This window comes from Chenopodium quinoa, unplaced genomic scaffold, assembly GCF_001683475.1.
Source record: "Chenopodium quinoa cultivar QQ74 unplaced genomic scaffold, ASM168347v1, whole genome shotgun sequence".
Taxonomy (NCBI): domain Eukaryota; kingdom Viridiplantae; phylum Streptophyta; class Magnoliopsida; order Caryophyllales; family Amaranthaceae; genus Chenopodium; species Chenopodium quinoa.
In genome coordinates this window covers 7,301,586-7,546,926 of record NW_018743292.1, presented here as the reverse complement: position 1 = coordinate 7,546,926, position 245,341 = coordinate 7,301,586, and the positions used below count along the sequence as shown (strand labels likewise).

At 35.9% G+C, this 245,341-nt stretch overlaps 23 protein-coding genes and 2 pseudogenes across 28 annotated transcripts; 12 read left to right on the top strand and 13 right to left on the bottom strand.

Annotated features, from left to right (window-relative positions):
- Positions 1-7,117: 7,117 nt before the first annotated feature.
- Positions 7,118-14,766, top strand: LOC110736781. 3 transcript variants are annotated; one of them, XM_021917083.1, is made up of 11 exons: positions 7,118-7,529; positions 9,469-9,632; positions 10,141-10,819; positions 10,909-10,993; positions 11,810-11,897; positions 12,656-12,840; positions 13,308-13,440; positions 13,611-13,747; positions 13,850-13,924; positions 13,999-14,201; positions 14,491-14,766. In XM_021917083.1, exons 2-11 carry the CDS (start codon positions 9,488-9,490, stop codon positions 14,624-14,626), a joined length of 1,866 nt encoding a protein of 621 aa, XP_021772775.1. In that variant the 5' UTR covers positions 7,118-7,529; positions 9,469-9,487; the 3' UTR covers positions 14,627-14,766. The 3 variants fall into 3 exon arrangements, with proteins under 3 accessions (XP_021772775.1, XP_021772777.1, XP_021772776.1); XM_021917085.1 differs by having other exon boundaries at positions 7,122-7,529; positions 13,999-14,118; XM_021917084.1 differs by lacking the exon at positions 7,118-7,529 and adding an exon at positions 8,401-8,642.
- An 8,484-nt stretch (positions 14,767-23,250) lies between these two features.
- On the top strand, positions 23,251-35,308 carry LOC110735891 (pentatricopeptide repeat-containing protein At3g22470, mitochondrial-like). Its single transcript, XM_021916069.1, has 4 exons — positions 23,251-25,608; positions 26,294-26,390; positions 33,657-33,681; positions 34,004-35,308. The coding sequence occupies exons 1-4, from the start codon at positions 24,009-24,011 to the stop codon at positions 35,306-35,308; spliced, it is 3,027 nt and encodes a 1,008-aa protein (XP_021771761.1). The 5' UTR covers positions 23,251-24,008.
- Positions 35,309-47,944: 12,636 nt separating this feature from the next.
- LOC110736779 lies at positions 47,945-51,194 on the top strand (annotated as a pseudogene).
- LOC110735890 (pentatricopeptide repeat-containing protein At1g64100-like) lies at positions 50,556-50,975 on the top strand. Its single transcript, XM_021916068.1, has one exon. The coding sequence runs from the start codon at positions 50,556-50,558 to the stop codon at positions 50,973-50,975; it is 420 nt and encodes a 139-aa protein (XP_021771760.1).
- Positions 51,195-52,296: 1,102 nt separating the features above from the next.
- LOC110736780 (ATP-dependent DNA helicase Q-like 1) lies at positions 52,297-57,358 on the top strand. Its single transcript, XM_021917082.1, has 10 exons — positions 52,297-52,562; positions 53,270-53,643; positions 54,021-54,311; positions 54,576-54,739; positions 54,962-55,058; positions 55,171-55,214; positions 55,861-55,975; positions 56,052-56,405; positions 56,612-56,836; positions 56,953-57,358. Exons 1-10 carry the CDS (start codon positions 52,448-52,450, stop codon positions 57,061-57,063), a joined length of 1,890 nt encoding a protein of 629 aa, XP_021772774.1. The 5' UTR covers positions 52,297-52,447; the 3' UTR covers positions 57,064-57,358.
- A 2,001-nt stretch (positions 57,359-59,359) lies between these two features.
- Positions 59,360-68,156, top strand: LOC110736778. 2 transcript variants are annotated; one of them, XM_021917079.1, is made up of 6 exons: positions 59,360-59,691; positions 60,335-60,491; positions 60,578-60,642; positions 60,927-62,660; positions 66,944-67,097; positions 67,408-68,156. In XM_021917079.1, exons 2-6 carry the CDS (start codon positions 60,389-60,391, stop codon positions 67,989-67,991), a joined length of 2,640 nt encoding a protein of 879 aa, XP_021772771.1. In that variant the 5' UTR covers positions 59,360-59,691; positions 60,335-60,388; the 3' UTR covers positions 67,992-68,156. The 2 variants fall into 2 exon arrangements, with proteins under 2 accessions (XP_021772771.1, XP_021772772.1); XM_021917080.1 differs by having other exon boundaries at positions 59,360-59,704.
- Positions 68,157-72,182: 4,026 nt separating this feature from the next.
- Positions 72,183-74,328, top strand: LOC110736776. The gene has a single exon (XM_021917078.1). The coding sequence runs from the start codon at positions 72,262-72,264 to the stop codon at positions 73,468-73,470; it is 1,209 nt and encodes a 402-aa protein (XP_021772770.1). The 5' UTR covers positions 72,183-72,261; the 3' UTR covers positions 73,471-74,328.
- Positions 74,329-84,829: 10,501 nt separating this feature from the next.
- On the top strand, positions 84,830-89,276 carry LOC110735889. The gene is made up of 4 exons (XM_021916067.1): positions 84,830-85,296; positions 85,544-87,738; positions 87,833-89,131; positions 89,222-89,276. The coding sequence occupies exons 1-4, from the start codon at positions 85,272-85,274 to the stop codon at positions 89,270-89,272; spliced, it is 3,570 nt and encodes a 1,189-aa protein (XP_021771759.1). The 5' UTR covers positions 84,830-85,271; the 3' UTR covers positions 89,273-89,276.
- A 488-nt stretch (positions 89,277-89,764) lies between these two features.
- On the bottom strand, positions 89,765-90,408 carry LOC110736775. The gene is made up of 2 exons (XM_021917077.1): positions 90,226-90,408; positions 89,765-90,085 (listed from the first exon to the last, which is right to left on the bottom strand). Exons 1-2 carry the CDS (start codon positions 90,388-90,390, stop codon positions 89,783-89,785), a joined length of 468 nt encoding a protein of 155 aa, XP_021772769.1. The 5' UTR covers positions 90,391-90,408; the 3' UTR covers positions 89,765-89,782.
- A 4,579-nt stretch (positions 90,409-94,987) lies between these two features.
- Positions 94,988-101,398, bottom strand: LOC110736774 (protein disulfide-isomerase like 2-1-like). The gene is made up of 11 exons (XM_021917076.1): positions 101,152-101,398; positions 99,792-99,876; positions 99,114-99,211; positions 98,936-98,991; positions 97,854-97,971; positions 97,646-97,673; positions 97,466-97,554; positions 97,182-97,338; positions 96,962-97,086; positions 96,707-96,806; positions 94,988-95,360 (listed from the first exon to the last, which is right to left on the bottom strand). Exons 1-11 carry the CDS (start codon positions 101,304-101,306, stop codon positions 95,292-95,294), a joined length of 1,080 nt encoding a protein of 359 aa, XP_021772768.1. The 5' UTR covers positions 101,307-101,398; the 3' UTR covers positions 94,988-95,291.
- A 2,008-nt stretch (positions 101,399-103,406) lies between these two features.
- LOC110736773 (zinc finger matrin-type protein 2-like) lies at positions 103,407-111,508 on the top strand. The gene is made up of 10 exons (XM_021917075.1): positions 103,407-103,677; positions 103,923-104,003; positions 104,111-104,138; positions 104,234-104,316; positions 107,115-107,147; positions 109,382-109,460; positions 109,683-109,735; positions 110,834-110,894; positions 111,027-111,109; positions 111,214-111,508. The coding sequence occupies exons 1-10, from the start codon at positions 103,657-103,659 to the stop codon at positions 111,301-111,303; spliced, it is 612 nt and encodes a 203-aa protein (XP_021772767.1). The 5' UTR covers positions 103,407-103,656; the 3' UTR covers positions 111,304-111,508.
- An 8,324-nt stretch (positions 111,509-119,832) lies between these two features.
- On the top strand, positions 119,833-122,713 carry LOC110736771 (pentatricopeptide repeat-containing protein At1g09190-like). Its single transcript, XM_021917073.1, has one exon. It carries the CDS (start codon positions 120,146-120,148, stop codon positions 121,592-121,594), a length of 1,449 nt encoding a protein of 482 aa, XP_021772765.1. The 5' UTR covers positions 119,833-120,145; the 3' UTR covers positions 121,595-122,713.
- A 96-nt stretch (positions 122,714-122,809) lies between these two features.
- LOC110736772 lies at positions 122,810-124,645 on the bottom strand. Its single transcript, XM_021917074.1, has 4 exons — positions 124,212-124,645; positions 124,039-124,100; positions 123,398-123,623; positions 122,810-123,197 (listed from the first exon to the last, which is right to left on the bottom strand). The coding sequence occupies exons 1-4, from the start codon at positions 124,273-124,275 to the stop codon at positions 123,055-123,057; spliced, it is 495 nt and encodes a 164-aa protein (XP_021772766.1). The 5' UTR covers positions 124,276-124,645; the 3' UTR covers positions 122,810-123,054.
- Positions 124,646-125,789: 1,144 nt separating this feature from the next.
- LOC110735888 (putative pentatricopeptide repeat-containing protein At1g12700, mitochondrial) lies at positions 125,790-127,996 on the bottom strand (the record flags this gene model as incomplete). The annotated part of the gene is made up of 1 exon (XM_021916066.1): positions 125,790-127,996. A coding segment is annotated over one exon (1,977 nt), but the record flags the coding sequence as incomplete, so codon positions are not given.
- An 8,455-nt stretch (positions 127,997-136,451) lies between these two features.
- LOC110735887 lies at positions 136,452-137,369 on the bottom strand. The gene has a single exon (XM_021916065.1). The coding sequence runs from the start codon at positions 137,367-137,369 to the stop codon at positions 136,452-136,454; it is 918 nt and encodes a 305-aa protein (XP_021771757.1).
- Positions 137,370-151,814: 14,445 nt separating this feature from the next.
- Positions 151,815-153,717, bottom strand: LOC110736043 (annotated as a pseudogene).
- Positions 153,718-162,333: 8,616 nt separating this feature from the next.
- Positions 162,334-164,890, bottom strand: LOC110736770 (putative pentatricopeptide repeat-containing protein At1g12700, mitochondrial). The gene has a single exon (XM_021917072.1). It carries the CDS (start codon positions 164,378-164,380, stop codon positions 162,560-162,562), a length of 1,821 nt encoding a protein of 606 aa, XP_021772764.1. The 5' UTR covers positions 164,381-164,890; the 3' UTR covers positions 162,334-162,559.
- Positions 164,891-176,273: 11,383 nt separating this feature from the next.
- Positions 176,274-179,699, bottom strand: LOC110736766 (GTP-binding protein SAR1A). Its single transcript, XM_021917069.1, has 3 exons — positions 179,289-179,699; positions 178,972-179,103; positions 176,274-176,889 (listed from the first exon to the last, which is right to left on the bottom strand). The coding sequence occupies exons 1-3, from the start codon at positions 179,415-179,417 to the stop codon at positions 176,572-176,574; spliced, it is 579 nt and encodes a 192-aa protein (XP_021772761.1). The 5' UTR covers positions 179,418-179,699; the 3' UTR covers positions 176,274-176,571.
- Positions 179,700-180,606: 907 nt separating this feature from the next.
- LOC110736767 (2Fe-2S ferredoxin-like) lies at positions 180,607-186,074 on the bottom strand. The gene is made up of 8 exons (XM_021917070.1): positions 185,596-186,074; positions 184,212-184,303; positions 182,788-182,870; positions 182,252-182,316; positions 181,895-182,001; positions 181,629-181,678; positions 181,464-181,546; positions 180,607-181,390 (listed from the first exon to the last, which is right to left on the bottom strand). The coding sequence occupies exons 2-8, from the start codon at positions 184,267-184,269 to the stop codon at positions 181,315-181,317; spliced, it is 522 nt and encodes a 173-aa protein (XP_021772762.1). The 5' UTR covers positions 184,270-184,303; positions 185,596-186,074; the 3' UTR covers positions 180,607-181,314.
- Positions 186,075-189,000: 2,926 nt separating this feature from the next.
- LOC110736768 (universal stress protein A-like protein) lies at positions 189,001-190,908 on the top strand. Its single transcript, XM_021917071.1, has 4 exons — positions 189,001-189,302; positions 189,720-189,823; positions 190,031-190,149; positions 190,332-190,908. Exons 1-4 carry the CDS (start codon positions 189,086-189,088, stop codon positions 190,408-190,410), a joined length of 519 nt encoding a protein of 172 aa, XP_021772763.1. The 5' UTR covers positions 189,001-189,085; the 3' UTR covers positions 190,411-190,908.
- A 306-nt stretch (positions 190,909-191,214) lies between these two features.
- LOC110736764 (calreticulin) lies at positions 191,215-195,957 on the bottom strand. Its single transcript, XM_021917067.1, has 14 exons — positions 195,779-195,957; positions 194,090-194,197; positions 193,804-193,996; positions 193,434-193,692; positions 193,276-193,332; positions 193,109-193,156; positions 192,940-193,026; positions 192,796-192,853; positions 192,608-192,675; positions 192,421-192,516; positions 192,278-192,325; positions 191,785-191,814; positions 191,604-191,684; positions 191,215-191,504 (listed from the first exon to the last, which is right to left on the bottom strand). Exons 1-14 carry the CDS (start codon positions 195,951-195,953, stop codon positions 191,493-191,495), a joined length of 1,320 nt encoding a protein of 439 aa, XP_021772759.1. The 5' UTR covers positions 195,954-195,957; the 3' UTR covers positions 191,215-191,492.
- A 2,179-nt stretch (positions 195,958-198,136) lies between these two features.
- Positions 198,137-202,637, bottom strand: LOC110736765 (RNA pseudouridine synthase 1-like). 2 transcript variants are annotated; one of them, XR_002514273.1, is made up of 4 exons: positions 201,656-202,637; positions 199,788-201,028; positions 199,642-199,684; positions 198,137-199,340 (listed from the first exon to the last, which is right to left on the bottom strand). XR_002514273.1 is itself a non-coding variant. In XM_021917068.1 (2 exons), exons 1-2 carry the CDS (start codon positions 202,041-202,043, stop codon positions 200,352-200,354), a joined length of 1,065 nt encoding a protein of 354 aa, XP_021772760.1. In that variant the 5' UTR covers positions 202,044-202,637; the 3' UTR covers positions 199,744-200,351. The 2 variants fall into 2 exon arrangements, 1 of the variants encoding a protein (XP_021772760.1); XM_021917068.1 differs by lacking the exons at positions 198,137-199,340; positions 199,642-199,684 and having other exon boundaries at positions 199,744-201,028.
- Positions 202,638-202,879: 242 nt separating this feature from the next.
- LOC110736763 (peptide chain release factor PrfB2, chloroplastic-like) lies at positions 202,880-210,969 on the top strand. Of its 2 annotated transcripts, XM_021917065.1 has the most exons (7): positions 202,883-203,397; positions 203,831-204,043; positions 206,281-206,382; positions 208,152-208,289; positions 208,863-209,167; positions 210,212-210,365; positions 210,506-210,969. In XM_021917065.1, the coding sequence occupies exons 1-7, from the start codon at positions 202,948-202,950 to the stop codon at positions 210,638-210,640; spliced, it is 1,497 nt and encodes a 498-aa protein (XP_021772757.1). In that variant the 5' UTR covers positions 202,883-202,947; the 3' UTR covers positions 210,641-210,969. The 2 variants fall into 2 exon arrangements, with proteins under 2 accessions (XP_021772758.1, XP_021772757.1); XM_021917066.1 differs by lacking the exons at positions 210,212-210,365; positions 210,506-210,969 and adding an exon at positions 209,282-210,150 and having other exon boundaries at positions 202,880-203,397.
- A 4,646-nt stretch (positions 210,970-215,615) lies between these two features.
- Positions 215,616-230,881, bottom strand: LOC110735886. Its single transcript, XM_021916063.1, has 8 exons — positions 230,805-230,881; positions 230,601-230,698; positions 220,099-220,199; positions 219,099-219,254; positions 218,490-218,666; positions 217,075-217,181; positions 216,776-216,984; positions 215,616-216,656 (listed from the first exon to the last, which is right to left on the bottom strand). The coding sequence occupies exons 1-8, from the start codon at positions 230,879-230,881 to the stop codon at positions 216,253-216,255; spliced, it is 1,329 nt and encodes a 442-aa protein (XP_021771755.1). The 3' UTR covers positions 215,616-216,252.
- A 6,762-nt stretch (positions 230,882-237,643) lies between these two features.
- Positions 237,644-239,824, bottom strand: LOC110735885 (pentatricopeptide repeat-containing protein At1g63130, mitochondrial-like). The gene is made up of 3 exons (XM_021916062.1): positions 238,632-239,824; positions 238,137-238,367; positions 237,644-237,951 (listed from the first exon to the last, which is right to left on the bottom strand). The coding sequence occupies exons 1-3, from the start codon at positions 239,140-239,142 to the stop codon at positions 237,644-237,646; spliced, it is 1,050 nt and encodes a 349-aa protein (XP_021771754.1). The 5' UTR covers positions 239,143-239,824.
- Between the last annotated feature and the right edge of the window lie 5,517 nt (positions 239,825-245,341).

The following is a 245,341-nucleotide window of genomic DNA, read 5'->3' as shown; positions in this document are numbered from 1 at the left end:
AAATTAGTATGATCACGTGAGTCTTCAATACTTGATACTCGTCTAAGGCGTGAAAACACTTTCCTAAAGTGATTATTTCCCCCCACAATAGTGCTTGGGTTGAACCGGAAAATCACTTTGAGATACAATAGACAAACACTACGATTTTTGCACAAAGAATTGTAGTAAGATATTCAAATTCTCAAAAGAAAACTTAATTGATAAAGGTTTAGATGAAGAGATTGCAAGTTTCTTCAAATAAAATGTGGAGAAGAGAGAATATTGGAGAGGAGAAAAACTGAATATCTTTTTCTTTCGTTTCTAATTTTACAATAAAAGAACGAAAGAGAAATACAAACATCGCGAGCCGCGGGCGTAAACAGGGTGATTCAAGTTTCACCCTCAAATTCTGGAGATGCCTGGCCGCGCCATTGGAGAGGGCTCTCCCCTGACCCTGCGGGCGTAGCACCCCTCGGAGAGGGCTCTCCAGACATACACTCTAAATTACTAACAATTGCAGCCTGCTAAAGCATGCTCCACCGTTTCTTCATTCAGTACATACCAAGGGCAGCTAGTGTCTGGCGGTGTTTCAGCAAGGTCCTCACAGGAAGCGTACCTGTACAAAGTCTCCAGAAAAAGTGACGCACTAACATTGTGTTCACGTCACCATTAATATTGCAACAATTAATTTAATTTATGTTCTCTGTATACGCATAAATTATTTTATCTTTAAATAAGTTCAAAGAAAGGATAAACAATAATTATGTAGCTTGAAAAAAGAATAAAGAATAATAGCCTCAATAATTTAAAGACAATACAAAGTTATTCTCTTTAAATCCTTTTTTTTTTAACTAACATTATGTAGTAAAGAAGCAACTTGGTGCAATGTCTAGGGAACACACTAGTTTAATACTCCGTAATAAAAAAAAGGTAAAATCAATACTTATTGTTTCGGCAAAAAATGAGCTAACCGGACCTTGGAGGGGTGTCTGAGAACCTCGAATTTGGGCCTTGAATGGACCTGCAAAATGAACCCCGAGCCCCGGGGGTTGAACCCGGGGCGGAGCCTCCGACGCCCAAGTTAGTTGCCAAACAATGCATATTTTGAGAGGAGTTTAGGGGAGAGAGTGGAGGAGTATGGTCATCTTAGATGATAAGAGTGACCTCTTTATACCTTATGCCCTTTGAGGGGTATTTATATGAGTACATAAGTGGGTTTATGAGCCCTAAAATTACATATGTGGGCCGTTGAAGGCCATATTGATGTATTTGACTTATTTGAGGCCTTTTATACCTTTTTTATGCCCTTTGGGCTTATATGGGCAAAAAATGAGCTAACCGGGCCTTGGAGGGGTGTCTGAGAACCTCGAATTTGGGCCTTGAATGGACCTGCAAAATGAACCCCGAGCCCCGGGGGTTGAACCCGGGGCGGAGCCTCCGACGCCCAAGTTAGTTGCCAAACAATGCATATTTTGAGAGGAGTTTAGGGGAGAGAGTGGAGGAGTATGACCATCTTAGATGATAAGAGTGACCTCCTTTTACCTTATGCCCTTTGAGGGGTATTTATATGAGTACATAAGTGGGTTTATGAGCCCTAAAATTACATATGTGGGCCGTTGAAGGCCATATTGATGTATTTGACTTATTTGGGGCCTTTTATACCTTTTTTATGCCCTTTGGGCTTATATGGGTAGAGTTACCCAAGACTAAAATGGGTATGACCATTTTAGTACCCAAACAATTAGTCCCCGAGACCCAATTCTATTTGAAAAAATGAGTTGGGTTTTGTTTCAATTTCCCAAATAATTCGTTCATAGAAATTGAGTCGAAGGACTTTATTTGTTCAGGTTTATGCAAGGCAACACTCTTGATCCGAGGATTGTAAGAGTTATTACTCTTGATCCGAGGACTGAAAGAGTTCATCCGAGGCAACACACTCTTGATCCAAGGATTGAAAGAGTTAATTACTCTTGATCCGAGGACTGGAAGAGTTCATCTGAGGCAACACTCTTGATCCAAGGATTGAAAGAGTTAATTACTCTTGATCCGAGGACTGAAAGAGTTCATCCGAGGCAACACTCTTGATCCAAGGTTTGATCCGAGGACTGAAAGAGTTCATCCGAGGCAACACACTCTTGATCCAAGGATTGAAAGAGTTAATTACTCTTGATCCGAGGACTGAAAGAGTTCATCTGAGGCAACACTCTTGATCCAAGGATTGAAAGAGTTAATTACTCTTGATCCGAGGACTGAAAGAGTTCATCCGAGGCAACACTCTTGATCCAAGGTTTGATCCGAGGACTGAAAGAGTGTACTCTTGATCCGGGGATAGAAAGAGGTTACTCTTGATCCGAGGATAGAAAGAGTTTATTACTCTTGATCCGAGGATAGAAAGAGTTTACCCTTAATCCGAGGATAGAAAGAGTTTATTACTCTTGATCCGGGGAAAGAAAGAGTTTACTCTTGATCCTAGGATAAAAAGAGTTTATTACTCTTGATCCGAGGATAGAAAGAGTTTACCCTTGATCCGAGGATAGAAAGAGTTTATTACTCTTGATCCGGGGATAGAAAGAGTTTACTCTTGATCCGAAGATAGAAAGAATTTATTACTCTTGATCCGAGAAAAGAAAGAGTTTATTCTTGATCCGAAGATAGAAAGAGTTTTACTCTTAATCCGAGGATAAAAAGAGTTTATTACTCTTGATCCGGGGATAGAAAGAGTTTTACTCTTGATCCGAGGATAGAAAGAGTTTACCCTTGATCCGAGGATAGAAAGAGTTTATTACTCTTGATCCGGGGATTGAAAGAGTTTACTCTTGATCCGAAGATAGAAAGAGTTTTACTCTTAATCCGAGGATAAAAAGAGTTTATTACTCTTGATCCGGGGATAGAAAGAGTTTTACTCTTGATCCGAGGATAGAAAGAGTTTATTACTCTTGATCCGGGTATAGAAAGAGTTTTATCGTCGGAGGCTCCGCCCCGGGTTCAACCCCCGGGGCTCGGGGTTCATTTTGCAGGTCCATTCAAGGCCCAAATTCGAGGTTCTGAGACACCCCTCCAAGGCCCGATTAGCTCATTTTTTGCCGAAACAATTTGGCGCCGTCTGTGGGGAGACGAGTACTACTACCCATGAAAATCCACTAATTAATGGCTACTGTGTTCTATCACGAAAAAGGGTCAAAATTTCTAGCAAATTTAACCCAAAATTATTACTCCTGTCAAAAGGGGTAATCATTCTTGCAAATGGTGGAGATGATAGATAAACATTTTGATTTGTCGCCAATCTAACCACTACTAACAAGGTACTTCGTGCCTTTACAAAAAAATTGGGAAATATTCCATGAATATGTCAAACCTTAATTATTCTTGAAGAAGAATAAAAGCTAGATCTACGTGGCTCTAATGGAAAGCTCACAAAAGCAAGCCTTTCATTCACACCACCAAGTTGAAGAGGCAGCAGGTGGCATGAAACATACATAAAAAATCAATCAAGTTTATGTAAATTCAATGCTTGCCGAAGGAAGTTGCCATTGTCTTCATCACAAGCTTCAAGGCTCACAACTCCACCACTAGAACGACTCACCATTTCATCCTAGGCAACACATGCCGAGGTCAATGGGGGTCAAGGCTAGTATTGTGAAGTGAGCCAAATCTCTTCACATCACATCTAAAGTAGCAGCCGAAGAAGATCCGAGGTTGTCTACCATTGTTGAAGCTTAAAAAAGCTCAAACTATCACCAATCTAAAAATCCGAAGCAAATAGCTTGGATTAGCAAAAGGAATCCGAAGCTCATCGAGCCGAGGCTATCCGAAGGTGTTTCAGCCCAAGCCGAAGGTGTTCTGGGCAAGCCAGCCGAGCCGAGACCGGTGTTTCAGCCAAGCCTAAGGCTTTTCAGCCAAGACCGAAGGAGTTTCAGCCCAAGCCGAAGGCGTTCTGGGCGAGTCGAAGGTGATTCAACAGAAACCAAGGGTGGTACAGTTTACCGCTCCCAAGTTAAGGTCGGTAACCATTGCCGAGCCGAAGCTCACCTCTTATCTCCTAGCCGAGGCTAGCCATAGCCGGAGCCGAGCCCAGCCGAGGTTTACCTTCGCCGAGATTCGAGCTCCCAGCCGAAGCTCACAACCATATGAGCCGAGGGTGCTGCCGAAGATGGTTTGTCTGAACCGAAGAAGGTTCATCCAAGCCGAAGCTCATACGAGCTAATGCTAGAGCAACCAAAGCAATTAGCTTCGGCAGTCAAGTGCAATTGGCTCAAATTGTACCTGACCTTCCTACATCAAATCTGATGATAACAAGTCAGAAGAAAAATTTACCTTTTGACCATTTTCAAAGAGTTATAAGCCATAAAAAAAAACTACCTTTGTCAGGGTAGATGGCCAGAAGCTTTCTTACCTGCGGCTACTACTTTTATCAAGTAAATGGCTTCGGGCCCACTTTCATCAAAGCCCATCTATCAAATTGCTTCAGCAAAGAAAAATGGCTCTTAATTTTTCGAGTCAATATTTTCCTCAAAAAAAAAAAAAATATCATCAACTATCCTCACAATGACGATGATAAAATTCTTTCTATCCCCGGATCAAGAGTAATAAACTCTTTCTATCCTCGGATCAAGGGTAAACTCTTTCTATCCTCGAATCAAGAGTAAAACTCTTTCTATCCCCGAATCAAGAGTAATAAACTCTTTTTATCCTCGGATTAAGAGTAAAACTCTTTTTATCTTCGGATCAAGAGTAAACTCTTTCTGTTCTCGGATCAAGAGTAATAAATTCTTTTTATCCTCGAATCAAGAGTAAACTCTTTCTATCCCCGGATCAAGAGTAATAAACTCTTTCTATCCTCGGATTAAGGGTAAACTCTTTCTATCCTCGGATCAAGAGTAATAAAATCTTTTTATCCTAGGATCAAGAGTAAACTCTTTCTATCCCCGGATCAAGAGTAATAAACTCTTTCTATCCTCGGATTAAGGGTAAACTCTTTCTATCCTCGGATCAAGAGTAATAAACTCTTTTTATCCTATGATCAAGAGTAAACTCTTTCTATCCCCGGATCAAGAGTAATAAACTATTTCTATCCTCGGATCAAACCTTGGATCAAGAGTAATAAACTCTTTCTATCCTCGGATTAAGGGTAAACTCTTCCTATCCCCGGATCAAGAGTAATAAACTCTTTCTATCCTCGGATCAAGGGTAAACTCTTTCTATCCTAAAATTGTTTCGGCAAAAAATGAGCTAACCGGGCCTTGGAGGGGTGTCTGAGAACCTCGAATTTGGGCCTTGAATGGACCTGCAAAATGAACCCCGAGCCCCGGGGGTTGAACCCGGGGCGGAGCCTCCGACGCCCAAGTTAGTTGCCAAACAATGCATATTTTGAGAGGAGTTTAGGGGAGAGAGTGGAGGAGTATGGTCATCTTAGATGATAAGAGTGACCTCCTTTACCTTATACCCTTTGAGGGGTATTTATATGAGTACATAAGTGGGTTTATGAGCCCTAAAATTACATATGTGGGCCGTTGAAGGCCATATTGATGTATTTGACTTATTTGGGGCCTTTTATACCTTTTTTATGCCCTTTGGGCTTATATGGGTAGAGTTACCCAAGACTAAAATGGGTATGACCATTTTAGTACCCAAACACTTATGAATCTAAAGAGTCAATTAAGAGAAAATACATTCTTATTAATGAAAACTAAAATTCCCGAATATATATATTTAAATACAAGTAACAATTTATAATTATAATTAAAACTAGTCAAATATAACGTCACCTAATTGTTTATTAACCGAATTGTGTTCTTAAAAAATAATTGAAATTAATTTTTTTATTTTACTAATAATAAAAAAAAACTCAAATTACGTGAAACAACTTAGCCACCAAAATCAAGGCCAATAATTATTTCATCTTTTACGATGGCCAAGTACTCCCTCCGTCCCTAAAAGAACGACCCTTTTGAGGAGTTTTCACGGGTATTAAGAAATTTAAATGGAAAGTACAAGTGTATAGAAAAGCTAATAAAAGTACATCAAAAAGGTAAATTTACATGGAATTTGCTAAAAAAGTAGGGAGAGAAAGTAATAAAAGTAAATGGAAAAAACAAAATTTACATGGGGAAATTAATTTTGCACAAATATTATTGTAAATTGGAGAGTATTTTAATGTAAATGGGATGAATATTTGGGACTAAAATTTGGCCAAAAGGATCGTTCTTTTAGGGACGGAGGGAGTACCATAGATTAAGTAATGATGTATGTAGCCATTATGCTATACATAAGCATTAGATATACTTTTTAAAATAGAATTAAGTTGAGAATTTATGACAAAATCATGCGCAAATTGGTGTAATTAACGTTATTTCATCCTTAATATTTCCTTTTTTAGCTTTTTATACATAACGCTATGTTTATCATTTTTCTTATTATTTTAAATTATCAAATTATGTGTGTATTATTACACAAATTCTTAAATGTGGTTGCCCATACGGCGTGGCCAACCATCATACGGGTTAATTCGTTAGTGTAATAGGGGTTATTTGGTCAGTGTTAAAGGTGTTACTCTATCAATGTTAAAAGGGTTACTCTGTCAGTGTTGTACATGTTACTCAGTCAGTATTACAGGAATTACTTGTCAATATTGTAGAGGTTACTTTGTTACTTTATAATTGGCTACACGATGTGGCCACACAAGACGGGCTGGTATTATTATATAGACTAGGTTAGAACCCGTGCGATGCGTAATTTATATAAAACCTATTTTTATAATTTGGACATTTTAAAAATGGCTATTAGACATGAACATAAATAAGAATTATGCTCCTTATACAAAAATATTTGTAATTTAAAATTTTAGATTTTCATCAAAACTATAACATAGTATTTGTTTAACGTCGCCTAATTTACATATTTCAATGTAGGAGGTTATTTATTAGTGTGTTACTATTTAAAATTGTTTCGATTTCTTAGGATAAATTGATATGTTGTAGCTGTAATATAGAAACTTCTAATATTCAAATTTCAAAAATGTTAAATATGATAGCTTAAAAAGAGAGAAAAAAAAAAAAAAAAAAAAGAAAGAAGATGATAATTCTTGCATTTAAAAGGGAAAAAATTTAGTAAGAGATTGACATATAGACAATAATGATGTCAGCATACTTTATTTTAGTAATAGTTAATTAATAAATTAGATCATTATTTCTTGTGGCTGTATGTACAAGGAAAAAAAAAAAAAAAAATCAAAATTGCCTAAGATGGAAGATCCCGTTCCCCGGTGGGTCTACAACACCGCCGCATTCGGACAAATTTCAATGTTGTATTCCTATTTTTTTTAATGATTTTTAGGGTTTTTCTTATCCAAAAACCACCCAAAGTCCCCATCAAATCCCATCAAAAAGGAGGTACAGAAAATTAAGGTTAGTTGGCAAAAGGGCCTTCTACTATATTATCAAACCAAAAATCCCATGTTTTTGTACTCCGTACTTCTTTCTCTATTTCTAAATTACGGAGTACTAAAGAAAAGAAAAGACACTATCTTTTCTCTGTTTCAGCAAATTTTTCAGGTTTGGTAATTCAATCTTGTGCTATTTTCATACTGTTCTTCTTTTTTTGATGATTGCTTTCATAGTAATTCATACCCACTTTGTGTTTCTTGCTTTTTTCTGCAATTATTTGGTTTTTGTACTCTTTGATTCTTTTTTTATATCATACCCACATTGGTATAATTTGCAAATTGTCCTATTTGCTATTGTATTTTGATATTTCTATGAATTTGGTTGTTATTTAATATTTAATTTGTGGGTCTCAGAAATTATAATAGCAGTTTGAGGTTATTGAATTAATAAAAATTGAATGTAGCATTAGATGAAAAAATGATTGATTTAACTTATATAGTATAGAGCGCTACCAATTTGGTGTGATTTTCATGCAATCTCATTTTTTTTCCTTTTTTTTTTTTTTTTTTTTTTTTTTTTTTGAGGGGTTGACTTATTGCGGCCTTTTTGTTCATTATTAGAAGTGGATCGTTTCATGCAAGCTCTTTTAATGATAGTTTTGGACTTTAGGGCATCAAAGTTGTAATTTATTTTTTAATTCAGAGCCAATTTTTTAGTTTATAAGAGAGTTTTGGAGGCTAGATTTCTGTTTAAAACTAGAAGTTTCTATCTTGTATAAGTGATTAAATGTGATGTTTTGCTTTGTCTTCTGTTAAATGGTTGCACCGGCGTTCATTGACTATTTATAGCCGAAGGCTTGATTAAGCATCTTTCCCGTGCCAAGAATCTTCTGGAATATAAAAAAGGCGTGATTACACATGTTTGTTTCTTTGTCTGCTCACTAGATGTTCTGGTTTAAGCATCAGATGAAGTAGTCATTATATAAGGATCACTCAATTTCAGGATGTCTGAGCTAGTTATGTTGACTAGTTAAATTTGGAATTGATTTCATCTTGACTTGTAATATCTTTTATAGGGTCTTTGAATACCTATCACTCTAGCAAATCCCTGACTTCACATCGCCAAAGTACGGATTTCTGATTTTCTATTGCCTAAGTATTTTCTCCACAAGGATAACATGGTGACAGATTTTTGCACTCACATGGATATGCCTTTTTAGTAGTACTTTCTCTCTCTCCTATACAAACAGCATCATTTTCCAAACTCTCACACAAGCTTCAAGTATGCCTCATCTTTTTAGAGTTCTTATCTTGGTCTTCAATCATTCTTTTGTATTTGATGTTGTGGTCATCAAACTTTGATAGTGCTTTCAGCTTTTGCTTTCTATTTGAATTTATCTGATGTCAAAATGATTTCCTTTTCTCCTCGGTGCACCATGCAAGACTGTCTAATGTAGATTGTGGTATGTCTGATTAAAATGACCAAGACCTATGTACTGTTGTCATACTTGGTAAATGACATTGTTGTTGTAGGATCAAAGTCAGATATGCTGTTTAATGACTTTAATCCTGTGAAAAGTGGATACTGAGCAAATCAGATTGTTCAGTACAGAACTTTGGGGGATAGCTGAATAGTAGATGCAACTATTTTGTCATATTATGAAAAATAGAAAATGAGTTATTTATAGGATCCACGAGAAAGCATCATCAATTTATGAGACTTTTTGTTCTATTATGTGAAGAAAATTAGAGATATTTGCTAAAATTTGCTTTCCTTTGCTGGTATCTTTCTTGCCATTTCTATTCTTTTGAATCTTGAACCTTTGGTAGATATACTATATTTCTCTCTCTCTCTCTCTCTTTTTTTTTTTTTTTTTTTTTTTTTTTTTTTTTTTTTTTTTGTGATCCTCTTGCTTTGATGTTAAGTAACTCAAAAATTTTGAAATTTATATCTTGGTCTGATATTTTCTCCTGGTGTGCTATGTGATGTCTGGTCAAGTTTCACGAAAATTTTGTGCTAGATCTCGTAGTTTAAACTATGTCTTGTGTAAACTTAATCCTAATTTTAATCATGTTCATTCGAATTGGAAACTCTTTGTGCTGTGTAGGGTCTTCAGCAATTGTATCATGGGCTTTCAAGAAAGAGTTGTGGAGCATGATGATGTGAAGCAAGATGAGCATTCAGGGGCTCTGAGCCTGCATGCATTTTCTGATTTGTCATGTGTTTCACCCGTTGTATTTCTTTTTTTATTAAAAGAATCTTATATCTATGGTAATACTTCTTTGCTGCACAATAATATTAGGTGGTTGTTAATCATGATTATTTCTCATGTTCTTTAAATGTTTTTTGTGAATTAACCACTGTCTTGTGGACTCTTGCCTTTTCCTGTCTTACTGAGTATTTTTGAGTTCTTAATCTGTATCACACAGGTAGGTGACAAGATCATTTGTTCCTTTCTCTAATGTTATGGGCTTCTGAAATTCTAAATTAAATTAATCCCCCCCCCCCCCCCCCCCCCCCCCCCGCGGAGCTTACAGTATAGTGTATAGTCATTAGTCATGCAGTTCTCTTGCTTGTTTACAAAGTCTATTAGTCGACAGTTGTTTGTATCAAGAAAGCTGATTCAGGCTTGGCTGATAATAATTGGTGTTAATGAGGTTCAGCAACTAGGCATTGCAAGTAGAGCAGTCATGTCCAACTTATTTATTTATAGCCTCCTTTGCCAAAGAAGATGAACAGGGAAGAGGTGACTAACAAACTTTTATATTTTGGCGTATAGGGAAGTCTAAAGCAACCAAAAAATTCCGTGCTCTGCAACAACAAGTCAATTTAGCTCTCTTAAACGCCCCTCATCCCGGACCAGCTGTTTTTATTGTCCGTTGCCTCTATGTTCTTCCAGTATTCGAATCATATGCTGATGGCTTCAGTCACTTGATTGTATCTGCTCTTCGTAAATTCCTGAAAACCAATACCAATCCCACTGACTTGCTAGAAGCACAAGATCTTGCTGCACAGTTATTTCTCGATGTTGTCCAAGGCGTTGTCATCCATGATGAGAGGATACTTCTAAAGCTAATTGAAGCTGTTGATGTGAAGTTGGTGAATGTTGAAAAGGCTATACACAATTCAGCTGCAAAGAACTGTACTTATGACAAAGCTGAAGCTTTCATGGAGAATTATATTCATCAACACATAGAATCTCAGTCATATATGACTGCTGTCTCTTTGTTGGAACAATTTGATATTCACCACTCGGGAGAAATTCTCCTATTTAAAATATTGGAGAGCAAAGACTTTAGAGCAGCAGAGAAATGGGCATCATATGTGGGTAAGTCAATGTTATGTATTCTTGTTCAGGAATACGTTAAGATGAATATGCTAAAACCTGCATATGGGATTATAAAGAGGAACAATTTACAAGAGGAATTTCCAGATGTTTACCATAAATGTAAAGAAAGGTGAATTTTCCTGCATAAATGTTTCCTCATAAGCTAACACCTCTTTTAAAATTTGAATCATGAATGAATTTATTTTTTTTGATTTTTAGCTCATTGAAGACTCTAGCTGAAAAAGGATGCTGGGATGTTGCAGAAGAGAGGACAGAGAATGATAGACAGCTTCTAGAATATCTGGTGAGCGGGTGTTTTGGAAATTTATATGAGCCCAAACCTAATAGATACATTCCTGTGATTCCAACACATGTAGATCCTAACTACAGCTTCTTTCAGAGCACTCAATTTCAATTTTTCAAAACCACTTTAGCTGGTATATTTCTGAATTAAGCACTTAGCTTGCTTAATTCTACCTCTATTATTTCACAATAGATTTACTGTTTTGAGTTATGACTTTTAGCGCTGTAAAATATTTTGGAGTGGTCTCAAATTTATATTTTCATATTACAATTTAATTTTTTAATTGATTAATTTATACATGAATTAATGGTCAAAGTGGTGTGGTGTGTTGGAAAGTAAAAAGGTCAAAACAATGCATCTATTGTGAAATGGAGGTAGCTTATCAAGGGGTTCGGCAGCTTTGGCTTCAATCTTATGTTTTCATTACCCAACCAATTAGTCCAAAATTGTTAATATCTCATTTAATCCGTTCATCCACTAGTGTGATGTAAGCTTGCTTCCTTTGCATGAGGCTTTAAACTGGACGAATGATTCATCTTTTATCCATCCAGTAATTTGAGGATTCGTTGATTTTTATAAACTTGATTCTATATTGCTGTCACTTGCTTGCTACGTTCTTTTTCTTTATTCCAGTATAATTTTTTGCTGCAATCTCTAAGATAATTTGACAATGTTAAAAAACAAATCTCTCTATGACTACTGAATAGATACTGTTGCCACCTATTATGCTTACTAAGGAAAGCTGATGTTTCACTAAGTGCTTGAATGCATATTTTTCTACTAACTAGGATCTAACACCTTTCTTAAATAAAAAAGGTTTATTTGGCAATGGAAGCTGGCTACTCTGAGAAGGTTGATGAATTATGTGAACGTTACTCACTGGAAGGATTCGTGAAAGCTAAAGGTAAAAGTTTGGTCCTTTTGTTTGACCTTCATTTATCCTTGCTAGACACAGGTCACACAATTATAGCTGATTATCAAATTTCTTGAAGATCAGCAATCAGGAAGAGAATAATAAATTTGTGTTAAAAAAAAAATAAAAATATTTTGAATTATCAGGGGGGCAGAGCTATCCACATTTAGTAACAGAACATTTATATTTGAAATAAGATAGAAAGAATTCTTTTACCCAGCATATTTGGGTCTAGGTTCAAAATCTGGAAATTTATATTGACCTTTGGGCCGTTTAGGCTTTAGACCTTTGACTGTATTGTATCTGGTGATCTTTAACTATATTGTATTTAAAGATTAGTGTTTTATCAGTTGAATGCCTGGTTTCATCCTTTAGTGTTGGTCTTGGTGTAATCTGCAATTTAGTGCTTATTTCAAGTTCCAACCATTTGAGTGTTGCGCTTTCAATCTTCAGCCCCCCCCCCCCCTCTCTCTCGCTCACTCTCACCTCCCACAGCTGGATATCAACTAATTGTTAGTCTTTATATCTGAAGCATCAAGGTTGCATATTTAATGTATTTATGAACCTTTGTCTTTAAAATGTCACATGTTTGCTTGTAAGCTGAAAATATATTTGATGATCTGTTGTGCAAGATAAGATGGTGACACTTGCTGTTGATAATGCAATCCCAAAAATTAAGATAGGTCCATATATAGGGTTGTGGGCCCAGAAAGACATGAATGTTATCCTGATTTTTTTGGTGGTTGCAGAACCTGAGGTCCATCCTCTTGAGAGTCGTTATCTGCATCTGCATGAATTGTTCATAGATGACATTATTTGGGTTGATGAGGCCGATAGTCTGCAAAAAGCGACTTCTTATATTGAAGGGTGTAAAGTTGTTGGTGTGGATTGTGAATGGAAGCCTAACTATGTGAAAGGTAGCAAAGGAAATAAGGTACTGTCATTTCCAAACCTCTTTTATGGTTTCATTATGTTCATAGTTCTTCATATTCTCCAAGTGCACTTTGCTGTCAAATTGTTAAAAAACAGAAGGTTTTGTGTAATGTTAAGGCCAAAGGTTGCAACTTCTAGTAAAAATAAAGGTGCTAATAGCTTATCTGATGATGAAACTATTCACATAATAGCTGTACGCTCGTACTGTATTGATGAAACTAATGCATCATAAAATGATCTTGAGTTTAATTAATGGCTGATTTGAGACTCATTTCTTGGTGTCCATTGGAGGCTTGGAGCTTATTGATTTAGTGGTTTTGAGCTCATATATATTTATGGGCTTGGAGATTGTATTTTAGCCCCTTTCATGAGTTTGCTGAATATTCCTGTTTTACTGGACTTGAAGCTTTGTTTTATGAAGCTGGACCCTTTCTAATGTTGCCTGTTCATTGTTCCCTTGGTTGACAGGTTTCTATCATGCAAATTGCTTCCGAAAAGGTTGCTTTCATTTTTGATTTAATTAAGCTATATGATGATGCTCCTGAAGTTCTGAACAATTGCTTGATTCGTATTCTGCAATCTCCAAGAATTCTGAAGCTTGGTATGTATATCATCGTAATTGGTTTCCTATTTTTTTCTTCATTTTCTACCTTTTGTTGAAGTGTTTATGTAGCACCAGAACGGCATACCTTTTCTGTCTATATCAATTTTATGTTGTGATTACCAGATGATGCCATTTAATGACATTGCTCCCATTTGTGCTATATCTAGGCTATAATTTTCAATGTGATATGCATCAGTTGGCTCATTCTTACCAGAAGTTGGACTGCTTCAAACGCTATGAAATGCTTCTGGACATCCAGAAAGTGTTTAATGAGCCTTGTGGTGGGTTGTCTGGCCTTGTGAAGGTAATCCATGAATATGATTTTCTGGTGCCTTTTTCTTTTTTCCTGTCGAGTTGTTTATGGCTTACACTGATAAAAAAAAAATACCACTAATATTCGCTGTAGAAAATACTGGGAACTGGTCTAAACAAAACAAGAAGGAACAGCAACTGGGAACTAAGGCCTTTGAGTCAGCAACAAGTTAGTACCATTTTTGTTCGATCATTTTTCTTATGTCACACCTTGTCACTACGTCTTATGTTGACATTCTGCAGCTGGAGTATGCTGCTCTTGATGCGGTTGTTCTCGTCCATCTATTCCATCATATCCGCAGCCACTCTCAACCTATTGACGTCCAAGACAAAAATGTCAAAATAGAGTGGAAATCCCATATTGTAAGTGCATCGACTAAATCGAATGAATCTCTTTTTAAAGCTCTGACTGGAATGCCAATTATGGATCAAAGTCAGGCTACAAGGTGAAGATAATATTTTCTGCGACTCCCCATATCCTGAAACTCTTTGATTCTCATATAATTTTCTTCTGTTCACTTTGGCCCTCAGTCACCTATATAGTTTGTCTTTCTCAATTACTCTTATCTATTGGCTGCTTTACGTTTTCTTTTTATGTATATGCACACAATTGCATTCACACTTATACACACGCACCTGAGAGAGAGCAATAGTTTATAACTCGTGATTTTGCAATTCGTGGATAACATATGGTTTTTGTTGTGCTATTTTGTTGTCTTCTATCTGTGGTTGCAGGCTTCACACCTTGGTGACACAAAGATGTCGAGGAAGAAAGATCCTAGTTTTGAGAAGAATTCTGAAATTGAAGCCGGGCATCCCAAATTGTCCTAGACTTATAACACCACAGTTTTACATGTCTCCTATTCCGTGAGTAATGAATTGTATATACATCTAGTGTTCAAGAATTTGGTCAGATTCTGGTGCCGACTAGCACTTTGTATGTATACTATGCTACACTGCAACATGGAAAAATTACCAAACTAAGCTTATTTATCAAACTATACACCATAATAGACGCGTTGCAAAACTATTTACCAAACTAAGCTTGAGGGTAAAACGCCATCCAGGGTAGCGTTTTACCCTTGGCAATTTTTTTTTTAACATTTCAGTTAGGGGTAAAACGTTAACCATGTTAGCGTTTTACTTATTGGTTTTTTTTTTTTAAAAATATATATAAAAAAATTAAAAAAATTTGTAATGGTAGAAGGCCTTAGATGCTTGATGACAAATTAATAACTTATGTTTTATTCAAGAGTTTACTCTTTCAAAGGGCCTTAGATGCTTGATGACAAATGTCCATAATAACTTGGTTACTAAAACTTGCATGCATGCACTGCACACACCGAATTTCCACCATCTCCTTCTACCATTACAAAATTTTTATAAAAAATAAAAGTTTCTTCATGAACACGTTAGCGTTTCATGAAGATTTTTTTTTTTTAAATTCTTTATATATATATATATATATTTTTTTTTTTTTTTTTTTTTTTTTGTTTAAAAAAAAACCGATAAGTAAAACGCTAACACGGTTAGCATTTTACCACTTGAAATGTTAAAAAAAAAAATTGTCAAGAGTAAAACGCTACCCTGGATGGCGGCGTTTTACCCTCAAGCTTAGTTTGGTACATAATTTTGCCACGCGTTTATTATGGAGTATAGTTTGATAGATAAGCTTAGTTTAGTAATTTTTCCGCAACATATTGTATATAACTCTTGAGTTTTATTGGTCTCTGATTCAAGCAAAATGTTCTTTTAATTTTTGTATGAATGGAGTGATGCTACCCCCAGGCATACAATAGTCTAGAGAAATAGAAGGCACTCGGGAGTCGATTTGGACTTATAGTCATGGTACAAGCAACCGTATGTGTACCTTGCATATAGTATTATGGTATAAACGCATTCATATTTATCCTACGTGTTGTAATTGGTTTACAATAGAAATTGTCTCCATTGTCATATGGGCGTAACAGCTTCCGAATCAATAAATTACTAATCATTTACAGGAGGTAATAAAGCTAATTCCTGTAAATTATCAGATGAAATAAACTCAAATCGAAATTAAAATTAAATTAACTGGTAATATTAAACATAATATCCTATGAAAAGGCATTTTCTTGTGTTTAATGACCGAATGATGTAATGATATAGGCTAATAGGCCCAAAGCAATCTGTCCCTAATATTAAGGTAACTTCTAAATATAAGTAAATCCATATCATATTCATCTTTCATAACAAATGAACAAAACATAACTTCATTAATCCTCTTAATATTAATCCTAGCTAAATCATTTTTCTTCTCCCCTCTATTCTCCCCTCCTCACATCAAACGAAAGAAATTAAAAGGAAAAAAAAAAAAAAAAGAAAGAAAAAGATAGAAAGAGAGAACAAAAGGAGGAGAAAAACGGGGAACAAGGGATGAGAGGTGGCAATAATGCACGACTTCCGGTCGCCTTATAGCCATTCCTATGGATACGAAGGCGACCGGAGAGTCGAGCTTAATGGCATTGATCAATATACAGCTGTGGATCAAATGTACGTAGCCAGATCTCGAGGGTCAGCCCCTCGAAGAGGCCTTGCTCGTAGATCAAAACGTAAATCATCCTTAAATACAAAGTCATCAAGCTCTTTGATGTATTCAGTTAAGGCATGGTATAATAATCCAGAACAAAAGAGGAAAAGAAGAATGGCTAAATATAAGATATATGATATGGAAGGTAAGGTAAAGAGTTCCTTTAAGAAAGGATATCGTTGGTTGAAGAAAAAATGCTTACATATTGTACATGGATACTATTGAAAACTTGAAAAAAAAAACAATAAAGTTGTATTCAACGAAAAGCAATAAGAGATCATTTTTATTTTTGTTCTTTCACCTTGAAGTATGTTTTATTTATTTTCTTTCAAGCTATTTGGTAAATACAATACATGGTTTTAGATTATACAAACAAACGTATGACAACTACTACTATACGTGTACATTATGTTCATGCACATTTTTTACTTTTTTAGGTGATGAAAAAAACAAGGTAAATAATTATTTGTCTCCTCGATCGCATTTGAGCAATTTGTCACGACCCACACATTCCACCCCTCACTAGGGCCATTGGACGGGAGGCAACAATCGTGGCCAGGGGGAATGCCCTTGGTGCGCACTGGCTAGGCCAGAGACACCCTCCCCCTATAGAGCTTTATATTGCTCCAGTGCTGTCACCCTAGTAAACACCCAAGTGACAGTAACACAATAATGGGCTATTTGGGGACCCAAATGAAGTCCGATTGAGCCCAAATTTGGGGGACCACCATATTTAGGCCCAATGAACGCCATGGTGGTGTTAGATTTTGAAGGAGAAGTCCGGAAGGTTCCAGAATACTCAAGGAGACTCGAGATGCATCCGGAAGCTTCTAGAACCTCCTAGGACATCCTTGAATCATCTGTAAATTCTAGAGTTGTGTAGATAATTCTAGAGTCTTGTACATAGAGGGAATGTACTAAAGAAATATATAGAATACTCTAGAAAGGATTAGATCTAGAACCCTCCATTTGAGGAGGTTAGTGAAGGTTCTAGGCCATGCTTAGAACACTATAAATAGGGGACTTGGCCTTCATTTGGAGGCACCTCAGAAAAATACTTGTAAACACTCTCTCTCAAGCTATCAAAGCATTCAAAATATTTATATCCTCTTGTGTTCTCAACATTCCTTAACTTTCGTTGCACACTCTTGCTTGAAACATTTCGGGGTTAAGCCTTGACTAGCATCCGAGGGAGGGAAGTTAGTAGGCTAGCGTGCAGAAGACTAGGGGGATTAGTCAGCACGTGACAACGTGGTATCAGAGCAGCTACGGTCGCGGGGGACTATAGTGCTGTTGAGCTTTGTTAGCAAGTTGTGAGCGAAGGAGGAAGAATGGCAAAGAGCAAGGACGGCAAAGACGCTAGTGCTTCACAAACAACCGAGGGCTATGCGCCTGAGGTTCTCATTCAAGCTGTCCAAAAGCTTGAGAAGCGAGTGAATAAAGTTGATGAGAGATCGGCCAAAGCCGAAGTTGCTGCTTGCGACATGACGGATTCTGTCGGCAAGGTCGAGAATAAAGTTATTACGCTCAAAGGGCAATTAGGGGAACTAGACAATCGTCTAGAGGAGGTATCCCTTGATGCTCAATCACTCGCTGATCAGGCTTTTGAGGAGATGATGGGCGAGATGGCAAAAATGCATGAGGAGTTCACGGGGGAACTCCTTGCTTTGAAGAAGGAGAACGAGCTCCTCAAGGAGGAACTCACGTCGCTAAAAAGGACCACGATGGCTGGGGGCGCCACCATTCAAGTCGGTCCTAAGGTGGAAATTCCCAAGCCTCCAAAGTATCATGGAAAAAGGGATGCTCGGGAAATTGACAACTTCCTATGGAGCATGGAGCGATACTTTGAGGCTGTGCACTTGGAGGAGGATGCCTCCAAGATTAATGCTGTCACTATGTATCTCGGAGATGATGCCATTCTGTGGTGGAGAAGGCGTGAACAAGACATCAAGAGTGGTTCATGTTCCATCCGAACATGGGACCAATTCAAGGAAGATTTCAAGAAGCAATTCCGCCCGCATGACGCAGCCAAGGTCTCCATGATGAAGCTGCGTGAACTCAAGCATAGCAGCACCATCAAGGAGTACATCAAGCAATTTACAACCCTCGTGCTCGAAGTTGATAATTTGCCGGAGGCTGCACAACTTATATATTTCATTGGAGGGTTGCAACGATGGGCTCAACAAGAGGTAGAAAGGAGGAACGTTCAAACACTTGCTGAGGCCATCGCAGCTGCAGAGTCCTTGGTTGATTACAGGGACACAAGGAAGGAAGGGCGTAACAACGGCAGCAAAGGGAAAGGTGGGGGAACCAAGCCCACCGATCGAAGCAGCACCAGTAGCAACAAGACGGTGAAAAAGGACAAGGCAAAGGGATCATCGTCGTCTTCTTCATCATCTGACAAGCCCAACAACAGGGGCTGTTACTTGTGCGGAGGGCCGCACTGGGCAAGGGATTGCCCTGGGAGACAGAAGCTTAGCGCCATCATAGCTTCGGGCGGTGAATCGTCGGGGGACGATGCACAAATGGGGTCGTTGCGCCTCTTTAGTAGCGTACGGGCCACACCAAAAGCTGAGGAGAGCACCAAAGTGGTCCAGGTAAGCACGTTACCTCGCCCGAAGGGCTCACTTATGTTTGTTGATACATTAGTGAATGGGAGAGCTTCTAAGGCACTCGTGGACTGTGGTGCCTCACACAACTTCATTACGGAGAAGGAAGCAATGAAGTTGGGAATCAAGTACACCAAGGAACCGGGGAGGATCAAGACGGTCAACACCTCGCCCGTTCCTATCCTTGGTGTGGCGCATAAGGTGCCTATTTGTCTGGGACAATGGAGTGGCACCATAAATCTCACAGTCGTACATATGGACGACTTCTCTTTGGTATTGGGACTTGAGTTCATCGACACTGTAAGGCCCTTTTCTTTTGAAGCGGACGGGTCAATTATGATCAAAAGGGATCAAGGGTCATGGTCCGTTCCTGTCACACGAGAAGAAGTTGAAGCCAAGACAATCTCAGCAATCCAGGTGTCCAGGGGGATCAAAAAGGGACAAGAGACTTTCTTGGCCGCATTAGTGGAGGAAGAGGAGCCCCACGGGAATGAGGTTCCATCAGAAATCTCCGGAGTCCTTGAAGAGTATAAGGATGTGATGCCTCCGGAGCTACCAAAGAGATTACCTCCTAGAAGGGAGGTGGATCACGAGATTGAGCTGGAGCCAGGGACCAAGCCTCCAGCCATGGCACCATACCGTATGGCCCCACCAGAGCTCGAGGAATTGAGGAGGCAATTGAAGGAGCTGCTGGAAGCAGGGTTCATTAGGCCCTCAAAGGCACCATTTGGAGCGCCAGTCCTATTTCAACGCAAGCATGATGGCAGCTTGCGAATGTGCATTGACTATCGGGCTCTCAACAAGATCACTGTCAAGAACAAGTATCCAATCCCGTTAGTCGCCGATTTGTTCGATCGACTCGGCAAAGCACGGTACTTCTCCAAGTTGGACCTGCGATCGGGGTATTGGCAGGTGCGCATCGCCGAAGGGGACGAGGCGAAGACGGCATGCGTGACCAGGTATGGTTCTTATGAGTTCTTGGTGATGCCTTTTGGACTCACCAACGCCCCTGCTACTTTTTGCACCTTAATGAATAAGATTTTTCGGCCTTTCCTTGATAAATTTGTAGTCGTCTATCTCGACGATATCGTCGTGTATAGCGACAACTTACAAGATCATGTGGAGCACTTGAGACAGGTGTTCCAGGTCTTACGAGAGAACGAGCTTTATGTGAAGCAAGAGAAGTACTCGTTCGGACAGGAGGAGGTGTCATTCCTGGGACACCATATTAGAGCCGGAAAGATAATGATGGAGCATGATAAGGTGCAAGCCATCAGGGAATGGGAGGAGCCCAAGAACGTGTCGGAACTACGTTCTTTCCTTGGGCTCGCCAACTATTACAGGCGGTTCATCATGAGCTACTCAGCACGGGCGGCGCCATTGACTGACTTGTTAAAGAAGAAGGCACAATGGTGTTGGAGCGACAAATGTCAAGAGGCCTTTGATGACTTGAAAGATGCCGTCACCAAAGAGCCCGTATTAACACTGCCCGACTACTCAAAGCCATTCGAGCTACACACCGATGCCTCATATTTTGCTATCGGAGGAGTTCTCATGCAAGAAGGGCATCCAGTGACCTATGAGTCACGTAAGCTCAATGACACTGAGAGGAGATATCCAGTGCATGATAAGGAGATGACAGCTATCATTCATTGCTTGCGTGTCTGGAGACATTATTTGCTTGGGAGTCGGTTCACCATCTATACCGACAATGTTGCAACAAGTTACTTCCAAAATCAAAAGAAGCTAAGCCCCAAGCAAGCTCGATGGCAAGACTTCCTAGCTGATTTTGACTACGCTATGGAGTACAAGCCAGGGAAGGTGAATGTAGTTGCTGATGCTCTAAGCCGCAAAGCAATCTTTGCTAGCGTGAGCAGCATAGCTAGCACCCTCCTTGATCGAGTCAAGGACGGTTTAAAGGAGGATTCTATGGCCAAGAATTTGATGGACTTGGCTAACGAGGGGAAGACCCGACGCTTCTGGATAGAGGATGGGATACTCTACACCGTCGGACGTCGCATCTATGTGCCTAAGTGGGACAACCTTAGGCGTGACATCATGAAGGAGTGTCATGATTCATTATGGGCTGGTCACCCTGGGATACAGCGGACAATGGCACTCTTGGAGGAGGTATACTACTGGCCTCACATGCGGGACGATATAGAGGCCTATGTGAAGACTTGTCTTGTGTGCCAACAAGACAAGGTAGAGCAACGTGTGCCAGCAGGACTCTTGGAGCCCTTGCCTATACCAGAGAAGCCATGGGAAAGCGTCTCAATGGATTTCATATCTGCCTTGCCCAAGTCAGAGGGGTTTGGCTCTATCATGGTAGTAGTTGATCGCTTTTCCAAGTATGGGACTTTTATACCGGCACATAAGGATTGCACAGGGGAGCAAGCCGCCAAGTTATTCTTCAAGAATGTGGTCAAGTACTGGGGCTTGCCAAAGAGCATCGTCAGCGACCGTGATCCAAGGTTCACCGCCAAATTTTGGACGGAGCTTTTTAAGTTGCTAGGGTCCGGTCTACATTTCTCCACAAGCTTCCACCCGCAGACGGATGGGCAGACAGAGCGAGTGAACGCTTTGTTGGAGCTCTATTTGAGGCATTTTGTGAGTGCCAATCAACGAGATTGGGCAAAGCTCATAGACATTGCCCAATTCTCCTTTAATCTGCAGCGGTCCGAGGCAACCCAGCAAAGCCCCTTTGAGATAGTCATGGGTCAACAACCCTTGACTCCACAAGCAGTTGTATCGGGCTACACGGGTAGCAGTCCCGCTGCCTACAGATTAGCTAAGGGATGGCACGAGCAGCTCGACATCACCAAGGCTTACTTGAATAAGGCCGCTAAGAAGATGAAGAAGTGGGCCGACAAAAACAGGCGCCCATTGGAGTTTCAAGAAGGCGACCTAGTCATGGTGAAGCTCTTGCCGCACCAATTCAAAGTCTTCCGCAAGGTGCATAAGGGGCTAGTGCGGAAGTATGAAGGGCCATTCCCGATCATAAGGAGGGTCGGGAAAGTTTCCTATAAGCTTGAGCTACCTCCCAAGCTGAAAATACATCCGGTGTTCCATGTTAGCATGTTGAAGCCTTACCATGCCGATCTAGAGGATCAGACCAGGGGAAAATCACAACGGGCACCTACGGCCGTGGTAGCATCGTTTGAAAGGGACATCGAGAGCATCGAGGCAAAGAGAGTCATAAGGCGTCGAGGTGTGCCAAGCTACAATGAATACTTTGTTCGTTGGAAGGGTCTCCCGGACAGCGAGGGCTCGTGGGAAAAAGAAGAAGATTTGTGGCAATTTGCGGACAAGATCGAGGCGTTCGAGTCGGGATCTTGACGAGGGCGTCAAGACTTAGGTGGGGGAGCATGTCACGACCCACACATTCCACCCCTCACTAGGGCCATTGGACGGGAGGCAACAATCGTGGCCAGGGGGAATGCCCTTGGTGCGCACTGGCTAGGCCAGAGACACCCTCCCCCTATAGAGCTTTATATTGCTCCAGTGCTGTCACCCTAGTAAACACCCAAGTGACAGTAACACAATAATGGGCTATTTGGGGACCCAAATGAAGTCCGATTGAGCCCAAATTTGGGGGACCACCATATTTAGGCCCAATGAACGCCATGGTGGTGTTAGATTTTGAAGGAGAAGTCCGGAAGGTTCCAGAATACTCAAGGAGACTCGAGATGCATCCGGAAGCTTCTAGAACCTCCTAGGACATCCTTGAATCATCTGTAAATTCTAGAGTTGTGTAGATAATTCTAGAGTCTTGTACATAGAGGGAATGTACTAAAGAAATATATAGAATACTCTAGAAAGGATTAGATCTAGAACCCTCCATTTGAGGAGGTTAGTGAAGGTTCTAGGCCATGCTTAGAACACTATAAATAGGGGACTTGGCCTTCATTTGGAGGCACCTCAGAAAAATACTTGTAAACACTCTCTCTCAAGCTATCAAAGCATTCAAAATATTTATATCCTCTTGTGTTCTCAACATTCCTTAACTTTCGTTGCACACTCTTGCTTGAAACATTTCGGGGTTAAGCCTTGACTAGCATCCGAGGGAGGGAAGTTAGTAGGCTAGCGTGCAGAAGACTAGGGGGATTAGTCAGCACGTGACAAATTGCTAGATTATGAGCCCTAGTCGTTGCTATTCTAGTTACTTGTCAATAGAAGAAGTACTTTGTTTAGTTTGTTCATACACTTTTGAATGCGTTTACTAGTATATGCATTACTGTTTTTGGTATTTTTAATAACAATTAGTTATGTGCAGCTTCTTATACTGTGTAATGGTAGAATTGTGAGTATATTTGTATGATGCCTAGGAAAGTACAAAATATATAACATTTACACCACCACCAAAACCTTAATCCCAAAAAGTTTTTTTTTTTTTATATATAAAGTTTGTAAACGCACACATTTATAACATATAAATATTTGATTTATTAACATGAGTCAAATAAGATCTCAAGTGATTATGTTTTTATTAATGGAGATATTCCTATTACTTTTATTACTGTATAAATTTAAAAATATTTATAATTTTTAAAAAGAAGTGATGAGTCATGTCATTTGACTCATTTCATATTTTCACACAATACCATTATACCAATGTCCCAAAATAAAAGTTTATCAAAAAAAAAACAAAAGTCCCAAGATAAAGATGGCAACCTTGCCAGCACCAGAATTATATGCTCTTCATAGTTCAAGCACAGTATGCAGTAGCAGCGATCTTCCTCCTTGGCTGTTGATTTGGCATCATGAGGAGCAAATCTGGTATTTTGCTCAGAAGTTATCTTCATCTTTCTCCTCTTTTCCATTCTAATGGTGGATCTTCTTCACGTAAGCTTCTTCATCTCTCTCCTCTTTTCATTTTCAATTTCAATTTCAGTTCCTCTCTTTTGAATTCACCCCCTTTTTACTTTCTATCTATTCTATTTTCTTCCCGATATGACGCTTCTCATTCTGTTCAACTTGATTTGGATGACCCCAAATTGTTTCTGAAATTTGTTAGACAACAATCCAAATTAGGGTTTTCTGATGTTTAAATCCCCCTTTCTCTTTTCGATCATATGAAATTGATTCGCCCACTTCCTGGTATTATCGATTTCAATATGCTTTTTTCATCCATGTGTAAGATTAAACCCCACCCCCCTTTCTCTACTGTCATTTCTCTTTATAGGCAGCTCCTTTTCTTAGGTCTTCGTCCAAATGATTACTCCCTTACCATCCTTGCTAATTGCTACTGTCGTTTGAACTTTGTTGATTTCGGGTTTTCTGTTCTCGCCAACATTATTAAACTTGGTTTTCAACCTAATATTGTCACCTTTACTACTCTCATCAATGGCTTCATTCGCTCTAATCAGTTGGACAAAGCTGTTCATTTGTTGGATAAAATTCTCAAGCTTGGCCTCCAACCCACATTAGTCACTTATGGTTCTATGTTCAAAGGTCTCTGTAGGTCCGGTGATAATGCCGGTGCTCTCAAACTCCTTATAAATATGGAGTCTTATGGCCATTTTATGCCTAATGTTGTCATTTATAGCACCATCATTGATAGTCTCTGTAAAGACCAGTTATTACCTCAGGCTCTCCTCCTTTTCAAGGAGATGAAAATCAAGGGAATTTCCCCTGATGTTGTCACCTATACTACCTTAATTCGAGGTATGTGCACTTTGGGACAACAGAAAGAGGCTCAACAAATGCTGACTGAGATGTTAAGGAACAACATAACTCCTGACATTCAGACCTACAACATGTTGATTGATATGTATTGTAAAGATGGCAAGGTTGGTGAAGCACGGGACATTTTTATTCACATGACTGAGAGAGAATTTGTTCCCAATATCATCACTTACAGTGCTCTGTTAGATGGATATTGTTTACGTGGTGAGATGGATGAGGCAGAAAAGCTTATGGATTTGATGGTTGAAAATGGTTGCAAACCTGATGTAATTACTTGCAACAGCTTAATCAATGGCTATTGCAAGTCTAAAAGAATTAACAGAGCTCTTGGTCTGCTCCAAGAGATGCATTGTAATGGATTAGCCCCTAATGTTATCACGTACAGCACTCTTATAGATGCCTTGTGCAAAGTCAATCAGCTCAAGTTTGCACACCAGTTTATCAAGGAAATGGAAGCTCATGGACTAAGGCCAAATATAATCACTTGGAATTCATTGCTTGATGGCATGTGTAAGAATGGACAAATTGACGAGGCAATTACAACAATGAAGAAAATGGAGAGTACTGGAATGGTCCCTAATATTATTACATACAGTATCCTAATGGATGGTTTTTGTGATGCTAATCGCCTTAGAGAAGCGGTGGATATTTTCACTTCTCTGCCCGCGAAGTGCTTACAGCCCAATGTATTCAGTTATAATATTATTGTAAAAGGATATTGCAAAGAGGGTTTGCTTGATGAAGCTACTAAACTTGTAAATGAAATGGAGGACAACAGGTGTTCACCTGATGAGTGTACCTACAACACTATTATTAAAGGATATCTTTATGGCAAGGATGTCAGCAAGGCATTGGAACAAGTCAGTACCATGAGAATTAAAGGGTTTGCTGCGGATGCTCATACGGCCTCTCTATTTCTTAGCTTCATAACTGACCATGCTGTTAGCGATTCAGACAAGGCTTTGCTTCGAAAGTATTTTGACATATGAATTGTAAGGTATTTGGCTTTTGATAATTTTAATATGTTTAGATCCTGCTTCTCTGGTTATCTATAGTTTTATATGATATGACGATGTTACAATATTACTTGCATTGTGTAGTGCTGAGGTTGAAATTTGACTTATGATTATGGTTATCTGTAATATTAGTGGAGTATTGCATTTGGAGGCTTACCAATATCATGTATCATTTTTTTTTTCAAGTAATCTTTGCATCAAGCTTTTAATACTTTTTGAAGTCCCATTTGGCATGTCTCTTCTAGTCACATTTCCCTCCCCCCCCCCTCCCGCCAACCCTCGGTTTCCGTGGTTATGCTTTCTTCCATACTAAGGGTGAAACTAGAAGTGTTGAGGCTATAATTCCTGATATTAGTAATTCGCACAAGAGATGCAGTTTCCCGAGCTCCTGATCATGGTGAGTAATCAATTGATTGAATAGAGTTGTATGAGATGGTGTGCTTAAATTACCTTTTATTCAGTCTTGTAATAATCAGCCTGTGATTGATTTTTAGCTAATGTGAAGTCTTATGATACAAATCTACTTTTTTGACCTGGTTGATATGCCTAGCTAACTCTGTCCTAAGAGATTTGTAGATCATTCAAAGACTGAACTTGCTAAATTATAGAGCAGTTCTTTGCATTATCAAGTGAATATCAAGATACTCTATTTCTAGGCTTTTGCACATTAGCTGAATGGTTTTCAGTTTATCATAAGCTGTTGATTATGGATGATGTTAATTGGTCTCAGAAGTTGGAACTAAATGTAGCAAGGTAGTCATATACTCATATTATGACTTTTCATTCTTTTGGTTGCTTGGATCATTCTAGCATTTCTCTAGACTTGCATTGTTATATACGATATCTCCTTGCTATTTGTAGCACAAATTGAGGAGCCATAGCTGGATTTGTAGCATGATAATCTAGCAACTGCAATTAACGATTCTTTATTGTCATTGCAGATTACAACACCAAGTCCATCTTTAGTTTTACATTATATCCCTTTTTGTTTTTTTTTTTAAGTTTATGGATTAAGTTTTACATTGTCATTGCAATTAACGATTCTTTTTGTTTTTTTTAAATTAAATTTCTTTGTATGTGGTTGCTGGAATCTAGTTGCTTTGGGGGGGGGGGGGGTGATCTAAAGCTTGAGATGGTACCAGGAGCTGCAGAATATATGCATGGCTCAGGGCCATAATCTCTCCTTTGTTCGAAGGATCACTTACTAAAGAGTACTAGCTTACTAAGGCAGTACTGAAAACCTTTGTCAAAAATTAAATTTCTGCCTATTTTTAGAAGTGCTCTAGATCTAATTTACCGAAAAGGGTTCACTATAAGTATGACTCTAGATAAGAGGTTAAGCAGAAGTGCCAGGCACATTATCACTCATTAGTTAGGCCACCCTCTACTGAATTGTGAATCAGACTTCAGAGGGCCTTGAGTTCAGCTGAAAGATGTATGACCCAAAGTGTTAAGAGCTTTTGGAAACGGACGAAATCGAAAAAGAGCTAGTATGTTATATAAACATATAATAGGCCTCAACCCGAGTGTTAGAACATGCAAGTAATGCAATCATGATGGCGAGTAAAGTACAAAAATAAACAGATTTTTTTTTTCCAATTAGTAGAGTAATAGTAGAGTAAGTTACAAAGTGTAACACAATTTTCCAGAGCTAATTAATTGCATTAAAACAAGGGAGCGAGAATTATCTGTCACAGGTTTTAGATGCGTTAAAAACGTAAAGACTTTTCAAAATTTAGTCGCAGATTATAATATAAAAAAAAAAAATACAAGTACTTTAAACCAAATAAAATCAAAGCCATATATCTTGTTACAAATAAGAACCTTTTAGGTCCTTATTAAATATTCATAATCATTCAACTACAAATCAAATTTGTATCTAAATCCAATAATTAGAAAATACACTCAATAAATAAATCGACGTGTCTTGTGCGCGGCTGGTCACATCATGTAGCCGCTTGTAAAAAAACAAAGTAACCTCTATAATACTGACTAAGTAACCCGTGTAATACTGACCGAGTAATTCTATAATATTGTCTGAGTAACCCTTATAATAATGACATAATGACGAAATAACCCATGTAATACTGACCAAGTAACCCCTATAACATTAATGAAGTAACTCCGATAATGACTGGCCACACGATGTGGTCAACCACATATAAAAATTGTGTAAATAATGACCATGCCGGTCACCAAAAAATAGAATACACTCATTCACACTTCATCCCTTAGTAGGTTATATATAATCTTAGAATCACATCACCAAACTTATGCAAAACTATTCCCCAACAAAACAATACTTAACCGTACATCACAGGGTCATTAAGGAATAGAATGATAAAATGCCTGCAAATTTGAGTTTGGTTACCCGTTAAGAATTTATTTTGGGTAAATGGTTATTTTTAATTTTCATTGCACTTTTTCTTAACCCGAAATCGTATCTATCATTTTTATTTTTTTGGTACCCACTAAGGCCCTGTTTCCTTCACCTTAAAAAAATAATATTCAGCAAAAATAATTTCAATTCAGTAAAAGTAATTTCAGTTCAGTAAAAATAAGTTCAGTTTAATAAAAATATTTTCAGTTCAATAAAAATAATTTAAGTTCAGGAAAAATCAGTAACTTTAAAGAAGAAATATAATAGAAAATCAGTAAAAATAATTTCACTTCAGCAAAAATAATTTCAGTTCAGTAAAATTAATTTCAGTTCAGTAGAAATAATTTAAGTTCAGCAAAAATAATTTCAATTTAGTAAAAATAGTTTCTGTACAACAATAAGGTGAAGTGAACAGGGCCTAATTCGAGTATAAAGTATTTCGGTTGGGTGGTATAATGGTTTGATTTAATTCACTAATTTGTTAAATTTAACCAACAAATCTATCTATATCTATACTAATATATTATACGTCCACCATTTTTTTTATCGCACCTTATATGTTGGGCACAATTTTTTTGATTGTGGAAAAAAGGAAGAGAGAGAGAGAGAGGGATAGAAGTACAAAATTAACCATATGATGTAAAAATAAACTAAAGAATCATGTGTTAAAAGTAAGGATATATTAGGTATTTACAGTGTGAACAGAGATATTTTGTTTCCTTAAATGGATATGGTGCAATATTTGTGAAACTTCCATAAAAGACAAGTGGTGCAATAATTAAAAAAAAAAAAAAACAGAGGAAATAGTAATTCTCAAAAATATCCTTAAAATACACGTGTTATCACCTCAAAAAGTATCCATCACCACAAACAAATAGCTTGAACTGAGAAATTGAGGAAGAAGTTTAGGATGGGGGATTTTATACAAAAAAATAAAAAATAAAAAAAAAAAATAAATAAAAAATCAGGCCTAACTTTTGGGATTTGACGCACACAAGGAAAAAAAAATTATTGATTTGGCGACTCTTTAATTTGAATTATTAAAAAGCGTCTATACTATATATTAAAGTAATTGCTGAGTAGGATACTTAGCATAATTTTATAAAAAAATTTCCCTCTAAAATGCTACATATGGTATTTTTTAAAAAATTCAAAATATGAAATTATTTTAATAAAAAAAAAATGTATTATATATCTAACACGAGAGTTTTAAGGGTAAACATTAAAATTCAAAATATGAAATTATTTTAATAAAACAAATTATATACCTAACACAAGAGTTTTAAGGGTAAACATTAAAATTCAAAATATGAAATTATTGTAATAAAAACAAATTATATACCTAACACAAAAGTTTTAAGGGTAGACATTAAATAAATTAAAATTTCAAAAAATAAAAGATGTTATATAAGTCATTTCATTTAAAGTAACTTCATTTTAATTGACAATCATTATTTAAAAATCAAAATTATTATGAATTCGTGCATTACACGTGGGCAAAAACTAGTTATATGCTAAAATAATCATCATAATTATATGCTACAATACATGTGTCGAGTTCGCAACAAAAAAAATTCTTCAAAAACATTTTCTCCTTGTTTTTATGCTTTAAAAAAAACAAGATAAAGGATTATTTTTTTGAAAATTTGTCACAAAGAACCTTATATGTCCACTATTTTGAAGGACGACCTTATAAAAAAAAAGGTGGCAATGAGGGACCAAAAATGAGTTTTTTTGTTTTTTTTTTGTGAGGAGGGACCTTTACCCGGAAAGTGGGATTTGACCCACCAACCTGGTGATAGGACGTCGTCAACCTATCAAGAAATAAGACCTAACTCGATCCTACTCAACTAGTAGCAAGGGCAAGAAAGGGTCGAACCCATGAGAGGCGTTGAATCAACCACCAAATGTAACTGTTTAAACAAGCTAGATTAAGTCGGGGGTTTTAAGTTGGTATTACGTCACACTATTCTAATTCAAATCAACTAATTCTAAGAGGTGATTAACAATATTAAGAAGGCCTAGGGCATGGGTTACACCACTCAACTTCATCACGGACCACAAGTAGCATGCATAGAAATGGTGATTTAGGGGATAAATTAGGGGAAGTTATCCAATGCACCCAACTACTCTCTCAAGCTAGAGGGATTACTTGACATCAAAACCATAACCTACTCTCGTGATTATGGGCAAGAAACAAGTGTTAAAACATCCTCACGATAACATGGTAATTCCCTTGACTAGAAATTCCTATTCTCATGGCAAATCAAGTCAATCAAGCATAAGGGAGCTTCCTCAAGTTCATCTCTCGATCCTTCGTTGAGGAAGCTAGATAAATAATTCAAGCAATGGCCAATTACAAGAATTAACAATGAAACCTCTTAAACTCAACTAATTAACACCCCACAATTAACAAATTAGTACATGCAACAAGTGTTGGTGATTACATTGAGGGTTCACCCAAACCCTAGAAATTAGACTACTCACAATCCATGGAAGTTAAAGCAATTAAAGATTTCAAGGAATTCATGAACAAATTAAAACTAAGAATTAAGTAGAATCTAACAATTAAACATGCAAAGAACAACCAAACAATTAATAAAAAGCAAGAATTAAAGATAGAAGAGAGAAAGAAAGAGTAAGAAAAATTACTAGAAGCTTCAATAATTGACTAACAATGGTGGAACTTGTCTTCTACAATGATTGGATTGAAAACCTTCAAAACAAGAACTAAAATCTATGCTAATTTGAGGATTTTTGTGTTTCAAACTAAGAGGAGTATGAAAATCTGAAAAAATTGGGAACCCCCCTAAAATGGTCCAAAGGGGCTATTTATATTACCCCCTAAAATAAGAGGACGGTGAAAACAAGAAACGGGTAAACTGTAGGTCTGCACGGACGTGCTGAAGTTGGCACGTCCGTGCAGACCAAGGCAGAAACTCAGTTTAAGACGACCTGCTGCAGCACGGGCGTGCACCTTTGGCACGTCCGTGCTGCATCATCTGCACGGACGTGCAATATTTGGCACGTCCGTGCTGCCTCATAATCACGGAAGCACGTCCGTGCTGCATCATCTGCACGGACGTGCAATATTTGGCACGTCCGTGCAGGCCTTGGCAGAAAGATGGCTTCAGGTCTGCACTCCTGCACGGCCGTGCAGGGTCTTCTGGGCCCTTTTCTTCGTGTTTTCTTCTACGATGCTCTTGTACTTGGATTCTTTCCATCATTTCCTTGCTTCTAACCTCGGTTTGGTAACCATGGGCTTCATTTGGTCGTCTTTGGACCTAAAATCTCAACAAAAACACTAACAACCCGTGAAGCATAGGATACACAAAAATTGCATAATAATAGGGTAAAAGTGAACCAAAACACAAATTTGTTCAGGTAAACTAGGTTCAAACACGCCCTAAAACCGCATAAAATAGCAAGTTATCACCTGGCAGCCATCCCTTCCTCTTCCCGAAAACTCCAGCGCTGACCACCCTAGCCCAACTCCTTTCTTGGCAGCCATCCCTTCCTCTTCCCCGAAACCCCCTCCCCTTTTCAAGGTAGCCTTCCCTACAGCACCACCACCCCCTTTCCCCTCCGCTGTCGGCGCCGACTTCGGCTCCCAAGCTTCCCCAAGCTGGCGACTCTCCCCACTTTCCCCACCTTCTTTCCCTCTCTTTCCTCCTCTCATTTCTCTACTTTTGCGCAAAGATCGATCTTCGTTTTTGCAAATTTTGCACACATCCAATTTGCTTCTGAAATTTCTGAATTTACTCGATCGAACCCAATTTCTTCACAAATTTATCCAGTTCCATACCCTAAACTCATTAAGTCATTCAGAAATTTGATTTCATCTCCTCTCTTTGCTCGATTCTCTCATCCCTAAAATCTAAGGTTAGGGTGGAGGAAATCGCTTGAAGATTTTTACATTAATCAGGGTGGAGGAAAGGGAGTGGGGGTGGGGAAAGGGGAGGAGTGGGCTGGCGTGAAAGGGGTGGGGGCTGGGGTGTCGGGGTCAGTGCCGGCAATGGAAGGGGAGAAGGGTGGCTGGGGCTGGTAAGGTTGTCGTGAAAGGAGAGGGGGAAGAGGGAGGCAATGGGGTTGGAGGAAAGAGGTGGCTGCTGTGAAAGGGGTGGGGCTAATTAAGGTGGTTTCCGAGCACAGGTCCCTTCTCACAAAAAAAAAAAAAAAAAAAAAAATCCATTTTTGATCCCTCCTTTTTTTTAAATGGTCCTTTCTAAAAGGTCCTTTGTAACAAATTTTTCTTATTATTATTTTTTTTAATTTTAAATAAATAAGATAAATGATTTTAAAAAAAATATAGAGCTTTATGTCGTAATAACCCACCAACAAATAGCGGGGTAAATAGCGCAAATTTCAAAAGGCTTAAATATTGCGGGGGAGTTTGATGTACTCCCTTCGTTCCTGAAAGTTCGACTCACTTTGCATTTGCGCGGTCTCCAATGAACATCTTTGACCATAGATATTTACGGCTATGTATAAGTGAAAATTATAAGAAGTTGATAGTTCAAAATTTTATAATAAGGGGAATCTAATAAGACCCCTCATACTAATTTATTTCTATTTTACTTCCTCCGTTCTAGTAATATTGCAACAACTGAACTTTTGCACTATTTATTACGCTTGTTTGACCACATATACGTAAAGTAAATATAGTCTTGTGGGGTGTTGTTAGATTCGTCTTGTAAAATACTTTCATAATATCACTTTTTATAATTTTACTCTTACATAATTATGGATATTTAACATATAAAATGTGCTTTGGGATGCGTAATTTCATCTTTGTTGCAATATTTGTGGAACAGAGATAGTATAAATCATAATATGTGGTCAAAGTTTTTTTATTTTGACCAGATGAATAGTAAGTGAGTCGAACTTTTAGGAAGGAGATAGTATGAGAAGTGAGGCTTGGAGTTGGGAATTGAAGGGATGAGATGTTTAATTTGTGGAAAGGGGAAATTATAGATGGGATTGAGAATAAAATGATCTATTTCCATGGTTGTATTACCTAATTGGTATTAATAGAGATGAAAATTAAAATAAATAGAAAAGGCTAATTTGTCATTAATATTAAGGATACAATATTAGTAAGGGTGCTATATTTTGATATCTCTTTTCCATCAAGCAGATCTAATAAGTTCCATCATGTTCAATCATTTCTAACAAGTTACAATCAGATTTAATAAATTCAGATAAGTATTAATAAGTTTAATAAGTTCAGGTCTAATCAGGTGAAGAGAACATACCGTAAGAGTGCTATTTTTTCTTTGACATCTATTCTTAGTTAATTTCCATCACAAACCAAGTAAGGGATTATCAATTTTTAATTGAATTTTCAATCATAAATCTTGACCCAATTTCAACCATCTTGTCCTCAAACTCCTATTCACATTTATCAAACGCTATATGCGAGTAATATACATAGTACAGAGTATATAGAATATAATCTTCAGATATGCTGTAAAATAAATGCAATTTTTTTTTGTTTTTTTGATGGGAAAATAGATGCAATCTTAAGACTCCATTATGGTTATTAGACAAGATAGCCTAATAGGTATATGGTTTCGTTCAAGGTTAAAAGATACTCCGTATTTATTGGACATGACTCTTAATGGACATGGATTTTGCAGGACAAATTCAATACATAAGTATAATGTTTGCCCAATGTTGTTCAAAAAATAATGTTTGCCCAATTATTATTATTATTATTATTATTTTTTATTTATTTTTTTTAACATAAAATTAATACTTAACAAAAAATAAATATTGTAAAACCCTAAAATTTTCTCTGTTCTCTATCTTCAAACCTAGCCACCATAGTAAAATTTAGGGACTACCATCAATTTTTATCAATGGTAAGCCCCAAATTCTTCTTTAATTTCATGTTTTTAGCCAATAAAGATCACCAACAGTATGGTGATTATAGTTGGTCCCTCCATGTAAGGTTTAGTCAGTTTCCTAATGGTGGGATGTTTAGTATTGTTTTTTGTTTGTTTTTCATGTGTGCAGGGATACAACTTTGGAAGATTTGTCTTGCAAATTCGTGAAATTGCGGATTATAGTTAGTCCCTCCATGTTCAAAGGTCTCTGTAGGTCCGGGGATAATGCCGGTGCTCTCAAACTCCTTAGAAATATGGAGTCTTATGGCCATTTTATGCCTAATGTTGTCATTTATAGCACCATCATTGATAGTCTCTGTAAAGACCAGTTATTACCTCAGGCTCTCCGCCTTTTCAAGGAGTTGAAAGTCAAGGGAATCTCCCCTAATGTTGTCACCTATACTACCTTAATTCGAGGTATGTGCACTTTGGGACAACTGAAGGAGGCTCGAGAAATGCTCACTGAGATGTTTAGGAACAACATAACTCTTAGCATTGAGACCTACAACATGTTGATTGATATGTATTGTAAAGATGGCAAGGTTGGTGAAGCACGGGACATTTTTGTTCACATGACTGAGAGAGGATTTGTTCCGAATATCATCACTTACAGTGCTCTATTAGATGGATATTGTTTACGTGGTGAGATGGATGAGGCAGAAAAGCTTATGGATTTGATGGTTGAAAATGGTTGCAAACCTGATGTAGTTACTTACAACAGCTTAATCAATGGCTATTGCAAGGCTAAAAAGATTGACAAAGCTCTTGGTCTGCTCCAAGAGATGCATTTTATTACGTACAACACTCTTATAGATGCTTTGTGCAAAGACAATCAGCTCAAGCTTGCACACCAGTTTTTCAAGGAAATGGAAGCTCATGGACTAAAGCCAAATGTAATAACTTGGAATTCATTCCTTGACGGCATGTGTAGGAATGCACAAATAGATAAGGCAGTTGCAACAGTGAAGGAAATGGAGAGCACTGGAATGGTCCCTAATATTATTACATACAGTATCCTAATGGATGGTTTCTGTGAAGCTAATCGCCTTAGAGAAGCGATGGACATCTTCTCCTTTCTCACAGCTAAAGGGCTGCATGATGTGCGTGCTTACACCATAATGATAAAAGGGTTTTGTAAAGAAGGGTTGCTAGCAAAAGCCGATGAATTATTGAAGAATATGGAGGACAATAAATGCTTTCCAAATGAATGCATCTTCAATACAATTATTAGAGGATTTATAGATGGAAAGGATGCTAAGAGAGGTTTAGAGCTTGTCAGCTTAATGAGAAACAAAGAGTTTGCTGCTGATAATCACACTATATCATCATTGGTGAGCTTACTCACTGATCCTAATATTGGTGATGCAGACAAGGATTTGCTGAAAAAGTTTTTTGAGAACTGAGTGAGCGATGGTTAAAGCGGAGGTGGAAGGAGCGTTGAGTTAAGCATAGATGATCAGCTGTGAAAGAGATGTAAAAATAGACATCGTGAGTGAAAATTGCAAATTGGTAAGTCATATATTTAATGTTCAACTTGATTGATGATTGTTGGAAAAAACCTTATTATCTGTGATTTGTAACATTTGTATTTACTTCGTTTTGGGCTTGCTTTTACTTGAATGTTGCTCATAGAAGCAAATGTGGATTGATCTATTGTATATATCCTGCGTGTGTTTACTTGCTATCTGTCAGTGAGTTGCATTTGTTTTCTTATTAGCCTTTGGATATTAATTATTGGAGCCAGGGCTCAAGTTTAGCTATATCTTACTTACTAAGCCATGATACAACCATGGCAGGTACTAGGTTCAAGAACAGGGCATTTAAGGTCAATAACACCAGTCGTGTCAACTTTGCTAAGGGTATAATTTTACTATTTTACAAGTAGGTTAATTCCGTAATATACAATGAAATTATTGCGCACAAGGATCTACTCGTAGTTAGTTTTAATCCATTCACTTGCGATGTGTTGATTGAATTTCCTTGGGTGTGTTTCAGCTTTCTGCAGAATAACTACCCATTGTGATTTCAGTGTCATTGAAGATTTTGCTTCTTTGGGGGGGGGGGGGGGGGCACTAGGAACTTGCTGAACTAAACTGGTTTTACCATATTATAACTATAAGGAGTATTTGATCGTGGACTAATGGATTTTTTGGTATTAAATTTCAATCAGTTTTCAACTGGATTAGTACCCGTAACTCTTTTTATGTGTTATTGAGTTAATCAAGATGAAGAAAACGTGGTCGATTCAACACTTAATCAGTCAATCCTTATTCAACTACTTGTTAGGCTCAAGTGATGTTCGGAGTTATTACATGTATAACAATAATTGCATATAAAGTTCATGATTCAATTCTACTCCTATTGATTTATTACATGTCATTTATTATTTTAATAAAAGACAAGAACTATGGTATTAGTTCAATGGTTGACCTTCTAATCTCAAGCCTTAAGACTAAGGCTTCAATTCTTATACAAGTACTGTTTCTTTTTTTATAATGTCCGATATTATGGAATGATAACCAACAAAATAGGTTGAGATAGTGGTGCATGTGAACTTGTTTCGAAACACTTTTTAATATATATTTATATAGATATATATTGGCAGAAGAAATTTTAGATGTATCCTATTTGGAGTCAGTTATTATTCATCTTTCATAACAAATAATGAACAAAACACAGCTAAAACATTTTTTTTTTCTCCCCTCTATTTTCCCCTTATTACACAGCTAACAAAAGAATTAGAAGGGAAAAAATGAAGATAGGGAAAAATGAGAAACGAGGAACAAGGGAGGAGTGGAGGTAACAATAATGAACGACTTCTGATTGCCTTATAGCCATTCTTAAGGAAACGAAGGCATCCGGAGAGTCGAGCTAAATGACATTGATCAATATACAATTGTGGTGTGGTCGTGTAGATCAAATGTAGGTAGCCCGGTTCATTGGCGAACCTGGCCTTGTGCATGGTGAGTCAAATCAAAAACCCAACAACATTAACAAACGGTTCAACCTGGCCTTTGGTTGATTTTGTTGTTGTTTGTTTGGAAAACTTTGAACCGTTTGTTAATGTTGTTGGGTTTTTGATGAAATTTGAACCTTTTTGACCATGTGAATTGTAGTCAGTGTTTATTTAGGGTGTTTATTCATGTCAATTATGTCTGTCAAATTGTCAATACACCATTGGCTTTGGTAGATTTATATGGGGTTTTGCATATGTGCTGATTTGATTGGCGATTCGGACGATTGCTTATAATATGGTCGACCCACCCTAATGATATAGTCAATTATGTTTGTTAAATTGTCAATACACCCTAATGCTTGTACAGATTTTAATCTTGTCAATTATTAGAGAGCTAAGCTTGTCATGTTGTCAAAATTTTTTTTATATATTTGGTTATCGATTGTGACTCACCAGTCGGAAATTCCTGAGTCCGCCACTGGCCCGGTTTCATCGGTCGGCCCCTTCCCCTTGATATTGCTACTTTTAGTCATCTCATACCCGCGATTGAATCGAGCTCTTTGATATTTTTAGTTAATGCAGAAATGGAAGGTAAGGCAAAAAGCTCCTTTATAAAAGTCTACGGCTAGTTGAAGCAAAATTGTTTACATATTTTGTAAATGGATACTATTGAAAACTCGAAAAAAACAAAAAATACAAAAACAAGAATAAAGTTGTTTGCAATAAAAGATTATTTTTTTTATTACGAAGTATTTGTTATTTCAACTTGCTGAAGCATAATTTTTATATGTTCTTTTAATTATACGCTAAATAGCATGCATGGTTTTAGATTGTACAAACGTTTGACAAATACGGAGTATTTATGTTCATATACCTTTTCGTTGAGCAATTAATGGGAAAGATTTCGTATTTCAATCTTGGGTTAGGGACTTAGGGGTTCAATCTCCACCAGTGACATTTTGAGGATAGGGATCCCCTCACCCTCCCCTCCCCTCGAGTCCAACAACTCTTAAAGTGTCTAACCCGCATATATCGGAACAAAAAAATCGTGATGGTTGGAGGTAACTGTTAATAGGGATTCATGATATACGGGTTTGAGCCGCACCCACTGTGAGTTTCCACTTTATAAGTCTACGGAGGTTCCACTAAAAATCATATAGCAATAGAATAAGTAACCCTTAGCCTTATAAAGGGTTTTATTCTCTCTCTCTCTCTTTTTTTTTTTCTGAATGTGAAATACTTACCTGTTGTTTATGCTAAATTTCGTCAAGTGGGATTGAATAGCAAAATCTAGGTTACGAATCAACTAAATAAAAACCTTAAATGAAAATGATAACGAAATAAAGAAATGACACAAGGAATTGGTGATGCGAAAAACCCAAAGGAGGTAAAAACCGCGGGTAGAATAAGGATCTACCAAACTTTCACTATGTAAAATATCGAACGAAAAGGATTACAATGTATGATCAATGCGATTTTAGTGGCTTAATTGCAATGTGTCCAATGTCGATGGAACCTCCCCCTTATATAGATGATGCCTAGGGTTTATTGTAACCCTTTGCAAATTGATAACAGCAGCTCCTTATTTTGCGGTAACTAACCCTTTGACTCATGGCACTTGGCTTGGCCTAGTAACGGTTTTATTCTGCTGGTTAGTAACGGTAACTTCAGGCTTATCACTTCCTAAAAAATAGGTTAGTTGTTATCTTCGCTTCGTCCGTCAAGACTGGGCTTAGTCGTCGATCTTCACTCTTCGTCGTTGACCCTTGCTGACTTGCGCTGACTTGCGCTGACTTTGACTTGTTAAAATTTACCCACAACAATTTGCCCCTAATTGCTTAATATGGGCAGTTATGTACATGTTTAGCAATTAAAACAACAAAAAATAAAGTAGCTTCAAAAAGAAAAACAAAAATTAAAAAAGAAAATTTAAAAACCAATTACTAGGGGGCATAATCGTCTTTCTGCCTGGCGCACTAGTTCAAGAAGTTACCTCAACTTCCCATTACCCAATTAACCATCATTTCATGTCTTTATTATTGCTATACACTTGCCGTTTCCCACAATTACTGCTTTCTTCCCTCTCCTCTTTCTCTCTCTTCTTCCTTCTCTACCGCAGGAAATTTCCGGGGGAATTCAAAGCGACAGAGGGCGGCGATTCTTCAATTCAAGCTCTCAATTACTTCAATCAACAGGTAATTACTCAAATCCTTTGTTTACTTGGTTAATTTCAGCGAATGTCAAGTAGAATTCCCAAAGCTAGGTGTAGGTTTTCACTTCGCGTTGTTGAGAAGAGAGGAACGATTGTTTCAGAAAAGAAAACGATGACTAAGGCGGAGTCGCTGATGACGGCAGACATGATGGAGGGCTTTGTAAAAATGGTGGGGGTTTCCTGAGACCGCTTTCGCCCATGTTTCAGGCTAGGGCCAGAAGGTGGAGGATTGTCCTAAGGGCTTCGTCGTATTCTTTAGGTACCCATTCTTGGAGACAGGGGCGGTATTTCCTTTCAAGCGTCTAACCAAATCTTTCTTTGAGGTGCTGGGGTTAAGCCCTGGGCAATTAATGTCGTCTAGTTGGAGGATTTTGTCAGTTTTGGAGGAAATTACCAAAGATTGGGAAGATCCCTTTACTTTGGAGGATTTGATTAAAGCTTATGACATGAAGATAAAGAAGGATCGTTTTGTGAGTTTACATAAGAAGGGGGATGGTTTTGAACACCGATTGTAATGATAGGGGTTGGGCTCAGTACTTTGTTTTCGTCAAGAAGACGTCGGTAGGTACTGACAAAGTGTGGTTGACTGAAGGGTGGCCAGAAAAGGGTAAGCATTTCATCTTTGTGTTTTATATTTAGAACTAAAGTTTTCTGAATATTTGATCTTGGTTCTGATTGCGCAGATCTTAATCTCGACTTTCTCGAGCCAACGGAGAGATCGTCGTCGAAGATAAAGCAGATCCTCGAAGCAGGGCACGCGAAAAGGACTTTTGAGAGGACGAGGCACACTCTTGGTGAATCGTCGGGTAAAAAACACAAAGAATTACCAAGCACCCCTCAGAGAGTCGAGGATTCCGAGGAAACGATGTCGACACGTAAGTCATTTGTTATTTCGTCGTTTTCGATTGTCGATGTCGTCATACATTGTTCACGTGTTTATTCGATGTATGTAGGTCCGTCAGAGTCTGCAACGCAGGGTGGTCGTCGAGAATGAAACACATCCCAGGCTGAGAAGGACGCGAAGATGAGGAGGAAGCGTAGGTTGGCACCTCAAGAGGTGTCACTGCCGTCGGCGGTGGATGGGACAGAGCAACTTCGTACTTTGTCGCCACAGAAGGTTGGCGACACAGCTGCTTTGGTTCATGCGTCGTTGTCTCCTCCTCATAAACAGCAGAAGACGGACGACACTCCAGTGTTTCAAGACGTGGAGATGCACTTTCCTGCCGATTTCCTGAGTCTTACCAAGGAAACTCGTCAGCCTTTGTTCCCAAAGTTGAATAAATTGTTGTTTCTTGGTTCCCGAGAAGGATTGGTCGGGACTTCCACTTTGGATATTGCGTCGGAGGCTGCTTCCGTTCATCTCTATGTGAGTTTCTTTCTCTTAGTTGCTTTTTGTTGGCGATATATATTTAGGTTGTGATTTGGGACTTGTTGGTTTGGACAGTGTTTGCAAAACTCTTTGGTTTTGAGGGAAAGGGTGATCGGGTTGGCTAAAGAGATGAAGAGGCTAGATGATGTTGCGAAGAATAATGAAGCCAAGACGAAGACTGGGACAAGACCGTTTATAACTGTGAAGAAGCAGTTTGACGATGCAGCTAAGAATGTGGACGAATTGGAAAGTCGGCTAGAGGAGCAAGCAAAAAAGATGGAGGAGCAAGCAAAGAAGGTGGATGAGCAAGCCCAACAGCTGAAGGACCAGGCCAAGAAACTAAAGGAACAAGCCGAACAATTGGAGGACAAGGCTGTGGTTATACAAGATCGAGATGAAGCTTTGTCGAAGGCGAATGAAGAGCTATCGACAATCAAAAAGGACTTGGGCGACGCTTTAGATGAGAGTGTTGAATTGGAGATCAAGCTTAGGGCTCAATTGATGAAGGAATATCTGGATGAGAAGGCTACAGAGTGGCGTCCCCAGGAAGATATTGATCGTTTCCTGGCCAACGGGGGGACTCTTGCCGAGTTGGGAGAGGACGCTGCAATTATTTCGACTACGGAGTCGGGACCTCATCCGTCGAACGTTGTTCCTCCTACCACCGACGAGGCTGCAGCATAACCAACAGTTGGTAAGGGCGTTGGAGACAATGCTCATATCGACGAAATCGTAAAGGATGTCGTCGAAGGATTGAACACTGGTGGTAATGTTGATGGTGATGTTGACGGTGGTGCTGATGCTTGAAGGCCATCGCTTGTGATTTTATTGCTCTTCGAGGTTGGTACTCAATGTCGAATGTGCTTAGTGAGATACTCCATTTTCCCATAGGTTAGTTTTCTCAAAACAAACTTAATAGGATAATTATTCATCACCACTACGTGGTGGGTTTCGAAATAATGCCTCAAATTTTTAACAGCAGTAACTAAAGCCAGAACGAGTTTTTCAAGAGATGAATACCTTACCTCGATTGGGGGTAAAGTTTTACTTACATAGTAAACTGGTAATTGCCAGCGTTGTCGTCTTCCCTTGTCAGGACAGCACTGACGGCGATGACACTAACGACAATATACAGCTGCAAAGATTCGTTAAGTTTTGGTTTCAATAGGAGTGGTGGCGTCATTAAATATGCTTTTAATTCTTGCAATGCTTTCTCGTGATCGTCGGTCCACTCAAAACCTTTATTTTTTCATAAAACATTATAAAAAAGATGGCATTTATCCGACGATCGAGAGATAAAGCGATTTAACGCAGCCACTCGTCCTGTCAATTTCTAGGTTTCTGTAACTTTTCGGGGGGGGATTGAATATTTATTAAGGCCCTGACTTGGTCGAGACTGGTTTCAATTCCCCTTTGCGTTACGACATAACCAAGAATTTACCAGCAGATACTCCGAAAGAACATTTAGTAGGGTTAAGTTTCCTACCATACTTTCGTAGAACCTCAAATGTCTGACGAAGGTGGTCGACGTGATCTTCTGATTTTTTGGATTTTACCATCATGTCGTCGATGTACACCTCCATTGTGTCGCCTAACTGGTCCTTGAACATTTTATTGACGAGTCTCTAATACGTCGAACCTGCATTTTTTAGACCAAAAGGCATAACTTTATAACAATATATACCTCTATCCGTCATGAAGGCTGTTTTTTCTTGATTGTCGGGATGCATGAGAATTTGATTGTATCCAGAGTAGGCGTCCATGAACGTCACGAGCTCGTGACCTGCTGTTGCGTCTACCATGGTGTCAATGTGCGACAATGGGAATGGATCTTTGGGGCATGCTTTATTGAGATCAGTGAAGTCGATGCATACTCTCCACTTGCCATTCTTCTTGCTAACGACGACAACATTTGCAAGCCAATCTGGATATTTCACTTCTCTTATTTTTCCTGTATTGATCAGCTGCTGCACTTTGTCGTTGATGATTTTGTTTCTTTTTGGGGCGAAATTTCGACGTTTTTGCTTCATAGGCTTGTGATTTGGATCAACATTTAATTTGTGCGAGATGACGCTTGGATTTATACCCGTTATATCTTCATGCGACCAGGCGAAACAGTCTTTATTCTCTTGGAGAAAGGCTAGGATGGTATTTTTGAGTTCAAGTGTTAGGTTGGCTCCGACACGGACGGTTTGATCTGGTTTTTCAGGGTCCAAAGGTATTTCGTTGATATCTAGGTCGTTGGGATTGTCTGGTGTCGGGCCTTGCTGTAATTGCTTGGTGGATTTCATGCATGGTTTCAAGGTTATTTAGTTAGCAGTTTTTGGCTTCACGGGGCTCTCCTTTAATCTCTTGGATTCCCCAGGGGGTTGGAAATTTGAGGGTTTGATGATAGGTGGAAGGGGTGGCTTTTAGTTTGTGAATCCAGGATCTGCCCATGATGGCATTATAGGCTGAGGGGAAATCTACAACGTTGAATTTGGTTTGAGGGTTTAGGTCGCCAGCATAGGTGGGTAGGGTTATGTCTCCGAGAGTCACTATCTTTCAACCCCATCTCCTCCATGGTCTTCCGGAACCGAACATTTGCTTTCTTCCGTGGTTATGCTTTCTTCCATACTAAGGGTGAAACTATAAGTGTTGAGGCTATAATTCCTGATATTAGTAATACGTATAAGAGATGCAGTTTCCCTAGCTCCTGATCATGGTGAGTAATAAATAGATTGAATAGAGTTGTATGAGATGGTGTGCTTAAATTACCTTTTATTTAGTCTTGTAATAATCAGCCTGTGATTGATTTTTAGCTAATGTGAAGTCTTAAGATACAAATCTACTTTTTTTACCTGGTTGATATGCCTAGCTAGCTTAGTCTTGAGAGATTTGTAGATCATTCAAAGACTGAACTTGCGAAATTATAGAGCAGTTCTTTGCGTTATCAAGTGAATATCAAGATATTCTATTTCTAGGCTTTTGCACATTAGCTGAATGGCTTCAGTTTATCATATAATTTGTTATTGTATTTTTTTTGGATTTTGTTCTGTTCAATCTTTCAAATGTATCACATGGGTTTTAATCTTCTCAGTATGCTTGAGTGTAGTTCAACGAAATATGTGGAGTTTTAGGAAAGAATGCTCTGCTAGCTTATATTTTATGTTTTGCTGTTTCGTTTTCTCGGGCATTAAGGCTTTGATCATAAGCTAGGAGGCTGTTGATTATGGATGATGTTAATTGGTCTCAGAAGTTGGAACTAAATGTAGCAAGGTAGTCATATACTCATATTATGACTTTTCATTCTTTTGGTTGCTTGGATGAGTTGGATCATTCTAGCATTTCTCTAGACTTGCATTGTTATATACGATCATATTCATCTCCTTGCTATTTGTAGCACAAATTGAGGAGCCATAGCTGGATTTGTAGCATGATAATCTAGCAGCTGCAATTAACATTTTTTATTGTCATTGCAGATTACAACACCAAGTCCATCTTTAGTTATACATTATATCCCCTTTTTTTTATTTTTTTATTTATGGATTAAGTTTCTCTCTCTTATAAGAAAATCATTCCTAAATTTTTACTCTGTTTTTTTTTTTTTAAGAAAATCAACACTTAGACTAATGCCGAGTTTTTGGTGGCTTAATATTTATTTTTTTGAGGAATTTTGTGAGAGGTTTGTATGAAATTATAGATTATTAAAACAAATATTGGATAATAGTTTAATTAAATAAACTGTGTTGTCAGACTAATCAAGCAACTCCACTTCAAGCTCAACGTCTTGATCTTCTATTTTGGTCATGGTAAAGAGTGTAGCAGGTAAATTACCCTTAAACTGCAATTTCAAGTCCCTTGATGCAGATGGCTTAGCCTGTTGAGGCAACGTTAACTGTTAAAAGTCGTAGGTGGACATAAAGAATTTAGGATTCGTTCGTGACTGTAAATTCTTGCACCAAGCCTTACTCCAAAAGTCAGGTCTATAGGTGTGATATTTACCACAGACATCGTGAGTGAATGTTGTAAAGTGGTAAGTCATATATTTAATGTTTTTTTTTATTGATTGTAGGCAAAGACCTTAACGCTTGTGATTTGGAACATATGAAGCAAATGTGGATCAACCTGTAAGTTTTTTTAGGAGAAAGAGAGTATTTTTTACAAGTATACCAATAAGTTGGTATCTAAACTTAGCAACTCCAAAAGAAAGTTGCTAAGTTTAGATACCCAACTTTTAGTCTCATTTGACAAAAAGTGTGGGCCCTTATCAATATTATAATATATTTTGTAATTTATTTAAGTTTTGATTTTTTTTTTTTTTGAAAAACTTACAATTAGTATACTTTTGAGAATCTCACCATTATAAAATTAGATTTCACATGAGTTGCTAAATTGAGAAGTGAGTTAGGTATCACCATTATTTCAATACTCAAAGTTCAGTCTCACCAATAAAAATGGTCTTATAACATTCAGTATTCCTATATATATATATATATATAAGTAAACACCAAAAAACCTACCAAACACCAATATATTTCAACATGCATGGTAACATATCTTGTTTAGAAGCTGAAATACAATATAGTTTAGTTTTCCAACAAGACATAGACAAATCCAATTCAACCAAAGTTACGTAATGACTTGAACCGAAAACATAGAACCTAATGAAGTAATCTTAAACAGCCTCAGTTAAGAATTTAAGATAGATAAAAGTGTATCCTACTCGGCTACTCCGTATTTCATAACCAAATACGTCCAAGGTTTAGTATCAATATTAGCTTTACTTGCTTTATAATTATAACCCATACAAGTTAGAAATTTAAAACTAACGATTAAATTTTTTTTTATTTTTATTTTTTTTAACTACTATACTCCGTAATTTCTTCAACACGAATATTATCAATATTACAGAGTATTACTCCTTTTATGTTTTTTTAAAATATTTCGCTTTGTCTGACACATAGTTTTAGGAAATTTAATTTACGTAAATAAAATAAAAGGTAAGTATTGTAGTTGTATTATTAAAAAATTTTAAAAGAAAGAATGTGAGGCTAATAGTTTATTAAAAAGTAATGAATGTGAGAGAAAATAAATAATACGGAGTAATAATAATAAAAAGTAATACGGAGTAGTGGTTTTGGGTGGGGAATGGGGATCATGAAATGAAAGAGACATAATATTAATGTACTCCTTATCTTTTTGCCAAAAAAAAAATTAAAAAAAAAAAGAAGAAGAAGAAGTAACACTTAAAAGTATATGGAGGGAGTATTTTCCATCATCTTTAGTTACAAAAACATTTGAATATTACCTTCGTTTTTTTAGCTGACACGTTTTGACTTTAGCACTATTCACACACTTTCTTTTAACCACATTTTGTGCTTTATACGTAATGAAATATTTAGGCATGTGGGATCTTGTTAGATTCATCACGATATATATTTTCAAAATATTAACTATTCAAGATTTTTTAATATAGGTAATTAAATATATTAATTTTTGAATTTGTGCATTGGCAAATGTGTCTAAAGAAACGTGTCAATTACAAAAAAACGAGGAAGTAGGATGTTAATTAAAATAATATGTGGGGCCTACATGCAAAATTACAAAAAGCATGTTGCTATCTATTGGAGAGGTTGTAGCCTAGGATACATGGATACTTCTTCATCCAACTGTCGGACACTCATTGGACACACAACGATAAGTCTCGGATCATGTCCTAATATGATACAGTTCATTGTGCTTTTTGATATGCCACCTTATCTTTTCATTTTTTTTTATGAGAAAATTAAAGTAAAGTAAGATAGATAAGATAACAGTTAAATTCCAAAAAAAAAAAAAAGGTAATTGTTAAATAATAGGTGTGGCTTCATAAATAGCTTATTGTTATATGTGAACTGAAAGAGTATTATAATATTGTTAATATGATATAATGTGATCTAATGAGAGGGCTGAATGACAATATAAAAGTAGAGAGTGAAAAGATTTCTATAAGACAAGTCCTTTATGTTGATAATCTTGTAATATATTTGAATTTATGATGAGCTAATCCTAATTACTCATTCTGAGTAACAATATCTGTTACTCAACTGACAAAATTGTAAATAATTTTTCTTCCTCCTTCTTCCTTCCCATCATCACAGCCACCACAACCATCACCATCATCACTTAAGTCGATCTTCTTCCTCCCCGTCAACTTCCAATCTTATTTCCCCCTTCGACCTCCGATCTTCTTTTCCCCGTCGACCTCCTCTTCTTCGTCCTTTCTCAAGCCCACAACGTCGCAGCGGAACAAAACTCAAGCTTTCCCACCTCCACCTTCCCTGATCTCCACCCACCTCCCCCGATATCCACCCACATTTGAAAAAAACGAAAACCCTAGGAATGAAGGGTGAAATTAAGGGCATGGTCAACCCCAAAGGGAAGGGGTGACCATGTCCTCCATTGAAGCTCCCTCAATTGGGCTTAATTTTCGAATATCGGCGAAGAAGTGATGGTGGTGGTGGCTGCTGTGATGTGTTCGGTCGGAGAGATGGTGGCTGTGGTGGTGAAGAAGTGGTCGACGTGAGTTGATGCCATGGTTGAGTACTTGAGGTAGAAGAGGAGTGAGAATGTTGAACGGTAGTATTGAAAAGACAATAGTACCCCTTTGTTTAAAGATAAACCCAATAACATTTGTTATTCATGCACTCATAAAAAAAGGGAAAATATCTTCCAAAAAAAAGGGGGGGTGGAAATTAGAGCTTTCACTTGAACTAATGTAAACTAGAGGTAATCAAAGTTAGCCCGGCCCGATTTGGGGCGGGTTTTGGGCAGAATTTTTGGTCCAAAATCGGGCTGGGCCCGACCCGACCCGATTTTTTTTTTTGGACAGTTTTGATAATGCGTTTTTATGCATATTTAGTTGATTTTTTAGGCCCGAACCGAAAAGCCCGCACGGCCCGACTATTTTGGACGGGTTTGGGCACAAAAAATCCGGTCCGAAGCTTGACCCGCCCCGAGAAGTGGGCATAATTTTTTAGTTTCATCTCAGCCCGGCCCGCCCAATGATCACCTCTAATGTAAACTAAATTTATTAGACATGATTAAGCCTGATTAGCCTATTTTAACCTAAAGTTTAGTTGTTTGCCAAAATACTTTTGAGGTGTTTGGTAACGTATGTACGTGAGATTAGAATGAGGCATGAGATTGGGAATAATTCCAACACTCCACTCTACACTTGACTTTCATAAAGACTAAGGAAGCTTTTCTTCTTCATAATTGTTTCCAAAATTACAGAGTATACATGTACATGATCAGGTCTATATCTGTTAATGTTGGAGAAGCTATTCTTCGTCCTTGTTTTCATGGCGCTACTTTAATCAAGTTTCGTCCTCTTCATTTTCATGGCAGATCCTCAAGTAAGCTTCTCCATTTCTCTACTAGTCTTTATTATTATTATTATTATTATTATTATTATTATTATTATTATTATTTTAAGCGGACAATTCCCAACCATGCAATTTTGTTTTTTTTTTAAAAAAAAAACTAAGCATTAAACCACTATCTTGAGTAGCGGTCACTTAAATTTCTCCTTTTACTGCTTTTGTAAAAAAAGGTACTCCAACAAAAAGAAATTGAAAGAAAAGTCCCAACCTGCTAGGCGATGCAGTAGTTGACCTCATCACTGTCGTGCTTCTCCTGTCAAAATTCCAGTCACCCTACAATTGATGGTCGGGCCACTGTACAATCTATGACCTGCAAATTCATCTGAATTAAGGTATTAAACCCCAATTTTAATTTTCCAAAATTCAATGTATTGCTGAATATAATTAACTTGTTGGTTGAAAACTTGAATTGAGTAAATTAATCTAATTATTCAATTGAAAAGATGAATAAGACTTGATAAATCATTGCAATTGTGCTGCGAGTGAGGCGATGATGAGGAGCAAAGCTCTACTTTTGCTCGGTTCTGCATCTTCTTCTTCTTCGCCATTTTTAGGTAATCTTCTTCATCTTCCTCCTTTTCTCCCTCTTTCTTCCTGCACTTCGTCTTTCAATTTTTCACCTTTTTCTTTTCTTATTTCTCCTCTTTCATTGCTATTTCCTTCCCGATTTTACTCTTATCGTCCCAAACATTTTGATTTTCATGTTAATGCTCATGTTGATGATGACCCCAAATTGTTCCTTAAATTTGTTAGACAACAATCCAAATTAGGGTTTACTAATGCTGAAATCCCCCTTTCCCATTTCCACCATATGAAATCGATGCGACCTCTTCCATCTATCATTGATTTCTGCATGTCCAAGATTAAACCCCACCCCCCTTTCTCCACTGTCATTTCTCTTTACAGGCACCTCCATTTCTAAGGTCTTCGTCCAAATGATTACTCCCTTACCATCCTTGCTAATTGCTACTATCATTTGAACTTTGTTGATTTGGGGTTCTCTGTTCTCGCCATCATTATTAAGCTTGGTTTTCAGCCTGATATTGTTACTTTTAATACTCTCATAAACGGCTTCGTTCGTACTCATCAGTTGGACAAAGCTGTTCATTTGTTGGATAAAATTCTCAAGCTTGGCCTCCAACCCACATTAGTCACTTATGGTTCTATGTTCAAAGGTCTCTGTAGGTCCGGTGATAATGCCGGTGCTCTCAAACTCCTTAGAAATATGGAGTCTTATGGCCATTTTATGCCTAATCATGTCATTTATAACACCATCATTGATAGTCTCTGTAAAGACCAGTTATTACCTCAGGCTCTCCTCCTTTTCAAGGAGATGAAAATCAAGGGAATTTCCCCTGATGTTGTCACCTATACTACCTTAATTCGAGGTATGTGCACTTTGGGACAACAGAAAGAGGCTCAACAAATGCTGACTGAGATGTTAAGGAACAACATAACTCCTGACATTCAGACCTACAGCATGTTGATTGATATGTATTGTAAAGATGGCAAGGTTGGTGAAGCACGGGACATTTTTTTTCACATGACTGAGAGAGAATTTGTTCCCAATATCATCACTTACAGTGCTCTGTTAGATGGATAATGTTTACGTGGTGAGATGGATGAGGCAGAAAAGCTTATGGATTTGATGGTTGAAAATGGTTGCAAACCTAATGTAGTTACTTACAGCGGCTTAATCAATGGCTATTGCAAGTCTAAAAGGATTGACAGAGCTCTTGGTCTCCTCGAGGAGTTGAATTTTAAGGGATTAACACCTGATTTTATCATGTACAGCACTCTTATAGATGCCTTGTGCAAAGTCAATCAGCTAAAGCTTGCACACCAGTTTTTCAAGGAAATGGAAGCTCATGGACTAAAGCCAGATGTAATCACTTGGAACTCATTACTTGATTGGATGTGTAAGAATGAACAAATAGATGAGGCAATTGCAACGATGAAAGAAATGGAGGCAAATGGAGTGGTCCCTAATATCATTACATACAGTATCCTAATGGATGGTTTCTGTGAAGCTAATCGCCTTAGAGAAGCGATGGACATCTTCTCCTTACTCACAGCTAAAGGGCTGCACGATGTGCATGCTTACACCATAATGATAAAAGGGTTTTGTAAAGAAGGGTTGCTAGTAAAAGCCGATGAATTATTGAAGAATATGGAGGACAATAAATGCTTTCCAAATGAATGCACCTTCAATACAATTATTAGAGGATTTATAGACGGAAAGGATGTTGGGAGAGCTTTAGAGCTTGTCAGGTTAATGAGAAGCAAAGGGTTTGTTGCTGATAATCACACTATATCATCATTTGTGAGCTTACTCAGTGATCCAAATATTAGTGATGCAGACAAGGTATTGCTGAAGAAGTTTTTTGAAAACTGAGTGAATGTAAATTAGGAAAAGTGGAAGGAGCAATGACTAAAGCATATATGATCAGCTGTGACAGAGATGTGGAAACAGACATCGTGATTGAACATTGTGAATTGGTAAGTCATATAATGTGTTTGATTGGCTGTAGGCAAAAACCCTAATGCCTGTGTTTTGGAATTGCCAATTTAAACATGCTTGTCTGAAGCAAATGTGGATTAACCTGTGAATTTTGTAATTGCTGTGTTTGCTTTCTATCTTTAAAGGAGTTGCATTTATTATCTTATTTACTGCAATTTTATGAAGCAAATGTGGATTAATCTGTGAATGGTTCCTAATATTATCACTTACAATATCCTAATTGAAGGCTTGTGTGAAGCAGGGAAACTTCGAGAAGCTTTGGATACTTTCTCATCTCTTACAGAGAAGCGCTTACTGCCAACTATCTATACTTATAATATAGTTGTCAAAGGACTTTGTGAAACTGGTTTTCTGAACGACGCCATTGAATTGGTAGGGAGGATGGAGGAGAATGGATGTCCTCCAGATGAATGTACATACAATATAATTATCAGGGGGTTTTTGAAAGGCAAGGATATCAGCAAGGCTTTGGAACTTGTCACCGCTATGAGAAGCAAAAAGTTTGTTGCTGATGCTTACACCGCTTCCTTATTTTTTAGCTTACTCACTGATCATACTGTATGTGATTCAGACAGGGCTCTACTTCAAAACTATTTCAAGAGCTGAACAATTACGTGTTTTTGCCTCTGTTTATAGTCATTATATGTTACGGAGTTGCCTAAGTCGCTCTAATAGAAATATTAGTATCTTATATCTTAAGTCGCCTACACCTAAAGCTAGGTGTATTCAGGTATATGGTTGAAGTTATATGCAGCTGCTGCATAGTGAAGTATATACATGCAGTTATTAACAACTGATAATTATTATGCCCACTCATTTTAGACAGTTTATTATGTTTTTCATATGGATTTATGAAACAGAGACAAAGCGAGCTTGCATATTTATATTTGTAAATGTTCTGTACCAAGATTACTAAGTACGAGGTACTACATTCCTTTGTTCAACGACTTGCAATTGTTTGTCATAGAGAGGCTTGATCGCCAAACCATCCATTAACCGATTACTCATCTAAACTTGTAAATAATGCTTATTAGAAATTTAGAATCACTGCTTCCTTCATTCGTTGTACTAGTTTATTTTATTCAACAAGATGATATTTAACTAACCAGTAATAGAAGGAGTAATAAGTAATTCTTCTTCGTAGATTCTTAAAACAAGACAAAGATTTACTCTGTTGTGTATTTAAGGTCATAGGACTCAAACCCTTGTAATATTGCGAATTTCCTACCACATCTATTAAACATTAGGAAGGAGTGTGTTTCTTTTCAACTAATTTAAACTATACTCAGAATTTATTTCAAAAAGAATAAAAAAATTTGAACTTGTAAGTACGATTAAAAGTATCTAACATATTTGTATTTTAAGAATAAGTCCAATTAAAAAACATTTGTGTATTCTAAGAATAAGAAACATTGATTTTTATTATGATAAGATTGATAACGAATCCAAGGAACAAAAGTTGTAAGATTGTTATTGTTGGGATTGGAATATCGGAGTAACGATCTTAAGCTCCATATATTTTGATGGAACATATTACATGGAAAATTATTTTTAAAAGCAATTTTCAATGAAAAACATGATTGTGTGAAAAATGTTTTCCTTTGTTTGTTTGATTATAGAAAAACATATGGGAAAAAAGGCTAAATAAGAAAATGTAGCATACCTTTGTTACAAAAAGAAAATGAGTTTCCTCGTTTAAAAAGAAAATTTCCACCCTTTAACAAAACAAATAAATGCATATGCCAATGCAATGCTTTCACCAATATTATATCAAATAATTATCAATAATTAAAATTATTGAGCATAAAAAAAGAAAAATTGGCATTCGAAGTGAAATTGTTAATACTACCTCTATTAAATATTAGTTGTAACTTTGAGGTATTATTTGTGAGATATAAAATATTCTAAAGTTGCAACTAATATTTAATGGAGGTAGTAATAATTTATTTTTATTTTTATTTTTTAAAAAAAATACTCAATTTGGCGGGAGAAATTTAAGATGTAGGCAATTGGGAGTAAGTAAGATTATATACAGTGAGTCGTGAGAGAGAGCAGCAAAGTTTGAAGATTGCATAAAAATGGAGGGCACCGATCCAGAGACCAAGAAAGTTCGATTGGTGAGTTTAGCCATGGATTTTGGCTTCGACGAGCAGTCTGCTCACAAATGCTTGGACCGTCTCATTCAACTTTATGGTATTCTCTCTCTTCTTTTTGAAACCCTAATTACTTTCAGTTTCATTTTTTTACTTTGATTTTATTCTTTGATTCATTGTTGTAGATTTCTGTTGAATAAATTGTCTGTGTGATTGGAGAATTGATTGAAAATTTTTGTTGCTGGAGTATTTATTCTTATACAGTGACACAGTATTTTCTCGTGAATTTTATTCTCTTTCCACGCCTGAAATGTCAATTTAATTATAATTTGTGCGAGTTTGGACTGTTTATGAACCCAAGCGAGGTTAAATCCTAAAATCAATTGGCAATGGGAGGAGTAACTCCTCAATTTGTAATATGGTTGTGTGGAACAATTCGTGTGGGAATGTTGGTATATTGATATTAAAGATTTTAATTTCTTAATTATAGTTGATACATTGGAACCATGATTGTCTATTTCTTTTTGCTTTGGGGATAATCCCTTATTTTGTTTGTTCGAAATCTTAGTATTGTTTAAGTTTCCCACTTAAGGGATTAAGGCTTTGGTTGATTGATTGATTCTAGTTGTGGTGTTATTATGTATTCCTGTGCTGTACTAATTGGAGTTGAGTCGAGTTAGCTGGCCCCCACCCCAGTTTGAAGAGAAGGAAATTGTCTCTTACAACGAGTCTCTTTGAGAAGAGGATCATGGCCTTTGGAGTAATGAGTATTGCTTATCTGATAGACATTCTCATGAATTATTGAAGGTGAAGATGGACAAGATTTTATTACTGTGGAACATTGCGGTGATGATTTTCTTGCAATGCTGGCCGAGTCTATGCAAGACAGTGAAGAATGGGATGATGTACAAGCTATGGAAACTGAAACCTGTGGTGCTCTAAGCAGCATGTTGGGAAAGGCAACTCCTATTCTTGAAGTTGATTGTGAAGATGATGAGGATCCCGGAAGTAGTGTTCATGTGAGAGAACAAACTCAGACACCTCAGGATATCCTGGTGGTAGATTCTTCCAGTGAAAATGAGGATTTGACGTTTAAAACTTCTGCAAATAGAAGTTCTAAGTCCTCAGCACATCCTAATCCTCATCATAACAGCAGCAATTGGACCTCTCCAAGATCTGGGGTAAGATCTTTTATGATTTGGAATGACTATAACTATTTGGGCATTCTCTCATGCAGTTTACAACATCCCTTTCAATAGGGCATGCCCCCTCTTTTTTTTTTTTTAATATTTCTTTTCTGTGAAATGGTAAATGCTAGTTTGCAAGCTGCCATATTCCACATGAGAGCTTTCTGTTGTTCACTTGTCTGGGAGTCAATTTTTAGCTCATATAGCTGGTTTCACAGCCATTTTTTCCACAAGTTCTCCTTGCTAGTGAAGCTAAAAGCTAGTTTCTTTTTGCTTTCTATGCACTTATGATGTCTACCTTCACTTTCTCAAAGTTTCTTAATTTACGTTTGATGTTGTACCTTATTCTAATGAATTTTGATTCTTTAAAGGAGTGCCGCAGCAGTGTCACTCATGGTAAAGGCTCATCTCTATCTCAAAAAAGGCCTAGAAGTTCATCTGGCATTTCTACAATCGAAAGCTGTCAAGTATTGGGTACAAATGAAGAAACTCTTAGTTACGAAGAATTGCAGGCTTTGGATGATTTTGAATTAGCTAATGTCGTCATATTTGGCAATAAGTTGTTTCGCCCTTTGCAACATCAGGCATGTAAAGCATTTGTCCAAAAGCAAGACTGCTTTGTTCTCATGCCAACAGGTGGTGGAAAAAGTCTGTGCTACCAGGTGATTTTCTATGTATTACTATAAATTACTACTATCGTATCTGTGGCTTGAATATTGTGATGATATACTGAATAGAAAGTATTGTCACTTTCACTTAGGCTGTACTGTACAAAGCTGGAATTGTGAATACTGAATAGTGTCTGGCACAAAACTTTCTGCTTATCTCTTCCGCAACTGAAGAGTCGTGAACATGTCCTACGATTGATTAGTGCATGACGTATTATCACCAATCCTAAGTATCTAACAAATTGCTTGGTCTTACAGCTTCCTGCAACTCTACACCCAGGCGTGACCATTGTTATATCCCCACTGCTTTCTCTTATTCAGGATCAAATCGTCACACTGAATCTCAAGTATGGGGTCCCTGCAACTTTTCTAAACTCCCAGCAAAGCCCAGCACAAGCTGCAGCTGTCATTCAAGAGCTTAGGTAACAATTTTGTTATTAAATTAGGAAATTTACTTACATAGTTTGCTTGCTCAACATTTGTCCTTTGCTGTGTAAGGTCAAAGTATTATGAAGCCTGGTATATTTCTGCTTAAGCTTTAAGCCAGAATGTACTACAGTGTTGTTGGGCCTTTTGAGGCATGTTCAGGATAAATTTAACTAATTTTGTCATGTCTGCTGATGTTTTTCCTATATCCTTGATAGGAGTGACAAACCCTCATGTAAGCTCTTGTATGTAACTCCGGAAAGAATCTCTGCAAATGCATCATTTCTTGATGCAATAAAGAGTATGCATCAAAAGGTGAGTTTGTGCTGGTTCTGTTATAAAAACTCGATTTTCTGTCCAAATAGATATCTGTACTTGTAACATGAATTTCCTGGATAAGATGAGATTGTTTTTTCTTCAATTGTAGGGGCTTCTGGCAGGGTTTATTGTTGATGAAGCCCATTGTGTAAGGTATGCCTTTTACCTGAAAAATACATTTGTTAAACATTAGGTTTGCTAAGCTTAAGTTCTTGCTCACTCTAGGAAACTTGGATCAGTATCTGAGATTTTTCAACATGATTATGATCTACATATTAGGCTTTTTTCCGCATGACGATACCCCTTTAGATTTTAACTTACAACCTGTTGGTGACAGAATTCAGATCTTTAGAGTGATGAATGACATAACCTGATTCACCTTACTAAGGCAGATGATACATTGATACTCTGCCAACTAATGAAGATTTTTGAAAGAAACCTCACTCCTCCTTACCGTCTTTTGAGCTCAAGTGCTCAACTCAATTTTCCTGAATCAAGTATGAACATTAAATTTTATTTATTTATGTATTTTATGGAAGAACAGGAAAAAAGAAAAGAAAAAAAAAAAAAAAGCAGCAGAAATTGATTATTTCACTAGAAAGTCAAACTATTCAGCAGTATAAAATAGCTAGCTTAGGGTGAATCAATGGACTAATTTCATGGAGAAAAAGGTGATTTTTGTTTTCCATTTTGTTTTTATTCCAATTTTGGAACTAGTTGACAGAGAAGAATTTTGCTGTTTGTCTTACTATTACTGCAATCGTTATTTCTTGCTAAATTAGTTCTTACTTGTGCTTAGCCAATGGGGCCATGATTTCCGTCCAGATTATCGGAGATTAGGATGTCTTAAGCAGAATTTTTCAACTGTCCCTGTGATGGCTTTAACAGCTACAGCAACTCATTTTGTACGCAAGGTATGAGTGATTCTGTCAACTTTAAAAAATTTGTGAGAATGGCCATATAGTCCATAATTTAAGAGATCTTTTACAGGACATATTAAATGCATTAAGAATACCTCGTGCTTTGGTGTTGGATACGAGCTTTGATAGACCGAATTTGAAGTATAAAGTGATTACTAAGACTAAGGAACCTCTCAAGCAGCTTGGGAAACTACTGAAAGATGAATTTGAAAATTCTTGTGGAATAGTTTACTGCCTTTCAAAGAATGAAAGTGTGGAAGTGGCAAAGTATTTAAATGAGAAATGTAAGATCAAAACAGTGCATTACCATGCTGGTTTAGCAGCTCGTCAAAGAGTTTCTGTCCAAAAGAGATGGCATACTGGAGAAGTACAAGTTGTATGTGCTACTATTGCGTTTGGAATGGGAATAGATAAACCTGATGTGGTAAGCCTGAGATGAGTTATTTTTTTAAGTGACTTGTTTCTGTTGAAACCTTAAATCATAATTGCATAATGCATTTTTTTTAGGGGGGTGGGGGATTCTTGGTCTTCCTCGTGGTTTTTTCTGTCTTAGTGCATACTCAAGTTAATTCATTGCATTCATCTTCTTCGGGAAACCTCACTCTAATGGTTTCTTCTGCTAATGTTCAGCGTTTTGTTGTCCATAACACAATGTCCAAATCGATTGAAAGTTATTACCAGGAGTCAGGAAGGGCAGGTAGAGACAATCTTCCTGCAGAATGTATTGCCTTGTATCAGAAAAAGGATTTCAGTCGAATTGTTTGTATGTTGCGAAATGGACAAAGTTATAACAAAGACAGCTTCAAGAAGGCAATGGCTCAAGCTCAGAAAATGCGGGAGTATTGTGAACTGAAGGTTAGTGAATCATCTTATTTTCATGCTCCCTTTGCCAAACTGGAGATGTTCATCACATTAGTTAGAAAAACTGTTGATAGGTAATGTCTTTTTATGCCTGTGAACCTTTTTTTCAGGACGAATGCAGGAGAAAAACATTGCTTGAACATTTTGGAGAATCATTTGAACCAAATGCGTGCAAATACGGTCCTAATCCTTGCGATAATTGTGTGAATAGACCTGCATGAGAGTAATGACAAGCCTACCATAATTGACCTGGACGAAATATGATTCAGAGAATACCTATTCCACAAATTTTGTGTGGTGTAGCCATGTGTAGCATTTTGTCGCTCATGCTGTGGCTGTTAGAGACGCTTATAGCCCAAGTACCCACAATGTCACCAAACTCACCCGGGCTTGGCTACAAGTTTGTCTTTGAGATGGATGTACATATATGTATGTATGTGTTAGACTTTGCAATAGACAGTTTTCTATTGTTATACGATTCGCTCATAATCAAATTGTCTTAAGTGTTCTTTTAAACTCTTGCTAATGTAAATCACAGCAACGCCCTCTTGCAAGGCCGTACACACATCCTGCCTATAATCCCAACCCCCTTGAAGGTAATTGAACCGCTGCCACGTGGGTAGGACCTTAGGAGATGGAAGTACCAACCAGTGGTATAGCCCTTGATTTTCGAATTGTCCAAGTGTTAGTACACTGGTAGAATGTACTCCCTATAACGGAGTAGCCTGAATTTTTTTGACGCAAAATGGAAAATGAATGCTGTACCTTAACCTTGGAATCTTAAATGAGGTGATGTTGTACCTGAAGTTTTGCTAATCATATCACCGCGAAATTTCTTGTAATGTTGTATATCACTATATCCCTCATTCATCAGTCGCTCGACAATGAAAATGAGGGGCCTATGTAGTTGTGGTGTGTTCAATGATGACAATGATTAATCGTTGAATCCAGAATTTAAGAGGGGCAGATTTACTATAACAGCTACAGTAAATAATGTGTTTCTGACATAACACCATGTCATCACATGCCTTTGTACCATTGAAGTGCATTATGGAGTTTGTACGTACAAAATACTCTCTTTTTCCGTCTCTAAGAGACTGTTTAAGAAGCAAGTGCAAATTTGTGTACATAGGTGGTCACTATAATTGACGTCTTGATGCGGGAAAAGAGAGAAGGAGAGAGAGAGTGGAATTGAAACTTTGAAAAGGTATAAAAAAATTTGTTAGGGACATTTATCTTTAGTTTATGGGACAATGTTTTAAGAACGGATTAGTAGAATGTGTATAAATTAATTGCTTCTCACATTTTTAATTTGCTCATCTTAGTCATGTATTCATATCATGAATTGAATGAAACTTTGAATGAAGAATATCCTTAATAGAGCAATTATTCCGTAGTACTCCGTATTTCGTATGAAAGATAAGGAATTAATGAGTTGAATTAGGATTAATACTTAGTAAAACTCCATATTTTGTATGAATGACATGATAGGAATCATTTAATCTTCATATATTGAAACAAAAGCACTACAATGAGTCAATGAATTGGTGATCATTTCATTGGGTGGGTTTGGGTTGTATTAATGATGGGTTGGCTGATAATTAATACGAAGTATTATGTACTACGGAGTAATAATATCCCAAATTTGTTACTCATTTCATCGTCATCTATTTTTCATTCGTTATATTTATATATGAATTCTCATGTTTGCAAGGCAATTATCTTTTATCTTGAATTTCAATTATTTATTACTCCGTACTATGTATTATTTTATATTATTAGACATTAGTCATTATCTGAATTTTTTAGTTCTTATCTTATCTAATCTTATCGACCCCTATCTCATAAGTTTATATTAAGGGTCATCCACATTAAAATTATCTAAAATAAGTTTTAATTAGTGGAAATGAATTAAGCTTATACCTTCTTCAATACCATAAATTAATTTTAAAAAATCTCATTTTTTTAAAAAAGCAACTAGATTAATCTAAAATCTTATAGATGACCAATATATAATGTAAAATCATTTGCTTTTGATTAATAAATTGATTTGTTTCAAAAAAAATAATGTAAAATCATTTCCATCAAATATCCTTTGTGAGTTTGTGACCTTAAACAAAACATACTTCATATTGTAAAATCAAAAGCATCTACACACTTATGTCTCCTTTAAATAATGAAACAATATTAAGCTCAACATGTCTCATTTCTTCCAAATATTCTCTCCCAAAATTGAAAGGATTGTTCTTTTCTCATTGGTATCTAGCTAAGCTTATCTTTTGGTTCAATACTTACACAATAAATTGTCAAGAAACCAACAAAAAATGTGGTTCATACTTTGTTTGTTTTATTTTTATATTAATTGACCAAAAATTATTATTTTCCAATTCATTTTGATTATTGCCACCTAACAATAACACATTGATGGTGGGACTCAAGGGTCTTAATCCTTTGATGTCCTCCTTAGCCAGCCAATCAAATATCCAAAGAAACTAAAATAGGAAGAAATTATTCAAATTATACATTTACATATTCAAATTTAAATTTCCTCTAAAATACTTTATTAGCATTCTTGTTTACGAGGGAAAATATAAAAATTAAAATTTTGTTCTAAAAAATCAAACATTAATCTCCTTCAATCGAAAAACCCACCTGCCATTTTTGCTACTTTTGACTGTTCTTTACTACTTCCCTCAACTTATTGCTCATCCAAAGCTCCGTCTTCGTTTACCATAAACGGAAATTCCTATTTCTCTCTCCTTCTTTCCCCTTTTCCAAAACCCTAATTTTGCATCTTCAGGGCATTCTTGATCTGGGTCAAATGAGTGGTTTCTGCTTCAGCAATTTGTGTAAGATTTCTGGGTAACTCTTTTTGAATCTTTTCGAGTTATGGGTTTTGTTTATAAATCAGGAAAGTTTCTGGGTTTGAATTTTTTTAATTAATTTTTTGGGTGTTTGAACTTGTTTTTTGAATTTAAGTTGGGTTTTTTAAAATTAGTTTGTTAATTGAAAAATTAATACAATGTAGCAGCTGTTGATTTGGGTATGTTTGAATATAAAGTTGGGTTTTTTAGAAGCTTATAAATTGAAAACTTAGTGCAATGTAGCTGTTGATTTGGGTTTGTTTGTATTTATAGTTTTGTTTTTCAGTAGCTTAACTTGAAGAAGTAGAGCAATGTTGCTGCTGATTAGGGTTTATTCTGCTATATTGCTCTTATGCGCTGTTAGATTTAGGGTTTCAATTTAATTAGTTTTAGAGGTGGGTTGGATATGTGAAGTCTTAGAAAATATGTAAAGTACATAATGCTATATTGCTATGCAAGTTATTGGTTTACAATGTTAATTATTATGGAATAAATCGAGTATATGGAGTGAATTTTTCCAGGTGCAGAATCTGGAGCTAACAACATTGTGAATGAGATTCAATATTACATTTTTATCACCTTTGAATGAATGTTATACAAACATCATGAAGTTGTGGATTTATTGCAGAGAGAGTGGTCAGTTGGGACCATAAGTTAATGTAAAGGGGGCTGTGGGAGGGAGATGGCAGCTGAGGGAAAACGTTCGAAGGGGCGCTTCCTCTATTTGTTCGATTGGAATGCTAAATCCCGGAAAAAGTTATTCTCTAACAAGTCTGATTTATCTGGTAATTAGATCATCCTTGTTCTAATTGCCAGTCATTTTATGTTCCTTTGGGGCTATGCTTTTACTTACAGTTTGCTGCCTGTTTAGATGTAGAAGGATCTAGCCAAGGGAAGGATAGTGTTGACAATTTGGCCATTTCTCAGTATTTATTGGTGAGTCATGTTTCTCTCTCCTCTTTCGTTCAATCACATGTAAAGAATTTGCTAGGAATCACAAATTCGCAACAGAGTCAAAGTGAGAGCTCCCATATTAGCTCACATGCACATATGTCATAGAGACATGGGGCATACATTTACATCTTTTCACATATTGTCATGCCTGTGTTTGCACCTAGACCAACATTGTCATGCCTGTGTTTGCACCTAGACCAACATTTCCGATTTTTATTGTATTTGTCACTTAAGAATGATATTAAATCTGATAAAATTTCTTATAGAGGGAGCTGTCAGAGAATGGCGATTGTTCTTCTTTCAGAGGAAGTGGTAATTATAGTTCCACATCATCTGTAAATGGGGATGATGGATATGGAACAAAAGCCCCCGGGGTGGTTGCCCGACTTATGGGACTGGACTCTATGCCTACCACAGCTTCATGCGAGGCTAGTTCTTTTGCATCTTATGAACCTCGTGCTATTGGGAGCTCTTATTATCCTGAAGATGATACTCCATATGAATTTGAGCAACATATTATGGGCTATAGCTACGTTCCTAACAAAGTGGAGGGTAACCCTTGGAAATTAGTGGATTCAAGAATGAGGAAGGTTCATGGCCGGCCAATTGAGAGATTTCAGACTGAGGTATTGCCTCCAAAGTCAGCCAAACCAATTTCAATCACTCATCATAAGCTCTTGTCACCAATCAAGAGTCCAGGGTTTGTACCTACAAAGGATGCAGCTTATATTATGGAGACAGCTGCTAGAATTATTGATTCTTCTCCTCAGCCTACTGGGAGGTCCAAAGTCTCATCTCTGGGGTCTCCTTCATCGTCCTTTAGGTATCAAGATCTAAAAGAAAAAATTGAAGCTGCACAGAGATCTTCTAGACTACCTGAATCCCCCAAGACACCTAAGCTGGCTGCTCCTGTACAGCAAGTAAGAGGAACTACTTCTGAAAGGTCTACTCGAAAATCTTTGTTTAAAAATATTATGAGTTCACAAGCAAGTGGTTCACAAAAAGCAAAAAATAAAGGTAAGTCTGTTCCTTTGCCTGTCCAAGATAAAGCCAATGTGCAGAAAACAATTGGTTCAGCTTATAGTGACAGCAGGAGTCAGCAGCAGGAGCGTAAGAAGCTGAAACAGAAAGAGCCAAATACCCAAAAGGTCAGTTCGACTAGGACGCCAAGGAAGAAGAGTTCTATCGTGCTTAGACAGAACAACGAGAAGCAGAATAGTGTATCTCACAAAGACCAATCAACTGCCAAAACTTCACACTCTGATCAGCAACCTAGAAAGTTACCTCCAGGAGATAGCTGTGCTGGTCCAAGTAAAATTGTAAGTAAAGTTTTTGTGAATGCTGAAAATGGATCAAAGAAGGTTGCAACCACTCGTTTAGTGGACCGGAGACCTCCACTGAATGGTGTTAGTGAAAAGAGGCCCTCACTGAATAGAATGAAAAAAATCTCAAGAAGCAAGCAGCTTTCTGCCAAAGATAGCAATTTAAGTGAGAAAGTGCTAGAAAACAGTGATGAGAAAGCTGTACAACGTGATCTAGCACTTCAAAGCAGTTCAAGGAAAGACATGGATGTAATTTCCTTCACTTTCACCTCTCCCATAAAAAAACCTGTATCTCAGTCCTCTCCATCTACTACTGAAGCCATTAGAAGCAATCATCATCATCATCTTTGTGCTGATTCTTATGATCATGTCCAATCTGATACACATTCCTTATCACCACAACGAGGGTTAAAATTGATTGATAGTGGTTCTTTAAGCCTTCTTTTGGAGCAAAAGCTCAGGGAATTAACTGATAAAATTGGGTCAACCAAATCTAATTTGATGATGGAATGCTCTGATACAAACAGTGTATCTTGCTTGTCTGAATCAATTTTGTCACAAGATGCTGTAGCTCCTTCAATGGATCATGATGATTGGTCTGATGAAGATCAAACAAGTGCTACATGTGATGATGATTTCTCTTCGTCTATGATAACTAAAACAAGCCAGAATTGGGAGGTATGTTCCTGGTCATTGCTTGTCTTCCTTCTAAGCATTTCTCATGCATTAATCTCTTATCATTTTAAAGATAAAATTAGCTATTTTTCAGATTTTTTTTTATAGTCTGCTATCTTGAGTTTATCATCGTTCTTAATTAATAGAGTTAATGGAACAAAAGGCTTTGGAATTTAATTCGACTTTTTTTTGGCACTTATTGATCGGGGATTCAGGGTTCTTATCTTCCTTGGATGTAAAAGAGTTCATTCATTGCACAAAGCATTGGTCACTGATTAGATTTTAGATTTTTTTTTTTTTTTTTTTTTTTTTGAGTAGTTGATTATAATATGGCATTCTCTGGCATGAGATATTTGTTTCTTAATTTATGCAGTTAAGTGTTCTATACTTTTTTTTTTTTTTTTTTTTTATAGGCAATGGGCAATTTCTTTTCAAATTCGCAATGTTTGAGGAACTTAGTGATTCCCAATATGCTCTTTTTTTTTTAATATAGTAAACTCAATTTATTAAAATATAAGTAAGAAATCTAAATATAACAACTACGATCATTGAGAATCAGCAACATGTTCAATAAACCATAGTGTGGGCATAAATTTTATCTGATTTCATTACAGTCAGCAGAAGACACTCCCCTGGCTAATCCAGTTCCTCTTCCCTTATTATTCTAAGTATTAATCAAAGCCTGACCATGCTGATCTAGCATGTGTGAGAATAGACCTAGGAGTTATGTATTTTTTGCCGTTCATGATCCTGCTGCTGTCAGCTTTGGCAAGTGTTGTATCGCCATTATTGTCATTACCCCGTCAAAAAGCCCATTGAAGCGGCTACAGTTGGAGAGAACCTGAGGTGGGCTGGAATCGCTTCACTTAGCAAAAATTGTTGTTGCAGGTTGACCTAATACAAATTAGAAACATAGGCACTGGAAAAGAGGTGTTTCCTTGCTTTCTAATTGGCCTCTTCTCGGTTGCCACTAGAGACACCCTAGATTTCGCGAATGAGGAGTTCAAGTTTTAGGGAGGAAATGGGCTGGATGGAGAGGATTAGTGATGGAACTTAAGGGGGGGAGGGTTTATATATATATGAAGAGGATTAGAAAGAAAAAATATTCTAGTTCTTTCTTGTTTTGTTTTTAGCTTGTTTTCCTAGTTGCTTTAGGTGATTGAAGCATTTAGTCAATACATATCAGTTGCTTTTAGTTTTCATGTTTGATAGACATCTTACGACTGCGTTGAACGGGCATGTAAGATGGAGACCTCAAGGTGCACCGGTACAAAGAGTGGAAGAGTGGGATCATGGAGAGCTTAGATGAGGTAGAGGGAGATCGAAAATGACTTGGTCGGAAGGATTTAGGTCTCTTAGGAAGGATATGAAGCAAATGGATCTGCATGAGAATGAGGTATTTGATCGTAAGGGATGGAGGAAGAAGATCTTTGTGGATGACTATATGGAATAATTACTTTTGGTTCATGTAGCCGACCCCACTTATGGGATTAAAGCTTTGATTGATTGATTTGATATAGACATCTTACAATTGTGCAACTTGTTATTTGATGGTGCTCTTCTGGTCTTTCAGTTTCTGTTTCTATATTTTTGTTCTCTAAGGAGGGAAGGAAAAGTGGACATTTTACTTGTGTTTTGCAAGAAGGATAGAAATTAAGAGATTTTCCAAAACTCGATAAAACTTAAAGATTTATGAGAGCTATCAAGAATCATGGATTCATGGAAGGTTTATTAGCCAGTTGATTACAAAGATCAAACTTTCAAGAGTGGTATAGTTTTCTAGGCAATGCCAATTGGCACTCAGTTCACCACATTTATATGTGGAGTGGGTAGTATGGTGTATATGTAACTTGCAATCGATAGTCAAATGCCCGACTCTGTTTTTTTTTTTTTTTTTTTTTTTTTTTTGTTTCCATATCTTAAGAAAAAGGGCATGAAGTCAACCCTTTTTCTTTTTATGGTCACTACTCGTTAGTTTGATGTTCTTAAATGGTTTAATGTAGATCATGGACAACAAGGTCCTTAATTTTCTCCCCAATTGCTTGTAGCGCCCATGTATTATGGATTACCAAACTGTGGTCAAGCCAACCATATTGTTTACCTTATATTTGGCTCTTGTCAAATTAAACTCCTAAGTCCTAACAATGCTCCTCTGTGGGATCATTTGCTATAATTTTCAATTATAATATGTTGTCTCTCGCTGATTAGTAAACATATCCATTTTGTGATGAATGGATGATGCTTCAGTTCATGCTGAAGGACTGCTGATTATTTTGCTACTTGGATTAGAATTGAGTAGTAAAGAAGGGATTTGGCAGTGGCATATTGACTTTTATGATCCCATTAAGGGGTTATAAGGGGATATCTTGCATCTTCAAGTCCCATAGGATTGATCCTGGTAGGCTCTTAGAATGTGGTTGTGCTCATATTAACAAATCTTGCTTATAAATTTTACCACGTTAAGCATCTAACGGCCTAGTTTATACAGAAATAGAATATCATCTAGTCTCACAACCATAGACTGGTACTGCAACTGGCTGTTTCTCTAGCTCTTTATTTTCCACAAACGTAAAAAAGAAAATGCTCCTTTCTTCCTCTTGAAACAACCTGAAAGCGAAAAAAATTCAGCTTGTTCTCCAGAAACAAACATAGTACATTAAAGAAAGATGACCCCTCTCTGTAGATTTTTATCCACATCACTACATCAGCATACTGCATTAATAGCATCAGTTTACACATTACAACATCAGAAGAAACCACATAATACTATGACATGCCAGTTTGGACTTATGGTAGACAGTTTACAACTTTACAAAATTGTTATTTTCAAGAAGCCTTTCTTTCTTGTACTGATGCAATTCCTCTTTTTGAATCAAATAAGAAAGTATATAATGCTCTTAATGATTTTTTTTTTTTTTAGTTTTTTATCATGAAGAGGTGATGTGTGCATCCAGTATATGCAAAGAAAATCTCTATTGGTACTTAGTTGGTAACATATATGTCCTAAAAAGGCCATAGATTTCAACAAGCAAGTTGATGTATAATAATTTCCTTCCAACTTTCTGTAGGAGAATAAGATTTCTAGTTCTATGGTTTCTGGATGAGGCATCAAATTACACTTTCTGGTAGTGTATGTTGTTGATGTTCTTCTAGTATAGCATATATAATGCACTCTTGGCCTGATTCCTTGCTGAAGAAGATCTAGTATAACGTACGAGTGAAAGAAAATCGCTTAGTTTGATAGCCTGATTAGAAGAGAACAAAGATAGAGGCTATTAAGTTTGTAGCATTTTTGTATTGCACAAGGCACTGCAATCTACATACTTACATTTACCCTAGTATTTGTCACCTCCCATTAGTCCCATACCACTGAAAGGGGTAAACTTTGTGAGGTAACTATAATTTTCAGATTTACGACAAAGATCCAGTTTTGAAGTACTAACTACTAAGTGGGTTGGTCACTTAATTAATTTTGGAAATTGGGAAAATACCTATTATAGATGGTTCAAGGGACAAGGATAAAGAGGGTTTGGAAATAATTGAGAATTGGGAATATACCTATTATCAAATGGTTTAAGGGACAAGGATAATGAGGGTAGGGAAATAATTGAGCGAGCTAGCTGTTCATTCTATCTCTCTAGAAAAAAATGTTACTCTATATTTCCTTACCATTTCTGTTTGTTCCCCCTTCATGCTGGGGGTGTTGTGGTAGAATTACACACTAGTACTACTCTTTTTACCTATGTGTACTAATACTCTAATAGTATTTCATTGGGGAGGAGTATTGTGATGACTTCCAGCATATTGCCTCGTCTTTTTCTCCCTTTTTTCTTCTAAGTCCAAGTTTGGGAGCTTGTTTCTTGTTATGGGCTTTACCATGTGAAATCTTATGAGTTCGAAAGCTAATAGTATTTCTTCAGCTAATAGTATTTCTTCAGCTAATAATATGCACTGTCCGTCCAGCTGCTGGAGTTGTGTGTGTTGTTTTTGAACTGTGCATATGTTTTAGATGCATTAAGATTTCCAATCAGCTATTGCATGCCAAATTCTGTGGCTACACGTCCTAACATGAATTAAGCGCTTTGATTTTAGGGGTTAAAGTATGCTCTTTTTACTCCATGACCCTTATCACTAACAACTTTGTCAAATATTCTTTTGTTGGTATCTGAAGTGTTCCTGATTGTAAAATTTTGTGGCCCTCACTTTATTGAGTTTGTAATTTCATTATTTATTCTGATGTAACTTCATGTTCTAATATTATTCTTGATTCCCTTCATATTGTAAAGGATTTTGGAGGTCTTGAAGAGCAGAGTGCTAGCAGCACTAACAGATTTGAAGCGAGCGGAGACTCTCATCTTGAACATCTTAATATCTCAAATCCAGAATGTTCAATGTCCGGAAGTTGTATGTCATCAACTACTGCAAGTGATGTCACTCACGGTAAACTTTATGTACCATGGTCTAGCATTAAAGATTATGATTAGCTAAAATAACAGTCAAGGTCTGGATAATGCTGTTGTGAGGAAATCCTCTTCTGAAAGTCTTGAGGAAGAATTTGTCGCATTAAAGTTAAATAGTATCCCTGCTTGGATCTGTATTGGTTAGATGTCATTTGCTAAATTTATCTTATGACATAGAATGATATTTGGATAATTGCACTTATGTGATAAGTTGGTCAAATTGCATCCATTCATCACAAAATGAATGTGTTTACGCAACTGATGTTCAATATATGCTATTTGATTTGCAGGACATTGTCAGCCTTCGTCTCCTCGATCTCAGGAAGTGACTAGTTGCGTGTCAAGTGAAAGTATCCATCCCCGGGAAGATGAGTCAGATTTTATTGATGCATCTTATTGGGAACTAGAATATGTAAGACACATGCTTCACTATGCTGGATTGAAGAGATTAAGGTTGGATGAAGATTTCAACATTATAGATCCTGATCTCTTTGACCTGTTGGAAAATCTGATAAGTACATCAGGCAGGACTGCAGAACCATGTTCCAAGCTTGAACGGAGAATTTTGTTCAACTGTGTTACCGAAAGTGTTAACGCAAAGTACCAACGGGCTTTCCTTGGGAGCTACAAATCATGGGAGAAATGGGGAATGCTGCTTCAAAACGAATGGTTGACTGAAGAAGTGTATAAAGAGATTTTAGGTTGGCAAAACATGGGAAATTTAATAGTAGATGAGCTTGTGGACTTGGACATGAGTACTCAGTTAGGAAGGTGGTTGGATTTTGAAATTGAATCACTGGAAGAGGGAATTGACATTGAGAAAGAAATAGTAGAATCTTTGATCGACGAGCTTGTTGCTGACCTAACTGTATAGAGGCCATCTAGATAGTAAGCTTATTTAACCCATCCTAACCCTTTTGTACAATTTTTAGAAGAACAGATCATTTAGTTGATCCTACATCTCTCTTAATGGTAATGTGGTAGATGAATTAATTCTTTTGAAGAAATTCGCTCAATGCAAATGGCATCATTTTCTATTCGCTTTGATCATCAGAGAACTTACAGCTTATATAACTGTAGTTTTGTATCACAATTTACTCAAATGCATGTTCTTAACACTTTTAAATTCAGTAAGATCAAAACACAACTGGTACACCAGAGAAATTGAACTTCTCGGCTGAGAACCGAGGTTTTAGCAAAGGTATCTCCATGAAGTTCCTAGAGCTTTCATTACAGATAATTTGAGGTAAGAGAATCAATGGAAATGATGTTTGAGAGATGGTAGTGCTGGAAATAAGGTAGACATGAAAATGTGTGATAATGATGCAAGCAGCACTTAATACAAGCTGGGTTTATGATAAAAACATGTATTTGTACTCTTTAGCATTTTCACTTGGCCCCTTTGTAGGGTGGTGTAGTGGTCCTTCATTTGCTTACTACTTTGTGGTACTAATTTGGCATCTTAAGAGTTGTTCAAAGAATCTTAATCAATATTATTCCTTCTTTTGTACCCTAAAATCTGAATAAATTGGATTTTGCCTTGTTGGTCTATGTATTGATGTGATTATTACAAAGTATGCAGTATATGTATATGTATTTCAATAAGGAGGATAAAGAGAGAATACATCTCTAAGAAAAAAATGTACCTACACTCGAGAATACGATGTGAATTTAGTGTTGAATTAACAAATAATTCTATTCAAAGAAAGTACAAATTTGAAAGGAAAGTCTCATGCTAGTCATGCAGTTATCATATAATGGAACTTTATCCTAATCACATACTCTTAATAATTAATTTTTCATTACAACTTCTTAAATAGTACAATTGTGCAAGTAATAACAAAATTGAAAACTTAAGAAAATAAATTTTTGGGTGTGGGCAATAGACATTAGCATAAACAAATACAAAATACTACGTAATTTATAACCATCACCAATATTATAATCGCTTGCCAACTAAATGGTAAATTGGTAATGACTCTTACTCCTTATAAATTACTACGTAAAGTTTCTTGGATAAAATTGCATTGTTACAAAATTTGAACAAAGATTTTTATTAACTAATCATACAACTATTAGCTAACTTTATCATGTTGACAATATTGATGCATTCACTTCTCCAAATTTAAATTTTTGATAAATGAATAATCTGCAGTAGCTAGTTAGCTAGTACAGTAGTAACTTTCTGACTTCATTAAAAATAAACAGGGTTGAAATTGAATTTTATGGCAGAAAATTAAAGATACCACCTAAAAAAAAACAGTAAATGTATTATTTTTTGACCAATAAGAGCATAAATGTTCCTCAAAATAGCAACTATATTAATCTACTATTTCTAATTATACTAGGCTAGCTACCAGAAATATAAACTGACAATAGTTGGAAGATTAATGCTCCAACTTATTGGTAATTGGAATAAGACACCACCTCATTGACATACATACCTAGATTTGGTTAGTGGTAATTTTTACTAATAAGACAAAGTTTAATTAGTAAAATATTAACAAAGTCTTAAAAAAATTGGTTCTCTGCTAACTTCTTTCTAGGGTGAAGTAAGAATACTGAAAAGGGACACTACCTAAGTGCTATTACCTATAAGCTTTAATCATATTCCCCTAATTAACTAATCCTAATGTTGTCTTCCTTTTCGTTTTTATTAAAGTTAGACACAAATAACCCGGACTACCAATCAGGCTTCATCTCTCACGATTTTTTTGTATGGTGTTTAATCTTTAGCCTTAATTGCTTCTTGCACTCAAATGTTTACTCCCTCCGTTTCGTAATAATCACAACACTTTTCTTTAATGTCCGTTTCATAATAAGTGTAACATTTTCTTATGTAAGGATTCACTGCTATTTTACTCGTATTATTTGTCTCATTAATTTTCTTAAAACTTTGCGTATACCTTAATGGTGTGATTATTATGAAACAGAACGAGTAATATTTTACAGATTACTTTGGGATGATTCAACAACTCTCTTACCAACTACATTAAGCTTATTTGACATTATTGGTTGCTTAATTAACACATTATAAACCCAACTAAAAAGGTACGAGTACAAAAATATTTGTCACTAAGACAATAAATGTTACTCATAGTTATCTTACTTGGTTAAAGTATTTGTAAGTCGTCATCATTATTTACCCCTGAGCCATAAAGCAATGAGGAAACAATTGAATTTTGAAGGAGTGTAACTATCAACAATAAAATTTAAAGAGAATTAACTATGTTCATTAAACTCTATGTGTAAGTACTGTAGTTCATTCATGTCTTCACTTCTTTTTTTTTTCACACGTCTTATTCATTTCTGATATTCCATAGCCGATCTCATTAATGCAATTTTTGTTAATGAAGTTGACGTTTGAAACTAACTATGTGCTTTGTATTTATGTAGTTGGTTTTTATTTCCCATTGGAATATTAATTGCTTATTATAACACCACTCGATTGATTGGTTGGTGTTATTCAAATTTATTCTAAGATCACCCTCAAACACCCTCATTTGATAGAATTCGAACCTCAAACTTTTATAATTTGAGCAAATAATATCTATTATCTGTCACTTAACACAGAATGAAAATAATGACAATTTTTAAAAACGAAAGGAGTATCAATTTTAACCTACCCTAATACAGATTAGGGAGTACTATGCAATAATGCAAGTTAGTAGCTCTCCAATAATATAAACATCTAAAACTAGATTGACTTTATACAAATTTAACACATATTAAAATAATAAAAATATCATAATTAAATTAATTAATGAAATAACCTCCTTCCTCGTAAGGGTTGCACAAGAGTCAGGATCCAATGAAGGAATTGATCCAGTACAGTCAGGTGTACGATACTAAAATCAACCCTCAACAAACTAGCAAATCGAAACGTGTAGATTGATGAGCATTTGCCACGTGCATGACGTAGAGGTTCTGGAATCTGGAGGAGGGTGTAGGGTAGAAAAGTGGAAGTGAGAACAGAGTAGTAGGAAACAGAGCACGTGATGCTACAACAACCTTTGCAGGTGGATTAGATATATAGCGTGGTAGGGCTGTGACATCACACGGGCCGTGAACGTGCTTCCCTCTATTCTCTTTCTATTCTATACGTATTTCGTATTTCACTTGATTTTTTACTCCCTTGATTTAATTTTATTTCCTAGTTGTATTTAATTTTTTTTGGAAGGAGAATTAGATCTTTGAAAATTTTCTTGGTTATATTTGTAGTATAGTCTAATTGAAAATTTTGCAATAATTGATTTTTTTAGCAAATATGGAATAAGTATCATCCTTATGCTTGCATCAATTGTTAAACACAAATTGATTAGAGCCTTCATTGGCCCTTGAGACTTGCGTGTAAGTGAAACTGTAAAAGTATAAAATGAAATGAAGCAATATCACTACCCAACACACCATCATACACGTGGAGCTTACCTTGAACTTTTTTACTGAACACGGCAACAATGATTAATGTCAATCAAATTTAAGGAGAATATAACTGACAAACCTATCTTAAACAAGTTGACCATATTCAATTTAGATTGTAAACTACCAACCAATGTTACAAAGCTTACAATGTAACTAATACAGCAATTACCATATTTGAAATTTAACTACTGATATTAATATCCATTGTCACACACCCTAGATTTGCTTCCTATCCACCTCAATTAAAAGATGAGTAATTATTAGGAGTATTATTGTTTTATCTTCCTCTTAACCTTAAACACTAGGGCAAAAAGAAGCAAGCTAAAAAGTGGAAGAAGAAAAAAAAAAAAATAAACACAATAATCAAAAAACTTTTTGCAATAATAAAATTCTAGACACATAATTTACTTTTATAGCCTTGTAGGGGCAAATATTATGTACTTTAAAAAATTCCAAGAATCTAAACAGCCTCATCAATTTCATCATAAAAATAAACCCAACAGCACCGTACGGAAAATCCCTTTTTTAATTATTTCACCCCAAAAATTCCCAATGGCATTTTCGTTATTTTACCCCAAATCCAAGGGTAATTTCATTTCAATACCTCCCTTTTATTTAGCTTCTTCTTCACTCATCATTTTTCTCTCTCCTTCCATTTCTGCAACTCCCATATTTGTTTTTGTTGTTTGTTTTCTCTCCTCTTTTCTTCTTCACAGAATACCATGGATTCCAACCTCGAAGCTCCAACCTCCATTAATGGCGGTGATTTTCTCTCTCCTCCATCTCCGCCACCACTCCAGAAGGAAGACGACAACGACGACGAGGATGATGATGATGATTTCTACATCGATGACAGTAACTGTTCAACGCCATTTGTGAGCGCGCCTTCTAGTCCAGGTCGTTCGTACTATCCTTCTGGATTCTTCTACAGTGCTCCTGCAAGTCCCATGCATTTCGTCCTCGCTACTGCTCAGGCGAGATCCTCCGCCGGCGGTGGCTTAATTCCGGCGAGTTCCGACGCGTCCTCCTCTACCGGCTCGTTCGAGTTCGAGTTCTCCTCCCGATTCGACTCGCCGGCGCCGGAGATTGGACCGTCAATGTCGTCCGCTGACGAGTTGTTCCTCAACGGTCAGATCCGTCCGATGAGGCTTTGCGCTCATCTACAACGGCCGCAGAAGCTTCCGTCTCTGACATTGCTGGAATCTGAGAGAGAAGATGAAGAAGATGACGATTATTGCGATGATAATGATGAGAAGAGTAATGTGTTTCAGAGGTCAAGGTTGAGAAACAGATCTCAGCGGAGAAGAACTCGGTCTCTCTCTCCTCTTCGGAGTACGGCGCCGTTTGAGTGGTACTGCTCTGACGACGCCGTTTCGACTCCGACGAAGAAGGCGGAGGAGGGAGGAGAGAGTGAAGGAGGAGGTGAGAAGGAGAAGGACGGCGGCGAAACGACGCCGTCGGGGAGTTCGTCGCGGTGTTCATCGGCGGGGAGGAGTTCGAAACGGTGGGTGTTTTTGAAGGATTTTCTGAGGAGTAAGAGTGAAGGAAGAAGTAACAACAAATTCTGGCATAATATCAACATCTCGTTTTCTCCAGCGAAAGAGAAGAGAGATAAAGGTAGCAACAATAATAGTAATGTCAGTGAAAATACAAATGTAAATGCGAGTGCGAATTCGGCTTCGTGCTCCGAGGAAAAGAAGGCGAAGAAGAAGGAAGTTTTGTCGTCGAAAGGAAAGGGGATGCCGGGCGGAAAGAGGAGGTCGGCGCATGAGATGCACTACGCTGCGAACCGAGCGCAAGCAGAGGAGATGAGGAAGAAAACATTCTTACCTTACAGGCAAGGTTTATTGGGATGTTTGGGGTTTAATTCCAAGAGTTATGGTGCACTTAATGGCTTTGCTAGAGCTCTAAATCCTGTCTCTTCTAGGTGATACCATTACATGTATCATTATCAAGTATCTACCTATCATCATCAAAAACGTTTTTATAAAGAAACCCAAATCAAGTGTATTATTGATTAATAGGGTCTAAAAAAATGGGAAAAAAAAAATACAAGTAGATGATTTTTGAGAAAATACCTGTTAATATGGCATATTAACAAGTATTGTTAATATAGGGGTATAGTGGTCTTTTTTATCTATGTAACAAGGCTAGTGGAGTAAATTCACCGCCAAGAACATCTACTACCTCACTGGATGCTAATTTGCATCGTTAATTCCGTCATCTACTCATCTCCATATCCACTTCTTTTTCACTCAAAATTAAAACCATTAATGGAGAAATTGGCGGCTGCAATGGACAACTCAAAGGTGATGACAAATTTCTACCCTTTGGGTTTAACCATGCCTTTTGTTTCACCCTTTATCATTAGGGTTTTCGTTTATTTCGGCGGCGAAGCCGCCGGAAAGTGGTGGCGGTGGACATGTTTGAGCATCTTCAATGGTGGATGAAAGCTTGGACATCTTCAATGGTGAACAAAAGCTTGGGCATCTTCAATGGAGGATGAAAGCTTGAATTGGGCATTTACTTAACGTTAACGGCGAAAGGTTACAGGTGGTAGTAGAAAAATAATAAAATAATATATTCCACTCCTCATATTTACAAAATTGCCACCATATTAACAAAGTTTTGTTAATATGACATATTAACTGGGTTCTCCTCATGATTTTTGTATAGAGGATTTGATTTTCTTATTTTTCTCCACCTTTAAATTTGATATAGGCCCCTAATTTTTCTTTAAATTTGTTTATCTAGGGTTAAAATACATGATTATAATCATGATTACTCTATCAATGTGTAGATTATGATTGTTGGGTGCCTTCTCATATTGTCAACTAAAAAGGAGAAGATTAATTGTAGTAGCCTTTTTTTTTTTTTTTTTATGGTGGAAACAAAAAAAAATTGGTTGCTATGGTGGAAACACTTGGAAAAAGAGATTGGGAAGGGATTTTTAGCTTTCTAGTCTCTATGAATTGTTAGTAAATTAGTAGTACGGAGTACTAATTACTAAAGTATGAATCTATGTATCTAATTATTTGGGGGTTATGTTAACTTGTTTGAAGAGATTATCTTGTAAATTTACAATTCAAGTTTCACTACACCTTGATAACCTACCCACACAATTTACTTAGCACATTACTATTAAATTGATGTTATGGAAAGTAGAGTAAAAAATTACTTAATTTGTTAGTTTAAAATTGTTCCACAATGAAGTAGGGGCTATGACAATTTTCTTCTGTTTCGGGTTCCTTGTCTATAGTTTACCGACTCTAGTCTGATCTAAACTTGTTTTTCTAGTTGGGTGATGCGTATGATAACCCTAATGTTAATTTATACGTCGTTTTTCTCAATTGTCAAAAACCAATTGTTCGAACATGTATTATCCTGTTAAATTTAAGCAACATAGCAATATTGTGTGGACATTAACTAATTTTGGTGCTATCTTACAATCATTCAATTCCAAATGAAGATCAAATGATGAAGCCCCATATAATGTTTAAACGGATAGTGGATAGATCATGTGAATGGATGGTTGAAAAGCATGTTACAACATGGGACTGTGTCCGTTATATAGTAGATACAGTATATAAAGACACTGAAAAAATTCTTACACATTTTAATGTTTCTCTTAGTTAGGTTAATAATAAGAGGTAAAATTCATGTGACAATAGAATGATGGTTCATATTGAGCTCAATTGGTTTTACTATCAAAAATGGAAGGAACGTTAGAAAGAAGAGTTGGGGAAAAAGGGTGAGTTCCAATTATTTGCACCACATGGTTAAGTGACAGAACCATGTTAGTTGGAGACTTGGCAGTGCTTTGATTTTGACTCTATAATGATAGTAATGGAGCTTTCAGTAAAAAATAAAAATTGATTTTTTTTACTGCTTTAATACCTGACTGACAAGCCCATAACCTATAACATCCTATATGGAGTAATTTTTTAAATGGAGCTTTCAGTATTTACTGCCTAATTAATTGTATTATACGGAGAGCACGGAGAAGTATTAGGTTTTGAAAGCTTTGGCGTTACATGTGGTGCAACTATTGTATGAGATAGTTTCATACGAGTATCCGTGAAATGTGTGTGGTATGAACCATATAATGCATAATACGGAGTAATTGTATAACTTGCATGGCTTTGGTGGTGGTTGAGGAGTTTTGGATGAGATGGGAAGGACTCATTTTTCTTTTGTCTTTGGTAAGATTCATTTATTTATTTTTTGTTGTTTTGGGGGTTTGTTGATGATAAGTAGTTCTTGCTTGTTCTTTTAGGAAATGTCATTTTTATTTGTTCTGTAGCTGAAGAAATTAAAAAAATAAAATAAAATAAAAAGGAGTAACATTTTTATAAAATTAGTTTGGTTGGTGGTAAAGGGCGTGTGCTACTTTATTTTAAGTACATAGTGCTCATCTTTTTAACATAAGGTATGAAATTATGAATTATTCATGTTGTGTCCTAGAAAGTGACATTTTAGAGATTGAGAATTTAACAAAACAATGACTTGATTATTGTTTTACATGCTTTTTTCTTATCTCTTTATCTTTTTACATGTCTCCATCCATCTCTAGTTCATTTATTTAATTATTTATTTTCCAAGATGGAAAGAAGGGGTAGGAAAGTAGTAGAAAAGGACCCTTTTTATTTCAATCTATTACCATTTTCCTTCAAAAAAAAGAAGTGTAAAACAGGTTGTGACCAAATTATAGTACTCATTAGTATTAACTATTTATGTATTTTCCATTCAAAATCAAAAGTAATTGTCACATAGTTTCTAATACAGTAATTAGATTCTTTCTAGTTCTAATATAAATTGTTGTGCTTATTGTGGATGAATAGGATTTTACTATTTTTTTTTTTTGCAAGTTTAGGTGATCATTATTTCTAATTTAAAGATGGAAACAGTTGGAAAATATTGTTGGGGTTCATTCACACTTGACAAACGTGTTAAACCAATATACTTTGTAGCTAGTTTAGAAAAGGATTTTTTTTTTGAAATAACCACCTACTATTGTTGTCGTTTTAATAATAACCACTTACAGTTTATTTTATTTTATTTTTTTACCACCTACTATTTTTAAAAACATGAAAATTTCCCACCAGAGTTCCCAAACCCTCATACATGACATCATTGAGGGCCTCATTGACGGATTTTTTACAATTTTATTCCTTTATCTAACCTTGTTCTTCGATTTTTAAATTGCAAATCCAAATTATGCAAACAAACCCCTAAATTAGGTACCTAATTTACAAAATTGGGGCTAATTATAAGATGGTGTTCATCATTTAGGGTTTTAAAATGAAATTAGGAGTTTGTTATTTAGTGATTAATTTATGAAATGGGACTATTTTGCATCGATTTTACTTATTATGCCTTCAATTAGTACCAAAACTGATATTACTGTTCATAAATTATTACTAATTATTGATATGAAAAAATAGGGTTCATATGTATTTTAGGGATATTTTAAAATAAAGTGTTTTTCTAATTATGATTTACAATCCTAAATTGAGCATATATATATATATATATAAACCCTAAATGAAGAACAACAAATTGTAATTAACACATATTAGTGACTTAATTATGTTCGTGTGAACTCGAATTATCTTAAATCGACTACCAAATGCTTTTCCCTAATCTAATCAATACTATTATTTTAAAACAGGAAGTTGGATGGACACTTGTCCTCTTCCTGTTTTTCCTGTTTTAAAATAATTTTCTTATATTACAAATATATATATATATATATATATATATATATATATATATATATATATATATATATATATACACACACACACATCTCTTCCATCCCAATGCCCTAATCATGCCTATTCAAGAAAATAGTTTTTTTCATCCAAAAAAAAAATTATTGAAACAGAAAATCAATAAACAATTCTTCAACATCTCTTCCATCCCAACCCCCTAATCATGCCAATTCAAGAAAATAATTTATTGGATATAAACAAAAAAAAAATCTATACTAATTTTTTAAAACGGGAAATTTAAAGGACACTTGTCCTCTTATTGCATTTATGATTTTTTTTTTTTTGTTGAAACAAAAGAGAGAAAAAAACAAAAAAAAAAAATTCCTAAACGATTCAATCCCCTCAAAAAAAGATATCAATTTTCATTTGTGTCTCTAGGTTTCACTAAATTGCATTATATATAAAAATCAAAATATTATAACAGGAAGTTGGATAGATGCTTGTCCTCTTCCTTTTTATCCTATTTTAAAATAATTTTTTTTAATTACAAAAAATTTAAAAAAAATAAATAAATCTATACTAATATTTTAAAACAGGAATTTAAAGGACACTTGTCCTCTTCCTGCATTTATGATTTTTGCTTTTTTTTTCCTCTCTTTTGTTTCAACTAATGTGTGTATATATATATATATATATAGAAGTTGGAAGGACACTTGTCCTCAACCTGTTTTAAAATAAATTTTTTTAATAAAAAAAAAAACATCTCTTCCATCCCAATGCCCTAATCATGCCTATTCAAGAAAAAAGTTTTTTTCATCCAAAAAAAGTTATTAAAACAGAAAATCAATTAAACAATTCTTCTACATCTCTTCCATCCCAACCCCTTAATCATGCCTATTCAAGAAAATAATTTATCAGATCAAAAAATAAAAAATCTACACTAATATTTTAAAACAAAAAATTTAAAGGACACTTGTCCTCTTCCTACACTTATGATTTTTGCTTCTTCTTTTTTGACAGGCTCTTTTGTTTCAACTAAAGTGTAATAAAAAAAAATAAAAAAATAAAAAAACTCTTAAACGATTCAATCCCCTCAAAAAAAGATATCAATTTTCATTTGTATCTCTTGGGTTTCACTAAATTGCATTATATATATAAATTTTCAATCACACTAAAAAATCAATACTATTATTTTAAAACAGGAAGTTGGAATTGCATTATATGTATAAATTTTCAATCGCACTAAAAAATCAATACTATTATTTTAAAACAGGAAGTTGGAATTGCATTATATGTATAAATTTTCAATCGCACTAAAAAATCAATACTATTATTTTAAAACAGGAAGTTGGAAGGACACTTGTCCTCTTCCTGTTTTTCCTATTCTAAAATAAAAAAATTTATTACAAAAAAAAAAAAAAAACATACATCTCTTTCATCCCAATGCCCTAATCATGCCTATTCAAGAAAATAGTTTTTTCATCCAAAAAAATTTATTAAAATAGAAAATCACGTCAAACAATTCTTCTACATCTCTTCCATCCCTAACCCCTAATCATAAATAATTTATTGAATAATAATAAAAAAAAATCTGTACTAATATTTTAAAACAGAAAATTTAAAGGACACTTGTCCTCTTCTTGCATTTATGATTTTGGCCTTTTTTTTTTTCTCTTTTGTTTCAACTAAAGTGTAAAAAAAGTGTAATAAAAAACCAAATTAAAAAAAAAAAAAAAAACCTCCTAAATGATTCAATCCCCTCAAAAAAAGATATCAATTTTCATTTGTGTCTCTTGGGTTTCACTAAATTGCATTATATATATAAACTAGATGAAGTCCGTGCAATGCACGGTTTATTTGTATTTTTAGTAACAAATATTTTTTGTATTTATGTGATAAAATTTGTTATATATTTTGATGAAATTCCTAATCTCAAAAGGTAATATTTTATATTTAATTAATTTAAATTTTAAAATCTCAATCGCCAATTTTGCTTACGTGGCATGTGAATTATTTAATTTTAAAAGAAACTACAAATCTCTTATTTAATTTCCTACAATTAAAATCTATAATCCTATATGGCGCACTCAGAAAATTTAATACTACTTGGTTCTCTAAAAACTTGGGAAAAAACTCCCCTTTATATATATATATATATATATATATATATATATATATATATATATATATATATATATATATATATATATATATATATATATATATATATATATATATATATATATTAGATTTCTAATCACACTAAAAAATTAATAATAGTTTATCTTCCCCCTCTCTAACTTTTTAAGCTTTCTCTATTTACCCTAACTCTACCATTTCTCTCTTTCATCCTAAATCTATAATTTATATTGAGTAATTAAAAAAAATTAAATTACTGTCAGGATTTATACAAACTTCAAAAAATAATAGCGGTATTGAATTTAAGGGAGCAATCAAATGTATGTTTTCTCAACTTTATTTATAATTTGTTTTTTTTTTCCTCTTTTTTTCAACTAAAGTGTAAAAAAAATAAAAAAAACCAAATAAAAAAAATAAATAATAAAAACTCCTAAACGATTCAATCCCTCAAAAAAAGATAACAATTTTCATTTATCTCTATTGGGTTTCATCACTAAATTGCATTATATATATATATAAACTAGATGAAACCCGTGCGATGCACGGTTTATTTTTATTTTTAATAACAAATTATTTTTTTGTATTTATGTGATAAAATTTGTTATATATTTTGATAAAATTCCTTTAATTAATTTAAACTTTAAAATCTCATTCGCCAATTTTGCTTACGTGGCATGTGAAAAAGAAACTACAAATCTCTTATTTAATTGGCTACAATTAAAATCTATAATCCTACATGGCGCACTCAGAAAATTTAATCCTATGTGGCTCTCTAAAAACTCAGGAAAAAACTCCCATATATATATATATTAGATTTTAAATCACACTAAAAAATGAATAATAGTTTATCTACCCCCTCTCTAACTTTTTACGCTTTCTCTATTTACCCTAACTCTACCATTTCTCTCTTTCATCCTAAATCTATAATTTGTATTAAGTAATTAAAAAAAAAATATTGTCAAGATGTATACAAACTTCAAAAACTAATAGCGGTATTGAATTTAAGGGAGCAATCAAACGTATGTTTTCTCAACTTCATTTATAATTCGGGTTTTTTTTTTTCAAATTTCTTTTCACTTTTTTTGTTGCTTTGGTATTTATTCATTTTTTAACAAATTGCGCTTTAGAATTTTGTCTAGGTTTTTATAAAACTTTGTATTTTTTTTCCTTTTTCAATGTTCAAAGATAATTTTTTTTATGAATTTCAATATTTTTAAATTTTATCATGTGTCACTTTTTTCAGATCTTGATTTTTGTTAAGTTTATGTAGGATTTTAATATTTTTCAATTTTTTTTGAAATTTGTTTTTGAATTTTTAGGTGATTGGTATTTAATTGCTTTTTTAAGAAGAATTGTGTATCAATATTTTGTTTGGATTTTTTAAAAGATTTGCATAATTAATTTTCTTTTACAATGTTTAAAGATCGAGTTTTTATAATTTTATTTTTGTTTTTTTAATTCTAGTACTGTTTTTGTAAATTTGAACTAGATTTGCAAAATAATTTTTTTATTTGATCTAATTTTAATTACGTTCTAAATTGTTATTTCCACTTATTGCTAACATGATGTTTTTCATGTGGCAGAGTAGTTATTTGTATTCTTTTCTTGATGCTACATTGTACTTTCATTATATAATAAAATTACGAGTACCTATTTTTAATGTTCAAAATGTCCGGCTGCACATCAGCTAGACTCTATATTGAGTTTTGTTTTTTTGTAAAATCATATTTTACATTCTGCTCCACTATATATTTTCTCTTTAATAATCGATTTTGATTTTCTTTTCTATTTTCAGTTTTCTATTTCTTTTAAGTAATGTTGATTTGATTTATTTGGTGATTTTATGTGTTTGTAGGTGAAAAATTCAATATTCAACAAAGGAACAATATATTTAGATGGAAACTACAATATATCAACTTTGTGAAGAGACAATTAGAAGCATTTAATAAGAATTTCATATGATTAGTTTTGTACAAATAATTTTATTTTCATTGTACTCTCATACTATTTCGTTTTTGAAAGAATAGTGTTTCTTGATATAAACTAAAATAACTAATAAAAATATTAATAAGAAGTATTAGTGTTTGATTAATGTTTGATGATTTTATTATAAATTATTTTGTATTTATCAATTTATCATTTAATGCATTCATATGTAGGTGAGCTAGCTAATGTTTTCCATCACATGTACGTTGGGTTTCGGTTAAACCTGTATGTATTAGTAGATGTTTTTTTGCTTGATGCAATTTGTATTTCTTACATATGATATGATGTAATTTTTATTTTTGGATTAGAATATATCGCACTACATTTACGTAGTATTTTATGTTACTAACAAAATACAATATAATTTATATTTACATATGTTTTGATTTTAAAAAAACCTAAGAACAATTTAAACATACAATAGTAAAATTATTTAATTGAAAAACATATACTTCTATTTAGCCAACAAGATAAACCCGTGCATTGCACAGGATAAATACTAGTTTTATTTATATAGGAAAAAAAAAATCATTGAACATGAGAATCGAGGAAGAAGAAGGCATGATGACGTCAAGTATGAGGGTTTGGGAAATCTAGCGGGAAATTTTCATGTTTTTTAAAATAGTAGATGGTAAAATACCAAAAAAAAAAAAAGAAAAAAAAAATACTGTAGGTGGTTATCACTATAACGACAACAATAGTAAGTGGTTATTTCCAAAAAAATCCTTTAGAAAAGTTGACTAAGTTTTTTCGAGTGTCTTATAATAATATTATACTTCGTACTTGGTATACATGTATGAGGCTATTATTTTCAAACAATGGAATTAGTAAAGTTTTGTTTAAGTGTATGGCATAATGGATTTGAGATGCTTTAGATTAAGGCGCAGTTGTAGATTCATATAGGCTTGGACAACAAAAAGTAAAGAAATGGATTCATAGACTTAGGCATCATGATTTTGGAGTATTTGACATTAATGTTGTTGCCTACAGAGTACAGATCAAATTTCCTAATTTGGTTAATTTTTTGAAATGTTTACCTTGGTAAAAGACGTGGGTGAAGTATAGTGTAGGAGTTATTTGAAGCTTTAAATCGGTGTATTTCTATTTTTGACCCTTTCTTCACAATTTTTATTTTTATTATTTTTTTTTTGGACAACAGCAAAACACAGAAACTAAAAATTAAAAGTAAAATCAACTAAACATACGCGATATTGGTTAGCTATAAAATGTGCACGTGCTACTTGTTCTCTGTCAACCTTTAGAATGTTGCAGATCTGGAACCCCAAACCAAGGCTTTTGATCTCCCTCATAGACCAGTCACCAGTGTGTGGAGATATTGTCATCCCATGTACGCCGAAGCATAGAGGGGGATCATCACATTGGAGTCCGAATATACCAAAATCTTCCTAAAATTCATCGCCTGACTCCATTGTAAAGCTTTTTTACACGCCTCTATCTCAAGTTGAAGAGCATTACTAGCCAAACCATAATCCCCCGCCCCCGCATCATGTTGTCTACGAGCCCCATAATCCGCTATCCAACCAATCTCGCACTTGTTTGTTCCTTTCTCCCGTGAGCCATCAATCCTTATAATACACTCTTGTCTAGAGTTGTTGCCCCCAAGTAAAACTTTATCTCTTCCTACCATTGCTTGATTAAACCCCGGAGGCGGGTTTAATTTGTATCGTCATCATATATTCTCAAGGTCCCCAACTTTCTTAAGTTCGGTTTTGTGTATTCTTGAAGGTAACTGAAAGCCTCCTTTACATTGTTATACAAGTCTCTTATATAACTTTGGGTGCCTTTGAAAATTCTCTTACATTGTTATACAATCAAGTCCTTCAAACGGTCACTATTTCTTCCATCTTGACTATAGAACAACAAGATATTATTTTGAATCCATTCTACAAAGGAGAAGAATCCAGTATTATCATAGGTAATGTCCATATGGGAATTATCCCAAGCATACCTAGCTAAAGAGCATAAAACAAACAAATGTTTTGCGTCCTCAATATACGCCCCACAGTAGTCACACATGACATCCACCTGTATTCCTCGAATATCTAGTCTGGATTTAACTGGCATACCATTATGACTTATTTTCCACTTCGCAGGAATATCCAGGTGCCATATAATCTTGAAAAAATTGTAGGCTTCTTTCTTCACATGTAAATGGCTGTTTTTCGTTGTTTCATAGAAGGGCTATTTTTCGTCCCATTTTACATTTTTACTACATCCTGGAAAGTGTGGAATGTTTCTCGTTCAATGATCAATGATACATACTCACTTTATTCTTTTCACCTTATTTTTAATAATCATTTAGTATTGAAATACCCTTTTTTTTTCTATTAAATTTATACTAGAAGATTCAAATTACACTATACCAAATATACAAAACAACAATTTAGACCTAGACGAAAAAATAATAAGATCTTTCTAGACTAGAAAAAACCAAATCAAGAATTGGAAAGATAAAAAATTCGAATCAAAACATCTTAAATAAAATGAAGAAAATATATATCATACGTACAGTTGCTATGTTACAACTATCATAAAATGGATGAAGTATGTAATTATATACTTCTTTGTTTAATCAGTAAATTTTGTGTCCCAAAACAATTAATCATATTAAAGCTAGATTGACGAAAAGGAAAATAAAAACAAAGATGGAGAATTGAGAAGACATTTTCACTTCATTAATTGAGTGCAAATGACAACTTATGGAATGTAGTCACTTAACTACAATTTAAAGGTGTTAATTATGATGAGTGGGCACTTGAATGTTAAGAACTTGAGAGCATCAAAGAAATTAAGGTATTGTGGGAGCATCAAAGAAATTAGGGTTCATTATATTGTGGGGACATGCAACTCTGAACCTAAAGGCAAGTGAATTGGAGAGTTTGTGGACCTTTAATCTGATATTGATCTCATGGATCCTCAATACTCTCGCAATATATTCAAATTGGTCATTTTTATTTTACACGTATAATAAGACTAAAAAAAAAGGACATATCATATACAAGTACTCCGTACTTTTTTTATTTCTTAATACATTACATATAGCAAGTTGATTTTATGCACGCATTAAAAATCAACTTATCATAAATGCTCGAATTTAAAAGATTAACTTGATCAAAAATTTATCCTAATGGTTAAACACCATTGATTTTATGTTCTATCAAAATTAACGTTTCTTAATGCGCTATCTTTATGTATAGGGTATAGCCAACCTTGATACGTACAATTTTATCAACATTTTGATAATTTTTGGTACAATTAATTTTCTAATATGAGGGGTATTAATAGAGGGCCCAAAAGAATTCCCTCTCCAAAAAGGTCCCATGATGAATCTGAAGAATCCTGACACTGAAATTGTATTACTCATACAAAATATGGACCCATTTCATTTCCCACAAGGAAAAAAAAACCTCCATTATTTGTTGGGAAATTTGCCCAAAATAACACGAACTTTGGCCGGTTCGCCAATAATAACACCACCTTTGAGTTATTCCAAAATAACACCAACTTTGGGGGGTGTCTTCCAAAAATGGTACAAAAAAAATGGTAACCGGATTTAGGAGGTAATATTGCTGACGTGTGTTATGTCTTTGCCAGGTTGTGCGTTGCTTCCCCTTAACCATCCAACGTGTAATTAAATTTTGCACACCTAACTCCTGTCTCCCTCTTTAATTCATTTCCCTCCATATTTCACTCTCTTTCTTCGTCTTCGAACCATTTTATCAGAGGATCTCAGAGCATATTCAATTCCTCATTTCGTCATTTCCCTTTGAAATAATCAGAACTCAATTCCGAAATTCTACTGCTCCCAAAGAAAATTGCATTGAAGTGAAGTGAAGAGAAGAGTGAAAAAGTTGCGATCTTTGGTTCCCAAAATGCCCAGAAAGACGAAGAAGAAAGGTTCGTGTTTTTTTAATTTCTTTGTTTTGTTTGAATTATGATTGTTGGGTGGATTTTATGTGTTCTAATTTGAATATGGATGTTCGTATGTTTAATTATGCTGGTAATTGTTAAAGTAGGTTTAATAATTAGGTTGATTTGTATGGTGAATTATGTTGTTCACTCGATAAATTTTCTTGTTAATTGCTGAATTAGGGTTAATTACTTGAGTGTTTGTTTGTAGTCTAATTGAGTTGTTTAATTCTAGGGTCTGCTGCAAATACTCATGTTTTTGATAATGTGACTGTTCGATTCTGGTATGGGGGTCAATTTAAGCATGTTCGTAATGGTGAAATGGTGTATAAGGGTGGGAGTTATATTAACTTTGATGTTGACCCAGATGAACTTTGTTACTGGGACTTAAGGGATTATGGTAGTAAGTGTGGGCTTGGTCATGTGGATGCTTTGTTTTACCAAATGCCTGGGTTAAATATTGAGAAAGGTTTGAGAGTAATTCAAGGGGATGCTGAGGTGTTAGAGATGGGTAAGTTAGCTGTTGTAAATAGGAGTATTGTTGTGTATGCAGTTCAGTTTGAGAGAGAAGTGGGAGAAGGTTCAAATGCTGAAGTTGTGGAAGTTGATGTGGGCAACACAAGTCAGAAAAGTACTTTGTTGAATGCTGACCCCAAAGTTACCATATCCAAAACAACAGGCAAGGTACTTGAGAAACCCCCACCCAAACTGAACAAAAGAAAAAAATTGACCACAAGGAAGGGACCACAAACACAGGTGGTGAAACCCTCATTGACTGAAGAAGATGCTTCCACTTCACCTATAAAAGCATCTACCACATCACCCAAAAAAGCATCTATAACTTTACCAGAAAAAGCATCTGACCTTCCCCAAAAAAAAACAAAAAAACAGACTCAACCCCCCTTGAAAATCACTTCAGAAACTCAACCCTTCACTCAAAACCAGTCTCTTCATCTTTCTCAATTCCCATCCTTAGAGTTTGTTTCTACTGGTGAGTTGCCTGATGTTAACACAGATTTCAATGATGAATTTGAGTGGGAGGATGACAGACCAGAGAGCCCTTTGAAATGGAATGAATTAGTTGCTGATGATGAGTCTAGTGATGACAGTGATCCATTATATGATCATGAGTATCAGAAGTTTTGTGAGGGTGGGGAGTTTGAAGATGATGATGAAGATGATTTTCAGTTTGAGGTAGATGAGAGCATAGAGAAAGAGAAGGAAGGTGATTTTAGTCTATCTGACATAGATCTAGAAGGTGAAGGTGAAGATCTAGAACAAACTGATTTCTTTGAAGATGAATCTGATGACATTGATGATGAGATTATTGAAGCAAGGGATAGAGTAAAGAGGGTTAATACAAAGTTACTTGAGATAGTGAAGGGATTGCAAGAAAAAGTTTGTAAGGAGAAGGAGAAGGAAAAGGCAGTTGATGAGGAGAGGGAGTTTGAAGTTGATGAAGAGAGGGAGAACTCAGTTCATGAAGAGGTTGCAAGGGATGTAAACCTAAGTGACTGTGATGAAGATAATGACATTGATACACCACCTGGTAGTAGTGATGAATTAGAAGGGAAAAAGGGAGAGTTAGTGAGCCATGAAACTGATTTCAGTAAGTTTCATTGGAAGGTTGGTCAGAGGTTTGCTAATGCCAGTGACATTAAGGATGCTGTCACTAAGTATGCTGTATTACAGGGTAGAGATCTAAAGTATAGTGTGAGCTGGAAAAACAGACAAAGGTTGGGAGTGAAATGTGTTGGTGAATGTCCATTTTATTTATATTTTTCTGTGCATTCTAGAGATGCAACTTGGCTAGTGAAGAGAGTAGTTGGAAATCACACATGCCATAGGAACATGAATAGTAACAGGCAGTTGAAGTCCAGTTGGGTGGCTAGGCAGTTGCTTGATGTGTTCAAAGCTAGGCCACATTGGCCAGCTAAGGAGATTGTAGACACTGTAAGGAGGTCTTACAGAATGATTGTCAGTAGAGATTTTGCTTACAAAGTAAAATACCATGCACACAAGATGTTACATGGCTCTATGAAAGAGCATTATATGAAGGTGGAGAGGTACTTGAAGGCATTGAAGGAAGCAAGTCTTGAAACAGTGTTGGACTTGGTAGTTGCTCCACAACCTCAGAGTTCTACCCCAATGTTTAGTAGGATGTTCACTTGCTTTGATGGAGTTAAGCAAGGGTGGACAGCAGGGTGTAGGAGAGTGATAAGTGTGGATGCTGCATTTTTGAAGACATTTCTTGGGGGTCAGATATTAACTGCTGTTTCCAGGGATCCCAATGAACAGATGTTCCCCATTTGTTGGGCTGTTGTGGAAGGGGAGAACAATCTGTCTTGGGAATGGTTCTTTAACCACTTAAAGAATTGCCTAGATCTTGGACAAGGAGAAGGGATAGCTATTATTTCAGATGAGCATCAGGTATAAGTCATTAATTTGTGTAATATGTTATCTCATTTAATGATGATGATTGATGATGATTGACATTAACTGGTTCTTTTTTTTTGGTACACAGGCTATCTTACATGCTGTAAGTGTTGTTCTTCCTAAGGCTGAACATAGGCACTGTGCAAGGCATATTTTTGCCCTCTGGCACAGAACCTACAAGGGAGATGAGATGAAGCTTTTGTTTTGGAAGATAGCAAAGGCCTATAACCAGGCTGATTTCAATGAAGCAATGGATGAGTTGAGACAGATTGATGAAGAGGCTGCCCTTGCAATAACAAGGTACAATCCTCAGTTCTTCTGTAGGGCATTCTTACAGGAAGACATCAAATCTGAGGCCATTACTAACAATATGGCTGAAACATTTAATGCTTATATCATTAATGCTAGGACTAAACACATAATTTACATGTTAGAGGAAATTAGAGTTGCATTGATGCAGAGGTTAGTAAAAAAAAGACATGAGATGGAAAAATGGACCTCTTTGCTATGCCCTAGGATACAAGCTAGGTTAGAAAAGGAGAAAGAGAAAGCTGCTGATTGTGAAGTCTTGCCTTCTTCTGTGAGTCAGTTTAATGTTAGGTATTATTTGGATCAGTTGAATGTAGATTTAGTTGCTAGAACTTGTAGTTGTAGAAAATGGAATATGGTAGGCATTCCTTGCTGTCATGCCATAGCTTGCATTTATTTTGTGAACCAAGAACCTGAGGTATTTGTTGATGAATGTTACAAAGTTGAGACTTATAAGAAGGCCTACAGTGGTTGTATACCTCCATGTGAAGGTGAGAGGTATTGGCCAAGATGTCCATGCAATTTGGACCCCCCTCCTATCAAGATAGGTCCTGGTAGGCCAAGAAAGAACAGAATTAAGCACCCTCTTGAGAATCCTAAGAAGCCAGGGTCATTGAGTAGGGCAGGAGTAGAAATGACTTGTAGCATATGCAAGAAGAAGGGTCATAACAAGAGAGGCTGCAAAGACAAGGATTCTGTTGTCCCTGATGAACCAGCACCCAAAAGACCCAAGGGAAGACCAAGAAAGACTGCCCCATCTACTGATGTAACCTCACATGCCCCATCTACACAAGCAACCCCAACACCCACCCTGACACAGACTGCATCATCTTCAACTCCTGCAACACAATTTGCCCACCATACTGCTACTGCACAGCCAACTCAACTAGGCAGGGGTGGAAGAATGATACTTGGAGGTCAAGGTGCTAGAAGTGTCAGTCAAAGCAGCACCAGAGGAAGAAGCTCGGCTGGTAGAGGGTCTACAACTACAAGTAGGGGAAGAGGAAGGGGAAGGGGAAGAGCACAACCATCAGGAATTGGGATAATGTTTGCTGATGATGGAAGCCCAATTGTTACAGTAAGAATTAGTACTCCCCCTTTCATTTTTGTGTTTGCTTTGTTTTTTTTTTTGGAAAATAAGCCAATAACTTTGTAATTTGTGTGGCAGGCACCAAGTACCAGACCAAACACAAGATCTATCTCCCAGATGCAGCAGTGATCAAGTGAAGATCTTATGTGCCCCATTTCTTTTGTACTTACTAAGTATGCTTTTGGTCTAAGTGTGTAATTTGTCAAACAATTTAGTTGTTAAACAATGTTAGAGATCTTATGTAATTAAGTATTGGAAACAGTTGCAGGTATTTTGGAAACAGTTGCATGCATTATTGAAACATTTGCAGGCATTATAACAGTTCTGCCTTTGTCTTTTGATATTGCTGTGGTTGTGTTTTTCAATTTGTGCAAATAATTTGTGGTCTTTTAACATTGCTCTGGTTTTGTTTGTTTTTCATTTTGTGCAAATAATTTGGGAAATTTGTGGTCTTTTGATCTAGCTCTGGTATGTCAATTGTACACTGCTATTGCAATTATGATGAAAATCAATTAAGTACAAAATACAACAGCAAACATTACTCATTAAACATTCAATTAAGCATCCATTAATCAATTACACTGATTGCTTTTTATTTCCACATAAAACATTCAACATACATCCTCATTTCTTCCTTAATCAATAAAGGAAGATTACAACACCAAACAACAACCAAGAAAACAACAATGCTAAGTACAACGTTTTTTCATTCCTACCACACTTCATTAAATCAATCTTCATTACAACTATTTCATTCTTCAACCCTATGATGTCTTCCTCCAATTTTCCTTTCTTTAATTGCAATTTCTTTATTTTCTCATGTGCGATTTTTTGTTCAACCTGTAACTCACCAATTACGGTTTCCTTTTCCAACAACTTCACTTCATAATCTTCCATCTCAGCCTGCTCATTCACCCACTTGAAAAAATCACATTGAGTGTCCTGCATCCAGTAAATATGAACAATAAACAACACCAAATTAGGGTAATTACAATTACATATCCCCAAATTACAATAAACAAAAAAAGATGCAATAAACAAAAAAAGATGCAATAAACATAGGACAATCAATCACAACTTACTGGCCACATAGGGCAGCCGTAGAACTTCATCCCCAAATTAGGGCCTTTTCTCACAGTTTTAATCAAAGCTTCATTCCCACAATTGCAACGAATTTTCGAATTACCCATCCTTTTTATGCTAGAGGATGAACATGATTGGTTCGAAATTGACCTTCTTGTAGCCATTGATTAATTTTTTAAGAGCACTAAAATTGATACAACACGAACGATTAAAGAGAGATGAAGAGCAGAGGAAAACAAAGAACTTGAAGATGAAGAAGGAGCAACAAATTAAGAGAGAGGAAAACAAAGAAACAGAGGAAGAAGATGGAGCAACGACTACTGAGAGAGGAACAACAGAGAATGAAGAAGAAGGAAGAATAAAGGGCTTGGCATTTTTTTCTAACGGTTATAAAGAAGAAGAAAGAACACGTTGGATGGTTAAGGGGAAGCAACGCACAACCTGGCAAAGACATAACACACGTCAGCAATATTACCTCCTAAATCCGGTTACCATTTTTTTTGTACCATTTTTGGAAGACACCCCCCAAAGTTGGTGTTATTTTGGAATAACTCAAAGGTGGTGTTATTATTGGCGAACCGGCCAAAGTTCGTGTTATTTTGGGCAAATTTCCCTTATTTGTTCTTTGCAAACTTATGTGCCTCATTTTTTTCAAGATACTAAGAAATTTTATATGGAATACTTAATTCGCCCACTAGTTTGTTTGCCCCATATGAATGAATTTTACTTATTAACTTTTGACCGATTAGAATCAACTAGAAGAATGAATATTGGTGAGTCCAAATATATTGTACGTGAAAGTTAATTAATAATTTCTTACGACTATATATTTATGATATGAGACAAATTTAAAAGGACTATCAAAATAAAGGTGTTGGAGCAAACTTGAAGGAACGAATGGATCGGAGTTATACATACTACGTATATACTACCATGCATTATTGATCTGTCATTGTTTTACTTCATACAAACTTAGGGAAGCCAAAGTAGTGTACCGTGTACGAGACAATCTATAAAAAGACGGGTTGCAAATCTGCAATGTTTATGCATACAACAATTACACAAACATGAAGCCAAAATGTTGGGCCAGCCGATTTGATTGAGCTAGATTACTTCACATAAAAACACACATTACAAGTATTTTTTTCCCAAAATTCTCTATCTTATTACAGTACTTCAATATCTTACCTCTCAGATATACTCAAGTTACAGTTTTACCTGACCAATTGCGTATGACTAATGACTATACTTCATATTGGTATGTAGCCTTTTTTTAAGGTTAGTGTTTCAGAGAATCTACTACCAGAGAAACTACAAATCTACAATTGCTATTTTTTTTTTGTTTGTATGAAATATACTGTTGTTAAGTTTTGCCAAAGTCCAATTGCTTTGAATTATAATTTTGAGCCAGTGTAAGTGGTTATGTTGAAGTATATCCTACAATACTAAATAATACATGTAAGTCTCTCACATTGAGAAAAGAAGAGAGAGTTAATCACTTTATAAGACTAAGGGACTACTCCTACTGCCATATGGTTTTGGGATAGAACCTCCTTTGATCTTGTGAAATGGACTCTCTTTTTCAGTTTGCGGGTGCGGTCCAGACCCGTATTTAACATATTACTATATCATACTCCTCTAAAGGAACTTAACTAGTACCTTTTGTACGTGATCGGCTGATACGTATGTACTACATAGTACTAATCTTGTGCAACCACACCAATGTGTTTCACAGTTGTGCGTGTGTCAATGTGTGTAGAGTTGTAGAGACACTCAGACACCATATACGCCAATGGCCAATTACCTCTAGATTAAAATGCATATATGAAATGAAACAAACCCTTAAATTTAATTTATTTATTTTTTTTAACGAACTTTTTTAGAAGCAAAATTACAGCAAGCGAGTTAAAATTTTGAAAACAGATGGTGTATTGAAAATAAGTGGAGGACATTAATACACCAACTGGGGTTAGTTAAGATGTTGACTTATTGGGGCAAAATCAAACCCACACCTGCAGCTGCGTCGTGTTTTCTTTGGAGTATTAATTCTAAAGTCCATTTTGGCCTGTTCATTTCTCTTATCCATGCCTAACTTCTTCTCTCTCCCTTTCATCCCAAGAAAATGATATTTGCACCAACAAATATTAAGACTAAGTAGGGGTGCCCATTATTCGGATAAAAACCGAAATCCAATTCAATTCAAACTGAATTATTAATTTGGATTGGATCTAAATTTTAATGCGGATCAGATCGGATTTAATTTTTTGGAAAATTCGGATTTTCGGATCGAATCGGATTAACCTTGTTTGGATCCAAAAAACTGAATTAACCGAAATATCAAACCATAATTTTACAAATAATGATTGTTTTTTATTATTCATGTAAAATTATGTTGATAATTACATTAATATAAATTATGTAAAACTATGTTTTCGATACTTGTATTAATAATGTACAAATTTATAATTGCATTTTTATTTTTATAATCACATTAGACCCTAAAAATTTGCAATGTATTTTAATTCGAATTTTCGGATCGGATCCAAATAATTGAATTGTAATTCGGATTGGATTGATGAGAAATTCGGATCAAATTGGATTTGACCAAAATTCAAACCGAAAACCGAATACACCCCCTTAGAGACTAGGACATTTTTTATTTTTTTTGTAAAGAAAATTGGGGAATATTTTCAGTTCAACTGCATTATTAGAATTTAAAGAATGGAACGTGGGACAAAATGGTATGCAACAACATTCTATGTGATCCATATAAGTTTATCACTACGAATCTACTACTCCCCCATACCTAAACGGCAAAAAATTATTTCTATGGTCCTCGATTTCTACTCTATTTGATTATTATTGTACGAGTAATTTACATGTGAGTGAAAGTGTTGTTCTATATTGGAGAATGAGAGACAATCACTCAAATTTATAAGCCTTGGCGTTATCATTTGTTTTTTCGAAAAAAGAAAAAAAAAAAAAAAAAAAAACACTTGTACTCTAATTATATTTCCCAAAATGATATTCCTTTCATTTTTTTATGTGGACGTAGAACTTTACCAATTAATATTTTAAATTATCAATAACTATAAATTATTTTGCTTAGGAAGTTAGGATATCAATAAAGTAACTAGGAGAGGCTAATGAAGGTTGAGCAAAATGTTAATGGGTAAATCGTAAATGGTGACTGGTGAGCAAAATTCATTTACCAATTGCTTTTAGCTCAGCTTTCAATATACTGTAGCATGCAATTGATGCAAGTATGCAACATATCAATGACATTATCAATTTAATGAAACACCAATCAGCCTTTTGAAGTTATTTTCCTCCATTTTGATATTGATTTTGTTATTGATTACCCTGTTTTTTTTTTTTTTTTAGGCAGATTACCCTGGTTTTTGCAAGTGAAACATATAAAACTGCATAATATATATGATTTTTTTTTTTTTGGCACTCTGTTAACAAGTGATTAAATTTCATAATACTCGATTTAGTTTAAAATTAGCCCTAATTGTCAAAATGTGGTTTATTGAGAAAATCTTTCTCTTTTCACTTTTGCGAGTGTGTGCAAATGAGGTAAATGGAAAAAACAACGAACGTGTTATTACTGTGTAAGGGTAAGTTTATCCCAAGATCCAGACTCACACATCAGACTCTGTCACGTCAACTTTTTACTAACTTTAAATTATTTTTTATTATTTAGACTCATACTAAACTTTCTCCAATATAACACATTATCCCAAGACTCACTTACCCTCCTAAAAAATATTAACACTCATTATTAAAATATCCATAACTATTTTGAGTTGATGAGTTGGCAGCTCATCATTGGCCAACAAAAAAAAATCAGAATTCTTTTTTAATTTGTAGAGTCTTAAGATGAGTTTTGGATTTCAAAACTCATCTCAAGACTACATATAGTCTTGCGCCACATTATTGCAAAAAACACGTCTTGAGTCAAGACTCCACTTAAGACTCACCAATAAACTTACCCTAAATTTGTATACAAGAAATGAGACAATTTTTAAAAGACGGCTGAAAATGAAATATGGGACAAACAAATAGGACGGAGGGAGTAATAATGATGGTCTCGATTCCCCTGAAAAACAAACAAACCTTACGGTTATTTTAGTTAATGCAACCTTCATAAAAAAACTTCAAGAGCAGTGAGCCAGAGAAAGCATGCTAAGATCATTTTCTCATAATGTAGAAGCACGGGACTCTGGCACTAAAATTGGGGTACAAAGTTGAAGAGAAAAGAACAACTCACTAAAATTTAAAATAGAAAATCAAAAAAAAAAAAAAAAAAAAAAAAGGGCAGGAATAAAGTGGGCGTATGTAGCGGATCTTGTCGAAGGGAGAAGTGAGTGTTAATTAAATTGTGGCAGCTTTGCCTGTACTACTGTTAGCACCCTTTTTACAGTGTGTGTGTGTGTGTCCCCTGCTCAAACTCCTAAGCCCACCATTTTCAGATTACTCAAGTAGCAGCAAACAAGAAACATTTTAGATAAGTTTCCTTATTTCAGCAACTTCAAACGTTTAGATAGAATGCACAAATGAGTGTGTACAACATCCCCATAATTCGTATTACGGTCTCTGGAGAATTTTTTGTATAGGCTTCTTTGGATTACCGATTGTTTACTGATCTGCAGCAAGTTAAGAAGGCTTTCAAGTACTTGAATCGAAAAGCTGCAAAGCGAGTAAAGAACCCGAGGGGAGCATGGGTTGCAGTTGCAACAGAGTGAATGAGTGATGACATGTCTTAAATTGTAGGTTGATTCATATGATAGTTGAAGTTCACTTCGTATAAAAGGGGTAACAAAATGGATCAGAGAAGCAAGACAAAGTCAACGTTCCTCCAAGAAGTGTTATTATATCTAGTGTGACCAAAACTATAGATTCTACAAGTACTGTTAAGCTGCTCTAGGAGCAAAACTGTGCAGCAAACAATGTGCACCATCAACACTACTGATAAACCTCTCCCCCAAGCGAAAATAGTATCTGCAATATCAGCCCTCGGGGTATGAATGTTCAACTAACATCATACGTAATAGCCAGCTGATCAAGCGGCAAAAAGGGACAAGATATTCTTCTTTAGAGTGAACTCATCAGACTTTGCCGAGCTGATGGCCTGCATGAAACAAGGAACAAAAGTTACTAGAGATCAAGTGTGGACAATGCTAAAATTGGCCCTGGCACAACTCTAAGGACACGGGAAAAAAAAAAACTCCGCAACTTCATAAGTTGACAATGGAGCAAGAAAATAAAAATCCTCAATTTACAGCTACGTTATTGATCGTTCATTGTATTTTGCCCCACCCCTCATAGAAATAGAATTTGTTATATACACCCGGGTGTACCGTACACCCGGAGTTATTTGCTCATTTAATAAATGAGCAAAAACAGAACAGGCTCTCTCAGGGAAAAGAACAATACATATGCTATTGCACATGACTTTATTTATATCCTTTTATAATCTAATGATCATAACCAGTAGATATTTTCATTCAAGTAAAATCATTAATTGCCCTCTCATCAGAGTAAGGCTTTGTCAATCCTCAGTCATGTCAGCAGAAACATTACACAAATAACAGTAACTCTCTTCGGTCATGGCAGAAAATTGAATACAGCAGATGAATACAATATATTCTACTTGGAGTATAGGGAATGAATTGACGGGTAATAAATAAGGGGATACATAATAAGAGTACACCGGCCGAAACTTATAATAGTACTCCAATTCCTCCCTGCTTCAAGTCTTCAACTTCTACTACCTCATTTTCTTTAACACCTAGACTCCATAATCCCCTGACCTCTCCATTCCATGCGTGTCACTAAAAGGAGACATGGATGCCTACTATCTCCATGAATATGATATATATACATACTAGCTTAATTTTTCATGGTAATTGCTAATTGATTGTACCTACTAATTGTGAAGCCGAAGTAGACAGCAGAACAGATTATATTTTCATTCTCAGACCAAAATCACAAAGGAATGCTATATCTTAACATGTTAATAGAAACATTCAATTGAAGCCAATACACCATATTAATGCACATTACAGTTACCATGCTTTCCAGAAACCGCTATACTTTTAGTGTAACAAGTGAGCAACTACTAAAGCCATTCTCTCTAATATTTTACTTTTTACATCTCTGCCATACCAAATAAGTCTTTCTATGTAATTCTTATAAGGGTATCTTTAAAAGCGATAGCATAATCATAGAAAATTCAAAACTTATCATACTATTCAGAACGCGGCCTTTTATTTGTAATGACCAAAATAGACAAATGGCCAATTATTCTAGGACAGAGGTAGTAATTTTTTTAATTGAAATTGATGCTTAAGCAACCTAAAAGCAAGGATACCAGAATTGATCAAGTACCAAACACAAATTGCCAACTTCAACTACAGCTTGCACAAAATTTAGATTTTAGACTCTAACAGACAGTCATAGCCATAATATGGTTACCTTGCTAAGAATGCGCTCAAGTCTCTGGATTTCCTTTGTAGCATAGTCGGCACCCTTTTCCAAGGAGCTCTTGGCAGCCTTAGTATAGATCTTTCCGTACCTGGAAAATAAAAAATAAAAAAGAAATCAGACACAATCCAATATAACATGCACTGATGCACGCAACCATTCCTTAAAGAGATTTATTTAACTTCTCTTCCCCATTTTCAAAAGATAAAGAGAATAAAATAAAATAAAACTGAAATATTCTTCTACCTTGCCGCGGAGCCTTCAAGCTTCCCAACTTCTTCCTCCAATTTGTTAAAGACAGCCTTCTTCTCATCAGCGGTTGCACTTACAAATTCCTTCACCAGGTTTTCCAAGGATGCAATGATACCAGCCTAATTTTTGGAGAGCAGTGTCGGATTAAAGGGATTCTTTCCTGGGTCTCTCTATCACTTGCAAATTTATAAGAACTAATAGTGAAGCACATCACCTGTGTGGTAAGTTGGCCCTTACTGTCACGGCTGGTGCCACACTTCTCATTGATAAAACTAACAAAGTCCTCCAAATCTCGACCACCATCGTAATCTTCACCATCCTTGTTGCTCTTGGGGAAGAATTTCAAAGTTGGGAAGCCACTTATGCCATATCTGACAAATAAAGTAAACGAAGTTCAAGACAGTTAGACATGCAATCTTTAAGCAAGTTACAGTAACCAAAATCCAGAACACAATGAAATATCAGATGGCCAACGGCCCAAGAGAAAAGTGAACGAACTTCTCTCCCAAATCTTTGTATTTGTCAGCATCAAGGCTTGCAATCACCACATCTTCCGATTTAAATGCAGTAGCAACCTTTTCGTAAGTCTACAACATGGCAAGATAGCAGGCTCAATAATCATATAAACTGGTAATGCACCCACTAAAAAAATAAAGTGAAAGCAACTTTTTCACTTACAGGAGCCAATGCCTTGCAGTGACCACACCTGAGAAACAGCATAAGCATATATGAGATGGAGTTATAATATTATACCAATAGAAATCACTTCAGAATCAATTTAAATTAACCAAAACTAAATCTCATAAATTAGTTCAAGCAGTAGCCAATCAATGTCAGAGATATATGTGGAATGTGTGAAGTACAGTAAACAAAGCATATAACTAACCATGGGGCATAGAACTCAACAAGAACATCTTTTGATTTATCCATGACAACTTCATCAAAGTTATCTGTAGATAGTACCACCACATTTGAAGGCGTAGTAGCAATCTTCACATTGGTCCCTGATAAAAGCAAATAAATCAACACAGAAGAAAAGAGAAATCAGATGTACAGATAACATGCACCTGATAATGGTCTTCTAGACTTTTAACAATGTTCTTTTTTACTGATATACGAGGAAACTATATTAATAATTGACTTGTCAAAGTAGGAATGCTTTAATTTGCAAAAAAATAAGAGTTACTAAATGACCGTGACAATAACAGTCATCAATTAACATGGAGAGACTTAGAACCGAAACACCATTACATGAATATTGGATGGATAGGTAGTAATAGCTATTATTAGTTTGTTACATGACAACTAAAGCTCATCAACTTCATAGGAAGGAGAATACTCAGCATAATAAAAAGTGCGCAGAAGATTTTTTTTTTTTTTTTCTTTTCCATTTCACTTTTTGGGAAAATGGGGATGGGTAGGGGATGTCTTTTAGTAGCCACTTTCCATCACGTCATGCAATAATAAAAAATAAATAAAAAAATCAACACAGTATGATTAGGTCGAACGGGCATCTGTTAGAGAGTATTCAAGGGTTTCATAGATTGAAATTCCACCTGGTGAGGGAGTTGTAATGAATTCAAACTACAAAATCTATGTTTCCTACAAAAATGCCTTCCCAGTCTCAGAACTACTCTAACACCTACTACAGGAAGACAATAGCAAAGTACTCAGTGCTTTGCACATAGGATATATAAGCAGAAGTTGACATCAAGTTGTAATAGTGATGGAGCAACAAAGAGTATTTTGAAAACTAATAGGTCAAATTAATTTCATTTTATTGCTCGATAGTACTCTGTATAAGGCAAAGGTCCTCCATGAAACAAAAGATATGATAAGGAATTAAGGTAATCTACATATAGTCCAAAGAAGTCTGCAACTACTATAATAAACAATTCAATTAACAACCACTAAATCAAAAAACAATTCACATTATTTAAGAGAATCACTAATCAAGTTGCAACATACCTCCTTCAGAGTTAACATACTCAGCAAGTGCCTCAGCTGTACGTGCACCTTCATATCTGCATACAGAGAACATTTACAGATAAATAACGATACTTGCACACAAAGCATTCAACCATTACATAGCAAAGATAAACAGCATTCAGGTGATAGTACAGACTACAGAGATGTACAAACTCACTTCTTGGGTTCCAAGGATCCTTTTGGAAACCACTTAATTGTGGGGTATCCTGAAACATCATATTTGCTGCACAGGCTTTTGTGCTCATCACAATCCACCTGCAGAGAAATTAAATATTTAGTTAAAAAGAATGTATTCCCGACACCAATCAACGGAAACATTGAAGAGATGATGCTAAAGAAAAACTACGATTGTTCATTCAGCACAGATTAAATGAAGTCTCAAAATTCAAGTTCAGTAGAACAGCTTAATCTAATCTAAACACCTTGAGTTCACAAGTACTAATCAGAAAAAATGAAGGAAAAATTGGATCTAATGTTCTCCTATTTCACAAGTCTCACAATTTTACCATAGCCCATAGGCGGTATATTCAATCACCAATCTATCAGGAAAATCACGTATCAGCTTTAATTCTGCATTCCCAAAATCACTTAATTTAGATACTTTATGTGGATGTAAAAGTAGCAGCAACAGCCGAGCAAGCTTCACCCCCTCCCTCCCCAGCAACAACAATAAAAATATCATTCTAAGGAGCATGTATCAAACAATCAATATAAGCATAGCCCGTCATTTCTCCGGTTAGATTATCGTATGAACATCAATCCTTCATCTGGTAATCCAATATACTCTCATCAAGATAAACTTATGGCAAAAAGACCAACAACATGCATAACTAACCTTTCCAATCAAAACAGATTTGGCCTTTTTGAAACTTGCACCGAGCTTTTCAAACTCTGGGGCGAGCTTCTTACAGTGACCACACCTGTAGAATATACAGTCATTTAGTAATTTGAATCCTACTTTCATGTGTAACAATGGTTAGATATGCACTTTGGCACCATGAACTATGGTAGCCACTAGCCAGTAACTTGGGTCGTGATTCCCATGAGTAGTAATTAGATCAAAAATAAAATGAAACACCAAGAACTGTAAAGGAAGATATGCCTCTCCACTTCTTTCATATGACCTGAAATAGTACTAAACTAAGTAGACGATAGATAAGCAAATTTGGAAACATAAGTCGACAAAATATGCAACTCAAAGTGTCTCAAACTCACAAAGCATGCTATGTTAAATTTAAACACCCACTCATTGAAGAGCATCAAGAAGACAAGAACAAGATGTCGCAAAATACATAATTTTAGTCATGTAGAAAATACCCACTTGTTAAGAGTCTTAAGACTGGAGGCAAACAGAATGAAGCTTTGAAGCTATAAATATATCTGTGATATTCCAAGTTTCTTTTCTAAAAATATATGCATGACATATGACATATAATAAACTAAGTACGCTACATAATTAGAATAAAAATAAATGATACGTCATTTCTAAATTCTAATATTGGTGACTGATGGGCCATTATCATGCTCTTTTGTCCATGTAATCATTGAATTTCATTTCTATTCAACTAATTAAAACATATCATCTTTGCTATTTTGCTTTCAACATGAACCATCAACTTTCCAATGAACCATCAATTAAACCGAATTATATCCATTGGTCATCGGTTCAACAAAAGTGCCATACATTCCTAAGGATCATTTAGAAGTGTGAACTAATAATACAAACTTTCGAATACCATTATAATTGTGCGCAAATAATCTATCTCAATTATTATTTCATTGGAAAAAGACAACGTTGACTCAGCACTTCTAATCCTTCCATTCAACGTGCAATATTTTGTTACATTTATAATAAACGCAATCAATTCTCTAATTTTTAAATGGCGGAATTTTCAAAAACATCGTACACCTCTTCAGCTAACATTTTCTCCATTTCACAGTCACACACTTGATAGAAATCATCAGGAAACAATACGAGTTCCAAAATCAACCAAAAACTAAACCGCATTTCATCATTTCCAAATACGATAACTAATCAAACAATCAGATCTAGTATTTCAACAAATAATCATCTAAAATCAAAGATCAATCAAAAACCGAATTAAAAAATACTAAAATTGAGAAAATTTGAGCTGAAAACGATTATTACAACAAAATCGGAAGAAAATTATAGAGATAAAAAAATGAATTGTTACCAAGGAGCGTAAAATTCAACGAGAGCACCACGATCTTGACCAACCTCCTTATCGAAGTTCTCCTCTGTCAAAACGACGACATCGTCGGCAAAAGCCGATGAAACGAGGAGCAAAGCTAGGGTTCCGACGAAGAAGCAGATCTGAGATTTCGCCATTTTTGAGTTTTCTTCTGAAAAAAAAAAATAACCAGAAAGGTGAAGCAGTTGAGCGTTGGTCCTTTTATAAACACCTTTGAAATTTGGGGCTTGATCGTTTGAAGTTATTTTTAGCTGTGTCTTAATCTCGTAGTATGTCTGATGTGGCAACGAATGACACGAAATATGATGATTCAACTAATTGAATGATGCCACGTGCCATGACGGCATTAGGTGGTGTGTAAGTGAGTTTGTTGCATGCTCGGGATAAATAACCGTCATACGTTCGAGTAATACAAAGTATTGCAATAATTAAACTTTGCAAAAAAAAAAAAAAAAAAAAGTGGTTGAGAATTATTGGATAGAGGAGGAGAGAAAGTGTTCGAAATTGATACTTCCTCCGTTTTTTTTTATTGCATTATAGGGTTTTGGAGGCAAAATTTGGTAGTGGAAAAAAGTAAGAGAGAGAAACGTAAAAATACAAAATTGTCCATGTAATGTAAGATAAAATAAAAAGTAAGTATGAAAAAGTAAGGGTATATTGGGTATTTGCAGTGTGAACATAGATATTTTTTATCCTAAAAAGGAAATGATGCAATAATAAGTAAACTTCCTAAAGTAGTAAGTGATGCGATAAAAAAAAACGGAGGAAGTATAAAAAGTCATTATTAATACAAAAAAGTGATGACAACTCATCAAAAAATAGAGAATATTCCCAAATAGTACAATTTAAAAAAGTGATGACAACTCATCAAAAAGTGGAGAATATTCTCAAATAGTACAATCTTGAGATAGAAATAGGTTTTTAATTTTGATTTGCCAAAAAAGGAATACAGGTCTTTAATAAAAAGACGTAGGGAGTATTTATCACTCTTATTTGCTTATATAAAAATATAGTTATATGTGGTCTTGTTAGAATCATCTCATAATATTAAGTTTTTATGATTTTCAATCTTATACAATTATAGATATGTAACATATAAAATGTGTGCTAGATGCGATTTTCATCCTTGTTACAATATTATTAGAATGAAGAAAATATATCACAATGTAGAAGTAATAATGGATTTCCAAAAGCGTCATGTATGTAATATTGTAATGTGTCTGAGATCGGTCTAGATAAATTCAATATGAAGCTATGGAACCTAGTGATAGACATACTTGTTAATTAGTTAAAATGTTTTTTTTGTCATCTTGTTCCTAAAGTCACGATGATTAGAGCTTGTAACCGAGCAATTAATGCCAAAAGAGGAGCCTAAACCCTAAACATCTTGCAAGAGGAGAATTAAAACTCACCAATAAACACACAAGTGCGGCCTCATCCTTAAAAACAAGTTTAAAAAAATGCTTCATCTTTAAAACATCTGGCAAAACAAAATTGTAGCCTACTTAGATTAGGTTATAAGAGTTTTAGCATATGTATTGACGTGAGACAATGCGAACAATACTCACATGAGTACTTAATATACCCATTTTTATCGACCTCGAGGTCCTTTGCCAAAGATTTCCTTGGAAATTCTGGAGAACCTTTGTTTTAAGTAGATATAGATTCTCAATGAGTTCAAGATTTAGATAGAATAAAGCTCTATGTAATCAATAAATAAAACCCACACGACTATACTATGTTGAAATCAAGTTAACACACATTTTTACCAAATGTTAAAGTTATAGTATTATTATGGGGATACATGCATTTTAACAATAACGTACAAGTACAACACAAGAACATTCACCAAGCTCTCATTTTTAAAATTAATAGCACTTCTGTGTTTTTGTTGAATTTTCTAAATCTTTACAATAATACATACTTTTATATTAACCATCATTTTGTGATTTTATGAATGAAAATCATATCTCTTATGAGATTTATCTCAATAGGTAGTATATACTTAAAAAAAAAAAAACGAGAATTTGTTCATTTAGAAGCAATTACTTTTAAAAAGAAATGAATTAGTTTATTTAGATTTTAGAAGTATTTAAGGGTGTGTTGCGAGAATGGAACTCACGACCTCACGCAACCGAAGCGAGAATCACCCGAAGCGAGAATCATACCACTAGACCAAACACCCATTTTGCACCCCTGATTCGAAATTAAATTAATTATTTTTAAAGTTGATTTATCTTGTCAGAAAATATTTAACCTTGGTACGAACTCAAGAAAAGAGTTCATATTCTTCAATGCCTGCATATTTTAAATTACACACTACAGTAGATTAACAAAATATAACTCTCAAATTTCACCTTTCGAATTCTCACAATTTATTCAAATTCCAGTACTTCTCTCCAATCTTCTTTTTATATAATTTAATTAATTTTTTTTCTACTGTAAAACTAAATTAGGGTTTTTAATTGATAGTTCCTAAATCCCAATATGTCTCAATCCAATGATCAAGTAAGTATTTAAAATCACCAATCTAATTCTTTGCATTATTTTTCAATTTTTACGAGTACATGAAATTAATTCTTGGTTCATCTAGCCTTCCCCGACATTGGGATTAATGCTATGATACTACTGAAATTGTTGTATTTGTTTTCAAATTTATAAATTTAGAAGAATTTAAATTGTTACTGGGAATTGTTTATGTTATATAAAAAAATTGATTGATTGGTGAGTTTTTTGTGGGTGGAATTATGCAGGCAGCTGGAGTTGATAACACTTTTAGAAGGAAGTTCGATCGTGAAGAGTTTTTGCAGCGAGCTCGGGAGCGAGAAGAAAAGGTTTTGGGAGTTCAATTTTTCAGTAATTATTTCATGAATTTAATTTAATTTAATTGTTTGATTTATTGTTTCTGAATTTTTGTTATTTTGGTGGAATTTTGATACAGGAAAAAGATGGAAGGTCGAAATCTAAATGTAAGCTGAACGTTTTCTTTAATTTGATTTATTGGTATAAAATATTATGATTTTGGAATGGAATAATGCTTAAATTATTGAACGTGTATGTGCAGCAAAAGGACCTCCAGTGCAGAGGCAGCCATTGAAGCATAGGGATTATGAAGTTGATCTCGAGTCTCGTTTGGGGAAGACCCAGGTCAGCATATTTGCCCGCTTTTGCCAGTTTTAATTGGTGCATTTGTGGCTGTTCGTTGAATTCAATGGCGTTGCTGATGTTATGGTTTTTAGGTGTAGTGTTTTGGCTAGTGGGACAAACAGATGAATAGCTTGGTGTTGTTTGGGGTTGTCATGTTATGCACTATGATCATTGACTTATTATAGCCTCACATGTGGTTTAATCCTAGCTGTATTTTCATGTAATATGGTGCAAATATGAAATTTGATGGACTTTGTGCTAGTGATTCTGCCTGTTGTTTAATGGTCTAGCCAATAGGGATCTACTGTCTTTTGGTCTTAGATATTGTTTTGTGGCAACTACTTGACGAGATCTTCTAAACTTTTGGTAACGTTATGCTTTTCTTATTTTTGAGAAAAAATTGACTTATAGATGAGTACTGTTTTATAGTATCAATAGAAGGTAGATCATATTTTGGGTTGTGCATCCTTGCAGTCAACCTGTCCTGCTGTTTGAGTTTTTTCCATTTATGGAGCTGTATTAGCTCCTACTGGCAGTGATTAGACTGGGGCCTGGGCTGCATGTAAGCTAGTTTAAGCTAGTTTACTGTGATCTGACTGGGAGAAAAGATTTAATCTATTGTGTTTAGTCGTAAACCACTTGTTTTTTAAGATGACTATCTCTTTCTTTTAGAACTGTCATGGCTGGAACTTCTCTATGTTTGTATCATGTAAGTTTGTGTTCTCTGAAGCGCAAACACACGTAGACTTAGTAATTTTTGAACCAAATCTCAATTTTTGACTATTTGGTGGGGGTAAGGCTTCATATATCTGACCTCCCTAGACTTGTTGTGAAGAGTTTAATATTGGGTTATTGTAGTTGATATTTTATCAATTCATTGGAAAACAACAAACAATCAATCAATCAAAGCCTTAATCCCATTAGTGGGGTCGGTTAACATGAACCAAATTTGATTATCCGTGTAGTCATCGACATAAATCTTCCTCCTCCATCCCTTACGATCCAATGCTTCATTCTCATGTAAATCCATATACTTCATATCCTTCCTAACTCCTTCCAACCAAGTCATTTTCGGTCTCCCTCTCCTTCGCTTAACCCCTCCATGGTCCCACTCTTCCACTCTTCGAACTGGTGCACCCTCGGGTCTCCGTCTTACTTGCCCAAACCAACGTAAGCGATTTTCCCTTATTTTATCAGCAATGCTTGCCACACCTACTTTCTTGAGAATAACCTCATTTCTGATTCTATCTCTTAGAGTGTTCCCACACATCCACCTTAACATGCGCATTTCCGTAACCTTCATCTTTTTAATGTGCTTCTTCTTAGAAACCCAACATTCTGTCCCATAGAGCAACACATGCCAGTCCTATAGAATTTTCCCTTCAATTATAAGAGAATGCTTCGGTCACATAACACTCCCGTGGCCGCTCTCCATTTAAACCACCCCGACTTAATCCTGTGGCCACGTCTTGATCAATGTCACCATTGTTCTAGATGATCGACCCAAGATTCTTAAAACAATCACTCATGGTCAAATCATTTCCATCCAAACTCACCACTTCATTGCTTGTCCCCCTCTAAGTACCAAAGTAACATACCAAATATTCGGTCTTACTCTGATTTAGCTTAAACTCTCTGGATTCCAACCTTTGTCTCCATTGCTCTAACTTGGCATTAACCCCATCCTTAGTTTCATCCACCAAAACGATATCATCCGCGAACAACATAAACCATGAAACCTCATCTTGAATTGGTCTAGTTACTTCATCTAGAACCGTTGCAAAAAGAAAAGGGCTTAATGTAGACCCTCGATGCAATCCGATTGTAATAGGGAAATCTTTTGTCAACCCTCCACATGTCCTCACATTTGATGACACATCCCGATACATATCCTTAACCAGGTCCACGTACCTTCGTGGGATACCTTTCTTCAACATTGCCCCACCAAAGTACCTCTCTTTGCATCTTGTCATATGCCTTCTCTAGATCAATAAAAACCATATGAAGATCCTTCTTCTTTACCCTATAAAACAACAGTAGAGAACAATTGGAGAAAGGAAAACGATATATGTAAATTGTGACTTTGAGAAAGAGGACTTAGGAGTTAGGAGGCAGGGGGATTGGACTCGATGATAAAATTAGGTAGTAAAGATGCAAATGGATATGAATGTGGGACTTCTACGCTTGGGAAATTGGTTAATCTTGCTGTTACATAAAAGAGTTTCTTTAAATAAGTGTTTTTTCATTTTCTGATATTTTATTCTTTATTTGGTGGTATGAATCTGAAAACTATTAGAATTATTAATTTATGTAGAGTATGTTCAACACAGTTTTCTTGTTGGATGTAGTTTCTTTTCAAGTATAATATTATTAAAAGTCTTTATTTGCTATTTCCAGCTAGGCCTCATGACTTTTTACTTTCCTGTAAAAACATGTATGTGTGCGTGAAATTTTATTATGGGTCAGTGAATCATAGTTTATGCTATTGACATTGGACCATGGAAAAAGTACCCCATCTCATATCCTTGGCCGTCCAATACAAATATATGAATGGGTTTGATTTTTGTACTTTCCGAACCAAGTTGAATATCTTTACAATGCTAGAAAATTACCTAATGCGAGTCTTTAGGGACTTATCCCCGGCCAAATAATGAGTAGTTGTATGCAGTATACATTACATCTGAAACTTACTGCTATAAGTATTCAACTGAAGTTCCTAATTTATTCGTAAGAAACATGTAAGGCTATTTTTTACATCTTCTTTTTCTAATGCTGACTCTCGTAATGCTTTTTTGCAGGTTGTCACTCCAATAGCACCACTTAGCCAGCAGGTATATTCTCTCTCTCTCTCTCTCTCTGGGTTCTGCTTCTGGGTTCAGTTATGTTCTGTTATATGCTCTGGGCATGTTTTTTGTTGATTGATCTAGGGGACTAGGGGTGTGTGGGGAGGGTAGGGAAGGGTAAGAGGACTAGGGGAGTGGAGGAAGCAATTTAGATTGGGCTATTAAATTGCTTGCCTGGAGTAGTGTTAGCATATACTTATTTTTTTTGGCATCCTCTAGAATTTTAGATTGGTGTATCAATAAGATTAATGCGTTTTTTTTTTTCTTCTGAATCTTGTCTCTCTGCTTTCTCGAGTTGGTTGGAATGTCCTGTGTGTTATGTACAGCAGTACAGGCAACTACAAAATTCAGACTTATAGTACTGAACACCATTGAAATTGGATCACATTTCAAATAACATTTATTTATGTTGTGGTTTAAGAGTTAGACTTGGAAAGCCATAGTAGCACTGCCAATCGACAACAAGATATCTTTTGGTAGTGCTACTAAAATCAAATACTTGATATTAGGTAGAAGTTATTAAAGAAAATTTATTATGTAGCTGTTCCAAAATATGACATATATCCCTACAAATTTTCCTTTTATAATTGAGAGGAATTAGGCGAACAAATTAAAGTAACATCTTCGTTTGTTGGTTAAATGATGCTTCAGTTTTTTGAGTCTCTCTTTTAGCTGGATTTGAATGTGTAAGGCTTCGATTAGTGTAAAGCTTGGCATTAATCTTAAGAGTTTTTGTTTGGAGCTTGAATTAGTATCTCTCCGTAACAATTTCAGCCTTGGCAAGGCCTATCCTTTTCCAATTAAGCTATTTCCGATGAAGTATCGTGGGATGACTGGATGATTGAGATCTCTGTATTGATTGGGGAAGGCAAGACCTGCTGTCCTGAGCTCAGCATGCTTGGCTCTCCTTTTATGCCTCCTGCGGGTCCATTCGTTTCATTCAAGTTGCCTTTGGACAAAGTAGATGTGTGTGGATGGCTTGGCTGAATATTGCCTTCAATTTAGGATTGGCTCCTGGATTGGGAAGTATCAAGAAAATTTATAAATGGGGGTAAAGTAGAAACAATTGGTTATCTGAACATTGTACAACACTTTGTTTTTAAAGGAAAACCCTAGACTGAAAATATAACAATTAAGTGGAGAGTAAACAAGGAAGTCAATTATGTGCTAATGCCAAATATCCAAATTTTTGAAGTAAACATAGTGTTATCACCCTCAACCTTTTTGAACGATAATCAGTTACTCCCGAATTGTTGAAAACCCTAGTCTGGCAACTGACAATAATTCCACAAGTAGTTAGAATTAATTACTTAATACTGTCTCAAACCTTTGGTAATTCATAGTCTTAGTAGGGAATTCCGTTGCTTGGATCGGTGAAGGCGGGGAGAATTAAGGGCAAGGGATCTATTATGTGGAAAATATGAAAATGGAATTGAAGAAAGGTGGGGAGAGGGAGGAAAGCTACGAAAGTGGGCCCTTTTGACGAAATATCTAACGTCTTCCACTAGTTGGAAGTGCTACCTACCAACACCAAATAGCTTGTTATAAGGTAGTTGCTTTTAAATAGAATTATAGTAGGTAATTAGCTCCAAAAGTTGACTATATTAGGTAGGTTCCCGCATTTCCTGTTTTTAACTTCCATTTCTTTTTTGAGGGAGTGGTGATGTCATCCATTTCCTAGGCAGTGTTATATAAGAAGTAAGAGCTTGCTCATTGTTGGTGTTTGTAGGTGCATTTCACTGTAATTTTTCTTAACCCAACTGGAGACTTTATGTTTCCTCTCTCTTCCTGTTGGCACTTCGTATACTTAATCAAAAAACCAGTTCCTTTGTAGTTGATAAGTCTTTTGGCTGGGGTTGGTACTTTTTACCAATCTCCTTTGCATGCTGGCTGCTGTTTCCAACTTTTTCGTTAGCTTAATTCAGGTGAAAAATTGTTGGAAAGATGGACATATATAGAAAGTATACATGCTTTAGGCTTCTCTATGCTGGATTCCTGAGTGCAAATCTTGTTGAAGTTATGTTCTGTCTGTTTCTTTATCAGCACTTTCATAGGGGTGAGCGAGTGTTTGCCTCTTCATGTTGATGCAAATCTGAGTGTGATCAATATATCATGAGTAACTGCTCAGTTCGAACATAATTGGATGGTGGTTTATCCAGTTAATATATCAAGGTCTTAATTCTAGTGGTTTTTGTGTGCTCACTAAAGTTTCCTTATTGCAGGCTGGTTACTTTTGTTCAGTTTGTGAATGTGTGGTAAAGGATTCTGCAAATTACTTGGACCACATCAATGGCAAAAAACGTAAGCTTTACTAGGGGATCTGCTGATCTCTCTCTCTCTCTCTCTCTCTCTCTCTCTCTCTCTCTCTCTCGTGTGTGTGTGTAAGAGTGTGTGTGTGTGTGTGTGTGTGTGTGTGAGTGTAAGCGTGTGTGTGTGTACTCTCCAGCTGCTTCTTTTATTGCCTTTTTGTTTACTTTCACATGGGACTTTGATTCACCCTCATCATGAATTTGCTTATATCAGATCAAAGGGCTTTGGGTATGTCTATGCGATCAGAGCGAGCAACTCTGGATCAGGTAAGCTTTGATACTAATCGCTCTGTTTTGTAATTTGAGTGTTCAATATCTTGGATTAGGAAGAATCTTATATATTGTGAAAGAGTGATACTTATGATGACTGCATTATCATGGAAGAGTATAAGAGCATAAATCCTTGAAAAAAGAGTTGTTGGGGCATTGTGGTCAAGAAATAATTGAACTTGTGCTTTTTTTTTTTTTTGGAAAATTAAACTGTATGACCATTTTTTTTTAATTTTTTTTTCATACAGCTCTAAAAATTTATACTGCTTCCTAGGGTAACCCTGAACTTGCAAAATATCGTTAAAAGTTAACAGATTTGCTTACATCGTTAATTTTTTTCAATTTTATGTTTAAAAAGTATTAAAATCCTATTCCCCTTCTCCCTCCTCTGCTTCATTGTTTCTTTCCTCCCCTCCAGTTGAACAGTCTGACACCCTCCTTTTTCCCATTCAATCCACCCCATTCCGCTGCTAACTGCCCTCTTTATTCTTATGTGGATGTTGAAGGTAGTGTCTGTGAACTTTGGCAACTTCCTTCAGTGCTTGCTTATCACCTCCTAATCCATACTACTCTGCCCCATATAATTTCAATCGTTTCCTGTCAGACAACTGCCAATAGTTGCCTATGGTCATTGTTCTGGTTATATAGGTTAAGGTTCCTATCCTATCAAATGCTATTTGGTCATCTTTGGCTAGTCATCAGTGGCACATCTCACATTCTTATGTTGATGTGTGTAGCAGACCCGATATTAGAATATGCTGACATTTCTGAATAAATCCCTTTTAAATGGAGTGGTAGAGTGCAACTAGATCCTACACAATTTAGGAGAGGGGAGGGGAGGTTGTTTGAGGAAATTGTGTTTGGAAGATATATTTTGTAAATCTAAATAATGTGTTTGGAAAGGGCAGTTTATGAAGTGGGATCCTAATTGTGTATGTTGCAATGGTGTGAAGTAGAATTGCCTGTTCTTTAGCTTTTCCCTCACTTAGCTACTCAAGTAAAGGGGCCCAAATTTATTTTTGAGACACTCCATGTTGGACTTGCTGCTTATAATTGCTGTGTTGGATTGATGGCATATTACCTTATTAATCTCAGGTACGACAACGGTTTGAGGTTCTAAAAAAGCGAAAAACGCCTGGCAGTTTTTCAGAGCAAGGTGAGAATACATTACTGTTTTTGTGTGATTGGCAATGTTCTTGTACTAGTATTTATATTAACTGGTAGCCTATCATGTAAGAGGTAGTTAATGTTATTGTATCCTGACGTAAGTGGTGCCTTTTTCACTCAGATCTTGACGAAAGAATATTAAAGCAGCAACAAGAGGAGGAGGAGATAAAACGTCAGCGTCGGGAGAGAAAGAAAGAAAAGAAGGTTTGTACAATGAAATTAATTTATGTGATTTTCTCTCTTTTATCTCTTCATGGAGTTCTATTGTTACAACTTTGAATTCATTAACGGTTGCTTTCTTGTACCAGAAAGAGAAGGCTGTTGTGGAGGAGCCTGAGATAGATACTGAAGTGGCTGCTATGATGGGATTTGGTGGTTTTGGTTCTTCCAAAAAATGAGAAGGTTGAATGATCCATTTTTCTGTATTTTCTCTGTAGCGTAGCGTAGGGATTGACCACCGCTAACTTCTGTTGCTGTTAGTTTAGTCATTGTATCTTATGTTTCTGATAAAATCTTCTTGAACTAGAGGTTTCAGAAAAAGTTGCAGCAAATTGTTCATTGTTTCATACAAGGAATAGTAATATCAGTGGAGTTTTAAGGAAATTTTTATTCTATGGCTGACCTTGATAGTATTATAACAAATATTGCCCTCTTTCACCTCAAAAAAAAAAAAAAGTATATAATGAAAAAGACATCATCTTAGAATGTTCTTTTTCAACTAATTGTATTGCTTTACGAAAGACTAAAGAGTATTAGATTTATTTATTTATTTATTTATTTTGTTGAAAGTTCATTAAACTGAAGTTTTGGAAGTATTAAATTGAACTGAACGAAATTTTTAAACTTTTGTAATGAACAAATTATAATCAATTGTTAACAATTGATTATCTTTAGAAGGAATATCTTGTACTTGTAATATATCAAGTTGACAGATTGACCTATATGCCTTATACAATCTTTGTTGTATGCACCTTATGAATGTTCATTCTGAAAATGAATATTGAATTCAACACTCTTCATAAGATCTAATTAATTTTGGAGCATTAGAAATACGATAAACTCATATACATAATGGAAAGCGTGCAACTCATACAGTATAAATGTTGTTCCATTGAAACTTAGTTAGGTTATCCAAATGAGCTAAAAATATATTCTTCCTAATTGACCTATTAGCAATTTTAAATAATCCCTTTGATCTATTACTGCCTCCGTTTTCCTAAGTCTAACCCCCACTTTTCGATTTCATCAGTTTTTCGAATTTCTACTAACTTTTACTATTCTTTTTACAAAGTTTTGTTTATTCATTTTTTTTTATCATAACAACCCTCCTTTGTAGGGCCATTTATTGAAAAATAAATTTCTTACTCTCTCTCTTCTTTAATACAAAAGTACTCACGTATATAGTCTCTATTTTTAGCTTTTTTTTTGTAAATCGCTAAACATCGCCCGCAAATTACCATATAAAGCCCACAAATATGTGTTGAAGTGACTTTATTGCCCTTTTCCTTTTAAAAAAAAAACTCTCTACTTCTCTCTAAAAAAAATCAGAAAATCTACCTCTCTTAAAAAAATTAATTACGACAATGTCGAGGCGGCAAGGGAAAGAGGTGGCGGCGGCGACGGCGGAGGAAAGGCGGCGACCTGGTGGCAAGGTAATTATTTAATTATTTTTTTTTTTAAAAAAAAGGGCGACAGTAGCGCGTTAGGTCCGGCAGGCAACGCCGGTGGCGTGGCGTCTGGCTTGGAAGCCCAGCCACCGGACAGGCGTCCAAACCAGAAGCCAGCCCATTGGCTGTGGCGTCCAGATTTGGCGCCTGTGCCTATGGGTAGGCGTCCAGTTCAGGCGCTTGCCCACTGGCTATGGCTGCCGGAGCTGGCGCCACCGCCAGTGGGTGGGCGTCCTGGCTAGGCGCCCGACCCTTTTTTTTTTTTTATTTTGCAAAATCAGAAATTTAGTTTTATTTAAATTAAATTTGTTTTTGTTAATGTGTTTTATTTTTTAAAAATATTTGTGTTTTTTTTATAAATCGTGTATATTTTATTTTTATAAAATCAGATTTTTTTTTGTGTTTATGTTTTATTTTTTTTATGTTTGATGTTTAAACATTTTTTATGCCTTAATTGATGTAGTATGTGGAAATTGTTTGTGTTAATGTGTAATTGTTTTTTTAATTTAAAATGTGTAATACATTAGGGTATTATGTGTGTATTTGTGTATGTGTAATATATTTGTTTTTTATTTTTTATGTTTAATTATTTGAAATAATTTTTATACATTTTTTTTGTAAATCATAAATTTTGTAATATATTAGGGTATTATGTGTGTATTTGTGTATGCCGTATAATATTTTTCTATGTTTAATTAGTTGGAAGTGTTGGTATTTTGTATCTATAGGTAGTTATTTATTTTTCTAAAAAACTTTTGTATGTTTATATATTTTAAAATTTTTTGTAGAATTCACTGGGTCGTCATGGTGCAGGGAAGAATGTAGAGCTTCTTAGTAGAAGTTATTCAGTGGAGAGGTCGGGGCATAGACATGTTAGATCCCGTGGTATTTTGGCCTCGGCTCGTAGAGAACGGATCCACCGTCGGGATGAGGATGACGATGACGATGATGATGGTGAGGAGGGTGACCATGAGGAGGAGCAGGAGGAGGACGCATATGAGGATGAGGATGTGGACGATGGGAGTGGACCGTATGATGATAACGGTCCATTCAGTCAGAGGGTTGATGACATGTACGAGACACATATGGTGGAGGTGCGTAAGGGTAGGGGTGATAGGTTTGTCAGTAGATCTGGCACATCATCTGCGTCCACTGTATCTGGGGCAAGCAGGAAACGGTCGAGGGCCGTTAATGATTCTTGGGTTGTTAGGAGTGAGGTGCCCGGTGGGCCTTTTGACGGGAGTGTGATTCCTAGCTTTCTAGGACACATAGCTACCCGTATTTGGGAGGACCAGGAGAGGCCTTCAGTTACGGGGTTGTTGAAATGTCATACCCGGGAAAAGACTTGTAGCTTTTTGCGTACATGGGCTGAGGCTTGGCAGGCGGAGAGCGAGATGTTCGAGCGACTGGAGGGCACTGGGGTGAATCACGTTCCTGCCACCATGCACGATAAGATTGACAGTACGTTGATCACGGCTTTCGTTGAGCGATGGCAGCCGGATATTTCCACCTTTTGTTCGGTGAGATGACGATCATGTTACATGACGTCGAGGCCATTTTGGGGATTCGTGTTGAGGGTAAACGACTTTGTGCTGTGGTTGATGCGGATCAGGCAGATTTGCTGGCGGAGTTGTTGGCGGTGGACAGGGCTGCACTGTACACAGAGGCGCTTGGTGTTTGGGAACACGGCGGTGTGAAGATCGCATCCGTGTTGCAGTGGTGTTTGTACCCCAGTGCACGTAGGACGCACGACGCACAGCTAGCTGCTTATGTTTTTCTACTCCTCGGATGTACCTTGTTTCCGGATAAGAGCGGCGGAAACAAGCTCAGGCCACGCGACATAGTAGAGGCGTGTGACCCCGACAGTGTAGGCCAGTTTTCTTGGGGATCGGCTACGTTGGCGTATTTGTATCGCCAACTAGCATTTGCGAGTCGGGCTGACGCGGCAGGTATCACTGGGTGTCTGACTTTATTGCAGACCTGGATATACGAGTACTTTCCTGCATTGCGACCACATCGTGACCCGGTTCCTATTGATGAGGGGATGCCGCGTGCTTGTACGTGGAGTCCGCGCTCGGAGAAGAAGTCCGTAGACCGCCTCCGATCGATATGGTTATTGCTTGACAGGCTGTCCCCCTTAGAGGTAACGTTTATAAATTATTTCTACATTTTATTATATGCACTTATTATATTCATGTTATTAAATTTTAAAACTATGTGGAGGTGAACTGGATGCCTTTCGGCTCGAACCCTAGTGTTAGGGTACCCAGGACCCTGTACACGGGACTCATTCAGTATCGTGAGATCGTCGAGGCGTACATGCCCCAGCGTTGTCTTCGCCAGCTTGGATTTGTCCAAGTTGTCCCTCCTCCCCCGGCATGCCCGATGAAGGCGGTCCGACCTGCATCGTCGAGGGACTACGTCGTGCAATGGCCGGATATCATGACTGGGACGTGGGACCAGTTTCCGATGGTGGCCCGCTTATGGACTGCGGAGTTGCAGATGCCGCCATCTGGGGTTCCTCCCATGTGTGACCACTACTACATGGAATGGTTCAACCGGTATTCGCACCCGAGGTTGATCGCAGATCTCGACCACAGCGATGATGATTATATGCCACCGCCTACTGCCATGGAAGCGGTATGTCTCATAAAATATTTATCGTTGTTTTTTAATTAAGTTTTATATGTTGTTATTGTATTTCATGTTTTATTTTTTGTTGTATGCAGTGGATGGGAAAGATAATGCAGGACGTACAGAAACTCTCTCTGGAGAAGGACAGCATGAGTGCAACAGTGAGAGCTGTTGTTGATAGTCTGGAACAGACCCTTGCGCATTGGGAGTCGGCGTCGAGGAGGGATTACTGATGGTTTTGTCATTTTTTTTATAGAGCACTTTACATATTATCGTTTTAATTTATTAAATTGGACATTATGTTTTAAGTTTGTAACATTTTAGATTGTTCTTTTAGCTTTCAACTTTGACATATTATCATTGCTGTTTTTAAATTTTGACATAACCGTTCGTGGATCCGCGCAACTTACCCATGCAACATATAGAATGCAATAAGCAATACAATATAAAAAATTAATGTTCTCATTTAAAGAGCAACGTACAAATAAGGTTACATAGGAAGAATGTAAACATGAAAAACTAAAATGCAGCTAGGGTGTTCCATTCGTGGATCCGGTCATGATACAGCGCATCCCAACCCTCTACGCTCACTGTGCGAATGGTGTACCACCGAGGTATAATCGGTGGCACTGGAAAATCGGATGACATGTCTAGTCGGATGAAATGTCTGTATGACGACCCAAGAAACGCAATAGCTACCTCTCTGACCGGTGTGGTGACAGTCTCACGCGAACGCCAAGGGAGAACCGTGGTACAAGGATAATAAGCTTGAGTATGCAATCCCAGCCCGAAATGCATGACTGCGCACTTGTAAATGTTTGCAACGGCAAACAGATTTAGGGGCGCGTCAAAATAATGATTTTGACCGCAAGGTCCACCTCCCCACCGGATACGCCGCAGAGCGCCATCCAAGTCATCCTGGTACACATGACGATAAACATTTCGGTTAGAGGCAATTTCGCTGTACATCAACTGACGCACCAAACCGTAGTTGTCTTCGCCCATTTGAAAAACATCAGCCACGACCCGGAATCCGCAGTTACCATCTCCGACTACATCATTCCACCCTTCCAAGTATGGCATGATGATGTTAGGTATCCTGTCCTTGTACGGAAATTGATCAACATCGTTTCTTCCTATTCACCATATAATTAAACATAGTTAAGAAGGCAGGAGTAACCTTATAAACAATGTGCAATGTAAAAAACCAAAACGTACCAGTTCTCAGGGGCATATTCACAGACGATGAACATTGACTACGACTAGATGACGATGTCCAACCACGAGCACGACCACGACCAAGACCACGGATATACTCAAACGCACTCCTGTTCCGCCGTTGTCGACCTAGAGGACGGTCAACTCCTTCGGGTTCCTCAAAATCTAAGGTAGACGTGTGGAACATGTCATGAAGTACATGAGTAGCGTCACGAATAATAGAAGGATGACTGGAGGACACTCGGTCGTACATCGAACGAAACTGCTCCAACTCCTCCTGTTCACGGTCGGCCGTTTGAGTATCTGCATGCTCACCAATAACGAGCGTCCGCCAGAATGAATGAACCTGATCAACATGTAATGACGCCCTTTCTTCTGTAATAACGCGGTGAATGGTGCATGCGCAAGGTAATCCATGAGTTACTGAAATAGCACACCCGCACCGAGCATACACTTCGTCAGCCAAGTCCCTCATCCTGTTCAGCTCAGTGAGAATCAACCCCAAGCAGTAGTGCGACACACGACCATGGAGAATCTTAAATATGAAATGGCTATACATCGTACCATGTCGTCGTCTGAGTCCTCTAGAGAGTTCCTGATGCCGTTCTTCTGAGTTTCAATTGACTTGTTAAGTCTATCAAACAAAGTATCCGAAGCAGCGGTCGATGAATCAATCCAGTCCTTGGTAGCTCTATGACAAACTTTTCCCTGTGAGGGACCCATTGCTGCATCACATAGTCCACCAGTGCCGGACACCACTGGTACGAATCCTTGAAGTTAGCCAATTCTCGCTCGTACGCTTCCTCTGTGGTAGCCTGTAGGATCTTCCGCCACTTACATTCACCAATCTCTCTGCCATTTCCAAATTCTTGTTGAAAAGGTTGTAGGCTTTCACTTTCACGCAGTTGTTGATGTGCCATGTGCACAATAAGTGCTTCGATTCTGGAAACAGCTCTGCTATGGGGGCAAAGAGACCTCCCTCACAGTCACTGACGATGGCTGCTGGATGAACATTAGGCCCGATGTAGTTTCTCAGCTTCTCCAAGACCCAATAATAACTTGGAGCCGTCTCATCCTTGATGATTGCATGACCAATCAAAAAGTTCTGGTTCGTTGGAGTCATCCCCATGATCTCAACCAGTGGGAACTTGTACTTGTTTGTCTTGTACGTTGAGTCGATCAAAATCACAAATGGCCAAGACTTGATCATATCACCACAATCAGGATGCACAAGGAAAAGATGAGTCACCTCCGCCGTATCTTCATTAGAATCAAACCAGAACAGGTAACCACGTGATTGTGACTGGTGTAGCAGCTGCTGTATAGGGTTCCTTTCCTCTGACCGTTCAAACCTGAGTTGCTGTCTGACGTTGTAGATGTGTCTTCGGTTTGGATGGTCTTCTGGAAATTTCTCTAACACAGATGCTAATATTTTAGCAGGCTTGACTTGAGCATCACTCATTTCTTTCACAACTAGTTTCGCAGCAGGACTTAAGCCGCTCAGCTGTCGATGACCCTCTTCATATACTATCATCTCATGGTTGTGATACCCCCATTTAGAGTAACCAATCACTTCCCAACCGTCACGACTCCGTAGTTGTCGAACCTTTACTCTGAACTCACACCCACAACCTTTCCGCTTTGTATCAAACCGAGTGGCTGTATGAAAATCTCTTTCTTCTCTTTTGCGATAACGGTCACATCTCAAAATGCGATCCATTCTACCATCCCGTTGAAATTTATGAGTTACTACTACCAAGCAAAATCCAGCTGCAATTGCAACCTGTTTTGCCCAATCAATCGCTTGTTGAGCTTCTTCGAATGGAACATCATGTCCAAATATCCCATTGTAATCATTTCCGTCTCCACCATAATCCTGCATCAATTATATATTATAACAAATACATTTAACGGATAATACATTTAATTTCTATATTTACACAAAATTAACACAAAAAAAAACATAATTATGTATAATATTATTCATACACATACACATACAAATTTTAAACACAATCATTTATAAAAGTCACATAAACAATTAAATATTTTGGTATACATTAACACAAATCTACTCACTACATAAATAAAAACATTAAATTATTAAACATAATTTAAAAAAACACCGTTTTGAATTTTCAATTTGAAATAAATTAAAAAAAAAACCATTTCCAATTTTTTTTTAATACAATTTCGAATTGTCAAACTTAATTTAAAAAAAAAAACCTTTCTCAACAATCAAACTTAATTTTTAAAAAAACCCATTTCGAATTTTCAAACTTAATTTAAAAAAAATACCATTTCGAATTTTCAAACTTAATTTTAAAAAAACCTATTTCGAATTTTCAAAATTAATTTAAAAAAAACCCATTTCAAATTTTAAAAAAAAATCATTTTCGATTTAAAAAAAAAAAACAACAAAATCAAAAAAGAAAAAAAAAAATAAATTAAAAAGGGTGGCGTCTGCCAGGGCCGCCACAGCCACTGGACTTGCGCCTAGCAGGGCCGCCTCAGCCAATGGACTGGCGCCTGGCCAGGACGCCTGTCTGGTGGTCTGGGCGTCTGGGTTGGACGCCGGTGTGGTGGTTCTGGCGTCTGGCTTGGACGTCCATGCTACGGTAAAGGCGTCCATCCTAGGCGCCGGAGCCACTGCTACGGTAAACCGTGAATTTTAACGGTAACTTACCTCGTTTTCCGTCGACGACGACGTACCTCCGACGTCCCCCGCATCTCCGGCCTGCCCTCCGGTCTACCCCGGCGAACCAGTACGGCTCCACATTTTTTAAATCGAGATTTGTTCAATTTTAGAAAATGGGCATAATTGTCACACCAAGTCATATTTGTGGGCTTTATATGGTAATTTGCGGGCGATGTTTAACAAATCCTTTTTTTTTTTGGGTTTTTCTACGTAATAACCCTTCTTATTTCACTTTTCTACGTTGTGCCCCTCCATATATCACTTTTTACACTGTAACCCGCAGGTACATTTAGTTACTATAAAGTAACCTTACCGTTATCTCGCCGTTAACAAATTCCGTTAGTGGGTTCCACTATTCATTTTTTAATATTTTTTTATTGATTTGCGTGTTGGAAAATGTTCTATTATAGGTTTTGGGTGCTATATTGGTCCTTAAGGTACCAAATTGAGTTCAGATTTGGCAAAAAAATAACATAAATGCATCGTGTTGCGTATTAAAAATGTCTCGATTTGCGTGTTTACGTTTTTAATACGTAACACGAGACATTTACGTTATTTTATTGTCAAAGCTGAGCTCAATTTGGACCCTTAAGGACCAAAATAGTCCACAAAACCTTAAACAGAACATTTATCAACACGCAAATTGATAAAAAAATATAAATAAAGGGAAAGTGGGTCCTACTAACGGAATTTGTTAACGTCATGGTTACTGTATACTTACTACATGTACGTTACAGTGTGTGAAGGGGCACAACGTAAAAAAGCGAAATAAGGAGGGTTATTATGTAGAAAAGTCCTTTTTTATTTTTTTATTTGCATAATTACATTAAATGAGTAAGACTCAACAAAACGGAGGTGGTACTCCATAACTGTTACGGAGTACCTTTTAAACGGTAAAAACTTGTTAGGCTTACTTTGGTTGGCGCCAAAAAAATAACTTCCAAATTATTTCTCATCTAAACTCTGACAGTCATTTCATCAAACACGTCGTGAGCAGCTGAGCACTACAGCAAACACACAAAAATGAGCAGAGAAGTGGAGCGCCGGATCCTCAGTCTTCTCCATGACCGCAGAACCCGAACCCGCCTTCTCGAAATCCACGCCCATTTCCTCCGCCACCAGCTCCACCAATCAAATCAAGTTCTCTCTCATTTCGTTGCCGTTTGTCGGGCCAATGGCAAAATGCGGTACGCTGAGCTTGTATTTCAGCAAACCCAGTTCCCTGGTCTTCTCCTTTTTAATTCTATGATCAAGGGTTACTCTGTTTCTGGGCCATTTGAGAAGTCTTTATCTCTTTTTTCTCTTATGAAAAATGATGGGGTTTTGCCCAATGAATTTACATTTGCGCCTTTGATTAAGTCTTGTTGTAATATCCGTGATTCAAAGGTTGGGAAATTTGTTCATGGTGAGATTATGAAACTTGGGTTTGAGCGGCGTAATGCTGTGAGGATTGGGATTGTTGAGTTTTATGCGAATTGTGAGAAGATGGAGGATGCAAAGAAGGTGTTCGATGAAATGCCGCATAGGGATGTGATCATTTGGAATTTGATGATTCGTGGGTTCTGTAAGATGGGGGATATTGATATGGGGTTGTTGTTGTTTAGGCAGATGAGGGAACGGAGCATTGTGTCGTGGAATTCGATGATATCTTCGTTGGCGAAGAGTGGGAGGGATAGGGAGGCCTTGGGGGTGTTCAGGGATATGGAAATTGATGGTTGTTTTGAGCCAGATGAGGCTACTGTGGTTTCTGTTCTACCTGTATGTGGTCGTTTGGGTGCTTTTGATGTTGGGAATAGGTTGCACTCATATGCTAAATCAAGTGGACTCTTTCGAGATTTCATCACAGTGGGTAACTCGATAGTGAGTTTCTATTGCAAATGTGGAGACTTGGAAACAGCTCATCAGGTCTTCTGTGAAATGCCTCGGAAAAATGTGATATCCTGGAACACCCTAATCTCAGGTCTTGCTTTTAATGGGAAAGGCGAGCTTGGTGCTGATTTGTTTGAAGAAATGCTCAGTAAAGGTATTAAGCCTAATGATTCTAGTTATGTAGGGGCTTTAACCTGTTGTGTCCATGCAGGACTGTTACAGAAAGGCCGGCAGTTGTTCTCGTTGATGACGGTCAAGCACAAAATTCTGCCAAAGCTTGAGCATTATGGATGTATGGTAGACCTACTTGGGCGAAGTGGATGTTTGACTGAGGCATATGACTTGGTAAAAAACATGCCAATGAGGCCAAATGCTGTGTTGTGGGGTGCCCTGCTCAGTGCTTCACGAAATCGTGGTGATGTTCAACTTGCAGAACATGCTCTTAAAGAGCTTATCATTCTTGAGCCATGGAATTCTGGTAATTATGTATTGTTATCAAATATCTACGCAGAAGAAGGGAAATGGGATGAAGTTGATAAATTAAGAGTATTAATGAAGGATAATAGTGTCAGAAAGTCCATTGGGCTCAGCTTGGTTGGATAGTGAATAAAACTTAATAGCTCCTTTAGTTGTGCAGCCTCAGCAGCAGCAAGCATGTAAGGGACTATTTTGACTAGAGCCTGAGAAATGTCCTGGAGAGAACATGTCGTAAAGATATTTATTATGTTGGACCGGTTTGATTGATTAAATTTGTGCGGCTATTAGGCTTATCACCTTAGGGGACAGAAGACCAATTATTGATTGAGGATCTTGTACTGTTTTCTGTGACTTCTGCTGTTTAACTTCCAGGAGAGAATTGTAAGCTTTAATGTTAGGGACACTTCTACTGGGTATGGACACTTTGACTCTTCAATTTGGAGAATGTGACAAAGGAAGTTTCCTTATCCCCTTGTTCATATTTTAGCTTTGGACACTCATAACTACATCCTATATATTCAAGTTGAGAAATTTTCAGATCATACTCTTGGATGCACGCTTGAGTCTTGACACTCGTATCCTATTCCAAGCATCATAGGTTATAAGTAAATGAAGACCATTTTTGCCTTGGAGAGGCTGGAGAGCTGGGGGGGGGGGGGAAGATAGAGAACTGATGGCATCTCATGATGTCCAATATGATACATAACAAAGGCTTTATGGGAAAACTCACATTTGTGACAAGTAAGATGAGTTTATAAAATATGATTTCATAATAGAATCATCTGCGCATAGGAAGTCATGGCTTTGCCCTTTCAATCTTCTGGAGTTTCTGCAAACATGTTTTGTGGGGTTTGAAGCGACCATGGAGCAGAGTTGCTGCATAGTACCCTTTTTTTGGTGATTCTATTGTGTATTCATTAAAAAGGAATTACACCTTCTAGGAGCCACATTATCATGTGATCTGATTTTGATGAGAGTGACCTGCTTTTACTGCTTTTATCAGAGAGCTAGGGCATCTACTGCTTTTAGGTGCTTTATTAGTGTTGAGATTTGGGAGAGGTTCAAAGTTCTTTTGTATGGGATTAACTTGGTAAATATTTATCATGAATCATATTGATTATTGCTCAGCCACATGTTTTTGATTATTTTACAAGCCTTTGGGGGGTAATAAGTCTATTTACAGATGTATACAGATCTCTTTGTAGTGTTATAACGAGTACATTATAAGCTGGACATATGCAGTGTATACATTGGCGCTACTCTTCTTTGGGTTTATATACCTATTTACTCAATTCTCATTGAGAATAATCATAAACTGGCAATATGGCTTGATGTTGAGTGTATACATATAAATATTGTGCTTTACTGCTTCTCTCATTCAGTGTTCTGTTGGTTTAATATACCTGTTTACATAATTCTCCTTGTGTTGTTATTATCATAAGCAGGCATTATGGCTTGATGTCAAGTGTGTACATATATACATGCTTCTTTCATTTAATTAGTTCTGAATAAAAAGAAGCAAATCTACTTCGTTGCTTCAGTATAATATTTTCTCATAAATATTTGGCTTCCTGTCATATAGGACCTCACAGAGCTTCTCTGATCATGAGGATTAGTGTTGAAGAAAGGAAAATCAAGGTAAACAAGTTGTTTGGTAAAAGTGGTAGATTTGCGCCGCTCCAATAATCCTGCATATATTCCTGCATGTATTCTTCTACATTGAAGTTGCCTGCACAGTATTTTACAATACACCACAAGTTATTTAAAGTGCAATAAAAACAGAAAATTTTGGGCTTGTGCGTCTAGCTACTAAATTTTTTGTTCTCATTTTTTGCAGGTATTTTTTTATTAATGAAGGCTGATGGTGTTGTTGGCAAATTGTCAATTGGACAATATTCCTTATGCTGTGAGGATTAGTGAGCTTAGTACCTCTTTCATGTGTGTGGCCGCAAGCTGCTTGAAGTGTTGTTCGTACATCATTAATTGTGGCCTTGTTGTAGAATACAAATTTGGACAGCGAATGATCGACACAGTCAAGGACAAGGTGTGTTTCTGCCAAACACGGACCATAGCAGAACTGTTCTGTTGCAGCAGGAGGTATGTTGAGGTATCCACTTTGGGTTAGTCTGTATGCTTCCGAGCACCTACTATAAATCTGCACTGACATTTTATCAGTGAAATATACGAGTAATTTTGTAAAATAATCAAGATATTTTATATGTATGAAATAAGTTTTCCAGCAACACTATTTTTATTTTTGTTTTATTGTTTAAAAAACTTCTTTGCTGTACTGAAGAACTTACAACTTTACTATGCACATGGAGAAAATACTTTTCAGATATTCAGAAAACTAATATGAATTACGGTTGAGGCTGTGGTGTTCTCTTTCTAAAGTGTAGGCAACAAAGCGTAATCAACTAAAATTCTGATGGAAAAAGGTGTAATTGTTTCGAGTTTTCTGAAGATATTTTGCCTAAAATATTGAAATGCTTGACCTCCGTTACTCTACCAACATGAGGTTCATCTTATGTGCAAGTACAATTATGCAAGATATGTGGGAGCTTAATTACATTGTCGGCATTGAAACAAGACAGTGCTTTTATAAGAAGTTGTCCTGGATCCTGTGCATAGCCTGTACAGAAGGAATAATCACAAGTTATAAAGATGAAACTGAAAGCACATGAAACAAGAAATTATGCAGTTCAATTACTCCTAGAACAGAGGTGTTCTCAACTATGCTTACCTGATCTGAAACAAATTGCAGAAGTGACAATCAGAACAGCATAAACAACTGCATGTCTTGCCATTATAGAAGGTCCAAGAGCGAAGGAATTTCTTTGGAAAGTTCTGGCTAAGAGAGGGAGATTAACAATCAACTGTTTTAGTGGGAGCTGTAACGTATAAACATTCGCAATATATAGTGAAGACAAGACGTGAAGTGAAGCATCTGAGTTCTTTTTTGGCTTTTCGTTTGGTCAATATCCTATCGGTTTATAGTATTACTTGTATCTTTCATCTCTAATTTTCTTGCATTCTGTTGTTTTTTTGGTAGGAATATGAAATCAATATATGTGCTCAATTTTCTGAACTGATATTGGTTATTGTACTAGAATATATACTTATATTAATGCTTTATACCATTATTAGTGTTTTTTTTAATATGATATTGCAAGTAATCTTGCCTTTTAATATTCTGTTGTGGTTGAGAACATATAGACTAAAGAGAGAGATGGCAGTTAGAATAGTCCACCAACTTAAGTTTAAACCTACCATCTTTTATACTTCATATACTCATATAAACAACAGTGACAGTGCAAAGTCGCCGAGTACACATCTTCCATACTGCAGACTAGTATACATACATATAATGGAGTATGCAAAGCTCTCTTGACCACAGCACTATAGGAAACAAGCCAAAGAATGGTTATTACTGATGATACTTGTTACAGGATACATAATCAGAGAAGGGAAGAACCAGAGAGGCAGAGACTAAGCATAAACCAAAATTTCCTAACATCAGAGGCCGAATACAAATTCTTGTAAAAATTCTCAGCTAAAGCCTTATCTGAATCACTAACAGCATAATCAGACTATCAGAGTATCAGAGTACACTGGCAAATAAAGTTGTATATGTATTAGTTGCAGACCCTTCGCTTCTCATAGCGCCAACAAGTTCAAAGTCTTGCTGACATACTTGAAAAAAAAAAAAAAAAAAAAACTGTATTGTATTTACATTCATCTAGAGGACATCCAATTTCTGTAGCAATTCAGTGGCACCATTCAACAAACCATATTTACAAAGTCCTTTGATTTTTACTATGAAATGCATCTGGCTGCAAGCACTTACCTGTGAGAGATGAGAAGGAAATCAAAGCTTCACACAAGCCATCAATTACGAAGTATATCTAATGGAAGTCTTGAGTGTTGATCCTTGATCTTTAACTTCAGCAGCACCAGAGAGTGCAAGTTAAGCAGTAGTAAGATCATCCTTTTGTATAGGGAAAAAAAAAAATATATGTACGTATTCAAAGCAAACAACCCATAAATTATTCATTAACAGTCAACAACCAAACTTCATACATCATGAAAAAAACAATCTGAGTAAAAACTAAGTAGATCATTGTGTGCAACAAGTGTAATTACATAAAATGGTTAAATTGACTCCTTTGCAAAGTAAACACGGTTGGTGTCATCGATCTTCAATGTCATGTTCTTGTATTTGTGCCATGGCTTAGATATAGCTATACTTGAGCTCTAGTACCGCTAATATTCAAAGGCAGTTATCAGGTAGTAAGAAAACATATGCAACTCCACTGGCAGATAGAAAGCAAACGCAGCAATTAGATAAAAAATTTACAGGTTGATCCACATTTGCATCATATGTTCCAAATTACAAGTGTTAAGGTCTTCGCCTACAATCAATCAAAACACATTAAATATAAGACTTACTAATTTACAACATTCCCTCCTGATGTTACACATCTCTATCACAGCTGATCATATATACTTTATTCATTGCTACTTCCACCTTTGCTCCTAACTATTGCTCACTCAGTTCTCAAAAAACATTTTTAGCAAATCCTTGTCTGCATCACCGATATTTGGATCAGCGATTAAGCCCACAAATGATGATATCGTGTGATTATCAGCAACAAACTCTCTGATTCTCATCAACCTGACAAGCTCTAATGCTCTCCTAATGTCCTTTCCATCAATAAATCCTCTAATAGTTGTATTAAAGGTGCATTCATCTGGAAAGCATCCATTGTCCTCCATATTCTTCAGTAATTCATCGGCTTTTGCTAGCAACCCTTCTTTGCAAAACCCTTTTATCATTATGTTGTAAGCACGCACATCATGCAGCCCTTTAGCTGTGAGAAAGGAGAAGATGTCCACCGCTTCTCTAAGGCGATTAGCTTCACACAAACCATCCATTAGAATACAGTATGTAATAATACTAGGGACCACTCCAGTATTCTCTATTTGCTTCTTTGTTGCAATTGCCTCATCTATTTGTTCATTCTTACACATGCCATCAAGTAATGAGTTCCAAGTTATTACATCTGGCTTTAGTCCATGAGCTTCCATTTCCTTGAAAAATTGATGTGCAAGCTTGAGTTGATTGTCTTTGCACAAGGCATCTATAAGAGTGTTGTACGTGATAACATTAGGGGCTAATCCGTTACAATGCATCTCTTGGAGCAGACCAAGAGCTCTGTTAATTCTTTTAGACTTGCAATAGCCATTGATTAAGCTGCTGTAAGTAACTACATCAGGTTTGCAACCATTTTTAACTATCAAATCCATAAGCTTTTCTGCCTCATCCATCTCACCACGTAAACAATATCCATCTAACAGAGCACTGTAAGTGATGATATCAGGAACCAATCCTATCTTAGTCATGTATTCAAAAATGTCCTGTGCTTCACCAACCTTGCCATCTTTACAATACATATCAATCAACATGCTGTAGGTCTCAGTGGTAGGAGTTATGTTGTTCCTCAACATCTCAGTCAGCATTTCTTGAGCCTCTTTCTGTTGTCCCAAAGTTAACATACCTCGAATTAAGGTAGTATAGGTGACAACATTAGGGGAAATTCCCTTGACTTTCATCTCCTTGAAAAGGCGGAGAGCCTGAGGTAATAACTGGTCTTTACAGAGACTATCAATGATGGTGCTATAAATGACAACATTAGGCAAACAATGTCCATAAGATTCCATGTTTCTGAGGAGTTTGAGAGCACCGGCATTATCACCGGACCTACAGAGACCTTTGAACATAGAACCATAGGTGACTAATGTGGGTTGGAAGCCAAGCTTGACAATTTTATCCAACAATGGAACGGCTTTCTCAAATTGATTAGAGTGAATGAAGCCGTTGATGAGAGTAGTAAAGGTGACAATATTAGGTTGAAAACCAAGTTTAATAATGTTGGCGAGAACAGAGAACCCCAAATCAACAAAGTTCAAACGACAGTAGCAATTAGCAAGGATGTTAAGGGAGTAAATATCAGGACGGAGAGCAGACAAAAGGAGGTGCTTGTAGAGAGAAATGACAGTGGAGAAAGGGGGGTGGGGTTTAATCTTACACATGGCTGAAAAAAGCATATTGAAATCAATAATACCAGGAATTGGGCGCATCGATTTCATACGGTGAAAGAGGGAAAGGGGGATTTCAACATTAGTAAACCCTAATTTGGATTGTTGTCTAACAAATTTCAGAAATAATTTGGGGTCATCAAAATCAGAATCAAAGTCTTGAGTAGCGTAATTGGTGTAATTTCGGGAAGGAAACAGAAAAGAAAGGTGAATAGAGGGCGAATGGAGCAGGGGTAAAGTGAAATCGAAAAAGGGAAAAGGAATAGAGAAATGGAGAAGCTTACTTGAGGATCTGCCATGAAAATGAAGAGGACGAAGCTTGATTAAAGTGGCGCCATGAAAACAAGGACGAAGAAAAGCTTCTCCAACATGATCAGGTCTGATATAGACCTGATCATGTTCATGTATACTCTGTAATTCTGGAAACAATTATGAAGAAGAAAGGCTTCCTTAGTCTTTATGAAAGTTGTGTGGAGTGGAGTGTTGGAATTATTCCCAATCTCATGCCCATTCTAATCTCACGTACGTACGTTATCAAACACCTCAAAAGTATTTTGGCAAAGTATTTTTTTTTTCTTTTTTTTTTTTTTTTTTCTGAAGATTTTTTCCTACTTTTATGAGTGCATGAATAACAAATGTTATTGGATATTTGGGTTTATCGTTAAACAAAGGGGTACTATTGTCTTTTAAATACTACCATTCAACATTTTCTCTCCTCACTCCTCTTCTACCTCAAGTACTCAACCATGACATCCACTCACGTCGACCACTTCTTCACCACCACCACCACCACCTCTCCGACCGAATACATCAAAACAGCCACCACCATCATCACTTCTTCGCCGATATTCGAAAATTAAGCCCAATTAAGGGAGCTTCAATGGAGGACATGGTCACCCCTTCCCTTTGGGGTTGACCATGCCCTCAATTTCACCCTTCATTCTTAGGGTTTTCGTTTTTTTTTTTTTTTTTCAGATGTGGATGGATATCGGGGGAGGTGGGTGGAGATTAGGGAAGGTGGAGATGGGAAAGATTGAGTTTTGTTCTGCTGCGACGTTGTGGGCTTGAGAAAGGACAAAGAAGAGGAGGTCGACGTGGGAAAGAAGATCGGAGGTCGAAGGGAGAAAGAAGATCGAAAGTCGACGGGGAAGAAGAAGATCGACTTGAGTGATGATGGTGATGGTTGTGGTGGCTGTGATGATGGGAAGGAGGAAGGAGGAAGAAGCAATTATTTACAATTTTGCCGAGTAACAGATATTGTTACTCAAAATGAGTAACTAGGGCTAGCTCATCATAAATTTAAGGATATTTTAGATTTTAACACCTGACAAAAACCTGAAAATGGTTTTTAACACCCCAAAAAAAAACTTTTATTTTCACACCTGACAAAAAATATAAAAATAGTTTTTACCACCATTTAACTGATTCCGTTTAGGAATCCGTTAAGTGGGTTCATGAGCCACATGTCGCTTTATTATTGGCCAAAAAAAAAAAAAACAAAAAAAAAAAAAAAACCTAAAACTACCCAGCCACCCTAGCCCCACCGCCGCCCCACCACTGACACCTTCTTCTTCAGCTTGACCCACAGCCGGCGACGCAATAACCGGCGCACCATCTCCCCCTCCCTCACCGGTCGACCTAAACCCATCCCCACCCTTTTCCCGCAGCCCTAAACCACCCTAGCCCGACCACCGCCATCACCAGCCACAAATTTTTGGCCGTTGATTCAGCCACGAATTCGGCCATTGATGGCCGAAATCGGCCGGTTAAGGCCACTCAGCCCCAAAACTGGTCGATTTCAGCCATTAATGGCCAAATTCACCGGCGTTTTTGGGGAAGGAAGATTGCTCAGCCGCAAAACCACCACCCTTGAAATTCGTCGCCGTTTTTTGGGCGCGATTTTCGGTGGGGGTTCTCGAATTTTGGCTGCGGGAAGCGAGGGTACGTCGATTTCCGGTGATAAGGAAGGTTCGGTGGCGAAACCTAGTGACGGGGGGCTAGGAGAGGGTGGTTCGGGAGTTGGCCAGGGAGAAGGGCCACCGTTGGTGGCTGCCTTCTGGTTGTTTGAGTTTTTTTTTAAAAAACATCTATTTTTTTTTTGTTTTTTTTTTATTTTTTTTTATTTTTTGAAAACAAGTAAAATGGTGACACGTGTCACTGTGGACCCCACTTAACGGAATTTTCGGACGAAAACCGTTAAGTGGTGGTAAAAACTATTTTTATAGTTTTTGTCTGGTGTTAAAATAAAAGTTTTTTTTTGGAGGGTGTTAAAAACCATTTTCGGGTTGTTGTCAGGTGTTAAAATCTAAAATATCCAAATTAAAATGTATTACAAGATTATCAACATAAAGGACTTGTCCAATTGAAATCTTTTCACTCTCTACTTTTATATTATCATTCAGCCCTCTCATTAGATCACATTATATCATATTAACAATATTATAATACTCTTTCAGTTCACATATAACAATGAGCTATTTATGAAGCCACACCCATTATTTAACTATTACTTTTTTTTTTTGGAATTTAACTATACCTTATCTATCTTACTTTACTTTAATTTTCTCATAAAAAAAATTGAAAAGATAAGGTGGCATATCAAAAAGCACAATGAACCGTATCATATTAGGACATGGTCTGAGACTTATCATTGTGTGTCCAACGAGTGTCCGGCAGTTGGATGAAGTATCCATGTATCCTAGGCTACAACCTCTCTAATAGATAGCAACATGCTTTTTGTAATTTTGCATGTAGGCCCCACTTATTATTTTAATTAACATCCTACTTCCTCGTTTTTTGTAATTGACACGTTTCTTTAGACACGTTTTCCAATGTAAAAATTCATAATTTAATATATTTAACTACCTATATTAAAAAATCATGAAAAGTTAATATTTTGAAAATATATATCGTGATGAATCTAACAAGATCTCACATGCCTAAATATTTCATTACGTATAAAGCACAAAACATGGTTAAAGGAAAGTGTGTGAATAGTGCTAAAGTCAAAATGTGTCAATTAAAAAATCGAAGGTAATATTAAAATGTTTTTGTAACTAAAGATGATGGAAAATACTCCCTCCATATACTTTTAAGTGTTACTTTTTTTTTTTTTTTTTTTTTTTTTTTTTTTTGGCAAAAAGATACGGAGTACATTAATATTAGGAAAATTTAACAAGAATAATCCAACCTTTGCCTCATTCTCCCAAAATAAACCAACCTTTGGATCAAGGTTATCAGGATCGGGATCCTACTTTGGATCGGTGAGAGGAGTAGGATCGAATCGGCAAAATCGGATCGTAGAATCGTAAGATTCTACAAAATTGATAAAAATAGTTATAAAAGGGTTGTTACATAATTAGATAACATTTTTTAAGCCATAAAAATGGTAAAATTTATAGTTTTAGTAGTTGGATAGTAATTTTCTTAGCTTAAAGAAAAGTTTGATTACATTAGGCTCATTTTAATAAGTAAAAAGTAAGATCGTACGATCTTGACCGATCCTACTCGATTCTGACCGATCCTGCACGATTCTGTCCGATCCTGATCGATCCTGTACAAACTAATAATAGCTTAAATGAAAAATAGGATCGTCCGATCCCACCCGATCCTGACCGATCATGTGCGATCCTGACCGATCCTACAATGATCCTGCTTACTCTGCGATTCTGCATCTGATCCGAATTGTTTGGCTAAAATGGGATCGTAGGATCGCACGATCCTACGATCCGGATCGCACGATCCTACGATCCGGATCGCACGATCCTACGATCCGGATCGCGATTTTGACAACGATGCTTTGGATTATTCCAAAATAATCCAACCTTTATACCCCTTTGTCCCATATCACACCTTGCAGGTCACCTACCGATACAACCGGTTACATGTGCTACGTGGCACTTCATGATTGGTTTTTAGTTTTTTTTTTTTAATTTACTTTTATATTTGTAAAATTTTCCTCTTCAACTCCATTTCACGATTTTAGCCACTATCACCATCACCTGAACTTGAGCCACCACCACCATTGCCACTCCCACCCAAACCTAGACCCAAAAGCTTTCCCCCACTCCTACCTAGACTAGAAACCACCCAACCCACCTAGCCGAAATCACCAGCCCCACCCTACCCATATCCCGAAACCATCCAACCCCACATACCCAGACTCCGAAACCCCAACCTCACCTCCCTAAACCTTCCCGCCACCCCTTCCCCTCCCTCATCAAACTCCACTTATTTACCTCCCTATCAAAACTTATTTCCTATTCTTCTTTCTCTCCCAATTGAATTCAAGGCAAAGTTGGGGCATATGTCTTCAATTATGGGGCTGGGAATAGATAGGGTTTGTTTTTTTGTTGATTGTCGTGGGTGGCTAGGTGGGTAGTTGGTGTTGCGGGTGATAGTTGCGGTTGTTTGCGTGTCATATGTTGTGGGTGGGCTTATGTTTGCGGTTGTGTTGTGGTTTGGTCGTGGATGTTGTGGTGATGTTGGTGTGTTGAGGTGGTTGTAGATGGTGGTGTTGGTGGTGGTTGTGGATGCCTGGATGGTTTGTTGAGTGGTGTTGCCGTGTTGGTGGGTGACAATAGAGTCAAATGGTGGTGGTAATGGAGGAAGATGATGGCAAATGGTGGGAGGAAGGAGAGGGAAAGGAATGACCGGTTATTAGTCATTTGGGTTCATTTTGGGAAGAAGGGGTATAAAGGTTGAATTATTGGGATTTTTTTCCAAACTAAGCTATATTTAGAAAATATTTTGCAAAATGGTTGCGTGGCAAAACTATTTACCAAACTAAGATTCAGGGATAAAATGTCGTCTCGGACAACGTTTAATAACCTGATTTTTGGTTTTTTATAAAAAAATAATTAAGGTATAAAACGGTGTTTCGGACAGCGTTTTTACCTGTTGACCTTTTTTTTTTTTAATTTTTTTTATTTCGTAAATTCTGATTTTTTTAAAAAAAAAAATAATTTAAAAACACATAAAACACTGGCTGAGGAAACGTTTATTTCTTTAACATAAAACGCCGCCTTGGACAGCGTTTTATGTGCAATTTTTTTTTGCACATAAATCGCTGTCTCGGACAGCGTTTTTTTTGCTTGCTGCAACACACAACAACCAGCAGACTCCTCACATCAACTTCAGCCCCCAACCCTCCACCACTCATTCAGCCACCACCCGCCACCACCACCAACCCCAACCTCAACCACCATCCCCACCGCCATTCACGATCCCTGACAACCTCCCCACCATCGACCACCACCACTAACCACCACCACCACCACCACCACCAACCACCGCTTTTGCCCACCTTAGCCACTTAAAACCACTAAAACCATCCTCAACAGCACTATAACCACCATGAACCACCACATTAACCACGACCGGCCATCGCTTCTACCCCATTTCTCATTATGAGCCCAAATGTCTTGTGTTTGATATACATCGGCCTATAAGGATCTATTTTGACTGACAGAAGTCTGATTTGGACAAATAAGGAAATTAAATTTCAACCACACACAGATTCATTTAAAAAACATTTATTATATTAATAATGTAAGTGTTATATACAACATTCTAGAAAATCCGGCTACAACAAATAAATCAGCTAATACTATCCCGATTCATTTATTCGGGGTAACGGTTTTGTACCCTGTCTGTCATCCCTCCGTCTGAAACGACGCCGCCTATAATGAGTAATGGTGGTGAATGGGTCTCGGGGCGGTGGGGGAGTCTGCTGGCTAGACGATGGGCCCTCCTGGGTAGGGGTGGGCGCAAAACTGTGGATGATGTAATCCTCTGCGCCTCTGGGTGACGTAGGATCACCTCCACCGCTACTCTAGCCGAGCTCAAACTGTGAATGGACGGAGTGGCCATCATGGCCGCCCCGCTGGTGGACGAGATAGCCGTGACCATATCTCTGTAAGGTAGCCACGCCCATATCTCGCACCCGCTCGACCTGGGGTCTAGTGGGTCCGTCTGTAAGGGCGATTGACAGTGCATCAACCATCGCCACCATATCCGCCGCCTGTAGTAATCATCGATCAATCAGTTGTATGATATAAAAATTAAAAAATTGATGAAAATAAGTAGAATAAAAGAAACTCACATATCCGTTAATGACGTCATATGCTGGATGGTAATGTGTGGATGGTGATGTGTAGCTGGGGTTGATGAAACGCCGTGTAATCCGCCTGTACCAGACCATGTACGGATCGTGAGGATCCATAACTCCCTGCATCGGATCACCTTCAACGACGAACTCCAACCGTCGCTGCCATAGGTTAATGTAAACCCTATGCTCCATTGACCAGTCTGTCTCCCCTCTTCCTCGACGGTCAATGCCGTGCAGGCGGATACTGGTGTCACACTGCTGGGGGATGGGCTGGCGTAGTCCAAACTGTCGCATGACTCGGTCGGGGAGGTGACTCTCCACAACCTCGAAACAGATGACGGGGGTCCTGGCATACCACTCTGCCTGATGATCTAGTAGATGTGCAAGCATGGCATTAACCAAGTCAGCTACATACGGATCCTCGGTGAGTCGGTCTAGGGCGTCTCGGTAGTACGGAAGACCCCTCGCCGCATGCGCAAGTGTCAGTCTGGGGACCACCCACCTAATACCGAATTTTTTTTCAGTTTGTCAACTAGCACAATAAAACCATATGAAGTCTAAAGTAATGACAACTGTAACAAACACGCAACCGTACGCCTCATTAGGTGTAGGGAGCGGTGGAGCATCGTACGCCTGGTACTGGTTGTCCCGGTCCTGCTCCCCCCACGATGCTTAGCAGGTCTACCTGGTCTGCCTACATGGATATGCTCCCAAGCCCATAACTGCAACACAAAAATACAAAACTAGGTTTAGTATAAACTAGGTAAGTGGCTTTCGAAATAGGTTGTTGGTAATTATATGAGTTACCTAAAGCACAATCAAGGGACCTCCGATCTCGCTAGAACCGCGGTGGGATGCTCTACACAGCTGGCGATACAACGTCGCCAAACAGGCACTTCCCTAGCTGTAGCCACGAATTTGATCCTAGTCGTGGTCTAACAGCTGTAGGTAAATGAGTTACAGATGGCTCCCGCTCTTGTTGCCGAACAAGGAGCCCGAGATGAGAAAGAACAAGTACGCTCGAGCGTATCTCTAAACCGTGGCGTCATCAGCGCCTGGCGGCAGCTCACGGAAAGTCTCGCGTATCCAGCCGGCCCTCAACCCGGACCCCCTGATCTCGTCGGGACTTGGTTGAACCCCGAGAACCCGAGCTACCAAACCAATGGGATCGACTAATGCATGTCCTGTCACTGTAGTCCCATGTATAGGAAGGTGCGTGAGTATCACGACGTCCCGCAACGTAACGGTCGCCTCCCCAACAAGTAGGTGGAAGGAGTGAATCTCCTGTCTCCACCCTCTCCGTGAGCGCAGTGACAAGCGCTCGATCGATCTCCCTGAACGCCATCTGATGAAAACCACCCAAGCCAACCAACTCGACATACGCAATAACGCGTGGATCGACAACCCATTCCCCCATAAACCTGGTAGTATAGTGCCTGCAAACCAGCTGCTTTGCTAGATCAACCTGATAAAAAATCGTACGAACGTAATTAATATCAAAAAGTATATGAATTTAACATGCATAAGTGCATGAACGGACGGATGAAATATTACCGCCTGGTCCCATATGGCAATGCTCCGATGTGTGTCCTGTAGTGTTAGGACAAAAGGGTCAACGGGTCCGGGCCTCCTATCTTCTCCGGTCCATGATATCTGTTCATTGAAAGCGTTATACACCAAATACCAACACAATTACTGGATTAGAAATTAAACATAAGCTGGACGAGTTAAAGGCAAAGACAAAAAATTTCAAACGACATCCAAAGTAGAAAATAGAAATGATCCAAATGTAAAAAACTTTAGAAAATCTGATACAAAATAATTCTACTTTCTACTACTACAACAAATAACAAATACAAACTTAGGTCCTATGTCGGTCTAGATGGACACGTTGTCTGGTTGTGACCCTGCTGGTGACGGCGGTTGCATTTGCTCGAGGGCCGGTTAGTCTCATCCATTTCATTGCGTATGTGCTTTGACCTTGGCCGCCCTTTTCCACGTACCATACTGCCGTTAGGAATGAGTTTGGGCCGCCGACATACTGCGTTCAGGTTGTCTCGCAGGGGATAGGCCAGAATTGTGGTGCCTAAGTGTTCGTGTAGGCCTCCGATTGCAGCACAGGGTCCACCCACGGCCACTCTGATAGTGAATACGTCGCACAGACTGCTAGAACATCAGAACATGGGAGGTGGAATATCTTTGGTTTGTTGCATGTGCACGTTCTCAATTGAAAGTTGACAGTATGTTTATGGCCTCCTTTACTACCAAGTCGCTCTCCCCTTTATGTTGTAACTTGGTAAATATGCAATTGGCGGTTATACGCATCCACTCTGTGATATCTGGCTTTTGCAGTGTTCTTCTCCAGAATGACAGTGACCTTGGGGGGTATGCAAGTCCCTGTTCAGACCTAGCCTTAGAAGACTCCCTTCTCAAAGTGAAATACCTGTTAACTCTGTGGAAAGTTAACTCAACAAGGGACATGATTGGTAGAAACCGAGCTCCCTTCGACACATTGTTAAATGTTTCAGAGAAGTTTTTAGTACATATCCCATATCTGCGACCAGCGTCGTAAAAGAGAGACCACATAGTGAACGGGACTTGAACATTATACTCCATGGCCTTAGTACATGCCTCACCGATGAAACACAGATCAGCTTGAAGTTTTCTTTCCTACCTTTGGTACGCCGCAGCCTTGAACATATCTCTCATTTCGTTGCTTTGCACGTGAGTCTTCAAGTTAGAAGCTATGTGGCGAACACAAAACCTGTGATAGGTTCACGGCTCGGTGAATCCAACGTTAGGATCATTCATTGCTGCAATAATCCCAAGATGTCGATCAGATATAACACAGAGACCATCTCGTTGCGTGACATGAACCCGAATGCAGCCCAGGAACCAAGACCAGCTGGAAGTGTTTTCCCCTTCAACCACCGCAAATGCTAGCGGAAATACTTGGAAGCTTGCATCCACACTTGTAGCAACCAACAGTGTTCCTTTGTAATTCCCGTACAAGTGCGTCCCATCGATACAGATAACAGGCATACAATGTTTAAAATTGTCGATATAAGGACCAAAGGCCCAAAACACTCGTTCAAACACTTCCATGTTGCTGTAGTATACACCGTCCACCAGAGCTTTGTGTTTCCATACGACACATGTTCTCGGGTTTGACTGTTGGAGTGCTTGCATGAAGTGCGGGAGTCTGCCGTAAGAACTATCCCAATCCCCAAATATTTCAGCTATTGCTTTCTCCTTCGCATACCATGCTCTTCGATACGGAACATCGAAATGAAATTGCTTGGAGACGAGTTCCTGTATGAATTCAACTTTCAAGGACGGATCTTTCCGCACAAAGGACTTCACATACTCTGATATTATTGACGAATCCAAGTGCGGGTGATCAGTAGATAGTACTTCAGTGACACAGTTCTCCCGGTGTGGGACTTTGTACGTGACTAGGGTAAAGCCACGCGAGCGCTCACTTGATTTGGTACCCGGTAGCATCCAACCACATTTCTTCTTACACTGCAAATGAAGGACACTCTCATTCGATGTCACTGTGGTGTAGAATTGATTCCTCTGTATAGAATACATCTTCACCATTTCTTTCGAAATACATCCCCTTCTCAAATTCTCCCCCGGGAACAAACGATGTATGGCTACCCGATTCGGCCCAATACTGATCAACTTCATAGTTCTCGTTTACCTGACTGAACCAAGGTACGGGAGTTCTAACCAGGGGCTCGCCAACTTCCATGTGTGCAGGTTCAACATCCATTAACTGAAGTCCATCTTCCGATCCTCCTCTCCGCTCTCGGCCTCATCATTTGTATACACATCATACACAGACAATTCGTTATCCACAATAGTTTCAAGATGAATTGGCACAAGTTGAGACGACGATGCTTGAACATCATCTTGCATAGGCGAATAACTATGTAATTGCAACGGTGAAGGTGTGACGGTGTTTGATGTCAAAGGCCCAGGTTGCCCGGTCATTGCCACATATGCCCCCCCATGAACAGGTGAAGCTATATGAGAACTAAACGGCATGTGAAATTGATCGTCGTGCAGTATTCGACTGAAAGATCCCATCCCATATTTAGTTGATGGAATGTCGTGTGAGGGCACTTGGAAGGGCTCTATGTTGTAACCGGAAATATATGTAGATTGTTGCTCTGGCCGAGTACTTTGTTGGATACATATAGGCACCATTTCTACATATATCTCAGTGGGAACACCCTTCATTGCAACAACTCTCCTTAAAGCTTTCAAATGCTTATTCGTAGAAACAGGTAACACTTGAACCCCATTGCCAGTCTTAAACCTCATTTTAATGTTTAGTTCAACATTCCTTGGGTTTGAACCAATACTACTATGAACCTCGTTCATCAAATCATTGAAAGTCATGTTCGGTTCAAGTGTTATTAGTTCAATATTTCCTCCACTATACTCGACACGGGGTCCATCAAACAGAATTTCACCTCCCGACCGGCATAACAAAACTACATTTTGTGGAGCCATATTCTACATAACCAAAACACATTTTAGGATAATTGAAATCTAGAGCGAGGTAAAAAAGGTTGCCCACAAACTAAGCATTAACTCCATTTATAAACTTTTAGTTTAGATTGAAATGCAAAACGATTACTAACAAACTAATATTATAAACATTACACTAATATGAATTGATAGATAAATTATCAATAATGAAATAAGAGTCTTCTCACCAATAATCTATACTAATCAACAATTATATTTCACATATTACCATCAATAATTTCAACAATTTCACATATATGTACCACATTACCATCAACAATTTCAACAATTTCATGAACAATTTCACCAACAATGTACCACATCACCATCAATAATTATCAACAATTTACCACAATTTCATTAATAACTAGCAACAATTTGATACAATTTACATTAATTAACCATAATTTAGAGCAATTACACTAATTTGAATTTAGGGTTTACCACAAAATTGAGTGAGTGAGAGAAAGAGGGGCAGCAGCAACAGTGAATGGCGGCAGCAGCGGTGGCGGTGGTTGAGTGTGAAAGTGTCCGTTAGTGAGAGGGAGTGATACCGTGAGAGTGAAATTTGAGGATGAGTGAAGTGAAAATCCTACGATAAAACACGAAAATACTTACCCAAGAAACGCTGTCTCAGGCAGCGTTTCATTTAAAAAAAATACACTATAAACACGCTGTCTCAGGCAGCATTTTATGTGCTATTGAATTTTTTTTTCTTTTAATTTTAAAAAATCAGAAATTACAAAATTAAAAAAAAAAGTCAACAACTAAAAACGTTGTCCGAGACAGCGTTTCATACTTAAATTCTTTTTTTTTTAAAAAAAAAAAATTAGGGCATAAAACGCTGTCCGAGACAACGTTTTATCTCAAAAGCTTAGTTTGGTAAATAGTTTTGCACGCAACCTCTTTGCAAATTATTTTTCCAAATAAGCTTAGTTTGGAGAAAAGTCCGAATTATTGTGGAATAATCCAAAGGTTGGTTTATTTTGGGAGAATGGGGCAAATGTTGGATTATTCTTGTTAAATTTTCCTTAATATTATGTCTCTTTCATTTCATGATCTCCATTCCCCACCCAAAACCACTACTCCGTATTACTTTTTTTTATTATTTATTATTACTCCGTATTATTTATTTTCTCTCACATTCATTACTTTTCAATAAACTATTAACCTCACATTCTTTCTTTTACAATTTTTTAATAATACAACTGCAATACTTACCTTTATTTTATTTACGTAAATTAAATTTCCTAAAACTATGTGCCGGTCAAAGCGAAACACTTTAAAAAAAACATGAAAGGAGTAATACTCTGTACTATTGATAATATTTGTGTTGAAGAAATTACGGAGTACAGTAGTAAATAAAAAATAAAAAAAATAAAATTTATTCGTTAGTTTTAAATTTCTAACTTGTATGGGTTATAATTATAAAGCAAGTAAATCTAATATTGATACTAAACCTTGGACGTATTTGGTTATGAAATACGGAGTAGCCGAGTAGGATACACTTTTATCTATCTTAAATTCTTAAATGAGGCTGTTAAGATTACTTCATTATGTTCTATGTTTTCGGTTCAAGTCATTACGTAACTTTGGTTGGATTTGTCCATGTCTTGTTGGAAAACTAAACTATACTGTATTTCAGCTTCTAAACAAGATAGTTACGAAGTTGGTAGTATTTTCGGTGTTTACAGAATGTTATAACTTGAGCTTCAGCAGACTTATTTAACATGTTGTTGGGTTGGTTTGGTTTGGCTCACTCTCAGCCTCACACCCGAACCGACCATCACTAGTGTTTCAATACTTCTTCGTAGAAGCCGGTTTGTTGTACATAGTACAATCTAGTAAATAGAATTGTTTATCGAATCAAGTAATAAACCTTGTTTTCTATATTGAACACTTCAGATGACTCTGTACATCGTCCGGGGCAGCAGGACCAGGATAACCAGTATGAGCCGTACATCGCTCCGCCTCGCCCTGCAGCTGATGAGGCTTACGGTTGCAGGTTGGTGACAATTGTCATTTTTTTTCCCATATACGGTTTCATTTTGCAAACATACATAACAAATTTGTTGCCACAGGTGGATGGTCCCCAGACTCACACAGGCACATGCGGCGACGGGTCTCCCATACTACCGAGACGCCCTTGATCGACTCACTGAAGATCAGGTAGACACTTTGAGGACATTTGTAATCATTTATGTATTGTGTATACTAATTGTGGACTAACTTATTTAGGATGTGTTATTGCAGATCACATGGGATCCGTATGTACCGGAGTTGGTGGATGTTATGCCTGCACATCTACTGGAGCATCAGGGAGAGTGGCGTGCCGGGGTCCCCTTGATCTGTTTCGAGGTTGTGGAGAGTCACCTACCTGACCGCGTCATGCGACAGTTTGGACTACACCAGCCTATTCCCCAGCATTGTGACACTGTCGTGCGCCTTCACGACATTGACCGTCGGGGAAACACTACAAGAAAACAGCTGGATTCCGACGGAAAAATTCCGTCGGAAACATAGGAAATTCCGTCGGAATTAGGCTTTCCGACGGAATTCCGTCGGAGTTGGTCTGTCATAACAACCCTTGTCGGAAATTCGACCTTTTTCGGCGGAAATTTTGTCGGAAGGCGTTATTCCGACGAATCTAATTCTGTCGGCGCTGTTTTTGACTTTATTTGAAATTCCGTCGCAAATTTCCGACGGAAATTTCCGTCAGAGGTGGGTAGGTTTCCGACGGAATTTTCCGTCGAAAGAGGTATATTCCGACAGAAAATTTCGTCGGAAATGTGAATAAAAAAAACAAAAAAAAAAACAGAGCAGCCCCACCCCACCCCCTGCCCCCTGCCCCCCTAACCACCCTCACGCACCACCCCCTGCCCCCTACCCCCTGGCCCCAGCCCCTGCCCCCTGCCCCCTAACCACCCTCATGCACCTCCCCTACCTGGCCTACCACCCTCACGCACCTCCCCTACCTGGCCTACCACCCTCACGCACCACCCCTACCAGCCCCAACCACGAAACACCACCGAAACCACCCACACCCAAACCCACTAGCCCACCACCGTACACCACCACCTATCCCACCTTCACACACCACCACCAACCGACACCCAAACCCACTACCGTACACAACCCACCTAACCACCGAAACCCACCTCACCACCACCAAAACCCACCTCACCACCACCGAAACCCACTTCACCACCCAAAACAACCACCGAAAACACAAAAAAAACATAAAAATAATCCATAATTTACCAACAACATATATTTCCAAAAAATCAGAAAAATCAACAACTTAATTAAAATCAAAATTAAGAAGAAAAAAAAGAGAAACATACCTTAATTTGACAAAAAAAAAACGCCGAAATTGGGTTTATAAGGTAAAAGTCGACCATGAAAACTCTAGATCTAGAGTTTTCATGGTCGAATTTGACATGAAAACCTTGATTTTCATTGAAACTCTTCAAATCTTCTTGAGTTGCCAATCAAAGAAATCGAAACGAAAAAAAAGGGAAGAGGAAAGAGAAATAGGGAAGAGGAGAGGAAGGAGATGAAGGAGAAAGAGGGGAAAAGGAAAGAGGAGTGGTGCCGAGGCAAAGGGAACGCCGGAAAGGAAGGAGAAAGAGGGGAAGAGGAAAGTGGAGAGGAGAGGAGAGAGAAAGAGAAGGGAGGCGGGGAGGGCGAAAGAAAATAAGGGTTTTTTAGGTATCTAAAGGGTTTGTTTTTTTTTTTTTATATTATTTAATTATTTTCCGACGGAATATTCTGTCGGAAAATTTCGACGGATTTAAATTCTGTCGGAAAATTAATGTTTCGACGGAATATTCCGACGGATTTTATTTCCGTCAGAATATACATTTTCCGACGAATAATTCCGTCGGAATGCCCATATATTCCGACGGATTTGTATTCCGTAGGAATTCCGTCGAAAATTTCCGACGGAATATAAATCCGCGGAATTTATAGCATTTCCGACGAATTTTGTGTCCGTCGGAAGATTTCCGTCAGAATCTGGCCTTTTTCTTGTAGTGAAAGACGGAGACAAACTGGGCACTGGAGCATTGACAATATCTTCAGCTATGGGAGCAACGGTTGGGTCATGTCGTTCAGGGTTATCCGATGCAGGGCGTTATGGATCATGACGATCCGTACATGATGTGGTACAGGCTTATCACACGTCGTTTCATCAACCCCAGCTACACACCACCGTCCACATATTACCACCCAGCACATGACGTCATTAGCGGATATGTGAGTTTCTTTTACTCTACTGATCATCCTCATTTTTGAATTTTTTTTAATATCATGTAACTGACTGATCGATGATTACTGCAGGCGGCAGATATGGTGGCGATGTATGATGCATTGTCCCTTGCCCTTACAGACGGACCCACCAGAGTCCAGGTCGAGCGGATGCGAGATATGTCCGTGACTTCCTTACACTGACATGGTCACAGTTATCTCATCCAACAGCGGGATGGTGATGATGGTCACTCCGTCCATTCGCGGTTCGACCCCGGCCAGAGTAGCGGTGGAGGTGGTCCTACGTCGCACACAGAGGCAGAGGAGTACATCTTCCACAGTTCTGCACCCATCAGAACCCAGGAGGACGCATCGTCCAGCCAGCTCACTCCCCCACCACCCCGGAACCCATTCACCACCATTCACCATTACAGTCGGCGTCGTCCAAGACGAAGGGACGACAGTGAGGCTAGGGAAGGGTTAGACCAAATTGATGAGTAGTGATAGTATTGTATCATTTTTTTTGCTCTACACAAACATTTCCTGGAATGTTGTATATAACGATTGCATTATTAATATAAGACATGTTGGTTGAATGAATCTGTTTGTGGTTTGAAGTTTTGTTTGCTTATTTATCCAAATCGAATTTATGTCCATCAAAATAGATCCTTTTGGGCTAATGTATATTAAACAACAGACATTTGGAATCCATAGTCGAAAATGGGGTAGAAAGGATGGCCCGTGGTGGTTAATGTGGTTATTCATGGTGGTTTTAGTGTTGTTGGTTGTGGTAGGTGGTTATCGACGGTTGTTGAATGGTTGGGGCTGGTAGTGGAGGTGGTTGAAGTGTTGTTGGAGGTAGTTGGACTGTTTTGAAGTCCAAAAAGGGTAGTCAAAAGTGGTGGAAGATGGTGGTCGACAGTGGGGATTGGTGGTGTGGGTGGTGGTGGACTGTGGTGGCTAAATCGTGGCAGGGGGTGGTGGGTGGGGGAAGAAGAAAGTGGCAAAAGGCTGAATCTGCTGGTGTATTGCAGACCAGCAGAGAAACGCTGTCCCACACAGCGTTTTAGGTACAACAAACTTTGTACATAAAACACTGTCTTTTATATTTTTAAAATATTTACAATTTCTGAAATAACAAAGAAACTTAAAAAAAAAAAAAAGCCAACACTTAAAAACGCTGTCTAGGACAACGTTTTTAAGTTGAATTTTTTTTTTAAAAAAACCAGGCATAAAACGCTGACCGAGACAGCGTTTTAGCCTCAAAGCTTAGTTTGGTAAATACTTTTGCCACGCAACCATTTTGGTGAATATTTCCCAAAATTGGCTTAGTTTGGGAAAAGTCCAACTCAGCTGCCATATTGAAAACCATTCTCATTGTGGGGATAGCCTTGCGTTTCTATCTTTCCTCTCAAAATCAGTTGTGCTCATGACCTTGCACCACTTACAAATCTATATACCAAAGCAAAACATAAATTCTATGCTGTAAAGCAAAACAGAAATGAGAAAAAATCAGTCCAAATTAGCATGCTATAAAAATACAACTCAGTAGGAAAGCCTAGTAAAATATACTGAGAAAAAAATCAGAGGACCAAACACATTCTAATTTGTAAATAAACAAACTAAAATCTGCAAACAAGTCAAGTGTGCGAACAAGAATATCACAATTCTACAGATTTAGCTAAATAGCCTATTAGAGCTCCAATGAGATTGGGCGACGTTCTTATAAACCAGCTTAAATTGACCTCTAAACCTGAGGGTTTTTTTTTTACCCCTTTTGCTACTTTTCTTCTTTTTTTCAGAATGGGAAGAAGAAAAGAAAATAACAAAAGAAGACCAGGTCAAAAGGACATAATCTTAAAATTATAACTATGCTACGTGATCAAAACATGAAATTGGTTCACCAAGTTCCTAGTGCCCTGAAGAAGAAAAATCTTCAATGACACAGTGACTTCAATGGGTAGTTATTATGCAGAGAGCTGAAACACACCTAAGGAAATACAATTAACACATCTCAAGTGAATGGATTAAAACTAAGTACAAGTAGATCCCTGTGTGCAATAAGTTTATTGTATATTAAAAGTTGACACGACTGGTGTTATTGACCTTAAATGCCCCTGTTCTTGAACCTAGCATCTTCCATGGTTGTATCATGGCTTAGATAGTAAGATATGGCTAAACTTGAGCTCTGGCTCCATTAATATTCAAAGCATAATAAGAAAAACAAATGCAACTCGCTTGAGGATACCAAGTAAACACACGCAAATTAATACAATAGGCCAATCCACATCTACTTCCATGAGCACCATTCAAGTAAAAGCAAGCCCAAAAAGAAGTAAATGCTTTTAGTCATTGCTCCAAATCATAGATGCTAATGCTTTTTCCTACAATCAATCAAAAGTTACAGATTTAATATTTGACTTACTGATTCACAAGTCACTCACAATATCTGTGTACACATCTCTGTCACAGCTAATCATATACGTATGTTTTAGTCATTGCTCCTTCCATTTTTCCTGATTACCAAAAACTTTTTTAGCAATTCCTTGCCAGCATCATCGATATTTGGATCAGTGAGTAAGCCCACAAATGACGATATAGTGTGATTATCAGCAGCAAACTCTTTGTTTCTCATTAAGCTGACAAGCTCTAAAGCTCTCCTAACATCCTTTCCATCTATAAATCCTCTCCTAATTGTATTGAAGGTGCATTCATTTGGAAAGCATTTATTGTCCTCCATATTCTTCAATAATTCATCGGCTTTTGCTAGCAACCCTTCTTTACAAAACCCTTTTATCATTATGGTGTAAGCACACACATCATGCAACCCTTTAGCTGTGAGAAAGGAAAAGATGTCCATTTTATATTTTAAGTCCAATCCCTCTTTTCCTCCAAGTTTCATTCCTTTGCTGAAGGATATCATTGTATACATGGTGAACTAAATGCTCAAAAATGTCCCGTGCTTCACCAACCTTGCCATCTTTACAATACATATCAATCAACATGCTGTAGGTCTGAATGTCAGGAGTTATGTTGTTCCTCAACATCTCAGTCAGCATTTCTTGAGCCTCTTTTTGTTTCCCAAAGTTAACATACCTCGAATTAAGGTATTATAGGTGACAACATCAGGGGAAATTCCCTTGACTTTCATCTCCTAGAAAAGGAAGAGAGCCTGAGGTAATAACTGGTCTTTACAGAGACTATCAATGATGGTGTTATAAAATGACATGATTAGGCATAAAATGGCCATAAGACTCCATATTTCTAAGGAGTTTGAGAGCACCGGCATTACCACCGGACCTACAGAGACCTTTGAACATAGAACCATAGGTGACTAATGTGGGTTGGAAGCCAAGCTTGACAATTTTATCCAACAATGGAACGGCTTTCTCAAATTGATTAGAGTGAATGAAGCCGTTGATGAGAGTAGTAAAAGTAACAATATTAGGCTGAAAACCAAGCTTAATAATGCTGGCGAGAACAGAAAACCCCAAATCAACAGAGTTCAAACGACAGTAGCAATTGGCAAGGATGGTAAGGGAGTAATCATTTGGACGAAGACCTTAGAAATGGAGGTGCCTGTAAAGAGAAATGACAGTGGAGAAAGGGGGGTGGGGTTTAATCTTGGACATGGCACTCAATAACATACAGAAATCAATGATAGATGGAAGAGGTCGCATCGATTTCATATGGTGGAAATGGGAAAGGGGGATTTCAACATCAGAAAACCCTAATTTGGATTGTTGTCTAACAAATTTAAGGAACAATTTGGGGTCATCATCAACATCAGCAATAACATGAAACTCAAAATGTTTGGGACGATAAGAGTAAAATCGGGAATGAAATAGCAATGAAAGAGGAGAAATAAGAAAAGAAATAGGTGGATTCGTCATGTTGTAAAATATAGTCACGTGGGATCTCGTTGGATTCGTCTCATAAAATACTTTCATACTATCAACTTTTTATAGTTTTTACTCTTACACAATTATAGATATTTAGCATATAAAATGTGCTTTGGAATGCGTAATTTCATCCTTGTTGCAATATTAATAGAACGGAAGAAGTATTCAGCAATACATTGAATTTTGGAAAATAAAAATTGGGTTTAATAGTTAATACCTTAATTCAGATGACTTTGTAGGTCATAGATTGTACAGTGGCTGGACCATTAATTGTAGGGTGACTGAAATTTTGATAGGAGAAGCACGACATTGAGGAGGCCAACTACTGCTGGTTGGGACTTTTCTTTCGATTTCATTTTGTTGGAGTATGTTTTTTTTACAAAAGCAATAAAAGGAGAAATTCAAGTTTCTTTTGTAGTGTAAAAAATAGTAAAACCGCTATCCAGAGTAGAAGCTTTTATCCTATTAACCGCTACTAAAGATAGTGATTTACCGCTTTTTTTTATTTATTTTTTTAAAAATGCACTCTAAGCTAATGTGGACGGCAAATCTAGGTGCTTCATCTCTTTTCCCAAATTGTATGTATGTCAATTTATTCTTCAATTTTTTCCCGCCTAAACTTTTATTTTTTCTCTTCTAATTTTTTTTCTTTTTTTTGAAAAGCTAAATATTGATTGTAAAGTACTTTTACGGTACATTATCTTAAGGTACATATAACTAATCTTAAGGAAAACAAATATTAACCCTTTTATATATGATCACTTCGTCTAATTACAAAGTCCACTAAATTTTGTTGTAGACATGAATTTCCTTTTGTCTATACGAGTATTATTTTAATTTTTTTAGTTTAGTTTATGTTTTGAGTGATAATGTGACCTGACAATATACACAATTATAAATTCTTTTTTTTTTATTATATCTATGCATTGCACGGGAGCTAATCTAGTCTGTAAATAAGTTTTAACCCAATGCAAATATGTGAATAAGTTTAAAAATAGCGTTAGTTATGTTAATCGTTAGTAATAATATGAGTGAGTAGTAATATCTAATTCTAGCTAAAACCTTTCCAATATATAGCAACATGCTTTTCAGCTTTTGTTATGTCTTAAACATCATACTCCGTATTAAATTGTTTTTGTACTATGTAACCAAAGATGATGGAAATACTCTCTTCATGTTTTGTTAAAGTGTTACATGCACTCGTGTTTTTTCAAGTATTATACTTTTTTTCTCACTCACATTTATTAATTTTCAATAAACTATTAACCTCACTATTTTTCTTTTGCAATTTTTTTAATACTCTATTGAACTCCTAAAACTATGTACCAGTCAAAGTGTACCACTTAAAAATCATGAAGAGAATAATAATGTTGATAACATTTGTTTTGTAGAAAATACAATAGTAAAAAAATTAATCATTAATTTTAAACTTCATTTTTTTTTTACTAAAATACGAAGTATCTTTTTTTTTTCATTAATAAATCTTACATTTCTTTAATTCCCTAAATTGAAAAACCCAGTTATGTAATATATCTCAATTTAGACCTATTGGTCTTTGTAACACGATTATATATTAGTCACAACATTGATTTCTTCTAAGTTGAAACTTGTACTGGATATTAAGAAGCCACCTTCAATCTAGTTTCATTCAAGGAAAAGGAACAGAGGATAATATTATTATTATAAAGGAAATAGCTCACATTTTTTATAAATCAATAATAATAATAAAAAAAAGCAATAACATAGAAGTTGGGCTTAAATAAGGCTTATTACGGTTTAGAGTGGAACTTCATTCATGAAACTCTCCTTGGTTTTAATTTCCTTCATTAATGATTAATATCATCGTGCATTGCATCACTACTCCACAAATTTCAGTTCCTTAGAATGGTGAGGTTACTAAGGAATTTAAACCCTCAAGAGGCATTAAACAAGGGGATCCGATGTCTTTTTATATTTTTGTCCTTTCTCTTGAGCGTCGTCTTCCTATGATAATAGGAAAAAAAATTAATTGAACAAGGTCTTTGGAAATCTATGAAAGAAAATTATTCGCTCTATTTACATGTCTCATATTTTTATGCTGATGATATTTTCCCATTTAGAAGATCTTTCAAAACTAACATTGATGTAATTAACTAATTATGGAAGTTTTGAATGCTTTTGGTGATATCTCCGTATATTAGGAGATATTTAGTGAATTGAAGGAATTCAATTTTCCCTCCAATATTTCTTTTGGTAAATTCCTTGGAGTAGTGATTAGCCCTAACAAATTTTGGTCTCTTAGATAAAACTATGACTAGAATACATGGGTGGTAGTCCAAACTTTTGAACATGGCAATTTGGCAAGTAGGTGTAACTTGGTGAAATATGTGTTTGATTCTTATCCTATTTATCTTATGCAAATTGCAAACTAGTATTCTTGATGATTTGGAATAGCAATGTAGAAAATTTCTATGGAATAAAATTGATAGAACTTGATATTCCTCTAGATTAAATTAGAATAGATTAAACTATTACATTATTAAATCAAACAATCAATGCATAGGTTATGAATTCATAAGCAATTTTGGAAGAAAGAAACTAGATACGAATAATTTTCGTTTACATAAGACTTAAAGATATCATTTTATACCATTTTGTGAACCACATACCTCGTTTAATTTAGAAAATGAAGACTCGATTGTGGGCACTTCATTAATCTAATATAATCCTCCTAATGTTTTAAAAAAAACCTTCAATCTTCTTAAGATTTATTTCATCATCTCTAAAAGGATTTTTTAGAAAATAACACCACAAAATAACACAAAAATTGATTAGAATACCACAAAATAAAAAACTTTTATTATAGCACCAAAAAAAACCTAGAAACATGATTTCACCAACACTTAACGTATTCTTGGATGGAATCCGTTAGTGGGGCCCACAACAGACAGTGTGTGAAGTGATGTGGATCAAGCAGCGTCTGAAAGACTTGGGAATGAAAAATCTTGGTTGCACTTAGATCAAATGTGACAATCAAGTTGCACTTGCTATAGCAGCAAACCCAGTGCACCATGAACACACCAAGCACGTAGACATAGATTGTCATTTCATCAGAGAGAAGACTTTGAACAAGGAAGTTCAGCCTACATATGTTCTTACACCTTAGCAACTAGCAGATGTGTTCACAAAGCTACTCACTACAAAGCAAATGTAGAATCTTCTAAGGAAGCTTGGAGTTCAGAGAAGCTCCTCACTCTCAGCTTGAGGGGGAGTGTTAAGAATGATGAAGAAATCATGCTATGACATGGCAAAGCAGGCAACAAATTATTCTCCTAGGATCATGTGATATGGTAAGGTGTATTTTTTATCCTTTTCTGAGAAACTTCCAGGGTGTGTATGAGGTGTCCTAGGTTAAATGAGATAGCACAGAATTTGATGTGTGCATCCTCATATAAAAAGCTCAGAGAGTCGTTTTCCTGTACACAGAACAATCACTAAAAAAGAAATGAATGAAAGATGATTGCTTGTTGCTGCATTGTTGCTTCACTGTTCTTACAGCATCATTAATCACAATGTTTTCAGCACATCCCTAGGCAATCTCTCTGGCCACATGCATTATTGCTTCACTGTTCTTACAAGCAGGCAGCAAATTTGATGGCTGGAATTGGTTTTGTGCAGTGGCGGAGGTTGTTCCGGGGTTGCTCAGTGCAAATTTGTGGTTGGAGATGTGATGCTACGCGGAGCTGGGGTGATTTTCGGGGAGGGGGAAGAGAGTAAAAGCTGGTTTCGGCGGTTTTGGTGGGGTCTAGAGGTTCCCACGGCTTGGATTAGGCTGTCGGTGCGGCTGGGGAAAGGTGGTGTCGGTGGTGGAGCTGGCTGGGTTTAGGGTTTTTTTCTTTTTTTTTTATTTTTTTATTTTTTTTTTATTTTTTTTAATAAATTTTTTTAAACCAATAGGCATTTGACACATGTCAGTTATGACTCTACTAACGGATTCCATCCATAAATCCGCTACGAGGTGGTGAAATCAAATTTTTAATTTTTTTATGGTCTTATAATAAAAAAAAAATTATTTTTTATTTTATTTTATTTTTGCCGGCTGTATGATAGATGATATTAGCCATCACTCTCATCAGTGGTAGAAGGTTGCGAATTTATGGAGACATATCACAGATAAAGTACTAGTCCTGTATTTTATCTGTAAATAAGTAGGCAGCCGAGCATAGTAAAACTACTAAGCTATAACGAATTTCTGTCTCTGTCGCAAACTAAAAACAACAGTGACAGTGCAAAGTCGCCGAGTACACAATTTCCATACTGCAGACTAGTATACATACATATAATGGTTATTACTGATGATACTTGTTACAGGATACATAACCAGAGAAGGGAAGAACCAGAGAGGCAGAGACTAAGCATAAACCAAAATTTCTTAACATCAGAGGCCGAATACAAATTCTTATAAAAATTCTCAGCTAAAGCCTTATCTGAATCACTAACAGCATAATAAGACTATCAGAGTACACTGGCAAATAAAGTTGTATATGTATCAGTTGCAAACCCTTTGCTTCTCATAGCGTCAACAAGTTCAAAGTTTTGCTGACATACTTGAAAAATAAATAAATAAATAAAATTGTATTGTATTTACATTCATCTAGAGGACATCCAATTTCTGTAGCAATTCAGTGGCACCATTCAACAAACCATATTTACAAAGTCCTTTGATTTTTACTACGAAATGCATCTGGCTGCAAGCACTTAACTGTGAGAGATGAGAAGGAAATCAAAGCTTCACACAAGCCATCAATTACGAAGTATATCTAATGGAAAACTTGAGTGTTGATCCTTGATCTTTAACTTCAGTAGCACCAGAGAGTGCAAGTTAAACATTAGTAAGATCATCCTTTTGTATAGGGAAAAAAAAAATATATATGTACGTATTCAAAGCAAACAATCCATAAATTATTCATTAACAGTCAACAACCAAACTTCATACATCATGAAAAAAACAATCCGAGTAAAAACTAAGTAGATCATTGTGTGCAACAAGTGTAATTACATAAAATGGTTAAATTGACTCCTTTGCAAAGTAAACACGGTTGGTGTCATCGATCTTCAATGTCATGTTCTTGTATTTGTGCCATGGCTTCGATATAGCTATACTTGAGCTCTAGTACCGCTAATATTCAAAGGCAGTTATCAGGTAGTAAGAAAACAAATGCAACTCCACTGGCACATAGAAAGCAAACGCAGCAATTAGATAAAAAATTTACAGGTTGATCCACATTTGCATCATATGTTCCAAATTACAAGTTTTAAGGTCTTTGCCTACAATCAATGAAAACACATTAAATATAAGACTTACTAATTTACAACATTCCCTCCTGATGTTACACATCTCTATCACAGCTGATCATATATACTTTATTCATTGCTACTTCCACCTTTTCTCCTAACTATTGTTCACTCAGTTCTCCAAAAACTTTTTTAGCAAATCCTTGTCTGCATCACCGATATTTGGATCAGCGAGTAAGCCCACAAATGATGATATCGTGTGATTATCAGCAACAAACTCTTTGATTCTCATCAACCTGACAAGCTCTAATGCTCTCCTAATGTCCTTTCCATCAATAAATCCTCTAATAATTGTATTAAAGGTGCATTCATCTGGAAAGCATCCATTGTCCTCCATATTCTTCAGTAATTCATCGGCTTTTGCTAGCAACCCTTATTTGCAAAACCCTTTTATCATCATGTTGTAAGCACATACATCATGCAACCCTTTAGCTGTGAGAAAGGAGAAGATGTGCATCGCTTCACTAAGGCGATTAGCTTCACACAGACCATCCATTAGGGTACAATATGTAATAATATCAGGGACCACTCCAGTAGTCTCCATTTCCTTCATTGTCGCAATTTCCTCATCAATTTGTGCATTCTTACACATGACATCAAGTAATGAGTTTCAAGTTATTACATCTGGCTTTAGTCCATGAGCTTCCATTTCCTTGAAAAATTGATGTGCAAGCTTGAGTTGATTGTCTTTGCACAAGGCATCTATAAGAGTGTTGTACGTGATAACATTAGGGGCTAATTCGTTAAAATGCATCTCTTGGAGCAGACCAAGAGCTTTGTCAATCTTCTTAGACTTGCAATAGCCATTGATTAAGCTGCTGTAAGTAACTACATCAGGTTTGCAACCATTTTCAACCATCAAATCCATAAGCTTTTCTGCCTCATCCATCTCACCACGTAAACAATATCCATCTAACAGAGCACTGTAAGTGATGATATTGGGAAGAAATCCTCTCTCAGTCATGTATTCAAAAATGTCCTGTGGTTGACCAACCTTGCCATCTTTACAATACATATCAATCAACATGTTGTAGGTCTCAATGCTAGGAGTTATGTTGTTCCTCAACATCTCAGTGAGCATTTCTTGAGCCTCCTTCTGTTGCCCCAAAGTGCACAAACCTCGAATTAATGTATTATAGGTGACAACAATAGGGGAGATTCCCTTGACTTTCATCTCCTTGAAAAGGCGGAGAGGCTGAGGTAATAACTGGTCTTTACAGAGACTATCAATGACGGTGCTATAAATGACAACATCAGGCATAAAATGGCCATAAGACTCCATATTTATAAGGAGTTTGAGAGCACCGGCATTATCACCGGACCTACAGAGACCTTTGAACATAGAACCATAGACAACCAAATCAGGTTGGAAGCCAAGCTTGAGAATTTTATCCAACAATGGAACGACTTTCTGAAATTGATTAGAGTGAATGAAGCCATTGATGAGAGTAGTAAAGGTGACAATACTAGGTTGAAAACCAAGCTTAATAATGTTGGCTAGAACAGAAAACCCCAAATCAACAAAGTTCAAACGACAGTAGCAATTAGAAAGGGTGGTAAGGGAATAAAGATCAGGACGAAGACCTAAGAAAAGGAGGTGCCTGTAAAGAGAAATGACAGTGGGGAAAGGGGGGTGGGGTTTAATCTTACACATGGATGAAAAAAGCATATTGAAATCGATAATACCAGGAAGTGGGTGAATCAATTTCATATGATCAAAAAGAGAAAGGGGGGTTTCAACATCAGAAAACCCTAATTTGGATTGTTGTCTAACAAATTTAAGGAACAATTTGGGGTCATCAGCAACATGAGCATTAACATGAAAATCAAAATGTTTGGGACGATAAGAGTAAAATCGGGAATGAAATAGCAATGAAAGAGGAGAAATAAGAAAAGAAAAAGGTGAAAAATTGAAAGACGAAGTGCAGGACGAAAGAGGGAAAAGAGGAGGAAGATTACCTAAAAATGGCGAAGAAGAAGAAGAAGATGCAGAAGCGAGCAAAAGTAGAGCTTTGCTCCTCATCATCAGTTTTCACTCTAATCTTACGAAGTTTTTCCGCAAAACGCCCATACAACACTTGTACTCATAAGTATCTCGCAGCACAATTGCAATGATTTATCAAGTCTTATTCATCTTTTCAATTGAATAATTAGATTAATTTACTCAATTTCAAGTTTTCAACCAACAATGGTAATACGATAAACATGGATCAAGATCAAGAAAGAAGATAGAGTTATAGGAGATATATGATAATATTGATAGTATTTAGGTAGAATTATATTTTAGAGTATCACATGTATATATATACCTTTCTTGTACATTCAAGTTAATGAATCAAGATTATCACAAAGTATTTTCCCTGTGCATAACTTAGCATGGTATCGGAGCGGTTTTTTTTAACCAATTAATTCACCATGACTGGCAAGCTTGAATCAAACTCCCCGTATTATTTGAGGCCGCAAGATAAACCTGTGATTTCATCACCCCCGTTCGGCTTAAACTAGATAATTTCGATGATTGGGCTCACGCCATATTCGTAGCCTTGTCATCGCGGCGTAAGTTTGGTTTTCTTGATGGCTCCATTACTGATGTGGTCTCTCCTGCAACCAAAGATGATTGGGTAACTATACATTGTATGCTAGTCTCATGGCTTATGAATACTATTGATCCAGAGGTTAAGTCTTTGCTTTCAAACTATGACAATGCTAAACGCTTATGGGATGATTTGAATGAACGATTCTGTGTTGTGAATGGACCACGAATTCAACAATTGAAGGCCGAAATTAATCGTTGTGAACAACCAAAAATAATGATGGTTGCGGTTTATTTAGGCAAGCTGAAGGTTTTGAGGGATGATCTAGCAAAGTACGAGCCTCTCATCAGTTATTCTTGTGGCAAGTGTACGTGTGGGGTTAGGAAACAACACGAGCAACGTCGAGAGAACGACAGGCTCTAGCAATTCTTGTTGGGGATGTGCTCCGATTATTACTTGACCCTTCGCTCCAACTTCCTATCGCAAGATCCCCTTCCCTCTTTAAATCGAGCATATCAACAAGTCTCGCAAGAGGAATGTGTTCGTGGTATAGCTCGTGACAAGCAAGGACGAAAAGCAAGAAAAACAGGAGGCTATGGGCTTCGCTATTCGTATGGAGTCCAAGTCTCGGCCACGACTAAGCAGGACTGAGAAGGCAGCAATTGTGTGCTCTCATTGCAACAAAACAAGGCATGATCAAGCCTCTTGTTTTGATCTCCATGGTGTACCAGAGTGGTTTGTGGAGAAGTATGGGGCGGACGCGAAACCGGGTCAAAAAAGGAAGTTCCCTATCACTGGCAAGGGGCGTGGTTCTGGTAAGGCTAACGCTACGACATCCCAAGCACCAACAACAGCAACGGCAACAGCCGGCTTCACTGTTGAGCAATGGCAGTATTTGGTTACGACCTTTGGTACACCTCCTCCTTCCAATAGGTTAAACGGTGAGTGGATTATTGACACCGGCTGTTCACATCATGTTACAAGGAATTTGGAGTGCCTCTGCAATATTAAGTAGTCACCTAATTTTCCCGTTGGACTCCCAGACGGTAAAACAGTGCTTGCTGTGAAGGAGGGTGATGTGCGCCTAACTGATAACATCACTCTCAAAAACGTTCTTTATGTCCCTAAACTGAATTGCAACTTAATTTCAGTTTCTCAAATGATTGATGATTTACGATGTTGTGTCATAACTAACTCTTCTACTTGTGCTATACAGGACCTACAAACGAGGAAGGTGATTGGTACGGGTGATCGTCGGGATGGACTATATTTTTTACGTATGGGTTCAACTGTGCAAGCAATTTCGGTGGACGGTTCTTCTACTTTGGAGCTTTGGCATAACAGATTAGGCCATCCTTCCGAAAAAGTTGTAAAGTGGCTCCCTTTTCTTAGTAACAATACTGGCTGCATTAATAAAGACTGTGTAGTCTGTTTCCGTGCAAAGCAACCTAGGTGTAGTTTTCCTTTAAGTACTAATAAAACGACTCGTATTTTCGAGTTAGTTCATTGTGATCTTTGGGGTCCTTATGAACAAGTTTCTTCTTGTGGTGCTAGATATTTTCTTACTATCGTAGACGATTTTTTACGTGCAGTTTGGGTTTATTTGTTGATTGATAAAAAGGAGGTCTTTCGTATGTTTATGTCCTTTATTGCTATGATAGATTGACAATTTGATCAAAAATTAAAAATTGTACGTAGTGATCATGGTACGGAGTTTAATTACCTAATTGATTATTTTGATGCAAACGACATACTGTTTCAAAAATCATGTGTTGGCACTCCTCAACAAAATGGGAGGGTAGAACGGAAACATAAACACATATTAAATGTGGTTAGAGCTTTGAGATTTCAGGCCGGGTTACCTATTAAATTTTGGGGTGAATTTGTCCAAATCGCAGCTCATGTTATTAATAGAACACCGTCTAGCATCTTAAACAAACGTACTCCGTATGAAGTGTTGTTTGGTCAACCCCCATCGTTTGATACATTACGTGTGTTTGATTCCTTGTGCTTTGCTCATAATCAACGTGCAAAGGGGGATAAATTTGCTAGTCGGTCTCGAAAGTGTGTTTTTGCTGGCTATCCATTTGTTGGCTCTAAAGGGTGGCGTCTCTATGATTTGGACTCCCACAAATTTTTTGTTTCCCGTGATGTACGGTTCTTTGAGAATGTTTTCCCATATCTGCAATCGAAGGTAACTAATTTTGTGCCAAACAATGACAATCCTACTGTGGAACCAATTTCGGATTTTTGTGATTATGGAGAATATGAAGCCGACCAGTTGGATCCTCCCACTGCCACGGGATCTACTGCTGGGCAGCCTACTCCGCAGCCTGGCTGTGGCGGTGAGCAGCCCCCCACAGGTAGCCCGCGGCCACTGCTGCCTTCCCAGGACAGCAGCACGCACACTACCCAGCCCACACAGCAGCCAAGTGCCGAGGTCACTGCGCTTGCTAATGAGTATGTACACCCGGAAACTGGTAGCACTAATCACGACAATTTGGGTCGTGGTCAGAGGGAAAAAATTCCCAACAGTAGGTATCGTGATTTTGTAACTCATACGGTCCTCAAGAATAGTCCATCTCCCGATCCACCATTACACGCATCTTCCTCAGGTACGCCCTATCCTATAGCCCATTATGTTAGTTGTGACAAATTTTCTGCAAAACATCGTAATTTCATTACAGCTATTACAGCAGGGAAGGAACCTAGATCCTTCAAAGAGGCAATTACAGACGCAGGTTGGTGCCAAGCTATGCAAGATGAAATACGTGCCCTCGAAAACAATGGCACGTGGGTCATGGAGCGTCCTCCACCCGGTAAGAAAGCTTTAGGCAACAAGTGGGTATACAAGATCAAACACAAGTCTGATGGTAGTATTGAAAGGCTAAAGGCTCGCTTAGTAGTTTTTTGGCAACCATCAGGTTGAGGGGATTGATTATGATGAAACGTTTGCACCTGTGGCAAAGATGGTTATAGTTTATTCTAGCCATAGCAGTTGCAAAGAATTGGGAGATCCATCAAATGGATGTCCATAACGCATTTTTGCATGGTGACCTCGATGAAGAGGTGTATATGAAGCTTCCACTGGGATTTAATTCAGAATATTCCGGCATGGTGTGTCGTTTGAAGAAGTCTCTATACGGGCTCAAACAAGCTCCATGATGTTGGTTTGCTAAATTGGTAACCGCTTTAAAACGGTATGGTTTTGTTCAATCATACTCAGATTATTCTTTGTTTACATACACTAATGGTACAGTTCAGTTGAATATCTTAGTGTATGTGGATGACTTAGTAATTTCGGGGAATAATTCTAAGTCTATAAACTTGTTTAAAGCTTACCTACACTCGTGTTTCCACATGAAAGATCTTGGAGTGTTGAAGTACTTTCTAGGTATCGAGGTGGCCCGTAGCTCGACAGGCCTATTTTTATCACAACGAAAGTATGCGTTGGATATTGTCACATGATAATATTGATAGTATTTAGCTAGAATTATCTCTTAGAGTATCACATGTATATATATACCTTTCTTGTACATTCAAGTTAATGAATCAAGATTATCATAAAGTATTTCCGCTGTGCATAACTTTGCAAATGGACTTTTAATTATACTTCCTCCGTTCTATTAATATTGCAACAATGGACTTTTTGCACTATTCATCACTCTTGTTTGACCGTATAATATGATTTATACTTTAAGTAAAATATAGTCAGGTGGGATCTTGTTAGATTCGCCTCATAAAATACTTTCACACGATCAACTTTTTATAATTTTTACTCTTACACAATTATAGAATGGAAGAAGTATTCAACAATACATTGAATTTTTGAAAATAAAAATTGGGGTTTAATACCTGAATTCAGATGAATTTGCAGGTCATAGATTATACAGTGGCCGGACCATCAATTGTAGGGTGACTGGAATTTTGACAAGAGAAGCACGACAGTGAGGAGGCCAACTCCTGCATCGGCCAGCCGGTTGGGACTTTTCTTTCAATTTCTTTTTGTTGGAGTACGTTTTTTTACAAAAGTAGTAAAAGGAGAAATTCAAGTTTCTTTTGTAGTGTAAAAAATAGTAAAACCACTATCCAGAGTAGCAGTTTTTATCCTATTAACCGCTACTAAAGATAGTGGTTTACCGCTTTATTTTTTTTAAATGCACTCTAAGCTGATGTGGACGGCAAATCTAGGTGCATCATCTCTTTTCCCAAATTGTATGTATGTCAATTTCTTCAATTTTTTTCCCGCCTAAACTTTTCTTTTTTTTCTTTTTTTGAAAAGCTAAATATTGATTATAAATTACTTTTATACAGTACATTATCTTAAGGTACAGCTAATCTTAAGGAAAGCAAGTATTAACCCTTTATATATATGATCACTTCGTCTAATTACAAAGTCCACTAAATTTTGTTGTAGACATGAATTTCTTTTGTCTATACAAGTATTATTTTAATTTTTGTAGTTTAGTTTATGTTTTGAGTGATAAGGTGACTTGACAATATACACAATTATAAATTCTTTTTTATTATATCTATGCATCGCACGGGAGCTAATCTAGTCTATAAATAAGTTTTAACCCAGAGCAAATATGTGAATAAGTTTATAAATAGCCTTAGTTATGTTAATCGTTAGTAATAATATGAATGAGTAGTAATATCTAATTCTAGCTATAACCTTTCCAATAAATAGTAACATGCTTTTCAGCTTTTGTTATGTCTTCAACATCCTACTCCGTATTAAATTGTTTTTGTACTACGTAACCAAAGATGATGGAAAATACTCTCTTCATGTTTTTTTAAAGTGTTACATGCACTCGTGTTTTTTCAAGCATTATACTTTTTTTCTCACTCATATTTATTACTTTTCAATAAACTATTAACCTCACTGTTTTTCTTTTGCAATTTTTTAATACTCTATTGAACTCCTAAAACTATGTACCAGTCAAAGTATACCACTTAAAAAATCAATAAGGGAATAATAATGTTGATAATATTTGTTTTGTAGAAAATACAATAGTAAAAAAATTAATCATTAATTTTAAACTTCAGTTTTTTAACTAAAAAAAATCTTACATTTCTTTAATTCCTTGAATTGAAAAACCCAATTTATGTAATATATCTCAAGTTAGATCTATTGGTCTTTGTAACACGATTATATATATATATTAGTCACAACATTGATTTCTTCTAAGTTGAAACTTGTACTGGTTATTAAGAAGCCACCTTCAATCTAGTTTCATTCAAGGAAAAGGAACAGAGGATAATACTATTATTATAAAGGAAATAGCTCACATTTTTTATAAAGCAATAATAAAAAAAAAAACAATAACATAGAAGTCGGGCTTAAATAAGGCTTATTACAGTTTAGAGTGGAATTTCATTCATGAAACTCTCCTTGGTTTTAATTATCCTTCATCAATGATTAATATCATCGTGCATTGCATCACTACTCCACAAATTTCAGTTCCTTAGAATGGTGAGATTACTAAGGAATTTAAATCCTCAAGAGGCATCAAATTAAACAAGGGGATCCGATGTCTTCTTATATTTTTGTCCTTTGTCTCGAGCATCGTCTTTCTATGATAATAGGAAAAAATAATAATTGAACAAGGTCTTTGGAAATCTATGAAAATTACTCGCTCTATTTACATGTCTCATCTTTTTATGCTGATGATATTTTCCTCTAGATTAAACTATTACAGTTTAAATCAAACAATCAATGCATAGGTTATGAATTCATAAGCAATTTTGGAATCAGAAAGAAACTAGATACGAATAATTTTCGTTTATATAAGACTTAAAGATACCATTTTATACCATTTTGTGAACCACATACCTCGTTTAATTTAGAAAATGAAGACTCGATTGTTGGCACTTCATTAATCTAATTCAATCCTCCTAATGTTTTAAAAAAAAACTTCAATCCTCTTAAGATTTATTTCATCATCTCTAAAAGGATTTTTTAGAAAATAACACCACAAAATAACACAAAATTTGATTTGAACACCACAAATAAATAACTTTTATTATAACACCACAAAAAAAATCCAAAAAATTGATTTCACCACCACTTAATGTATTCTTGGATAGAATCCGTTAGTGGGGCCCACAACAGACACGTGTCACTAAACTATTGGTTTAAAAATTAATAAAAAAATATAAAAAAAAGAAAAAGAAAAAAAACCCTAAACAACCTAACCCAGCCAACGGCACCACCTGTCCCCCACCAAAACAGGCGAAACCCACCGCAAATCACCACATCCCTCAGCAACAACAACTTCACCGTTGAAACCCCAACCAATTCGAAACCTCAACCGCCGAATTGAAACCCCAGCACCTTCAAACCACTACAAACACCAACACAATCACAATCAAATCGAACCCCATCACCTTCGAACCACCGCAAATACCAACCATAATCCACCGGATCGGTGCGAATCGGTATTTGCGGTGGTTTAAAGGGGTGGGAATTGGTTTTGTGCAGTGGCGGAGGTTGTTGCGGGGTTGCTTGGTGCGAATTTGTGGTTGGAGATGTGACGCTACGCGGAGTTGGTGTAATTTTCGGGGAGGGGGAAGAGAGTAAGGGCTGGTTTCGGCGGTTTTGGTGGGGGCTAGAGGTTCCGACGACTTGGATTAGGCTGTCAGTGCGGCTGGGGAAAGGTGGTGCCGGTGGTAGAGCTAGCTGGGTTTGGGTTTAGGGTTTTATCTTTTTTAATTTATCTTTTTATTTTTTTTAATAAATTTTTTTAAACCAATAGGCATTTTACACATGTTAGTTATGACTCCACCAACGGATTCCATCCATAAATCCGCTACGAGGGGGTGAAATCAAATTTTTAATTTTTTTATGGTCTTATAATAATTTATTTTTTTTAATTTTATTTCTACCGGCTGTATGATAGATGATATTAGCCATCACTCTCATCAGTGGTAGAATGCTGCGAATTTATGGAGTCATATCACAGATAAAGTACTAGTCCTGTATTTTATCAATAAATAAGTAGGCAACCGAGCATAGTAAAACTACTAAGCTGTAACGAATTTCTGTCTCTGTCCCATTATTTTTTTCAACATGAGCAAACTAAAAACAACAGTGACAGTGCAAAGTCGCCGAGTACACATCTTCCATACTGCAGACTAGTATACATACATATAATGGAGTATGCAAAGCTCGCTTGACCATAGCACTATAGGAAACAAGCCAAAGAAAGGTTATTACTGATGATACTTGTTACAGGATACATAACTAGAGAAGGGAAGAACCAGAGAGGCAGAGACCAAGCATAAACCAAAATTTCTTATCAGAGGCCGAATACAAATTCTTGTAAAAATTCTCAGCTAAAGCCTTATCTGAATCATTAACAGCATAATCAGACTATCAGAGTACACTGGCATATAAAGTTGTATATGTATCAGTTGCAGACCCTTTGCTTCTCATAGCGCCAATAAGTTCAAATTCTTGCTGACATACTTGAAAAAAAAGTAAAAAAAAAAATTGTATTGTATTTACATTCATCTAGAGGACATCCAATTTCTGTAGCAATTCAGTGGCACCATTCAACAAACCATATTTACAAAGTCCTTTGATTTTTACTACGAAATGCATCTGGCTGCAAGCACTTAACTGTGAGAGATGAGAAGGAAATCAAAGCTTCACACAAGCCATCAATTACGAAGTATATCTAATGGAAGTCTTGAGTGTTGATCCTTGATCTTTAACTTCAGTAGCACCAGGGAGTGCAAGTTAAGCATTAGTAAGATCATCCTTTTGTATAGGGAAAAAAATATATGTACGTATTCAAAGCAAACAATCCATGAATTATTCATTAACAGTCAACAGCCAAACTTCATACATCATGAAAAAAACAATCTGAGTAAAAACTAAGTAGATCATTGTGTGCAACAAGTGTAATTATTACATAAAATGGTTAAATTGACTCCTTTGCAAAGTAAACACGGTTGGTGTCATCGATCTTCAATGTCATGTTCTTGTATTTGTGCCATGGCTTAGATATAGCTATACTTGAGCTCTAGTACCGCTAATATTCAAAGGCAGTTATCAGGTAGTAAGAAAACATATGCAACTCCACTGGCAGATAGAAAGCAAACGCAACAATTAGATAAAAAATTTACAGGTTATCCACATTTGCCTATGTTCCAAATTACAAGTGTTAAGGTCTTTGCCTACAATCAATCAAAACACACTAAATATAAGAATTACTAATTTACAACATTCCCTCCTGATGTTACACATCTCTATCACGCCTGATCATATATACTTTATTCATTGCTACTTCCACCTTTTCTCCTAACTATTGCTCACTCAGTTCTCAAAAAACATTTTTAGCAAATCCTTGTCTGCATCACCGATATTTGGATCAGCGAGTAAGCCCACAAATGATGATATCGTGTGATTATCAGCAACAAACTCTTTGATTCTCATCAACCTGACAAGCTCTAATGCTCTCCTAACATCCTTGCCATCAAGAAACCCTCTAATAATTGTATTGAAGGTGCATTCATTTGGAAGGCATCCATTGTCCTCCATATTCTTCAATAATTCATCGGCCTTAGCTAGCAACCCATCTTTACAAAACCCTTTTATCATTATGGTGTAAACACGGACATCGTGCAGCCCTTTAGCTGTGAGAAAGGAGAAGACATCCACCGCTTCTCTAAGGCGGTTAGCTTCACACAGACCATTCATTAAGATACTGTATGTAATAATATCAGGGACCATTCCAGTGCTCTCCATTTCCTTCACTGTTGCAACTGCCTTATCTATTTGTGAATTCCTACACATGCCGTCAAGGAATGAATTCCAAGTTATTATATCTGGTTTCAGTCTATGAGCTTCCATTTCCTTGAAAAACTGGTGTGCAAGCTTGAGCTGATTGTCTTTGCACAAGGCATCTATAAGAGTGTTGTACGTGATAACATTAGGGGCTAATTCGTTAAAATGCATCTCTTGGAGTAGACCAAGAGCTCTGTCAATCCTTTTAGACTTGCAATAGCCATTGATTAAGCTGCTGTAAGTAACTACATCAGGTTTGCAACCATTTTCAACCATCAAATCCATAAGCTTTTCTGCCTCATCCATCTCACCACGTAAACAATATCCATCTAACAGAGCACTGTAAGTGATGATATCGGGAACAAATCCTCTCTCAGTCATGTGAACAAAAATGTCCCGTGCTTCACCAACCTTGCCATCTTTACAATACATATCAATCAACATGCTGTAGGTCTGAATGTCAGGAGTTATGTTGTTCCTCAACATCTCAGTCAGCATTTCTTGAGCCTCTTTCTGTTGTCCCAAAGTTAACATACCTCGAATTAAGGTAGTATAGGTGACAACATTAGGGGAAATTCCCTTGACTTTCATCTCCTTGAAAAGGCGGAGAGCCTGAGGTAATAACTGGTCTTTACAGAGACTATCAATGATGGTGCTATAAATGACAACATTAGGCAAACAATGTCCATAAGATTCCATGTTTCTGAGGAGTTTGAGAGCACCGGCATTATCACCGGACCTACAGAGACCTTTGAACATAGAACCATAGGTGACTAATGTGGGTTGGAAGCCAAGCTTGACAATTTTATCCAACAATGGAACGGCTTTCTCAAATTGATTAGAGTGAATGAAGCCGTTGATGAGAGTAGTAAAGGTGACAATATTAGGTTGAAAACCAAGTTTAATAATGTTGGCGAGAACAGAGAACCCCAAATCAACAAAGTTCAAACGACAGTAGCAATTAGCAAGGATGTTAAGGGAGTAAATATTTGGACGAAGACCTAAGAAAAGGAGCTGCCTGTAAAGAGAAATGACAGTGGAGAAAGGGGGATGGGGTTTAATCTTGGACATGGCACTCAATAACATACAGAAATCAATGATAGATGGAAGAGGTCGCATCGATTTCATATGGTGGAAATGGGAAAGGGGGATTTCAACATTAGTAAACCCTAATTTGGATTGTTGTCTAACAAATTTGAGAAACAATTTGGGGTCGTCATCATCAACATCAACATCAACATCAACAACAAGAAATTTAGAGCAATTGGAATAACAACGAAATCCAAGTAGAGAGGTGAAGAAATTATAATAAGAATTGCAGTGAAGAAGATTACCAGATTTAGTCGCCATCTTTTCATTGCTCAGTTTTAGGGATTGAAGCCTTATTTCGTGTATGTTTTCTCCATTGTCATAAAAAAAAATAAACTATTATAGTCATCTAAGATCAACATCCATTTCACTCCATTTCCTCACGGATCCTTGCCCTCAAAGTTTTTTTTTTTTCCTATCTTTCTTCTGCTGTTAAGAGAGCCACAGGGACGGAAAGATGAAAATTTGAAAGGAAGCTCTAACCACTTTAGATATCCTCACTCTCTCAAAATGTCTCTAATGGGAACCAAACACACATCTTCAAGGTTAAAAGATGCAATCTTTCCCATTAGAAAAGATAACTTAAAAAGAAAAGAACATATCTGTAACACGTGATACGTAACAACCACTGAAACGATGGTAGTAATTTCTTTAGTCCCAACTGGTTTTTGAACATTCTCGGTAGTTGTAATGACTACTTATCAAAATTATCATATCTTTCGAAACTACAAAATTCACCCTCTAAGAAGTGACGACTACTTTATCTGTCATTTATTGTTTACTCCGTTTAACTTTTCACAATACTAAAAAAAAAACTTAAAATATAAATATTTCCAATTCTATATGCATAAAGTTAATTTTTTTTTCTTTTTTTTGGTACAAATGGTAACAGATCTAATAAAATCTCACTCGACATTCACTAGTAGAATAACACAAATGCGCACCGGTTCAAAACCCCCAATCGCACCGGTTTTGAACCGGTTTAGATTTGAGCGATGCCAAAAAAAAAAATTTAGCACCGATTCAAAACCGGTGGCAATTCTTAGTTTTAGCACCGGTTAATCAGTGCGAATTAATATTTTTGGCATCGGTTAACCGGTGCTAAAAAACATTGCCGCGGTTTTTTTTTTGGTATTAATTACAATTGGCACCGGTTCTATTCAAAATCGGTGCCCTTAATGCCCCCAAAAAAAAACAACTGGCATCGGTTCGGTTCAAAATCGGTGCCCTTAATAATGCCCCAGAAAAATAAAAATAATTTTTTTTTTTTGCATTTTTTTCACTTAAATTGATATATAAACACTAACATATATATAAAGTTACATATTTTCATTAAAAAGGCTGTAATATTACAATTTTTGTCCAAAAAAATAAAATAAAATAAAATAAAATACAAGGTTACACACAAATAAAATAAAATAAAATACAAGGTTACACCCGTTTTTCAGCAACAACCCGTTTTCAGCAACAGCCAGTTCTCAGCAACAAAATCTAGCAACATTAATAACATCAACTCCTTCATCATCTTTAACAACACCCCATTCTGAAGAAAAAAAAAATTAAAGCAGGAGACTTGTAAAAAAAAATAGCCATGTTTACGGAATACCTTGACGGGTTTTTTAGCATCAAGATGATGTTTTAGGATGAGGAGGAGCTACTCACAGCAATGTACCACTCAACATCACCAGAAACACAAGAAAATAATTCATCAGAAGAAGATTCCCATGATTCTGATGACGAGTTTTTCAACATCGATATGGTTTTACAAGATGAAAGGATTTTATGGCAGCAACAGAAAACACAACACAAGGCAACTTTAATTCATCACAACAAAACATTCAAACAGAAGTGGATGTCCAAAAAAATTGGCAAGTGCGGGCAAAAACCAATAGAATAAACAGCTGAATTCTTACGGCCAATGCCATTGAACCTCAGAACAACGGAGGCTAGATAGGCTGCTGCCCTAAAGATACCATGTTCAAGATTTCATTTTGTATACAAGCAAGTAGCAAAGAAGGCTAGTGAAAACCGGCCAGCAGACACAATAGAATCTAAGGCGACACAGAATGTGAACAGAGATGAAATTAGAAAAATGCTCATGAATGAAGTCATTCCATCCATCAAATGCAAGTGGCTAGAGAGTTTGCCTAGGGATGTGCTCATACAATGGGACAATGCAAGGCCCCATCAAGTCCCTACTAACTGGGAATTCAAGGCAGCCACTGAAGATAGGGGGTTCAACATACAATTTGTTTATCAGCCCCCACAATCACCCGACTTAAATGTGTTGGATTTGGGACTCTTTTGAGCTATACAATCGATTTAACATCATGCATTCCCCCAAAACTTAGATGAATTAGTAGAGAGGGTGAAGGTGGCATATGATGAATTTCATCCTAGTGTAAACAAATACACTTGGATCACATTACAAATGTGCATGGTTGAAATTTTAAAAGTCGAAGGGGGGGAACAAGTACAAGATCCCACACATTGGGAAACAGAGACTAGAAAGGATTGGTTTGCTCCCGGAACAAGTAGAGGTCAGTTAACAAGTAATTGACCAAGCATTTAATTACCTCGACAACAATTTCATTCACACAACTCAAGACCAACATGGCACAACAGAGTTTGAGGTGGATGCAGATTAGGTAAAGAAAGGCAAATCATGTATGCTCAACTGCCACACATAACCAACAAGCAACATTTGTAATAGGACTCATTTATTAAAAACATGTTGGTTAGGTGTACTTTTGTATTTTGGCTTTTGTTTTAGGGCAGTCTTGTTAGAAAACTTTTGTAGTTAGACTCATTTGTAACACAATGTTTGTTCAATGGAATGAAGTCTTTCTCAATCAATTTTATTTTATGGTATGAATCCATCAGGGGTTTTTTTTCATCCAAAAACTTCTCAAACTGTGTTACTCAACGGACGACCCGGAGCAAATCATAATGAGAAGTTGTACGATGAAAGTGAGTCCCTTCATCATATGGATTATCCTAGTGTAACTATTTACGGCCAAGGGACTCAACGCATTATGATATCTATAACACACATCATGTCTGCTCAAAGAGGTTCATTAGGCACATTAATTGAACACATGCTCATCATTCATAACAATAACAATCCCCTTACATGCAATAATCCAGCAACAATAATCCAGCCCGCCAGCAACGTATGCTGGTATACAACATGAATCGTTCATCCGCCACCTTAAGCATGCTTCTAAGTATAGAATTAAAATAAATTTAGAAAACTTAAATAACAGAGAGGTTAGGGTTTCAGAAATCTACCAACAAATGTCAGCAAGCAAGTTCATTTCGAACAGGGAGACTCGGTTGGAGCATTTTTCATGACCTTTCGTGAGCTAACAACAATCTAACTCCAGAGATAATAGAGAGAGGCAGGAGGAAAGGGAGAGTGAACCTCACAATTGAACTACGAGTAGCACTCAGCAGCAGAAATTACAAAGCAAAGGCAACAGCAGCAACAACATGCAAGAGGAGCCCGGGCTACGGTGGGGCAGCAAGGAGGGCAGTCGAGTGTCAAACTCTAGATGAATCTTAAGACGAACAAGTAATTATGCAAAAGAATAAAATCTCAGAGGCAATCAACAAATTGAAAAACTCGAGAACAATTATTAGATCCCAACTAAAAATTAAACTAATAACCCACCACCATTAGCACCATCCTACAGCACCGAAACCACACACCCCTACCACCCAGCAACACCGAAACAACCCAGTAGCCACGAAACCACCATCGCAACCACCACACCCTTCACCGCACCCACAAACCACCACCGCAACCACGATACCACCACCTCACCCACTATACCACCACCACACCCAAGAACCCACCACCACTAGCACCGATCACCGTCACCATAATCACAAAAAATTAAATAAAAATCGGAAATCCTATCATCTCACATTCTCACCATTAAATTCAATCAAAATTTCAATTGTTCATCATTAATAAAAAAAATCATAAAATCCAGATTTCAAATCGAAGAGCACATACCTTCGTGAAGAAATCCACCACCATTGCAAAAGATTTGGCGCCGACGAAGAAATAGACCAGTCACCATCACCGACGTGATGGTTAGTGCGAGGGTAAATGAAAGAGAGAAAAAGATAGCTGAGATGAGATTGCGGTGGGGTGGGATGGATAAAAAGATAGAGAGCTGAGAGGAGAGTGCGGCGGGGTGGAATGGACGGCGGTGGTGGAATGGACGGCGGTGGTGGAGAAAGGAGAGAGATAAAAGAGAGAAGAGAGAGATCTAGTTTAGGAGAGAGGAGAAAGGAGAGAGAAGAGAGAGATAAAACGAGAGACTAAGGAAACAGAAAGAAAGAAGTGGGGAAAGAGAAAGAAGGAAAAAGGGCGGGTTTTTTTTATTACAATTGGCACCGGTTTGAACCAGTGCCATTTCAAGAAATTCGCATAGGTTTGGTTTAAACCAGTGCCATTGCTCTTACACTAAATCCCGCCTTGTTTTTTTCCTACCGATTTTTAAGAACCGGTGCGAATTCCTCAGTGCGGATTTGTGTTTTTCTACTAGTGATTATATATATAGATTATTGAGGAATTGTGGTAAACATTTTTAAACTTGCTTCGACCCCCCAAAAATACAATGGAGCAAAAACAAAAAAGATATAGGGTGTTACATGGATTTTTGGGATAACCTGAAAGGGGGGTATGAATTCCCTCGGGAGACCGATCCGGAATGCAACACCCGAACGGCCTGAACACTTGCAAAAATACGAATCTCTGGCTTACTGGAGATCCACCTCCGACAATTAAGTTAGTGACCGGCAACGGAAGTTTAGAGATAGAAAGTAGAGAGAAGTGAGAGCATATTTTGGGCATTGTGCCTTTGGTAATTGTGAAGTCTTGTTCCCATCATGGAATTATGGGGTATTTATAGGGATGTGTGAGAGATCATGCTCCTAGGGTTTCATAACCTAGGAAGATCGGTTGCCCTAAACGTGTTGTCACGTGTATTAGGGTTTGCTTTATGCTAGGTATTCTTCCTTTAATGGGCTTTGAGCCCTTTATTATTTGAGCAAGTACTAATGGAGGAATGTTATGCATGTAGAAATGCATAGCAAAGGGCATTCATGTAATTACACATATATACGAGAGTGGTATCATCGGATGATAAAATAATACCACTGAACATACGGTGATACTATATATGCATATAGTGGTATTATATATGCATATAGTGGTATTATATATGCATTCAGTTGTACTAAATTTATGCATAAATAGTACCACTGAAGAGTCAATGGTACTATTTACAGTGGAACAATCAGCATGTGGCCTCCCATTACATGAGACAATCTGACTAAAAAATAGGTGGGGTCCACCTACATACCTCTCTCTTCCTATCTCTTTCTCTCTCTACCATGTGTTTTTAGAATATTTTAATCATTGTTATATATTTACAAATACATAACATTTCCCCCTTTAAAATTCCTCTCATTATTTGATGTCTTTCTTAGGCCACGTGTCATGCTCATGTTTGGCCTTTTTTTTGAGCAGGATGCCACATGTTGGCTTATAATTGGGCCACTTGTCGGCCACTCATTTGTCTATAAAGGGGGTTAAAATACCCCGAACACTAGTTCATAATTAACCTTAAGTGACACCAAAAAAGTGTTACAGAAAGTAGTAAAAATGTTATTATAAACAATAGGTAACACTTTAGTGGGTGATACATCCGCCTATGTTACCAAGGTCTTATGTAACACTTTGGATAGCGTATGATAACACTTTCAAAAGTGTTACTATAAACCCTCTTATATGTAACACTTTTTTATTTCATTAGTATTATTTTTAAAGTGTTACTTTTTATTTCTTATGTAACACTTTCTTATCTTTGGTAACATTTTCAATCATAAAGTAACACTTTATCCGACATTATGTATCACTTTTCTGAACTAATATAACACCTTGTTGTTCATTAGGTAACATTTTATAACACCTCGTTAACTAATAAGTAACATATTATTATTGTTATTATGCAATTTTTATTAATTATTATTATACTTTTCAATATAAAAATTATATTAACATATACAACCACAAATATGAAATTAACATACACAATAGACAATAATTTGAATTGATATAATTTCATTATTTCTTTAAAAAAAACATCCATAAACACCAATTTTTTTTGTTTGGCTAAACAATCTAATAATCAAAACAAAAAGAAAGTGAACTTCGATCTCTAGACAACCAAATTCCCAAACAACTGTATACATCAGCAAATTAGATCAGATCAAGCAATTGGGTCATCAAATTAATGAGTAGTATATAGCAGCAGACAACAGTAACAGCAACAGACAACAGTAGTAGTAGTAGTAGTAGTAGTAGTAGTAGTAGTAGTAGTAGTAGTAGTGACAGTGGTAACTGTGACAGCGACATCAGCACTAGAGGCCTGCTGCAAATTCAGTTGTAGCACTAGAGGCCTGTTGCAAATTCTTTGAGGGAGGTTAATAATGATGATTTTGAACTAAAGCTAACTGTCACAATAAGAAATAAAGAAATAGTTAGCAGCCAAGAATAATAGGTTTGCAATCCAAAGAGGTAGGAATACATTCTTTCTTGATTAGCAAAAAGTAACCCCAAATCAGCTATAAAAAAGTTTGAATATATCAATATATTATACAAAAGACCTCAAAACCATAACACCTGCAATTTATACTGTAAATAGAGCAAATATCTCACAACCACGAAGTCTTCACACAATAAAACGATTCATAACAATAAGAATTTAGAGAAGATAAAAGGATTTAAGACTTTAGATTAATCTGAAAAGGATTTAGCAGCACTTTGAGCAACTTTCTTTCTCCTTTCTTTATACCTCCCATTTATATTATTCCTCCTCCATGCAAGAAAAGTAAAACAATTTATCTACAAACAGAGGATATATAATATATATTGGGATCAAATTAATGCAAGCATTAGAAATTAAATGCTACCAATACTCACTGATCTGAAGGAGGCTCCGAAATTCTGCCATATGTGGACAATGATCTAAATAAAATAGCTGCCAGGATCGTAGAGAAGGCTAAAGAGTTGTGCCACTCTAAATCAGGAGAATAAACCTTTTAATTTTAAAAGTTTCTTATATTGATAAGGGGCGATTGATACTTACTGTTTTGGATTTTGTTTCTGACATCACCCTAGCTGAATTACGTTATCTGTCCTAAATACCTATATAGCTTCTGAACTGTCAAGTTATGATGCACATTGAAACACAAGAGAAGTATTGATTAAATTTTAGGCACCACTCAATGAAAGACCAAAACTGAAAATGATTTTTCAATATAATAATAAAAAAAAAAAAAAAAAAAAAGAATTGTGTTAGGCAATCCATATCCTTGTAAATAACTTGCATATAGCTGTCGTAACAAAAGAATTCTCACACAAACATAACCACAATAGTTCCAAGAATCAAGATACCCAGCGATGGCAACACATGCATTGAGTCTCATCAGCGATGGTACTCAAAAATCAAACAAATCCCACTTCACAAAGCAACTTTAATAAACCAAATTTGATCAGATCAAGCAATTGGGTCATCAAATTAATGAGTAGGGCATTGACAATACACTCAAATAAGAAAATCAAAGGGTTTCAGAACAAGAAATCAGGTTATTTTGAAAATAAAATTGGAAGTATTGTCAAAAAATTAAAGGGTGGGTCACACCATGCATCCATCAATATTAAGAGAGTATGTTAGCACAACAAAAAAAATTTAATCGCTCAATATATATTTCATGACTTCAATGACTATCACCAATAGTGTTTAGTAGTCTACCTTGGAAGAACCCCAAATTGATTATACTAACAAGTAAATTTCGATAAACCGTAAATAGTAAAATTGACATACGATGATTAATTAGAAGAAAGAAAATCTTACCTCATAAGTCGTTTCAATGGAGGAAAGAAATCCCAGAAGTCGCATAACTCTTATACTTGTATAAACTAGTTTTTTTTTTTTTTATATTTTTTTTAATGAAAAAATGCATTTAAATAAATTTTACAGACCTGAATTTGGCACTACGTCTTATATCTCATTATGTATGGTATCTACCCTCCTAGAAGCTCACACTACTTTCTTGAGGATAACAAAAACGCAAAAAATATCAATCAAAGATTGATAAGGCCTATTGTTACTATAATTCTTTGCTTACTAGCTTAATTAAAGAAGCGAGACAAAGTATTTGCATTTGTTGGGAATTGTATTGAACTAAATACAAAAGCAACAAAATTAGATGTCAGCCACCTAAAAAATGTGATTCCAATAACTAAAAGGTAGAAAAATAATCATTTATATTAGGGAATGATATAAATTAAATTGAGCACAAACTAGGTACAAAGGTCTTCAATAAGATACTACATTATTGGTAGACACAAGTTATTTTTCCAATTGTAGCTACCTTAGGACATATGACAGGACACTAGCTCTAACTGGATTATTAACTCAGGTGCCTCAGATCATATGACAGGAGACTGTGAGAGTTTGAGCAATGCAGAAAAAATGAAGACTTAATGCAAGATAAATCTGCCTACAAGGCAAACATCTGTCATCTCTCATAGTGGTACAGTTGCACTCGAAAATGGTGTGATGCTGAAAAGGGTACTGTACATACCAAGTTTCAAACATAACTTGTCGTCTGTACAGAAACTCACTGCAGATGGTGGATACAGATTGTATTTCTATCCCACACACTGTGTGTAGAAGACACAAAGAATGGCAGTGTAAAAGGATTGGTGTGGCCAAGAATTTGTACCACCTTCTGAATGAGCCTATGGAGAAAGTCATTAAGAAGATAAGAGAGAGAGGAAAGTTATACTTGGGATGAATGAATCCAAGTTCAGTGAAAGTAATAATGTGGTGAGTGAAGTAGAAATTCCAACAGTATTGACTGAGATGTCCAAAGTGTCTGAAAGAAGCTTGTGGCATTATAGATTAAGGCATGCTCCAATGGAGAAAATTGGAAGACTTAGACTTGACAAGTTCAAGAAAGATGATGCTGATATCTAGATGCTGATATCTGTCTTATATGTCCTCAGGCAAAGACAAGCTGTCCTATGAAAAAAGTAACTCTAGGGCCTCAGAAATCTTTGAACTCATTCACATTGATATAAATGGCCCCATAGAGTAGTAACAAGAAGGAATCAAAGATACTTCTTGACAATTGTAGATGATTACTCAAGAAAAACGTGGGTACATCTCTTGACTCAGAAATCAGAAGCATATGAAGCCATCAAGACTTTTTGTGAATATGGGAAAGAACCGGTATGGGAAGAAAGTAAAGATCATAAGATCAGACAATGCTCTAGAGTTTGATGACAAGACATGCAGACCCTTCTTTGATGATCTGGGAATAATCCATCAGACTTCCTGTGTGGATACTCCACAGCAAAATGGGAGAGTGGAGAGGAAGCACAGGAATATTCTTGAGATGGGAAGAGTTGAGGTTCCAGGCAAACTTGCCAATGCAACTATGGGGAGATTACATACTCACTACAGTACACATAACCAACAGACTGCCAACAACAATCCTGAACAACTAATCACCCTATGAGGTAATGCATCATAAAAAACCTGATTATTCTGAATTGAAAGTATTTGGTTGTCTTGTAATGGCTAGTAATCCTGAAAGAAATACTGGTAAGTTTGATAAAAAGGTTGTGCCTCGTGTGTTTCTAGGATACCCTACCACACAAAAGGGCTATAGACTGCTAAACTTGACAAATAATGTTAGGTTTGTTACTAGACATGTGAAGTTCTATGAATCAATACTTCCGTACAGATATTTGAGTCAAAGAACACAAAAATAATGAATAGAAATAAACTTGATAGTGTCTTAAGCAATGAAAAGTGGATAGAAGGAAATAAATGTGAGAATGATGATGTAGAAGAAGAAAATGAAAGAAATGGTGAAGGTGATGAGGATTAAAATGAGACAGAAGAAAATGAAACTGAGATCAGAAAATCTACCGGGCCTCATAGGGCACCACCTGTGTGGGCAAAAGACTATCACATGTGCAACTTTGCTCAGAAAATTTAGGAAGTAGAAAGTTTTGTCCTAAGTAAGGAATATAATTGTTTCATGGCAAGAAAAATGGAAGATAATGATCCCACATAGTTTAGAGAAGCTGTAAAACACCCAAAATGGGTGAATGCAATGAATGAGGAGTTAGATGCATTGGAGAGAAACAATACGTGGGAAATAACTAATCTTCCCAAAGGAAAACTGCTATAGGGTGCAAATGGATGCAAGTCAAGATTAGTTGTTCTGGGAAATAGACGGAAATATGGAATAGATTATGAGGAAACCTTTGCTCCAGCTGCTAAAATGGCAACTGTGAGGTCTCTGTTAGATGTTGCCTCATTAGAAAACTGGATAGCGCATCAAATGGATGTTAAAAATGTTTTCTTGCATGGTGATTTGCAGGAAACAGTGTACATGAGAATGCCCCTAGGATATCATGAGAAAGGTGACTGAATCAAGGTATGTTCACAAGGGGAGCCTAGAATTGAAGAGAAGAATCCAAGAAAAGAGTGCAAGCTGATTAAGTCCTTGTATGGACTCAAACAAGCTCCAAGGCAATGGTTATGTAAGTTGAGCAATGCTTTGACAGAGTGTGGATTTGTACAATCAAAGAATGATTACTCCCTATTCACAATGAGAATGGTCTTACAGTCATACTTGTGTATGTTGATGATTTGATTGTAGCAAGGAACAACATGAATGAGATCAAAAAAGCAAAGGAATTTCTCTCCAGCAAATTTCACATGAAAGATATGGGAGCTCTTAGATACTTTCTGGGAATGGGAATTGCAGTTGACAGATGCAAACAAGGAATCTTCCTATCTCAGAGAAAGTATGTAGCAGATTTATTGGAGGAATACAAGATGAAGAACGTGAAAGCCTTGAGATTACCTATGGATTCTCACTTGAAATTATGTGCTGAAAGTAGTGATGGATCCAAAGCAATATCAGAAACTGGTGGGTGGGAAAACTGATCTATCTCACCATTACCAGACCTGATATAGCGTATATGTGCAAAACTTAAGCAAGTTCATGCACAAGCCTACAAATGTACACTTACAGGCAGCTAAGACAGTTTTGAGGTATCTGCAGGAACAACTGATCAAGGAATTTTGCTAGCAAGTGAGAGTTCAGCTCAACTCACAGCTTATTGTGATAGTGATTGGCAGGTTGTCCTTAACACTAGAAGGTCCACATCTAGATACTGTATCATGCTTGGAGAATCACCAATCTCTTGGAAGTCCAAAAGGCAGAGTGTAGTAGCAAGAAGCACAGCTGAAGCTGAATACAGGTCTATGGCATTGACAGTGTGTGCAGTGATGTGGATTTTTTTTTTTTTTTTTGAAAAAACATTAGCAGGAAATTTAGTCCGCTAGAGTCGTAGAACTTAAAGTACACTGAAATACACCAATAAAATCACCTGCTTAGATACTAGAGGTGCAATAGGAGCATAACAGCCTCAGTGATACAGGCCTCCCATAATCACATAAACTTCAAACTTAGATATGAAAATATGAAGGCTCAACTGGTCTCTCACTTCTCACACGATCAGCTAGCATGGAACACAGCAAAACTGCACCAGCAACAAACCTTCCCTCTGATATGAAATGGTAACTTCTTATGGCACATCACGACCTTCCAATTTATTACTTAAATAAGATGTCGATAAATAATTTCCAAAAAGATCAACTAGTAATAAATTCAACTCACAAATTAGCTACTTGGGAACAGACACATACGAAGAAGATCAAGTATACACAAACCCTACAAAAGTACAGGTCGTAAACAGAGGTATCACTAAACAGAGACCATAGGTAGTTAGGTACTCAGAGAGCTTATACATGGGACAGAAATTCAGCCTAAAAGGCAACTCCAGAAAGTTAATAAAAATAAATGGACGTCTAAGATATCCCATCAAATAAACTATAAACTCCAATAAGATTAATAAAAATAATCACTCTAGCTACATCTTCTAAGGCAACGAAAGCAATCTAGCACTCTAGCTACATCTTCTATGTTTGTTTCCCATCAGTCCAAAAAATTAAAAATAAAAAATAAAAGATTGACATCTACAGGCTGTAGGAGTAATTGTTTCACACCATTATAGATAGGTGCCTATAATTGGCATAAAAATTATTTCAACGGCAAATGTATCTATAATAAAGCTGTCTGCACAATCACAACACTGGTTATGCACATCAATACACAAGAAATTGGCATATGTTGTCATAATGCCAAGCAAGCAAGCAGACTATGTATACATTCATCTAAACTAGACAACACATACAACTCAAATTCAGCTGAGAGAATAGCATCTAAACATGTAACTATGTAAATCAGGGAAAAGCTAGGGAAAAATCTACTCTATAAGGCCACTAGATGTATTGCGAGAGCCACTTGAAGCCCTCCCCGTAGCCCATTTTCCTGACAATGCTGCACATGAATACCTCCATAGGCCTGACATTGGAGTCTGCCAGATTAACTTTCCCCTTACCAGTGGTAAAGTTGGCCAGACCCAGATGATAGCGCAACTCATCTTCAGAAGCTGCATAAGGTATGTCGATTTTGTTCCCTAAAATCAGGAAAGGAACATTGGCCAACGCTTCGTCAGATAGTAGAGCATCCAGCTCCTTCTTTGACTCAGCAAACCTCTCCTTGTCAAAAGCATCCACCAAATACACCACAGCATCCACCTTCAATTCCAAAACATGCATTAGTGGGCAAATAGCATGGATAAAACAAGTATGTGGATAAAAGTCATAAAACAGAATAAATCTCAGCAAGTTTGGGAATTGTCCGCAGATATCAATAAGGCGACTCTCAATAAAAGAGGGAAGCCCTACGTATTAAAAAATAGCTCTGCATGACAATTTCTGCCTTTGATGATTCATATAGATGTTTGGGTCTATTTGAAATGATAAAAAAAAAAAGGCATTTTATTATAACTTTGAAAGAGCAAAGATATACAAGCAAAAATGAAGATGACCACAAAGTGGCTGAAGAAGCTCTGAAAGGATGGGTCTACCCTTTTAAATGGTTAGAATGGTACCAGTTTCTCAGTAATCTCTAGGTCAATGCTGCATACATCTATCCTACTTGAATATCCAAAAAAGGTGGGAGCAAATGAGATATTCTGAGATAATGGTTTCATAATAGTAAGACTGACAGATGACAATTGTATTCATTATACTAGGTAGCGAAAGGTTCCTAATGCCCAAAGAGTTGCTAAACACAATTTAAGACTCAGAAGCAATGTACAGAAAGTGTTTCATAGTTTCATACTTTGTATATAATTTTCCCCAACGGCTACCTACATGGAAGTATTTGTTTACTGCATAGTATGTACAAAAAAAAAAAAAAATCTATGGAAAGATCACTCAGATGATCAAGATTAGAAGCTTATTAGGCTGAACCAATGAGGCTTAGGACTGGTGCTTAAGAATCACAGATTCAAGGGTTGCTTGCTTGGACCAAAAACCAATTGAGACCTGTAACTTGGGATAGGGAATGAGCCAGTAAGGTTCTTGTTTCAAAGAACAGTCTTCTCAATTGAAGGATCAAGCACAAAATTTTAGCAATTGAATACTAAGCTATTATGCTCCAAAATGATAAAAGTTTAAATGTAGATCTTAAATATGAAAATAATCAAAATAAATCCTATTAGAATGAGGCATATCCTTCCTTATTAAACCTCATCTCATATGCATTTGCTCAAAAGGAATATGTGAATTTCATGCCAAGGAATATTTGAATGCAATTGATAAAACATAGTTATTTCAATGCAAAATTCAACAAAAGTCTATTAATAAAAATATGGAGTCAGAGATAAGAAAGATTGCAATCAATCACCTCACAAAATCCCAAAGCTCTTACAATAATTTTGGTAAAAAAAAAATTAAATCCTCAATTGAATCCAGCACACAAAAGGAACTTCCAGGCCAGGGATATCCAGTTGGATGAAAAAATTGACATACTGAAATACACCTGCTTAGATACTAGAGGTCCCATAGAAACAGTGATATAGGCCTCCCATAATCACATATAATTAATACTTAAATATGAGAATATCAAGTGGCTCAATTGGTTTTTCACTTATCACTCAATCAGCTAGCATGCGACACAGAAAAACTGCACCAGCAACAAGCCTTCCCTTTGATACGAAACAAAAACTTACCATGACACATAAGAAGCTTCCAGTCCCTCACTAAAAGATCAACTAGGTATTTATACAACTCCTCACATGAAATAGACAAAACTCTGGACAGGTTGACAGGCAGCAATTTAGCTACTTGGCAACAGACACTAACAAAGATAACAAGATTACAGGCCATAAATCAGATGCATCACTAAACAGACACCACGGGAACTCAGAGAGCTTACATAAATACAGACATTCAGCCTAAAAAATTGCTAATAGACGTCTAAGATATCTCATCAAACTATCAACTGAAATAAGATTCGTACAGGAGCAAAATTTGTCTGGAAAGTTACTATTAAAAACACCTTGAACACTAAAGGCGCCATCAGCGAGCTCCCAATGACTCTATTGGCCCCCCATGAATCAGATAAACATTGAAACTCTTATCTGGGATTATGAAGGCCTATTAATTAACTTCAATCAAGGGGACTGACAAAAACATCAATATAATCAAACAACTTCCACATAATTTCAATACCGTGCACGATTAGACTGACCAACAAAACACCCCGAAAATTTTCAACACATAACATGATCAATCAGTCACCATATATAATACACAAGAATATAAATTTACTTTAGCATAGTAATCTTTCCAAACCCGGCGAGCGATCTGATGCCCTCCCAAATCAAAGGCCTTGAACTTGATTTTACCAATACTCAGTTCTTCAGATGTTGGATACTGAGTTGGCTGATGTTGAACCAATCTCTGCAATCAAATAATCACCATTAAAACAAAACCCAATTCAATTCACATAATAAACCAACAAAATTGTTAAATCCTATCTTAAAATACTCATATAAATCAAAATAAGGACGAAAAACCCTAATTTAAAATCAGACCACAAAATTAAAAATTATCACTCCTAATTCGCAAATTAAATAGAAACAAACCTCATCTTTCAACATATGAAGCAAGGTGGTTTTTCCGGCATTATCGAGACCTAAGAACAAGATCTTTGCTTCTTTCTGCCATAATCCAAGTGAAGCAAGAACACCGTAAAACCAATCGACCAAAAACATTGTTTTTCGCGGATGAAGTTAGAAAACCAACAGACAAAGGAATTGAAATGAAGAAACCTCGGGATTTAAGAAGTAGTTGAAGAAATCAAACAAGAATCTGACGTTAATTGGGGGAAAAGAAGATTCTAGACGCGATGAACAAACCCTAGAAGAAAAGAGAGAGAGAGAATGAGAAAGCAAATGGAAGTAATCCGTACTGTCTTATACTCGTATCTTCCATGTGTCACATAAGTGACATAACTTCCATTATTTTATTTTTATTTTTATTTACCATTTTTTTAATTTTTGGGAGTTTAGAGTCAGTGTAATTTAGTGTTAAGATGAATTATGATTCATGAATGTAACTTGCCTCTTAAACATAATGTAAGGGTATTGAGACTATTGAGTTATTGACTCACTAATGAATTAATTTTATTAAGCAAAAAAGTAAGTGTGGAAATTAATGGATTAATTTTAAGGTAAACATATAACAGGTTGCGATGAGTTTCGGGTGTCAAGTTGCCACAAGACTTGGGTTTATGCGAATTTGAATTGAAGGTGAAGCCTTGACAGTAATTAACACTCCGTACCATTTGTGATGATTTTCATATTACTTGTAATTTTCATGGTTGATTTTAATATGGCTTGTTAAAAGAACAGGTAATACAGTAGTCCACCTAGTGAAAAGTGAAACACTTGTTCTGGACAAATTTGTATAGGCTCCTTTCTTCTAACCTTAGCGGAACTTGACTTGAACGACTAACATGAACCCATATCAAATTATAGTACTTTAAATTACGTGTAAAAAATTAGAAGTTTGGAGATTTTTTTTTTCATCCCATGTGTTTATTTGGGTCTTAAATCAAAAATTAAAAATTTGCAGAGTCCAATATAATTCCGACCAGACTGTTTGAAATGATTCCATAACATTTCTGTCCTGACAGTTCAAAAATGTCATAGCAGGTGAGTTATCCTTTCCTCCTGATGTTTACATTCACCACACCAGCTACGCTTCAATCACCATATAGCCCGCTTCTCAGACAATGTGCATGGCATCCCTCATTGTGAACATCCATAACTTAAGCCACAAAGTCGCCTTTTATGGTGCAACATGCTGAAGCCGAGGTATTCAATTTTAAAGATGGATAAAAAGCATGTTACAAGGTTCAATGACCCTGGCCTTGACATGAGTGAGCTTTTGGAGAAGATAACCTCAAGAAAAGAAATGAATTGTTACTGCAGAAATTGCAACTGGTGCATTTGATGACCTGATGTAGATGGAAAGAGAAGGTGTGATGATGCTATTCCATGTTAAGGGTTGTGTGGTTCGGATTTCCCTGCTACTGGTACATGAGGACTTCAGCCATGTCAAAATAGAAAGTCTAATGCTGTTTAGATCTACAAGTACATCCACGAAATAAAAGTAAGTATTACAGGAGGCCATAGTAGATCTAAACACAAGGCAGCACTCACTCCGCTCAGTATAGCCTGTGGTAGAGAAGACCAGGGTTAAAGTGTAACAGTTAGTACTTAAATATCTATGAAAAAAAAAAAAAACAGATAATTAATATGCAGAAAAATATAATTTATTATTCTCGTGAGAAACACTGCCGCAGTTATTTTCCTAGTACATAAAAAAGCCCGAGTCCCTCCTATATTCCAGTAGCAATTACTCAACAAAACTGAAATAGTTCTATAGCTTATGCTACCAAGCCTAAAGTTACATACTCTGTAAAAAACATTGAAACATTCACACTTGACGATTCTACAGAATAATAATCTCTCTGTAGTCTGTATAGACTATTCTATTGGCTTGTAAATTACACAATTGGTAATTGGTTCAACTTAAGCTGCACTAAGCTGTTGTAATACCAGTATGGCTGTATGATTTCGGCATGTTTCCATCAACTGCAAAGTTTCAAGTGGCCCCAGGCAGAGCCAAACGAATTCCATCTATTTCAGGCTTTGCTTCGATTTGGCAACCCAAACGAGACCTAGACAAGTAATCATTGAGATCAAGAACCAGGAGAGGCAACTCAAGTAAATGAACAAAGTAGATAAACTCACGTTTCTGTTAGCCCAAAGGCAAGGTCCAACATGTCATTTTCTTCGTCAGTTGGGTCCAGCAGTTTGTTGTAGTAATCCACATCCTGCCATGCAAAGCAAGCAAATGTTTAGACATGGGGACAGATGAGGTAACTATAACTCTAAGGAAGATATTGACTGATTTACCATCACGATAAGGTGACATGTAGAACACGCACAGGATCCTTCACATGCTCCTGTGAAAAATAAGTTGTTGAGTTACTTGAGTACAAACAAAGTTTGAGGGAACATTTAGCAGAACACAATTTGATTACCAATAACCAAGATAGCCATTATGAAGAGCACTGGGAAATAAAACAGGTGTTTCATAATTTCATGATTGGACAAACCACTGATCTCGCCCAAAGAGACTAAGGTCCAGAAAGGGGTTTCAGAATGAGTAAAATGCTTACCTTCTAGCTCAATGTCATTTGAAAGAGCAGCTTCTAGCATACTTGTGCCAACAGGAACCTTTGCGTGTTTCTGTGTTCCATCCGTTTCAACAAAGGTTACACTTACTCTGTAGTGTTACAAGAACAGTAGACAATAGCGTAAAAGAATGCAGGTGGAGAGGCTGGTAGGTTACATGATAAATTAAACAACAGACTAATCAAAGACAAACCACCTAAATTTGTGCCTGCCTATGCTATTGCTAAGTGCTAACAATGGATTCTTGTGGTACTACATTTTTTGGTTTATCAAAATAATGGTATTCTGATCAATGTTTAGATAGAAATAATATGTGCAGAGAAAACAGCAGGGATGCTTACGTTTGCTCAACTTCATTTTTATCATTGCAAGAGTCAGTAGCAGTAGTACAAAGATATCGATGCACCTGCAAAAAAATAAAAACAGTAATGCATATGAGCATATGAAAGTAGAAACAATACTAAAGACTACCCTTATGATTCATCAACTGCCCAAATAGCAGTATCAGCTCATTCTAAGCAAACAGCCAAATAAGAATGTCCTGCATAGGGCTAGGTCATGTCTAAAGCATAATCATCAAGTAATTGCTACCAACAGATAGGTAAATGAAGCTTTCCTGCTTATATTAGATTGCAGTGAATTACAAAAACCTTAATAATAGAGTTACATTAGCAAGAGAAGCCTTTTAACATAAAGCCAACATAACCTTGAACCATAGGAAAAATCAGCCTTTGCTATAGGTTAAAGGATAGAGGATCAAAGTATGAGTTCAGTAATACAATAACCACAAAGCCAGCAGTGAATACCATACTAGTGCATATCATTGCTGGTATCTATTTAAATAATCAAATAAATCCAAATTATGATTAAGTGATACCTGGGGAGGAAGCTGAAGCAAAGTCTGTACCCGGGAAGAAGAAACATTTAAATATGGAGCCTTTGGCATGCAAACAAATTTCCCTACCAGAATAAAGAAATTGGTATATAAAGTTAGGAAAAGAAAAAAAAAAAACCCTCTGCACCTTTTCATTAATAACTCATGGTACTTTTACCCAGAAGCATAAGTTGTCATGAACACTAATTAAAACCTTATGATTGCTTATTGTGAAACCATAAAAATAGTTTTATGAGATTTAATACTTTATTTGTTGAACCACCAGAGCCTTTTCTTTCCTAATTCTAAGTATTCAGCAAAATTACAAAAAAAAAATTGACTAATAAAAACAATTCATGAAAGCTTAAAAGAATTGCAGTTATTTTGATTTGCAATTACCCACCCTAGCTGTGGGGAAATGCAGCAAGCATCAGCTACCGAGATATACCACAAGAGACCTCTTTGCCACCTACTAGGGCCACAAGTATAGGATACAATTCTACCAAATCTGTTTCCCTTTGTTTATTTTCTCACATTTAATTGACATTTTTGCTGAATGTTTAGAATAGCAACTATTGAGCATGCTTTTATTGTTAAGTTTGTGCCTGTTTACCCAAAAACAAAGTACAGGTCGAAAAATCACTATGTTCGTATACTCAACTATTCAAAGCCCATCCAACAAATAATTAGGTTACTCTCAATTTCCCAGCTCTCAGTACCACAGTTCAATCTCATACAAACCTGAGCATCAACTTGCTAAAGTTTTTGTTACGCTAGTATGATTAAGACAGCTAATACCTATAATGTATCAATCTACACGCAATATAGCTGTAATAATAACTTCTAAAATAATGCTCACAATCTATACAAGTGACTACTAACTTGTCATAGCAAAATTCTAATCCACAGCACAAAATAGCCCCTATATCAACCTTCAAGTGAATGCCACTATCAGACCTCCTACCAATGTATGAGAAAGCTCAAGGCGATTCAGAATTTTTCGTAGGCCTTGACAAAGTGAGGCACATATAATAAACAATAAAAAAGATCTGAAAAAAAAACTGTGATGTGCGGTGTGCCTCTATGAACCTCAGTTGCGCTTAATCAAAATCACTTTGCCTATACCACAAAAAAGCGAATGACCCCTAACGCCATGCACCTCAACTGCTCAAACACTGCATCCTACTGAAAACCTTATCTCAAAAGGAATATATTATTTTAGGCTTTTAGCTGAATTGATGGAAACATAACTTATCAATAAAAGCACATAAAAGCCCCGTATCACATTTTAGAAATACAGATAATAAATAGCGCAATCTATCTAAACAAACATGAAAGTGATACAAAGAGTTAACAAACACCAACCAATCAACCATTTTAAATAAGAAAATTTAATAGAAAGGAAATTTGAATATTCAAAAACAAACCTTGGGTCAATCTCTTAATTGCCTGAGCTCCAAGACCAGAAATTATAGAAATCCACATATCTTGGTGAGTTTAGAGACTATATACTCACAATCTGAAATTCAAACAGAAGATAGCTCATCAAAGATTGAAAATATAGTAAGTTTGTCAAAAGAGAATAAAAGCAAATACTTGAAGGATACTTAAACAGTAACTATTGGGCAGTTCGCATGAAGGGGTTGATTATGAACAGCATACACCCTGTCCGAATGCTAACTGTTAATAGAGAGATTTAAAATTGAATACAAGAAACTTAAAGAGTTGTAGTTACCATGTTGCCATGTTTGCTTTAATGGAAAACTAAAGCTCAAATTCTTAAGCAATTAGTTACCAATGACGAATCAACCTAAGAAGTGAACACAATGATGGTAATACATTGATATCCTAATTAAAAAAACTGCAGTATTTTGGGGTTGCTGGACCTAAAACTGCAGCAGGTCAAGCACTGAATCAAGGATATACAAGTTCAGTCGCTATCTAATATGTTGGACTAGAAAGAGGGAGAGAAACTGAGAGAGGGGAACAGAGAATCACATCAAGGTTCTTGTTGGCACAAACTGCACAAGTATGTTTAAAACTGCTTTTTGAACTTATCGTCTTCACTCAACTTTTCGTTTTCATATCAAGTGTAGCCATGTAGGCTTAATTTTCTCTGATTAAATTTCGTAGCAAACAACAATCCATCACATGATCACAGGCCCTAACCCTGAGTCCCTGACCCCAGAGCCTATATGAATATAATGACGACAAAATTCTTAAAGGAAACAACTCTATCACATCCTTGCTCTAGCACATTTCATGCTAAAGAACTCCTCTGCACATTCTGGCTGTTGCTGCATTACAGATTCGAATACGAATACAGACACAGGAAAGCAGCAACAAAAACAACTAGAAAGGACATGGCTACGGCAAGGTACGTCATCAATACACGAAGAAGTAACGCTGTTAGAATCATCTCATGAAGATGCTTTCAGATAATATTGGGTAACATCATTGCAAAATAGCTGATTCTTTCAACATAAACCAATGCCGCCAAAATCAAAGCATTCATACTGAACTCAAGCTAGCAATTAGATTAAAACATTCAAAATTCCATTTCCTATTGCTTTTCAATTAAAGAAAAACCGCAAATCAACAAAGCACATAAACAATTTGAACAATGCATTGATTATGTCAAAAAACTAAAGAATCAAATTATGATAAAAATTAGCGCCAGATTAACATATTACAGTATATGAAATTACAAATTAGGGCAACATCTATTGCACCGATCATCGATTAGGATCAACAAGAAAAGTAATCGAATTAAACAATAAACTTTAAGGAATGAGAGATGAATTGAAGTACCTGAGAAAATGTTGAATGGAGAAACAAAGATTTGATAGTTGAGTTGAAGAAGATTGAAATTCGAATGTTGGTAGTTTCACGTAGGGGTGTCCGTTCGGTTTTCGGTTTGGATTTAGTCCAAATCCGATCCAATCCGAAATATAATTCGATTTTCAATTTTCCAATCCGATCCGATCCGAATTTCTCTCTTGATCTAATCCGATCCAATCTGAATTAAAATTCGGTTATTTGGATCCGATCCGAAAATCCAAATTATAATACATTATTTTTTTAGCGTCTAATACAATTATAAAAATAAAGCTTTACTATAAATAAAAGTCTTCAAAATCATGATTAAAATACATAGTTCAACGTCAAGTCATTAATTAATTAATACAAAGTCTCTCTAATTTATTTTATGTAGTATTAAGTATTTGAGCTAAACTTCAAAATATACAGAAATCCATATTTATACAAGCTTAATTTTACAATTCGGTTTTCGGTTTAGATTGGATCCAATTAGGGTCAATCCGATCCAATCCGAAAATCCGAATTTCCAAAAAATCTCAATCCGATCCGATCCGATTTAAAGTTCGGATCCGATCCGAATTGATAATTCGGTTTGGATTGGATTGGATTTCGGTTTTTATCCGAATTATGGACACCCCTAGTTTCACGAGGTATTTACCGCCGCCACTGCCGCCGTATGTAGATGAGCAGTGTGGTCGTCGGCAGTGGGGTTTGTTGCCGGGAGATAAATGTCTTAACTGGTTTGGTAAATTTGGTTAAGGGAAAAAAATGCCTCTATAATGGGCCAAACTCTAAAGTTTATGGATCATTTTTTCAAATTGGTTGATCAAGTAAAAGGTTACAACTTTGTATTGAGGGAGCCTTCAACAATCCGCTTGATATGCATGACATTATTGTAATAATTTACATTGTTTTTGTTTTTTCTATTTTTAATAAATAAAAAGCATATCCTTGTCCTTCGACACCTCTATTCTCGGCACCCATCATAGCCACTACCACCAATAATTACTCTATCCCAACATCACGGAGAAGGCACCATTTCCTTAGATCTTCAAAACCTATTATCGACACCATGACTCCATCAATGCCATTGGGGAAGCATCTCCTAAAACGCCGCTTCACGACTGTAAATCGATCGGCCAAACAAAAGACACGCTAATAGCTAAGTGTATAAAGTAGTCATATATAACCCCTTATGGAAAGCATTTCCTAAACACTGCTTCGCGGCTAGCTAGGGTCGGTCAAGTCTAAGTGAAGATGAGGGCATGTGGTCTAGTTAGAGTTAAGTCGAAAATCTAGGATAGAGTAGCCAAGAAAAAAGGAAACCTGAGATTGGGAGAACGGAGGAAGAAAGCGCCGAAATTACAAAGTCACACACAAATCAATGGTTGAAATGACTATCATACCTTCTAATATGCAAAAGTTTGTAAATCAGACTTATCAACTTGAAATTCTTCCTTTATATTATATTATGGGTTATTGAGTAAATCATGTGACTCGTAGTCAATTAGTCATGTACTATTATCAATTGAATATACAATGTATATGACCAACTTGAATGTTGAGGTTACAAGTTGTTTGAATAAAAAACCGAAAGTAGTTTTTTGTTCGATGTACTATGCTATTGTGAATATGTGTTATGTGATTGTGAATATTATAAAACTCACACTTTGATCTCTAACTCTATAATTTTTAGTTTGATAAAATATCATATTTAGACAACTTAGCCTTGGTTAACCTTCTAGATAGCCGTCTTTGAAAGATACAATAATATAAAGTTGAACATGACACAAATTTCACAAGAACAACCGTGTCATTCCAATTCTATTGTTTATTCTCTAGCATCCTAGGTCATGATCCTCCACTTTGTCAAACCATTCGATCTCGGCTCCAAACTTCCAAGTTGTGTGCCTGTTTCTTTGACGGGTGGTCATAAATCTAGGTTCTAGAATATCAACACATCGCTTATATTCGACCCAAAGTCATATACTAGTAATTTGATTGAAAAAGGTCTCAAACAAGCAAGTTGCTGAATTTATTCCCCAACTCATACTTTGGTCCTTTGGAGACCTATAAATTAATTTCACTCCTTACTTTTGCGACTTTGAAAATGTATTGTTTTATATGGGTCTAGCATTAAAGGCTATGGTGGTTTATGAAGCTCTACACTTCTACTCTTATAGAAATCGTATAGTATGAGAGTACGCATAGAAATCGTTAATAAAAAATATAACATTTGATTTTGAAAGAAAAGTGAATACAAATATAGTGTTTTACGAATTTCACTTACTTAGACTTATCTTAAATAATACTCAATATAGTATGAATTTTATAGTGACGATATAAACATTATTTTTGTATAGTGATTACATGTACTTAAAAATATATACTTGTAGAGTTTTTTTTACTTGGATTTCACTTCCTTGAAAATTGATGAACTTATGTAAAATGTTAGACTTGAACTTATTTTATCAAAACTACAGCCTTGCACCCTTTTTTTCAATCAAATTATAGAATTTTGTACCTTCTTACTTATTAAGCTTTGTACTATTTGTGTTTATGTTACCTTATTAAATTTTATTGTATTTATGAATTGAAAATAGGTAGCCGGCCTTTTATTAGCCCCGTCCATGAAATTAATTAATCAAAATTTATTTTATCCAAAATAACTACAACGTATATACTTTATTGGTGTAAATTAAAGAACATAGCCTCATGAGGGTAAACCAATCTTGATAACTCATAAAATATTTTTTTACTTTTAAATAAGGCAAAAGCTAACGAGAGTCCTCGGAGCGTTAGATAAGATAACTAAATGTGAAAATATTATAGTAAAAATAATATTAATTATACCGATCGACGCGTGATTTTTTCATGCATTTCGAACTTAATATTATTTTAAGTAATATATTAATCCCTTATCTAACACCCCAGACGAAACGCTTGTTAGGAAGATCCTTTAAATAAAACAAAAGAAAAAGCCCGCAAACCACAAAATACCACCACTAGAATTCCTCATAGTAAGCAAAGCTAAACGCATTATAATTATTATTTGTAGCTGTTTTCATAAGCTATATATCTTTCAACATACTTTAAAAGACCTACCTATATTTTTAAAACCACAAAAGCAAAATGTGGGCTCTAAATTTAATACCGTCTCTTAACTAATAAAAGGTTACAATTTTTAATTCTTTCATACATGCAATCTTCATGCTTTTCTATGTCTTTTGACACCATCAAAAAAATTCGATTCCTCAACATTAGAAAAATAAACGGCCCTTCTGTTTTGAAAAGTTACCTCTTCCAGAAAAACCATTTACTTTTATCTTCCAACGACATATCGTACTACACACAAAGAGTATATTCCATTTTCCAAAACCATATTATATAAACTCAATTCATCAATATAATTTGTTACAACGCCATACATAGAAATAAACCATAGTATTTTAACCATTCACGTGACGAATTAATATTAGGAATGGGTAGTGATAATGTCGTCGTAGTTGCGGATGGCCGAGATGGCGAGGCGAGGAGGATAGTGGTGGCCGTGGATGAGAGTGAAGAGAGCATGTACGCTTTGTCATGGTGCCTTAACAACATCGTTCAACGACAACCACGAAATTATTGTAAGGATGCCCTTGTACTCCTCCATGCCAAGCGACCTACTGTTGTGTACCCTGGCTTGGATAGCTCAGGTATTATTTCATCATCATATCATCGTCTCAAAATATATTCTTTAGGGCATAGGTCTATATATGTTCAGTTAGTCTTGATGATCGCCTGTGCTTGTAAATTTATGGTCAACTCCATTGAAAAGCTTTATTGATATGCCTAATTGGGTGGGCATCATGCCATTATGATGAAAGGTCTCTAGCTATAAAACCCTATTTGTTTGGTGCAAAGTTAAAGACCAGTCCTCTGATAATACAAAGAAATTATAGACTAGTATTTTTATTAAAAGCTTCTTTTTTAGCAATTATTTTTGCACTTGTATTATACTTGGTAAATATTCTTGTTGAATTCTACAAATATGAATATATGTGAAGTACTCCGTATATATTTTCTTTTGTATTTGTTCGTTCAAAATTAATTGTTTACTGTTGAATATCCAGCATATTTGAGCTCCCATGATGCTTTATCATCACTAGATAGGCGGGACAATGAAATGGCATGTTGGATCCTTCAGAAGGCCGATAAGCTTTGTGCGGAGCATGATGTGAGTGATTAGTGATTGGCCTTCCTACTTCAATTAACTCTCTAGCGTTCAATCTTTTAGTATTATTACTTAAGCGAAAATTGATTTGCAATAATATTCACTAACTCGTGTTTATACTTGTGTTTGTCATCGTGAACACTTTTGTGATAAAATTAGTTTAGTTTTTAATTTGCCGTTTTTACAAAAAAAATTTATTCAATTTCCTAGGTGAAAGTCGAGAAAAAGGTAGAAGAAGGGGATCCAGGGGATGTAATATGTGAGATGGTGAAAGTTTTGAAGGCGGACTTGCTTGTCATGGGAAGCCATGGGTATAGTCAACTCGCCAGGTAATTTATACATCAAAAACGTCGCGTTAAAACTTATTACCTTTAATTTTATTTCTTACATTTTTCTTACACAAAAAACGTTGTGATGCCAACTTATTACCTTCTGTTTGGAATTTTTGTTTCATTTTATAGTTTGTAAATTTACATCCTTCATTTATTGTGTGCATACAAATGAATGACAGGGCGATAATGAGGAGTGTGAGCCATCACTGCGTCCAAAATGCGAGCTGCCCTGTTTTAGTTGTTAAGATGCCAAAATAAAATGCTCGTCTTGGCTATGCGAAAAAAAGAGAATACGAACCATTATTTTCATCAATATATGTTACTGCTAGTAAAAATACAGAAAATACAAGTTTATCAATATGATAAACAAAATCTGTTTATTAAATGGCAAAATTGTAAACAAATCGACAACTTTTTATTAAATATAGGGTCATTGTTGTTGATAGGGCCCACTGTTGATATATTTACGAAAATGTCATGCTAACAGGACATTTATGTTGTTTTATTTACCATTTTGCCATATGATAAACAGATTTTGTCTATCAAATTGATTAAGTGGAGCTTCCTCGTAAAAATTCTAGTCAAGGACTTGAATTTCACATATCCGTTATACAGTTGAAGTATGATTTTTTATTTATTTTTTGCCTTAAAGTGAGCTATACGATAATATGATTAATTTTGTATAATGTTCTTATGCCCAAAGATTGAACCAAATTCTGAAATTATTGTATTAGTCCAAGCCATTTGTCAAGGAAATCAGGCTGCTGCTGCTGCTGCTAATTATAATAACAGTCCCGTTGTTTGTGATTACAAGGCAAACAAGAGCACAAAATTACTTCCTGAAGTGCTGAATCAAACCATGTAAATCAGACTGCTGCAATTTCGCTTCTAAAAGGAAAACAAGAAGCATCAAATGATCTTTTCACAGGGATAACACCTACTTAACGGAATTATTAGCGGAAATAGGACCTTCTTGAGCTAAACATAATGAGGTATTGCTATAGGCGCTAACAAAGGAGAATACAGACAGAAACTATACCAGTAAAAGAGATACGCAACGAATTAGACATAACTCAGCTCATTTACCATTCCAGAATCTCTATATAATGTTTAATATATTACGAAAAACTGGAACTTTTGTTGGCCTTCTGCTATTATCCACCAAATATAGCCTAATTGAGATAAACCAATCTGTCATACAGGCCTTTAACTTGGTGTCATTTGAATCTACTACCAAAAACCTATGCTAAAAGTTGACAAGAGAAAATTGCCAGCGAACAATGAGCCTGAATTAAAAATAATTAAGATCCTCGTCTAAAGACTTCATATTGATCTGCTCTTCAAAGTTCATCCTGTAAAACACACAACAAAAAATGACCGAAATTAGGAAATAAAGACAATGTCAGCACACTGTTGTGCAATATACAGAGGAAATTTATCAATGGACATACATGCTTGTCCTCATCCTTGTCATCTGATTTGTCAGCATCAGCATCAGAGTCGTCAGCATCGGCTTCATCTTCATCCTCAGCCTGGAGAAACCATGAAAAAATAAGGGGCTTGCCCACTAACATTTTTCTCAAGATAGAATTGAAAAGTATACTCAGACCAGAGATTTAGTTTAAAACTTACATCAGAATCAACGGGGCTGTCCTTGGTTTCCTGCTTGGAGTATCAAAATTGAGTCAGTATACAATATAATTCATGCGATAATGGAAAGAATAATCACCACACCACCACAATCATACAGGAAAACAATCCACGACATCAAGCCAAACACAGGCCAGTTGGCATTGAGGCGTCCTGATTTCTAAGCAATCATGAAGTTACACAAATTAATTTGAAAAGATTCAATAGCATTATTAGTGACATGAGGTTTTAAAGACCTGAGACCATATGTTGGTTTTTTATTGACAGATAGTATAAGTTAATTGGAGCAATAAACTAATATCCAACTGGATGCCCCCATCCAGGCTTCCACTTTATTACTGGTTACGATTCTTACAAACATGTAATAGTGTTCAGAAGAGACACGAAAGAGATGTCACAAGGATATACTCAAAGAAGCTTCATATACAATACACATTAAAAAAGACAAATAAAAATAAAAATATAACGCTCATACCTCTTCTTCCCTCTTCTTCTCAGCCTCCTCAAAAGCAGCCTTCTCAGCCTGCAAAGATATGCAAAACATGTCGGATAACTCAAATACAAAGACTGAAATACTGAAGATAATCGCTTCCTAACTTGAGAAACAAGCCAACTTACATCCTTTTGCTTGCCCCAGGTCTCTTCAGCCAGCTGTTTTGCATACTCAGGGTCATCAGAGACCAAGACATTGTCAAAGAGTGTGCCAGACTTAACCTGAAAAATATCACTGACATCATCAATATGCTTATCATAATAGCATCGAGCATATATCAACATTCAACACAAGAAAAGAACTAAAAGCTACCTGCCACAACTCAACACCAACATATCTGAGGTTGGGGTAAACATAGAGTTCTGGGTCATCCTTGAATTCTGAAATATGAAAGTAATTTAATCAGATATTCAACTTAAATTTAAGAGATTCTGGCCGCGAAAAAAAAAAAAAAAAGGCAAGGGGTAATGTAGACATAGAAGTGAGAACAAGATGCAAACCTGGGTTGTCAATCAAAGGTGCCTTCCACTTGCCTTTGTAGTTGGGGTTCTTGATTTTCTGTAATCAACATATATAACTTGTTAACTATAAGCAATGCAAATCAATTTCGTGAAGATTTGACAAATAAAGGAAAAGGAACAAACCTTTGCCTTCCATGGACCCTTGTACTCGGGGTTTGGAATGGTCGGAGCAGTCCACTCACCATCTTCCTCATCATCCCAGTCCTCTGGCTGAAAATCATATGACATGTCAGCCATATCCAATAGCAAAGTCTGACTTTAAACATTTTACACATATTTAAACACACATTACCTTCTTAGCATCAGCATCGGGAATTTCTTTTGGGATGTCATCATAACCCTATAAAAATCAAGATACATGATAAGTTCATCATTCCAACACGAAGATAAAAATTCAGCAATCTAATTATCATCCAGTATCAAAAGGGAGAAGGAGGATCAGAAAAATAATATAAATACCTCTGGTTTTTTGTCTTCAGGGTCAGGAATGTACTCCTTGTCATCCCAATCCTCAGGCTAAAAATCACACATTCATCAGATTAATTAGTATAAATGTTCAGTTGCCCATCCAAATGGAACTGGAAGATCAATTACGAATTTTCTCAGAAAGTAAATACCTTTTTAGCCTCTGGGTCCTTGATCTTCTTAGGAGGAAGTAGATCCCAGTCATCGTAAAGACTACCAGTTTGTTTCTCCTGGTTGTCGATAAGAATGCTGTAGGTAGCATCTGGGCGGAGAATGAAGGTATAAACATGAGTCAGCTGGTCAGTCTCACAAGGGACATCCTTCTTGATCAAGTGATTTGTTTCATTGCGGTTAAGAATGGCATGTACTTTCTTAGTACTGTAGCCACAGATATCAGGACCAAACATAATGCTGCAACAACAACAACAAATTATACATTTCAAATCAGTAAAATTGAACACTTAAAAACAAAAGTAATAATGCAAAAGCACAGTCCTTTAATGGAACCAAAAAAATAGTTACCTGTATGGGGTATCCCCACCAAATTTCTTCTGGTCAACTTCACCACTGAGTAGCTTCATGTAACCACCTCCACAATCAAGCTTCTGTTCATGCTTAACAGAAAATTGGAAGACTAGGGTTTTATCCTTATTGCTGAATTCTGGGAATTCAGCAGAGATAGCGTAAAATCTGTAGTCCTCGCTAGTTTGGATACCTGCAACACATGGGTTAAAGAAGTTATAACTTAAGAAGCAAAACCAGAAGACAAATGCTTGGATATACTGGAAAATACATCATCAAAGAATACCTTTGTCATTTGCATCCCCATTCCATTTGCCGGAAGTGTAATTCCACTCTCCAGCGATGCTTTCGTCCTTCTTCCAGTCAGATTTGACCCAACGACTCTCCCATCCATCTTGATTAGCCAAAAGAAATGAAATTAATACAAGAGAAAAAATCAAGATACAAACTTCTCAACAACTCAATGCCTTTAAAATATGGTAACCATGCTTGTAAGTTGTAACTACACTTTCATGTCTTTATAAGGGATCAAGGGAGATCACAGTCAAGGGTATGATGAAATTGTAAGAAATCTGGTGCTCACATGGTAATAGCTAAGCTAACACACTTATAGTACTAAATATTAGTTTCACACAAAGTTTGCAGGGAAATATAACTTCCATTATTAGTCTTCTAAGACCTGATTCAGCTTGAAAGTGTACTCCGACTTTTAATTCAACCTCAACATCCTCAAATACTCATCTCGGATCCTTACCACAGTCCCATATGAGTAGTGGAGTACCAAAATGTTAAGTAGGATTTAGGAATCGGCATCAAGCCAAAACAGTCATTTAAATTGAAACACTTAGGGCATGCTTGAATTGAGGGAGATGTATTACTAGGGTAATAAAAGTCAAACTAAGCAAAATGAAAGTGAATATAGGGAAGGAGGAGATAGTGATGGTGTGATTGTAAGGAAAATTATGTAGTGATAGGTGTGGTATGAAGTGAAGAAAGAGGAAGTCAAACTAAGCAAAATGAAAGTGAAAATAGGGAAGGAGGAGATAGTGATGGTGTGATTGTAAGGAAAATTATGTAGTGATGGGTGTGGTATGAAGCGAAGAAAGAGGAACTAATACCCTCATTTTGGGGGTAATAGTTACACTAGGGGGAGGGTGGGTAACTATTACCCTCATTATAAGGATAATAATTCCTCCATCTCTCTCTTTTCCTCATGGCTCAATTATCTTATTTCATTTGTAAATACCTTACTCTCCTACGACAACCCTACTAATTACTTATGTTTTTTCAAGTTTAACTTTTATTAAACCTTAATATATTACCCCCAACCCAAGCATGCCCTTAAATTAAACCTTAAAATATTAAGGCATTGCATCGGTTGTCCATACATTCATGATACACCGAGACAGCCTACACAGATACACCGTACACCAATTCTGTGTCATTTCTCATAGATATGGCTAGTTCATGGGGACACTTCACTCTGAACGACAAGGACTACTCGGTGACACTCTGATTCAACAATTATAATTCGTTGACTAATTTACAATTCACAGAAGTCATTTTCATTCATTTAGAACTTCTGAATTATATAATCAGCTGCAAAAAACAACAGATAGATCAAATTTTGCACGGATCTACAATAAATTCGAACAATCAAGAAAATCAGATCCATACACAATCATATCAAAAAACACATCAATCATATCAAAATTAACAACCAAATCAACAACAATTAAAATGGCGTATGATATAAACAAAATCAAGCCAAATTAGACACTAAAACAGGCGTCATTTCATCAAATCAATCAACAAATTTCATGATCCGAATCAAAATTCAGCTAAATTCTAATCAATCAATCAATCAAATCAGAAATCATGTAACAAACAACAAATTACAAAATAAAAAAATCAGATCCAGAATCCAAATTAACAAATTGAATACAACAGATAAAATGCAAGGAAGAGCGTATACCGTCGAAGCGTTCTTCAAAGAAGACTTTAGCAGAAGCAATGGCGAAGAGAGAGAGTAAGACGAGGAGAGAGAAAGCTGTAGGGTTTCGACGCCGAATCTCCATTGTTGCGAACTCTGAGGAGTGTGTGAGAGGAGAGAGAAAACTGAGGAAGGTGAGAAATGTAGAAATGACCATGAAATCAAGGCTAATTATATTGGGGAAGTTTAGACTTTTTCTAACGAGTTTTTAATTTACACTTGGTTAGTCCTAAGTGGAAATTATTTTATGACGTGGTCCAATGGATTTTTGACACGTTGGATACCAGTGTCATTGGATTGACGTGGCGAGTTCTTATTGGGAATTTACACGAGCTGGTTTGAGTGTGAAATTATGCTTTTGCCCTTGGTTTATGGTGTTATTTAGTGAAAATGCCATTTGGTTGGGTTTTTGGGTTTTTTTACTACTGTTTTTGGGGTTTATTAAGAATAGTCACGTGAGATGCGCATGTGCACATTTATTGGTTTGTGATTTTAAAGGAAAGTATTTTTATTATTTTTGTGGAAATAAAGGTATATTAATGTGGTGTTAAATGAAAGATCAATGCAAAAATATTACTATGTGGGACATACAAAATTAACTATAATTTGAAAATTCAAATGGGTTGGGTTTAGAGTAGATTAATATTATAAAAAAACAAAAATAAAAAATAAAAATATTTTAAGACCTAGGGGCGTTGGATAAGATAACTAAAAGTAGAATTATTAAATTAAAATGAACATTATACACCAACCGACTCACCGTGTTTTTGGCATGCATTCCCAAATTAAACTATTTTAGGAAATATTTTAAATGTTTATCTAACTCTTGGGGCGTTTGTTAGCAAGATCCTAATATAATTATGCTTGAAATTTTTATATAATTTATTTGGATTATTTTAATTACAACCATAAATCATTTATTATCCTCAAGACAAATCATGCAAAGACAAACCATAAAAAAAGTAAAACCACCACAGATGGGGCGGCAATGGGGTTTGGAAGGGGGGGTTGGGTAGGCCATGATCTCCTATTAATTTGAAGATCACTCAAAAGTTATGGCATAGTTGGTGATCTAAAGTCATACATGTTCATTTTGAAATTATAAACATTAAAAATTTAGAATTACAGTCGGATCAATGTCTTAAAATTTTAGTGTATTAATTTTACGAGTTAGATATGAGCGTGAAATACATTAGTTTCGCTTGCTTAAAATAAAATTATGGTTCCATCACTACCACGAGATATTAATCATGATAACACCCCTCCCCACCTAATAAGGCTAGTATATTCCTAAATCCTAAAATTCTAATTGTGAAGTGGACCAAGTGTTGTCATTTTGAAGAGAGAAAAATATAGTATAAAGTTACTAATAGCAACTATCACTTCAACGTGACCTTATAAAATAAAAGAGAATACAAGTTTATAATCTTGATAAATAAAAATTGTTTATCAAAGGGTGTATATGTAAATTACATCTAATTTTTGGTTAACTGTTGTTTCTCTCTCCTCCTTCAACCTTTTGGTATTTTTTTATTTTCTCTCTCTTCCTTCAACCTTTTGTTGTTTCGTCTCTCCCCCTTCAACCTTCAATTTCAATGGTGGAAAATACCCTTTCTCACTATGACTCGACAAGTGACATCTATGGAGGAAGAAAAGCTTACCTACCCTCTAGGGTTAACCATGTTCGTTATTTTCACTTTGTTATTTGAGTTTTCGTTTAATTCCGGCGGCTGGTACGAAGTCGAATTTAATAGAGGAAGGAAAACTCAGCTACCCATCAGGGTTAACCATGCCATTAATTTCTCCTTTTGTTAATAGGGTTTTCCTTTAATTTTGCCGGCGAAATCGACGAAAATGGTGTTAAACAGACTTGGAAGAGAAGGTGAAAGTGAGCAAAGATTGGAGGAAGAAGATTAAGGTGGGTGGGAAGAAAAAATATAAACAAGAGGAAGAAGATGAACATGAAGAAGAAGGTGGGAGGAAGAAGATGAATAGTAGTAAACGGTGTTAACTCTAAAAATCAGTCCAACTTGTCCTAGTGGCCCACAAACAGGAAAAATATATTTTTTAAATCAAAAAATGCAATTTTCAATGCAACTTATTTACGAAAATGCCATTTGATAAACATAATTTGTTTATCAAGGTTATAAACTGGGGCTTGCTTATAAAATAATATGAATTTTGTTAGGTATTGATAGTTAGAATGTAAGATGAGTGCAATAAGAACATGCCCCAATCCTCACGTAAGTTAACTAGCCCATTTCTGGATGCTTAACTTTGAAGCCAAATAAAAGGAATACATTTGCATTAAAAAGCGACCATGATCTTATTGATAATAATTATTGCTTATTACTTTCTCTTTTTTTCTTAATATTTACATAATTTTTTAATTCAAAACTTCTATCTAAAGTATCCATAAAACTATCATTATAAATCTGCACTTTGGATGCAACTACTCTTATAAAAATAGCAAGATCAGTTTTCCTAGAGTAGTTTACCAATTTAACAATTTTCGGGTTCACAACAGTAAGATATCACATGGGATAAGCTTAAAAAACCAATTGAAGATGAGAATGATCTACATTTGCATTTTATGTGTTTTCTATTACTGCATGTTACCTACTCCGACTTGATAGCAAGTTTCGGTTAAATAGAGGACAAATCATGCAACACCGAGGATGATCAATGGAGTGACTACCCTAGTTTATTTGATAGTTGTATGAGATGGTCAAGGCCCTATGTTGGCCTAGATTAGCTTCAACTTCCTTATTGATCAATATGATGGGTGATGGTCCATAACTGCAATGAAATTGGCAAGATGATTGACTTCTCGGTTTACATGCTCATGATGTTGCCAAATAGCTAATTCCATGGACCTCTTGGTTGAACTGTTGCAAGATAATTATATATTCTGCTGGATAGCAAATTAACAATATTATAAGCAGTCCATAACGGTGTAGTTCTAAACAAGGTTGACAGTCAGACCATGGACCGCAAAGAATGGAGCAAACACCACAGATTCCACTGACATGAATTTGTTAAGGATGTTGAGTGCAGGGCCGGAGGTGTCCTTAAAATGGAAGTCGCTAATGGTGCTGCCAATGAATGCCGCCTTGGGTGAATTTGACCCTTTGTGGTCCCAGCATTTTGGCATGATTCATAAAACAAGCCTGCATAGCATAGCTAATTTCTTCTGTTCTGGTGTACATTACAATAGGCATGTATGGTAACTAGTTTTTTTAATTGCGAATTAATAAAAAAGTTTCCAAATTTATGTGGCATCACTATAACTAAAATTTGGTGTGCCTAACCTTTCCGGTGGCAGCAGTTGTGTTGCCAGCAGCATCAAGAGCATTAGTTCACTCTTAAGTCATGACGGCTTCTAGCTAATGCCCGTGCCCACCAAGCTGCCTTTCCCCAGCATTATCACCAATGGGAGTATGGGAGAAAATTGGACCACAAGCATCAATAGCAATGCCAGTTGGTATTGGAGCAGGGAATTCCCAAAAAAACATTGCATTTGCATACACACCAGCCAGAGTGTCTGCAATACAGAGTAACTTTAACATATATGGATGTTGTAAGAGCCTGTAACAGAAGTATAACCCAAAGCCTAACAAAAAATCACATTCTTTTCTACTCTTGTTCTGCTTACATCAGCCACATCCTGCACTTGGCTACGAGTAACATTAACAATTAACGAATATTAGCAGTTTATGGCTTAGGAAGCTAGCTCTCGTGTTTGTTCATTCAAGGTATGCTGACACCACTAATGGCTGATAATCTCTACAATAACAAGAGTTCTGTCATACAAAGTGAAAGATGTATGGAAAACAAAAGCATACCCCTTCCAACACCCTGGCTTTTACCATCCTCTTCTACTCATCTCTGCAAGAAAAAGAACCAAGGTCTAAAGGTTAGCATTTTGCAAAGGGAAGCCTTAAATCTTCACATGGAGAAGCTTCTACAGTTCTACCAGCAAAAACCATACATGAGAACAGCCCAGGAAAAGACAGGAAATATGGATGTATTGATTGTTGCGATAAATGGGCTGAAAGTAAGAGGCAACAGTCCTAATGTCCACTTTTGACTAATTGCAAGATGTTTGCTATGAGCTGCAATTGCCAATTTGTTTGCACTATTCTCAGACTGGTATTCTGCGTAAGAAATTCTCTGCATCCAGTACTCCCACAAAGTTGCTTCAGTAAGAGGTCCATACATACTTTGAGACATTTTTAAGAGCAATCAGAAGTCAGAACGAATGAACGATGCCCCAGCCCATTGAGTCAATGCACTCAATTGGAACACGGAAACAAGGGTAGCTGACCAAGTCAAGAGAATCTCAATAGCTCAAGTTGCATATATTGAAACTAAGGCTTTTTCAGTCCATAATAAATAAGGGAAATTATTTTAAATGTGATTCCCATTCTTAAATGCACATTCCCAATCTAAACATCTCACGTCGACAGCAGACTGTCATTTACATTACCAACCATGCTACTGACCAATGAAACTATCTCTTGGCATACAAATTGGCATGTGACTTGGTTCATCCTTATGTGTGATCTTCATGATTGCATGCTTGGGTTGCCCACAAAGGCAATGGTGCCTGAAATTTTACTGGAAGACCAGTAATAGGGTGTTCTAATGACAAACTCTCTGCATGAAGACTATGGGCATCACAAATTTCCCCTTTCCACTCACAGACACCTTCATATTTTACATCTCCTTTAATTGACAGTCCAAGGTACTGACAGTGCAACCTGATCTGATGTGTCCTTCCACTCTTTGGAAAAGCTCGGACCAATATCTCATCCCTTCCGTGGTTAGCATCTGTTGATGATTTATCCTCAACAACCACAACTTTTTCTAGATTTTCTGCACACTGGAATGACTCTTTAAAATGGATTACCCTATTTACTGACAATAGCTCAAAAAGTGTCTCCATGTCCTTCACCACAGATCCACCAGGTAGTTTCCGACCAACATCTGACGCAGCATATACACGCCAAGCACCAAATTTAGATCTACCATGGCCAGATTTCAACCTGATTCTATCCCATTTTGGTGCAGACCCTACACAAAGAGCCATATATGTTTTCTGAACCTTGTGATCAGTAAATGCCTTGACAAGCTTGGCAGCTACTTTGTGAAATTTGGTTATAACCATTACACCACTTGTATCACGATCCAACCTGTTAGCAAGATGTAACTCTGAAGCTTCAACTGAATCTGAAAATACCCAATGCAATTGCACATAAGTTGAAATAGTAAGGTTCAAAACCCCAAAAGATTTAAAACTCCTACTATTGAACATACTCTTGCACATAATGGTTTGTCCATTTCACAAATGTTATGGCATCTATGTCTCATTATAAAAGCCCTGCTCACTCGTAATGGCAAGCATCATCATCAGTATTTCAAACTATACAAGCAGCAATGTTCAGCATCCAGGACAATGGCCCTAAGCAAGCATATTATTCCTCTTCCCTCACTTTAATTGCCCAATACATCCACCTCTCACCACAAATTAAATTTATGAAAATAATTCATTTCTTTGCTACAAGCTACTTGCATTAACATCAAAATAGATCAAACTCCCTAGTTCAAGCATAATCTTCATGCCCATTTTCTCTAATTCATTTCATTACCAAACAAGTTGTAATCAATCAAACATTACATAAAATTATACAGAGTAATTCCAACATAAAAATATGCAAATTAAATTTAATTCAAACATTTATAGCATCTGGGTTATGCCCAAAATTCAATAACAATCTTATAAATCTGATCAAATAAATCCAAAACTTCCAAATGTTACATATATTATTAAATAACTCAAAAGAAAGATCAACAAACCAGAAGATTGTTGAAGAAGACGAGGGACAGAAGACAGGACAGTCTCACAGTAAATCCCAGAGGGTTTATTAACAACAAGCAACCATTGATCCTCGAAGATGACGTCATCTCTGGAAAGAGAGAAAACAGTGGCCTTTGAAGAAGCAGCCATGGCTCTGCTAAGCTCGATTTCCTTAGAAATTAGAGGTAATGGTGGGGATAATGGAGTTGGGTAAGAGGAATTTGATGAGGTTTTTGGCAAATGGGTTTCTTCCATTGAAGTTGAATTTGATTGTTTTAGAGTTTCAATTGACATTGAAATTTGTAGGGTTGATTGAGAAAAGTGTTTGATTAGGGAGAGTTTGATGGGGTGCAAGAGTTTAGAAGTTAGAGGGTGAGTGAAGAGCATCAGAGAATAAACATTACGAGGGCGAAACGGAGGAACATGAGGTCTTTTTTTTTTTTTTTTTTTTTTTTTTTTTTTTTTTTTTTAATTCTACTTATACGTAGTTATTTTTGTTGAGAAAAACGGGAAATGAGTTTAATCACGGTACAAAGTGTCCATCAATACATAAGGTATCATCTCGTTTGGGGCATGATTTTTTCAAACTTGTTCAATCCCAAAAGAAATTAGCCTAGTAAGCTGATGAGCTATATTATTTGCTTCCCGCTTTATAAAATCAAGGTCAGAGTAGTAGATATCAGCCTTCGTCAATCTCTTGGTGATGGCTTGAAAATCATATTTGATAATGATCTTCTTCAAGCCATGTCTACGGGCAAGCTTGGCAGGCTGCGAAGAGAACATATTGTTGAACTAAATACAAATTATTTTAAATCTTTATAAAATTTGATAAAATCGTACAATTACACTGGTTAAACTAGTAATTCTATATACGAAGTATGAAAAAAGAAAAGAATAAAAAACCATCATCTATAATATGGAGTAAACAATTATTGAAAACATGCGCATCTCTTGTCAAATTTCAACAATTGGAGTATCAAACATGTCAACCAAGAAGCAAATCAAGCATCAGATTAGATAACTAACATAGGACATTTAGTAGTAAATTCCATAGTAATCAATTATTGTAATATTTCAGGATTAGCTTTTAATTTCTATATTTTAAACCGACACGTTAAAAATTCCCTTCGTGAGGAGGGTCTCCTAATTTGGCAAACTCCCTTTAGCAAAACAATACTACGACGTCGGATCGAGCGGAAATGCATACCATATTAACATATTTGTACTCTCCATAAACCCTTCGTTTCCCTATAAACCCTCTTTGTTTCTTCTCAAACAGAGGCGAGTGAAAATGATACATTTTCTTGCACGAAGAAGATCAAATTTACGATCTCGAATCTTCCATCAAACACCCAATCTAAGCTCTTTGCTCTTCTCTTCCAAATTTAACCCCCAAAACACTCACAATTTCCCGCCAAATGACCACAAATCAAGGCAATCAAGCTTCCAAGATTCGATATCTTGTATTGGGAATTCAATTCCTGTGTTAAATTATTCTGGGTATTCAATAAATTTGCTTAAAAATGCGAAATTATCAAATGGGTATAATCAGGGTTTGATTTTTTCAAGTGGGGTTCGATGTTTCAGTTCTCAAATTGCAGACCCAGCAACTTCTGATGGATTAACTGTGGAACGAATTGTTGCTAGTCGATGGCCAATACTTGATGAAGATGAAGGTGATTGGAAGAGTCATGCTTCTGCTGTTGCACAGTCTATTCATCTTATTAAAAAGCGATTGCAGGTAAGGTATATGCTCAAAATTCATGTACATTATTGTATTTTATGTGTTTATATGTTACTTTTATTATTCTCCTGGATTTATTTTGGTGGGAGGAAGGTGGGGTTGTTTGAATTTGTGATTTTGTAACAAGTTTTGATAAAAATGAGGTGTATAGAAAGCCATATAGGGCAATTATGTAGAAGGGATTCGATCGAAGGTCTTGGGTATTATCTTCCGAGACTTTACCCACTAAGCTAGCTGACATCTGAATATAAATTAGGAATGATGGTGAAGATCCTATGCCTGAGTCCTTAACCTCGATGTGACTTTTAATTTGCTGATTTAAAGATTTTTGTTTGAGTTTGTAAATATGGGAAACATCTGCAATAGTTGTATTACCTAGGTCATTATAAGTTGTATTATCTAATGTCATATGTGATGTTGATGTTGGCAGTGGAAAAAGTTGCTGGTGCGCTTGGACATGTTATCAGCTGAGTTGGATAAACCGAATCTGTGGGACGATCCTGTTCATGCTGGAAAGATTAGTCGTGAGCATGGTTCTCTCATGGGAAAAGTGAACGAGGTAATTGAGTTTGAGCAGGAGTTGATTGAGCATATTGATATGCTGAAGCTTGCTCGAGAAGAGAATGATTCAGAGTTGGAATCGGTGCGCTTCACTTCTTCTAGGCATGTTCTCATATCTTTTAATAAGCAGTCAAGACTGTAGAAAATGTGGTTATATCCAGCGAGCTTAGTTTTTGCCAACTTGCCAAGTGACTGTACCGTGTCTTGACCTTGTGGATATATAATATGTTAATCACTTCTAATTTCAATGTTTTGATATTTGAGAATGTTTAGTATGCTTCATACCTCAGTGATTCAATTCAGAATTCATTTATTGTTGAAATTGGGTCTGCAGGTTTTATTCTCTGTTGTTGGCAAAGGTATATTAAATCACTATGGGCTTTGAGTTTGGATTTTTACATATAGTTATTCACGATCTGAATTGCTGATGCTTGAAAATGTTGTCTTTCAAATTTCAATGCACGATTGCTACTAAATGAGAGACTGAAAATAGTTGCTTCATGTTTATATGAAGGTCATTCATGATGGAAATGGTGTATTATTAATTATGAATTTATCACTATATATCTGCTGTACATTTTCGTAGTAGCTTTGATACCTTCAAGATTTATTGGATGATTAGTTTGCATGTTTTAATAAATCTATGGAACAAAAATTCCCCAAATCATTTTGAGACTAAGGAATTGTTGTTGTGGAACAAAAACTGCACAATTTTTCATGCTAATTTCTATCAATTTCTGCATTCTGTTGTTGGTGTCAGAGCTAATCAAGAGTTAAGTTCTCGTCTGTGGACCTATAAGCTTCAAAACCATTCTGATAGAGATCTAGCAATATATTAGATGAGTAGATGCTAAACGGGGCGCTTGTGAATCCTCTTCTGCTACCATATCTGGTAAGAAGAATGTGGGCAAATCAACTCTATGGTGGAAGGTGGACCCTGGAATTTCCTACTACTTTTACAAAGCAAAATGAAAATGGGACATCTGTTATTGAAGGTCTTGTATAATTTTGGAAGAAACACCATTTAAAGTCATGATTTCTCTCTTTCTTTAAAGTATTTTTTCAATGTGTTGAAACAGTTGTCATAGCCACTGGGTGCACATCTGTCAAGTGGGAAGTTTGGAGTACCATCAGATAGCAATATCTTTGAGTAGTTGTAACTGAGACTATAAGTTGAGTAAAGACTGATCACTGACGGAGTTTGTTAGATAGATCATAGACTTGGCGAAGTAAGCTGGTTTATAGCCCTTTTGTTGGGGATGCTTGGGGGAGCGGTTGGTTTGTGCTCGTGTGTAGGAATTCTGGAAACTTACCAGAGAAGCTAGGTTGCTCCTCCTTGAAACATCTGGAAGGCATTTTGTTTTTTGTGCCAAACAAACCTAACTGATTAGACGTAGTAAAATTTGGTTACTGTCTGATACTGATGGTGGCAACATCACAGCAGGTGCTTTTTTTTGCTTTTTTACTAGGTTGTTTAGCAGTATTTTGCTTCTAGTAATCCTTTTATGAGATTACCAATGCCCTATGATGTTTACTTTATTAGCTTGTAGATTGCTGAAAACAAATTTTATGCTTTGCAAAACAGGAACAAATGATGGTTAAAGTTACTGTTAAGTGTTAATTCTAGCTGTTCTCTGTCTGCCTGTAGAACATTCACTATACGTGTAACGGCTTTCTTTCTTCGTCACCATAGAATTCCTACTTAATTACCTATGTTTAGAGTGTCATTTCGTTGGAAAGAGCAGTGCCAATGCTCTTAAATGTTTTTAGTAAACTAAAGGTGACAATTTGACATATGAATGGCTCTTGTTGGCTTAGTTAGGTGTCTGTGTGTGTTTTTAAAAAATATTCTTTGTCACAAAAACTCTCCAGTTTCTAGTTAGATTAGCATGACATGTGCTCAAAAAATTCAATCAGCTTGGTTGTTGAGGTCATCTAATAATAAACACTTAACAGTGTGTAAATGATTGAATCAGAATGCTAGCTTGTCTTTTATACGTAATTACCCAGGTAGACCTTTTCATTTAGCCTGGTATGCATCTGAGACTTTATTTCAGCTTTTTTCTCTCTTGAACAAAGAAGTTAAATTTGACAAGTGGCGAGTTGCTAAATTTACTTTTTGAAAACTTCTAGCTTCCCTATTGGCTGCCATTTAGATAATTTGTATAATGCATTTATTAAAGTAGTAGTTATTAGCTCTCTCTAATACCTTGTATTTCATATGGACATGGATTTAAACTTTTAATAATTTTATGTAAGTTTGGTTGCTTGGGATTTTAAATTAGTAATCTCTTTTATTTACTTTGTATTTGCCTGCAGGAAACAATGAATGCTTTACTTAAAATGAGAAGAGATTCAAAGGAAAGAGAACTTGATGCTATGTTATCTGGTGAACATGATTCCGCTTCTTGTTACATTGAGGTTAGTATCTTCTAGATGGCTTCCTGATGTAGACTTTGCATTGTGGGCATTGTCCAAAATAAATTACCTGGCTGCACTTCAGACAGTCATTTTATCATAATTGATGTCTCAGAAGAGTAAATGTGGCTTTTAGTATGCGATTACTTCTGCATAGTCTAATCTTTTATATATATATATATATATATATATATATATATATATATATATATATATGTGTGTGTGTGTGTGTGTGTGTGTGTGATAGCTGTGGTTGCTGTACAATATCTGGAGTTATGGACAATATACTGGAAAGTCCATCTGTGTTCTGCTCATGAATTTTCATAGGATAAAAAATATTTGGCTAGTGGTAAAGGAGGAATTTAAGCTGTTAACGCAAACAGGAATATATGCCTTTTTGAAAATTGGCAATGCTCCACCTTATACTAGTACATCTGTTTCCACCTCTGGCAAGAATGCTCTACCTTATACTAGTACATCTGTTTCAGAAAATCAGGACTTGTCAAATATATATTTTGGAAATATTTTCTCTGAATGATCCGCAAGTCTATTACTTATAATCTCTTGACATTACATCTGTGTATCACTTCCTGTAGTTCTGACCATTGTTATTAAAATCCCGATTTAAATCTTAGAATCTTACGCTTTTACGATTCATGTATATAACACGATTCGATTTATGATTCTATTCGATTTCACATATTTCTCTTAACTAGCGAAATCCTTACAAGTTTAAAACATGCCTATATAGCTATTTATAAATAGAGATTGTCAATTATTGGTTGCTTAATGTGTAAACAATTATTTTCTATCAATAGTTAGGTTTCAAACTCATAGTTTAAATATATTTAACTAAATTTAGATATGACGTCTTGATTATGCATGTCAGTAGAATTTTACGATTCTACGATTCGATTTTACGATTCCATTCTAATAGCCCCTTCCGATTCAAAGTAGAATCCTGATTTTAATAACTTTGGTTCCGACTAGATTTGTTTGCTCTATTGATATATCTTAGGAAATGCTCTATTGAACTCTTGTTTGCCTGGCAGTAAAAAGTTAGACTAAAACTTGGGAAGTCTTTCACCCACTCCCCTCTTACTCATTCAGTATTCACATTTGAATTGGGAAACAATAATTTTTTTTTTTTTTTTTTGGAGGCTGGGGTCTGCATAATTGTTTTACTTCCTTATCTAAGTATGGGAATCAAATTCCTTTGTGAATATAAAGTGTACTTTGCATCTACGAGACTACGATTAATCCCTGCTCTAGAAGAAGGATTCTTGCTGTTCTATAGCTTCACAAGCAACAAACATTCTAAATTTTATTTAAAGTTTACCTTGAATGTAATTCCTTTTTTCAATTTACAATTTTAACTTGAAGGTAATTCTATTTGAAAGTAGCAGATTGAATCCAGATATTAGACAAGAACCTTACACATTGCTATAAAGAGGCCTAGGTTTAGATCCACGTGCAAGACTGACTGTATTAGCATATGTGCCTATGTAGTGTAGGCTGTGTAGCAGAGACAGGAATGCGGTTTCACCTGGAAAAAAAACTCAAATATACTGGAGATATCAGTGTGATTGTAACTATTGCACAATTACAATTCACAAAAGTTTGAAATTGAATCATACTAGTAGTATCTATCTGCTTCTATATATCACTCTCTTCTACCTATATCTTTCTCAATGTATTATGAGATTTTGGCTCACATTTTTGTTATCTCTGAGAAGGAGAATAAAAAGATTGCATATCATTAATTGCTGTAGGTTCAAGCTGGAGCCGGTGGCACAGAGAGCAATGACTGGGCTTTTATGGTCATGGAAATGTACAAATCCTGGGCACAACGATGTGGATATCGTGTTAGTGTTCTGGAGGAAATGGCTGGTGAAATTGCAGGGATCAAGGTTATGCCTTTCATTTATTCTACCTTTACTATCCACTATTCATTGGGCTAAAGTGACGGGCAACCTTGGTTATGATATACTAAATGGAATTACATTGTGATTAGGGAATAGAAGGGAACAAATAATATTAGGATAAAGCTTATCCACCTATTGATGTATACGGGTTGCATTTTTATTCATTCCAGAAATCTTTCTTTGATAGTGATTGCCTTGGTCTCATTAACGCAATTAAATCACAAAAGAGAAGTAGCTCTCTTCATATTATCATTGATGATATTTATAATGTTTGTAGATCTTTGGACTGTGTGTCCTTTAATTTTGTTCGTTGGGAGGGAAATAATGTTGCCCATGAATTAGCTCATATGATCCCTTGGGCTATAGGTCATATCTTTGGTTGACGGATTTTCTGGGTTGCATTGTACCTTTATTGAACTCTGATATCTCTATGAATGAATGATTGTAGCCCTGTTCAGGATTTCTTCAAAAAAAAAAAAAAAAAAAAAAAAAAAAAGTAATCTTTCATTGATTATATCTGGCTATTTAATTTTTATTTTTAATTTTCTTGGATTTCAGCGGGCAACAATCAAAGTAGATGGTGAATATGCATATGGATATGCAAAAGCAGAAGTTGGGGTACACAGATTGGTTCGTATTTCTCCATTTGATAGTGCAAAACGCAGACATACGTCATTTGCTGCTGTAGCAGTTATTCCAATCCTCAAAGATGTATCCACACGTGTGGAGATTAAAGAATCAGATCTCCGCATTGATCGATATCGTGCTGGTGGAGCTGGTGGTCAGTCGGTCAACACTACAGACAGTGCTGTGAGGATAACTCATATCCCTACAGGGATCGTTGCTACTTGTCAAAATGAAAGGTGTGCATGCTCATCTTTGGTTATAGTTTCAAAGACTTTGATGCATAGATGAAGAACTACTTCTTTTTCCTTTTATCATGCTAAGTTAATATCCTTCATGAATTTATACACTAGGTCCCGCTGGAAAAAATCTTCTGTAATTAGGAATTTGCCCTCAGTTAATCCCATGAATGCTGTTGAAATAATATGAACGATTTGTCCAGGGTTCTTCCAAGTTTTTCACTGACACTAGGTAACTTTGAACTTAAAGTTTTGCACTCTTCCTCAGTTTGCAAATAATAGATTCCTCCGTCTTACTCTAGTAATTCACTTTAGGAAATTCTCTCAAAAGACCATGATAATCCTTTTTTTTTTTTTTGACAATATGATAATCTTTGATAATATGTACTGTTACAAACATCATATATTGATACTATGGATCAATTCCAAAAAATAGTACTGGATATGAAAAGTGGTCTACAATTATTGTGGCCTAAAAAAGGTGGGAGAAAGGGAGCACACATTCTTAATTAAGGAAGACTTTCATTAAGTTATTGTAAGACAGGTTAAAGTTATCCTACAATTATTTTTAAAGTTACTCTTATATTATACAAAAGTTACTATTTCTTAACGTAAATTTTACCCTTAAAAAACACTTGTAATGTATTAGAATAATCATATTAGCCTTTATAACATGTATACATTAAAAATTACACATTAAAATACAATCGAACCCATTACAAATTAAAAGTTACTCATAAAGAGATTAAAGATACCATAAAAATTGTTAAAAGTTACCTAAATTGACCGCCTTACAATAAAATTAATGTAAGCCCGCCTTATGCAAGCTTTATTGTAAAGGGAGTTGTTAGATGAGACAAAATGATCCCGGAACAAAATAAAAATGACGAATTCAAACCAATAAAGGCGGTAATCAATTTTCCTCACCATGTCCTATTATAAAATCCTGTGTCTTTCTATAGCCATCTCTCTTCACCTAAATGTTTCCCGGTGCTGTATTTCTCTCACTGATTTTCATATTGTTTTATTTGTCAACAACATAAGGTCACAGCATCAAAACAAGGCTTCAGCGATGGCAGTTCTCCAATCTCGTGTAGACCAGCTTGAGATAGCTCGCCAAGCTCAAATGAATGCTCAGCATACAGAATCACTTACAGAAATCAGTTGGGGCGCCCAGATAAGATCTTATGTTCTTCATGTAAGGATATTCATATTTCAGCATACCAAAACTGATGAATAAATAAATAACATTCCCTAACACAAACCTGAGATGTTAAAAGAAACTATCTAATAGGTATTGAGCAAAGTTAATGATTCTTTTACTATGTCTTGTTGCAGCCTTACCGAATGGTGAAGGATCATCGCACAGATTTTGAGGTCTCAGATCCGGATTCTGTGCTGGAAGGTGACCTGGATGGTTTCATACTCAGTTATCTGTCTTCATCTTTAGATAAAGCTGGAGATAATTTGTGACATTAAAAACTGATATAAGTCGAAAGATTAGCCTTCCCTCTGAATGGATGATCATTTATGGAAATATGGGAGCACAATTTCCAGTAGTGTTACCGTTGTATGTGCTTACTTATTTTACCAACGAACCTAAGAAATAAATGTACTCTTTTACATGATAGATTCCTGTTATAGCTACTGAATACTACTGTAGTTTTATTTAAACTGCTCAAATTATTCATTGATGAATGAAACTCGCACCAAGAATTCTTGGTGTTGGACAAAATTTAATTCTGTAATGATACGAGAAGTTGATTTGTAAAGGTTTACTGAAGCCCAGTTTATGAAGAAAATCTGATGTTACTATGCTATAAATACTAGTAATAAAAATGCCTATATAGTATATCCTTACTACCAACAAAAAAACAAAACGTATCCTCATTCAGGGTATTCATCGTCTGCATAGACAATCTGTTATGGGCTAATTGTTATCCCAATTAAAAAAATGATGGTAACTAGGTTGAGAATAATAACCATTTGTATTTTCAACAACATGATTTAACAAATAGCCATTTCCTCGTGAACGTCCAACACCGCTGGACGAAGCCTCATCCACAGAACTCGAAGGAAGCTGTCGAGGACCATCCGTCACCCTTACCACATCCGGGACGTAGTGATTGCATATTGCATCATTTTGATTTATGTCATAATAGTTCCCCGCAAAACTCGAAAGTGGTTGTTGAGGATTGTCTATTCGACTTGGCGCATGTGGGAGATTGAACTGGCTTATTGCATTAATAGTTTGATCGTCCAAATTATCCATATAGTTTGCACCATCTATAAATTTGGAAAAAAGAGATTATATATTTAGGAAACTTCAAAAACATGCACAAACACATCCGTACCTAATCTCGTACAGGTACAATTTATAGAAAATAACGAAAAAATCATAATTTTTTTAAAAGAGCGGTTAAGATTTAATGATTTTTTTTTTTGAAAGAAGATTTAATGATTTTTAAATGTTAATATTAATTAAAAATCAATTTAATTTTTTTTTTGAATAAACATAATACGGAGTATGTTTTTTCTGAATTTTAATTTTATAAACAATTTAAAATTGAATTTCATAAATCATTAGATAATAGCCGTCCAATATTAAAAATTGCGATTGTACAATAGTTAGAAAACTTCATAAAACCACGCACAAATACATACATCCTCAGTTTTTATTTACAATTCTACAATATCTCACGTGATTAATTTTTATCATTTTGAATAGTATCAAAAGCCAAAATGTATCAACCAAAAAAGAACGAAGGAAATATAAATGTATTGTACGGAGTACCTTCACGAAGAGCACCTTCTTGCACATAACCATTTATTGGTGGACATCCAACACCACTAGTAAAAGCCTCCAAAGATGGTTTTGGTAGAGGATCGTAGTCAATCTGCCTCAGCATTGCTTCATTTTGATTGTCTGCATTATTATCTATAGATTAACAACTTCAGAAAGCATGCAAAAATCATATAATGTATTTAGCTAAAATGCTAAATCAACAAAACATAATATCAATATATATATAGCACCTTCAGCAACATTGTAAAACAAGTTATAGAAGACGGTCGGATGAGCCATCATGAAATATTTCCAATATTTTTCCAACACTGTTGTTTTGAGTTCGAGAACATGCAAGCTGCATGGAACGAAATAATTAATCAAGATCAATTGATCAATACTATATTTTTATTTTAAAAACTACTAAGTTAACATAAATATAAATGCAGGAATTGAGGAATATTATGAAAAAAAAGGTAACATATTTTGCATACTGTAAAGAAGAAGCTTCATCATCAGTAAAATCATGATGGGGTTTCCATTTTGTATGCTTTTTTATCTCAGGCGGTAGCTCAACTGAAAATGAGGGGCTCTGCTTTAGCTGTTACATAAATAAAGAAAGTCAACTTTAAGAATACCAAGTAATCTAGTATGCTAAGCCTAGATTTAATAAATTAATGATAATTGTTCATTCTTTTTTCATATAAAATTAGTTGTCATATGCGTTATCTATACAAGTACATTATACGGAGTATATATATATGGATTTAACATGATTGTAGTTGTAGAGAATAACCTTAACTATTTATAAACACTACGTAGCTTGATACCTTGAATTAAAAATTGACAAATATTTTACGAACATTCAAATTAATATGTATTATAAAAATAATAAATGTAGGAACAAACCTTGAAAGTAACATAGCTTTTTTTGAGTGATAAATTATATTTTATATCATCAATGCTTGAAAAATCGAACTGGATTTTGTTTTTAAGTGTGCCGTCAAATACTTCCCAAGCGAAATATCTTTTGTTGAAGTTACCTTTGCAAACCAAGTCCGAACCTCTCATTGATTCAAACTGTATAACGAGATAATAACAAATAAATGTTTGTAAACCTATGAACAAATCAGGAAAAAAAATAAAAGCATTTTGCATTTAAGCATTTTATATCGGCTTAAATTAGGGTTAAAAAGAATTTACACAGTAAGTCAACCCCCTAACACAAATTCCCCATTCTCTAGTAACACAAAAAAAAAACACAAAATCCCCATTCTCTAATAATTTCTTTACTTATTTATTCACGCATTTCATCAAACACTTCATCTGCAATTTTCTTTCAGTGGCACCCATCAAGATAGGGTACTTCTACTTCGCCTTCAACAATTGCACCAAAATCCCATGTCAACAAGGTCAAAAGCTAGCCATTAACATCACAACAACAACACTGATATGACAATTAAATTGAAGTAAAAGTAGGGCTTAAAAGAAGGAAAATTTAAGTGATTAGTTAGTTTGGTGGTGTTAATTGAACTTTTTACAAAAACGTTTTTACTAAACTTATTTTAGTTTTTTTAGCCGTTTATTTTAGTTATTTAATTAGATTTAATTTTATTTAAACTTATTTATCTTAATCAAAAGATATTAATCTTAATACGAACTTATTTTTCTGATATAAGTGAACAAAATAAAGCCTTAAATTTTGGGCTTGTAAATTTGAAGTAAAAATAAAAGTATGAATAATTTTAGGAGTAATAATAACAATAAAATAAGATTTCTTTTTATATTTTACCACGTCCTATTTTAAAAAACATAAAAATTTCTCACCAAATTTGCCAAAGTCTTCTATATGACGTCATTAATTCATTATGGGCCCTCCCGACTAATTTTTTTCAATTTTTTTTCCTTTATCTAACCTTGTTCTTCTATTTCTTAGAAGCAAATCCAAATTATGCAAACCAAGCACAAAATTAGCTAGGTACCTAATTTACGAAATTGGGGCTAATTATAAGATGATGTTCATCATATTGGGTTTTATATGAAATTTGGGGTTTGTTATTTAGTGATTAATTTACTAAATTGGGACTATTTGCATCGATTTGACGTATTATGTCTTCAATTAGTACCGAAATCGATGCTATTGTTAAGAAATTATTACTAATTATTGCTATGAAAAATTAGGATTCATATGTATTTTGGGTTTTTTTTCTTAAAAAAAAAAATCAATCGTTTGTCAAAATATCATTAATAATCCTAAATTGAGCATACATATTGGTTCAATATAGAGTTAATCAATATGAATAATACTTAATTTCAAAAATTATCTCAATTTCAAAAATTCCCCAAATTTGAGATAAACCCTAAATAAAGAACAACAAGTTATAATTGACACATATATAGTGACTTAATCATGTTCGTGTGAGCTAAAATTATGTGAATCGACTACCAAATGCTTTTCCATAATTCAATTTTAATTTCTGTTGAAAAAAGCAGTTATTGAACATGAGAATTGAAGGAGAAGAAGAAGAAGGCATGATGACGTCATGTATGAGGGCTTGGGCAATGTGGTGGGAAAATTTAATATTTTTTAAAATCATAGGTGCTGAAAAAAATTAAATAAATAAAATTTGGGGTTAAAACTAAAATGACAACAATAATTGGTGGTTATTTTCAAAAAATTCATACAGTAATGATAAAAAAAAAAAAAAAAAAAAAGTATATTAAATAAAGTTAATCAAACAGAAAAGTTGACAAGATTTACCTTCCATTTACCAATTTGAAGAGACAAAGCATCGAATTTAATAGCCTTATTATCTGTTGGTGGAATAAAACACTTCTTCAATTTTTTATCCACGGTTAGTGTGAGACCAAGAACTGCCTCAGTATTATCCTACCAAAATAAAAATAAAATATATTATAATTTTTCTTTGTTCGAATGATCCATAAAGTCATAAATTACAAATAGGAAGTGGTGGAGTTTCTAACATAGTACATACTATCGTTGTAATTTCATTCTATTATACTACATACAACAATAGTACATACAAATAGAATGATCAAAATACGAGTAGACTAATAAACCCTTTTTTTTTTCCTCATACGTAAAGTTGTAATTCAACGTTGATAAATTACTCTACTCCGTATAACAAATTTACATTGCCATTAAATTTATATTCATGGATTTTCTTTATTATAAGCTTGATTATTTTATTTTATTCATTTATTTAATTTTACATGTGATTTTCATGAAAAAGAGTTAAAGAAAGTTGACCTAAATAATGTTTAAAAAGGTACCTGAATACCAACAGGGTGTAATATCCCCAAATTAATATTTGAAACACCGCCATTGTCATGGTATATTTGACCACCGAAGGCGAAATTATTGTTTGGAGGATTGTAAACACCATTATTGTAATCCATTCTTCTTCGATTAATTTTATGGGGAAATTTTTTTTTTGGTCTCCGTTTAAATTGAGTTTACCAGTGAGTATCCTCGTGGTAATTTAAATTTGTGAGAAGTGTTAAGAGTTAAGATAAAGGGGAGTATATGTATGAGTTGACGACCTTGACCTACAAGGAGAGTTTTAATGTTATTCGGATATTAGGGTGAAGGTTGACTTTTAACTTTTGTTGACTTGCTCTAAATTTATCTTTTTATTAACCTTTTTTTTTTTTTTTTTTTTTTTTTTTTTTTTTTTTTTTTGTGTGTGTGTAATCCGTAAATATATCTTTTACAATAAATATCTCTAATCTATAATAAATTGAGCTAATTTTCTCTAAATATGTTTGCCCTTTTGAATTCGACTTAAGTAAGAGAAAAAGAGGAAAGAAAAAGTGATGGACGGCGATGACGGATTCGGCGGAGGTAGTGGTGGTGGTGAAGTTTCCGGCATCGGACTGCACCAGTTCGCAATTCGGACTCAGGTATTTTGTCACCACTAACCAAAAAAGTGGGTAATAGGGGGTAATTAATAGTTAAATATTACCCAAAAAGGAAAGAAAAAAATTTGTTGCAAATAATACAAAGCACCCTTTTTTGACAAATGTTGCAGATAACCTCGGGTGGAGGGAGTACATAATTTCTCACACTTCTTATTCAAATAGTGTTTAGCTACTTCAAAGATTTCCCTAGCTCCAAACCTGATCTACCATAGCATATGCATGTAATTTAATGCATTGCAGGATAGTTCAAAATGATGAAATATTGTTATAAGTTTCCAAAAAAGGAAATGGAGCAAAATATTAAATACGGTCGCAAAAGAAAAGTGGAGCAAGTAATAAAATACGGAGGGAGTATTAATCATCTTAAGCCATTGATGTCCTCTTGATTGTAATTATGAAAATCGTAATGTTGATGACTTTGATATTCATGGCTTATTGATTGATGCTGATCAGCAATGCTATCCTCATAGTCGTAACTTGAATGATGAGACGAATCTCCCATGTACTGAAGACAACTCTCTACTGCATCCATTGGTTGTAGACAATCAAATGGTAGCAGATAACCTAATGGATTTAATTCTACATCATTTGTCACGGGAATATCATTTATATATGGATATGCTAACCCGGCTTGCTGAAAACGTGCACTACTCTCTTGGCTCATAGATGATGAAATTGCGAATTGAAGATCATTGTTGTTGGGTGAAAGATCTTGATGAATTGGATAATTTGCACTTGTGGTATGGCTTGCAAAATCCATAACTAAATCAAATCAAAGAAGAAAATAATTAGAAGGCGACGAGTTACTTTAGGTAAGATTGTGAACGTACTAAAACAAAAGCAAGAACGTAACAAATTTATAAGATGTGTGAAGTACGTACCTGAAGGATGATTTGTAGGAATTTGTGGAGGAATAGCGGCAGGGAGATTATTGTAGCAAAGCTGGTTTGAGAAGTGAATTTCGTTGAAGTATATACTAGCTTGATATGGGAAAGGTTGTTGGCTTATATGATGCAACTTAGAGTCAGCTTGTATAATTTTGAAGTAATGCTTTTCCAAGATTCCAGGGGCAAATACAAGTTTATGTTTCCTACAAGGGGTGAAAATAATTAATTTGGTAGATAGAAGAAAACGTGTTGATTTGAACTAATATGATTTAATTTGAGGTATGTATATATACCTTATCAAAGAAGCTTGTTTATCTGTGAAATCTTCAGATTGTTCCCAATTCGTATGCTTTCTAGGTTGTGGCTTGATTTCGCGGAAGAACAAAGGAGGCTTTTCCAACTGCAATACAGGGAGGAAAACGTAGAACGGTTAAACAATAAGCTATCGTCGACATGGAAGTTAGAAAATATATAGTGTCCATCCAGAATAAATTGTCTTTCAATTCCCCTGCTCTATATCATAAACCAAAACCAACTTGTCATCCAAGTCGATGCCTCTTTTTCCACTAACTCTTTGTCTACAGGTATCCTAGGATCTCTTGAAATCGAGAGGGAAGCTCTAACCACTTGAACTATCCCTCACTCTCAACAAATGCATATGATGAATGCAGGGAATTCCTCCAAGAGCTAGACAGTGATGTGTTTCTTATAACAAGAAAGTAGACTTCTTGAAAAGAAAGAGGGTGGAGTAGTACTTTCTTGCGTGAGTATGGTCTTATGGATTGATGATGAAGACTTTGATGATATTTTCCTTGCGTGAGAAAGTAAATGATGGTCTTTAATTGTAACTTTGGTGGTTGTATGTGTATTTGTAAGTAGCACAAAGATATGAAGAGTACTAATTTTCTTCAAATTAATATATGTATTCAACTAAGATTTGCTTTCTCAGTTTAATTGCTTGTCTTCTCGACTAAACAATAACTCTCAATAAATCAAAATTTTTTTAATCTCTAATGAATAAATTGAATACCAACATCAAGTAGTAATGGCAAACTTTCATATGTGGCTCCAACCACATTTTTTTTTTTTGAAAAGAATGGTCAGGAGTTACCTAGTCAAGAGTTACTCATGTATTAGCTGGTCACATGGTATGATCAACCACACACAAAACACGCTAATTATAAATAAGCCAATCAATATACCTTTACTAAAGTGAAACTTTTTTGGAGGGAGTTTTCCTCCTAATTTTTTTTTTTGTTTTTTTGGTGCAAAATCATTAATTTATCTATAAATTTCATTATTTATTTATTTGTTTATGGTAGACTATTGACCAATATTATATATAGCCTGTTATAGTTCAATTATTACTCCGTATTAATTTAAAAACCGAGCTTAGTTTGGACATTATCTAGTAAAATCTAAACATAAATCCTAGCTTAAGTACAATTCTACCCTAATAAATCTCTTTAAAATAACTCATGACATCTAACAAAAATATATCCGAAAAATAATTACCAAAAGAAAATCATATAATTAAAATATGGTAAGCCTAAAACAACAAAACCTTCTCATGTGAGAAGTAAAATATTGCAGGCAAACTAATAATGACTATATAATTATATATGTCGAAACAAAAAGAAAAAAAAATTTGCATTATTTAGTGATTGAAAACATTCAAGAGTGTGTGGTAGATGAGTAGGAAACTAACCATGACATCAAGAACTGCTGGACCGCCATCAGCATCAAACGTAGCGTTAATGGCTGCAATGTTAGACCATTGAAACTCAATCTTGCTCTTCAAGTTGCCATTTAAAACTTCCCAAACTAATTGCCGTTTTTTGAAGTAGCACTTGGCTATCAATTCTCCTTCATGCCTTGAGACTCTCTGTAGATCACAGAATTTAATGTTATCACGACCTTATTGAGTATGCATTTTGTAATACAAAGGACTGGTTCAAGCATAGTTTACTTTCAAAATAATTAACAAATTATTAACAAATAAGCTAGCCAACTAATAAGCTAAGATGATGTTAGTGAGATTTGACCCTGACCATGCTTGAAAAACGAAAATTAACAAAGCCAATTGTGCTAGCTAGCCAACCATTCTCAATTATAACCTAATGGTGGTTGTATGTGATACGAGTATGGGAAAGCAATACGCTATCTAATTAAATTCAAAATCAAAACACTGCATCAATAAGATGCATTTACCATAAATAATAATTGGTTCAAGAAGTACAAAACAATAATAATGTGAACATAGAATATGATATACAAATTAAGGCTTGTCAAGTCACAAAAAAAAAAAAAAAATTACCATCCAAGGGCCAATGTGGAGAGACATAGCAGGAAAATTAGCAGCCTTGAGCTTTTCCGTTGGAAGAGCATTACTTAGCAAATTCACCAATGATGGTGTCTTGGTCAGCTTCAACCCAAGTTTACTTTCACGTTTAGCACTCTCTACGCCAAGTCTCTACCAACAGTACGAGTACACGAAAAACAATCAGTCATTATAAAACATAGTTTGATAGTTATAACTAGAGCAAGGTGCACCCAAGGATTAGCTAGCGACGTGTGTATAACACATTACACACGCCGTCTGTGTACGACACACTACACGTACGCCGCCAAGGGTACACGTACGCAGAATTATAGAATACATTATTTGGCATTAACAAAGAATCCCATGCAGACGTGATCTTGAAAATCAAAATCGTGAAATATACTTTTTCATACTATTGAATAATTAATGAGTGTGATTCCACAAAATCACAAGTAGATATGCTTGTTTATGCATCTCAAAAGGTGATCATTAACAATTTATATATTCATAAACTATGATCATAGCTTTGAATGTGAATAATCCCAAAAATAATTTGTTTATCTTATCGAATAAATTAATTTTTAAGGTTTTTCTATAAAAAACTTTTATTAATGACCTCTTCTTAATTACGTTTGTGTTTTTTCATTATTATTTTTTACTTCCACAAGCCCTATCAAAAACAACAAACAATATAAATAAGATCTATACTCACAAATGCAAATTAATCAGATCAATGCATTCGTATTTAACCCAAAAGAAAAAAATACAAACGGCTCTATTCTATATATATATATATATATATATATATATATATATAGAGTCGAAGAAAATCTCCATCTCCACTCCAGCACGCAAACTTGTCAAGGTTCCAACCCCAGATCTGAGGTGAGAACGAGCATTATTACCGAGTACTCGAACCCACCGCGAATCGGGATTGAGAGCTTTACAAGTGAGCAAATTTAGTTATAAGAGGTTTATAAAATTAAAACAGTACCGGAAGATAGTCAGAGGATTGGAGTTGAGGATTATCAGCAAAAAACTGTCCATCATTGTTGATAGTAACATCATTGTTTTCGTTGCTCTGATAATAATTTCCTTGATTAGAAGAAGAAGAGTTATACCAATCATAATCACCATAATTATAATTATAATTATAATTCATCATAAAAATATGGTGGAATTGAGAGTATGGATTAGTGAGTAAGTTTTTGCAGGAGGTCGAGAAATTGGGTCGTAAATCTAGGAGAAAACAAAAGAGAGAATATAGGAGGAGAAGAGAGAGAAATGCATATTATTTCTAAGTAGCCAATGATTGTTATGTAAATGCGAGGTCACGACTCTTCTTTGACTACGGTTGCTTCTTTTATAAACACTTCAGCGCCGCACGTTTTTCCTTTTTATTTGTTTTTATTCAACAAATATTATACAAGTAGGTTATACAGATAGGCAAATTTTGAGAGCACTCAACGTAAGTGCCGCGTAAGCAAAAAGATTAATGAATGGAGATGGAATGTAAAATTGATTAAAAAATTTGTTTGTATTTATTTAAATAAAATATTTTACTAAATTTATATTTATCTGATAAACTTTGTGATATTCGCTTGTTTACTACTTGAATTTTTTTACTATAAAATGAATTATTAATTTTGTTTTTCATATTTAGATAAATATTCCTAATATAAAAAGATAATATTTTATTTCACAAAGTTTCATATATGACTGGTCACACCGTGTGGTCGGGATTATCTGGTCAGGGTTACTTAATCGATTAGGGGTTATTCGCACAACCAAGGCTACTCGGTCAGTGTTTTGGCGTGTCTCAGCCGCCACACGATATGGTCAATCACACAGTCGTTGATTTTATTTTTATAATTAATATAAAATTTTAGATCTAAAATAAATTGCAATTCTTTTTTTCATTGGCTAAAATATAACATTTTCCTATGTGACGCACTGATAAATTTTTATTTATTATTATATTCCTACGTAACGCTTTAAAAAAATTAATCTTACGTGACATAATCCTATTGTAGCGTTTTAAAAATATTAATCCTACATGGCGTTTATTTTGTATTATAATCCTACGTAGCACTTTAAAAAAACTAATCTTACGTGGCATAATCTGATTGTAACGTTTTAAAAATATTAATCCTGCGTGGCGCTTAATAATTTTTTAAAAATTTAAATCCTACGTGGCGCTCTAAAAACTTGGGAAAAAACTCCCCTTTATATAATCCTACGTGGCGCTTTAAAAAAACTAATTTATGTGGCATAATCCGATTGTAGCGTTTTAAAAATATTAATCCTGCATGGCGCTCTAATAACTTCGGAAAAAAAACTCCCCTTTATATATATATATATATATATATATATATATATATATATATATATATATATATATTAGATTAGATTATATTGTTTAATATAAGAGAATTTATCTTAATATTGACGAATGAGAATTAATTTATGGTTTATTATATAATTGAACAGTGTGTTTTGAGAGAAGAGAAACCCTGATGAAGTAACCCATGTAACATTGACCGAGTAACCCTATAACACCAACAAATTAAAGTAACCCATGATGGTTGTTCACACCATGTGGCAATTTGTGATAGTTAAATAATTCATCAAGAACAATTAAAAAATCTATGGCTACTTTATTAATGGAAAGAATTTACTATGAAAAAAAAAAATCTAATACAAATCAGTGAAGGAGAATGAAGATTTAATTAAACAAACAAAACATAATCAAATTCTATAAGGGATATATACAAATATCTGACCTATGGAAAAAAATAAAAAAAAAAATAAAAAAATCTGTATATAAGGAAAAACTAACATATAAGAATTAAGTTTTATGATTAATTTAAAAATTATTAATAAGCTTAGTGATTTTATAATAAATAAAAAATTATTTTTTTTTAATTTTTTTTTTTTTACTAATAAATAAAAAATTATTGAGTATATCTAAAATATCTGGTATTTCAATTAGTTTATTTAATGACACTTTGTATTTTTTTTTTATTTTTTTTTTGAGAAACAAATGATACTCCGTAGTTAAGTACAAACAAATATAAAATTTATTTTTAAAATATAATAACTTAAAAGACGAAAAAAACTTAAAAACCCTAATAACCTCTCTTCTTCTCTCGTAAACCCTTGCCTCGTTAAATTATTAGAAACAAATTATAAATCAAACTTTTGATATGGGAATTAATCCAAATATTTTATTAATTAAAGCAAATTAGATTTTTTTTTATTATTAAATATAACCAATTAAAAATCTTAATTCTCATTTGTTGATTTATAGATTATGAAATAAATTATGAACCTTTCTTTATCATACCATAGATTTTTAATGACTTTTATTTTTTTTATGTGACACTTTGTATGCTCATGTAATTGATCATAGAGGTTGGGCCTCCAAGGCTCCAACCGTCTCCCATGTGGTTCACATCTAACGAAGAGGTGTTAATTTGGGTATTTGCATCGAGTTTGGTGAGATTGGGTATATTTTAAAGTTGAGTCAACCCAATCAAGTTAAATATTGTGGCTACAAGTCAAAATCTAAATTAGATATTTTTAAGTCGATTGGGTCAATTTTTTATATATTCTACCCTATCCCATGGACAAGAGAACGAAGGTATTACATACTAGATGTTACATTCTAATAATTAGCACTATCCTAACAATGATTATAATTCCGATTGCTAAAGAAACAAAAATTGAAGAGCCAGTCAAGAATTCAGCTTTTCCTTGTCAATTGAATTTAATGATTAAAATGCTTAGAGCTTAATGATAGGAATTTAGAATAGAAATTACGAAAGTGATGAAACCTGAAAGTGACGCAAATTATATGAAGAAAGCCACGAGTATCGGAAAGTTTTGGCCCACGTATGTGACGGCTGATTTTGACTAACACTTTGCTTCTCTTACTCACCAGCCGTCATGCTCCAACCAAAGATATACCGATTAAAATACCCCTCTAAAGCGATCGCTTAGCTTGCATCAATAATAAATAGAAAATATCGACCAATGTTTGAGGTTGTGAGATCAAATGTCATTAGAGATATTATAAAGTGATTGCTCAATTAAAAAAAAATAAAAAATATCGACCAATGTTTGAGGTTGTGAGATCAAATCTCATTAGAGACACTTTAAGATGAAAATTTATGGCTTATATACTACCTCAAAAGCTGATTTTAATAATATTTAAATAAATAAAATATTTATAGAAATACAAAAGAAGTTGAGATCAGAAAAAGAAGAAAGAGAAAAGGGTTTGCTTTTGTCATCTAAAAAAAATAAGCAATCTTAATATAAAAAGTACTTAATTAATTTAGAATTTTTTAGTGTATTAATGAGATTTGAAAGATAAAATTAACTAAAAAATAAATATTATCTCTTTTTTTTTTTCTTTACGGTGATTTACAGGGAAAAAATAAAAAATAAAAAAAAATCAAGTAATCACAATATATTTATACTAGTTATTTTTATAAGGAAGTTGTAAAATTTATATTGGGAAGGTTGTTAATGGCAATTGATATTGTTGTGAGGTTAGAGCGAGAGATGTGTATAGTCATGTCTCATTTGGGTGGAATATAGTATAATAAGACAATAAGACATATTCCAGACATTGTAATAAAAATAATTAAAAAAAAAAGGGAGAACTTAAAAGATTTTAGTTTCTCTTGTTTTGGAAGGAAACATATTGTCTTTTGATACGAAGGGAGTAGCATGCAAGACATGTTCACCTATACATGCACATCACTTGATGATGATGTGTGTACAATGCATCCACGATCCCTTCTATATTTGATGAATGTAATTCTAATCTTGATCGATCTTTAGCCTAATTGTATGCAAACCATTTTTCTATACACATGATACGAAGTACAAAAAAGTAAATTACTGAATCAAATGGGCACCTTTAGAATATAGCCTAATTGTACTCATTTACTCATGTAGAAGGATTGCAATACAAAACCCCTAAATATTACAAGTTAAATTATAAAATAGAACGAAGATTTCAAATTGTCATTTTTTCATTTGTAAAATAAACTTTCAAATAAATATATTAGCCATGTTTTTATTATCTTACAATAACATATTTTTTCATGATTGGGGGTCCCTTGACAACTGACATGGGATAAAGAAAATGATGTTACAAGCTATTTTATAATTTCATTCATAAAATTTCTAAAAATGATACAATTACATACACTTTTAGTTTCCTTTTATATGCACCAATTATTTACAACTCTTATCTTATAGTGGGAAAACTTCAATTCTACACCACCAAAAGAATAAAAATGTTCCAAGTTGTAATAGTACAAAGCAATAACTAACTTTATTAACTTTACAAGTATGAAATTTGGAAGACTTCATTCATTCATAGTTTGGACTGATGAACCCGTAATTTCCACACCCTGCGCAATCATTAATCATGTGATCGAGTTATCGAGTACATGTACTGTAAATTTCACTAAAGTTGTAGTCAACGAATTGAAGTGATCGATTGAAATTTTAGTCTCTTTCGAATGATTAGTTTTTAAAGTGGGGTTGCTTAAACCTGGTAGGACGGCAATCATATTGACATTGCCAATTTAAGGTACCTTACTCATCATTTTTTACCAAGTTATGTAGCAATCATTCACGATGACCTTACAATGGATTAAAGTTTCTACCAAAATACCATACTTTTTTCGTTCTTTTTTTAATTGTATAATTTGGAGCTTAATTTGTACTTGTCAATTGAAAATTGAACATATATCAATTATATTCTATGAAAGTCGGTGCACATATATATCAATTTAGCTAAGCTCTCTTGGTAATTGATAGAGTATACAAAAATTAATTTTGGAGCTCTAACTACAAATTTAAGCTTTGTTTAAGTTCATTTGATATGGTATCAAGAGTAGATTTTGGACTAGAATAATTAAAGTTGGGTCAAAATCAAATTGTTGGATTTGGCACTAGTTTGAATAAAATATTATAATAAGATTGGAGTAGTAAAAACAAGTTGAAAAATGTATCAACTTCAAATCTTCAAGTACATGTGATCTATCAAGGTCAAGGCAACCATTGCATGAAAATAGAGAGAGGCAATAATGCTTCTCATCAACATAGTACACACTACAAAGTATACGTCTTAAGGGGCGTTTGGTTCGGAAAATGGAAATGGAGTTGGAAAGGAAACAAATCAGAGTGAGGAAAGGAATCAGTTAGCTATTACCTTATTCATTTGTTTGGATTAACCATGGAAAAGGTATTTGTTAAGAGGAGGGTAAGAGTATTTGTTACCCCAAGTTTTTGAGAGGTAACAAATGAGGGGTAACCATTACCCTTAATTAATGGTAATTGTTACCATACCTTTAAACCAAACACACGGTAACGGTATTGGTTTAACCGAATCCGTTTCCAATCCAAAAAATACAAACGCTCCCTTAAACTCATAATATAATCTGTTTATAGACTGGATTATAAATAAAAGCCATAAAATAAGCTCGATTTGAGTTGAGATAATTGGCATAAAGTTGGTACTTAAGTCACATTTACATCCAAATAGCTAGCCACGTAACCTTACTCATTAAGATAACTCAAATATACCTGCATATTTTGTGAAATCTTTATCATCGTGGTCAGTGATCCCAGCAAATGAAAGTATATAAGTCATATCTCATCTATGAATCAAACAATTATATTTTAGATGGAGCAATGATCTATATAAACGAGCTAATCTAGTTCAATTTACCTCTTATAATATGAGTTTTTGTAATCGACTACATATTTGCTATAATGACTTTGTGGTGAAGATCATACTACAAGTCTACAACAGCATCCATGACGTATGATCTTTGTGGAAAGCACAAAAGAAGAAATAGAACAATACGCGAAATGACACTAAGCTAATCTAATCTTTGCATAAAAAGAATATCACTAATAAAAGAAGTTCGTGCGTGCTAATAAAAATATAAGTAGTCCTCATAAAATATGATAACCTTAATTAGTGTATTTATTTGCAAATCTTGGACGTGCAAACACTTTTATAAGTAGGACATTATTCAATATTCATTTTCACACTAGGTTTGAGTGTGACAAAGAGGAAAAAGTCGGCAACTCCAACAAAGAAGAAAGATGAAAGATATAGATAGGCGCATAAACTATAATGAAAATGACATGCTTACAAATTAAATTAAATTAAAGTGATTTTTGATAGTTTGAAATAAAATCTAATCTACAGTCTCCCAATCATTTATATGATGTTATATAATAACGTCTATTTGTAATAATGATGGAATTTAGGGAACCTTTTATTTTTATTTTTGTTTTTTTGTTTTTGAGGGAATGAGTAGATGTTATGTGCTTGATTGGTCACTTTCCCTTTCTAAATCATGTACAAAGTTGGACTTAGATTCCGCATGTCATTTTCATTTGTTAGTTTTAGTGGAAATATGACATTTTTTTGGTCCCATCTTTAGTTTTTCCCCTCTAAAGCAACATCCTTTCTCCCTAAAAAGAGAAATAAAATTTTCCAATCCAAATAAGAAATGGATTATGATTATATTGCATGGTTATGGATGAAATGAAATCGCTTCAATTGATTTTTGTGGTCTCTAGCTAGCTAATAATAATAAAAATAAAAAAAAATAAAAATACTATATCGACTATTAAATAATGTCTTATATTTTCTTTGGTTTTTTTTAAAGTGTCTTGATTTGATCTTTGGATTATTAGATGCTCTATTTTGATCATAAAACATAGTCATGTGGATGTTTATTGAAATTGTCTTAATGTATTATTGTTCTCAAATATTAACATTTATAATCCATACTTATTGAAGATCAATTATATATTATTGGTCAAAGTTTGTTATGACGTAAGTGTGTCAAGTCAAAATGAGCCAATTTATATCGAATGGGGTATTTATTAAAAACTAAAGATTTGTTTTCAATTCCTTCTTTGCAATCTTGTCGAAGTTAACTACACATACAGATTTAACATTTGTTGAACTTTACTTAACATGCATGATTTTTTGTCATCACTGTTATATAACTCACCTTAATTTTAAGGAACTTATAGTTTTTATTAGCTAAAATTTATTAAAATAAGTTAAGTAGAACAAAGCATAAGTAGCATTTGATTAACTAAATGAGGAAGAAAATGGAGATATAACCTTAGAATCGAGGTTTGGAAACAAAAATGGAGATATAACCTCCACAAAATTCCACCCACCTTTAAGTTCACTTGACCCGAGTAGAATACGTGGATCCTTCTAGAGGATACCGTGGAATTGAATATTGAATAAAATGGATCACGCTTTATCAATCATGGGTGGGGCCCATCTTAGATTTGTATTGATGATGGATCAAATCGCAAAGTGCACATTATTAGTTCATTGAACTCAATTTTTTTGATGGGATTAGCACATTTTATGATTTTTGAGTTCTATTTTTTTTTTTTTTTTTTTGACGGGTTTTGAGTTCCTATTTCATGCATCATGCATGGTGGATTGGTGGGGCCTCAAAATGCTTAGATTAAGGCACGTGCAATTATTGAAAAACCAAATATTACCTCTGTTTTACAATAGATACACTGTTTTGATCTTTTGCGTTTTTCATTTGCTTACAAATATTGTTGATTTATGATAATTTAACTAAGGTTTTACTTATAAATAAGAATTATAAACTAAAGGTAAATATGTTTGTTGGTTTGGTTTGAATGTATAATTTTAAAATACTCTCTGTACATATATTTTACTGTACATATATTTTACTAATGGTTAAAGTTGTAATCTAACAAAAAAAATTAAATAAAAAAAGTCAAAATGATACATTTAATGTGAAACAGTGGTAGTAAAATTTACCTGCATTTGGCATCGTCATTAATTGACCTAGTTATTAGCCAAATCAGGTTAGAGTTGGTGTGGGATTGATAGTGGATGGGATCTAAAGAGGGTCATATTTGATTGGGATTTCGTGGATCAAGCCAATGTGGATCACAAGTCAATAGCGAGTCGTTAATGACAAGCTAAGAAATGAGCAATGAAAAAGAATGGAGGTGAGAAAAAAGTACTCCATAAGCACAAGTGAATAAGAGATTATTAATGTAATTATTTTTACATTTTTTATTTTGTTTTTCTATTTAATTGGACTACATTTTAGTTATGTACCACTATATCCAATAGACTATGTTCAATAAAATCCTTGGTTCAATCTCTATAATCATCGGGCTATCCTATCTAATAATTAGGTCTATTAAAAAAATTGTAAGTTTATGAGTAAGTTATGGATGTTTGGATCGAAGACGTACATTAAGCCTAGTAAAATGTGACCGGACTAAATTAATGGTTTTAAATTGAATTTGGATTATTTTTACAATCTAGGTTGAAATTTGGTTGTCCATATCAAACTCGAACTGGTCCATTTCAATGGGCCAAACCACCCCATAATCTCAATTTTTTATTTTGAATTTTTTTATTTAATTTTGATTTTCTGAAATTATTATGAAATCAAAAAATATATTTTAGAAATTAGTATATTTAATGTTTGAAAACAATGCATTTAAGAAATTATAATTAAAAATAAATTTTAATTATTTAAAAAGTCAAAGATGACATGGGTAACTACATCCAATCACATCCTACGGTCTTGCCATATAATTAAGTTTATGGTTCATACGACTACTGTAAAATCATCTGTATTTCGGTTTTATGGTTTACATGCATTGCGTGCACAAAATACTAGTGAAGGGAAAACTTTGACATTATGCACCATCTTTTTTTCTTATAATACCCCCATTTTCCAACTGTTTGAGACTTTGAGTCCCACTTAGGCACAATTATTCACTCAATAAGTTACAATCCCATTCCCTTCAATCCTTCATCTTTGGTGGGTTTTGTCCATGCCTTGTTGGAAAACTAAACTATACTGTATTTCAGCTTCTAAACAAGATAGTTACCAAGTTGAAATACATTCATTATTTTTCAATAAACTATTAACCTTACATTCTTTCTTTTATAATTTTTTAATATTACAACTACTATACTTATCTTTTATTTTATTTACGTCAATTAAATATCTTAAAACTATGTGCCGGTTAAAGTAAAATACTTTTAAAAAAAAACATGAAAGGAATATCACTCTGTAATATTGATAATATTTGTGTTGAAGAAATTACGGAGTACCGTAGTAAAAAAAAGTAAAAAATAAAATAAAATTTATTAATCGTTAGTTTTAAATTTCTAACTTGTATGGGTTATAATTATAAAGCAAATATTGCTAAACCTTGGACGTATTTGGTTATGAAGAAATACGGAGTAGCCGAGTAGGATACACTTTTATCTATCTTAAATTCTTAACTGAGGCTGTTTAAGTATACTTCATTAGGTTCTATGTTTTCGATTCAAGTCATTACGTAACTTTGGTTGAATTGGATTTGTCCATGTCTTGTTGGAAAACTAAACTATACTGTATTTTAGCTTCTAAACAAGATATTTTACCATGCATGTTGAAATATATTGGTGTTTGGTAGGTTTTTTGGTGTTTACTGAATGTTATAACTTTATTTTTTTTTTTATTTTTTTTTTCCGAGGAATACTAAATGTTATAAGACCATTTCCATTGGTGAGACTGAACTTTGAGTATTGAAATACAAAATGAGTTTTTTTTTACCTCCAATAGTGATACCCAATCCACTTTTCAATTTAGCAACTCATGTGAAATCTAATTTCCCAAGGGTGAGACTCTCTAAAGTATACTAATTGTAAGTTTTTCAAAAAAAAAAAAAAAAAAAAAAAAAAAAAAAAAAAAATTCAAAACTTAAATGAATTACAAAATATATTATAATATTGATGAGGGCCCACACTTTTTGTCAAATGAGACTCAAAGTTGGGTATCTAAACTTAGCAACTTTCTTTTGGAGTTGCTAAGTTTAGATACCAACTTATTGGTATACTTTGTAAAAATTAATCTCTCTCTTCTAAAAAAACTCCCTAAAGTCTCACCAGGCCATTGGAGATAGTCTAACTTGAGCAACATTATGTGCATTATCTTTAACATTGTTGGGTTGGTTTGCTTTGGTTCTGCCTCACACCAGGCCAAAACTAGCAGGCCCGTTCTTGACATTTTATGGGCCCTAGGCAAAGTAAGAAATTAGGGTCCTTATAATAACATGTTAGCACTTTTAGTATAATAGTTTCTCCATTTTTTAAGGATTTTTTAACATAAACAGACAAACCTTTGGCCGGTTCTCCCATATTGAACAAACCTATAAATCTGCCCATATTGGACAGAAGTTTACCATTTTTCGCCCATAATGGACTGAGTTTATAGGTAACCGGTTGGGAAGTTAAAAAAAAAAAAAAAAAAAAAAAAAAAAAAAAAAAAACTCAAACCCCCAATCCACTGCCAGCCACCCCTCCTCCCTCCGTCTGACGACGGCCGGCGCCCAACCCACCCCTGGCGCCGGCGACCCCACCCTCGAACCCTAAACCACCTTGTAAAGCAGCCTTTATTTTTTCCACATTATTAATATCAACCTCAACAAACTCAGATTTTTCCCCGAGATTCTTGATCATTGCTGCTCCTTTCTCCCTGTATAATCAAATCAATCATTAAAACACGCACACACACAAAAACACACACACACATATATATATATACTTCAATCACAAACCCTAGAATTTAGGGAAAAATTTACCGATTTCGCCTGCCGCCGACGATGCGGAGTCCAGGAGAAAGCTTCGAAAAGGTGGGGGTTTCGGGGTGTACCGGCATTAATGGTGGGGGTTTCAAGATGTATTGGCTTCAATGGCGGGGGTTTCGAGGTGTATCAGTTTCTTTGGTGAGGGTTTCGAAGGGTGTAGGGTTCAAGGGTGGGTGTTTCGGGGGGGTTCGGGTTCAAGGTTGGGTGTTTCAGGGGGTTTCGGGTTTTAGAGGTTGGGGTTTCAACAGGGTTTGGGGGCTGCCGGATTTGGTTACTTGTTGCTGGAATTTATGGTGGTGGAAGGGAAGAGGAAAGAGAAAGGAAAGAGGAAAGAGAAGGGCAGGGGTGGTCAGAGGGGGGTGGGATGTCTGGGTGGGCTGCTGGAAGTTATGGAGGAGGAGGAAGGATAGAGGAAAGAGAAAGGAAGGAGGTAGGAAAAAAAAAATGTTGTTTAAAAAAAATTATCAAAATTTTAAAATTAAAAAAAAAAAAAAAAAAAAAAAAAAAAAAAAAACTTGACCAATGATTTTATGACAAGTGGATTTTTACCTAGTATAACAGGTAGGGTGACCTGCTTGGTCCATTTTGGGAGAAAAAAATGCAAACTTCTGTCCAATATGGGTAGATTTATATGTTTGTCCAATATGGGAGAACCGGCCAAAGGTTTGTCTTCTGATGTTAAAAATTCCTTTTTTTAATAATTGCTCTATTTCTCTTGGCCATATATACCGATTGATACAAATCTTTGATCATGATATATTTAATTATCAATAAGTATAAATTATAAAAATTGAAAATTAATAATTTATTCATTAAGACAATTCAACAATTACACACAAGACTAAATTTTACCTTATATATGAATCACAAACATTAGTCAAAGTGAGCAAATGAATAGTGCAAAAATACTAATGGATCACTTATTAAAAAACAAGGGAGTAATATTTATACGTTTAATTCAATTTCACAAACTAGTAGTTAGTTTGTTGTCGGGAAAAAAAAAGGGGGAAAATGTTAGTATAATTACTACTTCATAGCTATAATCTCACAACTGATTATTTTTTTTTTTTGGTGGAAAAATGCAAACTAAAAAAAGTGTTCTTTTTAATATAAGAAATAAACTAATAAAAAGGTCAATACCATTTACAGAAAAGTATAAGAAAATATCATGAAAAAAAAGAAAAAACAAGGTACATAAAGGTCACCACAAAATTAAGTAAGGAAATGACATGGGAGAAGTTGCCAATGCAAAAAGTAAAAAAAAGTTAGTTAGGGGAGTCGATCCTTGCACCTTCTTTGAAGGTAGCACTCTTGAGTCTAACCCGCTTCACTCCGCTGGATACAATTAAGTTTTATGCTGTATTTGTGTTGATTTATTTTATTATAGAAAAATATGCGCTGAGATTTATGGCCCCCTACCAGCCCTGGGCCCTAAGGCCGTCGCACCTCTTGCCTATGCCCAGGGCCGGGGCTGAAAACTAGTGTATTAATACTTCTTCTCAGTGCCGATTTGTTACATAATCTAGTCAATGGGACTGTTATTCCATTCAAGCATAAACCTTTCAGATGACTAAAAAGCAGTGCAATCTGATTACTAACTCAGCTGCCATGTCGAAAACCAGTCTGATTGTGGGGATACCCTTTTGTTTCTTTCTTCCTCTCAAAATTAGCTGTGCTCATGACCTTCTTGCACCTCTTACAAGTCTATACCCAAGGATAATGAGAACATGCCTCAAGATTTAATATTTAGTACTACAAAACAGAAATTCTATGCTGTAAACCAAAACACAAATGAAAAACAATCAGTCCAAATTAGCATGCTATACAAATACAGTTCAGTAAGAAAGCCTAGTAATATATATGGATATAATTCTCCTCGAGAGGAGGGGTTCTTAATGTTTTCCTTAATTTCCTTATATATATATATACAGAGTATGGATCATGTGAAAACAAATGTTAGGGTGAAAACTGAAAACGATTCATCCTAACCGTAGATTATAATCTAGCGGATGACGTCTAACGTTTATATACTAATTTTCTCTCTCCTCCCACGAAAACAATTTCTCTCTCCTCCGTTATTTTCTTCTTCCTCCACTCTCTTACTTTCTCTCTCCTAATTTCTCGACATTTTTTTCCCCAATTTTCACGCTACTTTTTTCAAATTCAGCTTCAATTACTTTGATTTTCAGCAATTTTTCAGCTCTACGATCTATTATCAGGTGAGTTCTTTGTGTTAATTTCGCTATATTTTGCATGATTTGAGGTTTTAAGGTTTCTGAAATTTTCATCAATTTTGTTCGATTTTGTTTGATTTTGCGATTTTCTGTTCGATTTTGTTCAATTTAGTTCGATTTCCTGTTTTACTAATCGATTAATTTTAGTTTTTTCCTTAATTTCATTGATTTGTTCGGTTCAGTCGAGTTTTTCCACCATTGTTAACTAATTTGAAGTTCAACTTGTTGATTTGATTGATTTTTGCAGTGGAAGAAGAAGCGTATGAGGAGATTGAAGAGGAAGCGCCGAAAGATGAGACAGAGATCTAAGTAGAAGAAGATCTATAGCTTTCATGATTTTTTCAGTGTTGTTGAAGCTTTTTTCTGGCGCCCATGGCGAATCAACGGCGGCGCCACCACCACCTCTACCACAGCAACACCAGCATCAGCCGCCTTTCTCACCGATTTCTTCCCGCTGTTACCTCCATCGTCGACGTCTTCGTCCTCCGCTTCTTCGCTTTCTCGCTCCTCGTCCTTCTCGCCTCCTTCACCATGGCCACTCTCGCAGCTCATCTTCTCTTTGGTATTCTCTCTCTTTCGCTTTCTCTCTCCTCTGACACTGTAATTACAACAATTTGTTCTATAATTTGTTTAATTACTATAATTTCTTCATATATGAGGTTCTGTTTGTTTAATTAAGTGATGAATTATTGTCCAATTGTTTTGTTTTTGGATTTTACTTTTGTTCAATTGAAATTAATGATTTTTTTTTGTCTGAATCATTGATTTGTTTTTCGATTTTTAGATCTTTGATTTTTTAATCTAGAGTTTTGATTGTTTTAATGTTGATTTGTCTCTGTATATGAGAGATTTGAGTTTCAGTGATGACTATTTTTTTAGAAATTCTAAATGTTTGATTTAGGTCAGAAAATGTATGATTTGTTAATGTTGATTTTGTAAATTTGGTTGATAATTACAAACTCGCGCTTAATTAGAGTGTTGTTTTTTTTAACCCTTTGGTGATGTTGTGGCAATTAATTGAAGTGAGTTGATTTACTGTACATAGTTTGGTATTACAGTAGATTGATTTAAGATTGGATCCAAAATTCTCTTGTTCAGTTTGTTTATAGAATCACCATGTTTATGGGATCACCATATTATGAAAAGTGATTTAATCAACATTAATTTATTGTGATTCCAACAGTTCCCCTTAGGAGCTGTGAGAGGGGTACATGATAGAGGCGAGTAAAAATCTTACTGTGAGTAACAACACCCTGTGTTATGCAGTAAATGGCTAATGTCGTTATATGTCATTATCAGCTCATGCTGTGTTTTAAGATCTAAATAATATGCTTTGTTTTGCTTAGGTTTTTGTTGTTCTCTTTTACTAATTATCAAGGGTTTATGCATATTAATGAATTAGTTGTTTTTATAGGACTTAATAGACGTGGTAAGAGTTACAGGCTTAGGTGTACTAACTACCTGAGGCCTGACCTTAAGCATGAAGAATTCACAGAACAAGAAGAGAAGCTCATCATTCAGTACCATGCATCTATATATAGGCAGCAGGTGGATCTAAAGTTTAATCTAAAGTTTGTCGCATTGGATCAATTTTAGTTAATTGATTACTCACATTGATTGCTCTAGTTGTTAATTGATTTTTGGCAGTTCATAGTGTGATTTAGTCAAAATTAATAATAGCTAATTATTTTCTTAGTGTAAATTTTAATGAGCAGGAAGTTATCTTATGATAAGGAGCAGTAGGATGACAAGGAGGAGCAGGAGAAGTTATCTGATGACAAGGAGGAGAAAGAGAAGTTATCTGATGATAGTTACCTTATTTTTGTAAATAGTGACTTCTATATCAATGTGGTCAATGTTGTCAAAATTGATATAATTACCTAATTTTTATATATAGTGACCTTCGTTATTTTTATATATAGTGGCCTCTATATAAATGTGGCCTCTGTAAATTGATGTAGTTACCTTATTTTTGCATATAGTGACCTTTATGTAAATGTAGTCAAAATTGATATAATTACCCTATTTTTGTATATAGTGATCTCAAAGTAAATATTGTAAAAATTGATATAGTTACCTTATTTCTATATATAGTGACCTCGGTGTAAGTGTCATCAAAATTAATATAACTTGATATAATGACCTTATTTTTGTATATAGTGACCTCTAGGTTGTTTCACACCATCAGATGATCTAGTGAACATTCAATGGCTAAGATTGCTTGTTTTTAGTTTTCACCATAAGCTCTGTTTTCAGCGGAACCTCCCCGTATATATATATATATATATATATATATATATATATATATATATATATATATATATATATATATATATATATATATATATATATATATATATATATATATATATATATATATATATATATATATATATATATATATATATATATATATATATATATGCCTCATTTTACATGGCAGTTGTATATCCAATCATATTCTAATTTTCAAATAAACAAACAGCAAACAAGTAAAGTCTGCGAACAAGCATATCACAATTCTACAGACTTTTTTTTAACCCCTTTTGCTTCATTCTTTTCTTTTTTTTTTCAAAATGGGAAAAGAGGAAAAATAACAAAAGAACATCAGGTGAAAATGACATGATTTCGAACTTATAACTATGCTATGTGATCAGATCCAAACATGAATTTAATTCAGCAAGTTCCTAGTACCTTGAAGAAGCAAAATCTTCAATGACACAACAATTTCAATGACTAGTTATTTTGCAGAAAGCTGAAACATGCCTCATGAAATACAATTAACGCATCTCAAGTAATGGATTAAACCAAGTAGATGCGTGCAACAAGCCAACAAGTGTAATTACGTACAATGGTCAGATTGACTCCTTTGCAAAGTAAACACAACTGGTGTTATCGATCTTTAATGTCATGTTCTTGTATTTGTGCCATGGCTTAGATACAGCTAAACTTGAGCTCTAGTACTGATAATATTCAAAGGAAGTTATCAGAAAATAAATGCAACTGACTAGCAGATGGAAAGCAAGCGCATCAATTGGATACAAATTTTACAGGTTAATCCACATTTGCTTTATATACCTGACTTTTGGAGTAAGGCTTGGTGCAAGAATTTACGGTCATGAACGAATTCTAAATTCTTTATGATCCACCTACAACTTATAACAGTTAACGTTGCCTCAACAGGCTAAGCCATCTGCATCAAGGTACTTGAAATTGCAGTTTAAGGGTAATTTACCTGCTACACTCTTTACCATGACCAAAATAGAAGATCAAGACGTTAAGCTTGAAGTGGAGTTGCTTGATGAGTCTGACAACAGAGTTTATTTTGGCCCTGAATCTTCTCTGAAGATTAAGATTGATGTTCTTGATGGTGACTTTGATGTCGAAGGTAGAAATGATTTGACAGAGGAGGAATACACTAAAATATCACTCCTTCAAGGTTACCAGGAAGCTAATATCCTTTTTTAACTTTATATGACCAAAGCTGCAACTATGTTCATGGTTTCAGTTCAGCAAGATGCAAGTGTCCCTAAAAAGGAGCAAAAGCTTCAATGAAACCATTATTTTATTTTCCGGCTTGTTGCACATTACATCAGTATGGACAGTATCTCAGTTGCTTAATATCTTTTATCCCCTGGCTAAGCATGTGTTTTCTGTTCCGAACTCAAAACTTGTGGCTATTACTACAGGCTTAGCTACACATAGAGCTCCAATGAGATTGGGCAACATGTTGTAAAATAAACTTTGCTGGTGTTCATTCTTATTGTATCAATTTTGTGTTTTCACGTCTAGATTTGTTTTGTATGAAAAGTGAATCAGGCTGGTTGGACCAATCTGAAATAGCAGCCTAACCAGCTCCAATTGATCTCTAAACCTAATTTTTTTCACACATTTTGATTCTTATCTTTTTCTCCAGAATGGAAAAACAGAGAAGAAATTAACAAAAGACAGCATGTTAAAATGAACTGATTCTGGGCTTAAAACGTGAGTTCAGTTCAGCTTACATCCTAGTGCCCTGACGAAGAAAAATTATACTAAAATAACAGTGATTTCAATGACTTGTTATTCTACAGAAAGCTAAAACAAGCCTCAGGAAATTCAATTAACACATTTCCAGCGAATGGATCAAACTTAATAGACCCGTGTGTACAATAATTGCATTGTACACAGCATAGGTATATAATTATGTAAATGGGATAATTATTGACCCCTATGCAAAGAAAAGTAAAGAAGACTGAATGTAATCACATGCATATGCTCCAAATCACAGGCATTAAGGTTATTGCCTTCAATCGATTGAAACACATTAAAGATATGACTTACCAATACACAATTTTCACTTGCGAGGTCTGTTTTCTCAGCTCTGTCACATGCTCACAGCTGATCACATATGCATTACTCATAGCTCCTTCCACCTTTGCTTCTAACTACCGCACACTCAGTTCTCAAAAAACTTTTTCAGCAAATCCTTGTCTGCATCACCGATATTTGGATCAGTGAGTAACTTCACAAATGACAATATAGTGTGATTATCAGCAGCAAACTCTTTAATTCTCATTAAGCTGACAAGCTCTAAAGCTCTCCTAACATCCTTTCCATCTATAAATCCTCTAATAATTGTATTGAAGGGCATTCATCTGGAAAGCATCCATTGTCCTCCATATTCTTCAATAATTCATCGGCTTTTGCTAGCAACCCTTCTTTACAAAACCCTTTTATCATTATGTTGTAAGCATAAACATCTTGCAGCTCTTTAGCTATGAGTAAGGAGAAGATGTCCACCGCTTCGCTAAGGCGTTGAGCATCACACAAACCATCCATTAGGATACAATATGTAACATAATTAGGGACCACTCCAGTAATCTCCATTTGCTTCATTGTTGCGATTGCCTCATCTATTTTCCATTCTTACACATGCCATCAAGCAATGAATTCTAAGGGATTACACTTGGCTAAAGTCCATGAGCTTCCATTTCCTTGAAAAACTTGTGTGCAAGCTTGAGCTGATTCACTTTGCACAAGGCATCTATAAGAGTGTTGTATGTGATAGCATTAGGGGCTAATCCGTTAGAATGCATTACTTGGAGCAGACCAAGAGCTCTGTCAATCTTTTTAGACTTGCAATAGCCATTGATTAAGTTGTTGTAAGTAGCTACATTAGGTTTGCAACCATTTTCAACTATCAAATCCATAAGCTTTTCTGCCTCATCCATCTCACTGCGTAAACAATATCCATCTAACAAAGTGTTGTAAGTGATGATATTGGGAACCAAACCTATCTGAGCCATGTATTCAAATATGTCTAGTGCTTCACCAACCTTGCCTTCTTTACAATACATATCAATCAACGTGTTGTAGGTCTCAGTGTTAGGAGTTATTTTGTTCCCCAACATCTAAGTCAGCATTTCTTCAGCCTCTTTCTGTTGTCCCAAAGTGCACATACCTCGAATTAAGGTATTATAGGTGACAACATTAGGGGAAATTCCCTTGACTTTCATCTCCTTGAAAAGATGGAGAGCCTGAGGTAATAACTGGTCTTTTCAGAAGCTATCAATGATGGTGCTATAAATGACAACACCAGGCATACAATGGCCGTAAGACTCCATATTTCGAAGGAGTTTGAGGGCATCGGCATTATCAACGGACCTACAGAGACCTTTGAAGATAGAACCATAGGTGACTAATGTGGGTTGGAGGCCAAGCTTGAGAATTTTATCCAACAAATGAACAGCTTTGTGGAATTGATTAGAGTGAATAAAGCCATTAATGAGAGTAGTAAAGGTGACAAAAATGTCTCGTGCTTCACCAACCTTGCCATCTTTACAATACATATCAATCAACATGTTGTAGGTCTCAGTGGTAGGAGTTATGTTGTTCCTCAACATCTCAGTCAGCATTTCTTGAGCCTCTTTCGGTTGTCCCAAAGTTAACATACCTCGAATTAAGGTATTATAGGTGACAACATTAGGGGATATTCCCTTGACTTTCAACTCCTTGAAAAGGCGGAGAGCCTGAGGTAATAAATTGTCTTTACAGAGACTATCAATGAGGGTGTTGTAAATGACAACATTAGGCATAAAATGGCCATAAGACTCCATATTTCTAAGGAGTTTGAGAGCACCGGCATTATCACCGGACCTACAGAGACCTTTGAAGATAGAACCATAGGTGACTAATGTGGGTTGGAGGCCAAGCTTGAGAATTTTATCCAACAATGGAACGGCTTTCGAAAATTGATTAGAGTGAATGAAGCCATTGATGAGAGTAGTAAAGGTGACAATATTAGGTTGAAAACCAAGTTTAATAATGTTGGCGAGAACAGAGAACGGTTATTTTTTTATTTTTTATTTTTTTTGTTTTTTTATTTTTATTTTTTTTGGTACACATGGTAACACGATTAATAAAATCTCACTCGACATTATATATATAGATTATTGAGGAATTGTGGTAAACATTTTTAAACTTGCTTCGACCCCTCAAAAATACAATGGAGCCAAAACAAAAAAGATATAGGGTGTTACATGGATTTTTGGGATAACCTGAAAGGGGGTATGAATTCCCTCGGGAGACAGATCCGGAATGCAACATCCGTACAGCCTGAACACTTGCAAAACAACGAATCATGCAACATCCGTACGGCCTGAACACTTGCAAAACAAGGAATCTCTGGCTTATTGGAGATCCGCCTCCGAAGATTAAGTTAGTGACCGACAACGGAAGTTTAGAGAGAGAAAGTAGAGAGAAGTGAGAGCATATTTGGGCATTGTACCTTTGGTAATTGTGAAGTCTTATTCCCATCATGGAATTATGGGGTATTTATAGGGATGTGGGAGATCATGCTCCTAGGGTTTCATAGCCTAGGAAGATCGGTTGCCCTATACGTGGTTGTCACGTGTATTTGGGTTTGCTTTATACTAGGTATTCATCCTTTAATGGGCTTTGAGCCCTTCATTATTTGAGCAAGTACTAATGGAGGAATGTTATGCATGTAGAAATGCATAACAAGGGACATTCATGTAATTACATATATATACGAGAGTGGTATCATCGGATGATCAAATAATACCACTGAACATACGGTGATACTATATATGCATATAGTGGTATTATATATGCATTCAGTTGTACTAAATTTATGCATAAATAGTACCACTGAAGATTCAATGGTATTATTTACAGTGGAACAATCAGCATGTGGGCTCCCATTACGTGAGACAATCTGACTAAAATATAGGTGGGGTCCACCTACAGACCTCTCTCTTCCTATCTCTCTCCTCTTTTCTCTCTCTACCATGTGTTTTTAGAATATTTTAATCATTGTTATGTATTTACATATACATAACATTTCCCCTTTAAAATTCCTCTCATTATTTGATTTCTCTCTTAGGCCACGTGTCATGCTCATGTTTGGCCTTTTTGTTGAGCAGGATGCCACGTGTCGGCTTATAATTGGGCCACTTGTCGGCCTCTCATTTGTCTATAAAAGGGGGTTAAAATACCCCGAAACAAAGGGAGTAGTTAGCAACTTGGCATTCACTTGGTGGAGCTACCTCAGTGATTGTAGAATCAATGGATCTCACTTGAATTATACTCCTTCCTTCATAATGATGTTCTCATTTGGAATCTTTTAACTATTAAAATGGGAGGAAATCTTCTAAATTTATCTTAATTCATAAGAACAAACATAGTCATATGTGATCTAGTTTGATTCGTTTAGTTGAGTACATTATTAATATCTAACTTTTATAATTTTTGCTAGTGTGAGGTTAAAGATATTTGCGATCAAAGATTTGCAAATATTTGGCCATTTGCATTGATTTATGTAAACAATAACATTGTTATGAAACGGGAGGAGTATTGAATTTTGGAGAATTCCTCAATAAAAATTAAGACCAACAAAAACCGATCGAGACCTCATAGTCAAAATTTTACCCACGAAACAACTCTATAGCAATCCATAAAATAAAAAGGCAAATCCTCCCTCAAAAGAGAGAAGAAAAACCCGGTCTTTCGAAGGAGCCAAATCCTCCAAAAGAAGAAGAAAAACCCTGTCTTTCAAGGGAGAAATGTTCCTCCTAGAAGAGGAAGAGTTATTATAAACCTAAAATAAGAGAGAAAAGGCACACAAAAACTACGATTGGGGCTTTTCGTCGGTAAAAACCAATGAAAGCCCCTCCAAAATTCAACAATGAGGCTAGGGTTTTAGAGAGAGGAGAGGTTTTCTTTAATAGGGAGGGGTGATTATTAAATAATAATGGTCATTCAGCAATTACAATCATCCCTTAAGAGATTTAAATTATCAATATAAGAATTAATCACCCCTAAACTAATGGCATTGCTTCTGAACTGCTCCTAAATAATTTTAGATGTCTTTGCATCGTTCTTGACGGAGGTCCATTGATGTATAGTCGCAAAAGTGATAAAATTTGATTGGTCATCAAGATCTGCAAATTTGCAAGACGCAAGACGAATCTTCTAAATCTGCACCCCTAAACCAACATATCCGCAATTCCACGAATTTGCAAGACAAATCTTTCAAAGTTGTATCCCTACACACATGAAAAACAAACAAACAAACAATACTAAACATCTCACCATTAGGAAACTGACTAAACCCTACATGGAGGGACTGACTATAATCACCATACTGTTGGTGATCTTTATTGGCTAAAAACATTAAATTAAAGAAGAATTTAGGGCTTACCATCGATAAAAATCGATGGCAATCCCTAAATTTTACTATGGTGGCTAGGTTTGAAGATAGAGAACAGAGAAAATTTTAGAGTTTTACAATATTTATTTTTTGTTTTGTATTAATTTTATGTAAAAAAATAAAATAAATGAAAATAATAATTGGGCAAACATTATTTTTTTGAACAACATTGGGCAAACATTATACTTATGTATTGAATTTGTCCTGCAAACTCCATGTCCATTAAGAGTCATGTCCAATAAATACGGAGTATCTTTTAACCTTGAACGAAACCATATACCTATTAGGCTATCTTGTCTAATAACCATAATGGAGTCTTAAGATTGCATCTATTTTCCCGTCAAAAAAACAAAATAAATCGCATTTATTTTACAGCGTATCTGAAGATTATATTCTATATACTCTGTACTATATATATTACTCACATATAGCATTTGATATATGTCAATATGTGAACAAGAGTTTGAGGACAAGATGGTTGAAATTGGGTTAAGTTTTATGATTGATAATCCCTTACTTGGTTTGTGATGGAAATTAATGAGATATATAAAAAAAAAAAAAATAGCACTCTTACGGTATGTTCTCTTCACCTGATTAGACCTGAACTTATTTAAACTTTTTAGTACTTATCTGAATTTATTGAATCTGATTGTAACTTGTAAGAAATGATTGAACATGATGGAACTTATTAGATCTGCTTGATTGAAAAGAGATATCAAAATATAGCTCCCTTACTAATATTGTATCCTTAATATTAATGACAAATTGGCCGTTTCTATTTATTTTAATTTCACCTCTATTAATACTGATTAGGTAATACAACCATGGAAATAGATCATTTTATTCTCAATCCCATCTACTAGTATAATATCCCCTTTCCACAAATTAAACATCTCATCTCTTCAATTCCCATCTCCAAGCCTCACTTCTCATACTACCTCCGTTCCTAAAAGTTCGATTCACTTACTATTCATCTGGTCAAAATAAAATAAAATAACCACAAATTATGATTTATACTTCCTCTTTTCCACAAATATTGCAACAAAGATAAAATTACGCATCCCAAAGCACATTTTATATGTTAAATATCCATAATTATTTAAGAGTAAAAATTTTAAAATGTTGATATTGTGAAAGTATTTTACAAGACGAATCTAACAAGACCCCACAAGACTATATTTACTTTACGTATAAATCATAATATGTAGTCAAACAAGCGTAATGGATAGTGCAAAAGTTCAGTTGTTGCAATATTACTAGAATGGAGGAAGTACAATAGAAATAAATTAGTATGAGGCTGGGGTCTTATTAGATTCCCCTTATTATAAAATTTTCGAATATCAACTTTTTATAATTTTCACTTATACATAGCCGAAGATATCCATGGTTAAAGATGTTCATTAGAGACCGCGCAAATGCAAAGTGAATCGAACTTTCAGGAACGGAGGGAGTACATCAAACTCTTCGCAATATTTAAGCCTTTTGAAATTTGCGCTATTTACCCCGCTATTTGTTGGTGGGTTATTACGACATAAGGCACTTTACTTTTTTAAAATCATTTATCTTATTCGTTTAAAATTAAAAAAAAAATAAGGTAAACTTAGAAAATAACACCAGTAAAAAGCCACGATTTTGATTATAACACCAAAAAAAAAAAAACCTTTTATTATAACACCACAAAAAAATCTAAAATTTTGATTTCACCATTAGTGGGGCCCCATGTACACGTGTTAGTTGTTTATTGGTTTAAGAAAAACAAGAAATTAAAAAAAAAAATCCTAAATCCTAAACCCTAACCCAGCCACCAACACCACCGCTGGCTTGCCTACACACCACCGCCGGCCAGCCTCACTGTCGCGTGCCCAACCAAGCCGTCGTCATACTCCATCGCCCCACCAGCCCTATCCCTCAATAACTCCATCGCCCTTATCACCACCGTCGCCGAACCACAGCAATATCACGCCACCACCACCTACCACAGCAGTATCACCACCATCGTCGCGGAACTCAGCCAGAACCGTAACCGTAGCCCAACCTGAGATGCCGCAACGGCGCAACCCCGAAATAACCCAGCTCGTAGCGAAAATCCGGTAACCCTGATAACAACGACCCTCCTTTACTTTTCACCCTCAAAACGGCCGAAATCGACCATGGCAGCCCTTGATTGGTCGATTTCGGCCGCCGATTTCAATTGTCGTTTCAAGGGTTGGGGAAAGGGGTGGATTTCGCGGCGGTTTGTGCGGGGGGCTGAAGAAGTTTGAAAGGCTGGGTGGTTTTTCCGGTGGTTTGAAGGGCTTGGAGTGGTTTTCGGGGAGGGGGGAAATGGTGGAGTTCATGCTGGTTTTGCCGGATTATGTGAGGGCAGGGGATGCCGGCGACAGCGGTGGCTGGGCAGGTGGTGCGGTGATGGGGCTTGCTTAGTTAGTGGTTAGGTTTTTTTTCCTTTTTTTTAATTTATTTATTTTAACCAATAGACACTTGACACGTGTCTTCTGAGGCCCCACTAACGGATTCCATCCAAGAATCCGTTAAGTGGTGGTGAAATCAAAATTTTGGATTTTTTTGGTGGTGTTATAATAAAAGTTTTTTTTTTTTTGTGGTGTTATAATCAAAATCGTGGCTTTTTACTGGTATTATTTTCTAATTTTACCAAAAAATAATAATAAGGAAAATTTGTTACAAAGAACCTTATATATCCACTATTTTGAGAGAAAGGACCATTTAAAAGAAAGAGGGATCAAAAATGGATTTTTTTTTTTTTTGAGAGGAGGAACCTGTGCCCGAAAACCACCTTAATTAGCCCTACCCCTTTCACGGCAGCCACCTCTTTCCTCCACCCCCACTACCTCCCTCTTTCCCCTCCCCTTTCACGACAACCTTACCAGCCCCAGCCACCCTTCTCCCCATCCATTGTCGGCACTGACTCGAACACCGCAGCCCCCACCCCTTTCATGGCAGCCCACTCCTCCCCTTTCCCCACCCCCACTCCCTTTCCTCCACCCCGATTACTGTAAAAATCTTCAAGCGATTTCCTCCACCCTAACGTTAGAATTTAGGGATGAGATAATCAAGCAAAGAAAGGAGATGAAATCAAATTTCTGAATGAGTTAATGAATTTAGGGTATGGAATTGGATGAATTTGTGAAGAAATTGGGTTCGACCGAGTAAATTCAGAAGTTTCAGAAGCAAATTGGATGTGTGCAAAATTTGCAAAAACGAAGATCGATCTTCACGCAAAAGTAGAGAAATGAGAGGAGGAAAGAGAGGGAAAGAAGGTGGGGAAAGTGGGGAGGGTCGTCGGCGTGGGGAAGCTTGGAAGCCGAGGTCGGCGCCGACAACAGAGGGGGGAAAGAGGGTGGTGGGGCTGTAGGGAAGGCTACCTTGAAAAGGGGAGGGGGTTTCAGGGAAGAGGAAGGGAATCCTACCAAGAAAGGAGTTGGGCTAGGGTGGTCAGCGCTGGAGTTTCCTGGTAGAGGAAGGGATGGGTGCCAGGTTGGTGGGTCAAATCCCACTTTCTGTGTAAAGGTCCCTCCTCACAAATAAAAACTCATTTTTGTCCCTTATTGCCACCTTTTTTTTATAAG

Coding starts and splice junctions, on each gene's coding strand:
- LOC110736781 (XM_021917083.1), top strand. CDS start 9,488: ATGGGCTTTCAAGAAAGAGTTGTGGAGCATGATGATGTGAAGCAAGAT. Junction 12,841..13,307: donor AAGGTAGCAAAGGAAATAAG/GTACTGTCATTT, acceptor CTTGGTTGACAG/GTTTCTATCATGCAAATTGC. Junction 13,748..13,849: donor GGTTGTCTGGCCTTGTGAAG/GTAATCCATGAA, acceptor TATTCGCTGTAG/AAAATACTGGGAACTGGTCT.
- LOC110735891 (XM_021916069.1), top strand. CDS start 24,009: ATGAAATTGATTCGCCCACTTCCTGGTATTATCGATTTCAATATGCTT. Junction 25,609..26,293: donor TCGAAAGTATTTTGACATAT/GAATTGTAAGGT, acceptor CTCTATTTCTAG/GCTTTTGCACATTAGCTGAA. Junction 33,682..34,003: donor ATTCAATACATAAGTATAAT/GTTTGCCCAATG, acceptor TGGGATGTTTAG/TATTGTTTTTTGTTTGTTTT.
- LOC110735890 (XM_021916068.1), top strand. CDS start 50,556: ATGGTTCCTAATATTATCACTTACAATATCCTAATTGAAGGCTTGTGT.
- LOC110736780 (XM_021917082.1), top strand. CDS start 52,448: ATGGAGGGCACCGATCCAGAGACCAAGAAAGTTCGATTGGTGAGTTTA. Junction 52,563..53,269: donor CCGTCTCATTCAACTTTATG/GTATTCTCTCTC, acceptor GAATTATTGAAG/GTGAAGATGGACAAGATTTT. Junction 55,976..56,051: donor CAACTCATTTTGTACGCAAG/GTATGAGTGATT, acceptor GATCTTTTACAG/GACATATTAAATGCATTAAG.
- LOC110736778 (XM_021917079.1), top strand. CDS start 60,389: ATGGCAGCTGAGGGAAAACGTTCGAAGGGGCGCTTCCTCTATTTGTTC. Junction 60,643..60,926: donor CCATTTCTCAGTATTTATTG/GTGAGTCATGTT, acceptor AATTTCTTATAG/AGGGAGCTGTCAGAGAATGG. Junction 67,098..67,407: donor TGCAAGTGATGTCACTCACG/GTAAACTTTATG, acceptor TTTGATTTGCAG/GACATTGTCAGCCTTCGTCT.
- LOC110736776 (XM_021917078.1), top strand. CDS start 72,262: ATGGATTCCAACCTCGAAGCTCCAACCTCCATTAATGGCGGTGATTTT.
- LOC110735889 (XM_021916067.1), top strand. CDS start 85,272: ATGCCCAGAAAGACGAAGAAGAAAG. Junction 85,297..85,543: donor CAGAAAGACGAAGAAGAAAG/GTTCGTGTTTTT, acceptor GTTTAATTCTAG/GGTCTGCTGCAAATACTCAT. Junction 87,739..87,832: donor TTATTTCAGATGAGCATCAG/GTATAAGTCATT, acceptor TTTGGTACACAG/GCTATCTTACATGCTGTAAG.
- LOC110736775 (XM_021917077.1), bottom strand. CDS start 90,390: ATGGCTACAAGAAGGTCAATTTCGAACCAATCATGTTCATCCTCTAGC. Junction 90,086..90,225: donor ACGGCTGCCCTATGTGGCCA/GTAAGTTGTGAT, acceptor TACTGGATGCAG/GACACTCAATGTGATTTTTT.
- LOC110736774 (XM_021917076.1), bottom strand. CDS start 101,306: ATGGCGAAATCTCAGATCTGCTTCTTCGTCGGAACCCTAGCTTTGCTC. Junction 97,674..97,853: donor GTTGAGTTCTATGCCCCATG/GTTAGTTATATG, acceptor GCTGTTTCTCAG/GTGTGGTCACTGCAAGGCAT. Junction 97,555..97,645: donor ACTGCAAGGCATTGGCTCCT/GTAAGTGAAAAA, acceptor GCCATGTTGTAG/ACTTACGAAAAGGTTGCTAC.
- LOC110736773 (XM_021917075.1), top strand. CDS start 103,657: ATGTCTCAATCCAATGATCAA. Junction 107,148..109,381: donor TAGCACCACTTAGCCAGCAG/GTATATTCTCTC, acceptor TCCTTATTGCAG/GCTGGTTACTTTTGTTCAGT. Junction 109,461..109,682: donor CCACATCAATGGCAAAAAAC/GTAAGCTTTACT, acceptor TGCTTATATCAG/ATCAAAGGGCTTTGGGTATG.
- LOC110736771 (XM_021917073.1), top strand. CDS start 120,146: ATGAGCAGAGAAGTGGAGCGCCGGATCCTCAGTCTTCTCCATGACCGC.
- LOC110736772 (XM_021917074.1), bottom strand. CDS start 124,275: ATGGCAAGACATGCAGTTGTTTATGCTGTTCTGATTGTCACTTCTGCA. Junction 124,101..124,211: donor TGCAATTTGTTTCAGATCAG/GTAAGCATAGTT, acceptor CCTTCTGTACAG/GCTATGCACAGGATCCAGGA. Junction 123,198..123,397: donor CGGCCACACACATGAAAGAG/GTACTAAGCTCA, acceptor AATACTGTGCAG/GCAACTTCAATGTAGAAGAA.
- LOC110735887 (XM_021916065.1), bottom strand. CDS start 137,369: ATGAAGTTGATCAGTATTGGGCCGAATCGGGTAGCCATACATCGTTTG.
- LOC110736770 (XM_021917072.1), bottom strand. CDS start 164,380: ATGGCGACTAAATCTGGTAATCTTCTTCACTGCAATTCTTATTATAAT.
- LOC110736766 (XM_021917069.1), bottom strand. CDS start 179,417: ATGTTTTTGGTCGATTGGTTTTACGGTGTTCTTGCTTCACTTGGATTA. Junction 179,104..179,288: donor TTCATATGTTGAAAGATGAG/GTTTGTTTCTAT, acceptor ATTTGATTGCAG/AGATTGGTTCAACATCAGCC. Junction 176,890..178,971: donor GGAAAGATTACTATGCTAAA/GTAAATTTATAT, acceptor TTGGAATTGAAG/GTGGATGCTGTGGTGTATTT.
- LOC110736767 (XM_021917070.1), bottom strand. CDS start 184,269: ATGTGGATTTCTATAATTTCTGGTCTTGGAGCTCAGGCAATTAAGAGA. Junction 182,871..184,211: donor AATTAAGAGATTGACCCAAG/GTTTGTTTTTGA, acceptor TTATTCTGGTAG/GGAAATTTGTTTGCATGCCA. Junction 182,317..182,787: donor TGCTTCAGCTTCCTCCCCAG/GTATCACTTAAT, acceptor ATTTTTTTGCAG/GTGCATCGATATCTTTGTAC.
- LOC110736768 (XM_021917071.1), top strand. CDS start 189,086: ATGGGTAGTGATAATGTCGTCGTAGTTGCGGATGGCCGAGATGGCGAG. Junction 189,303..189,719: donor CCCTGGCTTGGATAGCTCAG/GTATTATTTCAT, acceptor TTGAATATCCAG/CATATTTGAGCTCCCATGAT. Junction 189,824..190,030: donor AGCTTTGTGCGGAGCATGAT/GTGAGTGATTAG, acceptor TCAATTTCCTAG/GTGAAAGTCGAGAAAAAGGT.
- LOC110736764 (XM_021917067.1), bottom strand. CDS start 195,953: ATGGTCATTTCTACATTTCTCACCTTCCTCAGTTTTCTCTCTCCTCTC. Junction 193,333..193,433: donor AGGACCCAGAGGCTAAAAAG/GTATTTACTTTC, acceptor TGTGATTTTTAG/CCTGAGGATTGGGATGACAA. Junction 193,157..193,275: donor CTGAAGACAAAAAACCAGAG/GTATTTATATTA, acceptor TGATTTTTATAG/GGTTATGATGACATCCCAAA.
- LOC110736765 (XM_021917068.1), bottom strand. CDS start 202,043: ATGCTCTTCACTCACCCTCTAACTTCTAAACTCTTGCACCCCATCAAA. Junction 201,029..201,655: donor TCTTCTTCAACAATCTTCTG/GTTTGTTGATCT, acceptor GGGTATTTTCAG/ATTCAGTTGAAGCTTCAGAG.
- LOC110736763 (XM_021917065.1), top strand. CDS start 202,948: ATGATACATTTTCTTGCACGAAGAAGATCAAATTTACGATCTCGAATC. Junction 204,044..206,280: donor ATGATTCAGAGTTGGAATCG/GTGCGCTTCACT, acceptor ATTTGCCTGCAG/GAAACAATGAATGCTTTACT. Junction 210,366..210,505: donor TAAGATCTTATGTTCTTCAT/GTAAGGATATTC, acceptor GTCTTGTTGCAG/CCTTACCGAATGGTGAAGGA.
- LOC110735886 (XM_021916063.1), bottom strand. CDS start 230,881: ATGCCGGTACACCCCGAAACCCCCACCTTTTCGAAGCTTTCTCCTGGA. Junction 219,255..220,098: donor AATCCTCTGACTATCTTCCG/GTACTGTTTTAA, acceptor TACTGTTGGTAG/AGACTTGGCGTAGAGAGTGC. Junction 216,657..216,775: donor TCCTACAAATCATCCTTCAG/GTACGTACTTCA, acceptor GATTTGATTTAG/TTATGGATTTTGCAAGCCAT.
- LOC110735885 (XM_021916062.1), bottom strand. CDS start 239,142: ATGGAGTCTTATGGCCATTTTATGCCTAATGTTGTCATTTACAACACC. Junction 238,368..238,631: donor TATGGAGTCTTACGGCCATT/GTATGCCTGGTG, acceptor ATTGTAAAGAAG/GCAAGGTTGGTGAAGCACTA. Junction 237,952..238,136: donor AAAGATTGACAGAGCTCTTG/GTCTGCTCCAAG, acceptor GGCATGTGTAAG/AATGGAAAATAGATGAGGCA.